The 285,466-nt window shown below is 40.4% G+C and overlaps 1 protein-coding gene across 2 annotated transcripts; it reads left to right on the forward strand.

The window, feature by feature from the left end:
* The first annotated feature begins 13,846 nt into the window (after window positions 1-13,846).
* STAC (SH3 and cysteine rich domain) lies at window positions 13,847-170,715 on the forward strand. Of its 2 annotated transcripts, XM_056129459.1 has the most exons (11): window positions 13,847-14,118; window positions 67,254-67,527; window positions 113,808-113,908; window positions 115,388-115,469; window positions 116,597-116,712; window positions 123,488-123,563; window positions 135,053-135,117; window positions 136,514-136,602; window positions 159,819-159,870; window positions 160,453-160,590; window positions 168,995-170,715. In XM_056129459.1, exons 1-11 carry the CDS (start codon window positions 14,008-14,010, stop codon window positions 169,091-169,093), a joined length of 1,203 nt encoding a protein of 400 aa, XP_055985434.1. In that variant the 5' UTR covers window positions 13,847-14,007; the 3' UTR covers window positions 169,094-170,715. The 2 variants fall into 2 exon arrangements, with proteins under 2 accessions (XP_055985434.1, XP_055985435.1); XM_056129460.1 differs by lacking the exon at window positions 160,453-160,590.
* Window positions 170,716-285,466: the final 114,751 nt, after the last annotated feature.

A 285,466-nucleotide genomic window follows, 5' to 3' on the forward strand; every position in this document is an offset into this window, starting at 1 on the left:
TAATATGAAAAATGTGCTTTCCTTTAAATTCCTTTATCTTCATCCACTCATAATATACTTAAATATTTCCTCTCTATGCATTTGGAACAATATCACACATGTCATAATATGGTGAGTAATTTTCTATTGAAACTTGGGCATTTTTGTGTTACAAAGACTGTCTTTTATTAAGCCTTGTCTTTTAGGTATCTTTCTCAGACCCTTCTCTTACAGAGGTAAGTCAAGGGCAGCACTTTGTTTTCACTAAGTGGAAACTCTGAGTACTGTACTACTAAGTGGCAATGGAAGTTTCACTCTCCCATCATACACACACACACACACACACACACACACACACACACACACACAAACCATTCACTGACATTACAAAAGAAACTCATTTCCATCTGAGGAGAAGATTATAGCTCCCTCCTATGATTTTTGACACTACTTCAGTAGAAATGTTAGGGCACCTTATTCTACCAAAAAAAAAAGTGGCAGTCTAGCCTTCTCCTTAGTCCATGCTGGTAGGGGGGCAGAGACCAATAATCTCTATTTTCCTGTACTTTTTGATTTCAGTTATGCTCACTGTCTAGAAGTCTTATGTTTTGCTGAGCTGACCTTCTCTTGGCCCATGATCTCTTGGCTGGAGAAAGCAGACTTCTGTCGGCGTTTGTGTGTGTGTGTGTGTGTGTGTGTGTGTGTGTGTGTGTGTGTGTGTGTGTGTGTTCCCATAGGCCTCCCTGGTTGTAAGATGACTGGGCTGCTGTTCTGGGATATATGGGGCAAAACAGAAAATGAAATCCCAAGCCAATGTGACTGTTTTCACCTCTCCAAGTGTTCTCACACTGGTTTATACCTAAAAGAGTTTTTAGTTGTTCTTAATTGGAGGACTAGAGGAAAGCATGTCTCCTCCATCTTCCCACCACTGGAAATTCACTCACTTTTATTTTGGTTGCTTACACGCAACTTGGGCTGGAGCAATAGGACAGTGGGTAGAGCATTTGCTTTGCATGAGGCTGACCAGGGTTTGATTCCTCCATCCCTCTCGGAGAGACAAAACAAGCTACCGAGAGTATCCCGCCTGCATGGCAGAGCCTGGCAAGCTCCCCGTTGCATATTTGATATGCCAAAAACACTAACAAGTCTCACAATGGAGACATTACTGGTGACTGCTTGAGCAAATTGATGAACAATAGGACAACAGTGTTACAGTGCAATGTGCAACTTACCAAATGTAAATCTTACAAATTATTAGTATGCAGTTCATTGAGTTATCACCACCAAAGGTGAGGCCAAGGAACTCACTAGACCCCTAGCAAGTCCTGGTGCCTCTTTTAGTCATAAATTATCCTTCTTCCCTAATAATAATCCTTGGAATTTTATCAATTATGTAATGTATCATATACGTTATGTCTCACCTGATTTCCCCTATGGTTATGACATTCGAGTGTCCTTTAAATATGTGACAAGATGTTCAACTTTATTAGTCATCAAAGAAATTTTTTTAAAAAGGCATAGTAATAAAATTAAAAGTAATGATAGTATCAGTATTGGAATCAACAACTGGAACCCTTATTTCATTGGGTTATTTGCTCCAACACTCATGTATAAGAATGTTCAAACACTTTCGTTCATAATAAGCAAAAATTGAAAATATCTTAAAAGTTCACCAATAAATACAACGATTAATCAGGGCCTGAGGGATGACAGAAGGTAGGGCATTCACCAACTTGGGTTCAATCCCATATAGTCCCCTAAGCACTACCAGGAATAATTCCAAATGCAGAAACAGGAGTAACCCAAGACTATTGCCAGGTATGACCCCAAAACAACAACCAAAATTTTTTTTAAAAAAACAGCAGATTAAATATGTTGTCATACTTTCACACACTTAAATTCTGTTAGAATAAAAAAAATAATATAGGGGATATGGTGCCGCCAGCAGGCCAATCTGTACCTGTGAGGCAAGTGCATTAGCAGCCTGATGGCACCGTCAGACTTTCAGGTACCCCAAAATTGCTGCGATGCCTTTGGCCAGACCCCAAAAACTTGGGGCAAAGTTAAGCAAGGAAGTAAATTGCCAAAAGTTAGGTATGTGGAAGACACACTCACAAACCACCTCTGGCTCAGCTATATAATTGGAGGCATGGCCTCTCTGGTTCCTGATCAAACTGCTTAATAGCCATGATTCCAGAGACTTAGAAACGAATCTTGGAACCCAACAGCTTTTGGCAGAAATGTGTCCTGTTCCTGCAGTAGGTTACTGGCACTTAGCCACTCCATGTGGGAATAGGTTTCATGCCCTTGTCTGTTCCCCCTGGCGGCCTGGTGGCCGTCATCCTCCAGAGGCCACTGGACAGTCAAGTTTGGGCCCACAGTGACGAGACACGTGGGGCCTCACGAGATGGGGGTGGAGCTGGCCCTTTCATCCCCGTCCCAATGAGATCCCAAGTCATGGCCCATGAACAGCCTCTCTGACTCCTGATCAAGCTGCTTAATGACCATGGTCCCAGAGACTTAGAAACAAATCTCGAAACCCAGTGGCTTTTGGCAGAAATGCATCCGGACCACACAGTAGGTTACTGTTACCAGGCCACCCCAGGGGGGAAAGGATGCTGTCCCTCCCCCTGCTCTCCCTAGGCGGCTCAGTGACCGCCATCTTCCAGAGGCCACTGAACAGTCAGGTTTGGGCCCGCAGTGATGAGACACGTGGGGCCTCACCAAATGAGGGTGGAGCCGGCCCTTTCCTTCCCACCCCAACAAGACCCCGAGTCATCGCCCACAAACGGTCTCTCTGGTTCCTGATCAAGCTGCTTAATGGCCATGATCCCAGAGACTCAGAAACAAATCTCGAAACACAGCAGCTTTTGACAGAAATACCAAAAGTCCGGACCCTGCAGTAGGTTACTGTCACCGGGCCAAACCGGGGGGGGGGGGGGGGGGGGAAGGGGAAGGGTGCTGTCCCTCTACCTGCTACCCCTTGATGGCTCAGTGGCAGCCATCTACCAGTGGCCATTGGACAGTGAGGTTTGGGCCTGCAATGATGAGACATGCGGGGCCTCACTGGATGGGGGGGATCCGGCCTTTTCCTCCCCATCCCAATGAGACCTTGAATCATCACCCACGAACGGCCTCTCTGGCTCCTGATCAAGGTGCTTAACAGCCTCAATCCTAGAGACTCGGAAACAAATCTTGGAACCCAGTGGCTATTGGCAGAAATGCGTTCAGACCCCACAGTAGGTAACTGTCACCGGGCCACCCCAGGGTGGAAAGGGTGTTGTCCCTCCGCCTGCTCCCCATGAACAATTTTGTGGCCCCCATCCTCCAGAGGCCATTGGGCAGTCAGGTTTGGGCCCTCAGTGACAAGACATGCAGGGCCTCATGAGATGGGGGTGGAACTGGCCCTTTCCTCCCGATCCCAATGAGACCCCGAGTTGTCGCCCACGAATGGCCTCTCTGGCTCCTGATCAAGCTGCTTAATGGCCATGATGCCAGAGACTAAAGAACAAATCTTGGAAACCAGCAGGTTTTGGCAGAAATCCCTCCAAATTTTAGTGTTAAAATTTCGGAATTTCAAAATCGCATGGCCACTACTGCAGCCACGTGACATCATGTTATTCATAACCAGCAATAGAAAACAAATTGTGTACTGTACCCTTTTCAGCAGATCTGAGTATTGGAGTAAAATCCCAAATAATAATGGTGGGTCTGATGTCAAGATAGTAATATGAAAATCATCTTCCCCACTGGTAGAGGGAGAGTGTGGGATGGGGGTATACTGGGGGTTTTGGTGGTGGAGAATGGGCACTGGTGAAGGAACAGGTGTTTCATTCTATGGCTGAGACTTAAACCTGAAAGCTTTGTAACTGCTCTTATGGTGATTCAATAAGTAAAATTATAAAAAAAAAATATAATTAACAACAAAGATCTTTACTGATATTTTTAAAAGAATCTTTGGGGAGTGGTATCACAACTGACCAGTGCTCAGGGCTTACTCCTGGCTTTGTCTTAGGGATCACTCCTGGCAGAGCTCAGGCTGCCATACAAGATGCCAGCAAATTAACCCAGGTCAGCCATATGCAAGGTAAGCACCCTACCCATTGTACTATCTCTTCAGCCCCTATTTACTGATTTTAATTGATCTTTGCATATTTTAATTTTAATCTAGTTTTAAATATCAAAGTTTTTCCTGAAATGAGAGGAATAAATATCCTATTGAGCAGTATGTTTTATGCAATTAAAAAAACTTACACGTAAATTATCTCCACATATTTTTCAAATATGCACACATGTCTAAGATGCATATTTTTAAACATTATAGTGTGTATTTTGAAGGAAAGAAATTTATTTCAAGGCGGAGGTACAAACAGCACCGCTGAGAGGCTATTTCTGGTTCTGTGTTCAGGAGTGACTCCTGGTAGTACTCAAGGCATCAGATGCAGAGTTAGAGACCAAATCAGGGCTAGCCTCATGCGAGGCAAATGTAGAAGGGAAGTTTAAGTGAGAATTGGATTATCTGTGTGAGACAACTAATACAACAAATTTAAATGAGAAAGGATCTCCCAAGGATGAATGATGACTATTTTGTTCCTTTACTACCTTCAAAGCAATATAAATAAATACTCATCAGAACATGCCACAGAAAATATACACAGAGGTAAAGTAAATCTAAAGATGCCAAGAATGACCTTCTTCTCCTCTGGAAAACTGCTATTTATTCTCCCACTCTTTCCTCTGGGAAATCTTTCCTTAGCCCTGCAGCAGAATTATATCTATACTTCCCTGACTTCTTGACCCGCTTTTCATAGTCATGGTCATTGTTCGTCCCCAGTTTTGCCCTTCTCATTAAGATTTTCCTTTGAGTCAGGGAATATAGTTCTTTTTATCTCAAGAACTAATAAAGTTTCTGGCACATAGCAGTTGCAGCAACTGTTAATACACAGCGAGTAGAACAAGGACTTCATTCATGTACACATCATGGCCATTATTTTAAATGACCTAGACTATCTTCCTCTATCCTCCTCAGAGAGCCCAGCAAGCAACCAAGAGTATCCCACCCACACGGCAGAGCTTGGCAAGCTACCTGTGGCATATTCGGTATGCCAAAAAACAGTAACAAAAAGTCTCACAAATGGAGACATTACTGGTGCCTGCTCAAGCAAATCGATGAGCAACAGGACGACAGTACTACAGTGCTACAGACTATCTTATCAGAAGTCTAACACCTTGTCTATCTGACCACAAAAAAAGGCAGAAGCAACAAGACATGGAGATTATGCTGGATGAGGAGTGAAGAAAAAAAAATGGCAAAATAGGGCAAATTTTATTTTAAATTTTCGCAATTATCTCAATTTCTCCAAATCTCTCTAGCTACATTCTGAAAAACTCAGTAACTCCTTACAATACAAAGTAGCTAGCAAGGGTGGGTTTCCTCTAAATATGATCATTTGCTTGGCAGTCTGTGACATTTTGGCAGCTTGCATTTCTGGATGGAAACAAAAGCTAAAATGCAGTCAACAATAAAATCCAAAGGTCTGTTACTCAAGAGTAAGGTCTGTTACTCAAGAGTACTGCCCCCCCCCCCCCCCCCACTGTACTCTGCATTGACTAAATAATTACCGATGGAAAGAATTAAATATCCTGGTTCTCTGGCCAACTATGTAAGAATAAGGCAGGATGAAACACAGGTATGTTTCATAAGTCCAGGCTCTCTGGATAAGTTTACCTCATCTATAGAGGGAAAAAAGTGGTATTTAAGGCTTAAGGCCTGAGTCATCTTTTCCAGGGTAATTGTCAAGTACCTGATGGATGGCTCATGACTGCCAAGGAAGTTATTGGAGGTGCAGTAGAGGGTTACAAAAGACAGAAAGACAAGGCAGTAATATAACCCCTCCCTGGAAAACACTGTAAAAGAAAAATTTGAAATTCATTTGCCATCAGCGTGACTCTACAAGCTTTTGAAATATATTTCAAAGTATATGCAAAGATTCACAGATAAAGAGCAGGAACTATTATCAATTTTTGCTACGGTTCCATTTCTTTGTTTTGAAAGTTAGTCCTAGAACTCACTTCTTAAAATGTCATTTAAGATACATAATGACTAACGAGCAAAGCTGAATATTCATAATCTTATAGAGGTTGTAAATGTGGAAGTTACACATTTGTTTGGATTTCAGGATTCCAAATAAAGAATGAGCTTCTACATTGGAGAAAAGAAGAGTTGAGGATTCTTTGTGTCTCCCAGAAGTCAGAATTCTCACCTGTCCTTATAATGAGACTCATTTAACCTTACAGAAATCTTTATGCTTTTTACCTCTCTTCTGTTACAAATCAGTACTGGTCTTCCCAGGCTGATTGAAATCCAACTTTCCCTAGGGCCAGATGTCAAAGTACTTACAACTATCATCTAAAATATTTTGCAGCTCCAAGTTTTCCCTTTTATTGTATATTGTCTATGTGATCAGTAAATATTTCTCACAAACAACAGTATGATCTTCAAAGAACCAAATCTGAAAAACTCGAGACAAGAACACATCCCTGTTTGACTTGATACTGTGCATTCTGATGGGAATCCTTGCAGAAAAAAAAAATTATAGTCCTCTTTCAAATTCCACTGTGACCCCCTCCCTCATACACACACACACACAAACACACACACACACACACACACACACACACACACACAATATCCTTTCTACTTGGTGGGCCTCATCTTTTTCCTCCCTGCGTATGTTCTCAAATCACGTCCTTGCAGGCCTTTTATGTAGCAATGAGAGCACAGTTTTGCTGTTTTCTTCAGACTGTCAGGAGCTAGAGGTTTAGAGTCTGTAGATGTGGGCTGAATTCCTCCTTTGCACTTTCATACCCTATTGGGATGAATTATGAAGTCACTCAGAACTCCAGTGAGTTCATCGACAAAATGGAGTTAATAATATTTTGTTAGGTTAATGTTTAGGAATAAAAGGAATAAAGGAGTTTTAAATTGCTATCTAACAGTTTACGGCAAAAATCACTAATGATCCCTCATAAATAAATTGTGATGCATATACACAGTATAAAACATGCTCATTATAAAAGGATAATGTGTACTTATATTCAAAGACACAGAATTTATGTCATATTATTGAAGAGAAAGACTAAAGAATACGGAACATCCTAAGGTCATATTTATGTATAAATATGAAAATAAAATTAAAAGATACCCATGTATGCATTGTTTAACAATGAGGCTTCCAAAATGCTAATAACTATTATATATGGATGGTTAAGATTTGTAAAGATTTTTATTTAATATTTTAATATGTCTTTAGTAACACATATTATTTTAGAAGAGCATTTGGAAATATATACATAAGATCATAATAAACTTAGAAACTCTTAAAATAAATTTGTACAATATGTTTTGTCACATATTCCCAAGTTGAAATACACAGTAACAGTGGCTACTGGGAATAGCAAGCAGACACTGGTTCATTGTGCTGCCTGTTCATTGACTTGCACATGTTCTCAGCCTAAGTGAGTTTCATGTGAAGTTGTTAGTTCCTCATCAAAGTACCAAAATCGAAATAAATTGTATATGTTTGCTGCTTCTAGCTATCCAGACATAAACTCTTAACCTTTTTTTATAAATTTTGAAGAAAGCTACTTTTTAAATTACATATGCACATCAAATAACTCAATATATCAATGTTATCTCGATTAAAAAGAAAACTCCCCAAAAAAAGGAAATTGCAGCTCAAACCAGATACTGTCACTGACACTGTCCTCCCATTGTTTATCGATTTGCTCGAGCAGGTCCAGTAACATTGTGAGACTTGTTACTGTGTTTGGTATATCGAATACATCAGGAGTAGCTTGCAAGGCTTTGCCGTGGAGGCAAGATACTCTCGGTAGCTTGCTGGGCTCTCCGAGAAGGGCAGAGGAATCGAACTCGGGTCGGCCTTGTCAGCTGCATGCAGAGCAAATGCCCTACCTGCTGTGCTATCGCTCCAGCCCAACCCAGATACATTTGACCAAAATAATATGGCTAATGACAATGACGATGACAAACCTACTTTGGCCAGGTATTTAATCTGCTAACTTTTATAAAAAGTCTATGAAGTAGGGATCATCTGATTTTAGTTAAGTCAAGGGAAACAAGCTAAGTGATTAAATCCATTGTCTAAGATCAAATTTCTTTCTAGCGGAAGTGCTGGATATTTTCAAGTTAGGTTCATGATCTTTTGCTTTAATGGATAAAAAGATCCCTGTGATCCTCAGACTCACAGAGGTTACAGAGAAGAGAAGTACATCTCAACAGGAAAGTAGTTTAATTAGATAGGAACCCTACTGCAATTTTTGTTGGTTTTTGTTTTAGCATACACCAAGCCATGCTCAGGGATAACTCTTGGTGGTTTCTGGAGGAATATATGTCGTGCCAGGGTTGGAATCAACCAATGTCTACAGCAAGCAAGTCAGCATCTTTACACCTGTGCTCTTACTCTGGCCCTGCTGCCCATATTTAGGACTATCCTATCATTGCAATGCAGTCTAACAGGGTTCTTCAAATTTGATCTACCATTATTGTAGCTATTAATGACTGGAATTTAGGAAAAAAGTTAAAGATGCTTAAGCTGGATCTCATTCACTCTGACAATACTAAATTCCGAATGAAATTATTAGCTTGATTCTAAAGAGACAAAAAACCAATCACGAGATGCTGTAAGAACTACAGTATGGCTTTCACAATTGATTATAATACAGCATGATATTGATCTAAGTTGTACAGACTTTTGGCAAAGCATTTAGTGTCTTTGAACTTGAAAGCAGGTCTACTAGGCAAGGTAGCCAGAGCATGATAACTGATGCTTGATTTTCCAATGCTCCTTGTCAGGGACTGGTCCCCTCCTGCCTGCTTTCTCTTGGATCCTTGGATGTATCCTTCAAAAGCAGAACTGCCATCATTTTTCTTTTAAAATAAAACAATGAATGGGTAACTCTCCATCCCTTTATTAACTCCTTACCTATATTCTTTCAATTTATCTTACTTTTTCCTTTTAAGGGTGTTGTCTCTTTACCAGATCTGGGCTCTGGCATTGTCTAGGGGTCAACAATGTAGAGTGACCAAAACATGGTCTAGAATGAGGATGTAACTGAGTTCAAGTCCTTGTTCACACACTCCTGTGAAAGGTAAAGGTAAAGGCCCTCCCGTTGATCGTCGATTTGCTCGAGCGGGCCCAGTAACGTCTCCGTTGGAGACTTTGTTGTTACTGTGTCTGGCATATCAATTTAGAATATTTTCATGGTCTTGCTAATGTTTTGTATTATAACAAAATCAGTAAAATAACAAATGCAAAAATGTATAAAACTTGGAAACTTAATACATGTTAGCTATTTTAGTCATTAATTTAATTCTCACATCTTTGTTTTTCTCATTGACCATGATAATCTTGATACATTGGGCATTGGGAAAGATCCTTTTATTGATACCTTTTCACCTATAAATTTGTCATATGATCATCCATTTGGACTTACTGAATAGCTTCCCTGTTCTCTTTTCTTGATGATCTTACTTTTATCCTCCATAAGTATGGCAGTTTTACTTAAAGTAGTATTGGTAATATCTTTTTACCAACTGACTTTAAGAAGCCAAAGTTCATAGCATGAAAATCAAGTTTCTTCATCCAAACTTGGAGCAGAGAAGTAAGAGGAAGTTTGAAGCATTACATGTTCTTCTGCTCATTACCATTACTGAAAAATGTGGTTGTAGATGATTAAGAGGAGCACTTGTACTCTTGACAAATTATGAATACGTAAAAAATGCAGAAGCTGGAGTTTGCAGATCAACTTTGTGTAGATATGGTTCTGCACACTTCACAGTTCTGCTTGCTTGATATTTAACTAGCAACATGAGCACAAAAGACCAAGAAGGAAATCTACAAAAATCACAGTGGCCTGTTATGGACTTAATAATAATTTGCAAAAATGAGTTATTTTGTCAACCATATTTAAAATATCCCTATAGCTTCTAATGTAGAATCTTTAATCTTCTGTGGAGTCTCATTCTAATGAGAGTCCAGAGGGTCTATTTCATATGGGACCATGAAAAAGTACCCATCTGCTCAGGGAAGTCATTATTTTGGGGGGTATCCTCTAGGATTGACTTTGCTGGTGTCCTGTCCACTGACCTCCAGTATATGGAGAAAATCTATCATTTCTGTGGTTCTCTGGGCATCACTATCAATCAATAAATCAATGTCCCCTCAGTTCCAAATCAGGGGTAGCTTTCATGATAATGTGGGAGGACTTTTATCACATCAGATCTTAGAATAAGGAATGATAATCTAAATCTCAAAGGAACAAAGCCCACGATTTCCAGTCTCAGGACTTTCTACACAAATCTAGTACCATCCAATCCTGCCAGCACCCTTTCCCCCAAAGATGACATACCACTTTGTGCATCTCCACTCCTGTTCTCAGATGAGGGATTAACCTAGATTTCTTTTGGCAGACTTCTTTCTCCCATGTAAATGGATGAACCCACAATAAACAGTCATGGCTTTTACTTTAAGATCGTCTGGTAAGACAATAAAGATAAAGTCTTTAGTATCCGGGCTGGAGAGATAGTACAGTGGGTACAGTTTTTGTCTTGCATGGGGCTGACCATGGTTGAATCCCCAGCATCCCTTGTAGTTCACCAAGCTTCACCAGCAGTAATCCCTAAGCACAAAGTCAGAAGTAAGCTCTGAGAACTGCTGTTTATGATCTCAAAACCAAAAAAAAAAAAAAAAATCAAAGTCCTTACTATCAAGAAGCTTGTTTGATTCTAATCCCCACTGTCCCACTGTTTTCAAATAGCATTCAGGGTCTTTCTACACTCACTGTGTGTGTGTGTGTGTGTGTGTGTGTGTTGTGTGTGAAAGAGAGAAAGTGAAGTACCAAGACTAAACAGTTCCTCTCTATATGGATCTTTAATATCAGGGGACACCAAGAGCAAGGTGCCTGCATCCTCTTGTTAACCAGGGGTTGAGAAATCAAGATAGACTTGACATAGTTCCTATCCTGGTAGAATTCAGAGCCTAGTAGAAAATCATGCAATGTCATCACAGTTACTTAGGAAAGAATGCCATGAGAACATTCTTTCAAGACATTGGTCTCAGAATCTGAATCAAACTAAAAATAGCCATGAAGGAAATTTCTAGGAGTTTTCAAGATAAAGATATGTTTGGGAAAAGAAAAAGAAAAACAGCTACCTAGGTCATATAAATGAATGAGATCAGCCCTAAGCTTTCTCGGGTGTGGCCCTTGTGGTCCCTGGTACTTCCAGGCCTGGGAATTGCAGGCAGAACCCTGAACTATCAAGCCCACACAGCCAAGCCCAGTGTTGCTGAAAGTGAGCCCCAGTTTCCCTGAGCACTGCTTGGGAGCTCTCTAACAAAAATGAGAAAGAGTAGAATACAAATAGGTTTATGTGAAAGAAACACATGCCTGAAGTCTTGGCTTGTTTTGGAAATTTTAGGAAACCCCACAGGTTTCTAGTAGATGTACGTACTATTTACCCAACTCAGGATTTCTGTGACTAGAGCAGAGTGGGGTAAGTAAGATGTACTAACTTCTTTGAAATGTACCACCACCATCCCGGAGGACAACATTGAAGCATGTCTTGGGTAATGACTTTAATAGTCTCTCTTCAATTCTTAAAAATATATAAATGAGATATCTCCACAGCTCAAGTGGTAGCACTTAGGTGTAGCATGTGTTAGGCCCCAAGTTTTACCCCCAGAACCACATGGCCTCCAGTTCAAACACCTCTGACTGTAACTTGAGTAGCTTTTGAGAATCTGTGTACAGCACATGACTTGGATCAGTCCCCCAAATTGAAATTACCCATAAACCTAGGAGGTTTCACTCCAGGGAAAGTGCCACGTCTTCAGAAAAATTTTACCAGACTCCAAAGGCCTTGAATTTTATGTACTTATTGAAAGTCCTGCATATTTCCTTATCACAGCTTATGGAAAGTGTGTATGTGTATGTTTGTCTCTCTCATCAGGCGCTAAATTGCAGAACAGACTTAATCTATGTTTTCTCTCTGCTGTATCATTAGTGTCTAGCACAATATCTGGTGCAGAATAGATGCTGGATAAACATTACTGCTGAGTCTGTCATTGTGTGTTCTCATTCTTACTGTGGTGACTCAGTGGTATAGAAGTGGGTCTCTATTGAAGAGTCAGGAATTATCTTTTAATCAAGAAAAGAATGGCCATTTGGGTAAACCAGTCTGGGCTGGTCAAATGAGAGGCAGAGGGTACAGGGCAGTTAGAGTCAAAAGGCCTAGGAAGAAGCTGGCAGAAGGGACAGAAGCTTTCAAGTGAGTCCAGAGTAGAAGAGTAATAGGTTCTTCCTCAAGGGCTGCAGCTAGAGCAAATCTGCAAGACCAGAGACATACTTCTCAGGGTTGAACACAAAATGAAAAAGCATCCTTTTTAGTGAAGCACCCCATAATCCAGACAGATTGCACAGCTATGAAACTGGCCTTGCAAACATTTCTAGTTAATCAAGACAATCTGGAGCTGGAGAGATAGCACAGCGGGTAGGGCGTTTGCCTTGCACAAGGTCAACTTGGGTTGGATTCCTCCGCCCCTTTCGGAAAGCCTGGCAAGCTACAGAGAGTACCTCGCCTGCACAGCAGAGCCTGGCAAGCTCCCGTGTCGAATTCGATATGCCAAAAACAGTAACAAATCTCACAATGGAGACATTACTGGTGCCCGCTGGAGCAAAATCAATGAACAACGGGAGGACAGTGCTACAGTGCTACAAGACAATCTGAACCCAAGATAACAACTTCCTGCTAGAAACCAAGGGGGAGGTTTTACACTCATAACCAAAAGAAAGGGAGCAGAGTTTCATACCCAGATGGTCTTCCTTTCTCTGGACACTGAGATTGTACCCTGGGAAAATACTGAATGCTCCAGCCATAGGGAACTCATTGGGCTTCTCCCTGTGTTTCCAAATGACCCAACAGACTGAGTTTTCCCTCCGTGAATAGTCCTGTATACTTTGTTCCACTCCAACACCTCCAAGCTCTTCATCTCTGAAGACTTGGTCCATGTGTGGCTCCATTCTCCAAACCATGGATTCTGAAGCCCTACTGTATTCCAGTGCAAGATTGGAATTCTTTGCACACGATTTATTGTAAACTGTTTCTTACTCGCGAGTTAATGCATTAATGAATTAATGTCTCTCTAAAATCTCAGTTTTCTCATTTCTGAAATGGGAGTGATAGGACCCAACTCAGCGTCAGAGTGGCAGCGAGTGAACTTGAAATAGGTTTTTAAATTTTATGTTTAAGGGGCTTACTTAACATATATGCCCTCAAATGAATAGATGCACACCACACACACACACACACACACACACACACACACACACACACACAGCCTTATGTTTCCACTTCAGTCCAAAGATGAATGGAGGAAAGCTGATGCCCTCCAGCCAAGCGCCCTGGGTTGGTCCCCTCTTTCCTTAACCAGATAGATAACTTGGCTAAGTCACCATCTCCTTTAGAGGGGGCTGTTCTTTGGAGGGGTGTGGGGGTGCCCTCTTTCCTGAGCCAGATAAGTAACTTAGCTAAGTCACCTTCTCCGTCCAAGTGGCCGTTCTTTGGAGGGTGTGGGGAGTCATTGCGGGGAGGAGGATCCTTCTGGACTGACTCCCGCCCGGGCTCCCCGGAGTGAGTGTCCACTGGCTTCAGCGGCCCGGTGGCGGCGCGGCTCCGGGGCCGGGTCCCCCGCCTGCCCTCGCCGCCCGCCGCGCAGCCCCGCCCCGGGGCCGCCTCCAGCCTCCGGGTTCCCGGCAGCCGAGCCCGAGCCCACTCGGCCGCCCGCTGCCGGGGGCAGTCACGACCGAGGCGGGGCGCGCTCTCCCCGGGGAGGTGGGCGGGGCGGAGGCCGGAGCGGCGGCTGCGACCATGGGCATCCCCGGCCGCCGGAGCTGAGCGCGAGCCGCGCGGTTCCTGCCCGGGCGCAACACCGTTCCCGCGCCGCCACGATGATCCCGCCCGGCGGCGCCCGCGAGGACGGCGGGGACGGGCTGCCCGGGGAAGCGGCGAGCGCCGAACTGCCCCCGTCGCCCGCGTCGAGCGGCAGCCAGGAATCCAAGGTACCGCGCGCCGTGGCCGGGAGTAGGGGGGCTGGGGGGGGGGGGGTCCCCTCCGGGCCTGCCACCTTTGTTCCCCGCCCCGACCCGCGCTGGGACAGGCGGCTACGCCGAGCCGGGCCGAGTTGGACCCGGGCGCGTGGGCTGGCACCTCCCTGGGAGACAGGCAAGTCGGGCCGGGATGCTGGGAGTCCGTGGACCCAGCCTCTCCCAGGTCCACGGCAGTCCCGACCCTACGCTGGGCATCTCTTCTCCCTGCTAGCACACGCGGTCCTCACTCACTCTCTCGGGGGCTTCCAGATCGCTGTCCTGGGTGGGGGTGGAGGGGGGCTGCTGGAGGCCGAGGAGGTAACTGGGCTTTGAACCTGCAGGTGCCCGACGCGCGCGTGCAGGTAGGAGGAGGCATCAGAAGCTGGGAGACCGCCCAGTGGTTCTTCCCCAGAGGAACCGAGCTTTTGAGCGCCAGCACAGGGTGGTCTGTACCCCGCCCTCCCCACCGGGACTTCAGAGACCCTGGGGGGCTAGCAGGGTCCGCCCCAACTTCTTAGAGACAGCTCCTGGCAGAAAACTGAGCAAGTGGCAAAGGGAAATAAGCGCTGCGTCCGCCGCAAAGTTGGTGTTCTTGGGAACTTAATGCTCGAGGAACTTGCACTTGCTTTTGTGAGAGCTCCTTGAACAAACGCTAAACCCAGCCGGCCAACAGCGCTCCTGTCACTGTTTAGACGTCCTTTGAAACTCTCCTGGGGGCCAGGCACATGTTTGGAAATCCTGGAATAGGATCAAGTGAAATGCCGCTGCTAGCAGAGAAGGTGCCAAATGGCATCATAGCCCCAAGTGGAAATCGTAAGATGGAGTTTGGAGTTTGGAGTTGTAGGGATTCTTTCTTCCTTAGCTTTTATCTTTTCATTCCTTCTGTCTTTTCTTTCTTTGCATTTTTATCTTCATTCGGTCTTCCTCTTTCTTTCCTTCTTCCTTACTTTTCTTCTTCTTCTTCTTCTTCTTCTTCTTCTTCTTCTTCTTCTTCTTCTTCTTCTTCTTCTTCTTCTTCTTCTTCTTCTTCTTCTCCTCCTCCTCCTCCTCCTCCTCCTTCTTCACCTCCTCCTCTTCCTTGTTCTCCACTTCCTCCTTCTTTCTTTTTCTTTCTTTCTTTCTTTCTTTCTTTCTTTCTCTCTCTCTCTTTCTTTCTTTTCTTTAGTTTGAGTGCAAGACTTTCCTGGTCCATCATGCAAATCTTTTGGGGAGCGCATGCAAGTGCACAAACACACACGCACACGCACACCACCACCACCACTACCACCACAACCAGCAGCAGCACACCTTTGGAATGTGGGCGTCCCATGTTAGGGGTAAAGAGAAGAGAGAATGCCAATGTAGAGGACATGTCAGATGGTAAAGAAAGTCCTGGTGCCTGGCCGTCTTCATACACATCCCAAAATGTCATTGATAAGCCAGTAGACTCAAAATCTTCAGTGAAATGATAGCCAGTTAAATTGATGCTGAGCCATTTTCCCAGCTTGGAAGTGAGCAGTCAAAAAAAAAATGTAGTTTAAAAATAATTTTAATTGATTTCTGACATATGTCTGATCCACATTCCCCATTAGAAATGGGTACCCAAACACCCACCTTTCCCAGTTATTGTGAGTGAATTGGGAACATACTAGTTCTGTGGAACTCAGACTCCATCACTGTATCCTTTTCCTTCCTAATATGAGATCCATCTCACCGAGGATGATTCACATGCAAAAGGCAGCTCACCAACAACACATAAGTGCCACCTTCTCTTGAAACACACATTTCTGATAGCTTATTGTTGTCCTTCATTGACCATCAGTCGCCTAAATGCTATGGGGTGATGCCCATTTTAGAGGTGAGCTTGGACACTGTAAATGGATGCAGCTAAACTCAAGAGTGAAACCGGTATTAAACTTTAGCAGTTGGACCTGTTCCTCTACAGAGGGTGTGTTCCAAAATAAACTTAGCAGTTGGGCATGAGTGTTAGGGTATGAACACACCAAATTTTATTTATAATCTAGTATCAATTCTTTGAGAGTGAAAAAACTTCATACGTGATAATTACCCACCAGTTTATCTCACTTATTAAGGTTTCTGATTTGTACATATCCACTTTTCCTCAAACTATGATGTGTGTTTTAAATTTCTAAATTTAGTGTCATGGTTTAGGTGTCCCTAATCAGTGAAAATGGACTGCAGGAGGAACTATGAGCCCTAAGAGGTTGAATGTGAACTAGTGTGTCTGAATGTGACTTTTTTGTGATAGCATTTGTGATATTCTCAAAGGGACCCATGTCCCAAAAGTGCAGAATAACTGGTGTGGAGGAATGTAAGGAAGGTTCATGGCATGAAACAGGGACAACGGAAGACTCTAGCCTACACCAGGAACTCCACCATTGAGAGTTCCTGGGCATTTACAAAGATAGTACACTCTGGAGAAAGTGGTGGGGGGAAATGTGAATATATATATTAGTTATCATTCCACTTACTCTGATGAAGTAGTTTGTTTGTCAGAATACTAAGTGTAACAAAAATGATCCAGATACCTTTAGACATTAAACTTCCCCAATAAAGACTTCTTAAATTAATATATACATATACATTAAAAAAAACTTTAAGACTGAATAGATGGTATAGAGGGTAAGGCACTTGTCTTGCATGCAGCCAACCAGGGTTTGATCCCCTGCACCCTGTATGATTCCCTGAGCCCCACCAGGAGTGAATGTTCCCTGAGTGAAGAGCCAAGAGTAGACTCTGAGCACCACTGAATGTTGTCTCCTCCCCTCACCAAATAAACAAAAACCCTTTCCTTTAATGTAACACTGTATAAATTGGAAAAGTCCAGATGAAAAATTGGAAAAGAAAAGGATACCACCCATTGGTCACAATTCAGAAGCAGCGACTGATACCTTTTTGATCTAAACATTTTGTCTTTTCGGTTATCTTAATATTTCAATAATTAAAATAATAATAATTGAAAGCCGTAAACATTTGCTGAGTGCTGGCTGTATAACAGGCACAATCTCATCTTCCCTATAACCTTTTGAAGGAAATTGCACTATTTCCAAATTAAGAATAGGGAACTGAAAGCTCAGAAAGGGTGACTTACCCACAAACACAGAGCTAGTAGAGGGATACCCAGTAGCATAGCTCTCCAGAGCAAACTTTCTGTAACTGTGTCCCCTATTTGCCTACCATTGTTCATTCTGATTTCATTTTGCATTCTAAACAAGTATTTTACATTGTCATCAAATGTCATATGCAATTGTATTTTGATCTCATCTTCGGAAATCTTTGAACGTAAATTGATCATGTGAAATGATTATTTGTTTGGTTTCACTTCTCTTTTCTCAAAGGTTTTCTCTGGAAATAATAAAATGGTATTTCAAAGAAATGTTTGAAAAAAGGGATCACAATAAACCCTCCAAAGGATATATTAGAAGGATGTTGGTTATTCAGTAGTCTGAGCATAGAAAATGTTTCTAGAACTTTATTTCCTCTGCAGATCCTTTGGAATGCTAAATCAGAGAATATGTGAAAATTGAAAACATCCGAAATAATTTGGACTTTGTATTCATATTTTTTAGTTATTGATAACTAATGGTGTAAACAAACTTTGTTTTAGAAAATTTCACATATACGAATGTAGAGAGAACAGTATAAAATCATCATATTCTTAAATTTTTTGATTCAGCAGTTATCAATTTATAGACAGTCTTGTTTTACCTGTTATACCTACCATAGCTTCCACCCTTTCCCACACACACAATGATTATCTTCAAGAAAATCATAGGCATCAATTCATTTCACCCCAAAAACATTTCAGGTTTTATCTCTAAAAGATCAGGGGTTTTTGTAAACATGACTGTTTTCCCAGTATCATATATTCCAAATGTTTTAAATAAAAAAATCAGTTATTTTTTGGAGGTCTATGCGTGATCTTTGAAAGTTGCATGAAGAACCAGAAACAGCATTCACAATTCTGTGTGGATGTGCTAATGTGCCATGTCTGAAATGTTCACCTTTCTTGTTTCCTCTTGAGGATATTGAGGCTGAAAAAGAGGGTGTGAGTTGCCTAAGATCACACAGAGAATTACTGGCAATACCCCTAAGCATCCTTGTCTTGGACCCCAGAACGATTTCCTTAGAGACAATTCCCATAAACACAAGTGGTAAAGCACTTTATGTGGTTTTCTTGTTCATAAAATTAGTTGTCTTGAAAGAGTTTGAAAGCCACTGATGAACCTCAATCCTCTATCTTTCCACTAACTATTCCAGAAAGACCACGACCTAATTTATTTTCCAAGTGTTTGACAGAGGCCATTGTGTACTAAGGAAAAATGTCATATTTCAGCATCCCTTATTTCAATGACTATCTTTTTTTCTTACTGACTTATGACAACATAGAAATCATACTGGGGTCTAAGATGAAGGTTTGGTTTGGTTACCATTTACTATCACTGATGTGACCTGAGGCCACATTTTGGTGATGTGGAATAACTATAAGTTTTGAGTTCAGATTTAAAGCAAAGCCTCTTTCTCATCAATTACCACCTCTGAGATTATGGAAAAGCTGCTAATTCTTTGTGTTTCAGCTCTCTCATATCTGGAATGAGGGTGTTTATACGCAATTGACATGGTTGGGTTTTATTTGTTTGTTTTGATATGACTGTAAGGATGTAAGACACATAATATGTTGTGTATGTGAGCTTAAGATATTGTGATTCAGAGAGATTGCTGTAAGGGCTGAGCACTTATAATCAAGAAACTCAAGATCCTCCCCAAACACCACTAAGAGGAGTGATCCCTAGCACAGAGCCAGAAGAATTCCAAAAGCACCACTAAGTGTGGCCCTGAAGCCCCTTCCCCCCCCCCCAAAAAAAAGCCTTATTTAACCTTTTTTTCCCTTCTTTAAATTGGGTAATATCTGGTCACTAAACCCCAAATTTCACCATTGGAATAATTGAAATTATAAATATTGACATTACAGTAGTATAACTTAAGTTTCCCTTCCTTTGAATTTTTTGTTATAACTGCAGGGAAAATTCACGAGACCTATTTGCTTTCCTAGAAAATAAGTCATAGACTCAACAGTGTGCACCTGACTTTTAAAGCTCTCTGGGATAACCCAGGCTCCAGTGGCATCATGGACCAAGGTGCCTCTCATTCCTGGATGGTCGTTTTTGAAGTGAATAGATCTAAAGAGAAACAATCCCCAACCACAGAAATAGATTCCTGCCTTTCTGAGAAAGGTGTCTTGTGTCCATCAATCAGAAACTATTTATCGAGTTCCTTCTTTGTGCCTGGTCAATACATATTCACTTAGGATGCTATTATTGATGAGCATGATAGCTCCTTCTCAGGGGAGAAGACAAATTATCTGTGGGAAGTCTAGACCATAGGCTAAAGTAAATTTGAAATCTCTGAATGAGGGTCCCAGGTATCATTGTTTTTGAAAGCATCCTTGGTGATTTCATTGTACAGCCAAGTTTGTAAAAAGAACACTGATCTTAGACCATAAGGATCTTAGAAAGTCAAAGAAAGATATGTTCTCTCTTTTCTCATCAAAGTACATGAAGGAATAATTTCTGTTGATTCTCTTTCCTGCTTCATTTCCCGTTTACACTTGAATCCAAAGAAATGGCTCTGAGTAAGGTGACCTGCTGTTGTCCTCGACGTTGCCAAAGAATCTCAGATGCAGCTGCATGTGTCTCTGTCTAGTTATTTTTTCTCATGGTTATGAAAATAATAAGTATTCAACATAGAAAACTCGAAAACAGAAAAATATAAAGAAAAAAATTCACTTACCACACAAGGGGTAGTAAGAGATGAGAGTTGTTAAATTTCGCTCTACTTTCGTATGTTTGTTTTTTTAACATACACATGCATTTGAAAGAAAATCAAAGATGTTATAAGCCTAAATGTACATTTTACCTTTTCTTATAAACATTATACAAAAATATTTCCTCATGCTCTTAGATAACCAATAACATGAATATAAAGATAGTACATATTTTATCTTATTTAATCACTCAATGTGCATCTCATCAGTCACTTCTGATTGCATATTTGAGTTTATTCTCAGCTTTTATGTATTGAAAATACAATAATAGAGAAAATAATTATCTGCATGATGAATTTCATGAGAAGTAAAGGTCTTTTATTATCTTTGATATGAGAGCCCAGAAAGTTATTATTATGGTTATCTTAGTAAATATTTATTGACATATGATATATACTCATAGTGCACACATTGTAGATTACACTTTCACAGTTCTTCAAAAGCTAGATTTCTTGATCTATGTGTAATGCCCCCATGATTCAAGAAATAAAATGGAACTAACATGCTAAGATCTCTCTCAAACCCTCTTTGCTGATAGTCTTTCAAAGGTAAATACGATCTTGTCATCTAGTAGCGTAAGTTCTTTCACTTACTTTTTTTAATAGAGGGCACTCTTGACATGCTCTGCCCATTTGCGTAGATCTTAATGTTTAGTGCTTTAGGAGTGCTACAGTGTGGTGCTCAGGAATCCATGCTGTACCAGAGATTGCACTCAAAGCCTTGCATGTTTTAGGCATGTGCTGTACCACTTGAGCTCTTCCTGCAACTCACTTTCACTTGCTTTTGTTCTTTACATAATTGTATACTCTTCTTTTATACCTAGATTCCTTCACCCAGCATTTTTGTGCTATAGGAAGCATGTAGGAATATTTTCCTTTTTATTGCTGAATAACATGCTACTGCTTGAATAGTCCATAATTTCATTCTATTGGTGGTGGACATTGAGATCATTTCTTATTTGGGGGTTCTTTAAGCAGGACTACTATGACTATTTTTTCATATATTCTTTGTGGCACATGTAAAGTAGTTCTATTTATTTTGTTTTTGTTTTTTGGCCACACCCAGCTGTGCCCAGGGCTTACTCCAGGTTCTATGCTCAGGAATCTCTTCTGGTGAAGCTCAGAGACCATACAGAGTTCCGGAGTACCAGGGATTGAATCAGGATCAACCTAGTGAAAGACAAACACCTTATCTACAGTATTATTCCTTCTGCCCTAAAGTATTTCCCTTCTGTATGCATATATGCAGATATATGTATATATATTATATATATACATATATACATATATCTGCATATATATGTATGTGTATGTATACATATATACAAGCACCACATATATATATACATACAAACACATACATGTATATATGAGCAGCATTACGGGGTTAGAAACCATTCACATTGTTAGCTTTCCAAAGTAGCCTTAAGAGTTCAAAGACCCATTAACAATGTATAAGAGCTCTGTCTTCAGGCCAGAGCAATAGTAGAGGGTAAGACACCTTACATGTGGCCAACCCAGTTCCATTCCTGGAACTGCATATGGTCCCTAAGCACTTCCAGGAATCATCTCTGAGCACAGAGCCAAGAATGACTCTAGGCTCTGAGGTGTGTTCCAATCCCATCTTCAAAAATCAAGTTCCATCCACTCCTCACCCTAGAAATATTTGGTATTTTAAGGCATTTCTCACATTAGCCTTTCACCCAGGTGATTAGTAGAACTGTACTGTGACTTCTTGTATTTCCTCAAGTGGAAAATGATTTTAGCAGTTTTTTATGCTTAGTCACTTGAATATCCTATTTATGAAGTCATTTTTCAAGTCTTTGATATATTTTTGTATTAGAATATTTCTTTTTTACTTACAGTAATTATTTGTATATTTTGGATACAAGTACTTTGAGAGACTAATATTTTGCAAATATCTTCTAGTCAGTGACTTACCTTTTCTTAGCATAAGTTCTTAATTTTCTATAGTAAATTTGTGATTTTTATTCTTTATGGATATTATTATTTTGTGTTCTACTATGAAGTCTGCCTTAAAGACTTGAAGTTCTCTTCCCATATTATTTTCTAGAAATGTTATATTATCTTTCACATGTAAGTTTGTCATCTACTTGGAATTAATTTGGGAGTATGGTGTGAGGTAGGATTCACTGCAACATTCCATTGACACCGTGGCCATAAATTGGGTGGCTATAATTCCAGTTTATGGAGGTTTCTATTTCATTTTATGGGTCTATACCTTCCTTCCTTGTGCCAATACAAAGGTCTTTATATCTGGCACTGTAAACCTTCCAGTTTTGTTCTTTTTTGAAAGTGCTTTGACTAGTTTTAACATCTTCATATACATTTAAATTTAGCTAATCCATTTGCACAAAAGCAACAGCTAGACTTTTGATTGGGATGACATTAAATCCATAAATCCCTCTTGTGAGATGGACATGTTTATGCTATTAGGTTGATCAATAATTTATCCTGCTCCAGAGTATTTGCTTTTTCCTTATCCCCCAGGACATCATTAACTGAGAACTAAATTTCATGTTACTTCAGTTTGGCAGTTCCCAGACCAAATCATGTTTATATATATATATATATATATATATATATATATACATACATATATATATATATATATTTGAGCCCCAATCTGTATGAAAGCATAACTGTGATGATTAATTCCAGGGAAATATTTATTTGTGCATCTTATGTCTATACTAAGATTATTTTGAGGTGGGGTGAGGGGTAGAGTGGGACACACTTAGTGATGCTCAGGACATACTCTTGTCAGAGCTCTGGGACTATGTGCCAGGGATATATCCAACTTTGCCACATGCAAAGCAAGTGTCTTAATTCCTGTACCATCTCTCAAACCTATTTAAACTAAAATATCACCAACCTGAGTTGGTGAGAATATTTTCCTTGTTCATTGTTTATTTTTCAGATCCTCATATTTTGTAGACATCAAAATCCAGTTTCTCTTTTTTTTTGTTTTAATTTGTTATTAAATACATAAAAGCTATCATTGCAATTCTTTTGAGAATACAATTCTGCAGTATTGAATGCACTCATATTGTTCTGGCATTATCACCACCTCCAAACTTTTTTCATGCTTCCAAACTGAAAACTCTATGCATTAAACACTCTTGTCCCCCTTGCCAGCCTCCCAGTCCCCCAAGCTTTAGTATTCACTTCTTTACTTTATTTACCTATGGATTTGACTGAACTAGATTACCTAATTTAAGAGAAATCATATATGTATCCCGTTGTAGCCATTATTTTGTTTAATATCCACATTCTTCAAGATCTATCCACATTGTGGTGCATGCTAAAAATCTTCCTCTCTCTCTGTCTCTCTCTGTCTCTTTCTGTCTCTCTCTTCCTTTTATTATTTACAAGTATTCTAAAAGTTCTTTGTCAGGGACCAAGGACAAAAAATATATATATACATATATATATATGTGTGTGTGTGTGTGTGTGTATACACATATATGTTAATTATGTTTTCATCTCGTACTGAGGTGCTGTTATTCACAATATCTTTAATGATAGTATCATGCATACATAATTCCAACAGCACATCTACCACAGTAAACCTGCTTTCCTCTCCCAGTGTTCCAAAGGATTGGCCCCATTCCCTTCCACCCCATAAACTGAGTTCTATGAGCCAACTTTCCAGTTCTGTTGCTTTTAGCCATTTTGTTGCTCTCTTCCTATTTACATCCCACTCATGGAAGAGATCACTCTATATCTGTATATTTCCTTTTTACTGACTTTAATCAGCATGATACCTTCTAGTTTTATCTGTCACTGTCACTGTCCTCCCATTGTTCATCTATGTGGTGGCAAATTACATAATTTCAGCTGCTTTGTATACAAGTTTGTAGATATATCACAAATTCTTGATCCATTCATCTGAAGTTAAATATTTGGGTTGTTTCCAAATCTTGACCCTTGTACTAAGCACTAAAATGAACATAGGTATGTGTATATATTGTTTCAAATTGATGTTTTTGTGTTTTGAGAGTAAATACCAAGAAGTAGTATATCTGGGTTGTATGGGAGTTCTACTCTTACTTTTGCAAGAAATCCCCATCTTGCATTCTATAAAAGTTGAATCAGATTTAAAACAAAACAAACTTCACCTTTCTCACCACATGCCTGCCAATACTGGTTATTTCCAAACTTTTTGCTATATGCTATATGTATGAGATGACATCTTGTTGTGTTGTTTTGATTACATTTCTGTAGTGGTGATAGTGAGCACTTTTTTTAGATGCCTATGAGCAGATATGTTTTCTTTGGGGAAATGTCTGTTCATTTCCTCTTCCATTTGGATTTGGTGTTGTTGAGCTTTGTGAGTTTTGTATAGCTCTAAGAAGTTAGCCTTTTATCCAACTTATTGTATGCAAATATTTTCTCCCCTTTAATAGGGTATCTTTCCATTTTAGCTTGAGTTTCTTTTGCCATGCAAAACCTTTTTTTGTCCCTGTGGTGAGCTCACTAAAGGTAACATTCATTGCATTTCCAGGAGAGTCCTGCCTATATTTCTTCAATATATTTTATGGGAGAATACCTTTTTCTTTTCCCTTTTCTCTTTCCCTTTTCTTTTCTTTCTTTTTCTTTTCTTTTTCTAGTGTTTGAACCACTCCCTCAATGCTCAGCACCTACCTCTGGCCCTGCACTCAGGGATCACTGTTGGTAGGGCTCCAGGCAATCACAGGGAGTACGGAGTATAAACTTGGATTGGCCATATGCAATGCTACCCTCTGTATTACCTCTGTAGCTCTGAGAATATCCTTTTAAAAGGTCAAATAATCTATTACATATATAAATATATATCAAATTTCATTTGTTCATTCATCTATTGATGGATACTTGGAATGTTGAAATGTTCCCACCATTTGACTCATGTCAATAAAATACTCTTTGGGTGTACAAATATCTACTAAGGTCCCTGTTTTCACTATATGTAAGAAGTGAACTTTGTATATTATATGCCAATTCTTTTTTGAAAGATTTTTAGGGACATCAACTGTTTTCCACAGTGACTATTCCATTTTAGATTTAAATATAGATTTCCAGTAGGAATATTCTTGAAAAAACTCTTTTTCTTTCTTTTTTCTATTTTCCTTATGGGGTCTGAAGTGGTATCTTATTGTGGGCTTGATTTGCATTTCCTTAATGATTATTGGTGTTAAGTATGTAATATTCTTTTTGGCTAAATGGATGTCTTCTTTGGAGAAATACTCAAAGTACTGATGAAATTTTAATTAGGTTGTTTGATTTGTGCTTGTATGATCAAGTTATACTATTGTAGCTTTTTTAATCAGCAGGTTTGAAAGACAAACATGCATTGTGTTTACTTATTTTAATTGTATTTATTCTCTGTAGAGTGTTAATTTTATATTTTATTATTTTTCTGCATTATCTTTTCATGTCTTTGTCCATTTTAATAGAATGTTAATTTGCTATTTTAAAATTTCTTTCATAAATATTAAATCCATAAAATATAATCTCTCAGATTGAAAATTCTCTTTATTTAATTTATATTTATTTTGTTATGTGTCTCAAAGGTTTTGCTTCTTCTTTCCTTTTATATTTAAAAAAGTCTTTCTTCTCCTGGAGATTAGATTGATATTACCTTACTTGTCTAGATCCTCAATAAATGTTTACCTATATGTCCATCTGATTTTTATTGCCTTAATTCATCTGGAATTTATGTTTATATATAAAATAGAAGATATTTAAATTTTATCCATATTGTTAATGTATTTATAATGCCATTAGTTGAAATTTTTATTTTTTCCACTTCCTTCAAATGTTACAATTATTGTACAAGAAATAAAGTGGTACAATCAAGGCTCTCTTTTAGAGTAACCTATTAATATCTAATGATTTATTTTAGTATTATATTTATTAGAGATGGAGCGATAGCACAGCGGGTAGGGCGTTTGCCTTGCATACGGCCAATACCTCCAACCTGAGTTCGTATTCAATATGCCAAACACAGTAACAACAAGTCTCACAATTATATTTATTAATATCAACATTAATCTGGAGCGATAGCACAGTGAGTAAGGCGTTTGCTTTGCACACGGCTGTCCCAGGTTAGATTCCTCCATCTCTCTCGGAGAGCCCAGCAACCTACTAAGAGTATCCCGCCCACATGGCAGAGCCTGGCAAGCTCCCCGTGGCATTTGATATGCCAAAAACAGTAACAACAATTGTCACAATGGAGACATTACTGGTGCTCACTCAAGCAAATCGATGAACAACAGGAGGACAGTACTACACTGGACAGTGCTATTATATTTATTAACATTTTGTTTTAGTTATTGTAGCTTCATAATAAACTTATATTAAATAAATATCTAATAGAAGCTTTAATTACACTCATCTTTTTTATTTTTTATTCAAATTATAAGAAAAATATTTTGGGTGAAAGTGAGGTAGAACAAAAAGTAGGGCACTTATATTGCATGTGATTAACCCCTGTTATCCCCGGCACTTCGTATGGACAGCCAAACACCTCCAAGAGTGATCCATAAGCACAAAGCCATGGAAAAGTCTTGAGCATTGCTGATAGTGGCTTTCCCCACCAAGTTTTTTGTTAGGTAATTAAATTTTTGAAAAAATTTGAAACTCTCAAAATCCTTTTAGTGAAATGTTTGCAAATAACAAGGTGACTTATATCGGAACATTGTGTTTGTGTGTGGTGTGTATGTATGTTTAGATCGCTATATGGATATCTTTATTGAAGATATCTTTATTGAAGATATCTTTATTAAAGATATTTTTAAAGATATCTTTATTAAAGATATTTTTAAAGATATCTTTATCTTTATTGAAGCATACTTTATGCCACTCATAAATGTTTGGGAATATTTAAGATACATTTTTTCCTAATTCTCTGTTCTTTCCTGTATGCTTTATGCACCAGGTCATTTTTAGGAACCATCTCTTATGTTTTCATTTGCAGAGTGTGGGGTTTCCAAGAAGTGGTCAGAAGACTCAGGGCAGCTATGGTGCTGTTCAGGCTCTGCAGGGCCGGGGATTTCCCAGGTCACCCTGGCATTGTGCAGCTCTTCATGAGCATTTAGTGATTCTTGGGGGACGATGTGTTGTTGAAGACTTAACCTGAGTCAGCTGCATGCAAGGCAAACACCTCTACTATCTCTTCCCATCCCCCTTCTTATATATTCTAATTGGAGAAATCTGGCATATAGGAAATTTGATTTTAATTATGCAATCCAAGAACTTTTGGAATTGCATGTCTTATTCATTGATCAAAGAACTGTTGCTTACTGGTTCTAAACACAGACTCTGGAGTCAGGCACAGCTGTGTTCAAATCCCACTGTGCCACTTTAGAATGCCCTATAGCAATTTTCCCTGTCTGGCTTCACTTTCCTAAGCTTCATAGTCTTTTCCAAAGTTAGCATAATAATGCTTTTCTGTAGCAATGTTGTTAGCGTTAAATTAATTAGTATATATTAAGTGATTAATACATGCCTGGCACATAGTAACATTTAACATAGTAAATGTTAGCTATTATCATTAGACTATTATACTATCTACTATAATAATGCTTCTCTATAATTGTCTTTTGAGGATAGTGAAGAGTAAAAAAAATAGGGACAGATGCTTGCTGTACTAGAATCCCTCTATATGGTAACTATCAAAGGGGTTATTGGGTTAGTTTCTAATTTACTTTGATTGTCATCAGTTAAGTATCACTGTATCACTGTTAACCCGTTGTTAATCGTTTTGCTCTAACCGTGGCCAGTAACGTCTCCATTCGTCCCAGCCCTGAGATTTCAGCAACCTCTCCTTACTCAACCTTACCAACAGTGCCATATTGGAGACTCTTTCAGGGTCACAGGAATGAGACCTATTATTATTACTGTTTTGGGATATCGAATACTCCACGGAGAGCTTGCCAGGCTCTGCCCTACGGGCAGGATACTCTCTGTACCTTGCTGGGGTCTCCAAGAGGGACAGAGAACATATACAAGCAAGTATGCTAAAACCAAACACACGTGTGCTGCTTTAGGTACATCCGTGGGCTAGACTAGAAGAGGTCTGGGAGCTTCCAGGAGCTTTGTTTTATAGTCTCTGGATCTTGGCCGTGGAGGGGATTACATGGCGCCTGGGGAAGTTTGTGAGTGTGACTGCCAAGCTACTGGAAATGGGGGATCTGGGTATAGGAGGCCCAATCCTGATCTGGGCAGGCTTGGAGATCTCAGCCCCGGTTCTCACATACCTGGGTTCCTCTGCCAGTTCCTTCATGCCTGGAGAGTGGTCTTGAGCATATCTGTGGTTGGGTTCTGGAGGTTATGGGCTGCCAGGGTTCTGCTTGGGGCAGGGAGGGAAACTCAACCCCTCCCCCCCCGGGAACAGGAGATTCTGCATTCATCAGTCAAGTAGATCATGATATTGTACAATCTTGTGATTTGAAGTGCCCCCAGCGTCTTATAACTCTGGAAGTCACAGCAAATATACATTCAATCCTAAGAATATTATGGCAGTACATTGCAAATTTAATTTCAAGAAAACTCCATTTTCAACAAAGTCATTTCTTAAGAATTGCTTCTGCACAAATTCTACACTTTCTACTCATGTTTCCAATTAAATCAAGGTGGTATTACTTGTATTAAAGATGGATTAAGTTCTGAGTTTACTTAGAATTTCCATCATAATAAATATGAAATTATCAAGGTAATCATGGGGGGTTATTTTCTTTGTTTATTGTCCTTCGGCCTCTTTATGTGATGGATTTATTAATATGTAGCCTAATATTGAGTTAATCTTGTTAAAGGTCTTACTTGGACAGGGGAATTTTGTCTTAATAATATAGTGTGTTTTGATTGCTAATACTTTATTACTTTTACATCTATATCTTTAAGAAAGATTGCTCTATAAATGTCTTTTTTTTTTGTCCTTGGTGAGATTTTCTTTTCTAAACTTAGGCAAGTTTAAAAAAGAAATGACTTGGGAATGTCCATGGTTCACCAACAGGTGAACTCAAAGCAAAATGTCCAAGCAAAAAGATAAATTAAAATATATATATATATGTATATATACATGTATGACTGCTATAACCTTGAAACAAAGGTGTCCAAACCCCAGAGGATGCTTCACGTATCTGAAAATGAAACATGTCCCATCCCAATGGCCTCATAACTGAAGTGTCAGTTAGATATTTTCCTCATGTATGGATGCAGCTGTGATCACAGCATTCCTGTGATCATTCCTGTGGTCAGAGATCAGATCTAAGGGAAAGAGTAGAGAAGAGGGATCCAGAATTCCCCCACACACACCCCTGGTCTCCAGGAATATGACTATGTGACTATTCCACGGCCCTCCAAAAAGGATCCGTCATCCAACAAGGAAGTGCTTTGCATTTAGGCTTCCATACATGTAGGCCATCTCCACCAAATCTAAAACTCAGGTAAGGGTCAAAGAGAAAAACACTGAAATGAAATAATTTGTTTTAGCCAGAGAATCTTTCTTGTAATGATATTATCATAAATAATAATAATTCTCTCCATAATAACAAAAAATGCCTATAATAATAATTTTGGTACGTTTGTTTTCTTATTACCCAATCTTATTCTAAATGTACAGTGAAAGGGTTTAATGAGCTTAATGAGAGCTTCAAATTGACATTTTAACTATATTGTTTAAGAAATACTAGAGCTATAGCACAGCAGGTAGGGCGTTTGCCTTGCATGTGGCCAACCTGGGTTTGATTCCCAGCATTCCATATAGTCCCCTGAGTACCTCCAGGAGTAATTCCTGAGTGCATGAGCCAGGAGTAACCCTGTGCATTGCCAGGTGTGACCCAAAAAGCAAGAAAAAAAGAAAAGAAAAGAAATATTAAATAGTGGCGTATATATGACTTATATATGTATACATGCATATGTATATATAAAAAGTTATTATAAATTATATCTCTGTTCTGCCTGGAGCAATAGCACAGTGGGTAAGGTGTTTTGCCTTGCGTGGCTGACCAGAGTTTGATTCTTCTGCCCCTCTCGGAGAGCCCGGCAAGCTACCAAGAGTATCTCACCTGCACGGCAAAGCCTGGCAAGCTACCCGTGACTGTATTCAATATGCCAAAAACAGTAACAAGTCTCACAATTTGTTGTGAGACATTACTGGTGCCTGCTCAAGCAAATCAATGAACAACAGAACAGTGCTACAGTGCATATCTCTGTTCATTGACATTTCCCTACTGAGTTTTGTTAAAAAAAATTTGAGACAAAATTTTATAGATAAATAGCAAAAATCATCTAGTACAAATATAGTAAATCTTTTAAATTTGATTTATTGTGTTTTAAAATAAGGATAATTTTCTAATATCACATTATTTATTATATCCAAAGTTTTTTTTACTGCCTTTGATTCCAAAAACTTGATTTTATTGAAGTTTTGGGGAAAATTAATTCTTTCCACCTCAAAGAAATATGGGGAGGCCTTCAGACAAGAATGATCAAGAAAAATGAGACACTACTCCCGGATAGCAAAGAATGTGACTTTTTTGTGTCCCAAGAAGTTTTCTGGTGAGAACGTTGCAAATCCTTCTATAATCTGGTTCACATTTTCCTATTTTCAGAAGGAAAAATATACTGCATAGAATTTCATCTGCAGAATAGAATTGCAAATGTGTTGTAAGTTTTAAAGCATTTATAGTATATTGGTTTTTGTAATAGCCTCTCCCAAATTACACGAGATGGACATTTTAAACAGCAGTTATTGAACATCTCTGTGCTGGGGTTTTTTTTTTTACGTTGATGGCTCTGTACTGCTGTGTTCTGCCAGTTCTTGAAGGTTTTTTGTTTGTTTCTTTGTTTTTTGTTCTTTCACTTTTAGAAAAATGAAAGTTTAATGTACCAAAGACATAAGTTCTTGAGTTTGATTCTACCACTTTTTTATCTGAGTCCACCCACAATACCATCCTCTCCAGGCATCTTCAAGGTTTTCTATTTGAAGAACATGTTTCTACTAATTTACTTTGGAAAAATAAATCAAACTAGTTGAAATGTCATGTCCCTTCAAACAAAATAGACAACTGAACTTAATGGACTACAGAAAAGAAAAGAAAGGATTTTTTTTTAATGTTTGCTCTTGTTCTTTTTTTTTCTTTTCTTTCTTTTTTTTTTTTTTAACTAATTGGTCTTCTAGTTCATTTGACATTTTATTTCCTGGTTCTTGGATGTGTTTTCTTTGTCAGTTACTGAGGTTCTGATAGTTTTGATATTTCTTAAATTTAGTTTATAAGGCAAATTGATTAAGCTGAAGCTGTTTGCCTTTTTTCCTGCTGGGTGTTCAGCTTTGTTGATCAGATTGCAGAGTGATCATCCTTAATGGACTTGACCTTTCAATGCACTTTTGAAAAAATACTCCTTTCAGAGGTTGGTGTGGGGCCACCCCTAGTCATGCTCACATGCACTCTATGACTCTCTTTGCTTAAGCTTGACTCCTGGAAGTGTGCTCTGGGGGAACAATCTGTGGTGCAGGGGATTAGAACCAGGGTTGACTGCATTGCAAGGCAAGCACTTTACTTCTTTTTTTTTCAGTTTTTTAAAATATTATTTTATCGCTAGCACAGCAAGTAGGGTATTTGCCTTGCATGCAGCTGGCCCGGATTCCGTTCCTCCATCCCTCTCAGAGAGCTCAGCAAGCTATCGAGAGTATCCTGCCTGCGCAGCAAAGCCTGGCAAGCTCCCTATGGCATATTCCATGTGCCAAAAACAGCAACAACAAGTCTCACAAGGGAGATGTTACTGGTGCCTGCTTGAGCAAATTGATGAACAATGGGAGGACAGTGCTACAGTGATTTATTTTTTATATAATGAAGGAGTACTGCTACACCGCTTGCACTAGGGAGGCCTCTGGACTCCTAGCACAGCGGTAGGGCGTTTGCCTTGCACGCAGCCAACATGGCCAACCCGAGTTCGATTCTTCTGCCCCTCTCGGAGAGCCTGGCAAGCTACCGAGCGTATCTCGCCCGCACGGCAGAGCCTGGCAAGCTCCCCGTGATGTATTCGATATGCCAGACACAGTAACAACAAAGTCTCCAATGGAGACGTTACTGGGCCCGCTCAAGCAAATTGATGAACAACGGGAGGACAGTGACAGTGACAGTGACAGGAGTACTGCTATTTGTTCAGCCATTGATTAAGCTAATTGAATTGGGTATGAACTCCACATTACTTTTTTTTAATTGTATCATCATAAGATAGAGTTACAAAGCTTTCATGTTTGAGATTTAGCCATACAATGATGTAAGGCCTATCCCTCCACCAGTGCACATTCTCCATCACTGATGTCCCCAGTATCCCTTCCCCTACACATATCCCAGTCCTCACCCTGCCTCTATGGCAGCCAGTTTCCCTAATACTCTGTCTCTAATTGTGGGCATTATGTTTTGCTTGAAATTTCCCGCCACCATTCAAGCCTACCTGCCAGGGGCAGACACTAGATAATTTCTTTTCCATTGCTCATTTTGAATATCATGAGAGATCACAAAACAGTGATTGTAAATGTGAATTTCTAGATTGTAAGTGGTTGGGTTCCAGGAACATCTCTGTATGACACTAATCCATTTTGGGATTCAATTGGGTGTCTCTGGGCCAGGGCTGCTGGTGCACTAAGATGGCGCCCTGAGGCAAATTTTGGGAATGACAGCTAGTCTACTGGGCAGACAGGGCAGCCCAGGTCCTCTGTCACCATGCAGCCTGGAGATTCAGTCCTGGAACCCACATACCTGGGCCTTGCTTATGGAAGCTCTTGGTCACCAGGATTCTATCTGGAGTAGGTGGGGAATTTGCACCTTACTTCTTGTACTTTTCCTTTAACCCTCACATCCAGCCCTCCCTCCCTCTCACCTACATACACACTCCTCTTTCTTAAATATAAACTTCCATCATTGTCAAGTTCTAAAGAGAAAATATTCTGGATTTTTTTCTAACCACTATATTGAACTTTATCTTTTCTACTCAGCTCTATAGCCTGTAAGCTAAAGTGATGAAAATAAATTTTCCATGAATAAATTGCATGAGAGGGAAAGTAGCAAAAGGAAAAAAAAATCCAGCATAGAAAATTAAAACATGCAATTTATGGTTCTTCCCATGAGCACAAGAGAGAACACAATGTAAAATCAGAAGCCTTCATGTTAGACCACAGTGGTCTTTTTTCCAGAAGGAATAATTTCAGTCTGGTTGTGATAACTCAAGTGCTCTAAAACTGCATGAATTTTATGACTTGTCTGAGAGAGCACTATTCATTTTTTCATATATGATGTTTGTTCTCATACTTAGAGATATTTTGACTAAGTTTCTTTCAAAAACTGGCTGTATGATGACTTTTTTAGATAAAAACTATTTTTAAAAATCCTTCAAAGATTCATAATTGGATTGAAGATGGGAGACTTGAACTTTTATTAGGACCTGAAAGTAATATGCTAAGGTATCTGTTCAGCTTCATGGCAGGATACCTCTGGGTTGGTAGTTAGATTGTCACCCTTAAGTTTGTCTACAGCCTGCTTGGACAGCTGCACAGGAGACAGAATCTAGTGACAGGAGCCCATGCACCTGGTTCACTGGCTCTAGATAGGCAGATACGAAATGGATGGAGGCCATGAAGTGAGTAACAGTTTTTATCTCGTTCCATATGGTCACACTAAAATGATACCTGATGATTTATGAGTCTTGTAATGAAAAAGGAAGGAAAAGAGGAAGGAGGAAGGGAGGGAGGGAGCGGAAGAAGGTAGAAGGAGATGGAGAGTAAAAGAAAGAGAGAGAATGAAAATGAGGAATATAGAAAGAAAAAAATCAAACTCCTCAGATCTTATAAGATTGACTTTGAAGAAGACAACTTTTAACAGGTCGTAGCTGTAACTGCAGAAAGTACTGAGTTGATATCTTTTAATATTCCCTTATCCATAATTTTTAGTCTCTAGCAGAAGCTCCTGAGAACCTGAGACTTAGAATCCTGGAATGTATTGTGTTACTAAGAGGAAAGGAAGTAGGATAGATCAGGTAAAATGGACTGGAAAAATATCATGCTTCAGGTGATGTCTGAGTTTTACCCAGAGCTTGATCTTAAAGGAGAAGCTGCCTACCGGATGGGCAATGTGGAAGGGTCTGGTTTCCTCTGTATTGGTCAGTCTTTGACCTAGAGTGGGGAGGAGCAGAATTGTACTGTTTCCCAGGACAAATATCTCAAGTCCCTGAAAAAAGAACTTTTGCATCCGAGCAGTTAGGGGATAACTGAAAAGGCCACAGGGGTAGACTGGATACATTACCCACCACCACATTCTTTTCTGCACTCAGCTAATATGGCCACAGCGGTTCTTTCCTACTTCATGAACTGTGATTAGAAATTTTGCTAATAGAAAGAATTTAGAAAGAATTTCAAAAAGGTGGGATAGACTCCAAAAGAAAAAGAGTTAAATAGACTTCTAATGAAAGCATGGAGGAACTGTTGGCTATGGGAATTGGCTGCTTAACCCAACACACCACTGTGTCTTAGACGAGAACTATGAACTAGGGACTTAATTAGGGGGGTGTAGTGTTGTCCCCCCCAAGATAACTCAAGACTCTCAGAAAGAATTTAGTTAAATTGATTCACATACATTCACGGTTTTTTAAGGCAAGTTCTCCCAACTGACTTTGAAGTTATTTGATAAACTAAAGCCCAGATTGGAGTCAGACAGGATGGTACTCCCAGGAAACCTGGGCACACTCAACTCATATGCTTTGTGAAATACTGGGGGTACAGGAATAGGAAGAGTAGAGGATTAATGTATTTATAAGAGGGGGGTAGTTAGGACAGTGCTTCTTTCTCTAGAGAAGAAGCTGCCCACTGGATGTACAATGTGGGAGGGCTTGTTTTTCTTTGCATAGGTCAGTCTTTGATCTAAAGGTAGGAGGGACAGAGTTGTAAGGAAGTAAAGTAATAGAGATGACCATTACAGTGTTTCCATGTTCCAAATGCAGCACTAAACAGTTGCTTTTTATTGTATCTTCTCCTGCAGAGCAGGTGTTCTCCCGATCTGACAAATGAATACTTAATAAATGTGAAAGTCAGGTCATCTCATTCCAGAATCAAGGCTATAATGTTCCAGGTGTTCAGGTAGATGATAGAGATCTATAAATAAATACTTAGTAATAGCTACCTAGCTACTGTCAAATGATCACTTGTCCATATGTTATATGATTAACTATTTGAGAGTGCCATGGATCATTTTTAATCTTATGCATAGAAAATAAAAAAGGACAGAATATTAGGAACAGGGCTTATCTGTCTTAAGACCTATGACTGAGGAAGCTGGTACCCAGAGAAAAGGAGTTCTCCCTCTTACAGAATAAGTTCTATAACACAGAGACATAGGATAGGCCTTTTGGGGCATTTGAGTTGGGATGGGAATTCTTGGATAATGACTACAAAAACTCACCATACAGGCGATTGTAAATCTGAGTGTACATCAGAACAACCACAAATCCAGATTACTATACCCTAATTACTCCAGTTTCTGACCTAGTAGACCCAGGTGAGACCTGATATTTGTAGTTCTACCAAGGTTCATCCGATGCTAATAATCGTGGCACCAATACCACACTTTGAGAACATCCCATGTTTGTGGCTCCTAGCCTCTTTTTGGATTGTTGGGGCCGTAGTTACTTGCAGATGTTCTCTTCTCTTGAAGTGGTCTGTGTGTGCATGATGCCTCTGGCACAGTCTGTCACCCCACAGATAATCTGAACAAAATCTGCCTGTGAGTGGGGAAACTCCAATATCCTTCCCCAAACCACATGCCCTGCTTCCTTCCCCAGTTGTGACTTTGAATCAAAAAGGAATTTGCTCAAACCTTCAAACTTTTCTGTTCCCATAGAAACAACCAGGAAGCAGAGCCTCTAGGAAAAGTTCCTTTGCCTTCGTTTTGCACCTCTTTCACCTTGTGAAAACTATCCCTGTCCCTTCTGGAAATGAGGGAATAGATGACCAACAGAAAGAGACAAGCGAAACTTCCCAAGAATGCATTTCCTTGGCAAGAATCTCACACTGGAGAGCCGACTCTAGACTCTAGACTCTAGCCGACTCTAGGCAGCATGAGCCTGCCTTTTCCTGCATTACTTGAGTTTTCTTATGCTCTGCATAAATAAATAAAGTTTGTTCTCTAAAAGTCACTAGTCATAGGTCAGTAAGTCACACCATTTCAAAATGACTGTAAGACCTAGTGTAGAAAAGAGTAAGTGTGTCAATGTGGAGTTATAGTTAGAACTGCTTTCAGAGGTCCTAAGACAACTGCAGCTGCTTTGGGAACCTGACAGGAAGGAGGTTGGCAAGAACTGCCACTGTGTGGGGGGTCTATAACTGCTGCCTCAGGTTGCTGAGGCCCTGCTGGCACCTGGGAAACTGCTTCTTCTCACCTACTGATGTCTAGTTCAACATAAAAAGAGATGCTCCGTGTTGAAGCATCGAAGATTTCATGACAGCCAGAATAAAACATTCAGTGAAATGTGGTGCCCTCCTGAGCACAGGGCCCTGTATATGACACACAAGTGACCAAGTCTTGTGCCCGTGAAGCCAACAGGCTCAATAGCACAGCACCCACCACACAGTGGGGTGGAACAAAGGACAGAGCGGGGGTGGCACTTCTCAAGGTCTTGCTGCACAAGATGCAATGCAGTCTTCATCTCCTTCATTCTCATTTTTTACAGGGGAGGATTTTGAGCTACAGCCTGCCTTGCTTAGGCCTTACTCCTGCTGTGTGCTCAGAAGTCATCTAAATGATGCTTGGAGTACCTTGTGTGATGCTGGAGATCAAACTGGGATCAGCATGCAAACCAAGCGCCCTCCCTGCTGTACTCTCTTTGGCCCTCATCCTCATTCTACAGCTGAGGAAACTCCAGCGGCTCAGGCTCAGAAAGTGAAGCTGCCTCACGGATATGAGGCTGACAAGGGTTTTCCTGCGTTCCCTTCCCTTTCTGGCTCTAAGTCTCTGATTGTTGTTTGGCACATTCACGTTCCCACAGCTTATAGGAAAAGAACGTATGTCCCTTTTCAGATTTCACTCACTGCAAGAACTTATGGCTTCCTGGATATTCTAAAGAGGGCATAGTTAAAAAATCATGTAAATAGGGGACCACAGCACAAGACTAGGGGCACATCTGGGAAGGAACAAAGTCAGGAAAAAGGTTGAGAAGCATTGGTTAACAAGAGTTAACAAGAGTTATCGCTCCCTAAGACATGTTCTTGGACACAAAGACATCACCACACTTCTAAATAAAGACCCCAAACATTTCTAATGTCAAACAGTCAGAGGTGTTTATTTATTCATTTATTTTTCAACCTGCTTATTCCATTAAAGGGTCATAGGTGGCTAGGAACTTTGTATCAAAATTAATTATTTCTTTTTTTTGTAAAGGGCAATCAATACATAGACCTGACTTTTAGGAAAAATAATATTTTTCAAAACAAAAAAATCAATACAAGGTTTGAAAAATAGAATGAACAAATCTGAAGACCAAGACAGTAGAACAGAAGATGAAATAAGCCAGTTTCCCTAGAAAAAGAACAAAGGAAAGGTAATTTATAAAAGAAAAGTCTGCAGATATTAAAAGTAGAAACCAGTCTTCTCCTTTAGGAAAGAACAACTAAAATAGGGGTAGTTGAGAAATTAAAGGAAAAAAGCAGAATAACATTAATGGGGAAAAAAAACTAAAATGTGAAGAAGAAAATTAAAATTAAGTATAATAAAACTTTACTTATATATTTGAACTAATTACCAAGCAATATCAGTGAAACAACTGTTAAATAGTAAAAGTAAAGGAAATAATGATATAAAAATGAGAAATAAAATGGGAATAACTGTACAGACACAATTAGCAGAATCCTAATGACATTCTGCAAGACTGGAGAAATATATCTTTATGTGTTTCCAGAAATTTTAAAAACAGATATTCTCATAAGAGTTAGGGATTATCAGATTGAGAGGGAAACATTCAGGGTACCTGGTTTCAAATTCTGGGGCAAAGGATATTCAATCTTGAATTCAATATTAAGTTGTCAAGATAACTCTGAAAAAGAGTCAACTTTCAACCAAAGTGCAGAGATACAAAGAAAGTCCTGAATAAATCATTCATGAAGCCATAAGCATACTATAAAATTAAACTCTTATATTCAAGAAAAATGAATCCCTAAAAAATTCAAGGGTGCAGCAGAAAACACTTGTAATGTGTGAGACCTACTCCAATAGGTAACAGTAAATTGTTATGGCTCTACTGATGCAGTATCTTTGTAATTCCTGCTTATCAAAAAGATTCCCTCAAAATGAATTTTTACCTTGTTGAAGAGTGTCACCTAAATACTGCAGCAACTGTGCCACATAACAGTAGTTTATGAGAGTCCCCTTTAAGCAAAGGATGAGACTGCTACCAGTTATTTTTATTAGTTATACGTTTATATTTCTAGATGTATTATAAGTAATATAAAAATACATATGTATTACTTGAATTTTTTACAGCATACATTGCTTGCATAGGTTATGAAACAGGAAAGGATAGACAGTGGATTTTGGTTTGGTTTGGTTTGTTGTTTGTTTTTTAGTTTGGGAACCATGCCTGATGATGCTGGGCTCCTCGTAGTAGGTTTCTTAGAGGTTGCTCCTGGCCAAGTTTGGAGGAGCATAAAGTATCTGGCAGTGCATGAGATTGCATCCAAGGCTCCAATGTACAAAACCACACGACAGCCCTTTGAGCCATTATCCCCACCCAAGTCTGACAATGTTTTAAGGGTTTTGTGTACCTCGAGATCCTGATGCCAGAAATCAACTCATATTGGTCCTTCCCTTTCTTATGTGTCTAAACACAGCCCCCAACTACCTTCTTCCTCCCTCTTGAATCTCTAACCCCATGCATTTTACTGTGAAGTAAAAGTAAAGCCACAAACAACAGGTAACCAACTCTGATCAAAGCCCCACTGGGATCTTACTACAACTTTATCTTAAGGCATAGGCCTTCCCCCAGGGTCATCTTTTTTAAAGTGTAGAAATAATATTTACCAATCCCTGCTCTATGATCTTATATGTTATTCTAAAACAGGTGCATACAAAAATGGACTTTTAGATGAATGAAATGAATTTATGCTTGGAAGGATGAACTTGCATTTGGTTTTGGGATCTTCCATTCTACAACTGTGATCTTAGGTTAACTTCTCTAATTCCTAATCAGTAAAATCAAATTTTTGTTCCTTCATTTGTGGATTTTAGTGAACGTTTTAAATTAATGTACACTACTCGGTTAATTCTATGGGGTCACTTAATAGGATCCCTTGGTCTATTTACAGTTATATGACTTTTTAAACAATGAAAATGGTTGGAATCTTACTTTATATTTGGATAGACTAGATATTATTGTGCTTGTTTTATGTGTGAAAAGCAAAAACAAAACCTTAGGACCTGCCAGAAATGCAAGGTCTTTCCTGATGCATAAATGTAACAGACAGTTATGATGGTTCTCAGAGGTGTCATGCTTTATGTATTTGGCCGAGATTCTAATTAATTGGAACAAACCAGATTTTATAAATGAAAAGCACTGTAACTTAGGGGTGACAACTGATATGTCATAGCTATTTAGATTACCATTTCATTAGCAGGTACAGCCATGGAGCAGGAAGGCCCCAGGAGGTCATCTCCACATCAGGTCATCCAGAGTAGACAATCCCTGCACCACGTTTGATGGGACTTTTACTCCTTTCTAGCAGCAATTTTGTTAATGCTATTATGTGTGGGTGAGCTACACTGGACTGCTAGAGTCCAGTGACAGCATAGAGAATAAGCTTGTTTCTCACTCATCCAATAGTCCAAAGTGGAGGTATTAGTTTCTATTTCTGCATAACAAAATATTACAAATGTAGCAGTTTGTATCTGTTATCTCACCATTTCTATGCCTCATGGATCTTGGCACAGGCTGTGGACTTCTTTTCTTAGCCTATTGCTAGAAATGAACTAAAATGCTAGCCAGGGTTCAGTTCTGAGACTTGGATCCCTCTTCAAATCTCTCTGCTGGAAAAGCTCAATTCCTTACAGCTAAGGTCTCCATTTTCTTGTTAGCTGCAGGCCAGAAAAACTCTAAGTAGCTCAAGGCTATTTTAGGGTCACGCTATGTGGACTGTTCTCTCACAATATGGAAACTTACTTGTTCAAGGCCAAAAGGACCATTTAATTTCAATGAGCCATTCTCAGGTATGTGACCTATCCCATCATAGTCACAGGGCCTACCAAAACTTGAAGAGTGATGATTATTTACTCTTGCTCCCCTAAGTCCCTGTCTTCTTCCACTTCCTTCCTCCAAGGCCTCCCCCCGCCCCTTTCTCCTTCTCCTGTCACTAGTCCAGATATTCTGCACCAAGGGTCTCTATCTTTAGGACAGTGACTTTTAACCTTTTATGCTTGCAGATGTGAAAATGGGAGAAATATTTCGCAGACTACAGAAATAAAAACTTATTATTGAGGCCAGAGATACAGCTCAATGGGCTGAGTGCTTGTTTCGCATGCAGCAGGTCTGGGTTTGGTTCCTCTTCACTACATGTTCCCCTAAGTACCAGCAGGAGCAACCGCAAACATAGAACTATGAGGAGTTCCAAGAACTGCTCAATGACCCCAAAAACAATAAATATTGTTTTTTACAAAAGAACATTTATAGAGTAACATTTATGCTAGTACCACCACATAATGCAGATGAACTGTGAATTAATAATAACTTTTTTATGGACTGACAGAAAACTTACTTACACTACACCACAGACTGGGTCTTTGCTGGGAAGATAGAGTAAGAGGTAGAGTATTTACTTTGCATGTGGTCTACCCTGGTTCCATCTCTGGCATTGCATATGGCTCCCCAAGCACTGGCAGGAGTGACCACTGAGTACTACCAGTTATGGGTCCCAAAGCCCTTCCCCCACCATGAAAAAGAAACCATTGCTTTAGGAGATCCTCTTGACGCTTATAACCAAATTAATTAGCAGAGTGGGTAGGGCATTTGCCTTGCATTCGGCCGACCTGGGCTACCCAGGTTCGATTCCTCTGCCACTCTCAGAGAGCCCGGCAAGTTACTGAGGGTATCTAGCCTGCAGGGCAAAGCCTGACAAACTACCTGTGATGTATTTGATATGCCAAACACAGTAACAACAAGTCTCACAATGGAGACATTACTGGGCCCACTCGAGCAAATAGATGAACAACAGGAGGACAGTGCTACAGTGCTACTCCTAATAAAATGCTAATATGCTTTGATACCCATTTTTCTCTCTATCACTAGGTTCTTCAGAAAACCTTGTTCTCAGCCCTTTTAGTAGAGAGACAAAATTTAATTGGTCTAAGCTCCTTTAGTGGTCTCATAATCCTCCCCCATGATTGGTTTAGGAAGGACATGGTGCACATTTCTGGCAGTGTGGGAAAAAAGGGAAGTCTGATGGTGAGATTCCGGAATGGGTTTCCAAACTGATATATAAGGAAAGATGTTCCATTTGCTATTGGATATTTGCTGTACTGTTTTACACCATGAGGGAACTTAACTTTAAGGCTGAGATAAGGAGAGCAAAGTAAAATGCATGAGACTGAATGGCATTTAACTAAGGCATTCTGCCACTGAGTTAGCTTTCCTTAGTGTCTTCTGACTTGTGGCCTCTGGTTATATAAAGCAATATTTTTTATTGTTTAAGCCAGGTTGCCTTTGGGCTTACTGATACTTGCAGTTGTAGGCACCTAAATATTATTAGGTTATATGTACATCTTAAATTGTGGCAGTGATGCCAGAATATGGTGCAAAATACTGTGGTCCCTCTACTTTACATGCTACAGTTGGGAATAGTGATGGGAATAGTGATTATAATGATGATAATGAGAGAAATAATGATCTTGGAAACATGAGCAAAGAAAGAAAAAGAGAGAGGAACTATATCTAGGCAGTGATGTCAAAGTCAACAGCATAAGATTTGCAAAATGTATTGCCCCTGATTTTAGCAACTAACACCTAGAAGAAGATAATACAGATTCGACACATTCCTTCATTCTTTCAGATTTTGAGCTCTCAATTTGAAAATCTAGAGTAAAGTGTGCCAAAACAGATTTTAGAATGCTATTAATAATTTGGTGCTGAGATTTGGATAGATGCTATTTTCCACCTAGATTCATGAAGGAGGGTTATCCCAATCAGAATTGAGTTGACTTATACATATTAATTTAATAAGGAAGCAAATAGGGTTTATTCTCAGGCTTCCTTAGTATTGGGCCAATATTTATTATTATTTCAAATATAAAGTGCATTCTAAGAATTGTGTTTGATTGGTTTTGATCTTGCTTTTCATAAACACCCATCCCACTGGAATAGATGATGTGGACTGAGAGGTTAATGATCCAGAAAACCAAGTGAACTCATAAGGAATCACGTCCATCAAAAGTTTATTTGGCTTATGGTGCTAAGGGCACTATAATTCATCTGCTTCTATACAGTGACTGATTTGAATGGTGTCTTGAATCCACTCGATCCATTCATGCAGCTGGAGAAAAAAATAGAGAAAGCAAGTCATGTATTAAATTATCGAGGTAAAACACTCCTGGTAAATAGCTCCATGAAGCCTAACAGAATGAACATTCAACTGGCAGAATATGGAGAAATCTGTCAGCCTAACATTTATATTTTATATAAATCCAATAAACAGATGAGGTGAAACTAGGGCATTTTGCAAAATTTGAAAGGAGATTTGTTCATTTTTTCACCCAGTCACATTGTTTGGGACAGATTAGCAGTAAGTCCCTTAAAAGAATAGAATCTTTCTTTTCTTTTTGAGGTGTATGGAAATAAGAATTGAAGCTAAAGATCATCTGGGGTGGTCTATTTTTAGAGAAAGTAATTTGCTGAGGCTATTTGTCATTCATTCAGAAGGACAGCCAGCCGTGAGCCATGGCAGACAACTGTAGTAACAGTCAGCTCTTGGGGAAAAAAGAAAGTAATCTTTCTATTCTTGAAAAGCATTGAAAAAGAATGTTATCAAGTCAAAGGCAGACAAGACAGACAGCAAGGAATAAGAAAATGTAAGGAATTTTCTCTATGTATGTGAGCACGAACTATAGAGGCAGATTTGCTAGTGTGTGGGAGAATTGGTACCTGGCCCTCAAAGATGTGTGCTGTGAACTATGTATAGCTATATTGCATGGTTCTAAGTAATAATGGCTAATATTTATTGACTTGATAAAATGTCTCAGACTCTATGATAGGGCTTGATGGGTATTATTTCTTGGAATTATCTCAATAGTCTATTTTCTTCCATTCATGGAATCTTAATGTAGCTATTAGGAATCAAACCCAGGATTCAGACCCAGGCAGCTTGACCCATGTGGTTAATCAGCTCCTTTGTGTTATCACGAATCACTTTATACGGCTACATAATAACCTTATCTGTATATGAGTTTGTATATTATTTGTTTTAGAGAAAGTCTTTAGAGGCCACTGGTCTATTATCTATATTAAAAACAGAGTTGGGACCAGGGTAGCTCAGCCTGAGCCTGTCCAACACTCCCATTTTCTTGGTAACAAAACTGCGGGTTCAGCAGTAAGCTGAGATTGAAAGACTAAATCCTCAGGGTATTTGTAGTTTCTGATTGAATGCTCTTTTTCTCTCTCTTTACACATATCTCACAATCTGTAGAGTTTACTCTGGTGCCTTGACATCTTATAGTTAATAAATACAGTTTGGCCTCCTGGTTGGGACTGTAAACTGAGGAGATATGAACTCTTTTATATCAAATCTTCATATGATATTCAATAATGAACTCGCTATTAAAGTCAGATGACATTGTCACCCACTTTTCTTTCCCTCACCAGTCAGTCATGATTCTCATGTTATCCATCATTTCCAAAAAAATGACTGCTTCTCAAATCTCTAATGACCCTCGGGGGCCGGGGGGCAGAAAAGCTTTGCAGTCATCTTGGCTACTCCTCATTCCTCACACATATTTTACATCTAACCCACTAAAATTCCTGGAAACTCTACTCAAAAATAGACCCATGGGCTGGAGAGATAGGATTGTACAGGGCGTGGGACACTTGCCTGTAAGCAGCTGTGGTCATTCCAGCCATGGTTTGAATCCCTGGCACTGCATGTGGTCCCCTGAGCACACCACTAGGGGGTCACTCCTGAGCACAGGAATAACCCCCACTTCCACCCCCAATCATCACCACTGGGTGTGGCCCAGCTATTTTTATCATTTCTGCTATCATAACCCTGAAGAAGCCAGCATGTGTCTGTAGAAACATGGTCCCTTTCTCTATAGGTAAACCAGTGCAACCATTTATTAAAAGATGGTGACTTTCCATCACACTGAGAATAGATCTCAAGTCCTTACAAAGGTTTCTCAGATCCTATTAAAATTACATTGAATTCTATATATACTGTACTATAGTAGTAGTTTTGAGTGAAAAACTTACTAGAAGCTGGAAATTACAGGGATTAAGGTGCTTCGACAGGCCCAGATTGGGCCTTGGCATTGTCTCTGGCCTGCTCTCATGCACCTATTCCCCATGGTACCAGGCATCCAAAGATGCCATAATTCTACCATAATACTACTAACTCTAACTTGCCCTAAGTTGGCATTGCTACCTAAAATTCTCTGCATAGAGAAACCTGCAGGGACAAAGTTTCTTGGAACCATAGATTAAAGGGACACAATAAAAGCGTTTCTCTACTTATCGTAGTGTTTTGCTGTCTTCTAAATTTAAGCTTTTTTCCCTTAACACCCTGACTGGATTTCCAAAGACCTACTAATTTCTTGTTTTCCTATGAATGAAATATATGTCATATCCAGGAATTGATTAATCTGTTATCAAGGTCTGTATTTAATCTTAGTTTGGTAAGGAATAGTATACTTAATATGCACACACCCACACTCACACACTCAGAGGTAAAATTTTTCATTGTTTCCATTAATTTTATGGTCATTTACAATTCAGTGTAAATAATAGTATTTGTTTCTAGAAGTAACCTTATTTGGAGCGATAAAACAGTGGGTAGGGCATTTGCCTTGCACACGGCCGACCCGGGTTCCATTCCTCCATCCTTCTCAGAGAGCCCAGCAAGCTACCGAAAGTATCCTGCCTGCACAGCAGAGCCTGGCAAGCTCCCTGTGATGTATTCAGTATGCCAAAAACAGTAACAAGTCTCACAATGGAGATGTTACTGGTGTCCGCTAGAGCAAATCGATGAACAACGGGAAGACAGTGCTACAGTCAAGTAGCATTTTATTCAAGTTCTTAGTATTGTACTTAGAGTTTCCCTCTCTGTAGTAAGAAATAAAATTGGTTTGTTGAATGTAGATATTTTTAGTTTGTTGTGCCATCACTTCATTCAATTCTAGCAGTGCTGTTTATTGTAAACTGGGAGGAAAAAGAAAAAAGTCAGGCACTTATATTTTTGTGATGAAATATCTTTTATAACATAAAATTTATACATTCCTTTACATTGAGGTATGGGATAGCTTTCCTATAAAATGCTGAGGTCCATCTAGGCACCTTTTTTTGCCGAAAATTATTTAGAAGTATTTTCCTAAACTTGTAGTTGAGAGAAGCATTTACTCTGGCATTCCTTAAATGCATCTTAGTCACTTATATTTGCTAAGAAAATTATCTTTTGAGACAACCAGTTTTAGGGGCAAATATTTTTATACAAATATAGATATAAGAACATAAGGCTCAACCTTTAACAACATGTTAGTAATCTCTTATACAAGGGCTTAACGGCACCTGGGTGAAATACAACAGTCTTCACACACTTTTCTCTAAGAAACCTTTTTTGGATCATTTTTAGCAGACTATTCATAACAAGCAATACAAAATAAATTATTTCGGTTCTGCTTTGAGAGAAAGGTTTGGGGTTTGGGATGGAAACATCCAAAATATGATGGTGGGAAGGTGTAATGGTGGTGGGACTGGTGTTCGAATATTAAATGTAATCAAATATTGTGAACAACTTTATAAAAATAAAATTTTAAAAAAGGAAAATTATCTTTTGAATCAAACTTTGAAACATACTAATAAATGTCCTAAAATCACTTGTGTTTGTGATTACCCATTCTCATTCTGAATCTTGTATACATAAGACAGGTATTTTCTTTTTCCTGTAATAAAAATAAGTAATTAAAAAAATTAAATATGTTTTTAATGAACTAGTTCTTGAATTTATTTAGTTTGACCTTTTGTTTAAGCTTCTGCTGTACTCCATTGTTTTTAAAAATAGTTTTTTAAGTTACATTCTTGCTTCACTTATTTTCATTCTTTTTATTTTAACAGTGGAATCTTTAGGAGTTTGCAATCACTCTTGATTATACCTCTTAAAAATTTATAATTAATTTTTTCTTTATTATTCTCTAAGTAATCTAAAGCAGAAGACTGAATGTAAGTGTACCTGCAAGACAAAGGGGGGTGTAGGGTGAGGATAGGGGTGTGTGTAATTCCAATTGGTTGTTTTTATGTTGGTGTTTACATTTTGGCTATTAAAATCTTTTTCTGTAGCTCTCTGATTATGGTACATATTTCCTGTTTAATCATTTATTTTGAGGATGCCATAGAAGATTCATTGGTGATTGCACATAAGGTCATTTTGGGCAGTTATTTTCTGGGTCTCCTTGAAAAGGAAATGTATTTACTGACGTGCAAAGAACTTAATACTCTTGAGTAAATCAACATTATAAATTCAGCTGTTCATGTACTTTAGATTTTCTTTTACAATAGATTGAAGGAACTCAGTAAAAATGTTTTATTACTGATTTGTTTCTATTTTATTTTACAGCTTGATGTTTTATCTGTTCTAGATCTGTATTGTTATCTGGTGCATAACAGCTCACAGCTGTTTAAACCTCATTGTGGATAGCATCACCCACCACTGACTAACTTCCCCTTTCATCCTGCTAATTATTTTAACTAAAATTCCAGTCTGTGCAATATTACTATGACAAAGCCCTCTTCTTTGCTAGCATTTGCCAGTCTCTTGGCTTAACTCTCTTATCTAACCTACAGGAGTTGTTCTGATGTTAGTGGAGTTCTTCTAAACAATATTTTGAATTCATCTAGTGATGAGCACTACCCATTAACATGTATCATCATTTATTTCATTTTTTACAGCTGTCCCTGAACTTTGTTTATGAACATTTTCATCCTACTTGCTATAATTTTATAATTCTGTTGTGTGTATGTGTGGCCGGGTTCCAGAGCCGAGATCTCCAAGCCTACTCGGATTTGGGCCGAGCATCTTCCACCCAGATCCTCCAAATTCCAGTAGGCGGGGGCCACACCCACCAACTGGCCCCCTGGTGCCGTGTAATCCCATCAACGGCCAAGACTCAGAGACTATAAAAACCAGCTCCCGGAAGAGAACAGTGCAGTCTCCTGCCCCCGTGCCTGACTGTCCTCGCCGCCAGGGCCCTTTGGAGGGGAGCGGGTTGAGCTTTCCTCCCCGCCCCGACCAGGGCTCCGGCAGCCAAAGACCTCCAGGACCAGCCACCACCATGCTGAGACCACTCTCCACACACATGAAGGTACTGGCAGAGGGACAAAGTCACGCGGGTTCCGGGGCCGAGATCTCCAAGCCTACTCGGATTTGGGCCGAGCATCTTCCACCCAGATCCTCCAAATTCCAGTAGGCGGGGGTCACACCCACCAACTGGCCCCCTGGCGCCGTGTAATCCCATTAACGGCCAAGACTCAGAGACTATATTATGACATCTTATTAGCTCATTCCTACTTTGGACAAACTGGCAGGCTACCGAATGTAGCCTGCCCACACGGCAGAGTCTGGCAAACTCCCCGTGGCATACCCAATATGCCAAAATACCAGTAACAATGATGGGTCTCATTCTCCTAAAGAGCCTTGAATATAATCTCAGTGCTAGGATGAAGGAGACGTTACTGGGGCCTGCTCGAGGCAATCGACGATTAACAGGATGATTTGTGATTTTGTGATTGTGATTGTATGTGTGGCATTGGGGCCTCACATGTGCATGTAAGTGCTCTTGCGCTGAGCCATATCTGGAGTCTTTTCTCTCTTTCTTTTAAAAAATACTTTTTGTTACATTACCTTTATTTATAATTAATTGAATTGTAATTTTTCTATTAACCTTTTTTCTAATTAATTGACTATGAGAGATATTCTGTGATGTTCTCTCTCTCTCTCTCTCTCTCTCTCTCTGTCTCTGACTAACTTCACTCAGCATGATAGTCTCCAGGACCCTCCTCAAAGCATCATTATTTTTATTTTGTCACTGTGAAATTGCAGTTATTCATTGAGTTGAGTTTCTGGTATACAGTGTTTCAACACTAATCCCTTCACCAGTGTCTACTTCCCTCCACAAATGCCCTCATTTACTTCTCACCCTGTGTTTACAAGAGGCACTGTTTTTTATTAATACATTTTTTGCAGCACTGTGACTGCTTGAGTTTCATACTTAATTTCATACTTAATACTTTACCATCTTTCAGCACCACCTCTTACTCTGGGTTGAATACTTCCCTCCACTATAAATGTTGTGCTTCCCTGTCCTATCACCTGACCAAAGCCCATGTTTCTGGGTATTTGTTATTCCCCCATTGTGTTTCTTTATGTTTCTTTATGCACCACATGGGCTGGAGTGATAGCACAGAGGGTAGGGCGTTTTGCCTTGCATGCAGCTGACCCGGGTTCGATTCCTTCATCCCTCTTGGAGAGCCCAGCAAGCTACTGAGAGTATCTTGCCCGCACAGCAAAGTCTGGCAAGCTACCCATGACGTATTCGATATGCCAAAAACAGTAACAGGAAGTCTCACAATGGAGATATTACTGGTGTCCACTCAAGCAAATTGATGAACAACTGGAGTACAGTGCTACAGTGCAGTGCTATGTCCCACATATGAGAGATATCATTCTGCAATAGTCTCTCTTCCTCTGACTAACTTCAATCAGTATGACGGTCTCCAGGTACCTCATCATAGCAGCAAATTTCATGACTTTATCTTTTCTTATGGCATAGTAGTATTCCATTGTGTATATGTACTTTTTTTTTTATTCAGTCATCTGTTCTTCACACTTGGGTTGTTTCCAGATTTGGACTACTATCGCTAGTGCTGAAAATGTCTTTTTTTTTCATTGTGTTTTGGGGCCCGTGGGGTGTATTCCCAGAAGTGGAGTTGCTGGGCCAAATGGAAGCTCAATTCCTAGACATTTTTAGGAATGTCCATATTGTTTTGCAGAAAGGCTGGACCAGTCAACATTCCCACCAACAGCAGATGAGAGTACCTTTCTCACCACACCCATGCCAGCACATTTGGTTGTTCTTGTTCTTTTTGATGTGACAGCCTTTGTGGCATATGATGTTATCTCATTGTTGTTTTGATTTGCATTTTTCTGATGAATAGTATAACAATATAACAATTTATTTTTCTGATGATGCAAGGAAGTTTTCTATGTGCCTTTTGGCCATTTATCTTTCTTCTTTGAAGAAATATTTGTTCATCTCTTCTCCCCATATTTTATGGGGTTGGATTTTTTTTCTTATAAAGTTCTACCAGTGCCTTATATGTCTTTGATATGAACCCCTTGTCAGATGAGAGTTGGGTTGTCTTTGTATCCTGGTCATTGTTTCCTTTGAGATACAGAAGCTTCTTAATTAAATATAGTTCCATTTGTTTATCTTTATTTCCACTTGCTTGGAAAAGTACTTTGAAAGTGTTTCATTCTCGAAGAAACCTTTAGCTTCAATGTCATAGAGAATTTTGTCTGTTTTCCTCTATGTACCTCATGAATTAATTGAATCCATTTTTCTAATATAGCAGTGACTTCTTTTAAAATTGTACAAACATATTTACTAATGGATATACTTGTAATTATTGATATTGAAAATGAATTGACACATCTTTCTTCTGTCACAGTCTGAATGAGTATAATAGGGATTACTTGAGAAGGTGGATTGAAGAATTAAAAGAACTGATACTCAGGGGTGAGGATGCCTAGTGATCAAGCACCTCCATGTTTGAGGCCTTGAGTATGATTCCTAGCACCATTAAAAAAGAGTTTATACAAAGTTCTTCAAGTGTATAAGATCACATAATGACTCAAATGTAGCTGTATTATATTATAAAGTAGCATAATATGAGACTAATACCTAAGGACAATAGAGATAAGAGCTAGGAGGATCACACTATGGTTTGGAAGCCAGCCTCATGTGCTGGGGGAAAGGCAGTTGAAATGGAGAAAGAACCACTAAGAAAATGATTGAAGGGATTTTCCAGGATGGAAGATGTGTGTGCTGAAAGTAAACCAAGGTCCAAACACAATGACCTCTTAGTATCTGCATTGCAAATCACAATGCCCAAAACTAGAGAGAGAGTAAGAAGGATTGAACCTACCACAGAGGCAGGTATTGGGGTGGGGTGGAGGTGGCAGGTGTGACACTGGGAACAATGGTGGCAGAAAATGTGCACTGGTGGAGGGATGTGTGCTTGACCATAGTTTGACTAAAACTCAATCCTGCAAATTTGTAACTGTGATCCAGTAAAACTTTAAAAAAAAAAAACTAAATAAAGGCATTAAAGGAAAAAAAATTAGCTGTAACAGTACATTATATTGTTATACTTTATATATTTATACTTTTATATTTATACATGATAATACACTTTAATTTTATACACTATACATATATACTTACATTCTATTTCTCCATATAAAAGAGAAAATTAAATAAAACCCCACTTCCTCCTCTTCCCCAACACACTACCCCCTCCACCCCCAACCTCTGCTTTGTGTTTTGTTACTACAAGTCACGGTATTTTTATTACTGTTAAAACACTTGTAAATTATGTGCCATCTTTTTTCATTAAGTATTTATAGCAGGTGAGTTCTCTTTGTGAAGTGTGTTTATACCAGTCATTTTAACTTAACCATGTTTAAATTACTTAAAGCACGTATCCTGTTACACCTCATGTTTTTCATATTTTCCAAAGCTTTTGTTTTCTCTCTCATGAATGGTAATTTGTCTGAGTTAAGAATCTTTGGATCATAACTTTGCCTTACATCGTTCCATGCTGTAAGAAAGAAAATTGCAGTTAAGCCTAAGGTTTCTTTCCTCCTGGATGGCCTGCCATCCTATCTGTGTGTTTGGCCATCCTCTGCTTTCGACACTTTAGCTTTCTGATAGCATACTTTTAACATTCTGACAGTAAGAGATGTCTCTTTTCACTAGGTTGACTTGACACATAGTGGTCCCCTCATTCACACATATATGTCTCTTTTCCTCATTTAGCCCCAGAAATCTCTCTTAATCTTTAATGCTTTAGTTCCTTGGATGTGTTAAGGAGCCTATTATTTCTTCATATCTTCTGTAATGATTTTCTACTTCTTGTACCTTCATATTTCATGGTAGTTATTCACATATATCACCAAATATCCTTTCTACACAGCTACACAGTCCCAAATCACCAAATTGCCTTTCTGCACAGCTAGTCCTCTTTATTTTTGTCTTTACTATTGTTTTAACTTTTTCTGTGGCAATAGAGGTTACAATCATTTTTTTCCTTAACTCTTTCAGATATGATCTAAGTTGGTCATCTCTATTTTTATCTTATTTTACAGAGATTATATTTCCTTAAATTTATTCAGAGCACATCATAAAACATTTATCAAATGTACTTTTTGTGATAGTATTCCTTTTCTCTTTCTTTCCTTCTTTCTTCCTTTCTACCTTCCTTCCTTCTTCCTTCTCTCCTTCCTTCCTTCTACATCCAGGAGATGCTATTCCTGACTCTGTGCTCAGGAATAACCAACCCCTGGTGGTGCTGGGGGAGGGGCATATATGGTACCAGTGATTTGAACTTGTGTGGAACGGATGCAAGACAAGCATATTAATCCTTGGACTATCTCTTCAGACAAAGTGTGAAATTTCATAATTGTATTCTTCCTTAAAGATCTTAGTATTACTATTTTTACTGAACCTATGTTTCAGAGTTTCACAGGCATATATTTTGGATTTGTGTTTTATGTCCTTTTATTTGAAATTCAGAGTTTTCAGAATCTGAAATTTGTTCTTACCTGCAGTGAGAAAAGTCATCTTTGGCTACTTTAATATTCATGTGGCTGATGTTAGGAATCAAGTGCATGTCATTGTAATTGTCTGCTGTTAGTTAAGTGGTACAACCACCTTGGGTATTCAACAGAATAAGCAAACAGTAAGTCCTTAGTTAACATTACCATATCTTTGATAAATTTGACTCTATAAAAATTTGAAATCCATATGGGCCAGGGATGAGGCTCAACTAGACAGTGTACTTGCAATTTGTGAGCCCTGTCTTCAGTGCTCGACACTACACCCGTCCTCCTTAGAACTATTCAGTGTGGTCCTGGTAGCTCCAAAATATCATCAAGAATGACTCTTATACCTCTTGTCTAATATACCTACTGCAAATATAAAATCAATATAAATGTGTTTTTAAGGGGACTAGAGGGATACTAGAGAGGGTACGGGGCTTGCTTTGCACATGTGCAATCCGAGTTTGATTTCCTGTCTTCCCATATGGTCCCCAACTTTCATCAGGACTGATTCCTGAAGATAAGAAACTAAACATTATTTGCCACACAATTGGCAAAGTTATTATTATAAAACCTTTACCTGAGCTCTAAGTACTACAACAGCAGCAAAAGTTGTATCTTTCTATCAACAAAAAAGTTTAGACTTCACTAGGAAAAATTGACAACATTTTGAGCAGTTAGTTTCTGCTTATATAATAACCATATAAATTGGATTAAACAATAATTGTCTCAATAGTTAAAAATTATCTTTTCATTCACATGCCATTTCCCTTATGAAATTAGCAAATATTTTTTAAAAAACTAATTATAGTAAGCAATGCCCTATGTGGAGCATGAGACTATTTAAAAAGACAGATTTTCTCAAAGTAAATCCACTTCTTGCTCTTAATTCTTAATCTGCAAAGACACACACACACACACACACATATAAACCGATGTTCACTCCAGTATTTCCTGGAATAGAAAATATGCTAATTAGAGTAAAGAGAGTGAAGATATGCTGTTGTGACAAATAAATCCAACAAATAGTAGTAAAAAAACGTTGAGTTGGAAGGGTGCATGGAAGGAAGAATGAGTTCTTTGGAAAAGGGAGGTGGGTACACTGGTGATGGATATAGTGTTGGAATCATGTACACGTGAAACCATTATCAGTAGTATTGTAAACAAAAACTGAAAACAAAAATTTTTAAATAAAGAGAAAACTATTTGTGTGTAAAATATTGAAATCTGCATTTTTTACATTTCTCCTACATAGGTTTCAAGGTAAAGTTTTCAGGTTAGCAGGGCAGCTTGTTCCTCATGGTTATTCAATGATTATTTCCTTCCCAAGGTATTGCTCTGCCATCCCCTAGAGCATAATCATAATCTCCATGGTGGAAGCAGGATCAACCCCAAATTCATATTGCATCTAGTGTAAAAGCAAAGAGAGGCTTTAGCAAGCATGCAGTGCTATACTACTGCATTTCAGAAGTGATACATATCATTTCATTATATTCCATTAGCAAGCTTGTGGCCCCATTTCTGTATTTATCTGCCAAAAGAGCTTTGGGGAAATGTCATCTATATGCTTACCTAGGAGAAAATGAAAATGGATCTTGGTGAAGAACTAGAGATCCCTGTATCAAGAAAATACTAGAAAACACCAAATGTTCATTAAAAGATAAACTATCTAGTACCTTGTATAGAATGTAGGTCTATAATTAAAGAGTGAATTAAATCTCTTATTCCATTAAACATGTAGCAAAAAATTCCTAATACAGAATGTGAAACATAAAGACAACATGCAGAAAAGCATGCATGATATATTCACAATTATGCCTTTAACAAGAGGCTGTATTGTACTCTTATGGACAGGTGTATACACAGAACATTTCTGGAAGGAGATAACGTTAACTTGGTCTGTTAATGATTGCTTTATCTGGAGTGAAATTGGGGATCTGATGTGAGAAGAACTTAATTTTTAGTAAGTATCAATTTATAAATGTGGAGTTTTACCATTTGTGTATATCATTATAATTATTAATACATAAAATTTATTCATGTGATGGATATTATGGAGCTATCCTTGAATCTCCAAATCACAGAAGTATTTGAGTACAAATAGCTCCTCTTCTCTTGCAGAGTAGTCAATAAATATTTGATGAATTAAAGCAGTCCTTTCAATCTTTTAATTTAAAAATGTGTTGCTAAATACTCATTTAAAAATTAAAGCTTGGGCTGGAGAGATAGCACAGCAGGTAGGGCATTTGCCTTGCACACAGCCAACCCGAGTTCGATTTCCAGCATCCCATATGGTCCCCTGAGCACCACCAGGAGTAACTCCTGAGTGCAGAACCAGGAGTAACACCTGTGCATCACCAGGTGTGACCCAAAAAGCAAAAAAAGAAAAGAAAGCTTTAAGTAACTTCTTGAATTTTTCTCAGTTACTTTCTTTTGACCTTTGTGTTTTATCCCCAAAAATCACCGTCCCCTTTTCTCTTCTATTACTGTAAATGACCAGTTTTAGTGTTTAGTCATGCACAAGTAAGCCAGGGAACAATGAAAAATGTTAATGAATGAAAGAATGAATCAGTATAAACTCAATTTAAATGTTATGTCAAGGTTTTTGTCAATACAGATGTGTGTATATGGATATATGAGTGTTTATTAATTGCTTGCTGGTTCTGTCTATTGAGATTTTAAAGTCAGTGACATCTCAGTAACAATAAAAACACAAGTACCAGAGCTCAGTGTATAAGTACCATTCCCTAAACTAATTTAGGCTTCTGAGAGAAATGACTAGTAGCTAGATAGGAAGAAGAAGAAAACAGAGGCAATCTTAGAGTTCTTGAAGGGAAGGAAGTACTCAAAAATAATTGAAGCAAGTCAAAACCAAAAACAGGAAGGAAGTAAAAAGATGCCAACCTAAAGATGCTCCTAAAGATCAAATCAGTATAATTTGGGCAACAAGTAATGTTAGTAATAGTAAATTGTAGTGCTTAGAGTACAGAAAGTATCCATCAGACTCTGGTGATGGAAATGAATAATCAAGTTAATAAATGAAGAAAAATTCTGACAAGTAATAAGTATGGATGGACTCGTGGAAATAGAATTTTACCATTAGGCAAACACTAGATAATGTTTTTTGCAGGAGGGGATTATCAAAAAATATCAAAATTAGAAGTCAAATGGACAATGAAAAATAGAATATTTGCATAGCTTCCAGGTACTTCCCCTACGTAAAACTCATTCAGTAGAAAGGGAAAGATAATAACTTTATAGCAGAGCAACAGGGCAAATAGCAACGCCCTTACCAAAGTTAATAGCACTAGTAATGAGACACTGATATCAGTTATATCCTAATCTTATGTAGTTGAAAGATAGTGTGTTTATTTTCTATTCTTACCGAAAGTATGTAGCGTCAATCTAATAATGAGAAACCATCAGACAAATCCAAATTAATGAACATTTACTGAATAATGCTTAACAGTCCTCAAAAGGGTGAGAAATAGGGCTGAAGAGAGAAGAAAAGGCCAGGAAAATAATTTGCATTTCAGGAAGCCCCATTTCAATCCCCAGAATTGCTTGTTCCGCTGAGTGACTCTTGAGCTGAGAGGACTAGCCCCTGAGCATCATCAGGTCTGACCTATTTGAAAGCATCAGGATTATGAAAAGTAAAGAAACATCAAGTATCTACCTGATACACATACAAGAGCCTAACAAGACGAAAGAAAAGCAACTAACTGAAATGTGGAATCTAGGATTAAATTCTGGGCTAGAGAGAGAGAGGAAAAGCAGCTTTATGAATCAACTGACAGCATTTTAATATGGTGCAAAGATTAGATAATAGTTTTATTCAGTGTTAAATCAATTCCCTAGTTGCAATCAATAAACCATGGTAATATAAGGTGTTAACCTTAGGGGAAACTGGATGAAAACTTTGATTTTTGCATTTTTCTGAAAAAACTAAATTATTTTAAAACAAAAATATGTAGAAACGAAATAGGCCAAGCAATTTACCATAAGGTTGTGCTTTCATAGATGAGGGAACTTTGAGCCCTTCTACACCTAACAGCTAATGTTTAAAATCACTAGTCTTTTTCCTCATTTGTTGTAATCCACTTTGGTTTTATTTTTCCTTAATTATCAGGAAGAAGCAGAGGCTTTGCTGTCCATTTGGCAAAGGAAACTGACCTTATCTTATCTTTAGCTAGACAGATTGTTAAAACAAGGAAACCACCACATTGAGGCTCTAAATGGAATTGTGATTCTAGTTGCCGCTCTGATTCTCCTAACTGCCTGGAAAGCTGCTATTTAATGGAAACCCATTTACTAGTTTCTACCATACCACACTAGATGTGTTCTACAGTGGTCTGAGAATAAAAAGTTAAGGATTATACATAGTGTATGAAATATACAAGAGCTTCATTCTGAAAATGAACTTAATTCATGAGACACTATTTTTTTTATTTTTTTTATTAGTGAGACATCATGAAGTACAGTTGCAGACTTACAAATTTTTGTGCTTGGGTTTCAATTATACAATGATCAAATACCCATCCCTCCACCAGTACCCATTTCCCACCACCACGGATCATAGTATCCCTCCCACCCCCCACCTCCCCCATCCCACCCTGCCTCTGTGGCAGGGCATTCCCTTTTGTTCTCTCTCTCTTATTGGGTGTTGTGTTTTGCAAAAGAGGCAATGGGTGACAATCATGTTTGGTCTATAGTCTACTTTCAGCATGCTTCTCCCATCCTGGGAGGATCTTCCCAACACCTTTATTTGGTGTTCCCTTCTCTATCTGAGCTCCCTTTTCCCTTAGCATGTGGTTGGCCTCCAAGCCATGGGGTAAAATTCCTGGTACTAATCTCTGCCATTCTTGGGTGTTAGTCTCCTATTTTGTTACTTTATGTTCCCTAGGTGAACACAATCTTTCTAGAGACACTATTTTTAAGACCTAAGAATTTCATGAGTTACTACAATACAGAAATACAGAATAGTAGAACCATGCTATAGGATAGGCCCCCCAGATGTGGTCTGAGAATAATGGATACCAACTCTGATTGTTCCATGAGAAATATATATGAAAATCAGTCCTAAAGAGAGAGAGAAGAGTGGCCATTGCATGAGGACAGTCAAGAATTGGTTCTAGTGCTGGGTCTCCTGGCCAGAGATTCTCTCTCTCACACAGGGTCATAGTGCTGAGGACAGCTCTCTGAAATAGTCCATATAGTCTAGTACAATAAGATCCTGGCTCCTCAAGAACCTCTTCATTCTCCCCAAGAGAGAAGCCTCTTGAACAAAGCTTGAGTGAGCAGTGTAGACACTCCTGAAGATTTGGAAAAGAAAGAGATCCACCATGCACACCACATTCAGTAGTTCTGTTCCCCTGCCTCCTACCACATCTCTGTTGGTCTCATTTATGCTCCTTTTGCACAGCTTTCTCATAGCAGCCCACTTGTGTATATATGGGCGTATTACTTTTATCTGTGTTTATTTCCTAATTCACAAAATACAAATAGTATCTATCCCAGGGACATAGGTGGAATGAGAATGTATGTAAAAGCCATGGGATGGAGTCTGTTTTTATAATACTAAATCGGTAATTATTTGCAAGCATGACGATGTGCCAGAAATTGCACTACATCTTGCAAGTAGCCTCCTGGAGAGAGAGAAACCCAAAACAATAACACATCCTCATACTCTCCTTGGGTGGGGTCACACAGGAGAGAAAATCCAGACTCACTTGGAGGGAAGATCATGGATTAGGCCAGAGTTGGAAGGTGGGGTGAGGTTGAAGCACTTGCAGAAAAAAAAATCTTGCTGACAAAACAAAGTCACAAAGACTCTGAAAATTTCAATGTTTCTCTTAAAATTTCTGCACATTTACAGAAAAGAGAGAGACTTAAAAATAATTCTGAGTAGGTGGGTGATCCCCATCTATCAGGAAGAGTCTTATATGTCACTGTAAATTCAACCTTGATTTAACCTATAGAGGTAGGGGGCCCCTGAAATAAGCAAACACCTGAATTGTGTATCTTAAAGTTGACTTATCCTTCAAGATTTCAAAGAATGTCTTTGACTGTTTCCCCATTGATAGCTCCTTTTTCTGACATATTAGAGTAGGCAGCAATCAAAACACTCTACTTATCACTTGATAATATAAATATAGGGTCTTGTGGCATCCTCAGAGTTTTAAGCACTTCTACTTGTCTCCAGAATTAGCTCTTAGACCTCCTATAATAGACTGTTCAACATCTTTAGTATTCTCTCGCTGTGCTGAATTGCTCAGAGCTAAAAAGGAACTTCGCAGTCTCTGAGCGCATCCTTACAGTTTACTAATGGGGACCAAGCCAAAGAGCTGAGGGACCTTCCCAAGCCACACAACTCCTGTGACAGAGCATGCAATTGATCATATTCAGTGAACTGTTGCTTTACCAATATGTTAGAAACAGGGCTTTGCAGCTGGTTATGACAGAGCCAGGTAGACAGAAGAAAGTTCCTTTGAAGTTGCCAAGTGCATTACAGTCAATTAGGTTCTGGAATTTATTGTTCTTTTTTTGGGGGGGGGTCACACCCAGCGATGCACAGGGATTACTCCTGGCTCACGCACTCAGGAATTACCCCTGGCAGTGCTCGGGGGACGATATGGGATGCTGGGAATCGAACCCAGGTCAGCTGCATGCAAGACAAATGCCCTACCCACTGTGCTATTGCTCCAGCCCCTGTAATTTATTGTTCTTGTCTCAAAAGTAATCAGATTGTGGATGGGTAAAACATGGGGGAGAAAATTCATCCTCTTCTTCGGTATCTCTTCTTAAAACCTCCCAATTTACACTTTGCTTCTAAAGTCTTGAGGAATATATGAAGTTTGAGTGTGGGAGGACCTCTGACAAACCACAGAGTCAGCCAAGCTCAGAATAGATGAAGTGGGTCTGCACAACTGATGGAGTGTAAAGGGAACAAGTTAGGTTTCAGAGACAGTGCACAGCTGATGAGTAGCGTAGTCCCGGATTCTTTGATGTCATCCGTTGGTTTAATAATATCTTTTCTGCAAGAAAAAGGAAAAAAAGGAGTGCTTTAGTGGAAGACATATCCCTCATTTAGAGAAGTTAGAAGGTAAAGAGAAGAACAAATATCCACTTAAAATCAAAGATGTAAACCATATATGAACATACAGAGTGAAACACTTGCTTGATTTTTGTTTGTTTTGTATTTTATTTGGGGGATGGTTATTTTGACCACATCCAGCAGTGCTTAAGAGTTAATCCTGGTTCTACATTCAGGAATCATTCCTGGCAAGCTCAGGGACCATATGGGGATGCTGGGGATCGAATCCAGGTCAGCCACATACAAGGCAAGCAAGCAACCGTGTCCAAGGCATTGTGCTATCATTCTGAAGCCCTTGCTTGTTGATGACCACATTTCCCATCAAAACTCAACACCAGTGCTTTCCTGGATGTTTTTAAATAGAGAAGGAAATGTTCATAGAAGAGACCGTATGGTTCACTCAACAGACAGGACGCTGAGCTACACTGTGGCAGTGCCTCCTGATTTATGCCCGTGGGGGCAGTACCATCCTTTCTAACATAGTGTGGACTTTAAGTCTCCATCTAGCACATGTTGGTTAATTAACTTTATGTGTCACTGCAGAACAGACTGGAAAATCAATACACAAGCCTCTCCAGTCACCTTCAGGCTGTAATTCTCTAATGTTCGATTGTCTTAATGATGCCAATTTCTGCATTCTCCAATTAATTGCTGTAGAAATGTTGCTCAAACATGGCAACCACATGTATTATTACTAAAATTCCAGCTGGCACCTAAAAGATAAAGCAGACTGATTAGAAGAATTTTACTAAGAGGCAGTAAGGGTGGGAAATCTCTTACAAATCTGTTTGGGTAACGGAACTTTAGAATTAAAGACTCTATGTGGGTCCTTTATTCTACAATTCACTGCCCAATTAACTTTGGGTTCCAGTAAGTTCACCTGTAACATCAAGTCATAACCTGAAATCAACCCCTCTGCTGACCTCCCATCCTTCACTGTCCAGTTCTTCTCCCACTCACTCATATACCTATTCCGTGTCTCTCTGTTCCAACTTCCAACATCTCCTCCCTCCACCCACCCTTGAGGTTCACTCAGAAGATAGGTTTTGCATCTAGAATACGGAAGCAATCCAGAGACACTTCGTGTCACCTAATCTGCATCTCTCTTATTATGGATAAACTACCTTGTTCTAATCTAAAGTCATCCCCTGCAATGCTCTGGATCTCACCTCCTCTCACTCAGGGACCTCTCTCTGGAACAGCAAATCAAAAACACATGAAATAAGGCCAGGAGAAACAGTATGTTCACCTTTCATACCACCCATCGGGTTAGGCCCTTTGTACTGCAATATGGTCCCCTGAGTACTTTCAGGGGTCACTCCTGAGCACAGAGCCGGCCAGAGTCCCTCGATACCCCCAGATGTGAACCAAGAGCAAAAAGGAAAATGAAATAAAAGTCAAAATAATCTCCCATATTAAAACAGAAGAAAGCAGAACAAAAATCTCCTTGATGTTAAACCCCCTCCAGCTACTTCTTTTCCTCAATACCCTGTCCACTGGCCACGTTCACCACCCTTCTACTCACTTTATCTCCAGCCATTCTTTCCTGGTTCCATTCACGTTGGTTTGGCTTCACCCACACTTATTCACTAATCTCCTCCTGCTATCCCCACTCACAGAAAATACTGCTTTGCTAAATAAAATGGTAAACCACTAAGTTTCACTTTGCTTAACAGACATCCTTTATCTGTTGTTACTGGTTAGTCCTTCGGCCTTGGAACATTTACTATCCTTACTTCAAAAAACAGGCGCTCTGGGTCATCTCTTTCCTCACCAGCCTCTCCTCAGATTCCCTGCTTGTCCTTCTTAATCTTCTTGACCTCTGAGTATTGGAGTGCTCCTGAGATCTGTCCTCAGATCACGTCCCCGCAGTGTCTGCACTTCCATCCTATGTAGTGATCTCATCTAGTCTCACGACTTTAAATACCATCTATGTGCTTATGACTCCCCAGTGTATTATTCCAGTTTGGACCTCTCCCCCTGAATCCCAGAACTGCATCTCCCACTGCCTACTTGGCAGCTGTACTTGAATTCCAAATAAGCATTTCAGACTTGACTTATCCACAACTGAATTCTCAGTCCCTATCCCACACACCCACTTGCTTCGTCCCTGTGGTCTTTCTTCCCACAATTTGCCCTATCTATTAATCCAATTGCTCAAACTTAAAATTTGTAGTAGCCTAACAATTTTTTTAAATAGATTATTGAAGGGGACTTTTGAAAGGAGAAGGTAGTTGGATCACACCTGGTAGTACTCATGGGTTACTCCCAGCTCTGTGCTTGGGCATCATTTCTGAAAGTCCTCAATGAAGAACTGTGTCATCACGGACAGAACTGAGGTTGGCTGCTTGAGAGGCAAACACAGCTCCTGTATAATCTCTCTGGCCCCTCGAATCAATCATTGAATGAAGAAATGGTCTCTTACTCATCAGGTTACTAGGATGATTACGTGAAGTCTGTAGGACATTTTCTAGCACATAGTAAAGTACTGAAGAACCTCTATTATTTCTATAGCACTGTATAGCACTGTCTTCCTGTTGTTCATTGATTTTGCTCAAGCGGGCACAAGTAACATCTCCATTGTGAGACTTCTTACTCTTTTTGGCATATTGGGCATATTGAATACGTCACAGTTAGCTTGCCAGGCTTTGCCGTGCAGAAGCAATACTCTAGGTAGCTACTCTCAGGCTCTCCGAGAGGGGCAAAGGAGCTGAACCAGGGTTGGCCAGGATCGGCTGTATGCAAGGCAAGCACCTTACCACTGTTATATAATTATTGTTATAAATAAAGGGAGCTGGGCTGTAGCAGTGGCACATAGAAGCCAATCATTCTGTGACATCTGCTATTATCAGAGTTTTCTCTATTTCTGCCCTTCATATGTTTCCATTTGGCCTCTGCTCTTTTAGTGGTGATTGGGGAAATCATATTTCTCTGAAATCATTGTGAAGATGGTTTCACTTGTAAGCATTTCTTTTAGATGTCCACTTAAATAAGAAATGTCATATTGACTTCTAAAGCAAATTCCCTAGCTCTTGAGGTTGGCAACCCTGGAAACTCTGACACAATTTTCAGTCCGTTCCCACAGAGCAAAGAAAATGCTGTGGTTTCTTGGTATCATACTAAACTTCCGGGGAACACAGAACATTGCAGATTATGGAAGAATCTAAAAGGAGGAACAAAGCACATGAGCACAGGCAGGAATCACAGTAGTAAGTATATGTAGGCTTCACCCCACACTATCACAGTCCTGGGAGCAGAACGCCACACAAGGACAATCTAATATGCCCCCTGGATAAACATATGTGTTCCTTTATTACTTTCAATGTTTTGAAATATATAAGATAAAGGAAATTCTCAAAACAGCAGAAAGAGTGTAGAAGTTTATAGACGGCAGATTTCATTTTGGATTCTGGTATAGATGCACTTAAGCGGTATGAACTTGAGTAAGGTGCTTAACCTCTCTGGGCCTCCACTTTCCAGGAGTGAAGCAACAGTGTCTTCAGATGAAAATGAATCAGCCAGTGGGACATTCAGTTCAGCTCTGGATCCAGTTCCCTGCTCCTTATTCTGCACCATCACCTTCCTCTCATCTGTACCAAGTGGAAGTTTCGGCTTTCCCCTATGTTATCCTCTGTGACCATCATAGCTATGCCTTGATACAATTGGGAAGGTATCAGCCTTCTATTTTTGAGACAGAAGTAGTCTATTTCTGAAACCATCTGAACTCCATGGGATTAAGATAGAAGATATCTGTTTTTCTGTGCAATAATACATTGTTTTTCTGTGCTTTGATAAAGCCCTCCCGCCACCTGTGACACAACCTTAGAAGAGTCATATTTCCTGAATACTTCACTTTATTGCACTCTCTCTAAAGTAAAATTTAAGTCCTATTTAAGTCCTTCTTCCTCTGGCCTCAGTTCAGTTTATAGAGCTAAAAGGACTGAAAAGGGAAAAGGCCTCTTCTCTCCTTGGCTGCTTTCATGCTACCCTCTCTGGGTGACTCAGTCTTTAGTGAGTCATTACATCCTAAAAACCACCCCCCTCACTCAGCTTCACCAAAGAAGAGTGGTCCACTTCAAAAAGCTACTGTTCTCCCCCTGGACTAATGACCCAGTGAGGCCGTGTCAGGTTATGATATAAGAACAACTCCAGAAGAATTTGGAACCCCTCCCTCCATTCCGTCTACCTTCAGCAGCTCCAGCTTCTCGAGTGGGTTTGGGCTGTAAGACAGATGAGAGATACAAGAGTCTTTGGTTGACTCTGAGTTTTCAATGCAGGCCATTTCTTCCATTTCTACTGCTGATGCCCATTCTGACGATCACTGGACCTACTCTTGAAGGCCCTGCAAGAGGTTCCTTTTGTATAACTCACCAACTTGTAAATCTGGTTTCACATGGCCAGAGGCAACTTCTAATTAGTAAAGAAGTATATAGTACCACATGCCAGGAAGGTAGGATGGGAAGCATAGCATTGCTCCACATAGATGCCCAATTTATTTTTTGAATAAATTTATTTAGTTAAAAAAATTAGTTTTGAGTTAAATCTGGCAGTGCTTAGGATTTACTCTTGGCTGTGCTCAGTAATAACTCCTTGTGGGACTCAGGGAGCCATATGTGGTCTCAGATATCAAATTAGTATTTGCTACATGCAAAGAGAACACCTTACCTTACCTGCTGTACTGTCTCTATTATTCCAGATAACCAACTGAATGCAGTCTCTGTACTTAAAGAGTTAACAGTTCGAGAATGACTCAAGTGGACACTTCTCACCTAGATTCTTTAGCCCATGCAGGGAATCAGGGTTATTCTGCTTCCAGGATTTCCGAAAGTAATGGGGAATGAGCAAATCATTCTTCAGCCTATGTTGGATTTGTTTATATGGCAGTTCAGTGGATCTCTTTCTAAGAGAGAAAGCAGAAGCATGCAAGGACAGATTGCTAGCAGTTGAAGTGAATGCTTGTGACTAACTTAAAGCTGCTTCTGGACCCTTTTATTGGTCAGTCCCCTGTTGATGATGAGGGAGCTGCAAAGTCACAGTGCAAAGGTGTCTGGGGAAGCTATAAAGAATTCAATAACTACTACAGTTTGCTGCTCTTTTGTGGGAGAAGTTCTGGGACTGATGAGGTAAGACTAGGCAGATCACGAATACGATCACGACTATCCTGTTATTCGTCGATTGCCTCGAGCAGGTCTCAGTAACGTCTCCTTCGTCCTAGCCCTGAAATTTTTTAAAAAGTACCATATTCAGGGCTCTTTTAGAGTTAGGAGAATGAGACCCATCATTGTTACTGGTATTTGGCATATTGGTTACGCCACGGGGAGTTTGCCAGACTCTTCCGTGTGGGCATCTTACATTTGGTAGCCTGCCAGTTTGTCCAAAGTAGGAACGAGATAATAAGATGTCGTGCAGCCACAAATGCAGCCACGCACTTCCGGGAGCTAGGTTTTATAGTCTCTGAGTCTTGGCCATTGATGGGATTACACAGCGCCAGGGGGCCAGTTGGTGGGTGTGTTCCCCGCCTACTGGAATATGGAGGATCTGGGTGGAGGATGTTCAGCCCCAATCCGAGTAGGCTTTGGAGATCTCAGTTCCGGGACCCGCATGCCTTTGTTCCTCTGCCAGTACTTTCATGTGTGTGGAGAGTGGTCTCAGCATGGTGGTGGCTGGCTCTGGAGGTCTTCAGCTGCCAGAGCCCTGGTCGGGGCGGGGAGAGAAACTCAACCCACTCCCCTCCAAGGGGCCCTGGTGAGGATAGCCAAGCGTGGGGGCAGGAGATTCTGCGCTGTTCTCTTCCAGGAGCTGGGTTTTATAGTCTCTGAGTCTTGGCCGTTGATGGGATTACATGGCGCCAGGGGGCCAGTTGGTGGGTGTGACCCCCGCCTACTGGAATATGGAGGATCTGGGTGGAGGATGCTCAGCCCCAATCTGAGTAGGCTTGGAGATCTCAGTTCCGGGACCCGCATGACTTTGTTCCTCTTCCAGTACCTTCATGTGTGCGGATTGTGGTCTCAGCATGGTGGTGGCTGGCTCTGGAGGTACTCGGCTGCCGGAGCCCTGGTCGGGGTAGGGAGGGAAACTCAACCTGCTCCTCTGCAAGGACAGCCAGGTGCAAGGGCAGGAGACTCTGTGCTGTTCTCTTCCAGGAGCTGGGTTTTATAGTCTCTGGGTCTTGGCCATTGATGGGATTACACGGCCAGGGGGCCAGTTGGTGGGTGTGACCCCCGCCTACTGGAATTTGGAGGATCTGGGTGGAGGATGCTCAGCCCCAATCCGAGTAGGCTTGGAGATCTCAGTCCTGGGACCCGCATGCCTTTATTCCTCTGCCAGTACCTTCATGTGTGCGGAGAATAGTCTCAGCATGGTGAGAATCAGATCAGAATAGTTCATGTGACCTATAGCATTTTTACCCCCGACTCCACCTTTCCCTTCCCCTGTTTTTGCTTTAGTCCAATGACCAGGTAGAGAATGGAGTCGCGTATTTTAGTTATGGATGGATACTCTGGCTCATCTCCACACTGGACATCTCACACTTGTTGTTCTGGGAATCCACAACAGCAATGGCACAGGGGTCACACTGGCTGTATGGGCTGGTTGCCAGAGATGAAGCTTGTGTCTTCATGCCTGCAGAGCAGGCACTCTGTCACTGAGCTGCACCCCAGGTCTCCTGTAGGAATGTTTGTCCACACCTTATAAAGTGCTTTATTAGTTCCTTTTTGCTGCAGTTTTGGGTCATTATAGGCAACAGGCAGAGTCCCTGTAGATATCCAATTACAAAATGAAACTAACTTAAAGGTAAAATGACCTGTTTCGGGTCACAAAGTTACTAACTGGCTCATTTCTTTTATCTGAGCAAAGAAAAAAACAGGCTTGAAGGGCTGGTGACAGGGGGGAAAGCATAATAATTAAGAAAGACTGTTAAAAGGCCACTGTGGCTGAGATGGACAGAACAAAGTGGACTCTGGTGCCCGCTATCACTGGCATCCAGAGTCTGCCCTGGAACCCATGACAAGGAGCCTTCCTTTAATTCTAAAAACAAACGAGACTTCTTAAGGGTTTTAAATGATACTCAAATGCTCACATCTGTGTTTCCAAAAGATACCTCTCTCTGTGAAGACTGGATTATAAATGTAGGACTGGACTCAACCCAGACCTTCTGGGAAGTCAGGTTTGTCCCAAACCTACCTATGTGCTTCTTCACAGATCCCACAAGCAAAGGAACAATGTTTCAGTTTGCCATGACCAAATATGAGTGGGAAGGAAGTCCGAAGGAGAAATCCACACTGCTAAGTCCTTGCACAGAGGACACTGATGCATGTTTCAGACCAAGTCCACCCGAGAGTTTCCGTCTGCCTGTGGCTAGTGTAGTCAGACTGATTCTATGTTAGATGGAACCTCTTGCTTGGCTGACTTTAGAGACTAGTGACTGGTGAGCAAACAGAAGAAGGTCTCCAGAGTTTCCAGCATTACAGACCCCATGAGGGGTGAGGGGAGGAATCCTGTAATAGAAGTCAGTGATGCTAGTCTAAGTAGCCTAGGGGCCGCTCCCTGGGATATCGTAGCACTTGGATTCTATGCTGGGGAGCCAGGATGCTCCAGACCGACCCCAGCACTGCTCAAAGTTCTCCCAGTCCACACTGGGCTGCACTCGAGGGAGCATGCATTTCTGAGGAAAGAATCAGCAAAAATATTTGCTTCTGACCCCTGTACTGCCTTCCTGGTTCTAGGCCCCATTTTTTAGCCCAGGAATTTGGAAACTTATGACTTCCAGTGGTGCAAATTCAGAAGGCAAATGGCAGTGAAATTCCATCTCTTTATGACAGCACACTGGTAGGATTTCAAGGAGACAGGGAGGAACAGCAGGCACAGAAACAAAGTCGGAAGCAGACCGCTTTCTATAGCCTGCTGTGTGGGGTGCGCAGGGACCACTGACATCACCTCACCCACATGGGGACAGAGATGAGCCTCCTTGTAGGCTGAGGGTGTCTGTGGGGGCTGTGGTGCTCTGACACAGACCTCACCCCCACAGCATGAGTGCATGTGTGCGATCCAGTAAGAGAATGTTCTGTCATTGCATTACAGCTCCAGAAACTAAAACGATCACTTTCTTTCAAGACCAAGAGTTTACGGAGCAAAAGTGCTGACAACTTCTTCCAGCGAACCCACAGCGACGCGAAACTCCAAGGGGACATGCTGGCTGAGGACAGCCCCAGCTCCAGCCCACATCCAATGCCTGGGAGCCTGACATCCACCCCCACCCGGGCTGGCCTGCACCCCGGCGACAAGGCCCATGCCTTTCAGGAGCACATCTTCAAGAAGCCCACTTTCTGTGACGTCTGCAACCACATGATCGTGGGTAAGGTCTTGCCCTGATCCTGTCTCCAGACTCCCGAGTAAAGCTATGAGAGGGGTGGATGTTGGTCCACATCCCCATGCATAGACTTGAGCCATACACATGGGCATGCAGGAGGATTGCAAAGAGCATCTGGGGGTTGGGGGGGGGGAGAGAGAGAGAGAGAGAGAGAGAGAGAGAGAGAGAGAGAGAGATTGTTGAATGTTGTTGAATATTTGGGGGGAAGGAGATCACAGCTGGGCACAGCGGGGAGTTTTGAGTGTGATGAAGTTGACAGAGCCCTTGACCAAATTCAGGAAAATCCAAAACCCCTCACCTTTATCTGGCCCTGAGCATGGAGATCTGAGTCTTTGTAACCCCTAATCATATCATTACCTGTAGGCGGCCCCTGAACAGGTCAAAGCAGCTCTGTTCAGTCAAGGGCACTTAGCAGAGATGTTCTCTGTGGGAGGAAGTCATGCCACGAGGCCTGGGTGGCAACATGCTTCAGTTCTGTGTGAATCTGAGTGATGCCTAAGTGCATAGAGAGATCTACTCGAGGTGGCCTGGGAAGCAGGTCTGCCTCTTGGTGAGTTATGGATGAATGAGCTGACCCATATGTGTGGGAGGGATGATTTGGGTGCTCGGGGATCTAGGGGAGGTGTTGTACCAAGCAGGCAAAGAGAGGTGATTCGGCCTCTGGAACTGAAATGGCTCATGGCATGAGGTGCTCATGGAACCTCAGAGAATTGGTGGCAGCCTGAGTGCCCTGAGGTGGCTGAGTACTGGACCCTGACAAGCCGACTGGCCCATCCCATAACACTGCTGACAGGCACATGGAGGCCACTTGAAGCCACTGTGCAGAGATTTATGCTTGGTTCCTTCCGTGTCAGAAACCCAGGGACTCAACAAATGGCAGTCCAAAGAGAATTTTGAATGGGAGTTAGGGTGAATAAGAATCAGACATTTCAGGAACAGCAGAGTATCTTGATTAATAAACTAGACAGACACCACACATCACAAAAAGTGGGGAGACCGGCTCACATTTGCTTGGAGTAGGGAAGAAAGTAAGTGCCTTCTGGGGCTGGAGTGATAGCATAGTGGGTAGGGTGTTTGCCTTGCACGCAGCCGACCTGGGTTCAATTCCCAGCATCCCATATGGTCCCCTGAGCACCACCAGGAGTAATTCCTGAGTGCAGAGCCAGGAGTAACCCCTGTGCATCTCCAGGTGTGACCCAAAAAGCAAAACAAAACAAAACAAAACAAAAAACATTAAAATAGATTAAAAAAACATGGAAATGTGGAAGTGCCTTCTGCTAGAAGTAAGGGCAGAAGATTGGACTCAGTAGAGGAAAATAACCCCTGTGTATCTCCAGGTGTGACCCAAAAAGCAAAACAAAACAAAACAAAAAACATTAAAATAGATTTAAAAAAAACATGGAAATGTGGAAGTGCCTTCTGCTAGAAGTAAGGGCAGAAGATTGGACTCAGTAGAGGAAAATGAGGCTAAAAATTGAAAAAACATAGGGTGGGACCAACTACAAACTGTCTCTCTGAGACAATCAAATTCTTGCGGTGCCTGGGGAAGCAGATATGACAGAGACCTTCCACACCCCATGCCAGGCCTCCTCTGTGCCTTTTGCTCACATCCTGGATATTTCAACATTCGCCTCGGCAATTAATTCTTCATGGAAGAATCATTTGAAACTCAAGAGCCTCAGTTTCCCCAACTAAATACCAAGAGCCAGGATTTTTAGTTGGGGAAACTATTTTTTTAAAAAAAAATTATTAGTGAGACATCATGAGGTACAGTTGTAGACTTACAAATTTTTGTGCTTGGGTTTCAATTATACAATGATCAAATACACATCCCTCCACCAGTGCCCATTTCCCACCACCATGGATCCCACCCCCCATCCCCCCATCCCACCCTGCCTCTGTGGCAGGGCATTTCCCTCTGTTCTCTCTCTCCTTTTGTGTGTTGTGGTTTGAAAAAGAGGCATGGAATGGCAATCATGTTTGTTCTATAGTCTACTTTCAGCATGCTTCTCCCATCCTTAACACAGAGAGATTGCATTCTTTCATCTTGTCTTCCTGCTCCTCTCCCTGACCAAGCCTTCCCAGCTCTCCTACTGTCCCTTCAGCACTAGTTTCCTGTAATACAACATCACTCCTGAGTGGGCAATTGTCTTCAGTCAGAGATGCTAGAAACAAAGCCTGAGACAAGGATTGCAGTGTCCAGGAAGGCCGGCTTGCAGGAGAAGGGAGAGGAAGGGGAGCAGGATTGGGCAGCAAAGGAGCTGACTGGGAAGGGGTCTCTGCTGGAGTCTCAAACCAGCTCACTCCTAAAGGGAGAATAAATTGCACTTGGCAGTGCTACTTTCAGGTAAGGGTGGGACCCTTTTGTATCTTGGTTTCAGTGGGCTTCCCTCCTCCTCCCAAATTCGATATTTTTTCACACTTTACAAGCATGAAGGCACAGGTTCGGCCAAAGGCAATTTTCTAGAAAAAAGAAGTAGTTCTGAGTCATTAGCACAAATGCCTCCAATATATAGTGGCCTGTTGCTACTGACACAAAGGACCACCAACTGAGGAGCTTCAAGCAATACAAACTTATTACTTTATTGTTCTGGAGATCAGGAAGTCTAACTGGCTTTCGCTGGGCTAGAATTAGGATGTCAGAAGAGCTGCAGTCCTTGCTGTAGGTCCAGACAGGGAGAATCCATTGACTTGCCTATTCCAGATTCTAAAGACTGACCACTTCTTGACTTATGGCCCCTTTCTATAGCCAAGGGTCAAGCCTTTCTTGACCTTTTATGGTAAAGTCTTTCTCACAGTTCTGTGTCTTTGGTCCTGACACTCCCTCTTCCAAAAATACCTTTATTGTTATTACATTGGACCCACCAGGATAAATCAATTACTCCCGCACCTCAAGGTTATGTGATTAAAAACATTACTTCTATTTTTCAATTTTAATTTCCCTTTTTCATGTAATGTCACATACCTACCTATTGTGGGGATTGGGATGTGGACATCCAGTAAAGCGGATGTCAAGTGTGTCCACTCTAACAACAATAGAAAATCTCAGTTGAAGATCCTGAACTGTCCTCTGATTCCTTTCCATCCTAGTTTATATGCCAGTGATGTAGTGATTGTATTTCAACTTAGTAATATCACACAACCACAACAAGAGGTCATTTTTTTGCTAGAAATGGGTACCTTTAGCTTGGATGCCTACAATGGGGTGAACACTGATCCACGTTTGCTACTGGCCATTCCCGTGGTATAGTTAACCTTCCCAGATAAGTTAAGATGAAAGCGTGAATAGAGTAGAAGACCATAAATATGGAATCAGATGGCCTGGATTTGAAGCCCCTATAGAAACTTCTCTGTATCTCTGTCCTCATTTCACATGGTGATTGATAATCCCTCCCTCAGGGTTTTGTATGATTAATGAACTGGCAAAAGTGAAGGACATGGCATCTAGGTAGCTCTCTCGCTTTAAAGAAAATCAAGTTAACACTATAATCACTCACAATAAAGCAAAAATGATTGTAATTTTCAGAAAAAGAGACATTTGGAGGATAAACCAAATTATCTTATTAGAAAAATAATAATAACAGGAATAATCATTATCATTGAAAACATAATGTTCACTAACAAGAAGTAATATCTTTATCTATTCAGCTATGCTTTGCATGAAGTTTAAGGATTGACTTTATTTCTGCATTTTATATTCAATGAGGGACACTAACGAGCTAGTGGATGTGTAAAAGAGGGGATGAGAATGGTGAATGGTGTGTTAAAATAAAATTGTGAGTAAACTCCGGGAGCTAGGTAGGGGAAAAAAAACTAATGATTTGCAATTGTGTTTAAATACCTTGTTCAGAGAGTTGGAACTTTTATTCTGTGTGCTTTGACAGTAAGGGATATAATTAAAAGAAAAAATATAGTAATAATTTAATCCATGTAATTTATTCACTTGACCTGCAATTGAATTGGTTGCCTGTGGAAAGCAAGTAGTTCAAATTCTGTCAAGAAGAAGTTGTCTATGAAGGTCTTTCCAGACAGTTTACCATAAAAGCCAAAGTTTGTTGTTATTGAACTTAGACAGGGTTTTCAGTAATCCAGAAAGCTGGGGTTCCTTTGCTCTTGCCCAAGACCCAGTTAAGGGTGGATATTCAAAATCCACCCAGTTAAGGGTGGATATTCAAAATAGTAAGGGTTCCAGTAAGGAAACTTCTTTACATGCACCTGACCCTAGTTCTATCCCAAGCATCCCTAGTTGTAGCCCTTGAGGCCCCAAGTTCTGGCTATGGTGGCCCAGGTAATTCCAAGCACCACAGGATCAGAGTAGCAGCACAACCCTAGATCTTCGTATTGAACTGCCATTTGATTGGTCAGGAGAGTTCCTGGACCTCCTGAACACTGCTTAGTACTCTCTCCACCCCCAAAATGATGAGTAACATCATCCCTCCTTGAATCTTCAGGAAACCATTATCACTTCATATTTTCACTTACTTACCACCTATTATTACTCATATTCTTCCTGTAGACAGACCACAGTTTATAAACAGTGTTTGGGTCAATCAAAGAGTTTGTTAATAATGTTATATGTATACAACTTATGATGATGATAATAATAATAATATAATAATGTACATTCACGGTCACGGTCCTCCCATTGTTCATCGATTTGCTCGAGCAAGCCCAGTAACGTCTCCATCATGAGACTTGTTGTTACTGTGTTTGGCATATCGAATACATCACGGGTAGCTTGCCAGGCTCTGCCGTGCGGACGAGATACTCTCGGTAGCTTTCCGGGCTCTCTGAGAGGGGCGGAGGAATCGAACTTGGGTCGGCCATGTTGGCCGCTTATAAAGCAAATGCCCTACCGCTGTGCTATCGCTCCAACCCAATAATGTACATTAGACTCAGTTAATACACATAAGTAACTACTCTGAAACTCTATACAAAAGAATGATTTTCTACTCTCAAGAAACATTGGATCAGCTTATTTTGGCTATTCAGTACTTGGTTCAATTATGACATATTCTCTCTTGCTTTTCTCCTTTCTTTGGAGACCTTGCCATGTCATGCCCTTCCCAGGGTAAAGTCAAGTAAAAGCTTAGAAAAACCCCTCTGTTCTTGGCTTGGAGGTGGCACAATCTCACTTCCACTGACATTACATCAGCTGAGCACATTGTGTGGCCAAACGATCAAGGGCTGCAGTTCACTCTAGCAGAGACTACAAAGTCAGATGGCAAAGTACACAAATCCAAAGAGGCATGAAGAAAGGGCCAGTAAGCCAATCAACCATGGTGCTTTGGACTGGAAGCCTGCTGGGGAAGGAGCCCATCACGCTCCAGGATACTTAGGTATTTTGTCCTTCCATTTAATTTTGGTGTCTGCCTAAGCAGCTTTAAGTATGATGCATCACTTTCAATTTCCACCAAACTTCCACCAGACCTTTTCAAGGCAGTGCTATTCATAACCCTTAAATAGGTAATGATGAGTCTCTATTTTAAAGCTCATTGTGATGAGTGTGAAAAGACAGCCGGAACGTGTGTTTTTAAAATGAAAAACTGAAATGTATTCACCTCTGAGGAATGTCACAATCATTATCCTAAAGACAATTCTATATACGCCTCAAGAACAGTGACAATTTTGTAAGACTCTTTTGAAAATCACCAAAAAGCATGTCCTGTGCTAAGGAGAATTACACTATGTTTTTCCTTTGATGAATTAAATTTATATTGTGACTGCCTTTTTATCCTAAAACGTCAACAAAGCATGCTGTTCTTTTCAAAGATGAAAACAAAGTAAACCAAACAATAGGTATATTCTAGGAAAGAAAGGTGATTAGAGTGGTGATGCACAGGAAAGGAAGAAGAAAAGGTCAGGAAAAAGAGAAATGAGGTGAAGAAAAAAACTGATAATTTATGAAATAATGAATAAAGTCTGTACTTTAAAATTATACGTAGGCACATTATATACTCTATACAAGGTCAGATGAGATGGCAAGATGGGAAACCCCAGGTTAGATCTCTGGCACCACATGACCCTTTGGGGAACACCAGGCCTATGGGTAGACCTGGTGAGCCACCATCACTGCCAGGCCTCAGCACCCCAGGGCCAAGAGATGCTGTGTGGGACCCATGTTCCCACCACTGGGGAAGAATACCAAAATGTATGTGTTCATGTGTTTCAGATATGCACCATAAAAAGTCAATGTGCTTATATACTATATTAACTTCACCACAAAAGTTCATTTCTATTCTTCATTTCTACCATTTTATCTAATATTCCCCTTTCCTTCAAATCTAATTTGGTCTTATAATCTACAAGTATACTACTGACATATTTGTTTACTTTCTTTTTTATGATATATATATGTGATATCATAGTGTTTGTCTTTCTCCATCTGACTTATTTCAGTAAGAATAATTTCCTCTAGGTATACCTATGTTGCTTCAAGTGGCAGTATTTTGTTTTTAAGGATAATTTGTTGGGTATTTAGACTATTTCTTCTTTATCAAACCACCTATTAATGGATATTGATACCATTTCCTACTCCTGGCTATTGTAAATAATGCTTCAATGAATGTGTGAGTGCAGATTTCTCCTTGAATTGGTGCTTTCATATTTTTAAGGCAAATACCCATAGTGGGATAACTGGATCACATGGAACTCATATTTTTTAAATTTTTCACATTAAGGCACTGTTAGTTACAAAGCTGTCCATAATATAGTTTCAGGCATACAATGTTCTAAAACCACTGTCACCACCAAGTGTGAACATTTTTTGAATTACCTACATACTGCTTTCTGTAATAGATAAGTCAAATTACATTCCCATCAACAAGGTCGAAGGTTTTCTGCAAAGAGCTTTAAAGTTTGTGATAATAGAACCCAGTTTCTCTTTCTTTCCTTGATCTGAACTTCCTGTCTCCATGTATTTTGCTTAAAAATTTATTTCCTTCAAGTCATGGGTCATTTCATATTTCAAATTCTAGGAAAAGATCACCTGCTATTATATTCTTCAGAAAATTATCAAAGCAGTTTCCCTTTTCCTTTTGACTGAGAACCAAATGTAGTGTAATGATGGCCAAGAAAAATAAAAAATCATGTGTGTCCTTTCTAGTTCATGAATGTTTGCTTAAAAGGAAACTGGCATTCACATTATCTAGAATTTCCAAGTTGGAAGGGACACAGAGTTGGGTTTACAAAGACTCTCTTTGGTGGCCCACTGGTTGCCTGAACCTTAAAGCTAGAAAGCCTGCAGATTTTCCTTCGTGAAAAGCCAATTAAAGCAGACCAGGACCCCAGACTCATTCCCTGATCATTTCCTTGCCTCTTTCTAAAATACATTCCTTTTAGCCAGTCCCTTGTCCTTAGACATGATATCTAAAACACCTGACATACTTTTTTTTCTTCTAGTAACCTGAAATTGGTTTAAGCAAGCACTGTGGAGTGTTCTTTGTTAATCAGATCTGTCTCCAGAAGTGCCCTTTATGTTTACTTCCTTAGTTTATCTCTTTCCATAAAAGTTGGTTACAGGGGCTAGAGGGATAGCACAGTGGGTAAGGCATTTGCCTTGCATGCGGCCGACCCAGGTTCAATTCCCAGCATCCCATATTGTTCCCTGAGCACTGCAAGTAATAATTCCTGAGTGCATGAGCCAGGAGTAACCTCTGTGCATCACTGAGTGTAACCCCCCCCCCAAAAAAAAAGCTGGTTACATAGGCAGTTCTCACAGGATGAGCCCAAACTTTTAGGGTGATAATCAGAAAAGTAAGCAGTGAAATGTGCCCCAAAGTAGAATGCCCCAGCCCTCCAGTCATCAGAACTCAAGGCCAGTCTTCAATGAGAATTCTGAATTGCTTCTTGTGCTTGGTTAGATAAATAAACTTTCTCTGCCAAGCAGATGCAGTCAGGCTTTACCAATAGGAGAAGATGGGGCCTCACCTTTATATTGTGTCACCTAAATGTACTCCACCTGTGACACTTTTATTTAGGTTGAATTGCCTACAATAATTCATTTCAGGAGACCACTGAATTTACTTGTGTCAATCTGCATCTCTTGGGCTGGAGCAATAGCACAGCGGGTAGGGCATTTGCCTTGCACGTGGCCAGCCCGGGTTCCATTCCTCTGTCCCTCTCGTAGAGCCCAGCAAGCTACCGAGAGTATCCTGCCTGCATGGCAGAGCCTGGCAAGCTCCCCGTGTCATATTCGATATGCCAAAACCAGTAACAACAAATCTCACAACGGAGACGTTACTGGTGCCCGCTTGAGCAAATCGATGAACAAAAGGAGGACAGTCAGTGCTGCAGTGCAATATGAATCTCACTGAAATTCCAAAAACTGGAACAAGTCAATATGTACTACTACCATATCTAACCCAAAGCGTAGGTGTCCTCTTTCAAGAAAGTATGCTTTCCTAAGGGACTCCATTTTTCTGTTTACTGCCAGATGTCTCATTTTCAGGACTTTAGAGGCCTCTTAAATGACATAGCCTATTAAATCAGCTCATATTTGCTAAACAGATGTTTAGTGAAACAGTTGGACTTCGCATCCAAAAATTGACAAGTTTTGTTGTACAGCCCCTGCACAGAGAATCATTCACTTTAATAACTGTCCCAATGTCATCCTCTGGGGAAATAATAATTGCTTTGCTTTAGGTAAGAATTTTAAAAACAGAACTTGAGATACAAATTCTTGTGAAAGTGTTTTATGATGGGAAATACCCTCAAAAGAAGAATCAAAGATGAGGGCTAAGGGTCACAGGTGGTCTCAACTAGTCACTTAAGACTGATCTCACAGAAACTGAACAGATTAAATTACTCAGCATCTTTACCTTGAAACAGAGGGACAGTCTTTGTAGACTCTGTCATTCAGTCATTGGAAATTAATGCCCCAACCAGACATTTGGGCTAGCAGGTGAGGAATATCCCATTTGGAAGAGAACAATTCTGTGGAAAAAGGGGGCACCTATGAGCCATTAATAGCCAACACCCACAACAGCAGTACAAAGACTGCAATCTGGACATAGCATTTGACTGTATCACTAACTGGAAACATGTTTCAGTCTTCCAAGGTGCAATGTGCAAGGATCCTCTGTGCTAAAGTTAAAATGTAAATAGTATTAGTGTACCTATAACATTGCTTTGACATTTAAATGAATAATATGGGATGAGAAAATGTTACATTAAAAAATCCAAGACCTTTATACTCTGCTCTTATGTGGCCATTAATTTGATTGTTTCCTGACCTATTCTGATCTCATCCCTTTGCACAAAAAAGTCATTAATCAATAATCAAATCTCAACTGAGAAAAATACATGTGCACACCTACGCACAGATAACAGTAGGAAGACAAAGCACTGTTCATTCACCAATGAAGTTGTCTCATGGTGGGAAAGGTTAAACAGAAATAAAAGGTAATCTCAAAAAACAAATGTCAAATCTGTGTGCTTTCATAATGAGATCAACATTCTAATTACCATCAATCATTTAATTGAATGATATTATAAATATTATATAGCTTATAAATAAGAAAAGACAGAGGTCGAGAAAATTAATACAGAGGTTAGAGACAAATGCTAAGTACATAATGGACTTCAATTCCTAGTACCTCATGGCCCTGAGCATCACCCAGTACAGTCCTGTGGACCCACTAAGTGTCATTAAGTGAACTTCATGGTCCCTGGCACTACAGGGCCAAGTAGCATCACATCCTCAGATAATCACGTTGAACTATCCAAAGTTGTGCCTCACATTGAACTACCTATGAAACGCTGGTTAGCCAAGGATCTCTGGGAATGGCCTTTTGGCCTCCTGAGAACTGCGTCAAGGCCCTTAAAAGAAATAAAATACAAATAAATGCTCTTTAGAATTTTTTTTTTATTAAGTTGCAAATGGGCTGGAGCAATAGCACAGCAGGTGGGCTGTTTGCCTTCCATGCAGCTGAACTGGGTTCAAATCCTCCACCCTTCATGGAGAGCCCAGCAAGCTACTAAGAGTATCCCGCCAGCGCAGCAGAGCCTGGCAAGCTACCCAAAGCATTCGATATGCAAAAAAAAAAAAAAGAAGGAACAAGAAATCTCACAATGGAGATGGTTTACTGGTGCAGACTGGAGCAAATCATGAACAACAAGTTGCAAATAGATGCTCTCCACTGGGCTTTGGTATGTGACCATCTTTAAAAATATTAGTCTGTCTATAATGTCTGTCTTTAAAAATATTAGTCTGTCTATAATGTCTATAACTCTGGTGTCTATCACTAAACTCATTTCTCCTGAAGGACAAAAATGCTATACAATTTTCAATGCATCAAAGATCCTCCTTGTACACTTTGTTCATCCATTCCCCCCTTGAGAGAATCATGTTGATTTGCGGCACAGAATTTTAAATGAAAGTAGAATTGGAGCAGATCAGAGTAGGGAGATGGTATCCCTACCAGATGAGAAAGGTTTGCAGGGGGTGCAATAACTGAAGAATTCTCGTTTGGGTGACGGCCCCAAGTGCATAATGATAAATAACTCAGTGAGCAGAATTGAAGACATAAAAAGAAATGGCTTCTAAAAGTAATTCCAGAAGTAGGCTACGTAGATCTGATGAAAGAGAATTTTTCCAAGTGAAATAAAGAATTGTTGTAACATGTATTTCATATGATATGTAGAGCTCATATAATTGAGTCACTATGAATTACCAAGTTATAAAGTTATTCATGATAACTTACATACAATGTTCCAGCACCAGTCTTTTCACCAGTGTCCACTTCCTTTCACCAATGTCCTTTTACCCTCTATCCCCCTAGCCAGCCTCTATGGTAGCCATTTTATACTGCCTTTCAACATTCCATCTCCTACAGAGTAACCACTTCCCTCCACCAATGTCATATTGTACCTTTAATTAACCTCCAACTCCTCCGAACTTCCTATTGGAAACAGTTCTCATGCTCTTTGTTTCTGTTGCATTTGGACATTTGTTGTTTCCCTACTGTGTTTCTTTATACCCCTCATAAGTGAGAGATCATTCTGTGTCTGTTCTGCTCCCTCTGAATAACTTCACTCAACTGATACTTTCCAGATCCATTCTGCAGAAGCAAATTGTATGATTTCATATTTTCCTGTGGCCAAATTTTATTCTCTTGTTTCTTCATCCAGTCCTTTGTTCTTGGAAAAAGGTAGTTTCCAGATTTTGACTATGGTAAATAGTGCTATAATGAACAAAGGAGTGTTAGGTGTCTTTTCTGCACTGTTTTTTGGACCATTGGGGGTATATTCCAGGGATTAAAATAGCTGGATCATATGGAAGCTCAATTCCTAGTTTTTTTTTTAAATTTTATCATATTTTTAAATTTATTTATTTATTCTGAATACCTATTCCTCCACCAGTGACCATTTCCCACCACCATGAATCCCAGTATCCCTCCCACCCACCCCCCATCCCATCCTTTCTCTGTGGCAGGGAATTCCCTTTTGTTCTCTCTCTCCTATTGGGTGTTGTGGTTTGTATAAGAGTTAAGCTTGATTTTCAGGGAGAAACGTTGGATGATTTACTTTCCATTGATCACTTTGTATATAGGGAGATGTCGCGTGGCCACATAAGCGTATTGTAATTATCATTTTGGCATAATCTCATATATGTGTTATATACACTTAAATGTACCATAATATATATTTAAGTGACATAGCTTTTTCATTTGGGGAAATATTTTTTCAGTTGAATCACCATGAGATACAAAGTTAGAAAGTTGTGATTGAGTTCCAGTTATACAATATTCCAACACCCTTCCCTTTACCAGTGTACATTTCTCACCACCAATGTCGCCAATTTCCCTCTCACCATCATCACCCCCAGCCTGCCTCTGTAGCAAGCACTTTTCTTCTCTCTCTCTCCTCTCTCTCTCTCTTTCTCTCTCTCTCTCTATCTCTCTCTCTCTTTCTCATCCCTTTTGGGCATTGTGATTTGCAAACTAGGTAAAGAGGTTATCGTGTTTATCCCTGAGTACCTAAATTCAGTACTCAGTTCTTATGTCAGGCACAAAAGGCAATTTAAAATGCACTAAAATATCAGACGTGAATGCATAAGGTACGTATATAGAGGAAAACATAGGCAGAACCTTCCATGACATTGAAGCTAAAGGTAACTTCAAAGATGAAACACCCCTAACCAAGCAAGTGGAAGCAAAGATAAACAAATAGGACTACATTAAACTAAGAAGTTTCTGCAACTCAAGGGAAACAGTGACCAAGACACAAAAACAGCCCACCGAATGGAAAAAATTATTTACCCAATAAACATCTGATAAGGGATTAACATAAAGGCTTTATAAGGCACTGGTAGAACTTTACAATAAAAAACATCCAACAACATCAAAAATATGGAGAAGAAATGAACAGAAACTTCCTCAAAAAAGAAATTCAAATGACCAAAAGGCTCATGAAAAAAATGCTCTACATTGCTAATCATCAGGGAGATGCAAATCAAAACAACAACAAGATATCATGTCGTGTCACAGAGACTGGAACACATCACAAAGAATAAGAACAATTAGGGCTGGCACTAATTCGAGAAGAAAGGGACTGTCATCTATTGCTGATGGGACTGCTGACTGTCCAGCCCTTTGGAAAAACAGTATGGGCATTCCTCAAAAAAAACTAGAGAGGCCAGAGTGATAGTACAACGTGTAGGGCATTTACCTTTAATGCAGCTGACTTGGGTATGATCCCTGGCATCCTATATGATACCCCGAGCAATGCCAGGAGTGTTTCCTGAGTGCAGAGCCAGGAGTAACCCCTGAACATTGCTTGGTGTAACCTCCCCTCCCCCCCCAAAAAAAAACTCTGGAAATTAAGATTTTGTACAAGCTACTAATACCACTTCTGGGAATATACTCAAAAATTCGCTGCAGAAAAGCCATCTGCACTTATATATTCATTAAAGTGCTGTTTACAATATCCAGAATCTGGAAACAACCCAAGTGCCTGAGAACAGATGACTGGATAAAGAAACTATGGTACATCTACACAATGGAATATTATGCAGTCACCAGGAAAGAAATGAAGTCATGAAATTCACTTGTAAATGGATGGACATAGATAGTATCATGCTGAATTAAATGAGTCAAAGGGCAAGGAACAGACAGAATGATTGAACTCACTTGTGGGATATCAAAAAAAGGCATACCATCAGACTTATTCCCAAAGACAGTAGAAACAAGAGCCAGGAGAACTGTCCCACAGTCAGAAGCTTGCTACAGGTAGTGGAGGGGGAAGGGTAGTTAGTATAGAGAAGTCCATTATAACAGTGATAGCTGGAAATTATCACGCTGATCAATTTATGGTTTTTTGAGAAATATTCCTATTGTTTTCCAGAAAGTTTGGACCAATTGAAACTCCCCCCTAGCAGTGAATGAGGGTCCCTTTTTCCTCCATCCATGCAAACACTGGTTTCTGTTGTGCTTTTTGATGTGTGCCAGTCTCTCTGATATGAGGTAATATCTCATTGTTGTTTTGATTTGCATTTAATCAGTGATGGAGATTAGTGGTGGAGAGCATTTTTTATATTGGTATTTTAAAATCTTGCCATTACATCATGGAAAAAATCAGGTATTATCAATGGAATACAGAGACCCTGGCACAAAAAGATTTTAAGGACTTCCTCCTCCTATCTGCTTACTCTTAATTTCACTTAACTGCTATTGAGCACTTTGGCTTGTACCTCCTTGATGTATACTATTCTGAGAGCCTTTCAATTGATGGCAAAAGCAAATTCATCAAAGAGTTATCAACACTTCAGTTCCAGTAGAGCATTCCAGGAGAACATTGGAACTGTACCTTTCAGCTAAAGGGACGAGAAATACTTTTAAGCTATTATCTTACACTTGTTTCCTGAAATTTTATGCCTGCTGCCAAGTGCTATATATTTTAAGAAATCACTGGTTGAATATTACTTAAATGAAAAAGTAAACCACATGCCTTCTAGCAATTATTGAAGTGAATTTGATGTTAATGAATCTAAGGAAAAGGGGTATCTCAGAATTTTATACGAGAGAAAAAATGCCCATCAGTAAAAAACACCCGTCTGACATTGTGTACTTCGACATCATATGGGATCTTCATGTCCTCCCTTTGACTTTATGTGTAAAACATCCTTGATCTACTGCCAAAAGGAATGCAGGACAAGAGCTAAGAGACCAAACTGTGTATATTTCTTGCAACTCTCTCTGTCTCTCTGTGTCTCTGCCTCTCTTTGTCTCTCTCTCTCTCTCTGGGTCTCTCTGTCTCTCTCTGTCTCTCTTTCTTTCTCTCTTTCTCTCTCTCTCGCGCTCTCTCTCTCTCTCTCTCACACACACACACACACACACACACACACACACACACACAGTTCCTTAATACTGCTTCCTGAGCTCTGTTTCACTGTCCTAGCATTTACTACATATTTTTGGCATAGAACACTCCTGGTATGTAGTATTTTCAAACCAGCAGTGAATGAGTGGGAGTGAAATGATAGAAAGGCTGCTTTTAAATATCAACAACAAAAGTAAATCTGAATTTAAAACAAAATAGGAGGAAAAAATATGGAAGAATCCCTACTCTTGAAAGTCACTGCCATCTGTATTAGTCCCAGTTCCACCAAAAGGAAACGACACAGAAGTCTTATTCCCTCACTTCTTTCCCTTTGTTTTTGTGTTGATCTATATTAATATATGATTGTCGATTTGCTCAAGCGGGCCCAGTAACGTCTCCATTGGAGACTTTGTTGTTACTGTGTCTGGCATATCGAATACTCTCGGTAGCTTGCCGGGCTCTCCGAGAGGGGCGGAGGAATCGAACTCGGGTCGGCCATGTTGGCCGCTTGTAAGGCCGACCCGAGTTCGATTCCTCCGCCCCTCTCGGAGAGCCCGGCAAGCTACCAAGAGTATTCCATATGCCAGACACAGTAACAACAAAGTCTCCAATGGAGACGTTACTGAGCCCGCTCGAGCAAATCGACGATCGACGGGAGGGCCTTTACCTTTACCTTATATTAATATAAAGTTAGTTCTCAGACTCCCACAGGGATCTCTTCATTGTGAATTATATCCATGACCAAATGAAAGTATATCCTGTTCTATTTATAAAATAGGAACATATTTTGTAACAAACCCTATGATTTCCAGCTTAATTTTTTAAATATTTGACTGATGTGCCTTTAACTTACTTTTAAATTTAAACCTTTCTTGTGAAGTTATCAAAATCCTTCATTTGAACATGAGCATAAATTGGGCCTTAGGTTAGGTTTTTGAGAGTACAACCTGATTTTTTATCCTTAAACAAAAATACTGCATGGATTTGCATTTATGTTATGAGTGAAAGATTTGGCCTTCCGGACTTCACTCCCAGAAGTATTTGGTATCATAGAATAAGTCTTTTGATTGGTACCAGCGATTGAACTCTCATGGCCTCAAGTATGCAGGCAATTGCTCTCTAACCTCCCCAAGCTCTTCTTTTTTCTTTATGATTTATGTTATCCTTTTCTCTGTATGATTTCTCTTTCCTGTTTTCTTCCACTTTTTGGTTTTTTGTTTGTGTGTGTATGTGTGTGTGTATATCTGTGTGTGTTTTCCATTTGCTATGTATGGTTTAGGTGATATTTCCTTTTAAACCTTCATGTTTTGAAAGATATATATATATAATGTATATATATATATTAATGACATCTGAGGTTTCCCAAAAATATTTTTATTCTCTATTTTTCAATTTATTAGAAACATAAAAAATAGTCTCTTGATTCTTCTTTTATCCCAAATAGTTTCACCAAACTTTTAATCTCAATTCTCATCCTGCTAGCACTATCTTCACTTTTATTTTTGAAAATTAATTATGACAGTCTTGTCAGCCTCGTCTTATTACTTTCGTTTTTCAATTCACACTATTCATGAGAATAAATTTTAAGATATACATGCATTTTGTAAATATGATGTAAAAATCTATTTAGCTAGTTTTAGTTTCAACTGATTTCAGTATTCACCCCAGTTCTATTATTGCATATCTTTGCCATTCTTATGCTCTCATTGTTTATGATGTTTCTCAGATATTCAGTGTATATTTTCAGTAGCATTTTTCAAGAAGACAATGTGAGTACTTAAGGCAGACCCACTTGTTTGGTTACTGTCTTTCAAGGGCTAGAGAGAAGTACAATGGTTAGGGTGTTTAGAGAAATGTATCCTTGAAAATCAGCGGAGAGCTTTCCTTGCATGTAGATAGCCCAGGTTTGATCCCTAGCACCCCATATGGTCCCCAAGTTCACCAGGAATGATCTTTGAGGATAAAGCCAGGAGTAAGCCCTGAGCACAGCCAGGTATAACCCCCAAATCAAAAAAAAAAAGACTAATGTCTTTTGATGGGAGCAGATTTGTGAGAAAAGTCCTACTTGAAGCATCTTTCAGGTTGTCCTCTATGTCTTTTGTCCCTCTCCTGTAATTATGACTGCCCACTCTGTTCTCACTCAAGAAATCAGCACAGTCTCCCTTTGTATTAGTCCATTAAATCTAAAGAAGTGGGGACTGCTGTTTATTGATAGTAATTAAACCATCTGGAGAATCACTTCATTCCTTCTAAAAAGAATTTCTACTATGAAATTTTATTTTGTTGGGGGCTTTTTTTTAGTATATTTTAACATCTTATTTATTTATTTATTTTGCTTTTTGGGTCACACTCAGCAATGCTCAGGGGTTGTTTCTTCTGGAAGTGCTTGAGGGACCATATGGGATGCCGGGGATTGAACCCGGATTGGCCACATGCAAGGCAGACACCCTACCTGCTATACTATCGCTCTAGCCCCTATGAAATTTTATTTTGAACTTTCCTATATTCCCAACCCTCATTTCTTTGGTGGAATTTTTTTACTTTATTTTTGGTCTTTGGATCACATTTGGTGATTCTTGAAGGCTAATACCAACTTGTTTTTCAGAGGTTTCTCCTTGTGGTGCTGAAGGCACCTTGCGGTGCTAGGAATTGAACGTAGACATTCCGCATGAAAAGCATGAGCTCCTGTCCTCTCTACCATCTCTTTTGCCCCATTCTCCAGAGTTTTTTTTTTTACTTATCGTTGTCTTTTGTTTAATAGTGTATTAAACAAATATATTTGTTTTATTAAAATATAATTCCCTTGAGGGCAGTGCTAGAAGGAGTAAAGGAGATCAGGTATTTAATAACGTCACATAGACTAGAGAAATGGCAAATGTGACGGCACAAACTCCAGACAGTTGAGGCTGTACTTCCTGTTCACTGTTGTATCCTTTGTACTAAGTCCACACATCATATAATGACCATTCAAAATGAATTGGTTAAATGAGTGCTTAAACATAAATTAAGTATCACCATAATTGGATTCATGCATGTGTCTACCACACACAAAACAAAATATTTATAATTCAGGTAGAAATGCAAGGCAATCTCAGTAACCATTTATTAATCAAATATTGAATGCCCGGCGCTGTGTCTCCGGCCCTGAGCCTCTACCTGGAGCCACAGAGTCTAACATCTCCATAAATTGGAGTGATAAGACTAAGGTAGCAACAAATGAAAAGGAAAGAGAAGTTGTCTAGAATGAGGAAGATGTGTGAGGGATCTCCTAGAGATCATTTACCTAGAAATTTATTGGGTCTTTCATCATGACAGACTCCGTGGTGTTGCAAACTGAATTTGATGAATTTTATAATAGTTTCCCTGGTCTTCCAGGACCATTCCATCTTCTACCCTCATTCATATGATCATGCTGGAATGTTCTAAAGCCAATCACTCATGGAATGATAGCTGAACATTATTGAAACCAGTTAGGGAAAGTCACGAAACTAAATTACCTGCTACAATTTTTGTTATCCTCCATGGATCTTTTTTTCTAATTTTATTTTTTATTTCAATGTAGACAAAAGCCACAACTACTGATACAATTCTAGAGTTGAAATTGATTAGATTTTTTAAAAACTTCAATATTAAAATTGATAAGTACAAAAAATCAATTTTTATGTGAAAATTGTTATCTTTCATCAAGGGGTTGTTTAGTCTTTGTCTAAGAATTTACTAAGCTGTTTGTTGCTAGTTGAGCCTTCTGTGTTATTATTTTTGTTTGTTGAGTTTAGTTGATTCTTTTGTCAGTTTCCCATCTAATTTGGTGTGCACCTACTGGAATTTCAGTATTGAAGAATTAGGAGGTGTCACAGTTGCACAGTCCAGAGACTTCAAGATCTATCTATTGATGCTAATGAATTGAGGTGGCAGTGACTGTGGATGATGAGTGTGGCTGGAAGTACAGGGGATTAGAGAGCTGCCCACACCCACTCCAAGAAGACCCCAGGTTTCTCAGCCTGGGTACCTGGGTGCCTGAAATGATTCACAGTTTGGTATCTCTGTAGAGAATAAGAGTGACGATGTGGAGCTAAACCATTGGCGTGGCTACAGTGGTGTCATGTGGGAGTGACTGCTGGGGATAGGGTAGGGCAAATACTCAGTAAGAGCATCTCAGAGTTCTCAGTCATGGGACCTGTATGTCCATAAATTTTAGCTGCTTGACTTCCATCTTTTCAGAGATTTAGTTATGACCTAGTAGAGCAGGGCAAGAGAATGATTCAACCTGGTGGTGGCTGTGGAGAGGGGCGGGGGAGCAGGGGGGAACCTCCCTGACTTTTTAAAATAAAAATGAGTCTACCTATGTTCTTAAATCATTTTTATGCACACATATGTTGGTATAGGAAGACAAGGACAGTGCCTCCCCTTTACATCATCTTGTGACTATGAAAAATAAGACAGTTAACTAAGTGGTGAAGAGAAATGCTTTATATGCATGCTGTTCTCCAGAAAATTAAAGTTTTCCAAGTTGCCACTTTCATTCTCTTAACCACATATGAGAAAAAAATGCAGGACTTCCTTCGTGTTAACTGTTTAACAGTTATTGACCAAAGTCTTCAATGATCAAAGGAGGGGTTGAGGGAGGCATCATGAAGGGATTAAAAAAAGAAAATTAGCCAAAGGAAAGAGACTGTTCTTCTTAAACTATAGAGCATGATGCTTGTGAGTTCCTTGGTTGTTTCTTAAATGACAGCATAGACATAATTTTTCCAAAAATAATGTTTTTCCTGCCCCACAGAAGAGGCTTGCATTTTAGGAGTCTTTGAGCTCCTACATTCGCAGAAAGAAATAGCAATAAATAGGCGAGTTTTTGCACTGAATAAATGAAAGACCAGGAGAGGAGACAGCCTGATAATTTAAATAGCATTTTATTAAGTTTTATTTATTCTTCATAGTAAGTCACCAATTAGCACCAATTAGATGCTAGTTAAAAATATTATAGCAAATATATTCTGAATATATGCATATGTTTTCCATGTTCTTGAGTTATTCTCCATTTTCCATGTTCTTGAGTGCTCCATCTATTTTCTCCTTGTCCTTCCCAGGAAGAAATTTTTTAAGTGGCCTTTGTAGAAAAAAGGCTGGGAAATCATTCAAAGTGAAATTTAGGTAGACTCAAAGTAATCACTGTTTGTGAATCCTGATACACATCAAGTGCTTTCTAAACCTGAAGCTGCAGACCTTGCATCTGACTGGTGATCATTCTTTTTTGTGTGTGATTCAGACCAAGCCCTAGCAAACCAATGTAGAGACAGCCTGGAGCCATAGCTAATACCATTTGAGGCAAGGGATCTATAGGGATAAACCACCTCTACTTACAAACAATGGGAGATGAGATCTGATTGGAAATGTGTATCCTACATTTCCATTCAGCTGCTGTCACAAGGAATGTTCCACTGACCTACTTTACAATGGTCCTTTTGGTTGTGCAGTCACAGTGGATGTAATATCATAAAATGACAGAACTGGGCCAGTAGTAAAAATTAGAACAGTCCTTTGTGGGTCTGAGGCTTGGACCATCTGGCAGGTATTCTGTGTGTGTGTGTGTATGTGTGTGTGTGTGTGTGTGTGTGTGTGTGTCCATCGGTGATACCTATACATTCTGAGCCAGCTTTAGGACAAAGAAAGGAGACACAAAAGGAAAAATGTATTAATAAATGCTACTAAAACATTTTCTTTGTAGCTTATCAAATATTGTGGTTGCTGAACCAGAAAAAAAATCAGATAATTCTATCACCTGATGAGCATAGAAAGAAAATCCACAAGCCAGGACCTATGCTGCACTCCCTATCCCAGCATCTTCACAGCACACAGGCACTCAAGAACACACTTCATGTGTACATGTATGCACACCACATATGTGCATGTACACACACACACACATACACTCATCTCCAATGAAATGTTTCCAATGACAGCATGTTTAAAGAAGTCATAACCACATCAGCCTGGATTTGATCCCTTGCAATCTATAATCCAAAGACCATTTTTACCTTATTGGAAGAATCTTTAGTAAAATTGTAGAAAGATGATAAACTATCTGGACTATCAGGAAAGACTCTATCACTTTGCCTCATAGCAGTCTGATGTTCTTGTTTTATAAAGGAGATTTCAGAGAACATTTTATGAGCACGTTTTCTCATTCAAAGACAGAAATGAAAAATACTTGTCTGACATATTTCCTATAAAGATTAAATGAGACCGTACCCAAAACAATAGTGCTCAATGGAATCATTTTCCAGGTTCTTTACTTCCTCCCTATTTTCCTGTCCTGGACAGCTACTACTCTCCTGGAGTCTAATCTTTCACTTCAACTTGCCAGAACTTCACTGCACAGACACTTTGTAGATGCCAAAAGGCTTTCATATGTACACAGAGGAACAAAGCATCTCCTTCCACATTAAAATCTGCGAGTTGTATGATGTCCTCTCTCCAGCTTGGGCAGATGGTACTTGCATGCTTGTAGCTACTTGGCCAGACTCATGATGTCACCTGACTCTGATCCCCCAAATCCCATTCCTGAGCAACCTATCCAGTCTACTTCTGAGATTTCTCTGTGTTCAGACACCTCCTTCCACCTCGCTGCCCCTCTCCATCTAGGCTCAGCACAGCTTACATGAGCTGTTTCCAAACCTTCCTAAAATATGTTCTTTATTTCCATCTGTCTTCTCATCCACTTTACATATCACTGCCAACCCTTTGAAAGCAAACTGACAATGAATTTACTGCTCTCCTTAGGAATGTTTACACTAACTCATTGCCTGAAGAATGATCAAGCTCCCTGGCTTGACTTGTGTATTCCCCAAACTACAATTCATAACAAAGGTGAAGACGGGACTTTTCTATAAATCCCATAAGATTTATAGAAAAATAAAAATGAACCGTTACTCAGTGCCATGAAAATTATCAGCTATAGCACTAGCAGACATACATAAGTGGATCTCTTCAAATGGTTTCAAAATATAGACCCAGAGGAGAAGCGAGGATAGAGGTAGAATGGTGCTTGAGGGGGTCAGGTGGGGAGTGTCTGCATTCAGTGTTCACTTAAATGTAGTCACCTTAGTCAACTGATTTACCTTCCACCAATCCCAATATCTTTAAAAGTAGGCTAATAAAACAAACAGTACCAACTGATTGGAATTCACTGGCACCTAAATAAAGTGATACATAGGAATATTCTTTTTGGACTATAAAGCCCACAAAAGCCCCTTTTATTAAGACTATCCTTGATAGTATTCATAAGTCAAATTCCTACGGAGGTTAGGAGTGGAGGAAAGGAGTTTAATACAGACTGGTCAATTCATTCTTTGGAGACCCAAGGGTAAGTACAAATTCTCCAGCCTTAAGCTAGAATCATTTTCGAAGAAATAAAATGGAACAGGGAAAACTGCAGTCCTCACTGAAGAGGACAGGACAGAATAACAGATTATTAAACACAGGTCAGAGGTGTCAAGTGCAGATATTTCCCAGATGGTCATGAGAAAGTGATCATTCAAAAATATGTCTCCTCTGAACACTTCAAACTAAAGACACAAGTAACAGAATGAAAGCTTGTTGACCTTGGTAGTACCATGCGAACTGATGACCCAGAGGGCAAAGGCTGTGGACTCCAAACACAGGGCTCTGTGCCAGCCCGACTCAGTTTCTATTTTTAAAGCCAGCGCAAGCAGGGTGGGGGAAGTAGGAAGAGTTTTTCCACTAGTAGTCAGGAACCGAAATAGGAAAGATCAACAGAGGCATTTATAAACAATGAATGCCATTAATTTTTTTAAGCTAAGAGAGGGTTGGAAAAGATGTAATGTAGCGACAAGAGGGGATATAGACAGGAAAAAGGATTTCACATCTTTACCTGGATCTTTTTTGCTTGATGGCATTTCAAGTCACTGATACTGCTATTCTACTGAATTTCCCAGAAGATTTGGAAGCCATCTTGTTTAGTTGAATTTAGGATAGGAGAGAGATGGGATAAATTATTTTTAACAAGGTTCCAAGGCTAGAGTTCAACTGTAATGGAAAATATGTTCCCTTTTTATCCACTGTCACCAATTTTCTATCTATTGGGTATTATCTAAAGTTTGAGGGCAGTTTAAACTCCATTGCTCTAATTCCAGAATTTAAACTCTTTGTAGCTTGCTGCCCTACGAAGACAGACAAAAGAGACCTAGAACCACTTTGGAGACTGTGAACAAAAATCATTGTAAGGCTTCGATTAAGCTGTTTCTACTGAACTTCCCAGCAAAGTGTAATAGGAGACCATTAGAGCAAGAGACTGAATATGAACATTGTTATACCAACTCTGCCCTGAAGGAACATAGTGATGTTTGTCAGATCACTTTGCTTCTTCTCTGCAAGAAACTCAGAGTTGCATGAAAGACCTGGGGTATATGGGAAAGAGAAAATGAAGTACAGATTTTGTAGGGGAAAAAGGTATTTTAAATTGCAGTAGATCCTAAATTTGTGTCTTATAGATATCTATATCTATTATTCCATAAGTACTTAATAATTATGGGTGCTCTGATAGATAATTGGGGGTATGGTATAAATGTTCACACCAAGATACATGCAAAGTGTCAGGGAAACCCAAGTGAGGGTACAGTTAATGAAAGTTCCATGTAGAATGTGACATCTGGAGAAAGCATTGAAGAACCCATCATTTGGATTATTCTCTGACAATATAATTACAGTTCTTAGAAGCACATTCTTGGTTACTACAAAAAAACAAAACATGTCATATTTTCTTTTTATTTTTTATTGAATCACCATGAGCTACAGTTACAAAGCTTTTATGTTTGAGTTTAAGTCATACAATGACCAAACACCCATCCCTCCCCTAGTGCACATTTTCCACCACCAATGTCCCCAGTATCACCACCCCATCACACCCCTCCCCCCAGCTCTATGGCAGACAATTTCCTCCATACTCTCTTTCTACTTTTGGGCATTATGGTTTGCAAAACAGATACTGAGAGGCTATCACATTTGGTCCTTTATCAACTTTCAACACACATCTCCCATCCAGAACTATCCCTCCAACCATCATTGACTTAGTGATTCCTTCTATATTCCAGCTGCCTTCTCCTCTAGTTCATCAGGCAGGCTGTCAACCAAAAAACACGTCATATTTTCTTTGAAAGCAAAGCATTATAGACTTAATTTCTATAATTAATTTCTTAATTTCTCAGAAGCGGTTGATAAAGACCACACATTTATCAGGGTAATCACTGCCTCTCTTTTCCTTTGATAGATACCTTACATTTGAGGCAATTGGATTCCAGGAGTAAATAACTACTTAGAACTGTTTTTCACTTATTTATTTTAAATTTTAAATTATGGTGCCAGAGATTGAAACCAGGGCCTCATGCATTTTATTCATGTATTCTAATACCAACCCTAGAAATGAGCATTACAAACCCACTCATCTCTTCATCTCTGATTTCAAAATATGGTAGATCAAAGGTGTTGCACTTTGATGCAACAAAAGGACAGAACTTACAGGATGCAGTTAAAATGGATAAATCAACAATAAACAAATAATTCTAGTCAGAGATGTGTCAAATAAAGTCCAACTTGCATAAGTATTAGTCTCAAACACTTATTCCCCTTTTCAATAAAAATAAACCCTTGGGAAAATTACTCAGTGTTCTGGAAACTTGATTTTCCATCTAGGAAGAATAGAATAATAATGAAGTTATAGGAACTTCTGTATTAAAGAGAATATGTAGAAAGTCCCACAGACACCATGTCAGGTGAGGCTGATCCCAGTAATACCAGTTTTCAACTTTTCCAGAGTTTTAAAAAAAAATGGGGAGTGCTGCTGTGAATGAGACAGAAGAGATCATTGTGATCATAACACCTGAATTCAAACCTCATCTCTGGGCTTTTTTCTACCAGGTGACCTTGAGCCAAGGTCATTCGTCCCCAAGGCCCAGTTTTCTTAGCTACAAAAAGGACTGAAAATATTGGTTGCTCTATCTCTACAGTTCTCAGCTAATGGGGATTTTCCCCTCTCAGATAGGGCTGAAGCAATAGCACAGTGGGTAGGGCATTTGCCTTGCATGCAGCCGACCTAGTTTTGATTCCTCCGCCCCTCTCAGAGAGCTCAGCAAGCTACCGAGAATATCGCGCCCGCAGAGCAAAGCCTGGCAAGCTACCCATGATGTATTCGATATGCCAAAAGCAGTAACAACAAGTCTCACAATGGAGATGTTACTGGTGCCTGCTCGAGCAAATCGATGAACAATGTGAGGACAGTGCTACAGATAGAGTTTCAAGATTTAGCAAATCAGATTCCATAACAGCCAGTTAAATTGCAGTTGAATTGGAGTTGAAAGGTGTTTGGAAATAGTGCAGGAGTTAGAGCACATACTTAGCATGAGTTCGACCTGGGTTTGATTCTCAGCACCGCATGGACCCTGAGCATCATCAGGTGCAGCCCTGGAGGCCCCTGAGCACTGTCTGCCAGGTGTGGCCCTGGAGCCCTCTGGCACTGCTGGGGTGACCTGGGCAATCCTCACTAATTCAAAGCCTGAGCAGCATCGCATTTTGAGACCCTGCATTGAACTGCTGGCCAGATTGACTGAGAATTTCTGGTGGAGCCCCCAGACCTCCTTACCACTTGTTGGATGACACCCCCAATTTTTTTAGTTTTTTTAAGTAATCCATTAGGGTAAGGATGTAATGGAATGACTTATTCATTTCATCTCAACATTACTTTATTTTAATAATTCTTCAAAAATATTGACATTTTCTTTTAAAACGTTGGACTGTCATTTCTTACTGCAAAAAAAGAAACTATACTTTTCATAGAAAATGAGAAAATACAAATAACTGAGAAAGGACAAAAAAGCATATTTAATCCTTCTATTCAAACTAGATTTCACATTCATGTAATGCTCATTTTCAATGACATTTTTCTAAACATCTTGTGTTTTCCCCGATATTTATGCCTTAACATTATGCATCGTGATATGTTGATGCCTTATTAAATTAAAAATTATCTCAGTCATAAAAAGTACTTTGTTTATGGATAGAACAATATTTAATATGCTTTTTATTATATTTTCTTATTATTTATTTTCCAATATTATTTAAAAACTGAAGTATCTTTGTAGTTAAATCTTTCCAAATATATTTTCTTAAGATCCTAAGCTATTTCTGAATGTGAAATAGTTTCACCAAAGAACAATGCACAGGTGAAAAGCTTTTGATGCCTGTCTCCAGAGGCTTCAGGGCCGTTTCCTCTCCCAGAGTATTGCCTGTTACCCCGATTTTATCATTAATGGTTAATTTTAAAAATTTTTTTGTTGGAATAAGTCAGAAAGAGAGGGACAGACATAGAAGGACTTCACTCATTTGGGAAATATAAAATAACATAATATGAGACTGACACCCAAGGACAGTTGACACAAGGGCCAGGAATATTGCCCCATAGTTGGAAGTCTGTCTCATGAGCTGTGGGAGAAGGCAGCTGAAATAGAGAAGGGATCCCTAAGTCAATGATGGTTGGAGGAATCGTTCTGGATGGGAGATGTGTGTTGAAAGTAGATAAAGAACCAAACCGGATAACCTCTCAGTATCTGTATTGAAAACCATAATGCCCAAAAGTAGAGAGATCCCATGGAGGCAGGGGGAGGGTTTGAAAGGGGGGGGGTATACTGGGGATATTGGTGGTGGAGAATGTGTACTGGTGGAGGGATGGGTGTTTGATCATTGTGTGATTGAAACTCAAACATGAAAGCTTGTAACTGTATCTCACAGTGATTCAATAAAATAATAATAATTTAAAAATAATAATAAAATAAATTTTTCCACATTTGATAGAGAAAAATTGAGTATCTTGAAATTTTTAGTTCTAATTCTTTGAACACTGTTTGTGACTTAGCATTCAAGTCCATTTCTTTTATAAGCTGTCAGTTAATGTCTTGCATATGTCCTTTTTTAAAAAAAGTTTTATTAAGACACTGTGTTTTTCAGTTATTCATAGTTGAGTTGTAGACATACTATGTTCTATCACCAGTCTCACCACCAGTGTCATCTTTCAGCCACCAGGGTCCCGAGGTTTCCCTCCCACCTGCTTGCCCCACAGCTTGTCTCCTTGACAGGCATATTTTTTTATTTGATTGCCGTAGTTTGGATCTCCTGTGTTTTGTGTTGTTGACTCTGGTTTGAAGACAAAACCATAGTCAGTATCACTCTCAATGGTGAAAAAACTGAAAGCATTTCCTCTGATATTGGGTAGGTACAAGGCAAGGATGTCCACTTTCTCCACTTTTTCTCAATATACTATTAGTGGTCCTAGCTACAGAAATAAAGAAAGATAAACAAATCAAAGGGATTCAAATTAGAAAATAGGTCAAATTATTACTGTTTGAGGATGATATAAGATATAGAGAGGGTGCTAAGGAGTTCCCCCCAAAACTTCTAGAAATAATAAATCATTGCAGTAAAGTGGCCAACTACAAAGTCAATACACAAAAATTGGCCACATTCTTATATACAAATAATAAATCAAAAGAAAAAGTGATCAAGAGGCTATCCCATGCAAAATAGTGTCCAAAAATACCGTATGCCATCTATCTTTTATCTTACATATTAATTTTTTAAATGCACTAAAATCTCATATAGTAAAATATAATATCTTTAACTATGCAACAAATATTTTGACCTGCCTTTCTGTTTGTACTTGTGGATAATATGTATGCTTTGCCCCAATTCTTTGTTGCTGCTCCCAAGTCACACACGCTTGGTGCTTTCTACAGGCCATACATTTCAGTTGGCATAATTTATGCAGATGCTCTTCATACACAAACATGAGACACAAATGTCTCATTCATCAGCATGGACATACTATTTAGGAGGATTTTGAATACACTCTTAACAATTTGTGCTTTCACATCCTATAGTGTTTATAGGGTTACAAATATTAGTTTCAGTGCCTGCACACGCCTAGATGTGGTCCAGAGGTTCAGAGACCTCACTGTGCTGCAGTGTCAGATTTTCAGATCTTGCTCAGAGAATGTGAAGGCACTGAGTATCAAACCTCACACCTCCAGGCAGACACTTTGCCACTGAGCATTCTGGTGCCTAGGAAAATCTATTTTTTATAAAATCAAATTCATCAACTTCGTTGTATATTGTTTATCTCTCTCATAAAACATGCTTAGAAAGAACATATCTACCCAATACGCTAGTGTTTATATCATTTTCAATTAAAAACTTTTTCAAATATGCAATGAATCAAATATATGGTGTTCTCCTAAGGTAATTCACTTAAAAATATTTATATCATATATATTTGGTACCAGGTTTTTTCTAATATTAATATTTTAGGAAATGAAAGATGGATGGATGGATGGATGGATGGATGGATGGATGGATGGATGGATGGATGGACAGACAATGGATGTATGGATGGGATTAGTAAGATCAAAGCCAGGTCGGCCATGTGCAAGGCAAACACCCTACCCACTGTACTGTCACTTAGACCCCTCCCCCCACTCTAGTGTTTAAAGACTAGATAGAAAAGGAGCAGCAAAGAAACTGGTAATAACTGACCAATATGGAAGTCAAAAGAGAAAGAAAATTAAATAAAAACATTTCTCTTGTCAAATGGTACTGGCAAATTAACTATAGTAATTAATTAATTATGGGACTTTTGGATTTATCCTGGTGATAATATTTGGCAACTTTGATGAGAGCCGTTTTGGTAAACTGATTAGAGATGTTGTCTACCATTTCTTAATTGAGTTTCACAGACATTCATTTCATAAGTGTGCTCTTTGTGATATTATGGAAGTAAATAGCCCACATTTACTAATAACCTAAATAAGAATGAGAAATCTGGGCCCAGGAATATGGCTCAGTGATAGAGTGCATACCTCACTGAGAACCTGGATCCCATCCCAATCACAACAACAAAAAAGTTTTAATATGGATATATACACAGAAAAGTTTTAATATATGTATAAATGCAGAATGAGAAATTTCCATGACTAATTTATATTACTACTATTGTATTTTATCCTGTCACTGTCACTGTCCTACCATTGTTCATCGATTTGCTCGAGCAGACCCAGTGACATTTTGAGACTTGTTACTGTGTTTGACATATCGAATACATCACAGGTAGCTTGCCAGGCTTTGCGGTGCAGGCGAAATACTCTCGGTAGCTTGCCGGGCTCTCCGAGAGGGGTGGAGGAATGGAACTCGGGTTGGCTGTGTCAGCCGCGTGCAAGGCAAATGCCCTACCCACTGTGCTATCATTCCAGCCCTGTATTTTATTATATATTATTATATCTACTACATATGACTAATTAAATTAACTTAATATTTCTATATAATGATAAATTTCTAAATATAGTTATTACATGTCAATAAACTATGATATATTATAATAGAATATTATTGAGCCATAAAAAGGAATAAAACATTGATACTTGCTACTATGTGTATAAACCTCAAATACATCCTAAAGGAAAGATGCTAGGCATGTAATTTTACATATTGAATTATTGCAATTATATTAAATATTCAGAATAGGTAAATCCATAGTGACAGAAGTGATATTACTGGTTTCCAGGAGCTGGGGGCATGGGACCAAAGAATGCAAAGTAATGAGAAGGTTCCATATTGGGGGTAATGTGGTCTGACTGTCAGTTTTCATATATTCATTAGCTAAGACTAGTTTTTACATTTTTCAATTGTCAAAAGAAAATCTAGAGCATTTCACAACCCTTTTGAATTACTGAAAATTATAGTCATTCAAATTTCGGTGTCTGTAAGTAATGCCATGCCCAATTTCTTATTATTTATGTCTGTTTTTTATGTAACAAGGGAAGTGTTGAATGGATGTAATAAAATAGTGTGACCTGTGAAGTCTAAAATATTTGTAGTCTTGTCCTATTTAGAGAAACTTTGCTGGCCCTTGGTCTAATTCCTCAGAAAGAATGAAGAAAGAAAAGAAACCTCCCAAATTGAATGACCAACCTTGGCATTATTGAAGGATTTTCTTTTAGAGAGCTCCTTGACTCTGCTGCCAAAATTTCCAGACATTTGAACTACAAGAGGTTTTCAAAAACAGAATTGGGAGCTATCTGTCTTCTACTGATAACTATGTCTTCACTTGCTTAGCCTCCAATCTACATTTTAAATTGTTCTACCAGATGACAAGGAATCGTTTCAAATACTGTGGTGAACATCATAAAAAGATTGCTGGTGGGGGAGATTAGTACTGGAGGGTAAGCACATCAGATAGTAAAATTCAACTCCCTCTCTTTCCTGAGGGATAACTTCCAAAAGGTTAAGCTTCCTCTTTCTCTTCAACTTTTTTAGCTTCTTTTTCCTCCATGTTCCTAAAACCAAAATGTTGAATGAGGGCAAAAGAGGGACTCATCAGTGTCAGTAAAACTGACATTCTCTCCAAAATTATCGAGAACTATTTTTTTACCATCCCAAATCTTAATTTAATCTGAAATGTGAAGGCTGATGTGTCCATTGCCTATTTTTAAAAAAATCTTTTGGGGGACTTCATCAGAGATTCTCAGGGGTTACTGCTGGCTCTGCACTCAGGAATTATTCATGGTGGTGCTCAGGATGCTAGGTACCAAAACCAGATTGGCTTTGTATAAGGCAAATACCCTACCTGCTGTATTATCTCTCCAGCCCTTCCATTGCTCTTTCCTGGTATATAAAAGTAATTCATACTATACTATCTGCTTTAGCAGGTCATGCCTGCTCAACTCCTGAGTTTGTAATGACCAAAAATATACTACCTTGTTTTTAAAGAGTGAAGAGGTATATGTAGACTATGTTTGATGAGGTCATGCCTGCTCAAATCCTGCGTTTGTGATGATCAGTTTAGCCTGAAGGAATCTAGAAACCAAGCTCTTGGGAAAAATCACTATTCAGAGTTTCAGATTATATAACTTTTATCCATATACTCACCTATCTTGCATCATTATCATGATGCAAGAAAAAGTTTCCTGATTTTCCTATTTTGTGCTTAAGCTACCTACTCACACTCCTGTTTTGTGCTTCATTGCCCTCAGACTGAGTCTCAAAGATCAAAAGATTATTCAAGATCTCTGCTAAAGATTAATATCTAAGCTTTAATGCCTTCAGTATGGCTTTTCCCACCCTGCCTGGTAGAAGCTTTATATGTGATACATGTGTGTGAATACGAAAATATACAAATATAATCATACAAATACAATGCAATGTATAAGTGTCTAAATAAGTTGTAAACAGCTGCCCTGCCTTTGTACTTTTCCATGCCTTTGTTTGTACTTCTTGCTGTTGGCTCCACTCTTTTTTTTTTTGGCTCCACTCTTCTAAAAGAATCTACCAATAGAAAACACTTTATATTAAAGGTATTTATGGCATCAGTGCCATTTTCAAAACAAAAAATAAAAACCTGAATAAGTACATGTTAAAACCAGAACATCAATGCATACTTATTGACTAATGCAACTGCAGCCTTGATCCTAATGCATTATTGATCTTGCTTATAATGATCAGATTAGACAACTTGGCAATAAATCTGCAATGAGAATAATGCCCTATTTCCCACACTTTCCTCCTCAGTGTTTTCAAATACCTGCTGTAGATTCTAGAGCAGAAGAGCCTGCAACTCTTATATGTGTCTGTTTCATTGATTTATGTCTCTATAAAGTTCAGCTCAGTTGAGAAAATCTTATTCACATTGGTCAACTACTAAATCCCACAAATGTGATCTAGAATGCCTCCTTCAAAGAGTGTGTGAGAAGAGGGATGGCTGTGAACTCAGAATCTTCCTGGAAAACTTTTGATGCCTAGAAACTCCTTGCACCCTCTCCAACCCTTGAGCCCTATCTTCATTGATCTTGGTTATGAACCTTGCATTTTTATTGCAGCATTGTCACCAACAATCAAACCTGCATGGGTCATGAATGCTCCTATAACAGTGCCTTTTCAATTTCAGTGGAATAAATCTAGACCAGATCAGGTAGAAAGGTCTTCCAGTATGGCAGATGGCTACCAGAAGGCAATGGAGAAAAGGAAAGAGATCTAGGTGTCCAGGTTGTCAAGGTCTATAACCTCTTCCGACCTCCGAATTTACTAGCAGTATATCCTTGGACTCTGTTCCCTGTTTGTAAAATGGGTGGTACCATAAACCATACTTGATAGGACTCAAAGAATAACAATAGGACAAAAAAAACACATACTCTAATAAATGAGCTCCATTAAGTTATACATTCACCCCAAATCAGCACTTATTCATTCTTTTGCTCTGAAGCTATCAATTACCTCTATTCCCCCAGTTAAAATCACGATCACAATCATCCTGTTGTTTGTCAATTGCCTCGAGCAGGCCCCAGTAACGTCTCTAGCCCTGAGATTTTAAAAAGTGCCATATTCAAGGCTCTTTCAGTGTTAGGAGAATGAGACCCATCATTGTAACTGGTATTTGGCATATTGGGTACGCCACAGGGAGTTTGCCAGACTCTGCTATGTGGGCAGGTTACATACGGTAGCACGCCAGGTTGTCCAAAGTAGGAATAAGATAATAAGATGAGAACAGCAGAGGAACAAAGGCAGCCGAAGACCTCCAGAACCAGCCACAACCATGAGCCAAGACCCAGAGACTATAAAACCCAGCTCCTGGAAGAGAACAGCACAGTCTCCTGCTCCCACACCTGGCTGTCCTCGGGGCCCCTCGGAGGGGGGAGGGTTGAGTTTCCCTCCCCGCCCCGAACAGAGCTCCAGCAGCCGAAGACCTCCAGAGCCAGCCACAACCATGCTGAGACCACTCTCCACACTCATGAAGGTACCAGCAGAGGAACAAAGGCATGCGGTTCCCGGGGCTGAGATCTCCAACCCAGTTAAAATATTTTGCATAAAATAAGCAACTTTTGCTTATAAAGCAAAAAAAAATTCAAGAAACTGCCTCATAAGAAAAATACCAGACTACCTCATGCATCTGTTGTCTGTAGTGAAACAAAAATAAGAGAATGTATATCATTGACAATCTGAGATAAAATGAGACTAGATAGTATTGAAAATTTACAAACCCTTATTCTTTGATTTAAAAAAAAAAATGACCTTGACACTAGAGAGATAGTGCTGCAGGTAGGATGATTGGCTTGCTTGTAGCCAACCAGGGCTTAATTTCCACACCCAGCTATGCTCAGATTTACTCCTGGGTCCATGCTCAGTACCCCATACAGTCCCCTGAGCACCACCAGGAAAGATACCTGAGCACAGAGTCAGTAATAAGCCCTGAGCACAGTTCAGTGTGGCCCAAAGCACAAAAATAAATTAAGTAAATAAATAAATAACGGGCGGAGCGATAGCACAGTGGCAAGGCGCTTGCCTTATACACAGCCAACCCAGGGCAACCCAGTTCGACTTCTCCACCCCTCTTGGAGACCCTGGAAAGCTCCCGAGAGTATCGCGCCCGAATGGCAAAACCTGGCAAGCTAACCGTGAAGTATTCCATATGCCAAAAACAGTAACAAGACTCACAATAGAGATGTTACTTGTGCCCGCTTGAGCAAATCGATGAACAATGGGAGGACAGTGCTATAAATAACTAACATTACCAAGCAGAAGGGTGGTGAGAGAGGAAGAAGTGGGCTAGACCTTACACAAGCACAGAGATAGAAGGTCTTGAGTACTTTGAAGGTAGTGAAGGTTCAGTAACTTGTGCATCAATACCATGAACATTAATACGATTGTAACCATACCAAAACTATGAAAAAAATTTAATTTGAAGGACTATTCCCAAACACGTCTCCAAAATCAAATCACTGTAATATTCAAACGAGGATAATACAAAAATAAAACAATAGACTAATAGATCAAACTGCATATATATAAAAAATTCTCAACAAAATCTTGTCAAACTGGATCCCATAAAATATCAAGAGTGGGAAATGGGCACTGGTGGAGGGATGGATATTTGATCATTGTATAATTGAAACCCAAGCACAAAAATTTGTAAGTCTACAACTGTACCTCATGATGTCTCACTAATAAAAATATTAAAAAAAAAATCAAGAATCCCATTTACCATGACCAAGTGGGATTCATGCCAGGAAATGCACAAATCAATTAATATACAAAAAATATAAGAATCATGTGATCATGTAATAAGTGCTGTAAAAGCATTCAACAAGATTCAATATCCATTTGTGATTTTAAAAAATGCTAAATTAATTTTGATTAGAAGGAGCTACCCCAGTATAATAAAGGTAATATTTTACATTAAAAACTAATTGTCTATCAGTGTGTAAAAGCTCAATAATGTTTGATTCCTTTTTTTTTTATTTACTTATTGAATCACCATGAGAACAGTCACAAAGTTTTTATGTTTGAGTTTCAGTCATACAATGATCAAACACCCATCCCTTCACCAGTGCATATTGTCCACCACCAAAAACCCCAGTATACTCCCCATCCCACCCCTACCCCTGTCTGTGTGGCAGGTAATTTCCACATTATTCACTCTCCTCTTTGATTACATTCAATATTTTGACACCAGTCCCACCATTATTATTTGGAATTTTCCCCCAAAACTCAGACCTGCCGATAAGGTAACGTTAGACAATTTGTTTTGTATTGCTGGTTATGACTCTCGCAGGTGCACAGTCTTGGAATTCTAAAATTTTAATAATTAGAGTCTGGAGAGATTTCTACCACTAGGTTTCAAGATTCGTTTGTGTGTCTCTAGGATCGTGGCTGTTAAGGAGCTTAATAAGTAGCCAGGGGTGCATTCGTGGTGTCATCTCAGGGTCCCATTGGGGAGGGAGAGGAGAAGGGCCAGCTGCTCCCCTATCCCGTGACGCCTGTTGTGTGCTGTCACTGCTGGCCCATACCTGGGTTTTCCAACGGGTTCTAAAAGATGGTGACCACCTGAATTCTTTGGGAACAGGTGAAGGGATGGCACCTGCTCCCGTCTGGAATGGCCTGGAGAAGGTGGTTTAATGCAAAATCCAGAGGCATTTCTGCCAAGAGCCACTCAGTTCTGAGATTCGTTTGTGTGTCTCTGGGATCATGGCCGTTTAGAAGCTTAATCCTTCCTGTTTTCTTTCTACAAATTTAGAACGTTGATTTCCATCTCTGGCTTCTGGTACTAGGTTGTATATGGTATGTGTGGGTGTGTGAGTATTCGCTGATAACTCATTCAATCTTAGTTCCACTCCTTTTCTCTCATTTTATGTATTTTTCTTTCAAATCATTTGTCCACATAAAAAGTAACAGAATCATGTTTATAACTTAATTTGACTTAGCTGACTTCTTGTGAATCCAGAATCTTAGAAACTCCCTCCACATCATTATGTGGCAGCAAAGAGAAGCAACCCATGAAATACATGTAAATGAATTCCATATTCCATTTGTGTCACTTTTAATTTCATTCTAGGACTCTCTTGACTTCCCCAAATTTTTCTGCAATTGCTTAGATTTTGAAACCACATGTTTTTACATTGACACTAACACTCTAGAATTGATGCATTCCTTTCCCAGAAATCGAATTTTACATGTAATCATTCAAGTCATCCTTATATATATGAAGTCAGTTGGAATTTGTTGCTGTTGCATCAGTACATGAGACCATGGCTAAATTGTTATGCTTAGGCTCTAGTATAATGAGGTATACAGCAGTTTAGGTATACAGTGGCAGCCACTTCTGGGATATGTATATATGAGATAAGTGCAATATGGAACTCTATCTCTCTGTTACAAAGTAACTAAGAAGTAGAAGAAGCTATAGTAGCTTATGTGGGAAGTCATTATGGGAACTCTCATCGAAGGAAGCAGAGGCCCAGTGAAAGCTATTAGCTTTGAGGAGTCCACAGTCAAAATCAAGGGATGCAGGACTTGAATCTGCTCTAGATAATTATAAACATTTGCTCTTGATGGGGAAGGGTATGAAAAGCCAGTAGCAAGAGGCTTAAGATATTACTCCAAAAACTGAGCTTATGGCAAACTTTCTAGTTCCTACAAGCATCTCATGGGACAGTATCTGGCCTGGACTAAACCACCCTGGATCTTGGGGAGTTCTGGATCCCAATACAGTTGCACTATAACATTAGTATAAAAAGCAAAACAAGACACATGGGGGCCCAGACACTAAAGATCTACAGGCAGGTTAGGACCTAAAAGACACTCACTCTCCAGGAGTCAGGGGCAAAAGGAAAAAATCTAGCCCCTTCCATAATGTCAGTGGGGTAAGAACCTCAGACTCAATTTGAGCACTTCTCTGGCACAGAGCTGCATGAGCTAATCATTTTCTAGACTACTCTAGAGTATTTTCCCAACTGCAGAGATTCTAGCTTGCAAAAGCTACCATTCCAAACAAGAGCTTGTTGTGAATGATACTCTGGGAACAGAGAGGGAAGTGGGAGAGTTTCAAGTTGTGTAGTTGTGGGAGGAAGAGGACATGTGTTTAGGAAGTTTTGAAAAATACTTAAAGGGGTCCAAGAAAATGAGAAACTTGTCGGGTTAACTGAACAAGAAAGATAAGGGAGGCCATGTGAAAAAACTTCCAGAGACTAATCCAGTCACCCTTGCTAAGAACCACAATGATCTGGTAAAACAAAAACTGAGGTGGAGCATTTAGAAAATGAAGAAAGGAAAGTTGGCAGGGTCTCCATCATGGTGGACGTCGTAACTGAGTCCTACATATTTCTGTTTCATTCCTAGTATTTATTGAAGGGCAAAGGGCTCATGAATAATTCTCACTACCTTATAAACATTTGCCTTTACTATCCAACAGAAATTTTGTCATAGTCTTTAGTTTTAAATTACTAAAAGGTCATCTTTACCACTGTTTCAATAGTAGTAGTTGTGGGAGGAAGAGGTGTTACCTAGCTCTTAAGTGACTCTGGTCTGTTCAGGCACTGAAAACACATAGTCTGCTTTTGCTGTCTTCCTTCTTCCTTTGAGACCCTGCTGTGACATGGGCCCTGGCCTCTGTTGGCTCGGCAAGTTTTGATTCAGGCATTCTAGTCAGAGTTTTTTCTGTGGAGGTTAAGAGGAGACTCATGGGCCCTGGCCTCTGTTGGCTCAGCAAGTTTTGATTCAGGCATTCTAGTCAGAGTTTTTTCTGTGGAGGTTAAGAGGAGACTATTAGTTAAATGATTAAGAATGTGGTCTACAAAGTCTTTGGACTACATTACTTGTATATACCTTGGAATCATTCTAGATATCTGGACCTCCCAAGTAATGCTCACTGCCAGCAGTGCTCCATCAATGTCTGATGCAGTGCTGCTCAGACCCAAGAGAGGTGGGGACAACCAGGGCCGCACTTGGGAACTCTGGGGCCATGTGGGATGAGGATAAAAATTGGGCCATTATTTTAAAGTTTTTTCCCAGTTTATAGTGAAGAATCATTAATCTTCCTTACATTTTTAATCATATGACTTGTAAGAGTAATTCTTTAGTTATACAAATCTGGAATCAAACAAATTATAACCATTATTCATTGCTGACTTATGTACTATATTATATTTATCAGTTCATTTCCTCATGCAAGTTTATTTTTACTCATTCTTCACATTATTTCTGCAGGTAAATGATATCAACATTAACTATTATAATATCCTGTTTGTCTTATCTTTAGCTCTGATAATACATGAAATGCAATTAAGTAATGTTTCAAAATCAAAATCTTTTCAAAGTGAATCTGGTCAATTGTTTTACAAATATATAGTGTAAAACAAGGATAAATCAATGGAAAAAATTACATTTTAAGCAAAATATATAAGTATATTTTTGAAAGGAGCTGGTTCCCAGTGTAAACTCATGGTGCAGCCCCACTGCATTGAGAAAATCCTGTCCATATTTTCTCTCAATATCTATGCATTGATTTCTTTTTTCACTAGAGATTTAGAGATTTTTTTCAGGAATATTTATTGAGACATCATTGCTGGAGCGATAGCACAGCAGTAGAGCGTTTGCCTTGCACGCAGCCAATATGGCCGACCCAAGTTCGATTCCTCCGCCCCTCTCGGAGAGCCCGGCAAGCTACCAAGAGTATCTTGCCCCCACGGCAGAGCCTGGCAAGCTACCCGTGACGTATTCGATATGCCAAACACAGTAACAACAAAGTCTCCAATGGAGACGTTACTGGGCCCGCTCGAGCAAATGATTTATAAAGTTGTTCAAAATAGAGTTGTTTCAGGCATACAACATTCCATCACCAAACCGACTACCAATGTCCCCTTCCATCCACCTGTATCCCCAGGTTCCTTTTCACCCCCCAGTATACCCCTTTGGCAGGCATAAAAAAATTTTATTCCATATTACTTGGCCCAATAAAACTTAAAGGAATGGCAAATAGAATTATTAGAAGATAAATCAATAAGTCAATTTGTGATGGTGAATAGTTATATGTTTATAACACTTCTTAATCTAGTAGAGGACAACCATAGGCACTATTAGTGAATGCCATAGTTAATGTCACAGGATGAGAAGTTTCTCCCATCCTTAAAGGAGCCCTTTTAATGCTTCTTGCAAAACTGGTTTGAAGGCTACCAATTCCCAAAGCTGTTGCCTCTCCATGAAGCTCTATATAGTTCCTTCAAATATGAATGATAATCTAGCTGGATAGAGTATTCCTGGTGAGATGTTTATTTCGTTGAGTTTTTATACAATATCCTTAAAATTCTTCTGACTTGTAGAGTCTCATTTGATAGATCTTCTGTACATCTTACGGACTTTCTTTTGTATATAAATTCCTTTTTGATCTTACTGCCTTCAATATTATGTCTCAATCTTTTTATTTTGTCATTTTGAGTATAATATGTCTTGGAATTTTCCTAAGTGTGTCTATTTTCACTGAGACCCTTTAGACACCTTGGAGCTCCATCCATATAATCCTCAACTCTGGAAAGTTCTTATCAATGATTTCTTTAATTATCATTTCTTCATAACATGCCTTCCTGTTTTTCAGGGACACTGATTCTCATATTGTTACTCCTGAATTCACCCCTATTAGTTCTCTGGTATGCTGTTCATTTATTTTCAGACTATTTTCCACCTTCTGCTGTTTCCTAGGTATTTTCTTCTTCTCGTCTTAGAACTCCTTGATCAGCTTCTTTTATTCTGCTCTTCAGACACTTAATGAACTTTTTATTACCACCTACCCTGTTGTTCATTTCAGTCATTTCTAACTGTAGTAGTTTCTTTTTTTTTATTTTTATTTTTATACTTTCTTGTGTTTTGCTGACTACCTGTGCTATTGTGTTTTTTAATTCATTGAACATCCTCATCTTAGTGTCAATAAAGACACTGTTTGAGGATTTTCTGGTGTTGTTTACATCTTTTTTTGGTATTATTTCTGCTTATTGCACTGTGTGGGCTTCTACATATTTTCCCCATTGATTTTCTAATGTTATTCTGCTGGGGAGTGAGTCTTTGTAGTTACCTCTCCCTGGAAGATACCGAAGGATTAAGCTGGAGATTGCTTTCTTTCTTCTCTGCCTGTCCTAAGATGGTGGAGCAGCAAGCAGAAGGTCTATTCACTACAGCTTTAACACGTCTTTTTTAATGGACATCTCACATATCCATAATGATAAAAAAAGCTCATATTTATGGTAACAGAATATGATGATGATAACAGTTAATCAGTGTTGTATTGTCTTTATATAGATAGGTCCATTCTAAACTTATCTGACTGTCATAACTAACATTCTAAATAATTTTAAACCATAACTCATAAAATTTTCTTAGATTTATTTCCAAACTTCAAATCTCAGGGAAGAACTAACTGATGGTTTGTGTGATCCCATGCTTTCTCCTGCAGCTCCATATATGAAATATCATATCATTATAACAGAAAACATGATCTAGTTTCCAGAATCCTTATTTTTATTAGATTTTAAAGGGGTGCAAAAGAAATCATTTTATAACCTTTAGGGTTCAGAGTCTGAACAAATAAGTAATTATCAAAGTGATTAATAGGAGAAGAAAGAATTTACTAATTATATATACATGCATAAATAGGAGATACATATATATGGTTACCCAGAAAGTATGAGTAACTCACCTACATAACTATCAAAGCTAACTTTAAGCAGATTTAGCTGGAATAGAGTAGGCATGAGAAAGAAAAAAGGGAGGGTCAATTAGGGAAATCATTAGGAAAGTTCTGCAAAGATATATAAATTTAACTTCTCCATTTAAAAAGATATGGAGATTGCATTATATCTTTTCTCCATTGTAAAAATGAATGCCTGAGGGAGCTGGAGCTATAGCACAGCTGGTAGGGTGTTTTCCTTGCACAAGGCCGACCCAGGTTCGATTCCTCCGTCCCTCTCAGAAAGCCTGGCAAGCTACCAAGAGTATCCCACCCACACAGCAGAGCCTAGCAAGCTTCCCGTGGTGTATTCGATATGCCAAAAACAGTAACAACAAGTCTCACAATGGAAACGTTACCGGTGCCCGCTCAGGCAAATAGATGACCAATGGGAGGACAGTGCTAGGTCCCGAGAGACTCTTTAAAAGGAGATACAAATATCTTCTTCAAAGGCATCTTTCACCCTGCCATCTAGATCTCTCGGATAAAATTAACCTTTTAGCAACGATGTATTTGGGGGTGGAATATTTTTTTCTCCTCTATACTTTCAACTCAGTCGTATTTGAAAACAATTTGATGATGAAACTTCCTCAATGGAAATTGTGTTATGCTATAACCCAGACTCAACTCAGAAAGCAACCCAGTTATTTTCATCCTCTTTATTTGTTTCTTTTGGCATTCACTTTAATGTTTTAAAGACATTAGTTCTACTACCGTAATTATGAATGGTTTGGTCCTTTGGCTGTGGAGGACCTGTGATGGGAATGAGAAAAAGTTTTATTAGCAGAAAGCCAGCAGGATGAAAGATGGCAGATTCATTTAAAGCAGCCATCTTGTCTAAACATCACAAGAAAGAATTCTCATAGAGAAAGAGATCAGGGAAGCACAAATTTAGGAAGTATAGGTTCAAAATCATTAGGTACAAAAATGCACAGGCTGGTCCCCTGAAACATACTCCATCTTATCTACAAACATAACAAAGTAATGGTTAGGCTTATGAGGTTAGGGGAAACTGAGGACAAACTATCTTTATCTTTATACATTGAGACAAAAACAACTTGTCTAACATTGATCTTTGGCCCTATTTCATTACTGTTGGTTGATTGATTAATAAAACATTTACTGAATTCCCGCTATAGAAAATGATAATTTAGCTCTTGTCTCTCTATCTCTCCCTCCTTGCTTCTTGTTTTCCCCCTCACCTTCACCACAGAATTATTTCAACCATCTTTGTTCCCTAGCATTCATCTTCCCATATAGTTTCATCAAAATGGTCAACTTGAACATTACTATATTGTAGCTAACTTCTGATATATTATACTCTAACAATATTTATTTTCATGTATTTTATAATTCCTCAAATTATAAATTACTTTTTTTCACGCACCTATGATTTTTAAATTCTCTGGTATTTATCTGTCAAATGACATAAATATTTATAAGTATTCAAACTTCAAAAACATCAAAATTTTAAATTTCATCTTCCCAAAGTCAACCTTATTTCTTGTTATATCTTCTGTCTATTTCTAGGTCATCATATAGGCTATTTCATTTCCTCTACTCAGCATCAATTACACTCTCATCTCTGGGTCTGATAATAATCTCTCCTTTGGTTTACTTCATCCTCTAACATATATAGTTAAGTAATTTCTAAAAAAAGTTACATATAATGTAAATACTTTTAATCCCAGAAGACTAAACATGTGTTTATTCTGTCTTCATATTTGTTGGTAATTTGGCTGTATATAAAGTTCAGGTTGGAAATTACTTTCTCTCAGAACTTGAAATGTCACAGTTTTACGACTCCATGGTTTCTATTTTCCAAGTTGCTATTAGGAAGTGAAATATTTCTTTCTTCTGCTTTGTTTCTTACCTACCTTTCATTGTTTTCTAGTTTCCAAATATGTTTTATGATTTTTTGCTATGGTCATTCCACACAATTGTTGGATATTAACCCTAAGTGTTCTAGGTTTCATCTGTGAATTGCCCCTTTTCCTACTCCCAGTGAAGCTTATCATGTCCTTGCTAGCATTCCTAATTAAAGTTTATCTTTAACCTTCCCTTTGCATTTTACCTCTCATTGTCTCAGTTCCTCAAGTCAGTCTTGATGACTTTTTTGTTTGTTTGTTTGTTTGTGGTCACACCCATTGATGCTCAGGGGTTACTCATGGCTCTGCAATCAGGAATTACTCCTGGGCAGTGCTTGGGGGAACATATGGGATGCTGAGGGATCAAACACCCTACCTGCTATACTCTCGCTCCTGACCCAGTCCTGACTACTTATAAGCCAAAAGTTTCTGGTAATTCTGAACTTTGTATTTGTACTGCTTTTTATTTGAAGTGCTGTGTATTTGTACCTGCTTTTCTAGCTCCCCAATAGTCTTTTTATATTTTACTATAGAGTAACATTCTTTGATTAAACACAGAAAGACCATTTAATGCTATGCTCCTAATATTTGGGAGCTGATTGAATCTGAAATATAACTTCTCCTGGGCATAATTACTTGACTCAGGCTTCAGTTGCTGTAGTTCCTAACACCCCAAAAGAGAAGTCCTGCTGTAGGACTTGGATGGACCCGGGGAGAGTGGCAAAGCTACCCCAGCATTGAAATGGGACATTCTAGAAAGCATCACTGCATGCTCTTGATGCAAGCTGTTATAACTTAAAAGACAGGACCGCATGGGGAAGGACAAGCTGAACTGTCCTGAAGACTTAGTATGGGATTTACAGTAAAAGCCTTCCTTGTGCTCAGCTCAGAGAACTATGTGTTGGGATCTTTGTCTTTTACTGTGTTTACCCAAACAACTACAAGTATTGATAACTTATACAATTAGAGGGAAAGATAAAAACAATGTAGATGTCCCCAGGAGACAGAGTGTCTCCTTGAGTTAATCTCCCCAAGAGAATTTCCTCCACCAAATGTTTATCTGTGTAAATGATCGATCACACCTATGTCCTTACCTCAATTCCCCTTCAAATGTTCTATAAGTATGCTAGCTCTGCATTAAACGGGTCATTTTCACCATCGGGCTGTGGTCCCCCTTCTCCCTGTCTCTCTGTCTCTTTGTTGGGGAGGCCAGGGGAGGTGGGAAGGTGGCTCTGGGCCGCAGAAGGACACACACATTGCAGGAACAGCCCCTACATTTTACATTGTAAACTCATGCACAATAACTGTTACTTGGAGTTTATACTCCTATATGTTTCCATTCTAAGACTGGAATTTTAGTGGTATTTTGGCAATTATGTGTAGAATCCTATGTGTCTGTCTACTGTGTTTACTCAAAGTCCAGTGAAATATTTATATTGCCAAGTACTTACATGCAATCTCCTTTACAGTAGATAGCATTATTCCCATTGCATGATGAGATAGCTATTGGTCTAGGAATAATGATAATCTAGTTTTCTTACAGAGCCAAGATAAGACATTTGAATTTTTAAAAAATCATAGTTTTCCCATATAAATGGGACATAAAGTCATTTGGTGATTTTTTTTTGTGATGAAGGTCACCAGTAATAGGACAAGTCAGACCATAGCAACTCCATGCCTAGGTACAATAGACTAACGTCATTGCTGTGATGTGAATGTTTCTTTGAACTAGGCTCTGCACCTTAGAATATATGGTTTCCTCTTCAGTCAGTTTTTCTTATTCCACAGTAGAAATTGGAACACTATCACCAAATAATTGCTTGTGGTCTGACTCATAGAAAACAGTGGAGTATATTAGAACAGACAAGGGAAACAGAAATTATGGTGTTCAGGCACAAGGGAAATACATCTTAATATATAATGATGCTATTTCAGAGTCTAGCACACAATGAAATAACTTTCCTCTTTGAAGTTTTGCTTACATTCCCACATAGGGCACAAATACGTACTCTAATTTGAAAAGGAAAAATAAGTGATTGCTTTCAAATTCAGTCTTTTGAAGGCATTGCAATCTTTCAGCTAAGTGGTAATTCTCAAAAAAAAAGAAAAGAAACTTTCTAACTAGTATTTGTGAGCTAACACACATACCCAATAATTTATGTTTTATTTATATGTCACATTGACTTTCTGTGGTTATAACAACAAACACTCTGTATTGAGTGATGTTTTCCTGAAGGAGATTTTCAGGTAATACCTCTCAAAAGGCTTATAAGTCTTTATTTGCCCAATCAAGAATTTTACCATTGCCTTTCCAAACTAAATGCCACATTGTTTTCCTTTCTTATATCATTTCATTTAATTATACCCATTCTGTGCTTTAGGCTTAAAATATAAAAAATTAAATAATACATATTGATTATCAAGTCTTCTTTAAGTGCTGTTTCTTTACCATCTATAAATCAATGTCAATGAATTATCTAAAATAAGCCAATGCTGTTTCAGTGCATTTATAGTGTATTTCATACATAATCTTAGAAGGGACTATGAAGGAATTTGCTCATTATTTTATTTAAAACATACTTATTGAGGATTGTGCTCAGAAATGGAATTAAGTGGCAAATTAACTGACACTGTCTTCAGTTGCATTGAGTTCACAGTCTAGAAGGAAAGGTAAACACGAGCTACCAAATTAAAAATAATTGTGTTGACTGTTATAAAGATAACAACCAGAATGTTATCAGAAAGAATAATAAAAAATAATAATAATTTAGACAAGGCAAAGGGAATGTTCCAAGAAAGACATGACAAGACATCCAAAATATGATGAGTTGTTAGCCAAGAGAAGAGTAAAGTAAAGTAAAGGCCCTCCCGTTGATCATCGATTTGCTCGAGCGGGACCAGTAATGTCTCCATCATGAGACTTGTTGTTACTGTGTTTGGCATACCGAATACGTCACGGGGAGCTTGCCAGGCTCTGCCGTGCAGGAGAGATACTCTCAGTAGCTTGCCGGGCTCTCCGAGAGGGGCGGAGGAAACGAACTCGGGTCGGCCATGTTGGCTGCGTGCAAGGCAAATGCCCTACCGCTGTGCATAGAACAATATTACAGGCATCTAGGACAGCAAGCATAAATAATTAAAAAAAAAAGAGTTTGTGTTCGAAGAATTGAAAGAAGGCTATGTGGTTAGAGCACAGTAAGTAAGGGGTTGATCAGAGATAAAGGTAGAAATGGTTCTTACTAATTTTTTTTTAATTTCACCATGGTGAGCATGATAGAGAACATAAGACCGGGAAAAGTCTACTGAAATATTTTCAAGCAAGAGAGGAAAGAAATTAAAATTATTTTAAAAGATTTACTTTGTTACAACCTACTTGTTGAAGGAAGACAAAACAGATCAACAGAGTTCAACTAGAAATTAGTCCAAACAAGGGATAATGGCAAGATTAAATGTAAAAATAATGGAGGAGAAAAAAGTGTATTTCATATATACAATCTTAGAATACCCTCATTTTTGATCCATAGTCAATTGTGATGTAAAGTGGGACCCCCGAAATCTTGTGTTTTGTAGCATTATGGCATATAAATTTTCGTTTCCTTGAAGTATAAGGAGTCCCATTACCTTTCCAATGGTATATATGGGGCATTCAATATGATCCTCATTTCCTACCCAGGATGTACACACACATCCTTTTATTGACATGGTTGTCTCTCCTGAATAAGCTAACAGAACCACTAATGACCCACATCTTTCACCTCTACATGCTCCCGAGCATGAGTGTGGCCACAGTTCTATGTACAAAAGTCTCCAGGGAGCATAGGCCAAGATATTAAAATGATATTTTTGAAGCCATTCTGAATAAGACTGAGAAGAGAAGAAAAAAGTCCCCATCCTCTTATTATATATATTAGAGAAGTAGAGATGAAGCTATCAATGAACCAACAGTACAAAAAAAACCCCTCTAATTTCTCCTATTTTTCTCCCTATTTTTAAATATGCTTGATCATCTTGTGCTATAAAATCCATATTGATATCTCATCTTTTAGACCTGCTTGGAAGTCTAGCACCATTCTTTTGTATGTCAGAGTTTGGATATACCTGGGATAAAAGTAGGAGAAACTCTCCCCATTTTAATATACTTCCTTATTCCCATACACCTTTTACGTAAAATGGTGAATCTTCTAAAATTTTCAAACGCTGCCCTCTTATGTGCCTTCCCAGTGCTGCTACTTGTTGAGTGATGCAATTGCCAAGATGCTTCTCTGCCTCTCCTCTTCCCTCTTTGTGCTCACCCCCTTATGATGATTCCCCAACTTGAAACTAAATGACTCCCTAAATAGTAGTTTCCTTGCTGCCTATATCCCCTTTCTCTTTCCCCAGGGTACCCGATATTTGATCCAGTCCCCTTCACCCAGACTCCCATTAGAGAGTCCATCTGCCACGTTTGCACACAGACAGTGGTGTTCCTCCCCATATCATTCTCCTGAGAATTTGTGCAACTGCTCAGACTCTGTGACTCTAGAGTTCAGATAAAACTGGGAGATTTTTAGGACTTGTACTCCTCAACAAAACTTGTGGAAAATCCGAAACAATTCACTTGTTCGAAGAGAGAAAAAAAAAAGTAGGACTCACTAACTTGAACTAAGAAAACAATAAAAGTGGAATAATGGAAGAAGTCAAGATCTAGAGTAATGAATATTTTTAAAAAAGTGTGTGTATGATAGACACATAAATTTGGGATGGGGGGGCGGTAAAGAGACCACACGGAGGAGATGGAAACCATGGCTGATGCCTTAAATAGGCAATGTGGAATAAGATGAGTGTACCATAATATTTTGCTCATTGTGAAAGCATCATGTGGATATACAAGAAAGAAAGGAATAACCTAAATTTTGGAACTAACCATTATTTTGATGATTTTATGTCAGTTAACAGGAAAAGGTAGGTTGTATGCTAACCGAAGCTCACCATATGTCTGACAGGAACAAATGCTAAGCATGGATTGCGCTGCAAAGCTTGTAAGATGAGCATCCACCACAAATGCATGGATGGCCTGGCACCCCAGCGGTGCATGGGCAAGCTGGTAAGGATTGGTGCCATCTGTATTCTCCAAACTCCCTGCACCCTGGGAACTGAACTCTTAGAAGTAGCTCCAGAATCCCCAACCTGCAATTTGAATTCTGAGTTATCATAATAATCGAGCCGAGGAGGGATTTTGTCAGCCTTACATGATAAAAACTTCAACAGTGAAAAGGATTCAGTATCCTTTTCAACAAAGGTGACCAACTTGTTCTCAGGTGGACTTTCTCAATAATTGTACTGGAAATCTCAATTGCTAGGACTAACCACGCATTAAAAGTTAAGGTTAAAATCCCCTGAACCTCTGCTACCACAAGCAGACTAGGGTTCTTGGTCATTCTTATGCTTAATTGATTGACAGTTTATTGGGTGTCAAGAATTCAAGAATAAAATAAAGATTAGCAATCTCCCAAAGTGGGCAGAGTAATGAAACTCTACACTACCACAGCACATTGTTAGCCAAGCCAAGTAGATGGCTTTAGCCCTTTTTGGTTAATGATACCATCTCAAGAGCGTGAGTTTTATAACAGATGCTCTGCATTAATAAAAATGCAACCAAGAATACTTTAGAGGATGTCTGAAACTACCATGACCAAAGAATTGTAGAAGGTGCTCAAAATGTCTACCCTATATTACTTATGTTACTTAGAATATGATTGCTGTCTTAAAAGAACTGCAAGACCTGTCAGAGAGAAAATGATTTTTTTTAATTTCTTTTGAAAAGAAAGGATCCACAGGTACCAACTCTGAAAATTCAGAGACCCACAAAGACCCACTTCCATAGTTAGTGAGAACTCCTCTTTCCCATCCACTCATTCTACAAACAATGTCCAAAGATGGATTATATGCCAGGAACATTGGAGAGAATTCTGCCTAGCAGGGACTGAGTCACAACAATTCCATCTAACCCTGGAAAATTAAGTAGAAATTAAGTGGAGAACTTAGAAAGATCAGATTCTTATCATGATAAACATTGTCTTCTTCTCTAAAACCCATGAATCACCTCTTTTTCTCCTCTGGTGGTAAAACCCAAAACCAAGGCAAAGACCATGAGCGAGAGGTCAGCAATCAGTGCAGAACTAGAACATAAAACACATGGCCCTAGGCAGAGTTCATCTGATATACAAGGAACTAGGTCTGATTCTGAGGCCTTTCACATCCCAGTCCTTCATGATTTTTTTTTTCATTTGTGGCTTTAATAGGCCACAATAATAAAATTTGGTAAAATGATGCAAACCAGTTCCTTGTATCTTGTGATTTAATGAGGAACCCGGACATAAAGGGAATGTTGTGGTATGGTCTACAGGAGGAAAACAAGCAGGACAGTGAAAGACAGGACTCCAGGGATCAACTACAGGGCAAATCCATGCCTTGTAGGGTAACATGAAGAAGCCTCTTAAGAAAACCAGTTGACTTCATTTTCAGTGTCCCTGGGTTGTTTCCTCCAGCTCATCAGTTCTTTTCCTTCTCATTTCCTTTCCAGCCAAAAGGGTTTCGACGTTACTACAGCTCCCCCTTGCTCATTAATGAACAGTTTGGATGCATTAAAGAAGTGATGCCCATTGGTGAGTTGGGAGATTGATACTTGAGCTGGATTTTTAACACACTGTTGCCATGAAAAGTAACTGTTCTCCCAGGACTACAAGACCAGTGGAGTGTGTTTGATGCTTCTTCTGGTGGTTGATGCAGTTATGATAGTTGGTTTGTTTTGCTGGAGGGAAACATGAGGTAAAGCAAATTCTCCAGGAATTTTTATCCTCGCCTCGATAAAACTTGAAAAACACCCAAGACCCAGAAGCTGCTGATATTTCTACCACCCATCAAGCAGCTTTGTGAAGTGAAAAGAGCATGGCGTGTGGCATCCCACACATCTGGATCCAAGCCCAGCATTCCCATTGACCAACTGCGTCTCTGAACAAGTTTCTTGACCAGTAGGATCCTATAAAATAAGAACAGATGAGCAGCTTTTCCTATTTTGTTGTAAAAAAAAAATCAATATGAATTATAAATCACTGCTTGGAAGGAACCCAGGGAATATCAGTTATTCCATAATGAGAACAAAAAAAAACCTTATGTTTAAAGATATTTCTGGCTTACTTTTGTTCAACTATAGCTTTCAATAGGCCTCTCTCTCTCTCTATCTCTCTCTCTCTCTCTCACGCGCATGCTCTCTCATTCTCTCTTGCTCAAAGTCTATGTCTATTTTTGTCTGGAGGAGGGAGGGAAAGGTTTAAAATGAGCCATTTATCAACTAGAAAGCTTTTAATTAGAAATCCATGAAGCCTGGAAATATCATGCTTTCAAAAATACTTCCCTCTGACTGCGAGCTTGGGTCTCAAAGTCTGGAACTCTGGTGATCAGAGTGTCGCACTTTAAGAGCTAAAGGGACTCTCTCAGAAGAAGGTTGACCTCAAAGTCTAGGGTGAAACATATAACAAAGGAAGAAAGGCCATTGGTCAGGAATCACTGGGAGCTAAGAGATCCGAGTACCATACCCTGACTCATAGGGACTTATTACAGGAGCCACATCTGGGAATGCAACTTAACCGCAAAGAGAGCTCCATTTTCACTGGGAGCTTAGGGCCAGCAGCTTCTCAGTTGCTGTTCACCAGGACATAGGGTGGAGATTATTGGCTGTGTGTCTGAAAGTGCTTGAGAAATCTTCACTCTCAGCCTTTCTCTTCTGTTGCAGCCTGTGGCAACAAAGTGGACCCTGTGTATGAGACCCTTCGCTTCGGAACCTCCCTGGCCCAAAGGACAAAGAAGGGAAGCTCTGGAAGTGGCTCCGACTCACCTCACAGAACCTCTGTAATTGTCCTCATCATCTCACTTCACCTTGGTGGGGTGGGTGGTAAAGAGACGCAGGACAGGCCCAGGAACTGCAGTGTGAAATGTTTCACCCTAATATCTCTTGAGGGCCATTTTAATAGGGGGTAGGCAATCTCCAACAAGAAACCCAGTGTGCCTTGGATAACTAGGGAGGTTAATTTTCTCTTGCCAGAACATAGGTATTAATTTATTTTCCTCCATCCAAGACCAGGTGCTTCCTCTTCCCCAGTGTCCCATCCCTGTGAATATTAGAAAATAGATCTGAAACACATGGTAAGTGCTTTGGTCACAGGAGGAATATTGTCAGAGGAAGATCATGACAGCTGGGTCCAGCTCTCTTTCCTGCTCCACCCCAGTTTAAGGAGAGCTCATTGTCCTATTTGCACCGTATTTTCTAAGACAAGGTTCACCTTTAGATAAGATTTGCCCTCCTCAGTGGCTCTTGACTTGGAATCCATAGGAGATTCTGTGGACACTCAACTTCTGGAATGCCTTTTCAACATTTTACATGGTTTAAAGTAACTGTACTGGCATCTGTGTGACCTATTGTTATCTTATCTCTCCCTGTACCAACCACAATTTCTATGAATGTCTCCATACTCTGTAGCTCATGCAGAATGCCACTATTTCTCTTCCAAAAAGACCTTCCTGTTTATGTTCTCAGTGTGGCCAGCTAGTAGTCTGTAACCCATTCTATTGCCACAACCTTTGCTAGGCTTGAAAGTTATGGGCCACACAGAGATGAGGCTCCCAATAGTATGCCATACTAAGTCCTCTTGACATCAGCTTTAATATGGCAGGTACAGGGAAGAGGAGTGCAACACAGCCCCTGAATGAATGGGCTCAAAGGAGCTGGGTTGAAGCAGCACTCCCTGTATGCAGGTTGATTCCAAGAGTAGCTGAGATTGTAGTGTGTGGCAGAGTTAACAGGTCATGTGGCTAAGTAAGCGATCCTCCAACAGAGGTCATGTGGTTATTCTAGAGCTACATTTTGTTGTTTGTTTGGGCTTGTAGGAGCACACCCAAGAGTGCTCCAAGGGTTCCTCCAGCAGTGCTCAAGAGACCATGCATCGCCAGGGATTGGACCAAGAATTCCAGCCTGCAGAACATATCCTCAACCCTTCAAGTTATCTCCCCCCAACCAACTGTTTTCTTTAAACATATTAAAATTCCTTTTTTCTGTGTGTCTTACTAATTTCTAGAGGCAAGAGCCAAAAATAGCATTTACTCTTTTTCCTTGCAGTACTGAGAACTAATGTTCATTAGTTGTTGTTGTTGTTGTTGTTGTTTTATTTAATAACCAAAGAGAAATTTAGTGCCATAACTTTACTAGTTCTCTAGAAGACACAAAAGAAAAATTCTGAAAGATAGTATAACAGTTAGGATACATACCTAGCAGGGGTTCAACTCCCAGTACCACTTGGTCTCCAAGCTTTGTCAGGTATATGCCTCGATGCCCCCATTACCCTTGAGGTGGCCCAGGTAATCCTGGCACTATAGAGATGGGGCAACATCACATCCTTTGGGCTCTTGCATAAAACAAGTAGCATGATTGGTTGAGAATCATAGATAGGCCTCCTGGGACTTCTGAAGACCACTACACACACACACACACACACACACGAAAGAAGTTGGAGATACTTTCTTTTCCTTATTATTCACAACTTACTCCTGAAGACCAAGCCAAGAGCAAAATAAGTGGATAAAGGTGCCATAGTTTGCCTTTTTAAAAAATACACTTTGTATGTCTTTTACTTTTATTAAGAATAAGAACATATCATAAGTGTGTTAAAGCTTCTATAATAACTGTGTCATCTGAGTGCTGAAGGATTTCACAGAAAGATTGAAAACTATAGTAAGCATTGCCTCAAAGCACTGAGGGGATAATTTGTCACATTTGATATCTTATCCTGATAATCTCCCCCGAAAGGCACTAAATCAAATTGACAGTTCCATTGATGATGATAATTCACTTCTGAAAGAAAACTAGAAATGGTATTAAGTGTGATGAAAACACAAGTGCTCGTGGATAAGGTTTATAGTATATACAGATAAGTTGTCAAAAAAACTTGGTGTTTGGATTAGATGATAACTGCTTGGGCTAGATAATAATAGTACCATCAGAAAATGAAAGTTCCTGCTCTTTCAATTTTAGTAAACGTCTAGACCTTCATTAGACTTCAGTTCTTGCAAAGTTAAGACAAAGATGTTACCCACTAGAAGGTCAAATTTCCAAAAGCCTGTATTCTTGTTTCATAGGAAACCCACAACTCATTCAAGGCCTCCATTATGCTAAGCTCATTCTGTCTCCCCAGACCTGACTTCCAAGTCACTTGTGGTTTTTTTTTCTTTTTTGGGGAGAGGAGTGGGAGGAGAGGAGGCATGTCACACCTGGCAGTGCTCAGGAGTTACTTCTGGCTCTATACTCAAAGATCACTCCTAGTGAGCCTCAAGGAACTATATCAAAATGCTGGGCATCAAACCCAGGTGAGATGCATTTAGGCAAGCACCTTGCATGCTATATTATCTCTCTGGTCCCCAAGTCTCTTCCTAAATAGGTTTTATTTTTTTTGATTCTCATCTTTCTCTCTTCTCTATCTACCGTCTCTACCCTAACAGATTCATTAGATCTTTCAACTTTATAAACTGTGTGCCCAAGTTCCAGAGCATTCCTTGGAATCTCAAAATTTTCAGATCCCAACTGAGCTGATGCTTTGTTAGTTATTAAATTTTATAATTCAGAACTCAAAATGTGTCAGGAAATTACCCTTGCTCTCTATTACTAATGCCGGAGATTTCAACATCATCATCTCTGACCCGGAATATTATGAAAGAATAACTGTGCTTCCCCTTTGCTTTTAAGTCTGTTCACTAATACTGTATGGATCTTTTAAAGAGAGGCTGTGTCCAATACTCCCAATTAAAAGATTCTGTTAATAGACCCAAACCTTTGGCACAGTGCTACTCAAAGGACTCACCTTTTAGCACTCATCAAGTTCTTTAACAACTTTCCTATTGTATAACATACTACTCAGTTTAAATGTTTTAAAGACACAGATTAAGTGTTTTTTTTAACAAACTATGTCAAGTTCTTGGATCCTCCCAAACATGATGAAAAGCTCTCTTACACACCTTCAAAAGTTCTTTTATGACAGTTTATATAAATGGTTGCATTGAAATTATCAGCTTTGACATCTTTTTCCTGAGCTAAATACTGAAAAACAGAATCTCAGGGCCATGTCTCTCATACTCACTGCAGAAGGACCTGCCACAAAATGCTTGAATAATAATAAAGAATTTTTAGCAATAGTTTCTTGAAGACTTACCTCAAAACCCTCAGGGATCTCCACAATGATTTATTGTTCACACCTCAGTTCCAGGCAATCTGCTGCTTTCTAAATTGCATGCTCTCTCTATCACTGGTCTACCCTCTCTTATCTTGGCCTCTTTCTGGTCTGATCTTGGATGTCCCTTCATTGGGGAAGCCAGTTCATTAAATGGATTCTTATATTGCTTAGTAATTTTCACTTTTCGTTTTATTTTTTTTCTTTTTTTAGTTCATTCCCTGACAAGATTAAGCTGCTATGTGCATAGCCTCTTTGCTCCCTGGTTTGTATGCCCCTTACTTTACACCAAGAATAAGTACATATTGGTGGCTGTCAGTGTCCTCTGCAATTTTATGAAAGTATAAAGCAACTTCAACAGCCTGGACCTATGAGTTCTCTGTGTGATTCTGATACCCACCAAAAATCTGAGAACCACTGATCTGCATAAATAAATAGTCCTTTTGCATCATATATTTCCATTAAGTATGCATATATATGAATGAATAAGTAGACATTACAGTCAAATTCCATAATTTCTAACAACCTAAAGCCTACCATAAGTTAAATCATTAGTTCCTCGTGTGTGGATTCTAAATCAATAGCTATAGCCTAACTTGGAAGCCCATTGGAAAGTCAGATTGGGGTTATGAAGTCAAATCTGCAGAATCAGAAACTCTGGGGATGAAACCCAACAATGTTTTCGTAAGCCCTCCAGATGATACCAATGCAAATTAGAATGTGAGACTCACTGTGCTAAATAAAGGATTTGGGGTTTTTTTTTCCCCTGAGAACCCAATCTTTCTAAGCAAACCTCTCCTTTCTTTTTCATACATTCTTATTTGCTCATAATTATCTTGTTCCCTCTCTGAATGAATAGCTCCTGAATCATACATTCACAATGATCCCTCAAGTGGATCTAAATCTGGGGATAAAGATTTAAGAAAGCTTACCATATCCCTGCCCTACAAAACAAGTCACATCTCCTTCCTCGGGACAGGGGCGGGGGGGGGGGTCATTGCTACATTCAAGTTGCTTCCCACAAGGTCACAAAAAGCTGCATCTCAGCCTACAGCCACACTGCCCTTTATAAGTCAGGACATTTATAAAACATGCAGCAATCTAGAAGAGACATGCAAGTAGAACACAGAGCTCCCCACTTTTGTTGACCTCCATGCTGAATGGTCAACATCTCTGGTGAGAGTAACATAGACTCATCTCAGCCATAGCCAAGTCTGTATCTTCACTGCTTGTGGGAGGCTTATACGGGAGGGAAAGCAAATAGAAGTCAGTCCAGAGAGTCAAGGGCAGAGAGGAGGCTTTACAGAGGTGGCCCTGCCCTGCCTGACTCAGCAGCATATGGCTGTCCCTGCAATCTGGGCTCCACTGAATTCATGACAAGGAGGCATGCTCAATGACACAGCACAGCAGGCAATGCACATTTCCCCCTTCACAGTGTTTGACTGATGTAAAGGAGCAGTAAAAGCACCAGAGAGACCATTGAAGGATATTCTGTTTTCTTTCATGTCTGAAATAACTTTGTCTCCGGCTAAGGCTGGACCCTCCAGGCTGACTTCTTGGGGCAAAAAGCATTCATTTTCTGAATATCAGTAAGGTATGCATTCTTCGCAGCCCATTAATACTTCCTCTACTGGTTCCATAAACACCTCTTGGAATTTTCCCCTCTGAAGACATTTTCTGAGACTACAGCAAGACAAAGACAAGTCAAATTGAACTTAAAGAGCTGTCACTTCACTCATTCCCCAGAGTCCAACTTGCTGCTGTGGAAGAAAATAGAAACAATTGATTGGTATTTTTTAAATGATTTTTCTTCCTCCCTGCAGGTCAAATAATAATGAACTTCAGCCTCTTGCCATTCTTACTTCCTAAAGTGAGCGCATCCCCACGTGGCAAAGCTTGGTCCCACAGGTTTATTTTCTTCCAGGGCTGTCAGATGCTTTTGCTTTGTATTGTCAAGAAGTCACTATCTGGCTGTTTCTAAATCATTATACTTCCTTTAATGTACTTTCAAATGTCTTAGAATGAAAAAAAAAAGACTGGATGGCTTTGGGGAATGTCAGCCAAAACCAAATTCGAAACACTTTCTGTGTGTTGGTTGGCTAGTTTATGAATAATCTTCAAGTTCATGAACTTAAATTAACATACTAAAAGAAACTATTGTTCAAAAAGTGAGCTTTAAAGAATCAGGGTATAAGTGACTTTGAGACCCTATGGCATTTCCCCCCTTTTTTCTGATGTAGCATGAAAGTAAAGAAAACTGAAAATAATCTCAAAGCTGAATTGCTATATAACAAAAATCAGACTCTGGAGGGTGATGCTAAAGTACTCTGGAGCTGACTAGAGAGTCAGGAAGGTAAATGTGTTTCTTTATGATTAGATTTAAATATATTGTCCCCCAAAATATGACTTTCCCCCACAGGGCCCCTAAATTCCTCTTTGAAGAGGCTGCAGCTATTTCCCTGCCCTTTGAAATCAGTGATGTGAGGATAAATGTTTCACTCCCAGGTGATGTGGGACGCTGCTTGGTAGCATAGCCTTTTCCCAAAGTGTAAATATTTCCACTGTCCCAATTTCAAACTGCCAGTGTGAGGACCCCGAGACAATAACTTCTACAAACCTTCTAATGATCCACTGGATCAAGTACCATGCTTAAGAGCGTGAGCTCTGGAGAGAGAATGTGCGGGGTTTGATTCTCAGCTCTACAACAAACTATCGAAACAAGCTATCAAACCATGAGTATAATTGATGACTCTCTCTCTGAGCTTTAGAATCTTACCCCCAAAATTCACCTATTGTGGAATTATTGTGAAAGAATGAGTGAGATGATAGCTCAAACATATTTAGCTAGAACAATCAGTAACACTGGCTTTTTAGAATAATTGTTATTATTGCTACTGTTATTTGTGTAATCTAACTGGAAGAATAATTTATTTGAAAAGGTAACTATAAATGGCACAAAACAATCCATTTTTGCAGCAGTAGTAACAGTATTAAAATCCTGTGTAGGTATTGCATTTTTAAATAGTGCATCCTGTTCTGTGTAATATTTAGAACTCACTTATAAAAGAGCTGTACTTCTACTGAAAGTGATAGCACATGAGCAGGTATTCTGATTGTTATCTTCCTGAGAAAAAACCTGACTGTGCCCTCAGCCTCTTGTATTTATTCGACATTCACTGAACAACTCTCATATTCCAACTCCCAAACTGGCCAGACACCTGAAGAAAGGTGTATGAAGTGACCATGAAGTCACAGATTGTGAGATTTGCCAAACAGAACAGACAGAAATGATTAGATTCCTAAGACAGAGCCATGAAAATGACACCTTTATTCTTTACTTGCATGAGAATTTCCTAATGGGCCTGTTGAAATCACATTGCTCATACCACCCATTTTCTCTTTTCTCCAAGACTTCAGATCTCGTGGAGGTTCCTGAAGAAGTTGATGGGCCAGATGGGTATGACCTACGGAAACGCAGTAACAGTGGTGAGTAAGGGAGTGGGAACTGGACATTGCCCAGCACAAAAATATTATATTGGTCATTAGTCAGGTCAGTGGGTACAGAAATGAATTTCTGGCCCCTTGTCTCTATTGGTGCTGAAATTCAATCTGAGTAAGTGTTCAACCTTGTGGAGGAAAATGAGGCATGATGACTGTTAGATGAGTAATTTGATTGCTGTATTACCAGAATTCTGCCAATTTCTCACCTTATGAATTTATTTATATTGTGATTTGTTAGGAGTCACTTCCAGACCCTTCTCCAACTGTGTTGTTCCCCCACTGACCTACATTAGTCTAGCTAAACATACTGCAGAAAAGCCTCTATGACGCCTGAGTATACCAGAGGCCAGCGGGTGATGATGACAATGACAGGAATATGGGCCTTGTCCTTAGCTCCTTCTACAGCAGAGAGAACTAAGTCTCCAAAACTAGTGTAATACAACCTAACCAAACACTCTGATATTGTTTGTTCCTTATTAAAGTGATTTTTAAAAGGATCATCAAATGTTAACTTCTTATTATTGCTTGGTAACTTTAAGGAGGAAAAAAACACTCTCAAGACCCAGGAGATAGTACAGGATTAGGACTCATGACTTGAAATGCACGTGACCCTGGTGTGATCTCCCAGGTACGACCAGGTATAGCCCCAAGGCTACTACCAAGTATACCTCTGGAGGCCCTCGGCAGCACTGGACCAGAACTGCATCACATTCTTGGACCCTCACATTGAACTTGCCCCAGCTGGACAAGAATCACAAGGAGTGGTCCAGGACTTCCTGAGCAGTGCTTGGGAACCCCCACTCATCCCCAAGAAACTTCTTAAACTATACCTTAAAGAAACATGACTAGCCCTGATAAATGCATCTTGCCAAGCCTCTTTGACAGCAGTCAATATTTAATCAATACTATGTTCTCAAAAAAATTTTTTTCCTTTTTGGTCACACTCAGAGGTGCTCAGAGATTACTCCTGGCTCTGCACTCAGGAATTACTCATGGTGGTGCTCAGTGGACCATATGGGATGCCCTGGATTGAACCCAGGTCGGCCATGTGCAAGCCAAAGGCCAACCGGCTGTACTGTACTATCATTCCAGCCCTAAGAAAGTCTTTGTGAAGCATTTACTCACCCACAAATGTATGTAAGTCACATCCTCAGGTTCATAATCTAGCAAGATTTCTTGTGCTCAGGTGATCATGTATTCCCAGGGCGGAAGTTTTCCCTGCAGATGCTGTGCCAAAGCACACAGAGGCTCAGCCTTCGACTGATTTTCTACCTGACTTCTGAAACCTGCTTTCTCCAGATGAGGAGCCTGGATGCTGCCCTCAGTCAGTAGCTTCCACAGCCTCATCAGCAGCTAACTCACTTGCTCCCTAAGCTCTAGCAACTCATGTCTGGCTCATCTCTAGTTAGGACTGTGCCTCTGTGATTCCCACAAGGCAGCACGTGCTTAGCTTCCCCAGTGAGTCTCCTAAATAAGCCTCTGAGTTCCCAGTACTCAAACTCCCTGGCCAAGCCTGTGGACATCTGCTTTAGTGTGTTGCCAGAAAAAGGAGTCTGGCATCATAGGGGGTGAGCTGCACTTTTAGATCAATGCGAACAGCCGCTTCATACTAGCATTGCCCTAAGAGAGAAAGTAGAGAATCAGATGATGGGGAAAGCTCACAGTGGAGTAGTAGGAGACAGGAGCAGCCAAGATCCAGTTTGCCCACCATGGCAGGTCCAGCAACTAAAGTGGTGCCAACCCCAGAGTTCTTCCGCCTCTGAAGAACATATTTTCCAGAGACTAGTCTACAAACCAGACCTGCTTTTAACTGGTCAGCAGCTCCATCCTCTCAGGCTGACTTTGCCTGCCACTGGTGACTTTATCACTCACTGAGCCAGTCTTCTTTGCTCCATGACCCCCTTCTGCTCTGAGGGCAGACAGCTATATTTCATTCAGCTGGAACTGGTGATCTCTCCATTCAGTTGCTGAGATAAAGACAGTCAGAACACCAGATCCAGGGACTAGCCAGTTGGTACCAAAAAGGTAAGGTGCCCACCTTGCACATGACCAACCTGGATTCAACCCCTGACACCTCATATGGTCCCCCAAGCGCCACCAGGCTCTGAACACAGAGCCAATGGGTAAGATCTGAGCACAGCTTCTGTTTGTAGCCCAGAAACAAAAACCAAACAAACAAACAAGAAAGCCACCCAATTCACAGAGTGCGGGGATTTTTCAATGGGATAATAAATGGATTGTCCCCACAGTGGTGACTCCGAATCATCATTTCCAGTATTAGACATCTATGCCGAACTAACACCTAAAAGCCAGTGGTTTGCAGTCACTGTTCTATTCATGAGTGGTTTTCAGAAGCTCTCTGTGGGTTTGCGAAAAGTTATTTCTGCTAACTACATGGTACGCCTGGATCTCATAGCCAGTACTGTTATAAATATTGATATAGAAATGTTCTTATTATAAATTCTGGGTTTTATATCTACATTAGCAGTCCATGAACTATTTCTCCTGTTTTTACCAGTCTGTGGGTGTAAAAGCATTGAAAACCACTGTTCTAACCTACTGGTCACAGCCATCTGAATGTAGCAGAGCCACCTTAAAGTTAATACAGTCTTTGCCCTTCATTCCCCCACTGCCCAAAGCAGCTCATCATGCCAACCATCCCCACACAGGAAATAGAAATACCATCCTCCTCAGGGACCAGGTCAAGACATTAGGCATTGGCTTGCCTCTTTTCTTACATCTCTTATCAAATGTATCATTATAGCACTGTCCTACCATTGTTCATCAATTTGCTTGAGCGGGCACCAGTAATGTCCGCATTGTGAGACTTGTTGTTACTGTTTTTGGCATATCGAATACACCACGGGTAGCTTACCAGGCTTTGCAAGATAAAGACACATTTGGCGGGCGAGATACTCTCAGTAGCTTGCTGGGCTCTTCGAGAGGGGTGGAGGAATCAACCCTGGGTCAGCTGCATGCAAGGCAAACACTCTACCCGCTATGCTATCGCTCCAACCCTTATCAAATATATCTAATGTATCTAAGGATTTTCTCTACTGCTCTTCTATATCAGCAGCTAAGACTGGACTCTCTGCTCCAACTGCTCTGGCATCTTTATTGTTCCTGCTGCTGAATGTAGCCCAGTTAGTAGCTAAGGACCCTATTTGAGATTTATTTAACAAAAAGTGTTCCTTCGTAGAATTCTATAATGTGAAGAACTTATGCTTAAAAATCTGATAAATTGGACTAGAGAGAGTACAATAAGTAGGGCACTTTCCTTGTATGAAGCTAACCCAGGTTTAATCCACAACACCCCATATGGTGTGCCCGGCCAGGAGTGATCCCTGAGCATAGAGCCAGAAGTTAGCCCTGAGGACAGCCAGATGTGACCCAAAAACCAAAAAAATAAAAACAAAAAAGGAAATAAATCTAATATATTAATGCCATATTACACAGCTCTATGAAGTGTGGCTGCTGTTAGTAAAGTCATTACAAGTTTACAAAGTTTCTGAGGTACAGTGGAAAGCTTCCTAGTCCAGGTGTGTCCATGGACCAACACTCCAGCCTCAGTCCACTAGAAATGCAGAATCCAGAGTCTGTCCCATATCTACAGACACAGAACTTGTTTATGAATCTATGCTTTAAAGTTTCAGCAATAGGAGTAAAGTTTATTTAGTATGAAGCTATTTCTTGCAGCTCACACATATACACACAAACACATTATGTAGATAAGGAAAGCAAGGCATGCATAATACACTCAGAGACACAAAGTTGATTATTTGCCCTCTCTTTTATCTTAAGGGCCATTTCACAGACTTATTGAAAAAATGCTGTTGAAAGAACTTAGCAAGCAATATACCTCCAAAAAGCTTTGGAGATCTATTAACTATTCCTTTGATCAGCAATGGCTTTCTTTACAACACACCCTTAGAAGCTCGGGGGATTAATTATGCAGCAGTTTGCTTCACAAAATTTTCCTTTGATTGGACTTAATCCCCTGTGTATGCGGTTTGAGATACCACACAAAGAAAGGCCACTTCAGAGCTCCATGTCCAACCCACTTAGGCAAGACCAAGATGGGGCTGGCTTTTCAGCAGGACTGCAGCAGCTTCCACTCACTGCCAGTTCTGTGTTACATATTTTATTTATGTTCTGGAAAAATATCACAGTGTATGTAGGCATTATTTCTGCCAACCAGGGGTGATGTCAAATTCTTGGAGGAATATTTCCAAAGCCACTGTAGAAGAGGGTACAAGTCATACTATTTTCTCAACTGCTAAGAGGGCAGTCTCTGCTTTTTCTCTTATGAAAGGTCTTGGGCAGGTCTAAGTGGTTCTGGTTATTGTTTGCAACACAATTCCTGGGCGAATCGGGAATCTGAAGGGGAGAGAAATTGTTCTTCACCTTTGACTTAACTGCTTGAAACTCCACTCGATGAAATGTAATGAGCAAAGAGAAAAGTCGAACCTGCCTGTTGCAGCTCAAAATGCCAAGCAATGACATGACTGACTGTTTTCAAAAGCTGCATGCCAATATGACTGTATATGATCATAATCTTTCTGGTACATTAAGGAAAGGGGACAGGACATAACAAGATAAACCCCAGAAAAATTATTCAAAAAGAACAAATCATACCTGCTTGACAAGGACATTACAAAGCCCAATATTACCTTATTAGGCAGTAAAGAAAAAACAAACAGCTGGCCAGAAAGAATAAAGACAGCTCATAATTAGAAAATTTACCCTTGCCTTTAGGATGCACTGGTTCTAAATCGCAAATTTTAAGTTGTCAAACACAAAAAATCTAAAATTTTAATGACTTTTTGGCAAATGCCCCTGGTTCTGGTCCCCCTCCAGTGGACAATATCCAAGTTACAGATATAAATATTTATGATATGTTTCCCCAGTACACAATATCTCAACCAAGTAAAGTTCTCTTTAAAAATAGAGAAGATTCTCTTTCCAGTTATGTGGAGAGTTAGATATTTAAATAATGTTTCCAAGCATAATGCCCCTAAAATTTCAAAGGGAAAGAATTAAAAGGAATTTCTAGTTAATGCATGGCTTAAATGACAACAAAATTCTTCGAGTCTGGAAGGGACAAGAAAGCATCAACTCAAAGACATAAGTAGGTGAAGGCTAATGTTTCTCTGAATATTGCTGAGGCCTCTTGCGTAAATGGTCACGTTCCTCCCATTGTTTATCGATCTGCTCAAGCGGGCCCAGTAACATCTCCATCATGAGACTTGTTGTTACTGTGTTTGGCATATCAAATACGTCATGGGTAGCTTGTCAGGCTCTGCCATGCAGGCGAGATACTCTCGGTAGCTTGCTGAGCTCTCCGAGAGGGGCAGAGGAATCGAACTCGGGTCGGCCATGTTGGCCACTTGTAAGGCAAACACCCTACTGCTGTGCTATCGCTCTAGCTTGCGTAAACAATAAAGGGAAAACTGTGGGAAATGGATAAAGCAATAAATTAGAGAGATTCTTTAGGAAAATGCTGGCATCCCAGAAGGCCCTATTCAATGCAAAGAATTTGGTAAAGGTAAGTGTTATCTTTACCTTAATTTCAGTGGAGAAGAAAAGAAACATAGTAGGAAACAAAGGGAGGGAGGGAAGGAGAGAGGACAGAGGAGAAAGGGGTAGGGAGGGAGGAAGGGTTTAAACAAAGGAAGTATTTCTGGAGATAAAAAGTATCATTCTATGTTCAAGTATACTTCATCAGAAGATATATATCCTAAACTAAAAATTTTATAATAAAATTTGGGATATACTCAAATCAGTCATGAAAACACTATGCCAAAAACTGTTGGCTGGGGACTAGAGTGATAATACAACAGGTTGAGCATTTGCCTTGCATGTGACTGACCTGTGTTCAACCCAGCCATCCCATGTGATCCCCCAAGCACCTCCAAGAGTGATTCCTGACTACAGAGCCAGAAGTAACTCCTAAGCATTGCCGGATGTGACCCAAAAACAAACCAAAAAAAAATGTAGACTGTAGCTAAAGTTGTAGGGAGAATATTTGGTTGTACAATTATTCTATTCAAAAGTAAGAAAAGACTTTATATTCATGCGAAAAAATTCAAACTGAATTTATTTATCACACCATACCTGAAAGTTAATCCAGGGTGGATTAAAGACCTCAAGATTAGTCCAGAATCATTAAATATCATAAATAAAGCACAGGCAGAACTCTCCAGGGTACAGACTTCACTGGTGTGTTCAGTAATTTGATTCCATTGGCAAAGATAACAAAAATACACAAAAAGGCATAATGTCACTGTCACTGTCCTCCCATTGTTCATCGATTTGCTTGAGCGGGCCCAGTAACATCTCCATTTTGAGACTTGTTGTTACTGTGTTTGGCATATTGAATACATCACGGGTAGCTTGCTAGGTTTTGCCATGCTGGCGAGATACTCTCGGTAGCTTGTCAGGCTCTCCAAGAGGGGCAGAGGAATCAAACCCGGCTCAGCTGGGCTGGCTGCAGGCAAGGCAAATGTCCTACCACTGTGCTATAGCTCCAGCCCACAAATAGGCATACATAAAATTAAAATGGTTTAGGGCCATAGAGATAGTATAGTGGGTAAGGTACTTGTCCTGTATGCAGTTGACTCTGATTTAATCCCTGACACTGTATATGCTTCCCCAAGAACCACCAGGAGTCACCTTTGAGCACAGAGCCAGGAGTCAGCCCTGAGCACCACCTATTGTGGCTTAAACCTCACCCAAATTAAGTAAAATGGAAAACAAAATAAATTAAAAGGTTTTGTTTGGCAATGAAAACCTGAGATAAAATTTAAAAACTTAATTGAGTAGGAGAAAATATTCCCACATCATACATTAGATTAAGAATTAATATCAAAGCTACAGAAAGCACCCACAAAGATCAACAACAACAGAACAATAATTCCATCAAAATATTGTGAGAGAAGATAGAGAGGAGATGTAGATGGCCAGTAAGTATATTGAAAAGTGTTCATTATCACATATTATCATGAAAATACAAATCAAAATTTGATTGACAATTGACAATGAGAAATTATCTCACACCAATGAGAATAGCATATATCAAAAAGACTGGAAACAACCAGTGTTGTAAATGTGGTAAAAATGGAAAAATGGAACTTTCATCCAATGTTGGTTAGAATGTTGATTGGTTCAGTCTCAATAAAAAATCATCTGGAGTTGTCTCCAAAATAATAAGAATAGAGTTTCCATATGAGCCAGTGTTTCCACTTCTTGATATTTACCCCCCAAATACAAAATCATTTACTGAAAAAGAATGTGTATACCTATATTCATTAAAGCACTTAGTAAAATTGCCAGGATATGGAAACAACCCAAATGCCTGACAATAAGTGAGTAGATAAAGAAACTGTAGTATGTATGCAAAATGGAAAATTCTTCAGTTGGAAGAAAAGATGATGAACTCTTGTAGTTTCCTGGAAATGGGATGTTACTGGATAGAATTATTTTAAGTGAAATAAGTCAGAGAGAAAAGGACAAATGCTAGATGACCTCACTCTTCTGTGGTATATAGAGAAACCAAAGGAAAAATTGACAGTATTTTTTAATTAATTTATTTATTGAATCACCATAAGAAAAGTTACAAATCTTTCAGGTTTAAGTCTTGGTCATACAATGATCAAACACCCATCCCTTCACCAGTACATATTTTTCACCACCAAGAACCCCAATATACCCCCCATCCCACCTCTCCTGAGGCAGATGATTTCCACTTAACTCTCTTTCTACTTTGATTACATTCATTATTTCGACAAAAGATGCACCATTTTTATTTGAAATCTTCCCCGAACAATCAGACCTGCTGAAAGGCATTGTGAAATAATTTGTTTTCTATTGCTGGTTATGAAGACCATATGATGTCCTTTGTGGCTGCATGATTTTGGATTTCTGATATTTTACTAATTAAGTCTGGGGGGATTTCTACCAAAATCCGTATAGTTACGAGATTGGTTTGTGTGCCTCTGGGGCCATGTCCAGGCCGGAGAGCCACTCGTGGGGGCAATTCTTGGGCAGAAAGGACGTGCTGGTTCCACGCCCCATCCTATGAGGCCGCAGTTGCCCCATCACTGCCAGCTCATACCTGACTGTCCAATAAGCTCTGAGGCAGCAGCCACCATGCTGTCTGATGGGGGAGGGGGGATTGGGGAAGGCAGAAGAGACAGACACCCTTTTCCTCCCAGGGGAGCATGGCACCATAGTTCAATGCATAGTCCATTCACATTTCTGCCAAAAGCTGCTGGGCTCCAAAGTAGGTCTGTGTGCCTCTGGGGCCATAGCAGTGCCAGAGAGCCGCTCGTGGGGGGCAACTCTCAGCCTCAGTAGGGCGGGAAGGACATAAAAATTGACAGTATTAAATCATAGATATATGGATAGGAAATCCCAAACATAGCTATCTGGTCCGTATCCATTCCTGGCAGTGTGGATCTGATGGATTATTGTTTGGCTCAGTGGTGTTTAAGTACCATCAAGCTCACCCCAGCATCTTTTATGGGTTACTGAGATCCATATATGATAGTGCACAGGGGGGCCCAGATGGTGCTGGGAATTGAACTCAGGATCTTGCACACTCTAGACTCTCTTCCACTTGAGTTCTCTTCCCAGCCCCTCAACCAAATTAAGTTTAGTAAAACAAGCAAAAGCACCAAACACAAAAGGTATATATTTTTGCTAAAACAGGTGCATATTTTCACTGGAACGAGTCTCACCAATGAGAATGCAGGACTTGTGACTGAAAACTCCAGGCTCAACGGAACTGGGAATAGGTGACCTTCCCTCATACCCCCCCTATTTCTGGCAGATTGGCAGTCACCCCCACAAACTGTCCCCTGACACCATATAATCTCATTAATGGTCATGATCCAAAGACTCAATATAAATCTCTCAGAAGAGAGCACAGAACAATACGCCATAGCCATGCCACCAATCCCCAGGCCAGGCTGTTTCATTCGGGGCACCCCAGAGGGGGCTAGTGAGAGCCCTCACCACCCCAAGAGACACATTCCCAGCAGCCAAAAACCTCCAGAACTCAATCCCGCCTTGCTCACAGCCGCTCTCCACACGCTCGGGCCAAGCCTTGCCCACAAGTAAACCTATTCCTGGACCTCTCATATTTTACACCACCAATATATGAAGAGTAGTGCACCACATTTGATTGGGTTTAAAGTAGAAGGCAACAAATCTTAGGGGGAAATGTGTTTATACAGATATTGATATAAGCACACAAGGCTCAACTTTTAATAATATGTTACTAATCTCTTACAGAAGGGCTTAATGGCTCCTGGGTGAAATACAACAATCGTCACACACTTTCCTCCTAGAAACCTTTTTTGTCTCATTTTAGTGGATTATTCATAACGAACAATAAACAATAAATTATTTCAGTTCTGCTTTGGGGGCAGGGTTTGGGATTCGGGATGAAAATATGGTAGTGAGAGACGTAATGGTGGTGGGATTGGTGTTCATATGTTAAATGTAATCAAATATTGTGGACAACATTATACACATAAAATAATATAATATGTAGAATATTAAAAAGAAGAGAAAAATAATAGTAAAATAAAGCAAAAAATAAAAAATAGGTGCATATTTTTATTCCTTTCCCCTCAAACCACAATGTTAGAAAGTGCCAGAAGAAGTGGCTTTAAATATTTTTTGCACTATTTCAGTTCTTATTGCAGTCATACAAATTAAAACCCATTTGGGGTCACTTCAAATAATTATCAGCATCACTCATAAAAATGGTACATATTTTGAACCAGATGGCTAATGTATATTTAATAAAAAGCTAAAATCATTTGAAATTACATTGTAATTATAAAACAAGTCCAAATTGAACATTGCACATACACCAGATATAGCCCTACTTTATCTCCAGTCAAGAATTTTCTACAATGCTCAGCATGTTTCCATTCAATCATTCAGTATTCTTTTTAAAGTACCCAGTTTTATACTTATAGAGTCAAAGCTTCATACCAGAATTTCACATAATTACATAATGTCAGAGGAAAACATTACTTCTTAAATTGATAAGTTGAGTGGCTAAATATTGAGGTATACAATGTCTAGGGCTTTCATTTTCTACTTAGCCACAAACCAGAGCTCCACCAAAGACAGCATATTGTATTCCTCAAGATAATAGAGTTGTGCCCATAGACTTTTGAAGTACAAACTGTGGATAATGGTTGCTCACTAAGCACTGGTGCATTTACAGGGACTCTTGTTTTATGACGTTCAGTTGAAAGACAGTGGAAATTGTCAAATCAACAACTACAATAGATTATAGTCTTTTTTAATTAATTTATTTTTTTATTAGTGAAACACCATGAGGTACAGTTGTAGACTTACAGACTTTTGTGCTTGGGTTTCAGTCATACAATGATCGAGTACCCATCCCTCGACCAGTGCCCCTTCTCCACCACCAATGATCCCAGTAGATTATAGTCTTTTATAGTATGTTTATCTTCATCTACTGATATTTCCTTGATTTTCAGAAGGAAATTCAAGGGAAGAAGAAAGAGGCACTATGTAATTGTTAAATATCAAGGAATCAATAGTAGGTTACTTGAAACACCACAATATAAAAAGATTTGTGACATTTTTGCTTAAGGAAAAGAAGCATGGCAAAATAAGAGGATAAACATGGTGACCATGATGTTGGTCAGCAGAGGAGATATGAGTAAATTAACTACAGCAGCATGTTTAAGCTCATCAGGGAATGCCCTTAGCTATGGAAAGCTCCTGCCTATTTTGGGGAGTCTTACTCTTACTGCTCTTGCTCATGAAGTGGCTGCTCAAATCTGAAAGGAAGAAATTATACATTCCAAGAGCAAGCTAAAAAAGAATCTACCTTATTTTTTTTCATTCTAAATAAAAGTCCCATTGTTTGACAATAAGAATGAAGCTAATATTTTGACATTTAAAATCAAACCTTAATTTGATAGCCTGGCAAGCTCCCTGTGACATATTCGATATGCCAAACAAAGTAACAACAAAGTCTCACAATCCAGACGTTACTCGGCCCACTTGAGCAAATCGATGAACAATGGGAGGACAGTGACAGTGACAGTGATCATTAAGAAACTAACATCCCGGTATTGAACACAGGTAAAAGAATCTGGTATCTAGAAAAAGTAAGAAAAATACACTTAAACTGGGCCTTGTCCCACCTACCATCCTATAAACAAACAATTCAATACATTCCACAAAGATGAATAACAAGGATTCTGCTAATGTAGAGAGCGCTATTGAGTGAGACCAGGTTGTAAAAACACAATTGCAGAACAACTCAAGAAAATGCATGCTTATACTTAGAGGTACAAAGGTATAGCCATGCAGAGAGGGTACTAACTATAAGGTTTTCAGATCAGCCAATGTTTTCAAATATGTTTTCAAAACATGACTCCTGAATTCACAAAGTTCCTGCTTTTCCTTGTCCCTTTTAGTGTTTACATATCCAGAAAACGGAGCTGATGATTTTGGAGACCAAGCAAAGAACATAAACCACCAGGTATTTATGGAACTCACAGAAGGGATCGATCCCTGCAAAGCAGGTCACCACTAAGACAGTCATGAAACCAATTTAGTGGATACCAGGCTAGAATTTTCAGAGAATAAAATAAATAATACAATATACTGTATCATAGCATAGATTGCGTGGAGTAAATAAAAAGTTACAGTGCATCAAAGACAAAGAGGGTAAATATTATTCTGTATACATCGCTTCTTTACATGTTACATATGGTTTTATATGTATCCTATAGTGTATAAACAATATCATTGTTATGACTATTTTTAGTATAAAATGCACATCACATTTGCAAATTTAATATAATTAGAATAGATTAGAATTGAAAAGAATAGAATGATACAGCTTAAGTTACTTCAGTTTGGATAGCAAAATAAATCACAAATAAGAAATGATATAGTTGTTTGCAACTTTTGTTTGTTTTATATATAGGACCTAACTATTCAATACATTAATTATATTACAATGTAATACTACATATTACCAATCATGTTATGTGTTTTTAAATGTACTCCTTATGTTAAAAATTATAAACCTTTATATAGCATTAACATTACTTAATATACTTGTATATATCAGTTGGGGATGATAAAAAATCTAACAAACAGAACTGGTGTGAAGTTTGAGTATAATGTGTAAGCCATAAAAACTGGTAGTTATGAAGGAAAAGCACTTTGGGCCATTCTTGGTGGTGCTTGGGACTAATACCTGGCTCTGTGTTCAAAGTCACTCCTGGTGGCCACTTCACAGTGCTCAGGGAACTACATGTGATATCAAGAATCAAACCAAGGCCAGCAGCATGCAAGGCAAGATCTTTAACCCTTGACCTTCTCTCTGATCCCCGAACTGGTGACTTTTATTATCAATGTCTGACTGCCAATAGATGTAAGCTAAAATAATCTGATGCCAAAGTTTGTGCTTCAGATTTTTCCACAAGTAAATGAACTAATAGGTGAATATTCCTGGTTCCATCTGATATCTTATACACAAAATTTTAGGCTAATTGATAAAAAGTCCATTAAAAGCAGTGGAATTTTTTTACTATCCACATTCCCTTCTTTTGAGAGTCTATTCCCATTCTTGGGGTCAGACCTCTGTACCTTTCATGAACAATATCAATGAAAAAAATTATTGAAAAAAATTGCAGTATTTCTGTCATTCTACATAATGGTTTTTAAGTGGTTTATAATAAAGTCACACTCAGCTAACAAATTAAAAATACATCAATGGTTGAAGTAAGTGTTTAATAAGAGTTAGCTGTTTTAACTTAAGATTTATATACCAGAATTACAATAGCTTCTCTAGTTCCTGTTTTCGTTCTTCTATCCAATTTGTCCTCCTTCTTTCTCTCATTTTTTCTTTCATTTTCTTTTTTTAGGGATCTCTTTCCAAAGACCCATTACCAATGAACACCTATGTTGCCTTGTACAAATTTGTACCACAAGAAAATGAAGATTTGGAAATGAGGTAAAAACAATTGTATAAAAATACAAAAAGAAAGAAAAGTAGAAGAAATTTTATTTTATTATTATTATTATTATTATTTTATTTTGGGTCACACCCGGCTATGCACAGGGGTTACTCCTGGCTCCGCACTCAGGAATTACTCTTGGCGGTGCTGGGGGACCATATGAGATGCTGGGAATCAAACCCGGGTCGGCCACATACAAGGCAAACGCCCTACCCACTGTGCTATCACTCCAGCCCCCAAAACGTCAATTCTTTTCCTTGTGTAAAATTTCTACTTGTGTTACCTAATTTCAGAACAGTGATTCTCACACTTTTGTATGCATCTAATGAGCCTGAAAACTGTGTAATTCAGAATGCTGAACCCTGTCAGAGGTCTGAGTAAGATTTAAGAATTTGCATTTCTCACTGGTGGGTGGGGGTACCAGTGCTACTCCCCTGGAGTCCCACTTTTAAGTGCATGATTTTAGCACATCCTTTTTTATAATTTTTAGGAAGGTTGAGATCAGATGCAGTTGGCTTGTGGTGGGATCTAACTAAAAATCAAAAATGCACTTAATCCCCAAAATAGCATCATGGGTCTAACTAGAAATCAAAAATGCACTTAATCCCCAAAATGGCATGATTTTAAAAAAATCAATCTCAGATTTTTTTCCTGCCAGATACTGGCATCGGCCCATCTCCCACCTGAGTTATGTTTTTGTTTGAAATATCATCACAGTTAAGATGGTAAATGCAACACTGGTAGGGCAATGGGCCACACCCAACAGTGCTCAGGTCTTACTCCTGTCTCTATGCTCAGGGATCTTTCTTTCTTTCTCTTTTAATTGAATCACCATGAGATACAGAGTTGTTCATGATTGGGTTTCAGTCATACAGTGGTTGGTGGTACTTGAGCGAAGTCAATCCCATCTTCACAGCCTACTTATTATCTGACCTCGAGCAACTTATAAGTGTCTCCTTACTCTGATTCCCCTATAGTAAAAGCCTCCTCCTTTTAAGGGAAAATGTTTTCAACTATCTAGCTTTTTACAGACAATTAAGCTCTTATTCTTCAGAGTGAGGGTGAAATGGTCCATGTTCATGAAACGTACAGAACAATGCTTAGTTGTAAACACTTAGTAACTGGGAGTTATTGTGATTTTTATAATGGAGTATTCACTGGACCATCATATGAAGGAGGCTCCTCCTCTTTCCTCTATTCAGTACTCCAAAATATTAGTAACCCAGGAGAAGGCTTTGGTGTTTTCCACCATAGAACAAGATAAAGGGGACCACTTTTCTAAAACATAAAGGGGCCCTTGGAGTCAAATTCTTTCTTCTATTGAAAAGAATAGATAAATGAGCCATGAAAATCATTGAAATGCCAGTGCCTTAGGGAGGTTGACTCCTTTCTGGCAAGTCTTCATTTGCCTGAATGTCATGCAGAACAAGTTATCAGCCACCAGTATTTCCCTGAATTCCTCTTTATTCCCTATATAACTACTTGAGCTTCTTCCTAAGTTTCAGCTACTGTCTTTTCTACCATGATACCTACAGTACTTCCCAAATATGGTTTCTCATAAGTGAAATCAAACACAGTCTCTTCCACTTTATCCAAAGTCTCTAAAACAGAAAGGATTGGGCCAAAGTGATAGTACAGGGGTTAAGGCATTTTCTTCGTATAGCTCCAACCCCAGTTCAATCCTCAACACTGCATATGGTTCTCCAGTCACTGCTAGGAGTGATCCCTGAACACAGAGCCATGAGTAAGCCCTGAGCACCAGGTGTGCCCCAAAAGTAAATAATTAAGGAGAAGGCTGCAAAAAAACTCCAATTAAAGACCCTATTCCCAGGTGTTTTGATGCCATTGCTTCAACCTCAGCAACTCAACTCCCTCTCAGGGTGTAACCTCCAGAAAGTCTCCATAGCAGATGTGTGTATCCCACCACAATCTGACAATGCCTTCTGATTTGCTCCCAAGGATATCTTTGTCCCAGAAGTCCTTTTCTAAGTTTTAGGCTATTCCAGTGCAAAGTTTAGGGCTTGGCCTATAGCTCCTAAGATGTGTGCAGATAACTAAGTTCTCATACACTTAAGTGTTCTCCATCATTGAATAAGTCTCACCATGCTAAATTTAATGGCTGGGGCTGTAAGCACCAACTTAAAAGACGCACATTGGTGTTGAAGAAAGAGATGATCTTTATCAAGTAGATCCCTGTCTTACTAGAGATTAAACAAGCCCTGCAGATCAGAGGTTCTTCTAAGGATTCAACAGTGGGATGGTGCCTTAACTCCAGCAGATGACCCATTATTACCACCTGTTGATGAAAATAATGTTTAATGTTGGCATAGTTTACTTTGCATAAGTATAGTATATTAGATTCTTTTGAGATTATCATTTGGGCATCTAGACTTCAGTATTACACAAAGTTTATTATTCAGTTCTCACAATTTTACAATAGAAGTTTATTCTGAAATCATCAGATGAAAAATAAAAATCAACAATTCTAGAGAAATATATGATATTATTAAGCTACTGAAGAATGGCATCTAGCTACTTGGTAGTGATATAACTTTTTTGTGCTTATTTTAGTTGGTCGCAGGCCATTAAAAGTCAAATTGTCTGGTCACGAATCAAATGTTTACAGTCTGCTTCAAGGCAAACAGGACTATTCATCCCTAGGAGTGAAATGTCTGCCTTACATAGACTGCAAGATTGGAGTAATAAATCATACATCCTTTTTTCCTTTTGGCAAGCAATTGTAGATTCCATTTTAAAAGCCAGGCATTTGATTTAGAATGTATAAGGCAATGCTTTGGGGATTTGGTGTAATTCCTTGAATGAACTGAGGCTTTGTGAATTAACTTTTACTCCTTGGATCATAAGTTAGAAAATTTTTCTTAAAAAAACAAAAAAAAATAGCCTACTTACCTGCCTGCATTCTGGTTGAGGGGCTTATACTGAGCATTGTCCTCAGGAAAGAGAACAATGAAAGTGAAGTTAGGGGATATTAGGCGTGAACTTGAGGGCACATCAAGCCAACTTGCAAAATCAGGATTCATAGTTCAAAGCAGACTAATCATTGCTTCCACAAACACTCATTATATATCCAATCAATAATAAAATCTTTCTGCCCACATTAACTTGAGTCCACACCTCCAGATTTCTAGTTCTACCTTCCTGTCCTAGAAGCAAATGGTGCTCCCCACCCAGTTCTCCCCATGTTCCCACAGATCTGCTCTTAGAATGAATAGAATCACTCTTTCCAGGCTCAGAGCCAGTCACCACAGGCTTCCTATTACCTTAAGCCCAATATACACTTAATGTTCAATCCTTTACGCAAAAGCTACGACATCCCTCCCTCCCTGTGTCTGCCACCTGGGCTGTTGCACTAGGCACTAACTGACCTCTGTGTCTCTAGTCTGCCCCCGTTCTTCTCTTCCCATCCATTTCATGTAGAGAAGACACCAAGGTGACATATCCTAGAGAGTGTCTAATGCAGTTGCAAACCAGACTCTCTCATTTCTGCCCTCGGGTATATTCCCTAACTTGTGCTCTTCAAGCTGGTCCATCTAGGATGGCTGTGACTCACAAAGCTGACAATATGGGGTTGGCAGGAAAGGAGCTTCGTTGTGTTGCTCCAATCACTTCTGTTCATGCTCAGGAGTAGCTGCTTTATTTTCAGACTTAAGAAAATGAAAGAGACAAAGAGCACATGGATTCACTGAATCCATGAATAAAACTATTGAGAACAGAAATGGTAGGCATCCTTGATCCTGGGCTTAAGTTCTAGCCAGGCAAAATATCAGCTGAAGCCCAGAAAAGTGACACAAGCCATTTAAGCCTCTGGATTCTTCCCTTGTAAAAGGAAAACGTTAGTTATGCCTGCATTAAGTCTGCTGTGATACTTATACTGTATCTTTGGTTAAAACTCTTGGATGCCCTCCTATTACCTTTGGGGAAAAACCAGGGTATTACCGGACCTCCAGGACCCTCACAGTATCATCCTTGGTGGCCGTCTGCTTTGTATTGCATACCTTTTTTCACATATAGCACATCTGCGCATGCGCACGCACGCACACACACACACACACACACACACACACACACAATTGCACAATAGACTATTATGCACCCACTGGATTTCAGCTCATTTTTTTCCCTTCCCTTACCTGATACTCTCAGGTGAGAGTCCTCTGTCACAGATTTTTATGATGTCATGTCTGTCCTTCAAAGTTCACATCTTAGTGGTATTTATATATTTTCAGAATTATTTAATTAGCTTCTGTCCTCTTATAAATTCATTGTGAACAAATCTCTAACACCTAACCCTTTTCTCCCTGGAGCACAGTGAATGAAGTTCTTGAAACACAGATGCTTAATAAATATTTGATGAATGAATGAATGAATGAGTATTGTGAGGATTCAATGAATTATTGCTGCTATGCTTAGCACATGCAATTAGTGGAAAATCAAGTTCAAGTTAATACAATGGAAACCTTAAAATAAAACAAAATAAACCTAGAGAGGTAGCTAGAACCTGTTTTCTGGAAGTGATGGGCTTGAATCATCATGAATAGTTTTTGTCAAGAAGAAATTACAGGAAAGGAAACCAGAAGTAACTCATGGTTACATTCCTAAAGAACAGGGATCTTAGTCAACTTGGAATAATTCACAGTTATTAAGAGGGGGAAGTAGGTCTCAAGATAAGGGACAAAGTATTCCTCCTTTCTCTTTTTTTTTTTTATTAGTGAAACACCATGAGGTACAGTTGTAGATATACAATATTTTGTGCTTGGGTTTGATTATACAATGATCAGATACCCATCCCTCCACCAGTGCCCATTTTCCACCACCATGGATAATATGCCCCCCACCCCCATCCCCTCATCCCCCCCTGCCTCTGTGGCAGGGCAATCCCCTGTGTTCTCTCTCTCCTTTTGGGTGTTATGGTCTGCAAAAGAGGCATTGAGTGGCAAACATGTTCAGTCCATAGTCCACTTTCAACATGCATCTCCCCTCCTGGGAGGATCCTCTAAATACCCTTTATTTGGTGTTCCCTTCTCTATCTGAGCTGCCCTTTCCTCTAGAATGCCCGACTGGCCACTAAGCTATGGAGTAATCCTCCTGGTGCTGATCTCAGCTATTCTTGGGTATTAATCTCATATTTTGTTACTTTATATCCCCCAGATGAATGCTATCTTTCTATGTTATCCCTCTCTTTCTGACTCATTTCGCTTAGCATGATACTTTCCATGTTGTACCACTTGTATGTAAATTTCATGACTTCATCTTTTCTAACAGCTACATAGTACTCCATTGTGTAGATGTACCAAAGTTTCTTTAACCAGTCATCTGTTCTTGGGCATTCAGGTTTCTTCCAGTTTCTGGCTATTGTAAAGAGTGCTGCAATGAACAAACAAGTGCAGATGTCACTTCGACTATACATTTTTGCCTCTCTGGGATATATTCCCAGGAGTGGTATTGCTGGGTCAAATGGGAGCTCAATTTCTAATTTTTTGAGAATCGTCCATACTGTTTTCCAGAAGGGCTGAACCAGTCAACATTCCCACCAACAGTGAAGGAGTGTCCCTTTCTCGTCACATCCACGCCAGCATCGGTTGCTTTTGCTCTTTTGAATGTGGGCCAGTCTCTGAGGTGTGAGATGGTATCTCATTGTGGTTTTGATCTGCATCTCCCTGATGATTAATGATATAGAGCATTTTCTCATGTGCTTTTTTGCCATTCGGATTTCTTCTTTGAGAAAGTTTCTGTTCATTTCATTGCCCCATTTTTGGATGGGGTTGGATGTTTTCTTCTTGTGGAGTTTAACCAGTACTTTGTATATCCTGGATATCAACCCCTTGTCAGATGGTTATTCGGTGAATATCCTTTCCCATTCTGTAGACTGTCTTTGTATTTTGGTCACTGGTTCTTTGGAGGTGCAGAAGCTTCTTAGTTTAAGATAGTCCCATTTATCTATCTCTGTTTTCACTTGCTCGGCCAGTGGCGTGGCATCTTTGAAAATACCATTAGCTTCAATGTCATGGAGGGTTTTGCCAACTTTATCTTCAATGTACCTTATGGTTTCTGGTCTGATGTTGAGGTCTTTAATCCATTTTGATCTTACTTTTGTACATGGTGTTAGGCAGAGTTCTGAGCCTATTTTTTTGCATGTAGCCGTCCAGTGATGCCAGCACAATTTGTTAAAGAGGCTTTCCTTACTCCACTTCACATTTCTTGCACCTTTATCAAAGATTAGATGATCATATGATTGAGGGGAGATGTCAGTGTATTCAACCCTGTTCCATTGGTCTGCAGTTCTGCCTTTGTTCCAGTACCATGCTGTTTTAATTATTACTGCTTTGTAGTAGAGTTTGAAGTTAGGGAGGTTGATACCTCCCATTTTCTTTTTCCCAAGAATTGCTTTAGCTATTCGTGAGGGCTTATTGTTCCATATAAATTTCAGGAGTGTTTGCTCCATTTCTTTGAAGAATGTCATGGGTATCCTTATAGGCATTGCATTGAATTTATACAATGCTTTTGGTAGTATTGCCATTTTGACAATGTTAAGTCTCCCGACCCATGAGCAGGGGATATCTTTCCATTTCCTCATGACCTCTTTTATTTCCTGAAGTAGCGTTTTGTAGTTTTCTTTGTACAGGTCCTTTACTTCCTTAGTTAAGCTGATTCCTAGGTACTTGATTTTCTGGGGCACAATTGTGAACGGGATTGTTTTTTTCATGTTGCTTTCTTCTCTCTCACTGTTTGCGTATAGGAAAGCCATGAACTTTTGGGTATTGATTTTATAACCTGCAACTTTACTATACGAGTGTATTGTTTCTAGGAGTTTTTTGGTGGAGGTTATTGGGTTCTCTAAGTAGAGTATCATATCATCTGCGAATAGTGAGAGCTTGATTTCTTCCTTTCCTACCTGAATGCCCTTAATATCTTTTTCTTGCCTAATCGCTATTGCAAGTACTTCCAGTACTATATTGAACACCAGTGGAGAGAGTGGGCATCCCTGTCTCATCCCTGATCTTAGAGGGAAGGCTCTCAGTTTTTCCCCATTGAGGATGATGCTTGCTGTAGGCTTGTGGTAGATGGCTTTAATTATGTTGAGGAAGGTCCCCTCTATACCCATTTTGGCTAGGGTTTTCATCATAAAGGGGTGCTGGATCTTGTCAAATGCTTTCTCTGCATCTATTGATATAATCATATGTTTTTTATCTTTTCTTTTGTTGATATGATGGATTATGTTGATTGATTTTCGAATGTTAAACCATCCTTGCATCCCTGGGATGAATCCTACTTGGTCATGGTATATGATCTTTTTGATGAGTAGTTGGATTCTATTTGCTAGTAGTTTGTTGAGGATCTTTGCATCTGTGTTCATCAGGGATATCGGCCTGTAATTCTCTTTCTTTGTGGTATCTCTGTCTGCTTTTGGTATCAGTGTGATATTTGCTTCGTAGAAACTGTTTGGAAGTGTTTTTGATATTTCAATTTCGTGGAAAAGCTTAAAGAGCATTGGGAGTAAGTCCTCTTTAAAGATTTGGAAGAATTCACTAGTGAATCCATCCGGGCCAGGACTTTTGTGCTTGGGGAGACTTTTTATTACCATTTCAATATCCTTGATGGTGATAGGTCTGTTCAGGTATTCCAGGTCTTCTTGGTTCAGCCTTGGGAGTCTGTAGGAGTCTAGGAATTTATCCATTTCCTCGAGGTTTTGATGTTCCGTGGCATAAAGCTTCTCAAAGTACTCCCTGAGGATCCTCTGAATTTCTGTGGTTTCTGTTGTGATGACCCCCTTTTCATTTCTGATTCGGTTTATTAGGGTTTTCTCTCTCCCTTTCTTTGTGAGTTTTGCTAGAGGCTTATCGATCTTGTTAATTTTCTCGAAGAACCAGCTTTTGGTTTCATTGATCTTTCGGATTGTTTTTTGGGTTTCCATCTCGTTAATCTCTGCTCTGAGTTTTATTATTTCCTTTCTCCTGTTCGGGTTGTGCTCCTTTTTTTGGTCCTTCTCCAAGCTCTTAAGCTGTGAGGTTAGGTTACTTATGTGTGCTCGCTCCTCCTTCCTGAGGAATGCTTGTAGAGCTATAAACTTTCCTCTTAACACAGCCTTTGCTGTGTCCCATAAGTTTTGGTAACTCGTGTTCTCATTTTCATTCATTTCTAGGAATCTTTTGATTTCCTCTTTGATTTCCTGTCTAATCCACTCGTTGTTCAATAGTGCACTGTTTAATTTCCAGGTGTTTGATTTAGTTTTCTGTTTTTGTGTGTGATTTACTTCTAATTTCAGCGCATTATGGTCTGAGAAGATTGTTGATACAATCTCTATCTTCTTAATTTTATGGAGGCATGTCTTGTGGCTCAGTATGTGGTCTATCTTGGAGAATGTTCCATGTACGCTTGAGAAGAATGTGTATTCAGCTTTTTGTGGATGAAGTGTCCTGTATATATCTACTAAGTCCCTTTCTTCCATTGTTTCCCTCAAATGAAGTATGTCCTTGCTAAGCTTGAGTCTGGTTGATCTATCAAGAGGTGACAAAGCAGTGTTAAAGTCTCCCACTAGTATTGTGTTGCTATTGATGTCTTTTTCCAAATCTATGAGTAGTTGTTTTAAGTACTTTGCTGGTCTCTCATTAGGTGCATATACATTTATTATTGTAAGTTCTTCCTGTTGTACAGATCCTTTGATCAATAAGAAATGGCCTTCACTGTCTCTTACGACCTTCCGCACTCTGAAATCGATGTGGACTGATATAAGGATGGCTACCCCAGCTTTTTTATGGGAGCTGTTTGCCTGTAGGATTGTTTTCCAGCCTTTGACTCTGAGTCTGTGTTTGCTTTGACTATTGAGATGCATTTCTTGCAGGCAGCAGAATGTTGGGTTCAATTTTCTAATCCATCCTGCCACTCTATGTCTTTTAATTGGTGCGTTTAGCCCATTGACATTGAGAGAGATTATTGTTATGGGATTTTGTCCCATTGTTCTGTTAAAATTTGGTGTATTTGAGGGGCCTTTCTTGCCTTAAAGTAGTCCATTTAGTTGTTCTTGTAACCATGGTTTTGAGTCTATGAAGTTCCTGAGCTGTTGTTTGTGAAACTGTGTGTTGTTCCTTCTATTATGAATGAGAGTCTTGCTGGGAAAAGTATTTTTGGGGAGGCATTTATTTCATTGAGTTTTTTCACTATGTCCCACCACTGTTTTCGGGCCATGAGGGTTTCATCAGAAAAATCAGCTGTGAATTTTAAGGATGCTCCTTTGTAAGAGATTTCTTTCTTCGATCTTGCTGCTTTCAGAATTTTGTCTCTGTCTAAGGTTTTGGTCATTTTGATCAGAATGTGTCTTGGGGTATTTTTATTCGGATTTCTTCTAGCTGGTACCCTTCGGGCCTCCTGAATGTGGTCACAAGTTTTCTTCAGCTCTGGAAACGTTGTAGCAATGATGTCTTTGACAGTTTCTTCTTCATCAGGGTTTTCTTCCTGTCCCTCTGGGACTCCAATAATTCTTATGTTACCCCTCTTGGCTTCATCACGATCTTCTCTTGCCATCTGTTCCCGAATTGTGAGTCTCTTTTCCATTTTCTGCTCTTTTCTGGAGAGTCTCTGAACTTCATCTTCGAGCTCACTGATTCTGTTCTCAGCAGCTCTTACTCTGCTGCTGAGGCCTTCCACTGAGCTTTTCAATTCGCCTACGAGATTTTTGAGGTCTGACATTTCTGATTGCATTTTCCTCATTTCTGCCTTCAGATCCTCTTGTCTTCTATTGGCATTGCTTTCCATTGTTTCTTTTAATTCCGTAAGCATCCTAAGTAGCTCCCTTCTGAATTCCTTGTCAGAGAGGTTGTCTAACACTGCAGTACTGTTGGTGTCATCTGGGCTAGACTCTTCAATATGAAAGTTTGGTGGGCTTTTGCGTTGCTTTACCATTGTGAGAGGTGTGGTTTAGTCCTTCATGTTCACTGTTACTATTCTGCTTGATATGCAGTGTGAGTTAAGATAGACTTATGAGTTATTGGCTACTGTGTTTCTAGTGGCTGAGCTAAAATAGAGAAGTTTCCATCTAAGAAGGTAGCTTATGGTTCCTATGACATACGTAGTGGGAAAATATTTTGTTGCCGCATTAGCGGCCGCGACTCTGGAAAGAGTCCCTGGCACTGGGCGAGGAGTTCGGAACGTCTCCTGTTTGGAATTGGAGCCGTTCAGCTTTGTTGCCCAGAGCTGGGCCTCCGTGCCCGTCCCGCGCAGATCAGGGGTTGAAAACCGGCTTTCTAGGAGCTGGATCTAGCTGTGCATGCCCAGAGAGGGTCCCAGGCCCTTGGGGGCGGGCTGTACCTGTTTGGAATTGGAGTCGTTCAGCTTTGTTGCCCAGAGCTGGGCCTCCGTGCCCGTCCCGCGCAGATCAGGGGTTGAAAACCGGCTTTCTAGGAGCTGGATCTAGCTGTGCATGCCCAGAGAGGGTCCCAGGCCCTTGGGGGCGGGCTGTACCTGTTTGGAATTGGAGTCGTTCAGCTTTGTTGCCCAGAGCTGGGCCTCCGTGCCCGTCCCGCGCAGATCAGGGGTTGAAAACCAGCTTTCTAGGAGCTGGATCTAGCTGCGCATGCCCAGAGAGGGTCCCAGGCCCTTGGGGGCGGGCTGTACCTGTTTGGAATTGGAGCCGTTCAGCTTTGTTGCCCAGAGCTGGGTCTCCGTGCCCGTCCCGCGCAGATCAGGGGTTGAAAACCGGCTTTCTAGGAGCTGGATCTCCCCCTTTCTCTTAAGCAGTGAGTATTCCTCTTAGAATACCAGTGGTCTCCAAGTGCAGCCTAATGCAGAGGCTAACACAATCTGCTCTACTACAGCTTCAGTGTAAAATAAACTCCATGATTTTATCACCACTTCTCCAAGTCTCTGCCATGATGTACTATGATAATTCTCTGTCTTTCCATCATTGTGGGAAGACAGTAGGAGAGAACAAGAGGGCAGAGAACAAAAGAGCACCCCTGGAGTCCTGGAGTCATCTAGACCTTAGTTTGCCTCCTAGTTCTGACTTTCAATGGGCACATCAATTTCAGTGAATTGTTTAATCTCTTGGAACCTCAGTTTTTCCTCTCTAGGGGAGCTAAGCATTTAAACAGGTAATATAAATAAAGTGTAGAACTTTTTGCCCAGCACAGAGGTGGTACACAATCTATATTGGATTCCTTGTCTTCACAATATTATCTTTTCACAATGTTTTATTTTTAGACATCTGAACAATCACAATAAATATTACCCTAAGGATCTATAGAAAAGACTATAAAGGCTCTCTCTAACCTTTGAGCAAGCACATCCAGTAACACTTTCACTGGTTCAGTGATGAAGATGCTATCCTTCATCTTCTAAATAGGCTTTGCAATTGCTGACATGATGTGCTGTAAGTGTGGAATTGTTCCACTCCTGTGCCAGAGGTGATGCCAGCATAGGAGGGCTCTCCAGACCATCACTGATGATTTGAAGTCTGATAGATAACTTGAAGGGGCCATTACGATCCCTCAGAGCGTAATGAGCCTGTAGAGTAGATAACCTTGTGTAATTAGAGGTCTTAGACAATTTCCACCAGTAACCCTTATGATCAAGTTTTCTTAAGAGCCCTGAAAATTATACTTTATGGAATGCCAGCTTAATTCATGAGCAAAGCTTTTTAAAATGCCACATGAAATTCAGACTGGAGAAATCCATTATAATCGGCATTGGCATCATTATCACAGACTGCCACACAAATTCACATAGGCCATGTGTCAAATTATCTCTCCTCCAAGTGGTTGTGTGCATGAGAGACACTCACATAAACACATTCACTCCCACAGACAGACACAAATGCAGATTTTCAAACGCATAGTCAATATACACATTCATTCAAATACACAATTGTATGCTTTCTCAAATACATAGTTCACACAAATCACTAGTAAAAACTTTATAATACATGTACTTCAGCTTTTAGATGAAAATAAATCCTGCCCTCTACATTTGCATTGTAACTAAATTCTTTTATTAAATTTTCTTCTTATTGAATCACAGTGAGATACACAGTTACAAAGTTGTTCATGATTGGTTTTCAGTCATATAATTGTAACTAATTTCTTTACTCTCACTATTTTGTGTTCAGAAGTCTCAAAAAGTAGTTTTAGAGCCATCACTTACTATTCACACAGACGTACTTTTTTAAAAAGCATTAAGAGTAATCCTTGTGGTTGTGCTGAGTTGCTCTATTATGTTAATCATCAGCAGATATAAATAACTCTAAGTAAATGCAAACCCTTAAAACATCTTAGGGAAACTAAAATAATGGATTGAGAGCAAATAAGATATAGAGTTTCAAATACATATTTTAGTGACCATATAATGCCAATTCCAAAAACTTAATTTGGGCTTGCTATACCTAAATCATTTTATTTTTATTAGGTCTCCCCAGAAATATTTATATGATAATGGAATATTTTATAGCGAGAAGAGGGGGGGAGATACTTATGAGCCAAGAAGAAAAAAGAAGAAACTACCTCATCAATAGTATTAAATTCCAAGAGAGATGCAAATTGAATTATCAGCTCAAAGTGTGGACACCTGAACTGAACAGGGAGGAAAGAGGACCAAATAAAATCACATCTTATTTCTTAACCTCAAGTAAGAATTTGGATTCTTGAATGGCCGGAATCCTTGGAAGCTGCATGTCTAGATATTTCCATGGGCGAATCTAAATGAAACCAGCTACTCTTTGTCTCAGTTAATATTAACAAGAATCTGTAGAGATAGTCATCTCTGATTTTTCAATTTGAAATTGAAATTTCAACTTGAAATTGAGTTAAAATTATTTTAACCCATGACTATTTCCAGTATTTTTTTCACCTATTTGATATTCAGCACAGGTGAATCTTTAGGTGACCAGTTCACCAGTTCTCAAGAGAACTAGTGATTTCAGAGCTGGAGGACTGCACAGGAGTCCACCAGGAAATACAATGCTATGAGAGGAGAGGTTATTGGTGCCTGCACTGCTTGTTTAATGAGTAATCATCTCTTCTTCCACTAAGGAAAAGCTAGAGGATAAATAGGTTAAAGGGAAAAACTAGAGACCTTGTTTAAGAGTTGCCAAAATGGAGAGAGAATGCAGTGGCATCCCCTTTTCATTATTAAAAATAAAAGGTTGTGGGAAATCACCACAGAAGAAGGAATAGCAAGAAAACTACATCATTCCAGTCTTCATTCTGGAAATGTTATTTTAAAATACAGTCAATTTTAGTGAATACACAGCTAGATGTTTTGCTCATATTCCAGTCAAACTATTTTTTGTTCTTTCCCTTTTGAGAGGAGAGGAAGAACCTAGCCCAAGAATCCACAGGTAGAATGTGGAGTGGGGGGCTGCAACCCAAGAGATGAATGCCAAGCCAAATGCCATTGGTTCTTTCTCTAACTCCCATTCAGTGTTGATCGTGATAGTTTTTCTCTCTGGTAATGTTGGCAATTATATTTTAATCAGCAGGTTATGGGAACATTTTCACTTATCCCATACTGTTTGTTCAAATTGCTCCTTACAACTTTATTAGGATCGTTTTCTGGCCCATAAAATCAGAAAACTTGTAATATGTCAAATGTGTTCTTTAAATGTCAATCCTATTCACTACTATTGACAAAGGTGGGAGGTTGGAGGCACCCCTGGTGGAGCTCAGGGCTTGCTTCTGGCTCTTTGTTCAGGAAATTACTCCTGGCAGGGCTCCGGGGACCACATGAGGTGCTCTCAGTGGAACAAGGTCACTTGCATGCATGCCTTAAACCCTGTACTATTTCTCTTGCCCCTATCCCTTATATTTTTTTTAATTAGGGTATAACCATGACTCTATACAAACATAAAATGAGCACATATGTAAAAAGTGTTATTAGATGAATAAGTGAATGAAAGAACCAGTAACATGTCACATTTAGTTCAAAGAAGAATGTACGTGTCACATCACACATAGCCCATCAGGTGTGCATATCTGCATTTACAAACAGAGCAAATCTGGCCAGTATTTATGGAGTACTAACTGATTACATTCCACCAGACACAGCAAACTTCTGGTGACAAGAACCATTTTCATTAGTATCCAGCTTCAAACAACTTTCATAGATGTAAAATAGCTGAAAGACATTGAAAGAGAAGACCCAGAAGAATATGCTAGAAAAAATACCCTAATCAGTGATTTCTTTTTCCCATTTCAAAATATTTCACAATTTTTCCTGACATATATTTGAATTCTTTTAGCAAATATGTGAGCTTATCTAACCAAGTAGTATTTAACAGAGAAGAAAACTGTGATTAGAATGGTTAAAGCACGTATAATAAGCCATAACAATCTCTCGGAGAATCTTAAAATACAGATTCTGGGGCTCCATTTAAATCTAGGAAGTCAAATCCCACTTGGCAATATGCAGGAGTTGATGTTCCCACAGATCGTAATTTTGCCTGAATCTAAGAACAACTGTACTTATACAAAGATACACAGAAGTCTAGCGGCTATTGGAATGCAGTTTTTCTGATTCTTAGTCAGTAATCGACGATTGATAACCCTAATCTACAATGGATTTTTGGCATGTGACTCAGTGGCAGTGCCCTTCACTTTGCCAAGCTTTATAACCCCTACATAATATAAGAAAAGGAGAGCTCTTGAGGCAGAATAAAACAGAATAAGACTCCCTCGGTGTCTTGTTTCCATTCTCTAAGTACGTTACTGCTTGGCAAATGCATCAACTTAATTAAAACTAAATGTAATTCTAATGCACCAATTTGATTTAAAAATAATCTTCACAGTCACCAGGACATCAAAATGCAATTAAGGCTATTTGCGGAAAGTCTCTGATGCATATTATGTTCTGATGCTGCACTATGTCAAGAACCCAGATCTTCCCGAATGTCAGTAATGTGTTTAGCTGCCTCCCTTTCACTCAAATGCCTCTTTCAATTAGGTTCTGGAGAGCATGATCCATGACAGTTCAGGGACATTTACCAAATTCCATCCAAATGGCCCTTTAGCTGAATGTTTTTTCTCAAAGCTGGTCTATGGACTTGGAAAAGCGCGGGCAGTGTTAAGAATTACAGTCTTAAAACAAAATCATACTGCAAATTCAGGAGTTTGTTGTTACCTGTCCATGTGCTCAGACTATAAAAGGCTCTGGACCAGTATTATGGAAATTGAGGAATGGGTCTAGCGAAAAATTAAGCCATAGATCTAAAACTAATGGAGTCATTTGCTGGCTCCATTTTCTGTTCCGTTTAGCTTGCTTTTTCCAGGACCATCTGTTTCAGCTGAGTGGGTATGATTGCTATAAACTTGATTCGGGGTTCTTTTTGCCTAGTAGATAAAAAAGCATAAGAAAATAAAATTATCCCCAAAATATGTGCAGAATAAAAGGGGCAGTTCTGATGAGTTTTCATGAGGTTTGGGTAGTACAAGAAGCAGCCTAATCTCATGCTGTTAGAAATGAATTCAAACCTTGCTTATCAGTGGTGAACTCCCTGAAACTTCTTATTTGTGTGCAAATGCAAGAGATTTAGTCATCTCCCCCCAGGTCATTCGCCTTGACTCCTCAACTCCTCCAACTTTATTACAACCCAGCCTCTGGGCCCTGCTATAAACTTTGTGGATACAAGCCAAGCTGGAATGGAGGGAAAAGACGGAGATAGGAATGTAAAGAGTTAGAAAAGCTTTTCTAAAGTTCTGGATTGCACAAAAGGTCAATGTCTGAAGTCACTTAAGAAAAGAGGTCAAAGATGTTTTTATTAACCATCTTTGCCAAAAGTCCCAAAGAGTGGGTCACTCTGAAAGTACTGATCTTTAGATTTTTGGATTCCAAAGTGGAAAAAAAAATCTATATTACTGTCATCCCATTGTTCTTCAATTTACTTGAGCGGGTTCCAGTACCATCTTCGTTCGTCCCAGCCCTGAAATTTTAGTAGCCTCTCCTTACTCATTTTTCCCAACGCTGCTGTATTGGAGGCTCTTTCAGGGTCAGGGGAATGAGACCTGTTATTGTTACTGTTTTTGACATATTGAATACACCATGGGTAGTTTGCCAGGCTCTGCTGTACATATGTACATATATATATGCATATATGTGTACATATATATGTATTTTAGGGAGAAATTAAAATGTTAAGCTCTTACTATATACCACAGCTCCAAAGACGTCCATATCTGCATTCTCAGATAGTCTACATAGTAATTTTACAAGATAAATATAATTTATAAATTTGTTATACATGGTATGTAGTGAAAATATAATTAAGGTAGCTGAGTTTTTACTTTTGGTTGTTTGAGAGTGTTTTGGGGGGTGGGGAGACTACACTGAGTTGTGATCAGGGCTTATTCTTAGCTCTGTGAATTTTGATCACTTCTGGCAAGGCTTGGGAGTACTAGGGATTGAACCCAGTTTGAACCCATATGGATGCCTGAGAGCAAACTCAGGTCAGCCTGCTTAAGCAAGTGCCTTACCCACTTTACTTTATCTCTGGCCTCCAAGGTAGTTGAGTGTTAAAGAGACATATAAATGTGCATCTTTTGTTTGGAGTAAATTCCACATTTGCTTTAGCCCCCTAACCTATGAGTTCTCATTGAGCACTAACACATACTGTAAATAACAACTTTTATGTACTTTTGCTTTAAAATCACCATTTCAAGGGTAGTCACTATGGAAATAGCCACCACTGCAGAGTTTTTAACATGTATTTTAAAGCATTACTTTCCTCAATCACAAACATACTGAGGCAGGTCTATTATTATCTTTACCTTACAGAGAAGAAAACTGAGAAAATTGAAAAATCTTTTTACCCTCATACTATGGTGCATACCCAAGATCTTGTATACTATGAACACTAAGGGGGGAAAATGTGCTATAATTTCTTTTCATTCAATACTTGAAGATGGAGGAATTTAAATAAAAGATAAATTTGAAAACTTCCTGGATATCCAGAATGTTATAAAGGAAAAATGGGGCCTGCAAGATAGCACAGCAGTTAGGATTGTACCTTGACTTAGTGCTTACATGCATGCACCAGGATTGGTGTTTGAACTCCTGCACCACATGACCACCAGATACCACCAGGTATAGCCCTGGAGGTCCCCCTTCCCACAAACACAGTACCAGAGTGGCCAGTGCTCCCTGACACTTCAGGACCATCATTTTGAACTGTCTGGCCCAGTTGGCTTATCAGAACTGGCCCTGAGGTCCTCTCTGAACTACTTGGGATGTCCTCCCATCCACCAAAAAATAAATAAGAACCCAGAACATTTTGACTTTTCTAAATGCATCCCAAAAGAAAGAAGGTGTTTCTCCAACACAGTGACCTCATTAGGAGGATGTCAGAGTCTCCTGGGACTCAGGCTTCACTTGGAGAATGGATAAAGACTGACTGTATTACTGTACAGGCTTGTCCAGCAACTCACAGTCACCCCACCAGAAGCCAGAACCCCTCATTAATAGAGAACTAAACTATCTTCCCAACACTATGAATAAGAGTTCCCTGTGCTGGCCAGATTGTTTGCTTCATCCCTAGGCTTGGTGCATACTTCACAGAAGTTTACCTGATAAGGGAAGACTGAATATCCCCTGTCCAAGTGGGAAAAAATAACAATGAGGAAGGCAGTGATTGTGGAGAATCAGCTCAAAGAGCAGCCATCCACCTCCCATGTACATCCTCCTGAATATACACTCTCAAACATTTTTCCTCAACACCGAGTGAGTTAATAATTGGCTTTTGTCTTTTATTCCTACTCTTGTTGATTGCCCAACATTCCTTGAGCTTTTTAAGACTTGCAGCATTTCAATGCTTCAATAAACCATGATGCAATCTACCTGAAAATTGACCTCTAAGCCTAAGACAAATTTTACAAAGATAAGACCAACAATGGGTGTTCTGGTCTATCTGCTCCAAAAAGGAAACAGGTGATTTCGATGTTTATGAATTGCATTATACCACCATGGCATATTGTTCTGGGTTATAACACAAGCAGAATCTTCACCTGAACTCATGCTGTCCTGTTGAGATTAATCAATATTTATTATTTTAATTTCTTGGAAGCCTGAAAATTGATGTGTCCCTCAGACGAGGGAAATGAAGGTAAGGTTCAATTATGAACTCAGCACATAATGGAACAAGAACCTGAGATCACTTGAAAGAAAGAGGATTGATGTTATGCCAGAGAACAGGTTTTTTAGAACATGCTTTGAGCGTAAGAACCTGAACACAGTAAGAATTGGCCCATGTAAAGAGGTCAGATGAGCCTCAGAAACACGAAACACCTGGAGACAGGAAAATCCTCACTGGCATTGTCTGTCCCGGTGCCCAGCAGGGGATGGAGAATTTCTGGTCTTCATTCCCACTGTGATCTGCTGCCCTAGAGCAGATGGGGCACATGCTATCTCTTTAGTGGCGGAACATAGTATACAAACCCCTTGAGTGGGAGAAGAAAACTTGAGGATAAGTTGAGAAGAGAACTCAAGAGTTGAGAGTGAGGGTCTATCACGCAGAGCCACAAGGGGTTGCCCCTAAAAGTCAAGGACACTGTGAGCTGGAGTCATGGAGTCAGCTTATCTCTACCCTGTAGTTGGAGTTCCTGAGGTTTCCTGGGTTCCCTGTGGATTAGCTAATTTGCATGATTTTCTGGGCTCCAGGGCTGTCCTGGTTGTCTAGCACCTGGCTTCAGGGCAAGTAGAGCTGAGGTTTCTGCTCTGTACATACTGGCCTAGGAAAATAATACTCCAATAAAGGAAGTGGTTGGGGTGGTTTGGGGGAGTTGATTAACAGTCTGTTGTTTAAGAAGGAAAATTAATCAACCTGCGGCCAAGTTTAAAACTGTGTTTAGACATAATTTTTTAAATAAACATTATATATATGTATATATATATAAATATATATATATATAGAGAGAGAGAGAGTGATTTTTATCTTGCATTCTTCCTTTGATTCCCACCTAGAGTTTATTACTGGCAAAGATTCTCAGTGAGTGTGGACTCCGGGAAATAATGCTGAGATTGTTGTGTTATATCCAGCAAGGTATGATGATGGTACAAATCCCACAAGCCATAGATTTGCTGCTGATCCAGATGTTAGAGAATTGTCTGGCATTCAGGTGCTGCCCTTAGCAAGAATCTGCCTATAACAACAAAAAAGAGGCATTAGAACTGACTGGTCCAGTTAGCTGAGTCCCATTGGGAGGAAGATGATTAGAGTGTTTAACTAATATCAGCAGAAATTGACCCATTTTTTCCCTCCTGACCCTTCTTTTTGATGACTGTGCTGTTTTCCTATCTCTAAAGACAATTTGCAGTTATATATATTTATTATATAACTATATATATTAAATGGTTATTATTGTACATATCTTGATTACGTGTTTTATTATATATTTTATATTTTTTATTATTCATCTTATTCACTAGGCAATTAACTTTAATGAAGACTTTACTTACACAGATAGAACTTGTGTCCAGAAGAGTGGGTCTTTCAGTTGGCATTCTGGACTGTTTGTTGCATGAGTGGCAAATAGAAAAAAAGGTGGGGGGAATGAGGGATGATGTAACATCCTTACTCACCAAGCAACTTTCTGACAGAGCATTTTTATAGGGGAAAGCAGAGTCCCCAACAGTGTCAGATGCACATCTGGTATTGCTCATAAAATTATAGTTGTGTTCCTGTGAGCACCTTCTTCTAATTGTGGCTTAGTCACATGGGTCCTACACTCAGGAACTGTACAGTTTCTGCACCCAGGATGAAGTGAGTCTCTAAACTCTAAAAATAGAAGTTGGATTCTAGTGGCAGCATCTCTTTTTCATCCTTAGGAAAAGGTGCTTCCCCCAATCCTCAGCTTTATTCCCTACTTAGGATTTCTTCCAAACCATCAGCAAAGTCATTGTAGTTGAGAATAACACATGGCTTCTTGGGTTATTAGGTTAAATAAAATCTGCTGGAGCTAAAAGGATTTTTCTACATCGACTTTCATTCTTGCTGCTTAATTAAATCCCTCACCTGGGAAAAGAGTAATTTTTTTTCAGCCATTTCACTTTCTGTGGCATCAGCATGAAGCTGTGACTCCTGAAATACCAAAATGCCAGTTGTGTTTATTGCTTCAGGTGCAATATGTCTGTTATATTTGGAATCCCCTACGAAGATAGATATTAACTGAGAATTGAAAATGACGGCAGAGGAGATTGAATCAGAATAGCAAGATGAACACAAAAATCTACTTCTCCTCATGCTCAATCCCTAATAGTGTCAGGGAAAAAATGTATTTTTTAAAGAATGCCTCATAAAACTACTGAAAAATAAGAAATAATGCTATCAGAGAACAAAAATCTTGGTAATTTCCTGGCAGGCTACAACAAATGATTGGATTGAGAAGAATGAATAAGACCAGTGATCAAAGAACGTCAAGAAAAGAAAAACAAAACAAACTTCATAAGTTGGTAGACATTCAAAGAGACACTAGGCACACAGCAAGTTCATTGAAGAATTTAAGAATATCTCTGGTGACTTGATTACATTTGTAGCCCAAATTAGTCATCCTTCCCTTGGTCATGAGGTTAAACAATTCCTCTCACCCAATTCCCTATATATGGACAAGTTTTGTGACTTGTTTTGTCCAATAAAATAAGTGGGGTGATAATTGGTTCCTTTTGATACTATGCAAAATGAAGAGACCATGTATGTTTTACATTTCCATTTGCTTCTTTTGAAACTTCTGCCATTTCTATAAATGTCTAACTACCACCCTAAAATAGGAGAAACATGGAATAGTGCAGAAGTCATCCCAAACATCCCAGTCAGCAGTCAGGCATCTGAGTGATATCTTTAAGGTTTTGATTTTGACACATTACTGTGGCAATTCTAAATGATACAGACTCTCAAATATGTTTGTAATAATACCACCTTATTGCTTTTGAGCACTAAGCAGCAATGGTGTTTGAGCCTAAATTAAACTAATACCTATACTCTAAAGAAAAGGAACCTGTACTTCAAGAGGGATCCACAGTAGTCTGAGAAAGAAAACAATTGTGCTCAGATAACTGTTCATACCTGCTAGAGGGCAGAAGCAAAAGGAAAAGGCAGCTTTACTTAGGAGATAAATTAGCTTAATTTCTCCCTCACCAAGGTTTAGAATGTCCTCTTCTCCCGGTTGTTGGTGGTTGTGCTACAGTACCCACTCTTGCTAGACCATATAATTACAAGCATCCCAAAATCATATGTATCAATTCATATACTGTGCCTTTTAAAGAGTGCCTGAAATGCCCTGCCACAGAGGCAGGGTGGGATGGGGGGGATGGGGGTGGGAGGGATACTGGGATCCGTGGTGGTGGGAAATGGGCACTGGTGGAGGGATGGGTATTTGATCATTGTATAATTGAAACCCAAGCACAAAAATTTGTAAGTCTACAACTGTACCTCATGATGTCTCACTAATAAAAATTTTTAAAAAATAAAAAGTGCCTGAAATTAGTCACATTCAGAGAAGAGACCCATTGAGGAAATAGATGAACGTAGTAACAGAAAAACCTACCCAGGTACTAAGGCAATTCTATTTCTGTTTTCAATCATTAATATAATAGCACTGTTTTCCCCTTGTTCGTCGATTTGCTCGAGTGGGCATCAGTAACATCTCCATTGTGAGACTTGTTGTTACTGTTTTTGGCATATCGAATACATCACAAGGAGCTTGCCAGACTGCCATGCGGGTGGGATACTCTCGGTAGCTTGCCGAGCTCTCTGAGAGGGACAGAGGAATTGAACCCAGGTCAGCCACGTGCAATGCCAACACCCTACACGCTGTGCTATCACTCCAACCCATTAATATAATATTTTTTAAAAATAAAAAATATAAAAATTGCAGGGGCTGGAACAATAGTACAGTGGGTAGGGTGTTTGCCTTGCACATGATCAACTCAGGTTCGATTCCCAGCATCCCATATGGTCCCCTGAGAACCGCCAGCAGTACTTCCTGAGTGCAAAGCCAGGAGTAAGCCCTGAGCATCACCCAGTTTGACCCAAAAATTAAAAAAAACTGCAGAAAGAGGGAGGGGAGAATAATAATGATATGAAATAAATAAAATGACTAATTTTGGTCAATGGTAATCAAAAAAATCAAATACATATATACATCAACATATAAATGTAAAGGCATGGACAAGAATCTAAGAAGAAACTTAAGAAACCACAGTGGTCACCTCTTGAGGACTGTGGGGCAGAACATAAAGGGGTCTTGCACCTTGAAGCTTAACCACTTCCAAAGTTTGGAAGTTTTCACAATTAAGGAAGCATGATCATCTCTGAGTACAAAAGTAAAGCTAAAGATTATTTTCTTTAAAACAACACAGACATTACATTTGCTTTCAATATCTAACAAGTACCATAAATGGATAAGACTGGTAAAAATCTTATCTATTTTATTTCTCTTTATTTCATGATTACCCTTGTAAAATTAAGAACTATTACTTCAGAAATGACATCTGCACCTGTATGTTCATTGCAGCATTGTTCACAATAGCCAGAATCTGGGAACAACCCAAGTGCCCAAGAATAGACGACTGATTAAAGAAATTTTGGTACCTCTACACAATGGGATACTATGCGGCTGTTAGGAAAGATGAAGTCATGAAATATGCTTATAAGTGGATGGACATGGAGAGTATTATGCTAAGTGAAATGAGGCAGAAAGAGAGGGACACACATAGAAGGACTGCACTCATTTGTGGAATATAGAATAACATAATGAAACTGACACCCAAGGACAGTAGACACAAGGGCCAGGATTATTGCTCCATAGTTGGAAGTCTCATGAGCTGGGGGAGAAGGCAGCTGGAATAGAGAAGGCATCGCTAAGACAATGATGGTTGGAGGAATCGTTCGAAACGGGAAATGTGTGCTGAAAGTAGATAAAGGACCAAATGTGATAAACTCTCAGTATCTGTACTGCAAACCATAATGCCCAAAAGAGAGAGAATGGGGAAAATTGTCTACCTACATAGCATGGGAAGGGTTGAGAAGGGGTGGGGTATGCTGGGGACACTTATGGTGGAGAATGTGCACTGGTGGAGAGATGGGTGTTTGATCATTATATGACTGAAACACAAACATAAAAGCTTTGTAAAAAAAAACTATTACTTCAAGCTTTAAAATTACATTTTTTTTTAGTTTTTTCTTATCTATTTTTTTACCCAATTTATTCATTCTTCATTTTAGGCCAGGAGACATGATTACTCTTCTAGAAGATTCCAATGAAGACTGGTGGAAAGTAAGTGTTTCTCTTCCTTTTGTTTTCTTTTCTTTTCTTTTTCCTTTTTTCTTTTCAGGGAACCATCCAGGGTGCTGGGTGTTGAACCTAGGTTGACTGCTTACAAGGCAATCTTCCTACCCACTGCACTATCTCCTCAGCCCCTGTCTCTCTTTTTAAAACAAATCATTTGGTACTGGTGGTAAGTGTGGTACTAGAATTATATGCATGGGAAACCACCAATAACTATTGTAAATCACAGATCCTGAATTTTTTAAAAATTAATTCAAAATTTTAAAAATGTTTTAAAAGGCAGGGCTGGAGCGATAGCACAGCGGGTAGGGCGTTCGCCTTACAAGCGGCCAACATGGCCGACCCGAGTTCGATTCCTCCGCCCCTCTCGGAGAGCCCGGCAAGCTACCGAGAGTATTCGATATGCCAGACACAGTAACAACAAAGTCTCCAATGGAGACGTTACTGGGCCCGCTCAAGCAAATCGACGATCAACGGGAGGGCCTTTACCTTTAAAAGGCAAAAACAAATTGGTGACTAAAATAACAATAAATACTACAATTATGAATGTGTACTTCTTTTTCCTTTCAGGGGAAAATCCAAGATAGGATTGGGTTTTTTCCAGCCAACTTTGTCCAGAGAGTACAAGACAATGAGAAGATTTTTAGATGTATTAGAACCTTCATAGGGTGTAAAGAACAGGGACAGATAACACTGAAAGAGAATCAGGTGAGTAAAGCTCACAAACACAAATCAAGAATAATTCAAACACAGTTAAGAGTCTGTTGGATACTTAAACTGCTCCAATATGGGGTCCAGAAAGATGGGCTGAGACTCAATTCAAAAGGCTGAGAGCATGCTTTACATGCAGGAGGCCTGTGTTCAATCTTTGGTACCAAATGCATCCCCGAGCACCACCAGGAGCAACCCAGATTACTGATCCAGAAGTAGCTCCTGAGCACTGCTGGGTGTGCCCCCCATCTCCAACATAAGCAGATGGAAAAAAAAATAATAACAGCACCACCAGTGTGTCAAATGTGCAGACCACCATGACATCGGGGTAGTATCTGGTTCTCATATATTTCCTTGAAGACCACTGGTCTCTGGTACAGGTCACTATTCCAGTTTAGACTCTGTGCTGTTCTCTACCAATGGAGACTAATTTTTCATGGTTTCTAGGGAACGTTTTATCTGCCACAACATTCCACTGTTTATTGCATTTTTCTCTAACACAAAGACCCCTCTGAGTTATCTTTTTTTTTTAATTTTTTATTAGTTAAACCCCATGAGGTACAAAAAATTGTAGACTTACAAATTTTTGTGCTTGGATTTCAGTTATACAATGATCAAGTACCCATCCCTCCACCAGTGCCCTTTTTCCACCACCACGGGACCCAGTATCCCTCCCACCCCCCATCCCCCCACCCCACCCTGCCTCTGTGGCAGGGCATTCCCTTTTGTTCTCTCTCTCCTTTTGGGTGTTGTGGTCTGCAAAAGAGGCATTGAGAGGCAATCATGTTTGGTCTATATCCTTGAAGCAGCTCTTTCACTGAAATCCATGACTTTCACATCATATAAAACATTCAAAACACAGACAACAGGGCACTCAGGCACAACCTGGGTGATTTCCTTTATCTAATCCAGTGTCCTTCTTGCTTCATGTAGAATTTACTGTGGTGCTGTCAGCTTCCTGAAAAGGGATGTGAAAATGTCATGCATCCGTATGTCCTCAAACATCTTCCTTCATACTCTCACATGTCACTCCTGGGATTTGACTGTGACAAAGAGACAAGACATGCACAGCCCCAGGTCTTTGTCCTGCTCTGCCTCTCTGTCTCCTTCACCTGAAAACAGGTTTCCCTCTGCCCCATGTTCTCTGACTACAACTTCTATCCTGTCATGCCCTAGAATACATATCCTGTCTAATAGTAAAGTGTGTTCAGACTTCCACATTTACTCGGGTATGATTTTAAAAATTAGACATTAGAAATCATCCTCTCCTAATATCATCTCAAATGAACATCAATTCCAAGTCTGGGAAGTCAAAAACTTTTTTCTCTCTGCATTCTTGCTATAATAATTTTCTGAAAAATAATCAATGCATCTGGATGATAATGACATTTACTGCATTAAAAAAACACACAAAATGGAACATATATTCATCTTAATACTGATCTTGCTCAATAGAAATACCCAAAACACATATTAAACACATATTTTTGGAATTGTTTTCAAAGATAGCTTCTAAGTCCCGTAAGAATAGCAGTTATTGATTTATAATTATATGTGGAATGTCATTTTTTAAAATTGTTTTCCCAAACTTCATTAGCCATTTTATGTGTCACATGTGGCTCCAAATGACTTAACCATTTTCAAGCTAATAAGTACAGCTTCAAATAATAATGTTTTGCCCTTTTTATGACAATTCAGAAAAATATCTAGATTAAAAATCTAAAGAAAATTATAGTAAAGAGGAATAGATTTCTAAAACATACTAAATCCTCCTTCTGTAATATTCAAGAAAATAAAAGTTTGTGAAAATTATCAAGCAATAATTCTGCCATTTTCCATATATATTTTAGCAAACGTCAGTGATGAGGTCAGTGAAATTTGCATCTACATAAATGCTAGAGTATATTAGCCTACTCATTTTGGATAGTGATTTGATTTGGTATCCTGTGTTTTAGATCCATAACCTTGTTAAAATTCATAAATGTATTCCAGTTTTCATAATATACTCAAGGGAAAAATATAATTTTTTCAAATTGTAGAAAGTTACTGAAAAGTAAAAATTATAATCATCTCTCTAGTATTCATAATGATTAAAATAAGGACAAGTTTCATGACAATGAAGTGAAGTCAGTAATACCTTCTGGAAGTTTTTATGGTACGGTCACGGTCCTCCCGTTGTTCATCGATTTGCTCGAGCGGGCCCAGTAACATCTCCATCATGAGACTTGTTGTTACTGTGTTTAGCATATTGAGTACGTCACGGGTAGCTTGCCAGGCTCTGCTGTGCAGGCGAGATACTCTCAGTAGCTTGCTGGGCTCTCTGAGAGGGGCGGAGGAATATTATCAATGGATACTGGAATTCAGACCCATATCCTACTCACTTCTCCCAAACTCAGGCACAAAGGGAAAAATAAAAATGACTTGGTGCTTCATATTTGTTACTAGAAATATAATGAGCCAGGCATGGTCTATGGGGCCTGAAAGACCTCCTCCATACCCCACTATCACCACCACCACAGAGTTGATCTCAGAGTCCTGCTGGCAACCATAGAGGCCTGCAGGAGGGCTGTGGACTAGAAAAGAATATGAAAATCAGGCCTTGTAGTAAGATGGCCTAATCCCCATCCCAGAGAAATACAGAATAAAAAACCATAGCAGTGACAATTACTCCCTGGCTCATGTGGCCAAGTCAGATCTTTTCTCTGTGGAGAAGTCAAAATAAACCTAGGAGAGAGAAGAAATATAAATTAAATATTAATTGTATTCTGGTAATGAAAAAGTCACATAAGCATCAAGGAAAAAAGAAAAGATTAGATTTGCTTAAGGGCTTTTTTCTTTTCCATTTAAGTCACCTTCAGAGTGTAAAATGTTTGAAGCTAAGTTTAAAAAGAAAATTGAAAATATTTAGTCTTTTCTGTCTAATGATATAAAAGTGCACACTGTTGCTATAATTTTTCTGGGGTTCAATGCTGCACATGTTTATGTGTTGGTATGTGTACACACACACACACACAAACACTTCAGTACCACATCCCTTCTATGTTTAATTACAGTAGCTTCTGCTTATATAAAAGCAAGTGCCCCCAGAAGTATATGCCTTCTAATAATTTTGGATTATTAAAATCCCTAATATCCTTAGGAATTTGGGTCACAAGGTTCTATTGTTTTTCAGTTTTACTTGAAACTGTCATTCTTCCCACTTACAAAAATTGCTTACAAGGTGTACCACACTAAGACAGACTTTACTGGGGCTGGAGTGATAGCACAACAGGTAAAGCATTTGCCTTGCACATGACCAACTGAGGTTCAATCCCCGGCATCTTATATGGTTCCCTGAGCACCAGAAGGAGTAGTAATTTCTGAGTGTAGAACCAGGAGTAACCCCTGAACACCGTCAGGTGTGACCCAAAAAGAAAAAAAAAGACAGGTGGTACTTTGAAAACCACACAACCTAAATAACTTGATTTCACTGTTTAAGATCTTGGAAAATGAAAAGCACACAACTTCTATTTTACTTGGTCCCTTGACTACAAGATACATGTTTAAAGAGATCAAGAACCATTACCTGTGCAGACATAATGTACCTAAGATCTCCTGCTCCTTCATTTCCTACACAAGTTGCTTGTTCTCCTTGGAGCCAGTATTTGCCTACACATTGCTTTCCTGTACGCTCTCCAGAGACTGCAAAAGTCATCATCATCTGATTATACAAAGTGCTGGCATCTGAAAAAAAATGTCCTTAACAACTGTACCTTGGGGAAATCAGTACTCCTGGCACATAGTACACACCACTCTACCTCCACAATATCGAGCAAAACTCTGAAGAGTAAAGCAAAGCTCGGACCTGTGCAAAATAATTGACCTAGTTAGGATCCAGGGCTGGAGAGATAGTACAGTGGGTAGAGCGTTTGCCTTGCACGCAGCCAACATGGATGACTCGAGTTCGATTCCCCCACCCCTCTCGGAGAGCCTGGCAAGCTGCCAAGAGTATCTCACCCGCATGGCAAAGCCTGGCAAGCTACCTGTGACGTATTCAATATGCCAAACACAATAACAAGTCTCACAATGTTAATGGGCCTGCTCGAGCAAATCCATGAACAACGGGAGGACAGTGGCAGTGACAGTTAGGATCCAAGAGAAGACAGGTTTCAGGAAGGAAAGAATCATTTAATAATAGGGACCTTTGAAAACAAACATTTCTCATTCAGCCATCCTACCAATTCATGCCAGGCAATAGAGTCATCCTGCTCACGCACTCTGTTTCTAGTGCCATACACATATCACAGTGAAAGGCTTTACCAGTTGAATTCCATACCAATATTTCAAACTTCTCTAGATTTACCCCACTTCACCCTTCCTGTCCCAAATATTTAGAATGTTAAAAAAATGTTTTTGAATGAACCAAATTTGGGGAAAATGTTCACCATTTGGGACACTGTCTTAAGTAGTTCTGCGAGCACATTTGGTGTTTTTTTTTCTCAGAATAATTGTGTGTTTCCCCATTTGAGATGAAACACTATTTTTGATGTTATTCACATACAAATCAGTAGAACCAGAAGGAAAATTAAGATGTGCTCAAGTTGATCAATTTCCTGAAGCAGAACATCTGCTCAGTGATTTCTAGCAATTGGGATAATTCCTAGGCTTAATCCCAAAATAATGACTTTCCTCGGGATGGGATTCACACTGGCATTCTTCACTCTCATGTTTGAAGTGACAGTGTGTGGGGGTCGGTGTGCACATGAGGCAAGCCATGGAGTGTCTTTAATACAACACGTTTGGATAAAACATAGCATTTCAGCCTGCCCTGGAACCAAAAGTATCTGCTACAGTTTTTTTTTAAGAGTGTGTGATAACTCTTGAATTTGTCTGGCCTGTTGGATTTTTTTGTTCGCTTGTTTGTTTGTTTGTTTGTTTGGAAGGAGATGAGGGTTGGGGCCACACCTCATGGTGCTCAGGAGGCTGCTCCATGAAGTGCTCAGGGTACGAACCTTGTGTATCCAGAGATTGAAGCCAGGTCCCCGTATGCAAAGCATGCACTCCAGCTCTTCGAGCCATCTCTCCAATCCCAACCTGGCATACTCAGGGTGTGGTTTATAGATCACCTGAATGAGAACCACTTTGGATTTTGTTCAAAATGCTTCACCCCAGAACAGCTGAAGCAGAACCTTTCAGAATTAAGACAAGGAATTAGTCACCTGCCAAACTCTCCAGGTGTTACAATCACAGCTGACAACAGATGACTTTCATTACATTCACCCACTTTTAAGTCCTAGAGTTGTTCTGTAACAACTTATGACATTTTTAGTTCCATTACATATGAGTCAAGAGAAAAAGTCACAGAGGTCTCTTTACCCCTACACATTCTCTGCTTTCAAATCTTGTCATCAACATGGCAATCACATTTTGAAAAATGTCAACCCCTTGGGAAAAATTTGCGTTTTAATTTTTTAATTTCCATTTTAAAATCTATTATTGAGACTTTTTTCCCAATTTAGTGTCCTAAATTATCTTATGTGTAAATTTCCAAATCATGCTTGTTTTAAGGGAAATTTAACTTAGTAACTAGAGCACAGGTCTAATTATCTACAGTTGTGGGAGAGTGATCTGTGTGGTTTGGCTTAGTCCTGTTTGAAGGTCAACATATTCATCTATGAAAGCAGCAGAGTAGTTTCTCCTGAATGGGGAAACGAAGATGAAGTGTGGAGCCTGTGCAAAACCTCTAGACCCATACCTGACCATTGTGGATGTATGGCAAGATTATTCTCCTTCTTCTTCATTCCCATTCTGCTTCATCAATCAAAGCAAAGCCTAAGTGTGAAATTCATCTGCAGTGACCAATACCACCTAGAATTACCTAGCAGACATCAGCAGGGTATTTATGACTCTAACAATCCAAAGAGACTAATGGTCATTAGCAGGGAAATAGAAGAAATTTGATTTTGAAAATAAATGCAATGCATCTTTTTGATTAAATAACATTTCTGCCTCTGGGATTGTTTGGTCTCACAATTATCCTATTAGTTTTTCCACAGAGCTTTTGTTTCCAAATAGAATTAGATTTTCCTTTTGTTATGAAGACAACATCAACACAAGACTATGTTTTCTTCATTTTTGAAATTTAAAAAAAAATTATGCTAAATCAACTTTAAGCACCAGAAAAAGTGGGTTTTATTTGGTTTGGGGTTTGGGCTTAGTGGAGGGTTGATTTTTTGGTGTTTGAACAACACCCTGCAGTGCTTAGGGGTTACTCCTGGCTCTGTGCTCAGATATCATTCCTGGTGATGCTTGGGGGACCGTCTGAGATGCTTGGGATCCAGTCCCTGTCAGTCACATGCAAGGCAAATGCCCTTCCTATCACTCTGGCCCCAAGAAAAAGTGTTATTAATTTATTCATGGGCCTCTCATCCCTATAGAACTATTTTCATTGACACCCTATTGCTGGATGACCAGAATATCTACCCTTTATTATTTGATAACTTTAGTGAACATCTTCAAGTTTAACTGTTTCTCCATAATTCTGATTATTTTGGGAGGAGTTTTGGTCCACCTCCTGTGGTTCTTAGTAGCTATTCCTGGCTCTGTGCTCAAGAGTGACCCCTAATGGTGCTCAGGGGATTATATGTGGTGCCAGGAATTGAACTGGAGTTAGATACACATTCTTCCTCATGCAAGGCAAGCTCCTTACCCCAAATACTACCTATCCAGTTCAACTCTGATTAATTTTACAATAGACCTTAGGAAAGAAAATAATATATTTTCCCAGGATTTTTCACACTAACTGCTCTAAAAAGATATAGTCAGTTGATCTATGTTCTAGTCCAGCCCAAACTGAACACTATCTTCTAATGTTTGTTATCTAATAGATGAATAAGATTTCATATTAATCTGCATTTCCTACAAGGTTCAAGATACTGTAATTTGTATTTATTTCATGAATGATATGTACACATATTCCACCCTCAGGTAAACTGGTCAAGATTTAGCAGTACTGAAGGTAAAAATTGCTCAGCCATCAAAAGTGACCTAACTAGAAAGGAAAGGGAGGAAGGGACGGGATAAAAGAATAGAAATAGAGAAAGAAAAAAGCAGAGATTGGAGGTAGAAAGTCACAAGAGAAGAAGGGAGGGACTAGAAGATAGTAGAGAAAGAGGAGGAGAAATGGAGAGAAGGGGAGGAGTCATGCAGGAGAGGAGAGAGGAAAGGGAAAGAGAAGAGAAAGGGAAGGGAAGGAAAGGAGAGTAAGAGGAGAAGGCAGGGGAGAGGAAGGGAAAGATGAAAAGAAGGGAAGTAAGAAGAGAAGAGAGAGGAGGGGAGAGGAGAGTTGTAAGAAGTGGAGGGAAGAAGAGAAGAGAGGAAGAGGGAAGAAAAGAGAAGGAAAAAAGAGAGAGAAAGGAAAAAAGGGAGAGAAAGGATGGAGCGAACAGGAGAGAGAAGAGAGAATGAGGAGAAATTCTTTAAATACATCTTTTTTCCTTCCTTCTTAAAATTTCTTAACACCAGGCTTTGACTGATACTACCAATCATTTTGCCCTTTTTCATGGTGCAGAGGCCTGATTTGGGGGTTTTATTCACCTCTATCAAACCATAATTTAGGTAATTCCAACTGAATTGATCAAGTTGACCCTATTCTGATTTAATAACATTATATAACAGGTATTATTGTTGCTATTATTATCAGTACTAGTATTATTATCTAGTGATTATTTTGGTGATGAACGGTGGCCTCATTTTGTCTGTGAGCTTAGTCAGCTGAGAGACATAGCAGGGTGCAGCTGGACTTGCATTTCTTACAAATTTTCTGCTTCCATCTTGTTTTCTTGCCTCTTCCTCCCACAATACCCTTCTCTTCTCCTTATTGTCACTATTCAAGGAGGACTTTCTTACCCATAGACTGGGTCACCACATACCAGCAACTCTCTGAAAGTGCCTCTTATCATTTCACTCTAGCCAGACCCACCCCTTCCACCATTCAGCATGGAACCCACTCTGGAATAGGGGAGGCATGGGCATCTGCTTGCTTGAGAGTTCCATTTGGCTTTCTGGTAGGATCTGTTTACACTTGCAAGCATCTTTAATATGTTGTCTTAAGGACTCATCTCATGCTACAGACTACTCTCTGTTATAAGCATTATCCCCATCTGTCGACATAGTGACTCTTTGGGAAGAGAAGATATGATGAATGCCATTTACCCTTTTTAAGACCAAATCTCAGAAAGTGTTTATTTCTGGGCCTCCTGTCAATCCCAAACTCTGCCTAATGTTTCAGCAAAACTTTTTCCTCCCTGCAGATTCCCAACTTCCCACCCTGAGAGGGCTCCCATTCACCCTGCCTGTTGGTCCTCTGACTCAAGCTCTGCTCTCGGTACACTTGTCTCATGGTTTCTTTCTTGCCGTGCAGATCTGCGTGACTTCGGAGGAAGAGCAAGATGGCTTCATCAGAGTCCTCAGCGGGAAGAAGAGAGGCCTGGTTCCCCTGGAGGTCTTAGAAAATGTATGACTGCTGGTCCTGCCCTTAGCAGTGGGCACACTCTGTCTGCTGAGGTGCCTCCTCTCATGGTGTCCACCAGGCGCTGCCACACCAACCCAGCCACCCAGGGAATGGCCTGACAAGACTCAGGATCTAAGATTGTCCAGGAAGAGCCATGGAACAGAAAGCTCATGACTCAGCAGGCTGCCCCAGGTGGGGATAAGGCTGAGTCCCCACAGAGCCAAGTGCTGTATCTGGCGGAGGCAACAGGACCACCCCCCCAAATCCCTCCAAGACTCCACTCCTTTCTTACCCACATGTTGTATGCTAACCCGCTGGACAGTGCTGCTGTTTGCAGTGTGGCCCCCATGGGAGGTTCAGATCCATGCCACCAAGTAGGATTCTGGTTCCAGACCTTTGTTCCCACTCCATCAGCATCATCGCATTGGAAACCCTGCCCAGTCTCTCTGCACAGCTCAGAAGGCCATCTGCTCAGCTCCCAAAGGCCAGTTCTCCTATCAAGCCCTCAACCTCTAAAGGAGGTCCCTTCAATCCTCCTACTCAGACCCATATGGTTTGTATTAGAGAGAAGGACTTTGTGGGTGTAACTCTGGAAACAAAGACTTGTCCTGCCCAAAGATTGTTGACAGACAAAGGCCCTTCTGCACCTCTAGTGCCAACTGAGGACTAAGGCATAGATACAAAGGGAAAATTGGAGTTAGATAGGGCAGAGTGAAGATAATTCAGAGCTTTCTGTCATGTAGTCCCTTCCCTAAGGAGGGACCAGGGAAGAGAAAGGGGCAGAAAGTCCCCAAAGGGGACCATGTTCATTTCATATCCTTTGTACTAGGGGCAGCATTTTCTCTTGCACCCCCCTGGAATACAAGGTTAAGCCCACCTGGCAAGGAACCAGGAACATGGACGAGATCAATAACAGCATCTTAAGAGAAATGTAATATGAATCTGTTCTTTAGGGCAGTCTATTACACCCAAGCAGCTGTCAATTGGAAGAATAATCCTTATTGCTTCATCCCTCTGAAAGCAGAGGAACTTGGGGCCAACTTAGCATCCTCTAGGGGAATCTCTGTTACTCTGTACTTGTACTAATGTTTACAAGAATGCAATATACTGTGATGCCTTCCTCCTCAAGACTTCTCCTAGCACTTAAACTTGCATCCTAGTCACCATTAATAGGTTGAACTTCAATCCACAATAACCTTAGAATCAATGTCAGTTCGGTTTGTTTTGTTACAAAGCAATAAAATCATTAGAACAATTGGTTTTTAAAAGACTTAAGTGGATGCATCCTGTGCATGTAAGCATTATTCCCATAACTAAAGCATCATTCATCTCCATTTCTTTCATTTGTGACCACTTAGCATGAAGCTGGGAGCTGAGAGAGGATGGCTAAGGAGGGGAGGGGGGGTATTCACAGTAGCTGGGATGCCTTACTGTCATCTTAAAGCCAGCATCCAGAAGTTCCTCCTTCTCTGATAAAACATGCCCAACTAATGTACAGAGTCAAGATGGATTATTTGAGAGTCAGAACAATATGACTGCCAGTCTGTACAATGAATCAATGGAATGCCAGAGTACAATGTACATTGTCTCTAACTCAATATTCCATTCAATAAAGACAACCCAGTGTCTGAATAAAAGCACAACAGTGAGTGTGTGTGTCTTCCTGTGAAGTATCCACGGAAGATTTTTGGCACAAGAGTGTCACATTATATGCAAATTAACCTGCATTAAAATTTGAAATCAAATCTAAAGTCTAAGACCAACCACCCCAATGTCCTCCAGTGACCCTGCCTCATTATATTCTGGCCCTACCATTTTTCATTCACCTCTCTCTTCCTCCATCTCTCTAGGATCCTGAAAGATAATTTACCCTGGACTAGAAGGTTATAGAATAAGTAGAATCTGTGTCCCCAAGGGTGAAGATCTCAGGAGGCGTTTTATCAAACTCTGAAGGTTTTAGCAAATGCTGGCCAGCAGGGCGTAGGCTGGTATAAATCTGGTAACACAAGAAACTTCAACATTGCCCAAAATAGCATCCCCAGGAAACTGAGTGAGCAGGTGTGCTCTGCAGATTTATTGCAAAATAAAACTCTTACCAAAAACTCGGACAGAAAATTATACCTAATTTACTGCCATCCTATAACAATCTCTTAGGTTTTACTCAGACACCTCACTGTTACGTGTTTTGCACAACACCTGCTGTTTTTGACCCTCAGAACAATTTTTTCTCCTAACCTCCAAATAAAAATTTTATATAGTCTTTGATCTTTCTGTGAGTAATAAAAACTTATAAGCCTACCTTGAAATTTTGGATAACGGCCATTTATTTTGTAGTTCCTCTTTAAAAATGAAAAAGTATAATTTTTAAAATTTATTTTGGCATCAAGCTTAATTATCTACTGAGCATCATCTATCTCTTCACAGAAACTAGGATGTACTGAAGTTCCAAAAAGACACATTGCTATTTCCAAGCAAAATGGTGGGTCAGTGTTGGATTTGCTCCACTTACGATCTCAGGTTATTTGACAGATCTTTCTCTTTCTATGCAAAAATAATTTTCCTGATTCAAACTCCTTTAGACCATTTTCTTGAACCTGTGTGCTTTGTTTGTTTACTTCATTCATGACTGAGGTAAAAAAAAAATCTAAAGTTAAGACTTTTCCTCTGAGTTAAGCTTTGACTGTATTAAAGTTTTCCTGTTTTCATTTCTTTCCAATTACTCTAAAATTACAGTTTTTATACTTTCCTTTTATTTTTTTAAAATTTTTTTGCTACTGTATGTATGATTGAAACTACTTCTTTGTGCTCAGAAAATGTGTTCCATACAGTTTCTTCTTTGACAAATTAGTTGACATTTTATTTATACTCTAGGTTGTGAATAATATTTATAAATGCTCAATGGACATTGGTGGGATAAAATTAAAAGTTATTAGATCTCTGATACCTCGTGCCAGGACTGATCCCTGAGCACAAAGCCAGGAACAAGTCCTGAGCAACCCCTAGCATGACCCAAAAAACAATAAAACACACACACACACACACATACACACACACACACACACACACACACACAAACTTGTATGCTTACCTGACTTCCAGGCTGTGGGGAAGGATGAGGCTTGTGACCTTAAGGACATTAGTTCAGAATAGAGGCTGCAAGCTAGACACCATCCTAGAAGAAAGTCTTTGAACCATCATATAATAAAGTTCACTGAACACCTCTACTGCCACAACTCTAAGATAATATATTTGTATTATTGAAGTCGCCAAATTTGTTATCATTTTTTACAATACCAGTAAAGAAATCCATAGAGTCAGACTTTGGAAGAGGAGAGACGGCATCAGAAATCTAACTGAACTTCCCTAGGTATGTCTCAACAATATTTTCAAGGATAATAAAAGCTTACAGACAGATCAGAAACAAAGAAAACCCAAAAAAATCAAGTAAAAATTAGCCAAAAGGAAAAGGAAAATTCTCAAAACATGTTAGTAGTCTGCCACCAGTGTTGGAAGCTGTTATTTCCTCTCCTGAGGGAGTATAAGAGCTTCTGAGGATTAAAAAGTGAGAAACAATTCCTTGATTGGCATCCAAGGGCCTATTGACCCCGAGGATGGTGATGCTACTGTGTCCTCATTAGGATGCAAACAAAAACAGCTGAATTTATATTGGGGCCTAATAAATATTTAAGCAATGAAATATACGGTGGTTCCATTCATTGCTTTATAGCAATTCCTTACTTGCTTTTCACTCAGAAAGAAAATTCTCATTGCCTACGCTCTGCTAGACATCTCCCATGGGACTTTTCTTCTCACACCTCTCTTTAACTCTTTCTTCTTTCATGGATTCCATCATCACCAGCCCCTGGGACTACAACTCTATCGCTACAGAAATAATGCAGCCTCCTTAGGGAAATGACACTTCTCTTGTGTCTGGCAAATTTCATATTCTCGGGAGATCAATGGCAAAGATAATTTTCCTCCTCCCTATTTCTCCTTCTCCCAGAAAGGAACTGTGGGTTTTGTCTCCATGACCTTTGCATGATAGGAGTTAGCAAGAATGAGGCCAAGAGGAGCCAAGAGCCATGGAGAGACGCTTCTGATCAGTTTCACCCCTGCTCCAATTGCTTTCATATACACTTCATGGTTATATTTCAAGACAGTGGCTGATGACTGCAAAAGTCTGCGGAAAAGCCATGTGTGATCAAGAAAGGTTTGTGGGAAGGAAGGAGATTAGCACATGCCTAGGGTGATTTGGGTAGGTGAAAAAAAAAAAACAAGAAGAACTTTAGGAACATCATGAAATGTGGATGAAAACAGTATTCCGTGTGGGGGTGGCGGTGGAAACAGAACAGGGGTGGGGAGTGCTGGAGCAGAAGGGAAGGCTGTGTGAGAAAACAGAGAGTAAGTGGATCAGAAATGAGGGTGGCAGAGTGGCTCAGACTGAAGCCATATAGGGCAACGGCAGGACCCAGGGCAACACAGCCAACCAGCCTGCTTGGCAGCAGCCTCCTAGCACTCCGTGTTCACAGCTTCTCCTCCATGGCAAAGCCTTTTTTGGTGGTGGCTCTTCAGAGCCATCATCTAACTGGAACCCCCTTCGTAGAACACCACTTCAATCCTGTTACCTTCCTACTCCAAATTTCCCAGCAGCCTCTGCGCGCCCACACCCGTCATGCAGAATGCTGGCTTGAGCTGTGAGGTTCCCAGGGTTAGGGTCACTTAGGCAAGTCACTGTCACTGTCACTGTCCTCCCGTTGTTCATCGATTTGCTCCAGCGGGCCCAGTAACATTGTGAGACTTGTTACTGTGTTTGGCATATCAAACACGCCAGGGGGAGCTTGCCAGGCTTTGCTGTGCGGGCCAGATACTCTCAGTAGCTTGCCAGGCACTCCGAGAGGGTTAGAGGAATCGAACTCAGGTCGGCCATGTTGGCTGCATGCAAGGCAAATGCCCTACCCGCTGTGCTATCACTCCAGCCCACTTAGGCAAGTAGGGGAAAGAATTCCAAGTAGGAAAACAATGGGAATTGTTTGAGTTTCATGATCTTTAATTCTCATATTATGCGTGATTTGAAAATAGATTAAATCTGTCATAAAGTGACAGTAAATTGTGTTCAATTGAGTTAGCATGCAGGTGGAGGAAGTGTAGGCCTTCCACCCAGATTTCTCTGTCAAGGTGTGATGACCAAAGGCAGATGTGAGCCCTCCGCTAAACCATCTTACTGCTGCCTAACAGGTTCAATGCTCAGCAGCCGTGTGGTGTGAACTTACAGTCATTCCATTAATAGCAAATTAGGCTCATCTCAAAGAACTGCTTAAAGAATTAAATAGATCTTAGTGTAGGTTATTATAGATAGTCCTTAGTAAAGCATAACTATAAATGCCATGGAGCTTGTTGGTGGGAATCACCTTCCTGACTTTTACCAATTATAATTGATTGCTTATAATTGATTTTGCGAGCACTTGCTACTTCATTCTGCTTTGTAAGCTAGTGCTTGCTTGTCCGTCTCATTACAAGCAATATAACGAGTGGAACTACTCTTTCTCATCATTTCATTGATATATATATATATATATATATATATATACATATATAGATGTATGTGTGTGTATATATATATGGAAAATTTTGCTGAATCTTTATTTTCATTACACTCAGCATCCAGAATTATTCAGAGAATATTCAGTTACTGTTTTGGGAGAGTCTCCTGCCCCTGCACCTGGCTGTCCTCACCGGGGCCCCTTGGAGGGGAGCGGGTTGAGTTTCCCTCCCCACCCCGACTAGGGCTCCAGCAGCCGAAGACCTCCAGAACCAGCCACCACCATGTTGAGACCATTCTCCACACGCATGAAGGTACTAGCAGAGGAACAAAGGCATGTGGGTCCCGGGGCTGAGATCTCCAAGCCTGCTCAGATGGGGGCTGAGCATCCTCCACCCAGATCCTCCATATTCCACTAGGCAGGGGTCACACCCACCAACTGGCCCCCTGGCGCCATGTAATCCCATCAACGGCCAAGACCCAGAGACTGTCTCATTCTTACTTTGGACAAACTGGCAGGAAACCGAATGTAACCTGCTCATATGGCAGAGTCTGGCAAACTCCCCATGGCATACCCAATATGCCAAATACCAGTAACAATGATGGGTCTCATTCTCCTAACCCTGAAAGAGCCATAAATATGGCACTTTTTAACAAATCTCAGGGCTAGGATGAAGGAGATGTTACTGGGGCCTGCTCGAGGCAATCGACAAACAACAGGATGGTCGTGATCGTGATCGTCACCTTCATACACAAAGAGAAGTCTCCTTTGGAAATAATACATAAGCTCCAAAGAATATTCCCTATCAGATCCTAGTCCTGGTTCCTGCCTGTCCCAGAGGACACATATCCATCCTCCAGGTCACCAATGGACATTGTTTCCTATGTTTTCAATTTGTGTACCATGACCCAAACAACAGGGATTTTACTTTCAGTATCTTCAGTTCATCTTTGTAATATACACTGTTGAAATTTCTGTTTCAGTTCTTCACTGACTACTGGCATGAGTTAAACAGACTGTCCTGTGTCTTCCTTTCACATTGAGTACAAACTCACAGTAATTGTGCTTCTGATTTTACTTTATAAAAATTCGATTTTATAAAAATCACAGAAAGCAAACTACTTCTGAAAAGTCACTTTTTCAATAGATCACAGTCAAGAAACAGTAAGGGACTCTTGTGGTTGGTTCATGCTTGGAGAAATTAAAAAAAAAAAAAAACCACCCCTGACCAAACAGCAGAAATGGAACAAAGCACCATATCTTACTTTTCAGGAAAGTCAGTGTTTAGTTGTATTTTGTTTTGAAACAACGCTCTGGTTTCTTTCAACACCTGTGTTCTTCACTTTGCTGGGGCTTCCTTCCCAACCAAGGTGCATCTGACTTCCCGTTCATAAGAGTTCAACTGCTGTTTATTTCCCGTCAACACACCGGTTCTTTCAAAAACGTGTAATGCTTCACAAATCCACAAGAAAAGTGACATTAGTTGCTCCTCTATAAGTCTATGTCTATTAAAAATATATCTACTCTAAAATATAGTAGCTATTGTCCTTAAAAAATTATTTTTCCCTTACTGATGTTCTCACTTCATCACAAATAGCAACTGCCAAATAATAGTTTATTATTAAGCAGTTATAACTAATCACTGCTTATAAATTATTAAATTAACCTAGAAAGCAACTACTAGTGTTTGATAATGTAGAGAACAAATACATTTTTATATAACAATTCAGATTAGAACACTGATTTTCTTCTTTACTAGTTGTAGCTGAAAGGATTTTTTTACAATATTTTCAAAATAATTCTGTTCAGAATGTGAATAGTTAATAAAACAGCAGAGTATATACTGGTAACTAGTGATTCTTTCCTTAAAATTTTCTGGATCCAATTCTAAACACCACAACAAGTGGTGTTGATCACACCAAGGATTGGGCTGAATCTTTGTTAACTGACAACCACCTCCTTCAAGAGCTATGGACAAAATTCTTTATGCTTATATGGTCCCTATGTCAGAGACACTCAAAACATTTTTCCAGAGATTAAATCAGGGCTTTTCTATGACCCCAGTTAATAAATGTCAAGTCTTCTATGTGAAACCTTAGAATCTCCTTTTGAGGAAGGTGGCTGACAACTTTATCTTCCATACAAATAAACTGAGGCATGGAGCGAATAAATTAGAGGGTGTGCTATGAATTCTTCATTCCCAGCGTACACTTTCAGTTTATATGAAAACCAGTAGTTCCCACAAATGCCAAGAGTGTAAGCAGAGATCCCCGAGAGCATGGCTGTGGATTGGAGGAATGAACTCACATTCTTCTAACAAGCCTAAGAGGTTTTTAGGATATGGGAAGGGTTCATTATTGGGCGGAGGCAGGAGTTCTCCTGTTTGGGTAAGAGACTGAGTCCATGATATTCCCTTAAGCAGATAAGCCAGAAATTCAAAAGCTGATGGCGAAAAACCCAATATCCCTGTTTGAGCCATATTTCTGGAGCCACAGTAAGCCTTTTCTTACTTAGAAGAGGTTAAAAAGAGGACTGCTGTACATAGAGGAAAGTGGAAATGGTCTCATCAACAGGCACAGGAGGATGAAGGCCAATCTAATCAGTCAGCTTGAGAAAGTGCTCCCCAGCAAGGTCACCTCCCACGGTGACCTCCTCCACCTGAAACATGTATCTTCACTGTATTCTTATGAACCAATCTTTCTTCCTTTTCTCAGTTTTCTCAGACCAGAAGACAAATGACTCTTGTCATAAATCAACCATAACCATAGTTTTATAGGACCATTTGTGCTATGACTAGTTTTTACTATGATACAGAAGCTGTGAGGGTTTTACACTATAGTGATGTAGCTAAGTTTGCAGATACTTTTCCCAGAATTCCCTTCTTTTAATTGTTCCAGGTAATAAGAGGTCATTAGAGAAGTTTTGTATGACCTGAGAAGCAGTAGTGGGTAGTGAAAGAACTATTTTTTTCAAAAATTGGGATTCCAACAAAATAATGGCTAGGGGATCATGCATCGTTAAGTATGAGTTTCAAAAGAAGCATGGGCATGCAGAACAAGTGCATTAGGTGGCCAGTAGTCAAGAACCATTCCTCTAGTCAGCCCATGGCAACGGACAGAAAAAGGACAAGGGAAATGAAAAAACAGGGGAACTGGACCCCAGGCTGGTTGGTAGTCAGTGTATTTCTCTCTCTTTCCCATCATAGTTCAGTCTCTCCCCTTACAGTCTAGTAATTTTTCCTATCTCCCCTTACAGCATAGACATTACTGGCACCCACTCCTGTAAATTGATGAACAACGGGATGACAGTAACTCAATAAACTAAAGCATAGTTTTATAGAAATCATGAAGGGTGGGGTACACATAGGTGTGGTTGAACATTGTGATAACAACAACCAGATATAAAGCCACTCCTTAAGGGAAAGTTCTAGGAGATTAACTCAAGGACAAAATCTTATCTGAGGTTTCAGCACTCCAGATTTCTAGGAGATCTGCTCAAGGGTGGGATTCCATCCAGGGTGTATCGCTTTATCCTTTCCTCAGTTAGTAATCCATTTAAACAATCATGGTAAATTTACTTCTTATAATATTTCTAGTCATTTTCTATGAACACAGTAAGAGATGTATTAAGCTTAAGGTTGGCTCTACCTGGGGACATCTCATTATTTTTCAGACCACAGTCCTCAGGCCAGTTTAGTCTTCCTAACCTCAGCAGGGTCCTTGTTCACTTACTTTTTAGGGGGTCATGGCAGAGTTTGTTTCATGACAGTGCTCTTAACTTATTATACTTTTTATGGCATTTAGTTTGTTCTTTTCCAATGCCAGAGTAGCTTATCATTTGCCCTGGGTCCATCCTTATCCCTTGCTGGGACCCTCCTTTTGGGAGTGTTAGGAAGTAAGGGCAACTGAGGTTTAAGTCAAGTAACTATGATGGGTGCCTATATCAACTGTCTTCCTGTGTCTATACAAAAAAGACATTGTTAACCATGCAAATGACATAAAAAAAAAAGAGAGAGAGAGAAAAGCAATAAAGGATTATTAATGCTTGATGCCCTGAGTTCTGGAGCATGGCTGATGAGGAGATTATCTGGGTTCCAAGGGAGAGATACTGAATCAAATCCATAAATGGCTTGGCATGTTCAATCTGGCTTGAGAAACTATAAAGATCTTTGGGAGGCCCAGAATCGGTCCCATCTTAGTGGGGAATAGCTGCTAGGATTCTAATTTCAAGCACCCTAAAAATCCTATTCTCCCACTCACTTTCTAGAGTGGGGGTACACCGAACACTATTCTTACCTTTAGTTTGTATTCGTGCCCACCCAAGTACACCAGCTATAAAAGCTATAAAAAATATTGATACAGCCGAAGAGAAGGGCCACATGGAGGGCGGGATCCACAGCTCCCATAGGAAAAAAAAAAACAGGTTCCAAAAAGAGCCGAGATCCTCAGGAAGTCCCAGATGGGGTAGGTACTGCATCCCGCCTCCCCCAGATGGAACCCCGGTGACCAGAAGCCTCTACAAGCACAGCTCGAGTATGCGGAAACTAGGACTTTTTCTCAAATCTGCCGGGACTACAGCTCCCAGGTAACCTCTGATTCCAGAAGTCACGCCCACAGCCCGCCCCCCAGCGCCATCTTTACAGCATATAGCCGAAGAGAAGGGCCACATGGAGGGCAGGACCCACAGCTCCCGGAGAAAAAGAAAAAAACAGGTTCCAAAAAGAGCCAAGATCATCGGGAAGTCCCAGATGGGGTAGGTACTGCATCCCGCCTCCCCCAGATGGAACCCCGGTGACCAGAAGCATCTACAAGCACATCTCGAGTATGCGGAACTAGGACTTTTCCTCAAAACCGCGCAGCCGCTTATGCGGCCGCGCGACATCTCTCTATATACAAAGTGATCAATGGAAAGTAAACCACCCAACATTTCTCCCTGAAAATCAGAGTTAAGTTTGGAGCACGGCCACAGCCCCAGAAGCACAAGGACTTAATGCAGAACCCAGCAGCTTGGAGCAGAAAAGTGAATGGACTATGCGTTAATCCAGGCCATCATGTCTGCCCAGAGGGGAAAGGGTGTTGCCCCATTCGACCTCTCTTCTCTGGAAAGAAGGATGGCGGCCGCATGGGAGCCTTGTGGACAGCAGGTATGAGCCTGGGGTGTGGGGGCGACTAAAACCTCATGGGAAGGGGGGCGTTCCGGTCCATCCTTCATACCCTACCGAGGTCACCATTTGCCCCCTGCGAGCGGCTCTCCAGCACAGCCACGGCCCCAGAAGCACAAGGACTTAATGCAGAACCCGGCAGCTTGGAGCAGAAAAGTGAATGGACTATGCGTTAATTCAGGCCATCATGTCTGTCCGGAGGGGAAAGGGTGTTGCCCCATTCGCCCTCTCCTCTCTGGAAAGAAATATGGCGGCCGAATGGGAGCCTTGTGGACAGCAAGTATGAGCTGGGGGTGTGGGGGCGACTAAAACCTCATGGGAAGGCGGGTGTTCTGGTCCGTCCTTCATGCCCTACCAAGGTCACCAGTTGCCCCCCACGAGCGGCTCTCCAGCACGGCCACAGCCCCAGAAGCACAAGGACTTAATACAGAACCCAGCAGCTTGGAGCAGAAAAGTGAATGGACTATGAGTTAATCCAGGCCATCATGTCTGCCCAGAGGGGAAAGGGTGTTGCTCCCTTCCGCCCTCCTCCCTCTGGAAAGAAAGATGGCGGCCACATGGGAGCCTTGTGGACAGAAGGTATGAGCCTGGGGTGTGGGGGCGACTAAAACCTCATGGGAAGGGGGGTGTTCCGGTCAGTCCTTCACGCCCTACCGACGTCACCATTTGCTCCCTGCGAACGGCTCTCCAGCACAGCCACGGCCCCAGAAGCACAAGGACTTAATGCAGAACCCGGCAGCTTGGAGCAGAAAAGTGAAAGGACTATGCGTTAATCCAGGCCATCATGTCTGCCCGGAGGGGAAAGGGTGTTGCCCCATTCTCCCTTTCCTCTCTGGAAAGAAAGATGGCGGCCACATGGGAGCCTTGTGGACAGCAGGTATGAGTCGGGGGTGTGGGGTGACTAAAACCTCATGGGAAGGGGGGCTTTTTGGTCCGCCCTTCACGCCCTACCGAGGCCACCAGTTGCCCCCCACGAGCGGCTCTCCAGCACGGCCACGACTCCAGAGCACAGAAACCAATTTCTTAACTATCTGACTTTCAGTAGAAATACTTCCAGGGTCAATAAGTAAAATAGCAGAAATCCAAAACCAACATTTAATTCTTGAACCCAGCTGTAGAAACTAAATCACTTCACAATGCTTTTTCAGCATGTCTGATTTGGGGGGGGGGGGGTAAACTCTAAATAATAGTGGTGAATCTTTTAATGAAACAATGAATCTAATCAAAGCAGATAGAGTGTTAACTAGAATTCATCTGCCTCACAGGGACTGGGAGTGGTGGGGGGTGGGGTTTTATTGGGGTTCTTCATGGTAAAAAATGAGTATTGGTAAAGGGAAATGTGTTTGATATTTGCATGACTGAGACCTAAACCTGAAAGCTTTGTAACCTTTCTCACAGTGATTCAATAAATAAATAAATAAATTTTAAAAAAAAATTATACACGCCAAGAAGGATGATGTGAAGATGTGTGTGTTCATGGGTTCTCTGGGCATCTCTCTCTCTCTCTTGCCACCCACATTTCATGCTCTCTAGCCGCTGTGTATAGACTGGATCAGGATGGTTGTTGGCAATGGGCAGGCGGAGGAAAGAACGAGGGCCAGGCTGGTCGGTATCAATTACAGTTTATTCCAATCTCCTCTCCATTCTCCTCTGATTCCCCTTCTGCTTCTCTCTTTCTGGAGTGCCCTTGCCTACTTCCTGCTCCGAAGACTCCCTGTCTCTCTTTTGCTGCCTCCAACCCTGATCCCTGTTTCTCACTCTCCCCATTCTCACTCTCTGGCTGCTTTTCTCAAAAGGGAAGATAAAATGAGGCTCCCATAGTCATGCCACCTGACTCCATGCCAGGCTGCTTTCACTCGGGGCGCCCCAGAGGAAGGCAAGTGAGAGCCCTCCCTGCCCCAAAGGACCCAGCCCCGGCAGCCGACCTCCACTACCCAACCGCTGCCATGCTCCAGGCCACTTTCCCGACCCATAAAGTACATGACACATCATAAGACATTCCTACCCATTTTCCATAATTACCACACCATGTTTGATGGGGTTCAGACTATAGGCGACAAATCATAGAGAGAAAAAAAAAAAATATATATATATATATCAGAGAGTCTGGCAAGCTACCAAGAGTATCCTGCCCACATGGGCAGAGCCTAGCAAGCTCTCCGTGGCATATTCAATATGCCAAAAACAGTAACTATAACAGGTCTCATTTCCCTGACCCTGAAAGAGCCTCCAATCATTGAGAAAGATGAGTAAGGAGAGGCTGCTAAAATCTCAGGGCTGAGACAAATAGAGATGTTACTGGCACCCACTCCTGTAAATTGATGAACAACGGGATGACAGTGACAGTGTCAGTGCTTGATGGAATTGGGTGTGCCTCAAGAGCACTGTTGTGGGAGTAACTCAATAAACCTAAGCTCTCTGTGGGAGAAGCAAGGGCAACCCAACGTCATCAAACAGTTAAGGACCCATGTGGTACAGAGCAGGCTGGAGCGATAGCACAGTGGTAGGCATTTGCCTTGCATGCATCCGGCCCGGCCTAGCTGGGTTCGGTTCCTCCTCCCCTCTCAGAGAGCTGGGGAAGCTACCGAGAGTATCTCGCCCACACAGCAAAACCTGACAAGCTACCCGTGACATATTCAATATGCCAAACACAGTAACAACAAGTCTCACAAAAGAGACGTTACTGGGCACGCTCGAGCAACTCAATGAACAATGGGAGGACAGTGGTACAGGGATCAAACCCAGAGCTTTGCATGTACTATGCATGTGCTCTACCACTTGAGTCACATCCCTGGCCCTCATACTTTTTTATGCTCTGAAGATTTGTATAAATACTAGGTTCTATGGAAGCTGACTCATAGGGTCATCAATTCTTCCAGTTACTGCTGTGTCTCTTTTTGTAGTTTCACCACATGTGTACCATGCTGGAGATTAGACTCAGAGCCTCACATATACAAGATATGTGCTCTACCACTTAAACCAGGGTAGGCTTTCTTTCTTTCCTTCTGTCCTGCCTGCCTGCATGCCTTCCTTGTCTTTCTTTATTTCATTATCCGAAGTTTTCTGTTACTTTTATTAGTTCTCTGATTTTTTTTTATCTACCACATGTGTGTGCACAAGCGCACACACACACACACACATTTGATCTTGCCACTTTGGTTCTCGATTGCAAGCTCAACTCTTTAGGTCACTGATAGATCAGTCCCATTTGCTAACCCACACCACCACCTTCTCCCACTGGGGCCTTCCAGAGCCCCTACCCCTGCTATCCTCGAATAGTAACACAGATGCCGTCATGTAGAACACACAAAAGAACAGAGACGAGGTGCAAAAAAGGCAAGACTGGGAAGGGAAGAGTAGATGCTGAGAAATCCAGCCAAAGAAAAAGTGCTAGAGGAGCAGGATTGAATCATGAAGGTGAAATCTTTAAGAACAAAAATAACAGGGGGGAAAAACTGGGTTGCATTATGGCTTTTATTTTAAAAAGAAGGAGGAGGAGGAGGAGGAAGTGGAGAAGGAGGAGGAAGAAGAAGAGGAGGAAGAGAAAGAAGGAGAAGGTGGAGGAGAAGAAGAAGGAAGAAAAATAAACTAAGCCACAAGCCATGAAGATGGCGGGATGGGAGTGGGGTCACACAATGGAGCAGGTTGGGGAGCCAGGCTTATAGCTTTCCCAGGGTAAAGAAATCAGAAAGGTCACAGCAAGATTTCTAGATTTCTGATGCAGTCAACCAACAGTAAGTAGGCTTTCAAAGTGAAGCCAATTGAAAGATAAAGGACAAAAAAAAAAAAAAAGAATTTTTACTCATCTTGAAACCAGGATTCAGATCCAGGCAGTGCCAGAAATCCGAGGAATAGTTTAGTGTCTGGATCTGCAAAATCAAGAGAAGGGGTCCGCCACAATGGACTTACAAGTTCTTGGAAACGTTGCTAAGCCAACACACATGAACAGCCCATAAGAGTGAACTCAACAACTCCTGAGAAAAGTCAGAACTGTTGTTGGTAGCCTGAGTCTTAGTCCTGTGGGTAAAGTGCTTACTATGCACATGGCCTACCCGGTTCAATCCCCCACTTCCCATATGGTCCCCCAAATCCCATCAGGCGCAATCCCTGAGCACAGAGCCAGGAGTAAGTCCTAAGCATCACTGGTAGTGGCCCAGAAACAAAACAAAAAAGAATTGACCAATTCTGGGGTCTGCCTCCTCTCCAACTGACTCTGGGAATAAGAAGCTACCATTTTCCAGAATACCATCCAGTCTTGTGTCTAGTTTTTCCACATGCATACCAATAGGAAAGTTGTAAACACCAAGAAGTAAACAATGAAATCCGAACCAGATTTGGAAATAATGCTTGACTTTGGGGCCTTAGTAATTTTGGTAAACCTTTGAGAAGAAAACTTAGCTAACAAAAAACTTCTGAAGTCTTCCACCAAAAAAGGCAACAGTGAAAAAATTGAAACTTGCAGATCTTAAACCCAGTGATCTTAGACCTAGGAATTCTATTTCTGAATATGATAAATGGAAAAATACTAAACAGAGAAACACTTTTTGCCCAGTTATTTAACAAAGTGCTACTTATAATAGTATCAAATTGGAAAAAGTCTAGGGGAAAAGGGGAATGGTTCTGTAATAATATAAATAGAACAGTATATATTTATTACAAAACATAACATAGGTGTTTTTAAAAGGAAAGTTGCATGTTAACTTAAGAAGTGGGAGAAGAAACAAAAACAGAACAATAGAAAGAGTTATTGCTGAGTGAAAGGATAAAGTTACATGATGCTCTTTCACTCATTTTGGTGAGTCTGTCTGTGGTGATCTATTTATGTATGATGACATATGACCGGGAAAAATCTAAAAATATCTATTACAGAACATTAACAGTGATGACTTATGGGGCCAGGGAGAACAGAGCAATAAAGTCAGAACTTTCATTTTCTTCTTTTTCACACTTTCAAATTGCTTAACATTTTCATGGATTTCAAACAAAAACCTGTCCACTAAAACTGTTCTCTACATTGACTCTCACTACTGCTTTCCAAAATCATTTTGGAAATTCTAACAGAGAAATCAGGCAAGAAAAATATTTTAAAATTAATCCAACTTGAAAAAGAAGTAAAATTATGACTATTTTAGATGACATAATAATAGAGAGAGAATCCTAAACACACCACTAAAGAATGTGATAAATGATTAGTTTAGCAAAGTGGTAGGATATAAGATCAATATACATAAATATGTTGCATTCCTACAAGTATATTGTATTCCTTATGTGTATTATATACTTAAATTATGTATATTTAGGGAAAAGGGAAGCTAAGAGAACAATCCCACTTACAACTGTATTGAAAAAAAGATAAAATGCCCTAAGTATACCTAACAAAGGAAGAGAAAAACCTATATACTGAAAATTATGAGACATTGTTCAAAAAAAGTAGAAAACATGAAAAAAATTGAAAGCCATCCCACACTTATGGATATGAATAAATATCATTGTGACAATATTAGTTAAAGCAATCTATAGGTTCAATGAAATCCCTATCAAAATATCAGCGAATATTTTTTAAGGAAATAGAAAAATCAATTCTAAAATTTGTATAAAGGAACTCAGGATATGACTCACCTTGCATATGGAAGGCTCTGGGTTTGATTCCTGTCTGTAGCACTGTCCTCCCTTTGTTCATCGATTTGTTCTAGAGGGCACCAGTAATGTCTCTACTGTGAGACTTGTTATTACTGTTTTTGGCATAATGAATATGCTACGTGGAGCTTGCCAGGCTCTGCCATGAGGGTGGGATATTCTCAGTAGCTTGTCGGGCTCTCCGAGAGGGGTGGAGGAATTGAACCCGGTCGGCCACATGCAAAGCAAACACCCTACCCACTGTGCTGCATCGACAAAAAAAAAAAATTATTAATCTGGGACATTTTTGTTTGCTTGCTTGCTTTTTTTTATTTTATTTATTTATTTTTTTTTTGCACACAGCCAGCCCGGCCAAGCCAGGTTCAATTCTTCTGCCCCTCTCGGAGAGCCTGGCAAGCTACCGAGAGTATTCAATATGCCAAACACAAGTAACAAGTAACAAGAAGTCTCACAATGGAGACAGGTGCTTGCTTTTGGGACACACTAGGCAGTGTTCAGGGCTTACTCCTGGCTCTACACTCAGGGATCACACTATATGGGGTGTTGGGGATCAAACCCCAGTCAGCCAAATGCAAGACAAACACCCTACTCACTGTACTATTGTTCCAGCCCACCCCAACAAAAAATTTTTTGTGTGGAGTCACAAAATACCCCTAATAGCTAAATCAGTTCTGAGACAAAAAGGGGGAGGGGGAATGAGACATCACATGCCCTGATTTCAGACAATATTGTAATGCTTAAACAGTATGCTGTTGGAACAAAAACAGAAATACAAACCAACAAAATAGATTCATTAGCCCAGCATAACAGGACCTGAGTAGATACACATTCTTAGGGCCTTGCATTAGACTGTCCAGCCCAGTTAGCTGAATATCACCCAGACTCCCTGAAAACTACTTTAGAAGCCCCAGAAAATGATTATGCCATCGGTCAAAAAGAGAGTTCAAGGACATAGGTGTTACTTTGCATGCAGTCAACCTGGCACTTCATATGATCTCTTGAGAGCTGCCAGAAGTGATTCCTGAGTACAGCTCAAGGAATAATCCCTGTGTACTTCTGGGTCCCCCCTGCTCTCACCACCAAACAAGAACAACAACAACAACAAAACAAAAAAACGATTGTATGTCAGGATATCACACCTAAAACCATAATGTGCACAGAAGAAAATATAGGAGAAATACTCTAGAACATTGACATCAGAGATCTATTTGGAGACGCACCTCTATTTGCAAGGGAAACAGGAAACAAGAGTAAATAAATGACAATCTATCAATTTGAAAGACTTTACATAGTGAAACAAATTGTAACAGAAGCAGGGCAGCCAAGAAATTGGGAGAATGTATTTTGCACATCACGCCTATATCCAACATACACAAAGAACTCATATAACTTCACAACAGAAAAACAAGCAATCTATTCAGCAAAAATGTGCAAAGACCTGAGCTGACACTTATTCAAAAATACAAGCAAATGACTCACAAACATTAAAAACTATTCAACATCACTATCATTAGAAAAATACATATCAAAATCACAATTAAATATAGTCTCTTCCAGTGAAAATAGCCTTTATCAAAACTTTAAAACAATTGTCATCAAAGATCTGGAGGAAAAGGAAGCCAGGTACACTGTCAGTGGGTGTATAAATTGGTGTAGCCTCTATGGAAAGTGTAGAGATTCCTTAATTTTTAAAATTTTTTATCTTTCTGGATTGACGTACTGTTATTTACAGTACTGTTAATGATGGTTTTAACACCACATATATTCCCAAGTGCCTGCCTTCCTCGTCCAATACCCACAAGAAAACTTGTCATATTGGGATAATTGTCAATTCACATGCAGTTGTAAGATCCAAGACAGAGAAACCCCATGTACCTTAATCCTGTTTGCCCTCGTAGCAACATTTTTTTTTCCAATAGTATCTAACTTTTGGTTTAAGTAAAGTAAAAGTAAAGGCCCTCCCGTTGATCTTCGATTTGCTCCAGCGGGCCCAGTAACGTCTCCATTGGAGACTTTGTTGTTACCGTGTTTGGCATATCGAATACGTCATGGGTGGCTTGCCAGGCTCTGCCGTGCGGGCGAGATACTCTCGGCAGCTTGCCGGGCTCTCCGAGAGGGGCGGAGGAATCGAACTCGGGTCAGTCATGTTGGCTGCGTACAAGGTACAGCGGTAGGGCGTTTGCCTTGCACGCAGCCAACATGGCCGACCCGAGTTCGATTCCTCCACCCCTCTCGGAGAGCCCGGCAAGCTACCGAGAGTATCTCGCCCGCACCGCACGGCAGAGCCTGGCAAGCCACCCGTGACGTATTCGATATGCCAAACACGGTAACAACAAAGTCTCCAATGGAGACGTTACTGGGCCCGCTCGAGCAAATCGATGAACAACGGGAGGGCCTTTACCTAACTTTTGGTTTAAATTTTTTTTTCTCCTTAAATTTTTATTAGTGAAACACCATGAGGTACAGCTGTAGACTTACAAATTTTTGTGCTTGGGTTTCAGTTATACAATGATCAAATACCCATCCCTCCACCAGTGCGCATTCTCCACCATCATCAGTCCCAGTATCCCTCCCACTCCCCTTCCCCCCATCCCACCCTACCACTGTGGCAAGGCATTCCCTTTTGTTATCTCTCTCCTTTTGAGTGCTGTGGTTTGCAAAAGAGATATTGAGTGGCAATCTTGTTCGGACTATAGTCTACTCTCATCACGCATTTTCCATCCTGGGAGGAACTTCCCAACACCCTTTATTTGGTGCTCCCTTCTCTCTCTGAGCTGCCTTTTCCTCTAGCGTGTGCGGCTGTCCTCAAAACCATGGAGTAATCCTCCTGGTATGTATCTCGGCTATTCTTGGGTGCTAGTCTCCTATTTTGTTACTTTATCTTCCCCAGATGAATGCAATCTTTCTATGTCTATCCTTCTCTTTCTGACTCATTTCACTTAGCATGATACTTTCCATGTAGTACCACTTGTATGTAAATTTCATGACTTCATCCTTTCTGACAGCTACATAGTATTCCATTGTGTAGATATACCAAAGCTTCTTTAACCAGTCATCTGTTCTTGGGCACTCAGGTCTTTTCCAGATTCTAGCTATTGTAAACAGTGCTGCAATGTACAGACAACTGCAGATGTCTCACAACCAGAATGTGATATTGATAAAGCCAACTTAGAAAACACATCACAACAAGGACCCTCAAGTTGCCCAGCAACTGCTATTATGTATTTCTGCAATTTTTTATCTAGATAAAATGATGTAAGTGAAATCATAGAATATGATAAATTTGGGGGTTCTTTTTCGACTCAACCTCAGGTGATTCATCCAGGTTGTTGACTACATGAATTGTTTTGGTTCTTTCTAGGGTGAATAGTTTTCTATGGTATGGAATGTATTTATCCAGTTTTTAAAAAATCTGAGTTATGTGCTTTTTCTGACTATTGTGAGTAATATTTTTATAAACAATTATGTCCAGGGTTTTGTGTGATGTAACTTTTTATTATATTCCGAAATTTTCTGAGTTAATCATATGGCAGTCGCTTTTTTTTTTTTTTGCCCTGCCAAATAGTTTGCCAGAGTGCCTATACCATTTTACACTCCTGGTCACAATGTATATGTAGTAGAATTTCTCTGCATCCTTGTCAGCATTTGATTTGGAATACACTTTTGTTTTTAGTCATTCTGCTGGGGATGCAGTAATATTTTAGTGTGATTTGTATTACTGCATCTTTAATAGCTAATGGTGTTGAGCTATTAAACTCTTGTACTTGTTTGCCATCTGTATATGCTCTCTGATGAAATCCCTCTTTGGCCTGTGTTCTAACCGAATTGTTTGCTCTTTTCTACTATTGAACTTCAAAAGCTTCTTACATTATTTAAATAATAGTCATTTACTGGGTATGTGATTTGTAAATATTTTTCTCTCAATCTGTAGTAGTCTGTCTCTGCATCCTCTTAAACCAGCCTTTCCTAAACAAATCTTTTGATTCTGAGGACATCCACTTTAGCAAATGTTCCTTTTCTGGATGACATTTTTGATATCAAGTCTAAGAACTCTCAACTTAGATCCTGAAGATTTTCTTTTCTAATTTTCTATAAATTTTGTAATTTTATATTTTCTGGCTTCATTCTTTGTTCATGTTTATATTAGATATGAGACTTTAGCTCAGATTTTGCCCTTAGATGTAGAAAAGTGAAGGATTTTTTTCCTCCATTGCACAGTTTTTATACCTTTGTCAAGAAATGAAGGTATATTATTCTAGTTCTGAGTTTTCTATTCTGTTCCACTGATCTCTGTGTATAATTTGCCTATTCATACTCTCTTGATAACTTGCCATTTAATATCTTGGAATCAGGTGGGCTGATTCCTCTTTTTATTCTACTATTTCAAAATTGTTTCATCATTCTAGTTCTTATCCAAATAAATATTGGAATAACCAAAAAATGTTACTGGGATATTGACAAGAATTTCAATATTATGATTCTTTACTTTAATTTTAAGAAAACATCATTACCATACTGGTAATCTAATTTGTGAATCTGGAAAGTTATCTTGCTTAATTAGATCATCTTTGATTTCTTGCAACAGCGTTGTATACTTTTCACTCAAATTTTTGTTCTGGGAATGGTTTTTATTCAAATCTCTTTTCAATTTATTGATCTAAAATCAATATGTCAGGGGGTAGAGCGATAGCACAGCAGGTAGGGCATTTGTCTTGCATGTGGCCAACCCAAGTTCACTCTCTGGCACGTCATATGGTCCAGCAAACCCACCAGAAGCAATCCATGAGCATAGAGTCCTGAGCACCAATGAGTATAGCCCAAAAACCATAAAAAATTTCTAGAGGATGAAAAATGTTTGGGATTTTGTGTTTAACTTTTGCACATGCAACTGTATCGTGTGGGAGTGGGGGTTTATATAAAATTGAGCTCAAGAATTCGGTGCTCAGAATACCATGTTGCTAGTAATTGAACTCAGGACTCTGGCATGCTAAGCATGAGTGCCAACCTGTACAGTTACCACCCAAGTCTTTTTGGAGTGTGTGTGTGTGTGTGTGTGTGTGTGTGTGTGTAGTGATGGAGATTAAACCTAGAGCCTCACTCATGAAAGGCAGTTGCTCTACCACTGAGCTGCATCCCTAACTTAACTTTTCCCCCACAATCAAGTGATAGTCATTTGTTTCTGATGATAACATTTTTTTATTAGTGAAACACCATGAGGTACAGTTGCAGACTTACAAATTTTTGTGCTTGGGTTTCAGTTATACAATGATTGAGTACCCATCCCTCCACCAGTGCCCATTCCCTACCTCCAATGCTCCCTGCATCCCTCCCACCCCCCAACTCCCATCCTACCCCACCTCATCCCTGTGGCAGGGCATTCCCTTTGGTTGACTTTCTCCTTTTGGGTGCTGTGGTTTGCAAAAGAGGCATTGAGTGGCAATCATGTTCGGTCTATAGTCTATTTTCAGCATGCATCTCTCATCCTTGGAGGATCCTCCCAACACCCTTTACTTGGTGCTCCCCTCTCTATCTGAGCTGCCTTCTCCCCTGGCATGTGAGGCTGGCCTCCAAGCCATGGAGTGAACCTCCTGGTACTAATCTCGGCTATTCTTGGGTGTTAGTCTCCCAATTTGTTACTTTATACTCCCCAGATGAATGCAATCTTTCTATGTCTGTCCCTCTCTTTCTGAATCATTTCGCTTAGCATGATACTTTCCATGTAGTACCACTTGTACGTAAATTTCATGACTTCATCTTTTCTAACAGCTGCATAATATTCCATTGTGTAGATGTACCGAAGTTTCTTTAACCAGTCATCTGTTCTCGAGCACTCGGGTTTTTTCCAGATTTTGGCTATTGTGAGTAGTGCTGCAATGAACATAGAAGTGCAGATGTCATTTCAACTGTACTTTTTTGCCTCGCCGAGATATATTCCCAGGAGTGGTATTGTTGGGTAAAATGGGAGCTCAATTTCTAATTTTTGAAGAATCGTCCATACTGTTTTCCAAAAGGGCTGAATCAGTTGGCATTCCCACCAGCAATGAAGGGGAGTCCCTTTCTCGCTACATCCACGCCACCACCAGTTGCTTTTGTTTTTTTGGATGTGGGCCAGTCTCTGTCGTGTGAGATGATATCTCATTGTTCTTTTGATCTGCATCTTCCTGATGATTAGTGATGTAAAGCATTTTCTCATGTGCCTTTTAGTCATTCGAATTTCTTCTTTGGGAAAGTTTCTGTTCATTTCATCACCCCATTTTTTGATGGGGTTAGATGTTTTCTTCTTTTAGAGTTCAACCAGTGCTTTGTATGTCCTTGATATCAACCCTTTATCAGGTGGGTATTGGGTCAATATCCTTTCCCATTCTGTAGATTGTCTTTGTATTCTGGTTATTGTATCTTTTGAGGTGCAGAAGCTTCTTAATTTAAGAAAGTCCCATTTGTTTATCTCTGTTTCCACTTGATTGGTCAGTGGAGTGTCGTCTTTGAAGATACCACTAGCCTCAGTATCCTGGAAGGTTTTGCCGACCTTGTCTTCAATGTATCTTATGGATTTTTGCCTGATGTTGAGATCTTTAATCCATTTTGCATCGTGTTAGGTCGAGGTCTAAGCCCATATTTTTGCATGTGGTTGTCCAGTTATGCCAGCACCATTTGTTGAAGAGGCTTAGCTTGTTCAACTTCAAATTTCTTGCTCCCTTATCAAAGATTAGATGTTCATACATTTGGGGTTGTGTGTACGGATATTCCACCCTGTTCCATTGGTCTGCGGCTCTGGCTTTGTTCCAGTACCATGATGTTTTAATTATTACTGCTTTGTAGTAGAGTTTGAGATTGGGGAGGGCGATTCCTCCCCATGTTTTTTTCCCAATAATTTCTTTAGCTATTCGTGGGCATTTGTTGTTCCATATGAATTTGAGGAGTTCTTGATCTATTTCTTTGAAGATTTTCTCTGATGATAACATTTTAAGTTCAAAATATTTTCTTCTACTCAGAATTTTATTTATTTTAATTTTGACAATATTTTAAACTTACAAGAAAATAACTTTTGTAAGAATACAAAAATACATATTCATGATAGTATTTGCTACACTTACTTATTTTATTCCATTTCTAGCCTTGTCAGTAAATCACTGACAAGATATCCCAGACAAGGTATCCCTTCATTCCTAAATATTTCTTTGAGTATTTTGTAAAAGCAAGAACCTTTACTTACGTAATCACTGTATATTTACCAAAGTTTAAATATAAAAATGGCATTATCCATTAGTTATCATATCTTATTTAAATTTTGCCTCATATCAATAATAACTTTTATGGGAACTTTCATCTAGAGCATTTAGTGTTCTTAATGCAAAGTCTAATACCAGTCCTTTTTTTTTTCAAAATCTATTTTGTGTACTTTCTCCCCCCCTCTGAAAGGCTTTAGGTTTCTCTTTCCTCTGATAGGTATAAAATGTCACCAGATTCTTGCTAAATTCTATTTGTCTTCTTTGGCACCAAGTGCGAAATTGCAGGCTGAATTTGTGTGCCATTATTCAGCCAGATAAATACTGTGCTTTTATTCCTTGTATTTTTATTTTCTCCTCTGCTTTTTACATTCTTCTGAAACTTCTGAGCACTCAATCTTTCAGTCACCAATTCTGGGGTTGCCCTCTGTGAGACGAACATGGTTCAGCAGAAAACAGCTGAGCTTCCTTCCCACTAGCAACTGGCAAGAGGCGTTCACTGCAAGGACAGATGCTGGGAAACCACCAGGCAGGCACTGTCTTGTCTGACCTGGGGGAGTGGGTGCAGAGAAGAGCCAGTGAGCCCAGGAGCACAGAAGTCTTTTGCATTTTTTTGTTCTTATGGGAGCTACATTAGGCTTTGCTCAGAAATCACTCCTGGTGGTATTTGAGGGATCATTTCGGGTGCCTGGGACCAAAACCAATTCGCAGTCACCTTATCCACTGTCTTATCTCACTGGTCCAAATTGAGACATTTTGAAACCTGCAGGATGACAAGGCAGAACCTTTGTCCAGTTATCTGTCCACTCAAAATAAAATCCACAGAGCCCAGATATCAAGCACTTCTCTCAAGGACTGACTCTGGCATTATTTTTTTTAAATATCTATTATTGTTTTTGGTAAGCAGTGTCAAATATCTAAAGAGTAAAGAAGATTTTGGGGATTGATAACTGATAGCATTTTTCCCTACCAAAATCCCCCAAACTCACTAGCTATTAGCAACAAAAGAACAACACTCTCCATCATGACTTTGTCCTTGCCTGCCAGATCATCCCTCTGGACCTGAAAACCAGAACATAGTGCAGGGAGAGGTGGGGGGATGATGGGGGGAGCAGGGGTGCATTGGGGGTTCTGCTGTGAAAATGGAAGCTGGAGCAGGTGAAGAGGTTGGCACTGTCCCAGGGCAGACCACACAGTCTCCTTTTTCAGATGCCAAACCTCAGCTTTCTCTTGGTCTGCAGAGTTGATTAGTCTCTGCAGGGCTTAACTAAACTGTTCAGCCTCACTAGCATCCAAGGAAGAAACTAGGACAATTACTTTACATGGAATAATGTTACTGCCAAGACGTGAAGGGTTCCAACTCTGAAGACAAACAGACCTGATTTCAACTCTCTGCTCCAGCCCGTATGGAAGCGTGATCCTGTGCAGTGAGTTAACGGTGCTGAGCCTTGATGCTCTCATCTATGAAATGCAGGTAGAAAAACGATCTGCCTCATCAGCTTGATGTGAGATAAATTAAGATCATATCTATTAAATGTTTGACATAATGCTGGCACAAGCATAGGCATTCTATAAACAGTGACTGCTTAAAAAGGAAAACTATATTAACAGGTAAACACTTTCCTACATAGCAAAAAGACTCCATAACAATATAAGTTATAATAACTTTGAATAATGCTCAGAGAAGCATGGAAAATAGGATTTGGTGGCAAATAGCAGTGTCTGATGTTCCATCCCCCCAGAGAAGCCTGGGCCGTGCAGACTAGAATAGGGATTTAAGACAATGTTTCCAGCTGGAACCCCTATTTCAGAACTGACAGATATTCCTCTTTCCAATGCTGTCTCTCTCTCTCTTTTTTAATAGTAGCAAATAGGTGAATGCTTCAGCCAGCTCTTGTTGAGAATTTATTGCATGCATGTCCTGTTGACTTGATCCTTATCCCTCCTGAAGACATGTCAATTGTGAAGATCCTTCACTGACCCACACTCCTTACCCCAATCACTTGATATTACAACTGATGATTTTTTGTCTTCTTCTATTATCTATCCAGCCAATCCATTATTTCGCTAGTAATATATTATTGATTATATAAATTTACAATGAAAAATAGGTGTCTTATAGCTCTTTCTTGGACTAATAGAACCCACTTCTGTATATATGATAACAATCCTGGCAGATCATCAAGATTTTTTTAAAGGATGTATCCCAGATGTAAAAATCACTCTTATGTTCCCATTTTTATTTATTCATCTTCAATCAAACATCCTAAAATAGAAGACATTTCTTTTCTTATATTTCGATAAACAGAAATACAGCATCATATTTAAATGTGCTTCCAATTTGGGCTCAGGTGATAGACTCAACAAGCAAAGAGAACATTCTGGACTAGGTGGCAAGAACAAGGTCATAAGGGGGAAAGAAAGAAAGACTGATTTCTCTTACCAGCTCTACCATCAACAAACTGAAAACTTGATTCTTTTCTTAATGACTAGATAAATTTTTACTGGATTGTTCTCAACTCACTCTAATATTGAGTGACTCTCAATTATATTTTAAAACAAATTTGTCCAAAGCTGGAATTTTGCCACAGCATTCTTTAGAAAATGAAAGAGGAAGGGAGGGAGGGAAGCAGGAAGGCAGGAAGGAAGGAAGGAAGGAAGGAAGGAAGGAAGGAAGGAAGGAAGGAAGGAAGGAAGGAAGGAAGGAAGGAGGGCAGGGAGGCAGAGAGGCAGAGAGGCAAGGAAGAAGGGAGGAACGAAGGAATGGAGGGAGAAGAAGGTGGGGAGGAAGTGAGGGAGGATGGGAGGGAGGCGGTAGACGGAAGACTACTCCTGACTTTCAGGAAACTAGTCTCAAAACTTGACTTGGCTTCAGCCCTCTAATCTTCCAAAAAGCCTGAAAAGTGATCCAAAGTCCTCTGAGCCCCACCAGAAAAAGTACAGAATCAAAAGTCATTCCTGAACACCACCAAGTGTTTCCCCACGCCCCCAAAAACAGACAAAATAAGAGAGACCCAAGCAATTTCTAGAACAAAGAAGTTGGATTATTAGACCTGATGTTCATGTTCCTATTAACATTCTGTGTGTGTTTGGGGGGAGGTCACATTTATAAGGGTCACATTCAGGGGTCACATCAATTGTGCTTAGAACTTGCTTCTCTGAGATCTCTCCTAGTAAGACACAGGGAACACTATACAGTGCCAGGGATTGAACCCAGGTTGGCCATATGTCAGGCAAAAGTCTTAACCACTGTACAGCTTCTAACATTTTCAAATAAGTAAAAGCAATTGCTTTTCTACATTAATATTCATATTTCAGATATTTATATCAAGTACCAAACAAGGAAGAGCTTTTAATACTTGAGGAAATTATGGCCTGCATTTTTTCTTTTTCTTTGTTAGTTATTTTTTAGTTATTAATGACTATTTTCTTCCAAATAAATTTTTATTTATTGCTGTGATTTGCAACACTGTTAATAATAACATTTCTGGCATCCAATGTTCCAATCCAGCCCACCATTACAGTGCAATGTTTCTCACTAGGTCCCACTGATCCTCTTCAGTACCCACACGTCCCATGGCAAATTCAGTACTGTAGGCTTATGCGCACAGGGTTGACCATTGACTATTTTAAATTTCATTTCTGTATTTCTTAATATTCTACACTTGAGAGATATCATTTGACTAAAGTTTATTTCAACTCCTTGCACTAATTGAAACCTAGCAAAACCCAAAGACGTTGCTTCTCCTCTTAGGACTTAACCTGTGTTTTTCTCTTTGTGTATCAGGAGATTAAGAGGTTTCCTTTTGCTCCTCATTTCTATCACCTGTACTTCTATTTCTCCTTCACTTCCACAAACCTCAGTTCCTTCACAATACATGCCAAGAGTTAGTGTCACCCACTGCCCCTGTTCCCTGCAGTTACCTTCTGATTTCTCATTCTTCCCTACTCATTCTCTCAATTCTTGTTGGCTACTTCCACGTGTATGTCAATGAACCAGTCAGTGTCGTATTGGCACTCTTCCTTTGTCGTATTGGTTCTCTTCCCTTTTTCTCGGGCCTACCTTAGTTTTATCCCCCAAATATTTCTGTCCACTTTTCCCGTGATGAATGAGCAGATAAACTTGCTGGGCTAAGTTTTCATACAAAAATGCCTTCAGAAGAAGGCATAAGTAAACAAATATGAAAATGTTAAGGGGTATCAGATGGCTTGAGAGTACAAAGAAAAAGTATTGTAAGAGAGAAAAAAGATGGCAGATACTTTCAAAACTGTTCTGATTCCCTATGCCCTCCTGGGCAACAAATTTCATATGAGTGGGTTTTGATTAAGAGTTGATGAGGAAGGAATAGACTGAATAAAAAAGAAGATAAAAACAGCAGGTTACCCAAGATTATTAATGGGTTCTCCTCTCTTTCAAATACCTGGGTAAAGGAACATGGAGTAAAAGATGCCGATATTGAATCTCAGAGGAAAAGAATATGACCAGGGAAGACTGAAAATATTCCCTTGAACATTGACCCTTTGGTGAAATGTCATATACACCATCTGGGAAAGAGAAGGAGCCTCAGTGACAGGAGGAGCTTGTGAGCAGGTGACACGGTTAAGATGGAGAAGGTGAAGTAACATCTCCATTGTGAGACTTGTTACTGTTTTTGGCATATCAAATACACCATAGGAAGCTTGCCAGGCTCTGCTGTGCCAGTGAGATACTCTCACTAGCTTGCCAGGCTCTCTGAGAGGGATGGAGGAATTGAACCCGCTGTGCTATCACTCCAGTTGGGCTAGAGAATATAATAAACGTAGAAAAAAAATTAAAAATTTAAAAAAAAAGATGGAGAAGGTGAGCAAGAGTAGAAAATGCAAACTCCTTTGCTCAGCATCCAGATGCCTTTGACACTAATATTTGAATATATTTTCTGCAATTTCTGCCAATTTCATTTTAAGTCCTGAGGACAAGAGAACACTTTTTCAGTAATTACAATTAACCATTTTAAACTGTTCATCTTGTGGCCCTGAGAGTTCAGCTTAGTCGCATAATGTCAGGCAAGCGACCTCCTCTAACAAATTCCCAAACATTCCCATCATTTTCAAAGAATATTTCACACCCAAGAGGCTCCTCTGTAGCTCCACACCCAGCTCTGAGAAAACAAGCATGCTCTATTTTCTGTCTTTATGGATATTTCATCTTAGTGGGATTGCACAGAGTATGATCTTTTATGACTGACTCCTTTCACTTAGAAATATTTTCAGAGTTCACACATATTGTGGAACAAATTTCACCTTTATATGGCTGAATTACTTTCTATTTTATGCACATAAGGAGTGCGTTTTGAGTGCCAAGCCATAGTTACCCAGGGAGATGCATGAAGAGTGAATGAATGAGAAATTCACTGACTGAATGAGAAATCCCCATATCAAAGGTTCTATAACCCAGGGCCAGGGATTCCAAGTTATGATACTGTTCACCATCATTGCTATTGTCCTTATTGGGGCGGCAGCTTTTATTATCTATTTACTCTAAATCTTATTCTCCAAGTGTGCAAATCTTAACTAACTTAAGGGGTGGTTTTATCTTTTTGATCATATGTGATGGTCAATTTGTGTGTCAATTTAGCTGGGCTAATTTGTCAAACAGCAGTGTGTATGTTGCTAGGAAAGGTATCTTTTAGATAAAATGAGTAAAGACTAGCATTTAAATCAATAGATTTAAAGGAAGCAGCTGACCCTAAATAATGTGGGTGGGCTTCTTCCTGCCCATTGAAATCCTTAAGAACAAAGACTAAGATATTCATTGTCACTGTCACTGTCCTCCCGTTGTTCATCCATTTCCTCGAGCTGGCCCAGTAACGTCTCCATTGTGATGCTTGTTACTGTGTCTTGGCATATCAAATATGTCAGAGGTAGCTTGCCATGGTTTGCTGTGCGGGTGCAATACTCTTGGTAGCTTGCCGGGTTCTCCAAGAGGGGTGGAGGAATCTAACATGGGTCTGCCGGGTCAGCCACACACAAGACAAATGCCCTACCCGCTATGCTATCACTCCAGCCCAAGATATTCAGAACAGATAATTTTGTCTCGCAACTGCAATTTGAGAACTTCCAGAGACCTTCCACCTGCTGACCTACGTGTCTTACAGGTTTAAGACACACTTATAGACACATGAACCACTTCTTTAATGCACATACATGTATATGTAGACACACATTTGTGTACATTTATGTGTGTGCTTGACAGCGTATGGGTGATATACACACATACAAATACACATATTTGTATACATAAGTATATATACAGAGAGAAAAAAAGATTTGTTGATTTTGTCTCTCTAGAGTACCTTGACTTACTTTATAAAGACATTCATTTTATATCTTATAGACCATTCTCTCCCATCCAAAACTTATTCAAGAAGCTTCTTTTTCTCTCTCAGCTGTCTATAGATATAGATCTACTTCCTCTAATCTAGTTCATGCAACATTTTGTAAAATCAGCATAAATAGAGTATATATGATGCAACCAGTTTTGGAAAAGGACAGTAAACTCCCCAGTCTTCTATAATTAATCAGCTACAGTGCCATCTATGAATTCATCATCACAGAAGATTGATACCCATTCTTTGTCTAATATTTTTCATCTTTATAAGGCATGTAGTTCCTGTCACAATGATGGACAAGTGGTAGACACTTAATATGTGTGCCTTTTGAATTACAGGATTAGAGAATTGTAGTAGTTTTTCACTGGAGGGTAATACTCTAAGGAAAACTTATCTTTATGATTTCTTTTTATCTTGGGGTGCGAAGAACTTCCTGCACAGTGTTCAGGGCCCTGAGGCCTATGTTCAGAGATACTCATGCCAGTGGTTAAAGCCTGAAAGTTCAGCACTTGGCCCAACTATAAGAGAGAGGGAGAGAGAAAGAAAAAGAGAGAGAAAAGAAGAAGAAGAAGAAGAAGAAGAAGAAGAAGAAGAAGAAGAAGAAGAAGAAGAAGAAGAAGAAGAAGAAAGAGGATGAGGAGAAGGAGGAAGAGGAGGAGGAGAAGGAGAAGCAGAAGGAGGAGGAGGAGGAAGAGAAGGAGAAGGAGAAGGAGAAGGAAGGAGGAGAAGGAGGAGAAGGAGAAGAAGGAGAAGAAGGAGAAGAAGAAGAAGAAGAAAAGAAGAAGAAGAAAAGAAGAAGAAGAAGAAAAGAAGAAGAAGAAGAAGAAGAAGAAGAAGAAGAAGAAGAAGAAGAGGAAGAGGAGGAGGAGGAGGAGGAAGAGGAAGAGGAAGAGGAAGAAGAGGAAGAAGAAGAAGAAGAAGAAGAAGAAGAAGAAGAAGAAGAAGAAGAAGAAGAAGAAGAAGAAGAAGAAGAAGAAGAAGAAGAAGAAGAAGAAGAAAAGTGCTGGCCATAGAGGTAGACAGCGGGGGGTGTAGATGATGGGAGGAAAACTAGAGACACTGGTGCTGGGAAATGTACACTGGTGGAAGGATGGATGTTGTAACACTGTATGATTTAAATCTAATCGTGAACAGCTTTGTAAGGATCTATCTCACAGTGATTCAATAATTAAATCTTATGAAGTAAAAATAATTTTTAAAAAATAAAAATAAATTTGAGAGAGGTGGTGGAGGGGGAATCTCAATCCTGGTAGTTATGAGAGACACCACAGCCACACAACAATGTTAGGAGCCATGACGGTTACTCCCAGTGGTGGGGGGGGAGATGAAGTGCCAGGGATTGAACTCAGGCACAGTATGCCCTCCAGCCCTTTCAACCATCTCTTTGGCATCTTCATTATTTCTTGAACTTCTCAAGATGTCAAATAAGTTGAAAATTGTCTCATGATAATTTCTATATCCTGTACTAAGTTAACAGATGCTTATGGATATCACACAGATCTCTGATGCTTTGTCAAGTCTAAGTTTTAACGTCCAGGCTTTGATAATAACAATCTACTCAGCTTACTCATCCCCAGTGAAATAGTTATTGATGGGTTACATAATACACTTCAGAAATAGAAAAGTTAAACAAATTGAGGGATTGCCCATTCAGGTATTGATAGTAGACCATTATTTAATGAGTTTATATTTTTATCATATTTTATATTTTTTGAAGCAATGATGCACACCCTAGTAGGATTTACATCTTATTTATTTTCATTAGAATTTATATTTTAAAATAGGGAACTATGAGCACTCATTTGGTGTATTTTATATGCTTGTAGGTATACATTTAATAAAGTTATAATTCAAAATTGCTTTTCCGCAAAAGAAAATGCAAAGTTTGCATTTTAAGTCCACTGCAATTAGTGGTTTTCCTTTACAAATATTTGTTTGAAATGGAAAAAAACTTTTTTGTCTAACCCCCACTGGCAGACAAATATGTATTTACTGTTTCTGGGTCAAATGCAGACTTGCCTTCTTTCAACTTAGCTGTGAAACTGTTTCATGCCTGATTCTTTAAATTTAGACTCTCTGCCTGGTTTTGGCTAAAACTCTTAAGAGATTCTCTAAGAGTAGTTCTATCTATTATCTGGAGAGCAGTGAAATCTTAGACATACAGATTTTTTTACTGAATCACCGTGAGATACAGTTACAGAGCTTTCATGTTTGAGTTTCAGTCATTCAATGATCAAATACCCATCCCTACACCAGTGCACATTTTCCACCACCAATGTCCTCAGTATTCCCCCATCTCAACCCTTCCCCTGTCTCTATGGCAGACAATTTCCCCCATATTCTCCCTATATTTTGGGGCATTATGGTTTCCAATATCGATACTAAGAGGCTATAGCGTTTGGCCCTTTTTCTAGTTTTAACACACATCTCCCATCCAGAATGATCCCTTCAACCATCATTGACTTAGTGATCCCTTCTCTATTCCAGCTGCCTTCTCCCCAGGCTCATGAGTCAGGCTTTCACCTACGGAGCAATATTCCTGACCCTTGTGTCTACTGTCCTTGGGTGTCAGTCTCATATTGTGTTATTTTATATTTCACAAATGAGTGCAAACCTTCTATGTCTGTCCCTCCCTTTCTGTCTCATTTCACTTAGCATAATACTCTCCATGACCATCCACTTATAAGCAAATTTCATGACTTCATCTTTCCTAACAGCTGCATAGTATTCCATTGTGTAGATGTACCAAAGTTTCTTTACCCAGTCTATTCTTGGGCACTTGGGTTGTTTCCAGATTTTGGCTATTGTGAACAGTGCTGCAATGAACATACAGGTGCAGATGTCATTTTTACTGTGATTTTTTGCACCCTTGGTATATATTACTAGAAGTGTTATTTCAGAGTCATATGAAGCTCAATTTCTAGTTTTTGAAGGAATGTCCATATTGGTTTCCAAAAAGGCTGGATCATTCGGCATTCCCACAAACAATGAAAGAGAGTCCCTTTCTCCCCACATCTATGCCAGCATTGGTTGTTCTTGTTCTTTTGGATGTGTGCTAGTCTCTGTGTTGTGAGATGATATCTCATTGTTTTGATTTGCCTCTCCCTGATGATTAGGGATGTAGAGCATTGTTTCATGAGTCTTTTGGCTATTTGTATTTCTTTTTTGAGAAAACTTCTGTTCATTTCTTCTCTCCATTTTTTTGATGGGGTTGGAGGTTTTTTCTTGTGCAATTCTACTGGTGTCTTGTATGTGCTGGATGTTAACCCCTTATCAGTTGGGTATTGGGTAAATATTCTTTCCCATTCCATGGTCACTATTTCTTTTGAGGTGCAAAACTTCTTAGTTTTATGTAGTCCCATTTGTTTATATTTGTTTCCACTTGCTTCGTCAGTGGTATTTCATCCTTAAATATGCTTTTAGCTTCAATATCATGGAGAGTTCTGCCTACATTTTCCTCCATATACCTTTTGGATTCAGGTCTAATATTGAGGTCCTTAATCCATTTTGATCTGACTTTTGTGCCTGGCGTTAGACAGAGGTCAGAGTTCATTTTTTTGCAGGTAGCTGTCCAGTTTTCTCAGAACCACTTGCTGAAGAGATTTTCCTTGTTCCACTTCACATTTCTTGCTCCTTTCAGATATTATTTTTATAATATAGATAATAGTTCATTATGATAAATACTTTCCAGATACTAAAACCTAATTTCTATGGTTACAGAAAAGTATTTAGACCACTTTCTCAGTGAGTGTTCAATCTAGCTGAATAGAAAAGTAATGCTTCTGAAAAACTCAGACATGCAGGTTTTGTGACTGATATTTCCAGACTTTTCTCGAAGTAGAGGTGAATGAACTACCTTCCCACAGTACTTACAGAAGCCACAGCAGTCCCAACCACACGCCAAAGTCACCATCCAGTTATAAATTTAACTCCAATTGTACAACCCCCTTAAAAATTCTGTACTTGCTGGAGAGTCTCAATCTCAATAACACAAATAAATCAACAGTAGCACTCCAGATTGGATGGGATGCAATATAGAAAGCAACCAATCACTATTAACAAAACATAAACACAGAAGACTTAACCTGTCTTACCATCTTAATAATCTCTCATACTAGGACTTAATGCCTCCAAGGTGAGATACAATTTACACTAATTTTCTCCTAAGAAAACATTTTTATTACTATGTTAGAAAAATTATTGATAGCAAGCACTGCAGCACTGTCCTTTCATTGTTCATCGAGTTGCTTGAGCAGGCACTAGTAACATCTCCAATGCGAGACTTGTTCTTACTGTGTCTGGCATATTGAATATGCCATGGGTAGCTTGTCAGTCTTTGCCATGCGGGTGAGATACTCTCGGTAGCTTGCCGGGCTTTCTGAGAGGGGCTGAGGAATTGAACTTAGGTCGGCTGGGTTGGCCACGTGCAAGGCAGGTGCCCTATCGCTGTGCTATCACTCCGTCCTGATAACAAGCAATATAAACTATATTATTGAGGGCCTGCTATGGTGCAGGCTTAAATAGAAATTTGGAAAACTGGAAACAATAGTGATGGAATTGGTTTTGGAATATTGAATGCCTGTAACAAATCATCATGAACAACTTTGCAAACCACAGTGTTTATCTAAAGTACAGAGGGGAAATTTACATATGTAGGCTTTATTATTCCATATAAATTTCAAGATACATAAATATAGAATTGTTTTAAAAGTTTTATTAATGACAGGTGAGATGTAATTATTACCATAATGAGATCCAAGTATAAAATAAAATTTAATATAATATATTTTAGATTGGGCTGGAGCGATAGCACAGTGGGTAGGGCGTTTGCCTTTCACGCAGCCAACATGGCTGACCTGAGTTCGATTCCTCCACCTCTCTCAGAGAGCCCAGCAAGCTACCGAGAGTATCTCGCCGGCACGGCAAAACCTGGCAAGCTACCCATGATGTATTCAATATGCCAAACACAGTAACAACAAAGTCTCAAAAAATGGAGACGTTACTGGGCCCGCTCGAGAAAATTGATGAACAATGGGAGGACAGTGACAGTGACAATATTTTAGATTCCAGAGTTGAAAACTTATATATGTAGATGAGAATAGACATTTTATTATATTGTATTAAATCGTTTTATAATTTTCTTATTTATTTATAAATTCCAGTAGGTGGGGGTCACACCCACCACCTGGCCCCCTGGCGCCGTGTAATCCTATCAGCGGCCAAGACTCAGAGACTACAAAATGCAGCTCCCGGACGAGACCAGTGCAGTCAGTCTCCTGCCCCTGCACCTGGCTGTTCCTCGCCAGGGTCCCTTGGAGGGGAGCGGGTTGAGCTTTCCTCCCCACCCCGACCAGGGCTCCGGCAGCCGAAGACCTCCAGGGCCAGCCACCACCATGCTGAGACCACTCTCTGCACACATGAAGGTACTGGCAGAGGGACAAAGCCACGCGGGTTCCGGGGCCGAGATCTCCAAGCCTACTCGAATTGGAGTCGAGCATCCTCCACCCAGATCCTCCAAATTCCAGTAGGCGGGGGTCACACCCACCACCTGGCCCCCTGGCGCCGTGTAATCCCATCAGCGGCCAAGACTCAGAGACTACAAAATGCAGCTCCCGGAACCGCGCGGCCGCATTCGCGGCCGTGCGACATCTTATCTGAACATCTTTTTATAATATCTCATTATCTCATTCCTACTCTGGACAAACTTGTAGGCTATCGAATATAGCCTGCCCACAGGGCAGAGTCTGGCAAACTCCCCGTGGCGCACCAAATATGCCAAATACCAGTAACAATGATGAGTCTCATTCTCCTAAAAAGCCTTGAATATAATCTCAGGGCTAGGATGAAAGAGACGTTACTGGGGCCTGCTCGAGGCAATCGACGATTAACAGGATGATGAATGAATGAATGAATTTACTTAGGTCAAAATAATATAGTAATCACAAATTGTCTCTTAGTGATTTATTTTCTGATCATTCTATTTACCATTTCTTAAAGTTTTTTTTGGAATAAGCAGTACAAAGTAAATTTATTATGTGCCTAAGGGAGAAGGTTGGGAATGGGAAGGAAATTGGGAATATTGGTGGAAAGAAGGTCACACTGGTTGTGTCGGAACACTAAACAGTTGAAACAACTGCATAATGAACAACTCTGTAAATCATGGTGTTTTTAATAAAAATTAATTTAGAAATTAAAAATAAAATTAAAGATAATTTAAAATAAGGTGAGTCCTATATGAATGATACAGAAGAAGCTGACAAACATAGGCAATTCACATCATTGATATCCATGACTACTAATCAATCATGCCTTTCTACCCAATGAGACTGGATAAAGCCTCATTTTAATATCCTCTCAATGTAGTATGCTTGGGAATGACTACCAGTCACAATAAACAGACATGATAATTTGTATTTTCACTTCATAGACAGAACCTTCTCAGTGTTTGAAAGAGGGTGAAGTTATTTAAGAGCTAACAGGAAAATTTTTTGAAGCTAGTTAGGAGGAGAGTTTGAAATATGAAAAAGGAGATAGAGAGGTAGTACAGCAGGTCCGTCGCCTAGCACACAATCAACAAAGGTTCAGTCCCTACATTTGCATCCCCCAGCACCACCAGAAGTGATCTCTGATATTCACAGCTGGGTGTAGTCCAAAAATAATAACAAAAAAATATGAAAGAGATGTAGCTTAGTGGTAAGGAGAGCTTAAAGTACTCAAGCAGGGTTGTTGGCATGAAGAAAGGCAGGCTGGTAAACACTGCTTTGAGCAGTAGGGTTGGAGATAGTCCTTGAGGAGTTCTTCCTAATGACATGAAAAACTTTACCAGCCCACTATCTCATTCAATGATCACTTTCTTTTATCAAGAAAGTAGACACAGGGGGCTGGAGCAATAATATAGCAAGTAGGGCATTTGTCTTGCATGCGGTTGACCCGGGTTAAAAATTCCCACCATCCCATATGGTTCCCTGAGCACCTCCAGAAGTAATTCCTGAGTGCAAAGCCAGGGGTAATCCCTGACCATTGCCAAGTGTGACCCAAAAAACAAAGAAAGAAAGAAAGAAAGAAAGAAAGAAAGAAAGAAAGAAAGAAAGAAAGAAAGAAGACACAATGTAGAGTGGTTCCCTATCTTCCTTTCTCCCCCTCCTTCAAAGATTTAAAGGTCTGCTCTGTGTGAATCATATAAACATATCCAGAAGGAAAGTTTACTAATGCATGAAAGGCAGTAACCTCAGAAACCTGCACATTTGAAAAATACAACCTTGAACTAACTCGTTTGCTTGAAGTGAACAACTAACATAAAATAGCACAACAGTAATACCTCTAATCTGCAAAAAATAGATCTAATCTGCAATAAGAATGGAGGTCAGGGGACATGAAAATGGCTCAAGTGGTAGGGTACTATCCATCAGTGCATATCTGATGATTTTGGTGGTTGGGTTCAGTTAGGCCATACTGAAGGCTAAAAGGCTACACTCCGGTGGCATGCAGTGCCAGTTATCAAACTCAGGGCGTGTGTAAACAAGGGATGCTCTCCAACCCTTTGAGTCATCTTTGGCCCTAAAAAATCATATTTCTTTTAAATAAATAAAATTGTCATTATGTCCTGATTCAAGCCCCCAGGATTCATGTTCAGCTCAGGTTACAGAGGACAGGGTGAGATACAGTGAAAAAAACATAATGAAATAAAAGCTTCACCAAGAATACTTTACCCAGCCAAACTCTAATTCAGATTTAAATGAGTAATATACAATTTCACAGATACACAACAACACAGGAACTTCATAAACTAAAAACCATTATTACAAGAAGAACTAAATGGGCTGCTTTAAGATAAGACAAGCCCCACAAGTACACCAAACTCCTACATAAAGATGGCACAAATCTCTATCACAATTATCTCTCTTAATACCAATGGACTAAATACACCAATCAAGAGACACAGAATGGAAGGATGGATTAGAAAATTGAACTCAACACTCTACTGCTTGCAAGAAACATATTAATAATAAAAGCAAACTCAGATTCAAAGTCAAAGTCTGGAAAACAATTCTTCAAGCTAACAACACCCTCAAAAAAAGCAGGGGTAGCCATACTAGTAACATAGGAAATAGAGTTCAGGCTAAAGTAGATTATAGGAGACAGTGAAGGTCATTTCTTTTTTTGTTTGTTTGTTTGTTTGTGTTCATGCAAGTGACCTGGAATTATCCTTTATTTTTTTTCCCCCTTTATTTTATTTTATTTTTTTTTAAAGTTGTAGATTTACAATTTTTTGTGCTTTGGTTTCAATTATACAATGATCAATCGTCCATACTGTTTTCCAGAAGGGCTGAACCAGTGGACATTCCCACGAACAGTGAAGGAGTGTCCCTTTCTCGCCACATCCACGCCAGCATCAGTTGCTTTTGTTCTTTTGGATGTGGGCCAGTCTCTGAGGTGTGAGATGGTATCTCATTGTGGTTTTGATCTGCATCTCCCTGATGATTAATGATGTAGAGCATCCCTCCACCAGTGCCCATTTTCCACCACCATGGATAATATCCCTCCACCCCCATCCCCCCATCCCCCCTGTCTCTGTGGCAGGGCAATCCCCTGTGTTCTCTCTCTCCTTTTGGGTGTTGTGGTCTGCAAAAGAGGCATTGAGTGGCAAACATGTTCAGTCCATAGTCTACTTTCGACATGCATCTCCCCTCCTGGGAGGATCCTCCAAACATCCTTTATTTGGTGCTCCCTTCTCTATCTGAACTGCCCTTTCCTCTAGGATACCCGGCTGGCCTCTAAGTTATGGAGTAATCCTCCTGGTGCTGATCTCAGCTATTCTTGGGTATTAATCTCATACTTTGTTACTTTATATCCCCCAGATGAATGCAATCTTTCTATGTCTATCCCTCTCTTTCTGACTCATTTTGCTTAGCATGATACTTTCCATATTGTACCACTTGTATGTAAATTTCATGACTTCATCTTTTCTAACAGCTACATAGTACTCCATTGTGTAGATGTACCAAAGTTTATTTAACCAGTCATCTGTTCTTGGGCATTCAGGTTTCTTCCAGTTTCTGGCTATTGTAAAGAGTGCTGCAATGAACAAACAAGTGCAGATGTCACTTCGACTATACATTTTTGCCTCTCTGGGATATATTCCCAGGAGTGGTATTGCTGGGTCAAATGGGAGCTCAATTTCTAATTTTTTGAGAATCGTCCATACTGTTTTCCAGAAGGGCTGAACCAGTGGACATTCCCACCAACAGTGAAGGAGTGTCCCTTTCTCGCCACATCCACGCCAGCATCAGTTGCTTTTGTTCTTTTGGATGTGGGCCAGTCTCTGAGGTGTGAGATGGTATCTCATTGTGGTTTTGATCTGCATCTCCCTGATGATTAATGATGTAGAGCATTTTCTCATGTGCTTTTTTGCCATTCGGAATTCTTCTTTGAGAAAGTTTCTGTTCATTTCATTGCCCCATTTTTGGATGGGGTTGGATGTTTTCTTCTTGTGGAGTTTAACCAGTATTTTGTATATCCTGGATATCAACCCCTTGTCAGATGTGTATTCGGCGAATATCCTTTCCCATTCTGTAGACTGTCTTTGTATTTTGGTCACTGTTTCTTTGGAGGTGCAGAAGCTTCTTAGTTTAAGATAGTCCCATTTATCTATCTCTGTTTTCACTTGCTCGGCCAGTGGCATGGCATCTTTGAAGATACCATTAGCTTCAATGTCATGGAGGGTTTTTCCAACTTTATCTTCAATGTACCTTATGGTTTCTGGTCTGATGTTGAGGTCTTTAATCCATTTTGATCTTACTTTTGTACATGGTGTTAGGCAGAGTTCTGAGCCTATTTTTTTTGCATGTAGCCGTCCAGTGATGCCAACACAATTTATTAAATAGGCTTTCCTTACTCCACTTCACAATACTTGCACCTTTATCAAAGATTAGATGAGCATATGATTGAGGGGAGATGTCAGTGTATTCAACCCTGTTCCATTGGTCTGCAGTTCTGCCTAGGTTCCAGTACCATGCTGTTTTAATTATTACTGCTTTGTAGTACAGTTTGAAGTTAGGGAGGTTGATTCCTCCCATTTTCTTTTTCCCAAGAATTGCTTTAGCTATTCGTGAGGGCTTATTGTTCCATATGAATTTCAGGAGTGTTTGCTCCATTTCTTTGAAGAATGTCATGGGTATCCTTATAGGGATTGCATTGAATTTATACAATGCTTTCGGTAGTATTGTCATTTTGACAATGTTAAGTCTCCCAACCCATGAGCAGGGGATATCTTTCCATTTCCTCATGTCCTCTTTTATTTCCTGATGTAGCGTTTTGTAGTTTTCTTTGTACAGGTCCTTTACTTCCTTAGTTAAGCTGATTCCTAGGCACTTGATTTTCTGGGGCACAATTGTGAACGGGATTGTTTTTTTCATGTTGCTTTCTTCTCTCTCACTGTTTGCGTATAGGAAAGCCATGGACTTTTGGGTATTGATTTTATAACCTGCAACTTTACTATACGAGTCTATTGTTTCTAGGAGTTTTTTGGTGGAAGTTATTGGGTTCTCTAAGTAGAGTATCATATCATCTGCGAATAGTGAGAGCTTGATTTCTTCCTTTCCTACCTGAATGCCCTTAATATATTTTTCCTGCCTAATCGCTATTGCAAGTACTTCCAGTACTATATTGAACAGCAGTGGAGAGAGTGGGCATCCCTGTCTCGTCCCTGATCTTAGAGGGAAGGCTCTCAGTTTTTCCCCATTGAGGATGATGCTTGTTGTAGGCTTGTGGTAGATGGCTTTAATTATGTTGAGGAAGGTCCCCTCTATACCCATTTTGGCTAGGGTTTTCATCATAAAGGGGTGCTGGATCTTATCAAATGCTTTCACTGCATCTATTGATATGATCATATGCTTGTTATCTTTTCTTTTGTTGATATGGTGGATTATGTTGATTGATTTCCGAATGTTAAACCATCCTTGCATCCCTGGGATGAATCCTACTTGGTCATGGTGTATGATCTTTTTGATGAATAGTTGGATTCTATTTGCTAGGAGTTTGTTGAGGATCTTTGCATCTGTGTTCATCAGGGATATCGGCCTGTAATTCTCTTTCTTTGTGGTATCTCTGTCTGCTTTTGGTATCAGTGTAATATTTGCTTCGTAGAAACTGTTCGGAAGTGTATTTGATATTTCAATTTCGTGGAAAAGCTTAAAGAGCATCGGAAGTAAGTCCTCTTTAAAGATTTGGAAGAATTCACTAGTGAATCCATCCGGGCCAGGACTTTTGTGCTTGGGGAGACTTTTTATTACCATTTCAATTTCCTTGATGGTGATAGGTCTGTTCAGGTATTCCAGGTCTTCTTGGTTCAGCCTTGGGAGTCTGTAGGAGTCTAGGAATTTATCCATTTCCTCGAGGTTTTGATGTTCCGTGGCATAAAGCTTCTCAAAGTACTCCCTGAGGATCCTCTGAATTTCTGTGGTTTCTGTTGTAATGACCCCCTTTTCATTTCTGATTCGGTTTATTAGGGTTTTCTCTCTCCCTTTCTTTGTGAGTTTTGCTAGAGGCTTATCGATCTTGTTAATTTTCTCAAAGAACCAGCTTTTGGTTTCATTGATCTTTCGGATTGTTTTTTGGGTTTTTCATCTCGTTAATCTCTGCTCTGAGTTTTATTATTTCCTTTGTCCTGTTCGGGTTGTGCTCCTTTTTTTGGTCCTTCTCCAAGCTCTTAAGCTGTGAGGTTAGGTTACTTATGTGTGCTCGCTCCTCCTTCCTGAGGAATGCTTGTAGAGCTATAAACTTTCCTCTTAACACAGCCTTTGCTGTTTCCCATAAGTTTTGGTAACTCGTGTTCTCATTTTCATTCGTTTCTAGGAATCTTTTGATATCCTCTTTGATTTCCTGTCTAATCCACTCATTGTTCAATAGTGCACTGTTTAATTTCCAGGTGTTTGATTTAGTTTTCTGTCTTTGTGTGTGATTTACTTCTAATTTCAGCGCATTATGGTCTGAGAAGATTGTTGATACAATCTCTACCTTCTTAATTTTATGGAGGCATGTTTTGTGGCTCAGCATGTGGTCTATCTTGGAGAATGTTCCATGTACGCTTGAGAAGAATGTGTATTCAGCTTTTTGTGGATGAAGTGTCCTGTATATATCTACTAAGTCCCTTTCTTCCATTGTTTCGTTAAATGAAGTATGTCCTTGCTAAGCTTGAGTCTGGTTGATCTATCAAGAGGTGACAAAGCAGTGTTGAAGTCTCCCACTAGTATTGTATTGCTATTGATGTCTTTTTCCAAATCTATGAGTAGTTGTTTTAAGTACTTTGCTGGTCTCTCATTAGGTGCATATATATTTATTATTGTAAGTTCTTCCTGTTGTACAGATCCTTTGATCAATAAGAAATGGCCTTCACTGTCTCTTATGACCTTCCTCACTCTGAAATCGATGTGGTCTGATATAAGGATGGCTACCCCAGCTTTTTTATGGGAGCTGTTTGCCTGTAGGATTGTTTTCCAGCCTTTGACTCTGAGTCTGTGTTTGCTTTGACTATTGAGATGCATTTCTTGCAGGCAGCAGAATGTTGGGTTCAATTTTCTAATCCATCCTGCCACTCTATGTCTTTTAATTGGTGCGTTTAGCCCATTGACATTGAGAGAGATTATTGTTATGGGATTTTGTCCCATTGTTCTGTTAAAATTTGGTGTATTTGAGGGGCCTTTCTTGCCTTAAAGTAGCCCATTTAGTTGTTCTTGTAACCATGGTTTTGAGTCTATGAAGTTCCTGAGCTGTTGTTTGTCTGTGAAACTGTGTGTTGTTCCTTCTATTATGAATGAGAGTCTTGCTGGGAAAAGTATTTTGGGGGAGGCATTTATTTCATTGAGTTTTTTTACTATGTCCCACCACTGTTTTCGGGCCATGAGGGTTTCATCAGAAAAATCAGCTGTGAATTTTAAGGATGCTCCTTTGTAAGAGATTTCTTTCTTCGATCTTGCTGCTTTCAGAATTTTGTCTCTGTCTAAGGTTTTGGTCATTTTGATCAGAATGTGTCTTGGGGTATTTTTATTCGGATTTCTTCTAGCTGGTACCCTTCGGGCCTCCTGAATGTGGTCACAAGTTTTCTTCAGCTCTGGAAATGTTGTAGCAATGATGTCTTTGACAGTTTCTTCTTCATCGAGGTTTTCTTCCTGTCCCTCTGGAACTCCAATGATTCTTATGTTACCCCTCTTGGCTTCATCACGATCTTCTCTTGCCATCTGTTCCCGAATTGTGAGTCTCTTTTCCATTTTCTGCTCTTTTCTGGAGAGTCTCTGAACTTCATCTTCGAGCTCACTGATTCTGTTCTCAGCCGCTCTTACTCTGCTGCTGAGGCCTTCCACTGAGCTTTTCAATTCGCCTACGAGATTTTTCAGGTCTGACATTTCTGATTGCATTTTCCTCATTTCTGCCTTCAGATCCTCTTGTCTTCTATTGACATTGGTTTCCATTGTTTCTTTTAATTCCCTAAGCATCCTAAGTAGCTCCCTTCTGAATTCCTTGTCAGAGAGGTTGTCTAACACTACAGTACTGTTGGTGTCATCTGGGCTCGACTCTTCAATATGAAAGTTTGGTGGGCTTTTGCGTTGCTTTACCATTGTGAGAGGTGTGGTTTAGTCCTTCACGTTCACTGTTACTATTCTGCTTGCTTTGCAGTGTGAGTTAAGATAGGCTTATGAGTTATTGGCTACTGTGTTTCTAGTGGCTGAGCTAAAATAGAGAACTTTCTATCTAAGAAGGTAGCTTATGGTTTCTATGGCATACGTAGTGGGAAAATATTTCGCGGCAGCGGCAGCGGCCGCGGCTCTGGAAAGAGTCCCTGGCACTGGCGAGGAGTTGGGAACGTCTCCTGTTTGGAATTGGAGCCGTTCAGCTTTGTTGCCCAGAGTTGGGCCTCTGTGCCAGTCCCACGCAGATCAGGGGTTGAAAACCGGCTTTCTAGGGGCTGGTTCTAGCTGCGCGTGCCCAGAGAGGGACCCAGGCCCTTGGGGGCGGGCTGTACCTGTTGGAATTGGAGCCGTTCAGCTTTGTTGCCCAGAGCTGGGCCTCTGTGCCCATCCCACGCAGATCAGGGGTTGAAAACCGGCTTTCTAGGGGCTGTTTCTAGCTGCACGTGCCCAGAGAGGGACCCAGGCCCTTGGGGGCGGGCTGTACCTGTTGGAATTCGAAGGTCATTTCTTAATGGTCAAGAGATCTGTACATTAGGAAGAACTCATTCCTAAATGTATCAGTTCAGACTCCAATAATGGCCACTTCAGGACAAAGACCACATAATACAACACCAGTGCAGGCTTCTGCAAGGTTGCAAAGACCGTCAGAGAAGAGAAAGAAATTCATAACAATATAGATTCAGTGCTAAGCATTCGAACCAATTATTTAGCACAGTGATAGGGCATTTGCCTTGCACATATGGCCAACCTGGCTGACCAGTGTTCGATTCCTCCACCCTTCTCGGAGAGCTCGGCAAGCTACTGAGATTATCTCGCCCCCACGGCAAAGCCTGACAAACTACCAGTGACATATTTGATGTGCCAAACACAGTGACAACAAGTCTCAGAATGGAGACATTACTGGGCCCACTCGAGCAAATCGATGAATGGGAGGACAGTGCTATAGTGCTACAGTGCTATTTAAAATCAACTTCAAACAAATAAATAAGAATAAACTGAAACTCAGCAATTTAACATGAGAACTAGGTTTCTCTTGCATCCTTACAAAAGACAAAAAAAGGTGTGGGTTGGGAGTAACTATTTACTCTCCACAGAATATGGACAGGAGGGAAAATGAAGTCCAAACCACATAACAAGAAAGCTTGTCGTAGACTCAACCTTTAACAACATGTTAATAATTTCTTATGCAAGGGCTTAATGGCTCCAGGGTGAAATACAACAATCTTCATACATTTTCCTTTAAGGAAACTTTTTGGATCATTTTTAGTGGGTTATTCATAAATAAATTATTTAGGTCCTGCTTTGGGGGCAGGGTTTGGGGGTCGGGGTGGAAACATTTGAAATATGGTGGTGGGAAGGTGTAATGGTGGTAGTATTGGTGTTGGAATATTAAATGTAATAAATTATTCTGAAAAACTTTATAAAAATTAAATTAAATTTTTAAAAAAGAGAGCATTACCTGAGAATAGTCTGTCTGACCAAGGAATATAACCAAAATCTAAGTAAAAAGGGAATTAGAAATTTGTATGAGTCCCATTACAAAACATCCGTAGTGTTTTATGTATTTGAGTGTAATTAACTTTTTGAAAAGACCAGTTGTTACTCTGTAAGCAAGTTCAATTATTCTTTAATTGTCTTCTTAATATCTCCTAGAAATCATTAAATAATTCCTTTGGGGGGAGGGGACAGGGAAATAGGACAGTATATAAGACCTTGCATGCGGCTAACCTGTTTATAGCACCCTGAGCACTGCCAGAAGTGATCCCTGAGCACAGAGCCAGAAATAAGCCCTGAACACAAATGGGGCAGGCCTTAGGGAGAGGAGTAGGGAATCTGTTCATAGAAGATCAAATAGGCCAATGTTCCCAGAAGCAGAGTCTGAGACAGGACCTGGGTACACAAGGCTTCCTGGGAAATCCCTAATGGCAAGACACAACCACAGACTGCAGGAGAGGAGTCTGACCACAGATGATATCTCTGTTATGTTAGGACATCTGCAGCACCTCAGGAGGCATTACAGAGGGGTTGCGGATGTTGTTTCTTTAAGAAATGTTCCTTCTTAAAGTAAGAGAGCTCCCATAACTCTGCAGGTCAGGTAGCTACCCTCTCAGCCCAGGAATATTTTCCAGCTATTTAACACTAGCTGCTGACATTCGCAGAAGGTGGCTGCACCCACGCAATAAAGGGGAATCTGGAATGGATACCGCATCCCTTTGCAGATAGCTTTGTGTCTAGCAGAATTCAATGAGCAGAACTACAAGGCAAACCTTATTACAGCACCTCCAGACTCTTGTTAGGTCCCGTAGGAATAGCTCCTTTTCACACTGACCTCCAAAATCCCATTTCTGAAATGCATTCCAAGCAGAAAAATAATAGCAATGCAGTATTTTCTATACTAGTGAATAACATTAGGATTTGTCTCTTAACCCTGGGGACAGGATAAAGGAATCTAAAGGGAAATAGAACAAGGGAACCCAAGGGGAAATCTGGTAATTTCAAATGAGTCAGGCTACTATCAAAGATCACATATTCTGGAATCAGACACATTCAGTTACATTAAAGGGTTTGGAAATTACTGATAACTTCAGTCCAATGGTCTCCTCAATGGTTAAAATGAGAGTAAGAATATTGTCTTGCTAGATGTTGGGAAAAAATATTCAAGAAATCTCCTAATGCAATGCTTGGCTCATGGCATGCACAGTTCAGTAAATGGCATTTTATTGCAACGGTATGTATTTCTAAGAATTAGTCTATAATTACCCCCATCCATTAAAATTCTTTATCCAATTCCATCAGCTGGATTAGATCTATTCATAATAGGACCCAAATAAAAGCCACAAACTTTTAAATACCATCCTAAAAAGTCATGGGCATAGGAGAAATCATTAAAGTTGTGTTCCACAGAGCAACTTGTGCTGAGAGATAATATTAAAAGACATAAGCACTTAGGAAAGAGGGAAAAGACCCTCTAAATGGAGCAAGAGGATTATAAGGCAAGATTTCAATCCATACCCCAAGCTTGAAGATGCTTAAAATTGTAACAACAACATGAAGGAGTTTGCGTAAAGCAAGTTACCATTAAGTTGCCCTTCTCATTATGCATTTTAAGAACCATAAATTGTTAGCAGTCAATCCATTACTCCATGTCGTGCAGTGATAGAAATCCTGAAGAATTTCTCTCACCTTCTCCCAGACAATCTCATGTGGACAAATGGACACCTCCCATCTGATGACCAGGGTCCCTACTAAGTCTTTTTCACCCCTCCCCAGGTATAGATTGTGAGAATGGATATCAAGGACCTGGAGATAGGGATAAAAAAAATACCAAATAAACTTCCTTTCTGTATTCCACTGTCTTGCCTATCAGTGCCTTTTGAAATTTATGTTTACCCACAAAACTCCAAGAACCACCAGATGCTGTTGAGGACTTCAAAATTCACCACTTAGTGGGCTCTTGGACAAGGTGCCAATTCTATTAGGCCTGCAAAGTTGTTTAGGAAAAGGGTAATGAGAGTAGCAATTTATACTTAGATTTTCCTTCGTTTGTTCAGAATTTGGTGCCCCCTTTCATTTCTCCTCCCCCTTCTTTCACCCCAACTCCAATTAAAAAATTCCACTGTATAACATTCCACTCCACAGGAAACTATATCAAATTTAAGAAGCCAGTGGTACACAAAAAAACCTTCATTTCAAGAGGATAGGACAAAGTGTGCTATGCAATCAAAGTCAATTAAAGACATTCATTGCAATTGTGAATATACATCCTTTGCATGCACAATTATGAAGAATGGTTTAGAAAGCTTACACACTGTGATGCTGGATGGGTTCCAAAAGGCACTTAAGGCTTAAGAAGCCCTTATTTGAAACTTGCAAACATGAGTTTTATTTGTGTTCTTAAGCATGTTTGGCAAATACAATGCAGGCTCTGCTTTCAGAACACTTGGCCCTAAATAAAAAGAAGCATGTCAGCAAATCCACCAAGAAGTACACTAAACCCAAAACTTCTTCGGTTATATCCAGGGGAAGACTGAGGTAGACTTTGTTTTCCTGCTAAAGGCAACATCTGGATGCAATTGCCAATTCTGGCTGCTTTGGCTGCATCTAGCAGAAAAGCAAAAGGCCTTACCAAAAGTTGGCATAGTTGTTGCAAAGCACCCAATACTTAGAACACACCTGGAGTCACTTAGAAGAGCAAAATGTGAGCATGATGATCTCATCTGTGCCTCTCACAGAGTGATATACTCTCCAGAGTAGGCAAAGTACCACCTACAAGCATATTGAATTTCCTGGGGGTGAAGTAAATAAGTAAATAAGAAACAAGTGAAAACTTTGCAGGCTATCAAGCTGAAAAATCAGCTTTGACACTCACAGATGCTGTAACTAAGCAAGTTATGTAACATTGTCATCACTGTCCAGGTTGGTGGAACAAATATAATAGTAGTCCCTCCAACATGAAATGTTAGAGATTGATAAGGTGACAAGCAGAGTCGAAGACAAGTGGACAACGATTACTATGAATAAGTGATTTCATAGTAATTGCTCAAAAAGTATTGTGTTAAAGTTTTTAATTATTTGTTCATATGCTATGTCTTCTCTTTCACTTTACTATTTTCTTTGTTAAAAGTAAAATCTGATAACACCTTTTATCCTCACAACTTATCAAACTTCTATTTATTTAACACTATGTTCCTTGAAAGAGGAGTCTGTGGGTTGTGTACCATCACATCCACTCAATGACATTTCTTTATCTTTCCCCACAAGGAGTGAGGAGCACCAACTCATAAACAGTTTAGACCACATGACTTTAAGTGGGTCCAACTGACTCACTGACAAGGACAAAAGGGAGCTACTGGGATATGGAAAATGCGCTACTTTAAATGTGCCCACTCCCAGGTCACAGAGATTATATAGGGTTAAACATTTGGGTTGTGAGCAGCTGACATTCAATTCTCGGTTCTGTATATGGTTTCCTAAGCATAGAAGGAGTAATCCGTGAGTAAAGAGTGAGGGGTAAGATCTAAGTACCAACAGGTATAGCCCCAAAAACTTAATAAATTAATATGTTCATCCCTTCAGGTTGACTTCTTGCCTTCATCCATGAGAAGAGTATGGTAAATAGAAGCTTATCATTTAGCTTGAGACTCAAATGAGAAACTGCCTGGAGACCAGGAAAGAACTCCAGATTGTAGATAAGATGACAGCCTTGATCTGATTCAGAAGTAAATATTTGGTTTTATTGTGTTGAGAATTGGGTTGTTTGTTACTGCCATAAAAGTTTAATAATACCTAGACTCTATTCTCTAGCATACCTAATGGTTCCAGTGATTAGCTCCCAGATGTGTGTCTATCCAAGTCCATAGTGGGAACAAAAAGTATGAAATAGTTATGCACATGGAATAGAGATGAGAGGGGACTTCTAAGGGGATTTCAACCACTTTCAATTGTGCTGTGTTTTTATTGGTAAATATCATTTACAAGGAAGAGTTCTTGGCTCAGCACAGATAGATTAGGATGGAAAAGATAGAGCTAGAGACAGGATAGCACAAGGTCCTCTTTTTACACAGTAAGAACTCACTGGGAATCATATTGTGACTTGAAGACTCAAGCCCAAGCAGAACAGGTAAGTGTTGATGTGGGTCGGAATAGAGTCTTTTCGTTTAGAAACAGTCATGAACAAAGACTTAGGGAAATATCCAAATTGTGCATTGTTAAACTAAATCTGAAAAAAAAAGGAATATAAGCTTCTGAGAAAGAGAAGAATCTCAGCATTTGGGAGAAGAACCAGGGATATTAGAAGAAACTTGAGAGAAATAAGTTTCTGACAAGTCATTGCAGGTGTATGAGTGAGAAATTTGCACTCTAAACAACTTCTTAGAGCCAAACAGGACACCCTGACTTCAACTTGTTTCCTGCCCAAAAAGACAAGTAAAGTAAAAGTAAAGGCCCTCCCGTTGATCGTCGATTTGCTCGAGCGGGCCCAGTAACGTCTCCATTGGAGACTTTGTTGTTACTGTGTCTGGCATATCGAATACTCTCGGTAGCTTGCCGGGCTCTCCGAGAGGGGCGGAGGAATCGAACTCGGGTCGGCCATGTTGGCCGCATGCAAGCCAGACGCCCTACCCGCTGTGCTATCACTCCAGCCCGCCCAAAAAGACAAATCAGCCAGAATTGTCATGAGCGCTCAGATACTATTTACATGTTTCATGGGAAGAGATTCCAGAGCAAGCACAAAAGTCTTTCTGGGATCTAAGAGTAAAATAGTCCTTTACTCCACATCCAACTCTTCTCAACTGTGGTAAGTAACAGCTGTTGGCACTAAAGAAGAAAATTCTCAGCAAACACACTTTCTCCTTTTATAAAGGTTAAGGAGTCAGAGGAGACAGAGCATCCACCGGTGCCTACCTGTCCGAGGATATCATGATGAAAAACCAGAGGTTGTTAGGTTTGTGTCTGATATAATCAAGATGGCAATTGATTGGGAAAAGCCTACAGTGCACCCCATGTTACAACCCTTACACTCTCCCCTAAGACTCATGAACTTGAACTTATACATGGAAAATGATCTGCTGTGAGAGAGTAAACTTCACCAGCATTGAAGAGACAGGAAATACAGGCACTAACAATCATAACTGGGCAGAATTACAAATGACAGTATGGCAATAAAACAACCCATGCTTCTTGGTGATGATAGATAGATAAAAATCAAATTGTGCCTTCTGAAATTTTATTTTAATCCTAATATCATTCCATGAGATAGGTGCTATTTAAAGTTCCATTTTGCAGATGAGAAAACCAACATTTGAGAAAGTTTGATTAACTTGTAGAGATTCATTAAAGAATATTTCTTAAATATTTGTTCATAATGCTTTAGACATGTTTAAATGTTTATTATATCACTAGTAAAGGAAAGATTTTCATAGTGATATTGCAAATAAACTTAAATGCCCAATAATAAAAAATAGCTTAAATAAATTATAGCATATTTAATGTAACATTCAAAATAAATACTATAAGCATGTGGTATTATCCAGTGAAAAATTCAAGCATAAAGTAAGTTAAGTTTGCTATTTATACTTATATGCATTTGTCTCTCACAGCGGAGCCTGGCAAGCTACCCGTGGTGTATTCGATATGCCAAAAACAGTAACAATAACAGGTCTCATTCCTCAGACCCTGAAAGAGCCTACAATACGGCAACTTTGGGAAGGATAAGTAAGGAGAGGCTACTAAAATTCCAGGACTGTGACATTACTGGCGCCCGCTCGAGCAAATCGATGAACAATGGGATGACAGTGATACAGTGATACAGTGATGCATTTGTCCAAGTTCTGAAAGACCATCAGATATTAGTAATAATGTGGCAATGGTAAAGTTGGGAATACATTGGTTCAGTTTTCATTCATGTAACTAACTTAGTAAAATTACTTAAGATAAAAGTTATGTTACTCAAAGAATAATATAGTAAAAGATTATCTGCACATCTATAGATAACTCAGTTCCTTATACATTAAAGATATCTGATCCAGATGGAATTAGTGTAATCTGGCATTTCCCCCAAAGTGTGTGGCTGGTTAAATGACGTTTTATGATCAAATACATTGAAAAATTCTGTACTCTTATCAAATATTCAAAATGCAAAAATTCATCAAAAAGTAAAATAAAAACTTTTTTATTTAGTTTAATCCAGTTTTTTTTATTTAATTGCAGAGAACCTTTTGCACACAACTATTACATATAAATAAAAAACAACACAGTTGGTGTTTATAACTCATCCTTGTGGAATGAGACATTTACATGACATATTTTATATATTAGATATCGCATACTTTGGAAATAACACTGAATTTGGGCCATCACACTTCATCTCTGCATTCTGCCCAATGCTTAAATTACAGAGAATTTTTCCAAGAGAATAAAATAAAATTGATTAATTAAATATCCTCTTTCATTTAAACTTCCACCTCAGTGTTTGTTTCAGTAAAAAGAAGAAAAGACAAGTATGATAAGTTACTAAAAACTAGCACAGTAGCACTGTCCTCTCCTTGTTCATTGATTTGCTCAAGCGGGCACCAGTAACGTCTCTATTGTGAGACTTATTGTTACTGTTTTTGGCATATTAAATACATCACGGGGAGTTTGCCAGGCTTTGCCGTGTGGGCGCAATACTCTTGGTAGCTTTCCTGGCTCTCCAAGAGGGGCGGAGGAATCGAACTGGGGTCAACCCGGGTTGGTTGCGTGCAAGGCAAACACCCTACCTGCTGTGCTATCGCTCCAGAAAGTAGGATATTAAACCAAAACCATTTTCTTTCCAGGAAATCTGAGCTCTACAAAATGTATGTTTGGGAACACAGTGATAAAGAGAGTACTCCAGCCACTTCGCACCTTGAGTCTGGCTCATTTTCTCAAAAGACCAGAACCCCTTGTTAGTGTGAGGACAAAACTGATGCAATGACAAGCTGCAGCTAACATTAAGTCTCAATTAGGTCTCAGTTTCTGTTTCCCCAAGGCAGGACTTGCAGTTTGTGGTAAACTCCCAATTGAGTAATTCACCTAGATAAGAAACTGGGCAGTTGTAGCTGTCCAGTCATGAGGGGTCACCGCACCCTTCTTGAAAAGAACCCCAAACTGTTACTGGTACCTGCTGTCTAACTGCTGACCAATGATATAATAAGGCCAATGCTAAAAATAGACCACTATATAAACCACTCTTAACTCTGAACCCTATATAAACTGCTTATAACTTGGAGTCATGGTCCTTGTCAAGACTCCACTGCTTGGATGAGACTTGGACCCTAGCTCAGGCTAGCCAATAAAGACCCTTTTCTTATTGCATTGCAACTTGTCTTCGTGTGATTCCTCTGGGAAGATCTTGGCCTAGTTTAACATTAGCCACAAAAGCAAGGCTCTGAGGTTTGAACAAGGATCAAGGGATGCTGGTGATCTGTGGAAACAGCCATCAGTTATGACTGCTAAGTTCGATCCAGAGCCTTCTGCCTCCGAAACCTCTGAACTCAAATTTCTCAGGGAAACTACAAAAAACTAAGACTCAATAATTATTCTCATCTCCTTTAAAAATCAAACATTTGGAATAAATCTTTTTCTCCCATATATGGGAAAGATGACTTGTTTTTTTAAAATACAAGAAGGAAAAATGATTTAAAATAAGAGAACTGAACCAAGACTTATTTTCTCAACTCTCCACCCACCCTCACCCACCAAAACATTAGGTGATCTTCTAGTAGTTATTCTATTTTTCTTTTTTTATTATTACAATTTTTTATTTTATAAGGTGGTTCACAATATTTGATTACAGTTAATAGTCAAACACCAATCGCACCACCATTACACCTTTCCACCACCAAATTTGGGATGTTTCCATCCCAAGCCCCAATCCCTGTCCCAAAGCACAACCAAAATAACATATTTTGTATTATGTGTTATGGAAAACCATGTTATGATGTGTCGCATGGCTGCAAACACAGCTGCACAGTCCAGGAAAACATTTACTCATATGCGAGGCTCAGTTCAATCATGAGGGGAATGGCCTTGCATGTGGCGGCAGTTGGGTTCTAGAGGTTTTCAGCTGCCAGGGCTCGGTCCCTTAGGGTGGGGAGGGCTCTTACCCAGCCCCCCTCTGGAGTGCCCTAGTAACTTTATTTTTCATACTTACCCTAACAACAAAGTCTCCAATGGAGACGTTACTGGGCCCGCTCGAGCAAATCGATGAACAACGGGAGGACAGTGACAGTGACAGTGACCATACTTCTTACGTTAATGCATGGATTTCTAGCATCTTTTGAACATTTGCCCCATACTTCAGTCATTTTCCATGTTGTGAGATCTACCTGTGCAAGTTAGACATCTGGGAAATTGTCTTGCAACTAGTTCACCAGGGAGTGAAACAGACACAGCCCAGATTTCACTGAAGAAAGCAAGACAAAGAAAGAGGCAGCCCGGAGTACTTTATTGGAAACAGAGAAAGAGAAGAGATGTAATTACACTTTCAGAATCTGAAGTATCTCCAGGACTGCACTGGATGAGAACTATATCATGGGACAGTTTCTTCTGGCAGTTTACAGGCCTGATTCTCTGAGGATTTTCCTGAGTGCCCGTCCCTATTTACATTAGCCAGAATGAGTAAGCAGAGCATTGTTCTAAAATGTGTTGGGGCATATTTTGTCCTTGTAAAAGCATAAACCTTTTAGTCTAACACCATTATGCTAACTACTCTCACAGATGATAGGGAATACAGGTTAATTTTTCATTGATATTCCAAAATATATTTATTATTCTCCACTTCATCACATTCAACTCATGTTCAAGTTTGTATTTATCTGGGTGCATTTTACTGATTCCAGAAAGTAAAGATTGTCTAGTTGGTTCATTTTCTGCTACACCTACTGTTTAGGTGTACACCTGCACCTTAATGGTAGTCTTTGGAGCTTTCCTCTTTTGAATTCTTTAGCCACTTTTCCTTCTCAGTATCTTTGTGCTCTCACTTCTTCCATCCTAAATCTAATTGTTGATATTTTTTAGAATAGCATCTTTTCTTCTCTCTTTAAAACTTCAGTTAATAAATTCAAGACTCTTGCAGGTCTTAAAAGGACTCATATCTAGTGACAGTTCCCTTTACATCCCCAACTTCAAACTCCTGTGAATTTTTAACTTAATGTATCACCAGATGTTTATCTAAAAGATATCAGAAACTTAACATGGTGAAAACAGCACACCCAGATGGCACTGCCATCCACCTGGCTATTCACACCCTGCACCTACAAGACAGCTTTCATTCACCTTTTCTCCTTGTCACCTATATGATTCAGAGAAAACACAAGCACTTAAAAGGAGCTCCTATAAAAATATCCAGCCCACAACTGTAATGAATCTAATTTGTGCTCTACTTAAAAAACAAGAACGTATCAGTTCTATTTTTAAAATGTAAAATAAACTAAGATGACTGGTTAAAGAAACTTTGGTACATTTACACAATGGAGTACTATGTAGCTGTTAGAAAAGACGAAGTTATGAAATTTACATACAAGTGGTACTACATGGAAAGTATCATGTTAAGCGAAATGAGTCAGAAAGAGCGGGATAGACACAGAAAGATTGCATTCATCTGGGGAACATAAAGCAACAAAAAGGGAGACTAACACCCAGGAATGGCTGAGATTAGTACCAGGAATTTTGCTCCATGACTGGAAGGCCCACCACACGTGCTAGGTGAAAAGGAAGCTCAGATAGAGAAGAGAGCACCAAATAAAGGGTGTTTTGAGGACCCTCCCAGGGTGGGAGAAGCATGCTAAAAGTAGTCTATAGACCAAACATGATTGCCACTCAATGCCTCTCTTGCAAAACACAGTACCCAAAAGAAGAGAGAGAGAACAAGGGGTAATACCCTGCCACAGAGGCAGGATGGGACGGGGGGAATGGGGGTTGGGGGCGATGCTGGGACCCGTGGTGATGGATGACGGGCACTGGTGGAGGGATGGGCACTTGATTATTGTATAACTGAAACCCAAGCACAAAATTTGTAAGTCTATAACTGTACCTCATGGTGTTTCACTAATAAAAAATAAATAAATAAAAAATAAATAAAATAAAAATAAATAAATAAATAAATAAGTGTGAAAAAATGTAAAATAAACTAAAAAATTAGCAGGCTAAAATATGGACTGAGATAAAAAAAGAAGCTCACTGGAAGGTGGGGAGGAAGAAATCTTTGAGAAAATGGAGCTAAGAACTGAAACTGGAAGTAAACTCTGTTTTGACACTCATAAAGTATGGGACTAGAACTACAGATGAGGGCAAGGGGGTGCTCTTTTATATGCAGGCCATACTCAGCTGGCTCTGTTTCAGGGATCACTCCTGGTGATGATCATAGGAACGTATTATGTAGTATCATGGATCAAACATGAGTTGATTTCATGCAAGGCAAACTCCTTAACAGTTGCACTATCTCTCCTAAGATTCATTTTTAAAGGAAAGTTATTTAATAATAATAGTCCAAATTTGTGATTCTCCATTAAAATATTTAAAATCAAGAAATAAGATGGTGAGGGTATAAAAAAAGAAGCAAGCAATCACAAGAATATCATCAAGAGAGTGAGCCTTCAATCATGGAATTGACCTTAAATTTGAAACTGTGATAACAGGGGTCAGAGCAAGGGGTCAGAGCAACAGTATAGCGGATTGAGGACTGAAGAGATAGTACAACAGGTAGGGCTCTTATCTTGCATGATGCCAACCCAGGTTTGATCCCCCACACCATATAGATCCCCGAGCACTTCCAAGAGTGATCCCTGAATGCAGAACAAGGATTAAGCCCTGACCACCATTGGGTGTGGCCCCCCAAAAAAATTAAATTAAATTGGAATAACAGAGTCTAAAAAAAACTAAAAGCATGGCATATACTTCTCAAGTGACTGGAAAGAAAATTTTTTAAATGTCTGTAGACATTTAAAAGCAAGTAGATTGTTAACTTTTCACAAGATGAAATATTTTCATTAGTGCAAAAATGACACGAGTCAGATTATTCTATCAAAAGAGAAACTTTCCCATATTTGGGTGTAAAAGTAAACTGAACTATACCTGTCATATATAATAAAATGTCCAAAGAGACTAAAAGTTAAACTATGAACAAAAAATATTTTTAGTAAAGAAAAAATATGGCAACATAAATATCAAATAGAATTAAAACATGAAGGGGGTCATTTTATAAAATACAATTTAAATTTACAATTAAATGAAATTTTGGACTTTGGTAAGAGCTTTCTCTTCTTAAGAAGATTCTACTGTTCTCTTGCTGGTATGGTACTTGGTGATGCTGTCTCAGCACCATCAGTATTCCACCTTCCTGATGACCTTGAACACTGGACATAGACCGTTCTAATTTTCCCCTGGAGTATGAGGAGCTATTTGGAATGGGAAATAGGATTCAGAATGGGAAGTTGGAGGGGCAATAGATAAAATCATAAGAGAGGAGGCCAGAGAGATAGTACAGAGGGGATGCACTTGGCTTGCATGGTCTCACCTGGGCTTGGTCCCTGGCACTCCATATGGTCTCCTGAGAACCACCAAGAGTGGTCCCTGAGCAAGCCAGAAATAAGCTCTGAACATAGCTAGGTATGTCTCCAAAACAAGACAAAACAAAAAAATCTTAAAAGAGAGGCTCTGCAGAGGATAAGATAACTATAAGTTAAAGAGTGGGCATGAACATTCAATTATCCATACAGGAAAATAAAAAGCACCTCCCCGAAAGCAGGGTATTTTCTCTTGACCCTCAAATACTCAGAATATACATCATCCTAATTTTACAAAGCAGATATATGTTTGTTTGTTTGTTTGTTTTTAAAAGGCATCTTATGGCTCATTCTTTTAGTATGTACGGATTGAACTCCATCTTTCCTTAACTCTATATCCTGAATCTCAAGTACAGCATATTTCCCTTCTCTGATGCCTATGCTGGGTGTGGTTTTCTACTATTCTTTCTTTGGATGTGCAGTGTCATAGTTGTGCTACAGTAAATCCTTCCCACAACAATTTGATTTGGGATGAAAGAAGTGAGCAAAATAAAGGAACTAATAATGTAGGAAGAAAAATAGGCTACATATTTCTAAAAATGAAAGTATTAAAGATTACTGTTATTGGTTTAGGTGTAGCAGGAAATGAGCCACCTAGACAATCATATTTGCTGAAATAAGTAAAGATCTTTCTGAATTAAATTGCCCCATTCTAGAAGCTTACTGCTTATTCATGTCTTTGAGAAATGAAAAGAGACTTCTCAGTTGAAACGTTTGGGGGAGAGCATTGAGGTAACCATGAGGGTCCATGGTCCTTAACAAAAGAATATGTTGTTAATGCAACTGACTCTAGTAAAATTTTCATTTTCCACCTCAAACTGATATATGGAAGCAACTGTGGATATCCAAAACACAAGGACCTTGTTAAAAAATCTTTACTTTGTCTTCAATTCCCTAGTGTTCTTCCAAAAAAAAAAAAGAAATTTGAAAAGTCTTTGGGAAAGCCATAGTGAACCAGCCCCATTCCACCCTCATAAATCATACTGCTGTTTAGTGATGCACTGTGAAGATGGACCACATTTATCTCCCCAAAGCAAGCCCCCAAAGAAAATGTTCAGAAAATATTGGTCATGTTATCTTTCTAAAAGGTTAAGAGAAGGATTTGCTTATCTATAATGATTTATGGCACTGACAAGCTGGTGCACAAATATGCCCAGGCAATGCATAAGGATAGACAGAATGGCTTAGAACAAAATCATGGTGTCAGGGCAAGAAGCTGATAGCTCCATTCTATAATGGGACAAAAGAACTGGGATACGCAAACCACATTTGTCAAGAATAAATAAAAAGAGGTCGAGATGAGGCCAGTACCCTTGTTGTTTCTCTCTCTATCATAATTTGTTGGGCTTGCCTCTGCTGCCTCTATATGAGATAAGAGGTCTGTATTGCTTTCTTGCTATCTCTAGATTATGTCTAAGCACCAATAAATAAGATACTTACTTCCGTTCATGTGTCCTGTTCCTATCTGACTTGCATAGTGACTGACTGTCACTTGATTTACTGTGACTTGGTGATTTAAGCATTGTACCTGAGTAAAACCCCATGTCTATCTCAAATAATCCTTTAGTGGCTACAAAATGGCTGTATAAATTCCCATTCTACTTCTATCTATAGGCTAACAGGGTCCTTTGAGCAAGTTTTCTGTATTCACTTCTTTCATTTATGACACTATAAAATGCATATCTATTCTTTTGAAAAGCTGAGATAATAATCTAAAAGAAACTATATGAAGTCATGCTAGTGACATGTCTATAGTATTTTGTTGCCAAATTATAAAGTAGGGTGAAGAGACAGGCAGGAAAGGAGAGGTAGGCCCAGGTAAATATTTATAATATTGACTTGATGAACTTGCTTCCTATCTCTAAATGAATAAATGGAATCTATGTATACAGGATGTCAGTCTTTTTAATTCTTAAGTTACATCATTGAACTTGCAAAGAATAGCTAACCATCTGCTGATTTAATTGACATTTTAGCACAACTGAACTGATCTAAAATAAAAATACTTTATAACTTCCTGGTTTATACAAAACATTTCCTCCTTGTGTTTTATTGTGGCTCTGACAATAATTCAAAGATAAACAAACTTGAATACAACCTTCCCCAGACCTGTGCCCAAGAGTCCCTTCAACTATTTTAAGCTCAATCTTCTCCATGGGTAGCAGTTGGAATAAGCCAGGTGTTCTATTCAGTGGATAGTGTGTTTATTCATCTTGCTTTTATCCATTTAAAAGCCTGCTTTTGGAACAAACATCCCTCTCAAGTTGTTTTCAGGATTCAGATATGGACAGTAAATACTATAAATTGCCTACTCAATTTCCCAAGCTCCTCTCCACTAATTAGGGTACAGCACTGGGCACCCCAATCCTCACTCTCCTGTTCACCTCAGTCCTCACGCCAATTTCATCCTTTTCTGACAATTGTTCTACTTTGAAACGCATGAAACTATTTTTACACCAGATCTTCAAGAATCATAAACTACAACAACAACAAAAAACATAAAACACAGAAATGACTACTACAGTGCTTCCCATATAGTAAATGCCAATGTTATTACCAGGTCTTGCCCAGATAAGTAGAGTCAAAATACCCTGGGTTGATATGGTTAAACAATAGAGTGCTTGCTTTGCATGTTTGAGACCCTTGGTTTATTTTCCAGCACCTGTTCCAAAAATTTTGATTCAGGGAATCTTTGTCAATACCCACAAAGTACATTGGATATGTGTTTTCCATACACCTCACTTTGACAAATATTCCTACAAAATTGCTATTCTACATATACTTATAAAGAAGACCTATTTTTCTTTATTTCCAAGTTTAATACAATAATAATTAAATTTAATACCATAATAATTACTTCGTAAAATTAAATAAATACTAAATATTTATAAGTGTATTTTATTACTGTTGTAAGTTATAAAATAAGGTATCAGTGAACATATTAATTTATCAACAAACGTCACACTGAAAAAGAACAAAATCTGTGTTTTTTTCACTGAAAGTGTGCATAAAGAAGTGGACATAGAGAATCATTATTGGAGCTAAATCTGAAAAGTGTGAAACTAAATCTCAAGACTCCTCTTTGTGCATAAAACATGGTGGTTCTGATGAATTGTGCTAGGCTGCGGGGAACCTGCACACGAGGGGACGACCGGAACGTCCCAGGAGATCTGCATTTCCCTTACATGACCGCTGGTTGCTAGGTATTCATGGGGACCTCCTGAAAGCTTTGGCTTGTAGGTCTAGCCAAGGATGAGTCCCTTCAGAGATCAATACTAACCTGGTGGCTGAGACTTGGGACCTGCTATCTGAGAAATGCCTTTGAGGGTGCTGCGAATCCTAGGGCACAGTTCATGAGATCACCAGCTGCCTCTGGCAAGTGAAGAGGATTTTTTTCTGGCAAGTCAAGTGTAGTCGTTCCTGACTACAATGGATTTTGCTGACATAAAGGAAATTTTTTGGGTGATCTTGTGCCTAGAAGTCATTGAATATTAGACACAACACCTACCACTTGTTTAAAAACAAGTACTTATATCCAAAAGATATAAAATCCAATAAAATACTTTAAAAAAAATCTCAGCACTCATAATTAAACTGAAAGTTAAAAGTTAGAAAGTATGATGTTAAGTAAGCACCTATGAGCTAACACCATGTGTATCCATTTAATATAACAAGCTCATTGGCTGTTTCAAGTGGATTAACAATACTATTCACAAGGAATAAGGTGTATCTCTATATTTGTGTTTTACCTTAGTAACACTCATAAACTCATAGAGGATAAATCAGTACCAGAGGTATGTTGACAAATAAAAGTAAACTTTAATTTTATTTGTTGAAATTTAATTTCAACAAGTTTAAGTATTTATTTCCTGTGCTTAATGTGGCCCTAATAAGACATGATTCATTTGTGTCTCACAATACACACCACTGGAACTGGTCTGAACTTCACTCAAAGACAGAACCACTAATCACTGCTTGAATGTGGCAGCAATGACAAATTGCTAGCAAAATTCTAAAGGAACTCTCTCCATTTCTATGCTTATCTCTTTATGGGATAGTCAAAAACAGTTCAATGCAATGTCTCAAGAGATATTTTTAATAGCACTGGCCTATAGGAGCTGAAAATTTGAGCTTCATTCTGCAAAATCTCAGTTATGTTTGGCTGAAATAATGAACACAGTATATTCTCTTTCTGGGGTCACCACATTAAAACCTGGGTTGTGTAATTTCTTTCTTTATAGGGCACCCTCTTCCCTCTTTCTCTCTCTCTCACATGTTCTCTCTCTTTCTCTCTCTATTTCTCTCTTTATATTTCCTTAATAAAACTATTTTACTTCCAAAAATAGATACAGTGTGTATCAAAATTCACTCAAAAATATATGAAAATTTACCATTTGGGGGAGCAGTGCATTGAACTGTTCAAAAAAAAAGCTTGCTTCCCAAAAGGGATAAACAACATTGTCTTCTATTTTAAATTTTAGTCATTTCTATACAACAATAACTTTACATTAATTTATATGGAATATGTTTTTGTTTAACACTTTTATAAATAATAATTGACATTTGCACTCACAATTTCAGTTAGGCATATCCAATTAATTTGAACACATTGGGTTTCCACCAGCAAACAATAAAGGCGGGAACCATAGGAATAAGCTCTGGAGCCCCAGAGTTTATTTATGCCCCAGCGGATAAATAGAAGTGAATTCTAAAGACTCATTAGGTTAAACCTTAGTGACTGAAGCCAGCCCCACCATCTAGGAAGGTCTGGCATTGTTGTAACTCAACTGATATTGAGCTAATCATCGACTCTACGGGAGTAAATCCCCACCCATGAGATGTAGACCTCTACTCTTGAAGACAATTGAGAAGCAAGAAGCCAGGGCCTTAACTTGAAAATTCTTCTCAATTCAAATCCTATGAAAAGGTTTTCAGGGAACTATTGTGCTCATTCACTAGCACTGAATGAGCAGGTCATCAGTTTTTGCCCAGTTTAACTCTGGGTGTCTGTATTCTGTTCCACCATTGTCATGCCCATCAATGCTCTTAATCCTTGCACCAGAGTAAAGAGTTGCCCTCCAAGCATGCTCTAACTTCGAATCACCATGTAAGACCCAGTATTTCTCAACATCAAGTACATTCTAGTTTATGATCTGACTCTGAAAGCTAATCAGGACAATGCAGAGACAAATACAACTTATTGAGAAGAAGTGATTAGATACTCAACAAAAATTCAAATGAATGATGCAGAAATACAACAATCAGTACATTACAATTCCTTTCTTTCTAGTCACTGTCCCTGGGCTAGTCCCGTTCACTATTCTAGTCTTTTCCCAGTGTTCATCCTTGGTGTTCATCCTGCACATCACTGTTTTGACTAATTTTAATGCTTCCTTCCTTACTCGGCTGCTTTCCCATAATATAAAAATTACTCCTACTTTTTGCACACAAGAAGTTGTCAGTCTTGATTTGGCAAATAAATGAATGAGCTATTTTAATGCAGCTCTTTGAATATTGACTAAAGCACTTATTTTAAGCTGCCATGTAAGAAACTTGCAAAAGAATTGTTTTATTTAAATGCTAACATTTGAGCCTTTCTATCATCACAAATCAGGCAGTTGGCAAACTATGCCATGCGAGTCACATTCGGCCCACAGTCTGTTTTTTATAGAATCAGCAAACTAGAAATAGATTTTATATTTTTAAGGATATTTTTTAATTTAAAAAGAAAATAGGAAAAGGGGGCTATCATATAAATAAGCAAAAGTCATTTAAATCACATATATTTAGATTTATGTTAAATATAAATTAATTTCTAATTAAAGCATAAAATTATGACTCTGATATTCGGAATGACTTAAGAAAAAAATTTCACCAAATAATATAGAGACATACTTGTTAACATTATCAATACTGTCATGTCATCCAATTAAAACATCTATTATATAGTCAAGATGTCAATCTTTATCAAATTAATATAAAAGGTCAGCATACTCAAAATTAAAATAGCCCCAAAATATTTTAGAAAAATTAAGGTAATTTTAAGTCAATCTGCTTAATATAGAAGAACTTGATTTTAAGTAGAATAATGAAGTATCTTAAAATATCTATAAAACAACAGTAAAGAAATATAATCACAACTCAAGTGTGAACAATGTTTGACAGTTTTTCCAAATGCATTAACATTTGCTGCCTCATTTGATCTATGTCATAAACCTTGCAGTCCAAACAGAAGTTTTGTAGAGCAAGAAACTAAACCTCAAAAAGATTAACTTGTGCTAAGTTACCCAACAAATGATTGAGCTAAGTCTCAATTTCAGTTTAGACTCTCAACTGGTATAGTGCATTGGTGAGCCATCTCATTTATAATGATGGTTGTCAACATCAAACTGCTATGATTTTGGAACTGGATCACAATTTTAAGTAAAGAAAAGCAGATAAAATTAAAATAGGAGTATAAGAAATATGCTTCATTTATTAAAAGTTTGTTTTCCTTTGAACATAAAAATAGCAAGATATTGACATAACAACAATACAAGCAAGAGTTCCAGGTAGCATTCTTTTATGCATCTAAAGTCTCTAATGTTAATCAACTACTGAACATAAACTTTAGTATGTATCTTCCCCAGAGAGAACTTTATTAAATTACCATCTTTCCTATAGATCATAGACAGTGTCCAAGGGATATCTTATTTCATTTGTTATAATGATTTTGGGCTCAGATTCCCGCCTGAAGCCCAGTGGGGAAAGTGCCCGTCCAGCTCCGGGGGACCGACCACCATTCCGTCCGCCCCTCCCCTCCAGGAGGGTCGGGGGCATCCAGCGGGAAGTGCTCCTGCCCCCCCAGCCGCGCCTCAGATTCCTGCCTGAAGCCCAGTGGGGAGACTGTAGACCACCCTTCCTCCATTCCAGGATCCTGGGCGGGAGTCGCCTGGGACAGGCTAGGGGCGTGGCCACCAGGAAAGGGGCGTGGTCTCTTAAAGTGGGCGTGGCCTTCTTCTTGGTGGGCGGCCGCTAATGCGGCCGCAGTTATATCACTCACATCAAGCACTCAGGACTCCCATCCCACAACTTGCTGCCTAATACCAACCAAAAATTTCCCACCTCTTCTACTACAATCCAACAACAAACCACTCGCCTACTCAAGTTCCAACAAAGACCTGTTAGAAAACAGCTGTATAAGTTCAGTTCCAAATAGCACCTCCTCCAAAAGTTTCACTAAATGTCGGTTATAAAACAAAGAATAATGCCTGACTGAGAAGAACGTCAAACTCAGAACCGTAGAAGGGTGCCTACCATCGACAAAACTTTATCCATAATCCTTTCCCACTATAATAGGGAATAGTATAATCTGTGCCGGACGGGAACCGAGGCCCATTGTTCGGCAACAAAACTGAACGGCTCCTGGCAGTCTCTCCTCATTCAACCAGGTACAGCCTGCCCCACGGCTTGAGACTCCCCCAGGGAATGCGCAGCTAGCTCGATCCCCTAGAATTGCCGGTTTTCTCCCTTGACCTGCACGGGACGGGAACTGAGGCAACATCAGATCCCACGACAACAAAGCTGAACGGATCCGGGAACTCTCTCCTCACTCAACCAGAATAGTAACAGTGAACGTGAAGGACTAAAGCACACTGGGCACAATGGTAAAGCAACGCAAAAGCCCACCAAACATTCTTATTGAAGAGGCTAGCCCAGAAGACACCAACAGTATTGTAGTATTAGACAACCTCTCTGACAAGGAATTCAGAAGGGAGCTACTTAGGATGCTTAGGGAACTAAAAGAAACAATGGAAAGCAATGCCAATAAAAGACAAGAGGATTTGAAGGCAGAAATGAGAAAAATGCAATCGGAAATGTCGGACCTGAAAACCCTGGTACATGAATTGAAAACCTCAGTGGAAAGCCTCAGAAGCAGAGTAACAGCTGCTGAGAACAGAATCAGTGAGCTTGAAGATGAAGTTCAGAGACTCACCAGAAAAGAGCAGAAAATGGAAAAGAGACTCACAGTTCGGGAACAGATGGCAAGAGAAGATCGTGATGAAGCCAAGAGGGGTAACATAAGAATTATTGGACTCCCAGAGGGACAGGAAGAAAACCCTGATGAAGAAGAAACTGTCAAAGACATCATTGCTACAACATTTCCAGAGCTGAAGAAAACTTGTGACCACATTCAGGAGGCCCGAAGGGTACCAGCTAGAAGAAATCCAAAAAAAAAACACCCCAAGACACATCCTGATCAAAATGACCAAAACTTTAGACAGAGACAAAATTCTGAAAGCAGCAAGATCAAAGAAAGAAATCTCTTACAAAGGAGCATCCTTAAAATTCACAGCTGATTTTTCTGATGAAACCCTCAGGGCCCGAAAACAATGGTGGGACATAGTGAAAAAACTCAATGAAATAAATGCCTCTCCAAAAATACTTTACCCAGCGAGACTCTCATTCATAATAGAAGGAACAACACACAGTTTCACAGACAAACAACAGCTCAGGAACTTCATAGACTCAAGACCACGGTTACAAGTACAACTAAATGGGCTACATTAAGACAGGACAGGCCCCTCAAATACAGCTAATTTCAACAGAACAATGGGACAAAATCCCATAACAATAATCTCTCTCAATATCAATGGGCTAAACGCACCAATTAAAAGACACAGAGTGGCAGAATGGATTAGAAAATTGAACCCAACAGTCTGCTGCCTGCAAGAAACACACCTTAATAGTCAAAGCAAACACAGACTCAGAGTCAAAGGCTGGAAAACAATCTTACAGGCAAACAGCTCCCATAATAAAGCTGGGGTAGCCACCTTAATATCAGACCACATCGATTTCAGAGTGAAGAAGGTCATAAGAGACAATGAAGGCCATTTCTTAGTGATCAAAGGATCTGTACAACAGGAAGAACTTACAATAATAAATGTATATGCACCTAATGAGAGACCAGCAAAGTACTTAAAACAACTACTCATAGATTTGGAAAAAGACATCAATAGCAACACAATACTAGTGGGAGACTTCAACACCGCTTTGTCACCTCTGGATAGATCAACCAGACTCAAACTTAGCAAGGACATACCTAAGCTGGGGGAAACAATGGAAGAAAGGGACTTAGTAGATATATACAGGACACTTCATCCTCAAAAGGCTGAATACACATTCTTCTCAAGCGTACATGGAACATTCTCCAAGATAGACCACATGCTGAGCCACAAAACATGCCTCCATAAAATTAAGAAGATAGAGATTGTATCAACAATCTTCTCAGACCACAATGCGCTAAAATTAGAAGTAAATCACACACAAAAACAGAAAACTAAATCAAACACCTGGAAATTAAACAGTGCACTATTGAACAACGAGTGGCTTAGAATGGAAATCAAAGAGGAAATCAAAAGATTCCTAGAAACGAATGAAAATGAGGACACAAGTTACCAAAACTTATGGGACACAGCAAAAGCTGACTTAAGAGGAAAGTTTATAGCTCTACAAGCATTCCTCAGAAAGGAGGAGCGAGCCCACATAAATAAACTAACCTCACAGCTTAAGAGCTTGGAGAAGGACCAACAAAAGGAGCACAACCCGAACAGGAGGAAGGAAATAATAAAACTCAGAGCAGAGATTAACAAGATGGAAACCCAAAAAACAATCCAAAAGATCAATGAAACCAAGAGCTGGGTCTTTGAGAAAATTAACAAGATCGATAAGCCTCTAGCAAAACTCACAAAGAAGGGGAGAGAGAAAACCCTAATAAACCGAATCAGAAATGAAAAGGGGGTCATCACAACAGAAACTACAGAAATTCAAAGGATCCTCAGGGAGTACTTTGAGAAGCTTAATGCCACGGAACATCAAAACCTCGAGGAAATGGATAAATTCCTAGACTCCTACAGACTCCCAAGGCTGAACCAAGAAGACCTGGAATACCTGAACAGACCTATCACCACCAAGGAAATTGAAATGGTAATAAAAAGTCTCCCCAAGCACAAAAGCCCTGGTCTGGATGGATTCACTAGTGAATTCTTCCAAATCTTTAAAGAAGACTTACTCCCAATCCTCTTTAATCTTTTCCACGAAATTGAAATATCAAAAACACTTCCGAACAGTTTCTACGAAGCAAATATCACACTGATACCAAAAGCAGACAGAGATACCACAAAGAAAGAGAATTACAGGCCGATATCCCTGATGAACACAGATGCAAAGATCCTCAACAAACTACTAGCAAATAGAATCCAACTACTCATCAAAAAGATCATACACCATGACCAAGTAGGATTCATCCCAGGGATGCAAGGATGGTTTAACATTCGGAAATCAATCAACATAATCCACCATATCAACAAAAGAAAAGATAAAAAGCATATGATCATATCAATAGATGCAGAGAAAGCATTTGACAAGGTCCAGCACCCTTTTATGATGAAAACCCTAGCCAAAATGGGTATAGACGGGACTTTCCTCAACATAGTTAAAGCCATCTACCACAAGCCTACAGCAAGCATCATCCTCAATGGGGAAAAACTGAGAGCCTTCCCTCTAAGATCAGGGACGAGACAAGGATGCCCACTCTCTCCACTGCTGTTCAATATAGTACTGGAAGTACTTGCAATGGCGACTAGGCAAGAAAAAGATATTAAGGGCATTCAGGTAGGAAAGGAAGAAATCAAGCTGTCACTATTCGCAGATGATATGTTACTATACTTAGAGAATCCAATAACCTCCACCAAAAAACTCCTAGAAACAATACACTCGTATAGTAAAGTTGCAGGCTATAAAATCAATACCCAAAAGTCCATGGCTTTCCTATACGCAAACAGTGAGAGAGAAGAAAGCAACATGAAAAAAACAATCCCGTTCACAATTGTGCCCCAGAAAATCAAGTACCTAGGAATCAGCTTAACTAAGGAAGTAAAGGACCTGTACAAAGAAAACTACAAAACGCTACTTCAGGAAATAAAAGAGGACATGAGGAAATGGAAAGATATCCCCTGCTCATGGGTCGGGAGACTTAACATTGTCAAAATGGCAATACTACCGAAAGCATTGTATAAATTCAATGCAATGCCTATAAGGATACCCATGACATTCTTCAAAGAAATGGAGCAAACACTCCTGAAATTCATATGGAACAATAAGCCCTCAAGAATAGCTAAAGCAATTCTTGGGAAAAAGAAAATGGGAGTTATCAACCTCCCTAACTTCAAACTCTACTACAAAGCAGTAATAATTAAAACAGCGTGGTACTGGAACAAAAGCAGAACTTCAGACCAATGGACCAGGGTTGAATACACTGACATCTCCCCTCAATCATATGATCATCTAATCTTTGATAAAGGTGCAAGAAATGTGAAGTGGAGTAAGGAAAGCCTCTTTAACAAATTGTGCTGGCATCACTGGACGGATACATGCAAAAAAATGGGCTCAGAACTCTGCCTAACACCATGTACAAAAGTAAGATCAAAATGGATTAAAGACCTCAACATCAGACCAGACACTATAAGGTACATTGAAGACAAAGTTGGCAAAATCCTCCATGACATTGAGGCTAATGGTACTTTCAAAGATGCCACGCCACTGGCCGAGCAAGTGAAAACAGAGATAGATAAATGGGACTATCTTAAACTAAGAAGCTTCTTCACCTCAAAAGAAACAGTGACCAAAATACAAAGACAGTATACAGAATGGGAAAGGATATTCACCGAATACACATCTGACAAGGGGTTGATATCCAGGATATACAAAGTACTGGTTGAACTCCACAGGAAGAAAACATCCAACCCCATCAAAAAATGGGACAATGAAATGAACAGAAACTTTCTCAAAGAAGAAATCCCAATGGCAAAAAAGCACATAAGAAAATGCTCTACATCATTAATCATCAGGGAGATGCAGATCAAAACCACAATGAGATACCATCTCACACCTCAGAGACTGGCCCACATTCAAAAGAACAAAAGCAACCGATGCTGGCGTGGATGTGGCGAGAAAGGGACACTCCTTCACTGTTCGTGGGAATGCCGACTAGTTCAGCCCTTTTGGAAAACAGTATGGACGTTTCTCAAAAAATTAGAAATTGAGCTCCCATTTGACCCAGCAATACCACTCCTGGGAATATACCCCAGAGAGGCAAAAATGTGTAGACGAAGTGACATCTGCACTTGTTTGTTCATTGCAGCACTCTTTACAATAGCCAGAAACTGGAAGAAACCTGAGTGCCCAAGAACAGATGACTGGTTAAAGAAACTTTGGTACATCTACACAATGGAGTATTATGTAGCTCTTAGAAAAGATGAAGTCATGAAATTTACATACAAGTGGTACAATATGGAAAGTATCATGCTAAGCGAAATGAGTCAGAAAGAGAGGGATAGACATAGAAAGATTGCATTCATCTGGGGGATATAAAGCAACAAAATATGAGATCAATACCTAAGAATAGCTGAGATCAACACCAGGAGGATTACTCCATAGCTTAGAGGCCAGCCGGGTATTCTAGGGGAAAGGGCAGTTCAGATAGAGAAGGGAGCATCAAATAAAGGGTGTTTGGAGGATCCTCCCAGGAGGGGAAATACATGTTGAAAGTAGACTATGGACTGAACATGATTGCCACTCAATGCCTCTTTTGCAGACCACAACACCCAAAAGGAGGGAGAGAACAAAGGGGAATGCCCTGCCACAGAGGCAGGGTGGGAGGGGGGTTGGGGGGGATATTATCCATGGTGGTGGAAAATGGGCACTGGTGGAGGGATGGGTATTTGATCATTGTATGACCGAAACCCAAGCACAAAGATTTGTAAATCTACAACTGTACCTCATGGTGCTTCACTAATAAAAAAAAAATAAATAAGTCAGAAAAAAATGATTTTGGTTTGTTTGCATATAAAATCACCTTATGTTTAGAAAGTATTTGAGCTGGTCTTTATAGATTTTGTCTGACAACTTCATCTACCCTACAATGATGATAAATATTTAACACTATTCTGAGACTTTCCAGTATCTAACACAATGCTACAATACATAAATATATGAATGAACAAATTTCCCATGTGTTTAAAATTGTGACATTGATTGCGTTGGTGACAATGATGGTGGTAATGATGATGTTTTCCTCTACAGTGTGATAGTTTAAATAATTGTACTGGTTCCCTGCAGAAAGCAAGCATAAGAAATCCTACAATACAGATTTCTTTCATGAGCTAGAGTCCCAATTTTCCAAATGGAAGCCAGCCCTAGAATATGTGAGAAGAAAAGTATCTATAGATCTAGCCAACATCTCTTACAGAGGACCGTCAACTATTTCTTCTTCAAATATCCCAGAAAGGTTGTAGCATTCATTCTGAAATTAGTTGCCAGATTTCCACTGAATGAAAAATTCAAACGAAGACAGTTATTTATTTAGACATATTATTACATAGACATTGAGCATGGGGAAACTATATAGACATTTCTTCATGCTAGTTTCAAAAAGTACCCAATTTTTAATTAAAGTTAAAGACAGTGAGCATCAGGAAACTATATATACATTTTTCACGCTAGTTTCAAAAAGTATACAATTTTTAACTAAAGAATCTTTAAGAGATTTTAAATAGAGAGCACAGTCTTCTTCCTATAGTATAAAGAACCTTTAAATATTTGTTTTACAGTCAAAAAGAGTTACTTCCTATAGTCAGTTTTATCATGGAAAACTGACAGATGCAGTGAGGCAACCTCAAAGGAATTCCATAGATCACAAATTCTTCAGCCTCTGCCTACCTTCCTCATGCATTCCATTTTTTTATTCTCTACTGGTGTTTTTATGTTTCACATAACAGTGGGAAAAGGGTGAAAAGGCCTTCTATCCCCCCTCCAAAAAATAAAAAAAAAACACCATATTTCTCTTCTCATGAAAAAAGAACTGTCTCCCTGAGAGACCAAACCATTTTAATGAACTCTGAAACTTTCTGATCCCCTTTTCATCCTCAAGCTGTGTTACTCATTCCTAGTAAATTATGTTTGAACCTTTTTTGTCTAAACTAAATGTTGCTTCTTTATCCCCAAGCTGAAACTATGCTATAAGCATTGCCAGTCTCAGCACATACCACCAGAAATATAGTAACTGCTGAGTAATCCTTTTATTACTCCTTGGCTAGTGATTCCTCTCTAAGTACTTTGCCTGGAGGATTTTTTCCACTTCCTGCCAGTTGTCGTCAGTCCTTACACAGAGCATCAACGCTAATGCCGTCCTTAATACCTCCTCCTAGAGCCGCACAAAACCAAACCAAAGAAACCATCTTTCCCAACTCTTCACATTCAAGCAGGAAGCCTCTGCTTGAGGAAAAAGTTGAATTGGAATCCCCTTTCCTGCCAAAGTCAGCCCACCCAATTTGCCCACTCTGCAAGGTGCCCTTGAGTATCTGAGTTTTCCTACCCCGTCTGGTGCCTTAATCTGGAGGGAAACCCTGCACTGGCCTCACGTGATGAGAGAATAAGCTCAGCTATCTCACTTTCTTCAATTTAGCCCTATCGCTGGACCAAGAGCTATTTCTCTTCATTCTAGCTGTGACAACAGTTAGAGGGCTCCTGGGTCCTCACATTTCATCTGCCTCATTCCCCAAAATCAGGCTCTTCTCCAAGGTCCCTCCAGGCTAGGGTGAGACATTCTTGCTGAGGCAAAGCTGAGTAGATGGACCCTCCCGTGGACCCAGTTACTTTCCGTGTGCTCAGTTGTCTCTGGTCTCTTCCTGAGAGCACCTTCATCATCTGTCTTCCTCATCTTCTCTCGGAAGCCTATCGTTCATTGCTGGATGACTGAGCTACCATTGCCTTCAGAACTACCAGAGCAACTATTTCTCAGAGTGTCAAAACACATGTCCCAGAAAGGAAAATTGCACCCAACTTCAGTTTTTAAAATAGGGTGACTGAACCTTGGTGGGAGTCCCTGGGTTCCCCACCCCCAGCACAGGATAAACTTTATTCTGGCTTTGGGGGACATCAATGGTACTTCAGAGCAGTAACTTCAGACTTCTTTATGATGACTGATGCGTAGCAAAATACAGAAGGTTTATTACTTCTTAGAGACTTCTAGGAAATTTTGAAATACAGATGGAAAATGTCCACACGATTCCAGGCCCTCACCTTCAAGCCACCTATCATTCCCTGCTGTGCACATTCACTTTTCTCAACTGCTTCCAAGAACATTGAGGAGAGATAATTCTACAGCTGTTTCCCATTAATTAATGTTCTTCCCATTACCAGAAGTAAATTCTAAATTTTACAGACATGACTCTCTCCCATCAGAAACTGCCACAAACCATTCAGTTGAGGTAATTCTGGTGAGTATGCTTTAAAAAACTTTGTAGTGCATCTGAAGTTTCAGAAAACTTTAAGGTATTGCAAATGGTATTTATTAATTACTTTTTCTGGGGTATAAAAAGAAGTATATTGGGGTCCAAGAGATAGTACAGCCAGTAAGATGCTTGCCTTGTACGCAAATGACCCAAGTTCAGTCTCCAGCACCCCATATGGTATCCTGAGTCCTTTCAGGACGGATTCTTGAGCACATAGCCAAGACTTAGCCCTGGACATCACCAGGTGTGACCCAAAGATAGAAGAAAGAAGAGGAAGAAGAAGGAGGGGAGGAAGAGGAAGAAAAAAGTAATAATAATTGTAGGTCATTATAACTTGCTTCATTCATTATTATAAACAGAGTTGCAATAAACATTTTACATCTCTATGCAGCATTAATTATTTCTTTAAAAATAATGGGAGAGTTGACTCTTTAACATTGACTTCATATTTCTATTTTTATAACTCACAAAAACAAGTTGGACATATGAGTCAATACTGTTAGGTCAGAAAAAGTTGTTACTGTGAATGCCACAGTCATGCAGAGATGTGTGAGCTACTATCTTTGGGGCTTTCAGTCACATTGACCACATCCCAAATATACTGAGAAACAAAAGTGGGAAGGAGACACAGTAAAAATCAAGAACTGAATTCCAGCACCAATTCCACTGTTCCTAAGAATGCCAGGTGCTCACCAAAAAAAAAAAATTCTTTTGTTAGTGTATTTGTCTTTTCTTTAATAGTAAAAACCAACACCATTGTATAGATTAAAGGCTACTGCAGACTGCAAGGCACTTGAAGTTCATAAGAATAGCTGTACTTCTTTACCTCAAAAGAAACAGTGACCAAAATACAAAGACAGTCTACAGAATGGGAAAGGATATCCACCCCATACACATCCGACAAGGGGTTGATATCAAGGATATACAAAGTTCTGGTTGAATTCCACAATAAGAAAACATACACTTAATCACTTACCTTAACTTAACTTCCCGTTAATCGTTGATTTGCTCGAGTGGGCGCCAGTAACATCTCCATTTGTCCCTGTCGCGTGCTAGTGTAGCCCAATGGCGTCTGTTCGCTCTAGGAACATGAAGAGCCTCAAACCGATCGTTCATGATCTTGATGAAGAAGTCTGACCATCTGGTAGGTGGGCAGCCACTCAGTCTTTTGACATCCCGTGGAATCCAGTTGGTAACAGCTCTAGTCCAGCGGTCGTCTTTAAATCTCATTACATGATCAGCCCATCTGATTTTTGACACCTTGGCAAACGAGACAGCATCCCTGATTCTTGATTGTCGATGGATGTCAGAACTCCGGATTCTTTCTCTCATTTGAGTGAAACGTGATATTCCAAGCATAGCTCTTTCAATTCCTCTTTGGGAGACCCGAATAGCATTCTCATCCTGTTTGCGTAGGGCCCAGGTCTCTGAGGCATATGTTAATGCAGGAAGAACAGTGGAGTCAAAGAGATGTGCCCGGAGCCGGAGGTTCTTCGACCTCTTAGCTATTTCTTCGACGCTAATGAAGACGTTCCAAGCTGCTCTCTTCCTCCTGCGCAGCTCAGGTGCCAGGTCATTTGTCATGTTGACTTCTCGACCTAGGTACACATATCTGTTGCATTCGGAGATGGTGGTTCCGTTGAGAGCGAATGGGGCGTCAGAAACGAGGCTGTTTCTCATAAACATTGTCTTTGTAAGATTCAGCTGTAGACCTACCTTTCCACACTCACGGTCAAAGTCGGCCAGCATTTGTGCCACTTGGCTGATGTTTGGTGTTATTAAAACAATGTCATCAGCAAAGCGGAGGTGGTGTAGTTGCCAACCATCTATCTTCACTCCCATTCCTTCCCATTCCAGTCGTCGCATGATGTTCTCGAGGGTGGCACTGAAGAGTTTTGGTGAAATGGTATCACCCTGCCGAACCCCTCTCTTGACATCAATGATTACAATGATAAAGAAGAAAACATACAATCCCATCAAAAAATGGGGTGACAAAATGAACAGAAACTTTCTCAAAGAAGAAATCTGAATGGCCAAAAAAGCACATGAGAAAATGCTCTACGTCATTAATCATCAGGGAGATGCAGATCAAAACAACAATGAGATATCATCTCACACCACGGAGACTGGCCCACATCCAAAAGAACAAAAGCAACCGGTGTTGGTGCGGATGTGGCGAGAAAGGGACCCTCCTCCACTTCTAGTGGGAATGTGACTGGTTCAGCCCTTTTGGAAAACAGTATGGACAATTATCAGAAATTTAGAAATTGAGCTCCTATTTGATCCAGCAATACCACTCCTGGGAATATATCCCAGAGAGGCAAAAAAAAGTATAGTCAAAGTGACATCTGCACTTGTTTGTTCATTGCAACACTCTTTACAATACCAGAATCTGGAAAAAACCTGAGTGCCTGAGAACAGATGACTGGTTAAAGAAACTTTGGTACATCTACACAATGGAGTACTATGTAGCTGTAAGAAAAGATGAAGTCATGAAATTTACATACAAGTGGTACTACATGGAAAGTATCATGCTAAGCGAAACGAGTCAGAAAGAGAGGGACAGACATAGAAAGATTGCATTCATCTGGGGAAGATAAAGTAGCAAAATAGGAGACTAACACCCAAGAGTGTCTGAGATAAGTACCAGGAGGTTCATTTCATGGCTTGGAGGCCAGCCGCACATGCTAGGGGAAAAGGCAGCTCAGATAGGGAAGGAAGCACCAAATAAAGGGTGTTGGGAGGATCCTCCCAGGACGGGAGATGCATGCTGAAAGTATACTCTAAACCGAACATGATTGCCACTCAATGCCTCTTTTGCAAACCACAGCACCCAAAAGGAGAGAGAGAACAAAAGGGAATGCCCTGCCACAGAGGCAGGGTGGGATGGGGGGATGGGGGGTAGGAGGGATACTGGTATCTGTGGTGGTGGAAAATGGGTACTGATGGAGGGATGGGTACTCAAATATTGTATAATCAAAACTCAAGCACAAAAATTTGTAAGTCTGCAGCTATACCTCATGGTGTTTCACTAATAAAAATTTCTTTAAAAAAGAATAGCTGTAAATTAACAGAGAAATGTAGACTTTAACGAATATGGCAAGTAAGAGAAAAAATGTGTTTATAAGCCATTCAGCCAAGATATATTGCCTGTTCTGTCTGGCTCTTTTGATGACCATGGGTATCATCCCACATCTGTAAAAGCTTGGAAATCATGTGGTTAGCCCCCGGCACCTTTCAGTGGTCTGGGGAAACCTGTTGAAGGGAGGAGGTGATGGAGAAAAGAAAGCACCTCACAGACCTCTATTGGGCACCAGTGCATCCTTCTGGCTAATCATTTCATCCTCAAGACCACCATAAAAATTAATGTCATTATTTCACCTTCCAAATAAAAGCTCAGAAGATGATGGTCTGCATGGATTTGTTGTAAAGGTATTAAATATGACCAGCAGCCCCAAGTACTACACAGACATGTGATTGTGAAGGCTGACATATGAACCCTTCTAAGGCGGCCATAAAAGGACAAATAGCTATGAACACAGTTAATGGCCCATTGAAATAGAGATCGGCGTGGCCAGAGTTCAGAGAGGGGTTGCTTTCCACCATGAGAAATGATGAGAAACCCAGAGTTTGTAGAAATATCACAGTAACTCTATCTGCAGTCTTGTTTAGGGCCAAATTATGGCTCTCGGTTTATCTGATGAAAGCTAACACTAGTAATTCTTCAAGGTCAATACAAGCATTGCACTCACAGTCACAGCTACATTGCCCCTGAATCGTAAGAGAAAATAACTGCACCACGTCTTTGGGAGGAAAAATATATTTAATTGGAAAAAGCAAAGGGACTGTTACCCCTTCTGCTTCCCAAACCCCTTAGAAAATTCTAAGGACCAGAGAAATGCATTTCATGGAACAGCAAAATAAGTTAAATCATGTGGCTTTTTTATATTCATATTGATTAAAGATGTCACATTGCTTCAAAAAGTTTCAAGAAACTGTCCAGATGGACCTTTTTTCTCATGTCTCATAAATTACACAGTTTGCTAGATCTATAATTCACAGAAATAGATCATGATATCAGCCTTGTAAATGCCAATACCAAGCCACCACCACTTTTCATTATGCCCTGTGATTGTAGATTAAATGATTTAATAAATATATTGGTTGTTTCACATATTGGCATAAGATTGTCTTAGAGCCCCTACAATCTGTCATTGCTATTAATGAGATATCGACCTTCTTTTAACCCAGGCCTAAAATGTTTCCCTGTGAAAGTCATCCAAGAAGAAAATTCCCAAGGTATTATGCAGGTTCTGAGATCACTTCTCAAACTCCTCCTCTAGAATGACCTCCGAAAAGGAGTCAGCATTATGACCAGACGAAATGGGTGACATCTATATAATTAAAATGCTGTCATTAATGACACCTGAGTTTTTTTTTTCTTGTCCCATCTTCAACAGGTGACAAGCGCACCTTCAACAGGTAAAGTCCTGGAAGCAGATCTCTCAAACATTTCACTGAAAACTCCTTAATAGCAGAAAATAGGAACTCAATGGTGACATGATCAGTGGATTCTACCATAATTTGGCATTTTCCTACAAGTCCTGCATGATAGATTCATATTCTTTAAAATACTCTGGCATCTATTTCATATTATATCCGGGTTTAATTCCATTTTTAACTGACATTGATATTCTGAGAAGTGGAACCATATTTATCCTGGACATTCAATGTGCAACAGCCTTGACCCCCATATAAGCCCCAAGGTCCACACCCACTACTTGAAAATCCTTCATTTAGGGTTTTTTTTAATGGAGCTTTTCTCATTTAATATCAATAATGGAAAAATTGACGAGATTAACATAGTAGCAGTTATAGAATATTCTAAATACCTTCTTACTTAAAGAAATTAAACTTTTCCATGACATTTTTGTTAGGTCTTTCATAAAACAGGTGGTCTTTGTGCTACTATTTATAGATCAAATATACAGCAAATAGGTGTACTTCAGTGAGTCTGACCAATGTCTCTTTCTACACAATAAAACTCAAGTTTGGGTGAAACATTGTGGAATAAGCCCAGAAGGCAGATCAATTACATTGACCTGCCTCATGTAGAAGGGGTAAATTAAAACACACTCTTAAAGTCTTGCTACTAAGGATCTTTAAGAGACAGTATAGGAGGTAAGGTACTTGCTTTGCACACAACATACCAGGGTTCAATCCCTGGCATCATATATGGTCCCCCAAGCACTGTGAATAAGCCCTGAACATCACTGAATGTGGTACAAAAGTATTTTTGAAAAAAGAAAAAAGAAAAAAATTCTTCATCAGATGTACCAATGGAGGTGGTCTTAAAAATTCTTAAAATCCTCAGGGAAATTTAAAAACAATATAGGTAATGACACATTTTTCCTTATTAATTAAAATAATTACAAAAACATGATACCACAGAAATGTTTATATTCTGGATGTCTAGGTTCAAATCTCTATTCCCACGTGGTCCCCAAAGCACTGAAGGAGTGATCACAACGCCCCCCACCAAACCCCTCATCACACACACACACACACACACATACACTAACAGAGCCAAAGATAATCCCTGAACACACCAGACGTGTGGACTTAAAACAAATTTTTAATTAATTTATTTTGTTTGGAATCTATTGAGTTCATCCGACAGCTCTTGCCATCAACATGGCTGTCACATAGCAAATAGCCCTAGAATCTCTGTGACCACAATAACCATGCTCTTCTTTTTCTTGTTCTTGGAGTGTCAGGATCAAAGGGGCAGCCATTGCCATGTAACGGTCAACCACACAGGGCTCCACTGGTGGTGAGTTCTGGTCTTTTCCCCATCTCTGCTTTCTTGGTCAAGGGTCACACAATGGTAGTAGTCACTTGGTCAAGGGTCACACACAGTACAGCAAGTAGGGAATTTGCTTTGCACACAGTCAATCTGGGTTCCATCCCCAGCATCTCAAAAGGTTCCCCAAGCACTACCAGGAGTGATTACTGAGTGTAGAGCCACGAGTAACTCCTGAGTATTGTCAGGTATGAGTGCCCCCCCAAAAAAAATAATGGAGTGCCTGATTTGGGCTCTCAAAAAACATAAATAAATAGAAATAAGAAATATACCTCGTAATTATATGGTCACTGTCACTGTCACTGTCCTCCCATTGTAGATCGATTTGCTCGAGTGGCCCCAGTAACATTGTGAGACTTATTACTGTGTTAGGCATATCGAATACATCACGGGTAACTTGCCATTAGAACCTATATTTTATAGCCAATTATACAATACACTAAGGCAAAACGAAATTCACATTAATTTCTTAATTTTGATATTTAGAAATAAAAACATTTTCTACATAAAATAAGAAGGAATAAAAAAAATGTAGAGCAATAGTGCTCAACTCTGAATTTTTTTTCTTTTTTGCATTCCAGAAATCACATAGCTATCCACCATTGAAAATTAATCTTAATTATCGGCCAGGGAAACAGCTCATGAAACAGGCCACATGCATGTCTAGCATGTGCTAGGCCTGGGAGTCAATCCCTGGAACCTCATAGCCTCTCAAGCTCTGCTGGGCATAGCCCTGGTGGACTCTAAGGTCCAATAACATGAGTATCATTTCACCAGGCTGTGCAGAAAATCTTTAGGTCTGTATAACCAACACAAGCATTGCTAAGAGTCGTTCTGAGCTAACCTACCTAGTACCCCTGGGGCAACCTTCATAAAAGAACTGACTTAATAACCTACATCCTAGCAATCTGATTTAATGTTTCTTTAATTTTTCTGAGAGCAAAGAATAGAAAATTGTGTTCTACAAAAGATTTTATTAGACAATTTGTTATTTATTAATTTTTTTCAATTTCTGGCATGTGTAGGTAGTAGCCTTTACCATAACCTACAAAATCCTACCATTATTTCTTTTATGGCTATATCTTACAATGTCATTTATGGGTACCTGGCTTAATATAACATACTCAAAAGTGGTTGGGAAAATATATCACTAATTTTGGGGTTAGATCAGTAGTACAGCAGGGAAGCTTCTTGTCTTGCATGTGACCAACCCTGACACCTAATATGGTCCCCCAAACTCACCAGGAGTGATCCCTGAGCAGTAAGGCCTAAGCACAACCAGTTGTGATCCCAAAACAAAACAGAGAGAAAGAGAGAAAGAGAGAGAGAGAGAGAGAGAGAGAGAGATTAGTGAGATATGTGTGTATCACTAATTTTGACTCAACTATTCTTGGGCAATATCTGAAGATGTTTTTATTTTATCATTCAACTTGGGAAAGCACATGAATTACAGTAAAATACTTTCAGACAACCTGATTACAATGCCAGTTCTAACGTTAAACCAATCATCAAATTTGAGATTCTGTCAAAAAAAATTTAACTATAATTTTCAGCTCAAATAAACTTCAATATAGGATCCTTTGTGTCTAATCTAAATGTGAAATATAATAGTCTAGAATAAGTAGATATTCCTCAATCACTTGATCACTTGACATACCATTACTCATTGATTTGCTTGAGCGGGCACCAGTAATGTCTCCATTCATCCCTGTAGCATGCTAGTGTAGCCCAATGGTGTCTGCTTGCTCCAAGAACAGGAAGAGCTTCAAACCGATCATTTAGGGTCTTGACAAAGAAGTCTGATCATCTTGTAGGTGGGTGGCCATGCAAGATCTTTTGGCATCCCCTGGAATCCAGTTGGTAATGTCTCTAGTCCAGCAGTCATCTCCAAATTGCATTACCTGTCTAGCCCATCTGATTTTTGATGCCTTGGCAAATGAGACAGTGTCCCTGATTCTTGATTGTCAACGGGGGTCGGAACTCCGGATTCTTTCTCTCACTTGAGTGAAGCGTGATACTCCAAGCATAGCTCTTTCAATTCCTCTTTGGGAGACCCGAATAGAGTTCTCGTTCTGTTTTCATAGGGCCCAGGTCTCTGAGGCATATGTTAATGCAGGAACAACAGTGGAATCGAAGAGATGTGCTCGGAGCTGGAGGTTCTTCGTCCTCTTAGCTATTCAATGCTCTTGAAAGTGTTTCAAGCCACTCTCTTCCTCCTGCGCAACTCAATTGCCAGGTCATCATCATGTTGACTTCTCAACCTAGGTACACATAACTCTTGCATTCGAAGATGTTCATTTCATTGAGAGCGAATGGAACACCAGGATCAAGACCGTTTCTCATAAACATTGTCTCTGTGAGATTCAGATTAGTCCGACGTTTCCACACTCACTCCCGAAGTCAGCCAGCATTTGTGCCACTTGGCTAATGTTTGGTGTCATCAGAATGATGTCATCAGCGAAGTGGAGGTGATGTAGTTGCCGAACATCTATCTTCACTCCCATTCCTACCACTCCAGTCACCGCATAACGTTCTTGAGGGTGGTACTGAAGATTTTTGGTGAAATGGTATCACCCTGCCGAACCCCTCTTTTGACATGGATGATCACTTCTTTGTAGAATGGTGAGATCCTGGTAGTGAATCTGTAATACAGCTCATGGAAGATCCTGATTTATTGAATTTGAACAGCCTATTTGGCTAGGGCTTCAATGACTGCTTCAGTCTCAACAGAATCAAAGGCCTTCTTTAAATCAATGAATGTTAGACAGTGCAGTATCTTGAACTCCTGAGAAACCTCAATGAGCTTGGTTATCATGTGGATATGGTTGATCGTGCTGAATCCTTTTCGGAACCCAGCTTCATCTAGTATTCTGCCAATCCTATTCAGGATAACTTGATTGAACAGCTAGGAAACAAAAGACAAAAGGCAGATCGGGGAATGCTTGCCAGTGTCATTGATGTCTCCCTTCTGTACAGTAGTACAGTCCTGCTGGTTTTCCATTGGGTTGGAACCTTGCATTCAGACAGGTAGCATGTGAAGAGCTGGGCCAGTTTATTGATGAGTACTGATGGAAGGTTCTTCAGGTATTTGCATCTGACCTTGTCTGGGCCAGGTGCTGTTCGCTATTAACTGATGAAATAGCATCTCGGATTTCGGAAGGGAGACCGTTGGGAATGACATATCCATCCTGCAGAATTTGGTATGTGGGAAGGTGGACGTGGCTATTGAAGAGATACGAGTAGAAATCATCGATAATCTTCTCCATTGCCCTTCTGGAAGATGTGATAGATCCATCAGGACATCGGAGGGCAGTCATCTTAGTCTTGTAGTTGGCGAAGGACAGGCAGGTGTTGCATAATGCTTTTCCCAGTTTCTGCCACATCTGCCAACACTGTTGCTCTTCTCTCTTTGAGGTCTTCCTTTATCGCTTCTCTGCACTGCTTTGTGAGCTCAGACGTTCGCTTGCAGTGGCCTGAGTCTTGCGCCAAACCATGTTGGTGAATGAACTCGAGAGTTTTCTAAGACAGATGTCTTTTTGTGGCTATCTCTCTCTCGGCGTTCCTCGCACAATCATGGAGGTGCTGAACCAGTCGATCATATTCTTCATCAGTGTTGTCAATGACGGCATCTTCCCATGTTGCCGCAATAGTGCCAAAGAGCTCCCAGTTGGTGGTCATTCTGGGAGTTCTCTTCTTAAACTTTGCAGCCCTTTCTCCCCGCTCTGTGAAGTAGAATTTTGCACGAAGGAGACGGTGGGGACAACAGCGACATTGGTCAGGCAAAATCATCATTGAATAGAATGTGGTCAATTTCATTGTGGAGCCGTCCACCAGGAGACTCCCATATCCAACGTTTAGATTCCGCCTTCTGGAACTGTGAGTTACCATGGATGGTCTTGGTTGACATGATGAACTCAGATAGTCTCTCACCCTGTTCGTTCCATTCTAGGCCATGGGTCCCAATTTGGAGTTCTTTGGCTGATCTTCTCGGTCCTATCTTGGCATTAAAATCACCAACAATGACCTTGTAGAAGGTGTGGTCTTCTTTATAAAACTTCTCCAGCTCCATGTAGAACTTTTCAATTTCTTTTTCATTATAATTGGATGTTGGTGCGTAAACAACGAAGATAGAAACTGCTTGCAGTGAGCCACATCTATTCAAGTGTAATCGTCCAAATCAGGTTGTTAGGCATTCAAATGAATCAATGCTCATGGTCAAGTTCATGTTGACAAGGACACTGACATCACCAAAACCTCTTTTGTTGCGTTTTCCTCGGAAAACTTGCACCATCCGGTCCTCTATGGATGTATCCATATTCAATGCGCACGTGCATTGAAAGTACAGGCAGTCATTTTTGTCCTTCTTTGTTTTGGCAGCCTAGTTCGGCCTTGAGATTTTATCAGCCTCTCCTTCCTCATCCTTCTTAATGCTGTCGTATTGGTGACTCTTTCAGGGTCAGGGGAATGAGACCCATTGTATTTACTGGTCTTGGCATATCAAATATGCCACGGATAGCTTGCCAGGCTCTGCCATGCAGGCAGGATACTCTTGGTAGCTTGCCAAGGCTCTCCGAGAGGGATAGAGGTTTGTAGGGCAGCCTCTAATCCACATCCAATGCCAGTAGGTGTTCCCATGGTTCAAACCATATTTGAACCCCATCAAATGTGGTGCAGTAATCTTGGAAGATGGGTATGAAATGTCTTATGATGTTCTGGAAAGCAGCCTGGAGCATGGCAGGGGCTGGGTAGTGGAGGTAGTGGAGGTTACCTAGTGATGTACCTTTCTCACAATACCCTATTTCATTGTGCTTGTCTTGATCAAAGAATTCCTCAATTAAAGACAGAAATGTTTAATTTTAAAATTATGTGAGGTGGGGGGGGGTCAGAGAGCTAGTACAGCAGATAAGGCACTTGCCTTGCATACAGCTGACCCAGATTTGGTCTTTGGTATCCCATATGATTCCCCAAGCTACCAGGACTGATCCCTAAGCCCAGAGCCAGGAGTAAGCCCTGAGCACAGTCAGCTGTGGCCACAAAACAAACAAAAAAATATAAAATTATGTGAACATGCATGCCTGGATATATTAATATTTGCTGTTTTAACGACATCACCCTATGGTATATGCAAATTTTGACTTAATGTTCTGAAACACAAACTTGTTTGTGAACTAAATGAAATGGTGTTTTCAAATTGAAAGAGAATTTAAGCCAAAGATATGAAGAATAAAACTAAAACAGCTCATGGACTAAGAAGCTTACATACTCTTCCCAACTTAAACCCAAACCCACTCAATGATAAGACTGAGCGCATGCCAATCCAGATTAACAGATGGGGAAAACTCAAATCATACTGAGAAGAGAAACAGTGACTCTGTAAACATAAAGATGGTAGACAGAAATCTTGCTAAGCTGCAACTGGCTATGTAAAATTCTGATTATCTTACCAGAAAAAAAAAATGTTTTCATCCTTTCCTCTACCTTCATGCATTTGACTTCCAGAATAAAATCCAAGAAAAAAAATTAACAAAAGAAAATGCTTTAGAACTGGCAAGAGAATGAAGAAATAAAGATTTTTCTTTTTTATTGAATGAAAAGACTATAAGACCGAGTGGTTCAAGTGGTAGAGCAAAAGTTGTGCCCCAGCTCTGTAAGACCAGCACCTCTGAGTGTGACTCCAAAGCAAGAAAATAATTTTTTGTTTATTTTGGGGCCACACAGTGGTGCTAAGGACTTACTCCTGACTCTGCACTCAGAGATCATTCGTAGTTGGCTCAGGGTACCATACAGGGTACCAAGAAACAAACCCAGGTCAGCTGCATGCAAGGAAAGTATGTTGCTAACTATGCAGTCTTTCTGTCTCTGTCTCTGTCTCTGGTCTCTTTGTCTGTCTCTCTGTCTGTCTCTGTTTCTGTCTCTGTCTTTGTCTCTCTCTGTCTCTCTCTCTCCCTCCCCTCGCCCCCACAGCAACAAAATAAATAAACATTTTTAAAAAAAAAAAAAACTGAAGGCCCTAAAAGAAGAAAGGAAAGAGTGGGAAGAGAGACATCTAGAGGCTGAGAGAAAGCTACTTCTCGAAGATGAACAAAGGAAAGAAAGCTGAAATCCAGCAACTCTCCCACTCTTTCTTCCCAGGTTTTCTGTGTGCAAGAGGATAGATCTGAAATATTTGTCCTGAACAGGTCTCTGGAGTCCCTGGAAGACTAAGAAAATTTCTATTGGCTTTTTCCTCTATAAACATTCTGAACACTCAGATGTCCATGACTCTGTAAATAGACTTTTTTTTAGCATATGCTGACAACATGCATGTGATTTGGAAAGATAAGAAACATTTCAATAATGAGAAGCTAGGTGTGTTCTTCCAGGTAGAGGAGGGAGAATGACCTTCCACCTTGAAAACTGCCTGAGATCTAAAACGGGTGTCAGAATCAAAGCTTCCTGTGTGTGGGTCTGCAAAAAGTATTAAAAAGCACAACATGCATATTCTAAAGCATGTTACTTCCACTTTTCACATCTCATTCATATTCAAGGCCCTATATCAGAGAGTAAGAAGGGCCCTCAAATTTGCTTGTCTTCAAGGAAATTATACTATGATTATCTTAATGGGCCCAATGAAGTCTGTAGACTCCACATGGTGAGAACATGTGAGAAGAGACTAGAATTCAACTTCTCTATTTTTCAGCTCAGATATAAGTACAAAGTAGATGAGAATCAATTTTGTTAAGTTCCAAGAGTGTTAAATGAATAAAGAAGAATATATTTTAAGTTTATCATAACTTTAGACATTTCTTTTTACTTTCTTTCATTTCCCTTTTCTTTTATTCAATCTTTTCTCCCCATGGAGAGAATATGAGAGTGACAGCTTTTCTGTTTTCTAAAAATTAAAATTATTTTGTAAAAATCAGGCTATTTTCATCAGCATTTAGTGAATGTAAGATGCATGACTCAAGAGAGTTTTCCAACGTACAAAAAATTAAAAACTGATCAGTGTATTTAATCATTATCATAAATGTAGATGATTGAATTTTAAGATGATCACTTGTATCACTTGTCACCTCATTGATTTTTTATTTGCTCGAGCGGGCGCCACTAATGTCTCCATTTGTTCCTGTCATGTGCTAGTGTAGCCCAACGGCATCTGCTCGCTCCAGGAACACGAAGAGCCTCAAACTGTTTGTTCAGGGTTTTGACAAAGAAGTCTGACCATCTCAGAGGTAGGTGGCCACACTTTCTTTTGATATCCCATGGAATCCAGTCCGTAACAGCTCTAATCAAGTGGCCATCTTTAAATCGCATTACAAGTCCGGCCCATCTGATTTTCGATGCCTTTGGCAAATGAGGCAGCGTCCCTGATTCTTGATTGTCAATGGAGGCCAGAGGCCAGAACTTCCTTCTCTCATTTGAGTAAAATGTGATATTCCAAGCATAGCTCTTTTGATTCCGCTTTGGGAGACCCAAATAGCATTCTCGTCCTGTTTTCATAGGGCCCAGGTCTCTGAGACGTATGACAGTGCAGGAAGAATGATGGAGTCTGAAAGATGTGCCCGAAGGCAGAGGTTCTTTGTTCTCTTAACAACTTCTTCGAAGCTCTTTTCCTCCTGATAATTTTGGCGGCAAGTCATTTCTCGTGTTGAGTTCTCGACCCAGGTACACAAAGCTGCTGAATTAAAAGATGTTCGCTCTGTTGAGAGCAAATGGAATGTCAGGGACTAGTTCGTTTTGCGTGAACATTGTCTTGTTGAGATTCAGCTGCAGTCTGACATTTCCACACTCACGGTCTAAGTCAGCCAGCATTTGTGCCACTTGGCTAATGTTTGGTGTTATTAGAATGATGTCAACAGCAAAGTGGAGGTGGTGTAGTTGCCGAACATCTATCTTCACTCCCATTCCTTCCTATTCCAGTTGTCACATGATGTTCTCGAGGGTGGCACTGAAGAGTTTTGGTGAAATGGTATCACCCTTCCAAACCCCTCTCTTGATATGGACTATCACTTCCTTGTAGAATGGTGGTATCCTGGTAGTGAATCCGTAATACAGCTCAGGGAGGATCCTAAATGTATTGAGTTTGAACACCATATTTGGCTAGGTCTTCAATGACCACTTCAGTCTCAACAGAATCAAAGGCCTTCTTTAAATCAAGGAACATTAGACAGAGCGGCATCTTGAACTCCTGAGAAACCTCAATGAGCTTGGTTGTTGTGTGGATATGGTCTATAGTGCTGAATCCTTTTTAGAACCCGGCTTGCTTGCATGGTTGTCTTTCATCTAGTGTTCTGCCTATTCTATTCAGGATGACTTCAATGAACAACTTGTAGATGATGGACAGCAGGCAGATTGAGTGATAGTTGCTGATGTCATGGATGTCTCCCTTCTTGTACAACAAAACGGTCCTGCTGGTTTCCATTGGGACAGAACCTTGCATTCAGACAGGTAGCATGTGAAGAGCCGAGCCAGTGCATTGACAAGTACTGGCAGCAGATTCTTCAGGTCTTTGGATCTGACCTTGTATGGTCCAAGTGCTGTTTGCTTTTTTACCTACGAAATGGCGTGTTGGATTTCGGAAGGGAGAACGCTGGGAACGACATATCTATCCTGTGGAATTTGGTATGTGGGCAGTCACAACTTGTGACTGTGACAAAAATTACTTTCTTAGATATGTTATTGTTTAAAACACAGTTGACGTTTAAAAAAATTGATGCTACAGATGGACCTAACTTTAAAACAGGAGTCCTTTATAAGTCAAATTGCCTCTATTTCAGAGAAGGTAATTTGGGCTTTCTCCAAATCACCTAGACCTGAAATTCTCTTCATATATAAAAGTTAATCTGGGGATTGTCACAGGGGGAAAGCTTCTTGTTCTAGCATATTTTTATTATGACCTTTAGGTTCTCCTGTAGCCTCTCCTTTTCTGAGTGTCTGCCCTTCTTTGGGTGAAGCCTCAACTTTACCCTCTCCAAAGAGCTCCAGATTTGTATCTGAAAGAGATGTATTCCTCCTGCTGCTAGGCTCCTTCAGGGCTAGGCAATTTCCTCTTAGTATTATAATTAAGAAAGAAAGAAAGAAAAAAAATACTCCGAGGCTTTCCTACCCATCAGCTTACAACAAAGGCAAATAACTACCTCCCTTTGGCTGAGCCCCTTATCAAAACTTTAAAACCAGAGTTTGACTACCTACTTTAGACTTTGAAAATAATTAAGTCTTAACCTAGGGGATTAAAAAAAGGAAACCAATATGCCTATTTTGGATTTAAAATAAGATTCTCACACATGAGAACAAGATCAAGGGGGCAAATTTCCTAATAACTAGTTTCTTCTGGTTATTAAGTAGCTGGACATAGACTGAGCACCTTATTTATACTGCAATTAGCATGGTGCAAGGTTTTCTCCCGAAAAATCTGCTTTTAGACAGTCCTTGTGGTTAAGGATCACTCTCTAATTCTTACAATTACAAATGTTGAACTTTTGAGAGGAGGAAAAAAAGCATCAGGAAGGAGCAGTAACAGCTTCTGGAGTCAAAGCAGACAGGCAAGAGCAAATCTTTCATTTTTTTTTCTTCTGTATATCATCTTTGCATTGAAAAACAGGGATCATCAATATCATCCCTCTTGTCATCATACCTCCAAAATTTAAACACCCATGGGCTTTGAAAAGCACTTGTTACTGGAAGAAAAAGCTAACTATGAAAAAAAAAAACAGAAAATGAGATGCCAGTCATAAATCTGCACTTTTAGCTGTTGGACAATAAATGACAAGACAAAGGGCAAGCACCTCTTGGAAAATGTTCTTTCACTGTTACTACTGGAACAAGAAATTGAACTAAATGTAAAATTATGCTTTTTACAGAAATGGCTTTGTGAAATTATTCTCTAAGAAGTGTGATGCACACATACACACACATATATGGTACAAATATATATGTATACATATGCATATATGGACAAAAATATACACAGGCATATTTGAAACTGCTCATATGCCACCAGTTTACAGATAATAAGAGATGAAAGTTCTGTGTCAACAATAACACATATGCTTCTCTGGCCAAAATACTTCCACAACCCTTCTTTCAGAGAAGGGGTCTCCAGAAACATTCAAACAATTAGGAGGTTCTTGGCTCATGGGGGGAGGCTTCTAACCACCACTAAGAGGAAGGCAAGAGTCGATTCATCAGTGAAATTGAAAAATTTCCCTAAATTACAGTCTAATCTTCCTTGGTCTAAACTTCCTCCTAGTAAAGCTTCCCAGTTATGAACTATGTCTTTGTACCACATTATTTTATTTGAATTGGTTAAAGAGCAAAAATTTATCATGGCATATTGAACAAATATGAAATATGCATCATAGCATGTTCAATGAACCTGAGTTAAACTTTTCTAAACATGTCATGATACCTGTCCCCTTACTAGTAAGATTGCTTCTCTTTTTTTTCTACAAGGAGACATAGGGTAGGGGGTGGGAGGTAGAGGAGTGAGTAGTGTCCCATTAGTGCCATTTGTGCCCAGGCTCAGGGATCACTCTGGCAGTGCTCAGGAAGCATGTGAGGTGCCAGGGATTGAACTGGGGTTGGTGATGTGTAAGAATGAAAAGGTATTAAGGTTTAAAGGCAACATCAGAGACTTAATGGTATAATTTTAAGAGGAACATCATCCCAATTGTGAGTCCCCACAGTAAAGGAATGGGGGAGAATTATTGGGCAAAAAAATTTCAGCAAGGGGGCAGAGCAATAGTATAGCGGTTAGGGTGTTTGCCTGGCATGAGGCTGACCTGGGTTCAATCCCTGGCATCCCATATGGCACTGCCAGGAATAATTCCTGAGTGCAAAGCCAGGTGTAACCCCTGAGCACCGCTGGGTGTGACCCAAAAAGAAAAAAATATTCAGCAAGGCACTTTCATAGTATGAGGATTCACTTATACACCAGATTCAAGAAATTCAGAGTTCCAAACAAATAAATCCAAGTAGAAGAACTCTGAGACACACTGTAAGTAAAACAGCAAAAGCCAAATATACAGATTCTCAGCACAATAAGATTGAAGAGGAAAGTTACATATAAAGGAACCCTCATAAGACCCATAGCAAATCTATAAAATTAAACTCTACAGACCAAAAGAGAGTGGTTTGACATAATACAGATTCAATAAAATTCTCATGAAAATTCTCAGGGCATTCTTTTTTTTTTGGCTTTTTGGGTCACACCTGGCATTGCACAGGGGTTATTCCTGGTTCTGCACTCAGGAATTACTCCTGGCGGTGCTCAGGGAACCATATGGGATGCTGGGAATCAAACACAGGTGTGCAAGGCAAACACCCGACCTGATGTGCTATTGCTCCAGTCCCGTCTCAGGGCATTCTTTAAGGGGCACAGAACAGCTACCACTAAAATTTAAATGGAATAATACAACTCCCCCAAATAATTAAAGCAATCCTGAGGCAAAAAAATAGGAGATGGGGACCAGAGAGATAGTACAGTGGGTAGGCAGCATACCTTGCACACACTGACCCTGGTTCCACACACAGCACCCCATATGATCCTTCAAGCCCTACCAGAATTGATCCATGATCAGAGCCAGGAGTAAGCCCTGGGAGTATCACCAGCGATGGTCCAAAAACAAAAACAAAACCAGAAAAAGGAAGAAGAAGATGGAAAGCTTTCATTCTCTGGATTTAATTTATACTTTAAACATATAGAAAACTAATGGTCCCTTGGTTTCTTCATACACCCTCCTATAAGGAAAGTTTTTTGAAGCATTTTCAGCAGTTTTTCATAACAAACAATACAAAATAAATTATTTCAGTTTGCTTTTTGGAGCAGGGGTTGGGGTTCAGCATGGAAACGTCCAAAATATGGTGGTGGGAAGGTGTAATGATGGTGGGATTAGTGTTCAAATATTAAATGTATTCAAATATTGTGAACTACTTTATAAAAATAAAATTAAATTAAAATTTAAAAAAATAAATAAAGCATCTATTCCAGCATTTGACAAAAAATAAATAAATAAACCTATAGTAATCAAAACTGAATGATACTGGAATAAAGATAGACCTTTGGGGGAAAGGACAAATACAGAAAGCTCTAACCCATATGTGGACTATAAAGAAACACAGAAGGGAATAAATGATGACCTATGATAATAGACCCTCAGACCCTACAGGCATAGTAGCACTGTATTCCTGAAACATTAATATTAACACTATTGAAAACCCCGGGGCCTACATTTTTAAATGCAGTATATATCTTTGTTAAAGAATAAAAAGATCTGGGGTCAGAGCGATGGTACAGAGTGCTGCTCATTTGCCTTTCACGTGATGGACCAGGGTTTGATTTCCATCATACTATATGGTACCTCAAGCAGCACAAGGAGTAATCCCTAAGTGCAGAGCTAGGAGTAACCCCTGAGCATTGCCGGGTATGGCCTAAAACAAATAGATGATAGATAGATAGATAGATAGATAGATAGATAGATAGATAGATATAGATATAGATATATAAAAGAATCGTCGATTTGCTCGAGCGGGCCCAGTAACGTCTCCATTGGAGACTTTGTTGTTACTGTGTCTGGCATATCGAATACTCTCGGTAGCTTGCCGGGCTCTCCGAGAGGGGCGGAGGAATCGAACTCGGGTCGGCCATGTTGGCCACTTGTAAGGCGAACGCCCTACCCGCTGTGCTATCGCTCCAGCCCTTCACAAAACAGGATCATATATGTAAGAAGAGAGGATTAGTGAAGTGCAGGCAAAAATTACGGTATGGAACTGTTCTCTATGAGACACAGTTAGTGGATGCATGGCAAGACTCATTAGGCTGGGGGTATGGTGCCACCAGCAGGTCAATCTGTACCTGTGAGGTGAGTGCATCAGCAGCCCGATGGCACTATCAGACTTTCAGATACCCCAAAATTGCTGCTGTGCCTTTGGCCAGATCCCAAAAACTTGAGGCAAAGTTTACCAAGAAAGTAAACGACCAAAAGTTAGGTATGCGGGAGACACACCCATAAACCACCTCTGGCTCAGCTATATAATTGGAGGCATGGCCTCTCTGGTTCCTGATCAAACTGCTTGACTGCCATGGTCCCAGAGACTCAGAAACGAATCTCGGAACCCAAAGGCTTTTGGCAGAAATGCATCCTGTTCCTGCAGTAGGTTACTGGTGCTGGGCACTCCAGGTGGGAATGGGTTTCATGTCTTGGCCTGTTCCCCTTGGTGGCCCGGTGACCACCATCCTTCAGAGGACACTGGACAGTCAGGTTTGGGCCTGCAGTGACGAGACATATGGGGCCTCACCAGCTGGCTCCAGAGGCAAAAGGACTTAATCCAGAGCCCAGCAGCTTGTGGCAGAAAAGTGAATGGACCATGCGTTAAACTACAGCGCCATGACTCCCCGGGAGGGAAAGGGTGTTGCTCCCTTCCGCCTTTCCCCCCCCCCACCACCACCCCGCGCCCCAACCCCGGGAAGCAAGGTGGCCATTGCCTCAGAACTTATTGGAAAGCCACGTATGAGCTGGCAGTGACGAGGCAACTGCAGTCTCATGGGAAGGGGGACAGTACTGGCTCGTCCTTCACGCCCTACCGAGGTCACAAGTTGCCCCCCACGAGTGGCTCTCTGTCATGGCCATAACACCAGATGCACAGAAACCAATCTCATAATTATCTGGCTCTTTGCAGAAATCCAAAATCACGAGGCCGCTATTGCGGTCACACAAGATTATATGATTCTCATAGCCAGCTATAGAAACAAAGTATTTCATAATGCCTTTTCAGCAATTCTGATTGTTGGGGGGGGGGGGAATTCTAAACAATAATGGTGCATCTTTTGTCGAAATAATGAATGTAATCAATGTAGACAAGAGTTAAGTGGAAATCATCTGCCTCACAAGCATTGGGAGGGATGGGGGGGTATATTGGGGTTTTTGGTGATGAAAAGTGAGTACTGGTGAAGGGAAAGGTGTTTGATCATTGTATGACCGAGACTTAAACCTGAAAGCTTAGTAACTTTTCCCACAGTGATTCAATAAATTACACAGTGATTCAATAAATAAATATAAGAAGAAAAATAAATAAATAAATAAATAAAATTATTAAGAAAAAGACTCAGGCTTTATAGCCCAAAGAGTAAACACTAATAGATGCAAATTGGAGGGGGAGAAATATTATTTGGGAGATCAGACAAATCCTACACTAGAAAGCAGAATATTGTAAAAATAACTGAACTGTATTTATAAAGTTAAGAAAAACTTCATCAGATAACAATTTTCACATAAATAATTCATTTTCTATACATATTGATTTTAATATTGAAGCTTCGCTATCTAATCTATCTCAACTCTAGAACTGTATCAATAGTTGTGACTTTTGTCTACATTAAAATAAATTTATTTCAACTCTAGAACTGTATCAACAGTTGTGACTTTTGTCTACATTAAAATAAATTTAAAATAAAATTTTTAAAGAGGAAAGAAAGAAAAACTTATTAGGGAGTGTTTTATATATTCTTTTCTTAGTTGTTATTGTTGTTGTTGTTGTTTTTGGGCCACAGTCAGCAGTACTCAGAGATTATTCCTGATAGTGCTCGGGGGACCATAGGGATGCAGGTGATCAAATCTGGCTTTGTGCGAGTCAGTGCCCTGCCCACTGTACTATCCCTCCGGCCATGGTGTGTTATATTTTGACTTAATTATCTTTGGAATTGTGTAGAATTTGTAAAATCAAAGGTTGAAAAAAAAATGGTACCTAAGCATTAAACTCTGGTTGCTTCCCTCAGCAATCACAAATTAACAGTTCTGATCCAACTGGACAATGGATTGGAGATGGAGATGGTAATAGCTGGTGTTATCAGCGTTGGAATGAGAAGCTACAATTAGCAAAGAAAGATGGTTAGTTAGTATGAGAGTTAGTATGAGAGTCTTGTAGCATGGATGGAACTTAAAGGTATTATGCCAAATGAAACAATTCAATCATAAATGACAAGTACTGCATGTTTCCACCTGTATAAAGTATCTATTCTCATTCATAGAGAGACATTGAATCATAGATGCCAGGAGCAAGGGAAGGAAGAAATGTGGAGTCCTTCCTTGTTCACTGGGTATCACTGTCTGTAGCACTGTCCTCCCGTTGTTCATCAATTTGCTTGAGCGGGCATGAGTAATGTCTCCATTGTGATACTTGTTACTGTTTTTTTGGCATATGGAAGCTTGCCAGGCTCTGCCATGTGGGTGGGATACTCTCCGTAGCTTGCCAGGCTCTCAGAGAGGGATGGAGGAATCGAACCCAGGTCGGCCACATGCAAGGCAAATGCTCTACCAGCTGTGCTATCACTCCAGCCCTGTTCAATGAGTATAAGTTTCCATCATGCAAAATGAAATTTCTAGAGATATGTCAAACAACATGGGCATATACACTTAAACAGTAAGAGGGTATAGTTACATTTTGTATGTTCTACCAAATTTTTTTAAAAGAACATTTCTTTAGTAGCAGTAGGAGTAGAGGTGGCAAAGAGGCATAGAACTCTGGGAATTTTAGATTCATGAGTTTCTGGCAATACTTTATTAAGAGTTTAAATTTATAATTATATTCTGTAGTTGCAAAATAAAACCTCATCGAGCACATGTGGGATATTTTTTTTTTAATCTCTCGTGCCCGTGGCAGAAGACAAATGCCACGTTCTCTCTTTCAGCAGCAGCACGTTTATTAGCCCTTTCTCCACACACATTCTTATCACTTCTATCCAACTGGCCCATAATCCACGCGTGCTGGGTCCTCTCCAGCTTGTACCCTACAAGGCTGACCTTTGTGGAATGCTTCTTCTGCCCTCTAGCTTCTAATCAGATCTGGCAACGGGAGGGACTGTCAAGCAACTGAAGGTCACAGGAGAGGAATGCCATGTTTATGTCCTGACTTCCTCCCTGCGAGACAACACTTTAACAGTATGAAATGTTTCAAACGTTTTTCATAAATGTTTTTTATCTCTCGTGCAGTTCACAACTCCCTCGGGCAGCCCCTCTCTGCCTGCCACAGCTTTTGCCAATAACCCTCTTCCATCCCCCCATTGCCCATCAAGAAAGGCAGTTTCCCCCTCACTAGGGCCCTAGGCTACCTCGCCCTTTTCTGTTGGTGCTCTTCCCTCTGTCTCCACCTTGGCCAAGACCTCCTCATTAAGCACTCCTAAACTCTATTTAGCATATGCCATCTGTTTCCTGCAGGTCCCCAATGGGTCCATCCCTGTTAGGATAAATCACAGAGGTACTCAGTGAAGTGTCCAAGTTGGATGCAGTCCCTTTCTTCCTGAGTTGCTGGGACAAATCCCACTTGTCTGCCAGTATCAGACTCTATATTGCAAACCCAGCTTCCCAACAACCCTTGCACCTCTTTTCCAGTCTGTTAGGGCACAACTCTGGATCTCCGACCTCAACAGGGACCACGCAGGAATGCAATTAGCAAGCAGGTAGTTTATTGAGCTGGCTAGCCAGGGTCAAGCCATCAGGCAAGACCCCGAACTTCTTCAAAGGGGATCTTATATAGGCCTTTACTGGCCATTACAGCAAAGCCCGCGCATTTCATAGCCAATAGATTTGTAACAACATATACTTTCTTAACCAATCCATTTAAAAGTACATCACTCCTTAGCCTATAGATTCAAAGATCAGCATTTACGTATGTACATAGGCATTGTGGCTAGTGGGCATCTGGTAACTTGGACATTTGGTTATCTTTTGTTCCCTTTGATTCTCAGCTTATAGCTCCTGCATTCCTGCATTCCAGTGGAGTGGAGGCGGATAAGGGAAAAGTTCCTAACAGAGGTAACAGGTAAGGGAGGCCCAACAAATGATTTCAGAATTTACATCCCAGCAAGGAAGAGTCAACAAATGGTTTTAGAATTTACATCCCAATAAGGATTGGCTTCACAGCTAAGGCTCTACTAGGGAGGGGGCAGGAAAGGGAGAGTTACTAATTAGCAGAGTTTAGCTCTGGAATTTTTCTCAGGGTCCCTAGGGACCTTACACAGTCTACATTGTGAAAGCTTGTGCTGGTACTAGGAGATCTTACCAGAGAACTGAGCCTCTGCACCAGGGAAAGAAACGTTCAATGCAGAACAAAACAAGAGTGGCAGATTTTGGGGATGTGGAAGGGTCTTGCTGGAGGGAACCAGCAGGTGGTGCCAGGGTGGGTCAGAACCCATCAAGAAGGGTTAATTTGGGTTGCAAGGAATGACCAGTCCGGAGAAGATAAGTGCATGACAGGTGACGCCCATAAGCAATCGGGGCAGCAGAGAATTTTCACTGTGATTAATGAAAAGCTTGGCCTCTGACTTCCTTAAACTCACAAAGAAAATTAAATTTCCCACCAGATCGCTTTCCTGCCTGGGGCCAGAGAAGGCTGTTGTCATCCCCCTGAGATGCCGGCAGGGAAAACAACGCTACCACAAGAAAATAGTTTCATTTTCCAGGCTGCAGCGCCCTTTCCCCCTTCCTCACCCCCACTGCCCTGCCTCAGTTCAGCCTTCCTGGAGTGACTGGAAAGGGGGATGGTGCAGCATATTTGTGGAGACTCCTGCCGTGTGCGCGCGGGCGCACGATCCCCTTCGCCTGATTTAGAACGACTTGTCAGACTCGCTGTGGAGACAGGCTGTCCTCTGGTCTTCCTGAAGAAATAGAAGTCAAGAGGCAAAGCTGCTCTCTTTAATATTCAGCAGGGAGGGCATACGCTCCAGCTTTCCAAGCGCATTTGTCAGGAAGGCACAGCGTGCTATGCGGGGCAGAGAGGCAGGAGGCTGTGATGCATAGATGCTCAGGTGGTGAGACTATTCTGCAGGGAACTCTAATGGTGGGGATTTGTCTTCATGCATTTGGCAGAACCCACGGCAGCATACGACACACAGTGAACCTTCATGCAAAGGGTAGAGTTGATAGTAATATGTCAACCTAGGCTCATTAATTCTAACAAATACACCACATTAATGCAAGATGTTCACAAAAACGATTGGTATGTGTGTATCTCTGTACTGCCTCTTTATTCTGAAGATCTACAACTAGACTCACAATCATCTATTGATTGTTAGTAATAATCACAATCCCACTTACTCAGCCCCTGCCCTTCCTATTGCCTTGCGGTGCATCTAATCTGTAAAGTGACATTGAGACCGGATCAGGACCAGGACTTTGTTCTTTTCTGTAAAATGTTTTAGACAACTGTAAAAATAAATAAATAAAACAACCATCAAAGAAAAAATTATCACCCAGCTCAAATTCACCACCCTAGGATAAAGCTTTCCTTAACTCTCTTAGAGTTTTCCATGCTGTGCATTCTCTCTGCTGCAGTACAAGAATCAGTGTTGCTTTGTCTGACTGCAAGGAAGGTCCTGTGGTCATTGACTGGTGGACACGGATACCAGAGAAAGGGGTGTGGAATTCATCTCCACTGAGAACCTTGGGAATCACTGTCACCCCGGACACGGTGAAATTGCATGGAGCATGTCCTACAAGGATGACATACTAGAAAATCCATGGCACATGCCCTCTCCTGCTTCCTATCTAGAGTATCTTCCCTGCATCCTGGATTGCAAAAACGCAGCGGGTATAAGGTGGTAGCTCGATCTTGCATAGCATCAGAGGGACTTTGGACAGCAAACCATGAGACAGCTCGTGCTGTGCTCTCAGATGTCCTCCATGAAGGACTCTGAAACGCATAAAACAGTCCACCACCAACAGATCAGGTTCTGGGCACAAGGTTCTGGGTGCATAGTGCAACCCACTGCCCTGATAAAGTGTTCCTCTCTGGATGCGAGAACAAAGACTCTAAGAGGCTGGAAATGTGGAACTGGGGTCACATAATGGTGTATTCAAGGTTAAAAACTTTTGCTATAGCTTTCATCGAGGACATGTCCCTGCTTCTCTTTTCCATGTGTTTATGGTACAGTAACCAAGAGCAGTCAAGTCCCACTTTTCATTTTCTTAATTAGCAGAATTGGGTTGAAGGATCTTCTCCTACTGTAGACTATGTTAAGAAATGTGCAGAGGGACTGGAGCGATAGCACAGCAGGTAAGGCATTTGCCTTGCACGTGGCTGACTGGGGTTTGATTCCCAGAATCCCATATGGTCCCCCCTCAAGCACTGCTAGGAGTAATTCCTGAGTGCATGAGCCAGGAGTAACTCCTGGTGTGAGCCAAAAAGCAAAAAAGAAAAAAGAATGTGTAGAATCCCATGGAGCAGGGGTTCGCAAATTCTTTCTAGTTGTAGATCACTTTTCTTTTTTTCTTCAGAGGCAATTTTTTCAGGGACAGAAAGCAGAGGACTTAGGATACTGTGACCTACTTCTTGACTATAGCCCTCTAACAATACTGAGACTCTATAGAGCACAGAAAGAAATCAAGAGTGAAAAGCTTGGGGCCAGAGCAATAGTACAGTGGGTAGGGCACTTGCTTTGCACACAGCAAACCTGGGTTCAATGCTTGTATTCCAGTGGGTCCCATAGGGCCCCCTGAGCTCTGCCAGGAGTGATCCCTAAGCATAGAGACAAAAGTAAACCCTGAGCACAATTGGGTATTGCCAAAAAACAGCAACAACAAAAAGTCAAAGGCAGAATGCTGGAAGTTTGGGTGTCAGTACATGCCTGGCATCTCTCAGCTTGTCACTCTGTCACTTGTGTCACCCTACCTATCAGCCAGGTCTCCTTTGGCTCTGAGATTCGCAGGCACTGCAGAGTTACCTCATTGATAAACCAATTACTGGGAGCTAAGTGAGCTGATAAAGCCCAGGCCTGTGGATTTAATTTACAACTAATCTTGTTCAATCTCCAAGTACAAATTCAACTATTTGGTCCTCACCAGGCATTCTGGTACCTGCTGTGGCAAGGTACCTCATTACTTATTTGTTCAAACACAATGTCTTGTGCCCTCATGATTATGGTCACCAGAGGTACAAAGCTGAACACAGGGACAAAGCAAAACATAAGGTTTTATCTCTAGTTTGCAATTTCCCTTAGAAAACAGCATGGCAAAGCTACGTGATTGGATGTTAAATACACTAAGCAAAAAACAAGAGGATTTTAGGAGCCCAGAGGCCCAATGAAGATGGAGGAGATAAAACACAGAGGAACACAGCAACAAGATGCATTTAAAGGTAAAGTAAGGTGATTTTAGAGATTTACTTTAAAATCCTCCAACAAAGGCTAGCACAAAGGGCTGGAGCACATGCTTTCCATGCAAGTGTTCCAAATTACATCCCTGCTGCATCATTCCCCAAAAAATCCCCAAGCACTAAGCAGTCAGGTGCCCCTATAAAATCCCAAGTGCCTTCGTAACCTAGAATTCAAGAAAAAATATCTACAACAAAACAAAAAGTGGGAAGAGAAAGGCCATAGCAATAGCACAGTGGGTAAAGTTTTGCCTTGCACATGGCTGACCCTGGTTCAATCCCTGGCATCTGATATGGTCCCCCGAGCAACACCAAGAGTAATTCTTGAGGGAGGAGCCAGGAGTTATCCCTACGAATTGACAGATGTGGCCAAAAACAAAACAAACAAAAAAAAAAGTGGGAGGAGAGATGAAACAAGATTGACAAGTGTTAAGAATTGTTAAAACTGGGGTCCAGAAATGTAGTATGGAGGTTACTCACTTCCCTTGCTTGCAGCTGACTGGTCTGATCCGTAGAATCATGTATGATTCCATAAGTACCATCAGGAGTGATTCCTGAGTACAGAGCCAGGAGTAAGGCCTGAGTACCTCTGGATATGGCCCAAGCCCATCTACCCACCTCTCCTCCCAAAAAATAGAATTGTTAAAGTTGGGCCTTGATACATGACAATATATTCCTTTCTTGGAAATATTCTATGCCTGAAACTTCCATGATATACTCCAGAACCTTAGGTAGGCCTTGTTAATACCCAGCAGAAACATCGTGCACATTATTCCATGTAATCTCTTAAAAAGGTGGTTTATTTTCCAGATGTAGAATCTGAGTCAAAGCAGTTAAGAGTGAGAGAGCCAGAATTTCCTGTGAGCTCTCTGTTACTAAGAAAGGGCTCATGTGGGTATCCTAGAGGAAAGGGCAGTTCAGATAGAGAAGGGAGCACCAAATAAAGGATGTTTGGAGGATCCTCCCAGGAGGGGAGATGCATGTCGAAAGTAGACTATGGACTGAGCATGTTTGCCACTCAATGCCTCTTTTGCAGACCACAACACCCAAAAGGAGAGAGAGAACACAGGGGATTGCCCTGCCACAGAGGCAGGGGGGGATGGGGGGATGGGGGTTGGGGGATATTATCCATGGTGGTGGAAAATGGGCACTGGTGGAGGGATGGGTATCTGATCATTGTATAATCGAAACCCAAGCACAAAAAATTGTAAATCTACAACTGTAAAAAAAAAAGAAAGAAAGAAACAAAAAATAATAATAAAAAAAAAAAAGAAAGGGCTCATGAAAAGGTCGTTAGAATTGGACAGTGACATCTAGGAATGTAAAGGCATCCCAGGGCCAGAGATGCTTTGCCTATATATGGCCGACCCAGGTTCAGTCCTGGACACAACACAGTCCTTGGAGCATTGTATCACTGGGTGTGGCCCTGGAAACTCCCAAGCACCTCCAAGGTGTCCCAGGTACTCCCCAACACTGCAGGGGATGCCCCGGGGCAGCCTGGATGTACAGCACCACATCCTCAGGCCTTCACATCAAACCATCCAAGGAAAGGCAGACATAGACAAACTCCTTAGGACAGACACTCCTGGATGCAGGCTACACAACTCATTTAAACAAGTTCACCAGTTTAGTACCAGCTGCTCACTGTGAACCAAGCAGGGGAGAAAGACCCAGGAGGCCGAGAAGGTGGTGCTGAAAGAAAAGAATGATAAGACGAGGGATCGGGCTGATGGGGGATGTGAGAGGAGCAAGGGACTGACAGCATCAAGTGTGTCTTAAACCAGTGCAAGGATAAAGAGGAGAGTACCCTTGACAGCTGGATGAGGCAGCAGCTCTAACCCTTCCCACCCCTTGAAAGACTTGTTTCCTTTTCCCTTCTGTTCCCTTCTGTTTCTGTTTCTGGCCCCACTAAAAATCTAAGCAACCCTGCTGGCTGAATGTGGGAGACTCAGAGGTTTAATCTAGTAATTCTCTAAGCCCAGATAGCAATCAAGGTGGGTGATAAGGTAAATTCTGGAGGGAAGACAGGGTGGGAAACTTAGTAAGTGCCTCCCAACACATAACAAGAGTTAGGCTTAAGCATACAAAAATGAGAGCACTGGCTAAGGAAAGTGGGTGTTTTTAAGGTGTGTTTGTCTGGGGAAGGGGTAAGAAAAGACTACGTTAAAGAGGTCAAAGAAGCCCTTTGGACTTGAGTATCAGGCTACCAGTAACACCAAGTTCTTGGTGTCTGCAGAGCAGTAAATTACATTTGGGAAGCTAACTCTTGACACCTCTCTATCTGTATACCCTTTCTCAGGAGTATCTGCTGTTTCCCCTGTGTAAGCCTGAGCATATTTCCCATACCTTGACTATGGGATAAGCTAAAACACTTGGTTAGGACATTGGAATCTTAATAGGTAGGTGGGACTCAAAGTTAGCTTCTGCAGAGGGAACTTTTCTCTCGGACTGCCATTCATTCCTCAAAGAGGGGAGTTCAGGGCCACCTGCTATGCAGGAAGGTGAGATTCAGTGCCCAGAGACCCAAAGACTTGCAGTGAGAAGTGGAACTTTCGCCCTGTCAAAACAGACCTTCTCAGCCATGCCCTGCTCAGAGCAGTCATGCCCCACCAACTTGTGATATACAAACAAGTTCAGAAGGGATTAGCAGCAGCATATGGCTGGTCTGCAGAAGTATGAGCGAAGCCATTGCTAATGCCATTGAGATGTTGGCAGTTGCTGGTTGCACAGTGATAGCTGACAGATCTAGTCACTATTGTCCTCTTCCCCCCCCCCGCCCTCAAAATTCAGGGAATTCATTGAAGGAGGCTATTCAATTAATTTATGGATAATCATAGATGCCTGTGAAGCAAGATTAGGGAGTATTTGTCTCTTCTCTTGAAAGTAAAACTAGTGCTGTAATTGGCATGATTCTGAATAAAGTAATATGCATTTGACCTTCTATGCACTTGGACTAACTATTTTCCCCTAGAAGTTAATAGAATTCTAGAGGGTTCTTGGAAATTTTGTCAATCAAGGAAGTTAGCATGCAAAATGCTCTAGAAAATTAAACATTGTTGAATCCAAAAACTGTTGACCCCTTTGAAACACACACACACACACACACACACACACACACACACACACCGTCCAAACCTATGTATTTCTACAGTTATGCAGTGTTCCAGGAATAAAAACACCTTTGATTATACAAACATAAGGTCTTATATAACAAATCAGTATTTTCAAAACCTAAAAACTCACATTTTGGGGTGTGTGTGTTTGTGGGGGGTTGTGGATATACCTGGTGTAGCTCAGAGCTACACAATATTTGGGGGTTACTCCCGGTGGTGCTCAGGGATCCATGTGGTGCTAGGAACAAATCTAGAAATCTGGCGTGCAACATATGAGCTCCAGCTTTCAGAGTCATCTCCCCAGCCCTAAATTCACGTTTCTAGAGTCATCTCTAATATTTTCTCTTGGGCATAGTTAACACAGTTTAGTTTTTTTGTAACTGAAAGTGTTGGCTGACCCTTAGTTCTAAAAGTTTAAGAACGCAGAGACCTTGCGACTGTCAGCAACTCTGTTATTAGCGGGCAAAGAGCACAATTTAAACGACTCTGTTGTCTGAGACCTTATCTCTTCTTCATGACAGCTAGTTCCAGGCAAGCCTGCCCAGAGCATTATTGCACCCTAAGCCAGGAATGAGAGTCGCTGGCTGCCGAGAGAGAGAGAGAGAGAGAGAGAGAGAGAGAGAGAGAGAGAGAGAGAGAGAGAGAAGAGAGAGAGAGAGAAGAGAGAGAGAGAGTCAGCCGTCCCAGAACTGGGGCAAGATCTGGGCAGACATGAACTCAGAGCCCTGAGTGCCCTCAAATGCAGCTTCCTCCCCTGACCCTCTGCCCACTGTCTACCAAGCTCCCTTCCCAGAGACACATCTCAGCTTGGGTCTTAGTTTTCCTGCGAGACACTCCCCAGGGCTGGAGCTCTCCTCTAGGGTGAATCAAAATGTTTCACTGCTGCCCTTTGACAAGGCACCTCTAGACTCTAGGACACAGTTAGTCCATACTTTAGACCATCTCCAGCGATGTGGGCTTTCTCAAAATGGAAAATGCTCCCTTTTCCCTCAAACAAGTATGTGTGTCTACACAATTCAAACTGCTTGACATGTGAACCTTTCCCCGGGCACAATCTTGCCTCACCCTCGGCTCCATCCCTCCTCCACTGACTCCTTCCTCTGGGTTGGGGTGAAGCTAAGTGAGAGAGACTAGACCAGGATCACGGGCAAGGCTGTCACTTTACAGCTTATCCATGAAGCTTTTCATTGCCATGAGCAAAAAAAAAAAATCTTGTTACAATGACACAGCCTTATCTTGTCGGACAGAACTGTCCTGTTTTTGAGAGACGAAAGTTAGCAGGGCAGAAAATGAGAAAGATACCAAAACTAGATTGTCCAGGAAAACGTTTATCAGAAGCCAATATAAGTAAATCCCTCTAGGACAGGGTCAGGAAGCAAGAACCAAGCCCCGGGCACTCTGGCCTTGTAAAACTTGCTCACTCCCAGATGGAGCCCGGGTGATGGGTCCAGTTCCCCCCAATCTCTGGGAGAGGTTGGACGTGAAGCTGCCCACAGCGCCACCTGGTGGCTTCCTGTTGCTGTGCCACCTAAAGGTGCCGCCGAATTTTCTAAACACGTTCAGAAACCCACACTTGGCCTTTAATTCCTTCTCCCACCTGCCCACTCTTGTCTAACAGTCCAGATCTTTCTGATCCTAGTAAATGAAGTTTCTGATTATGATGAAGAAATACTAAAGACTCGGCTAAGCCCCAGCTCAATCTGCAATAAAGTAATTTACTCCTTTTCTTTCAGGGGGACGGGGATTGCATTAGACATAAAATTAATCAGAACATGGAGGTCTTGGAGGAAGCAGCTCCTCATGAAACTGTTCCCCACATGCCCAGCCCCACCTCAGGGACCATCAGGAAGTGAAAGCTCGACCCACCCAGCCTTACCTGGTTGCCAGCGATTTTAGGATCACCTTTCCCTTTAAATGTACCCTGAGGGTTGCCTCAACCCACAGTCTATGACTCCAGAATAATCTGGGAGCTGGGACACAATCCTGAGGCCTCACTGTATATATATCTTTTCTAATTCTCCTTCAAATACATGAGTGCACCCTTCCTCTTGTGCCTAATTTATTGCATTTATTAATTGATATTCATTTAATATTTAATAACTAATATTTATAGGTAATTCTGAGTTGTAGTATAATCATTAATGATAACTAGTGATTATTAATTGATTCAAGATTAATTTATCTCATTTATTTCGGTACTCAAACACTACCAGGAGACATATTTCCAGCTCTCCCTCAGAATTTCACCACAAACACCAAAATAGCAAAACCAGGACCCCCTGAAGACACGGGCCTCAGCTGTGATGAATGGCACTGTGAGCAGGTGATCAGGGTGCTGTCAGCTTTCAGCTCCGTGGGAGGCGGGCACGACTATTTCCTCTGCTGCCTCCGTGGGTCACCCAGGTCCTCAGAACAACCCCAGAGGAGATGGGGTCTGAGACTGAATTTCCTGAGCAGGGCAGAGCAAAACCACAGGGCTTCAGCTCTAGAAGACAAAGAACAGCGATCGTCCCCGTAGACCTTCCATCAGAGACTCAGAGTCAAACCCCATGACTGGCAGGCAGGAGATGACTTGACAGAAACACACCCTAGAACTGAGAGGCCTGGCAGGAGATGTCAAATGCAGAGGGAAGAAAAATGGCAGAACTAAGGAAGCAAAGGCTGCACAGGGGGAAGGTACCCGGCCTGGCATGTGGCCGGTCCAGGTTCAATCCCCAGCAGCACCTACCAGGCCCTCACCTTGAACCACCAGCACAGTTGGCTGTTGGCTGAGAATCACCTGGAGGGACCCCCAAGCTTAGAGAAGCAATTAGGAGACACTGACCCCTCCCCCACCTCTTACCCCCTTACATCCCACCCGAGATAAAGGAGCAGAGCCCGGAGCCAAGGAGTTCCCACAGTTGGCATCATCAGGTCTGATGGACCACCAGCATGAAGGTGTGGGGCAGCCAGAACCCAAGACACCTCCCCAACACACACACACACACACCACACACCACACACACACACACACACACACACACACACATACACACAGGTGCTGTAGCTCTGGTTTGGTTCTTTGGCCTTTGAGACCAAATAGGAGTGACCTGGAGAGAACCTGCATGAGTGGTAGAGAGCACTGACGGGCATGTGTGAGGCCCGGCTCCATCCCAGCACCCCATGACTAGGAAAGGCCCTGGCAGCAGTAAAAAAAATAATAAAATAAAAATCAGAACTGGCTTGGGCTTCCTTCTGCACAAGCTCTCAAAGGCCGGTGAACTAGATCAGGAGAAATAACAGCTCTTCTCTCTCTCTCTCTCTCTCTCTCTCTCTCTCTCTGTCTCTGTCTCTCTCTCTCTCTCTCTCTCCCCCTCACACACTCTTCTCCCCCTCCCCTCAGCCTTTCTGCACAAACCCTTTAGGAGTAGTTTTGCTTTGAAATAGCATGTTGCACTGTCCCCATTAAGTCCAACATCTCGTTTTCTTTTAGAAAAAGCAATGACTTGATTGTCAAAACTCATCAAACAAAAAAACCCTTAAGATCAGTGGCTTTTATTGTATAGCAAACAGGCCTTAGCTTTATTTTTAAAATCACAAGCTATTGTGGGTGTCAAAACACACAGGCACATCATGGAAGGCATCTTCCCCCCTTAGAAACTGTGAGCTTCAATCAGCCATATTTTCCTTGGGCCATCTAGGTGTGAACTAGGCTCAGGAAGGCTAACTCTATGTTCCATTCTCACCTCTGAGCACAACTTTGCTCCATCTCAAGTCAAACCAGCAGGGCGGGACAGGCCCCGGGGGAGGGGGAGAGGGGAAGAGCCCCAGCTCAGATTGGCCAAGGTGTGTGTATGCACTAAGGTGTTTAAACCCTTTGGAGAGAGAAGCTGAGTCACTCCACATTCCATTCTACTACTGACCCACTTGTGTGGTTTCCCCGGGTTGAAGCTATCAGAGGCTACACTGGCCTCTCCACCATCACCTGATAGTTGAGCCTGCATTTCCAAGCTCCTACGGCACTCAGCTGACTTTTGGTATAAACCTTTTAAATAAGGCACGAAAGCCTGGAAAGCACCCCCATGCCTAGCTTGCCTAGTTTTCTGAATGGAAAGTCATAGCTCTGGAGTGTTGGAGGCCACGGAGCAAAGTGAAAACGGTGTGTCTTCTCACCCTCACACCCTGCATAGAAGCTCCGGTTGCATGCCCAAGTTGCTGGGGGTGGAATCATCATTCTGGTCCCTTCAGAGGCCATCCTGGGGCCTCAGAACAGCACAGAAGGGACTCCCGCTGATCATGGAGTGGCACTGCCAGCCTGCAGGTAGGTGCAGGGCTCCAAAGCCGTGACCTCAGGGTAGCTGAAGGTCTGTGCGTGCTGGGTTGGGGGATGGCGGGCTCCAGGCAATCCAGGGGCAGCCGGACTGGGGTCAGCGCTGCTATGAATGAATGGCCTGAGCTAAAAACAGAGCAAGTTCCATCATCAATCTGCAGCCCAGGCACCGGCCTAGGTCGCACTGGCCTGAACCCATCCGACTGGCTCAGATCGGGTAATTGCAGAGGAGTGTTTTTCCTAAGATTAAAAACAACTAACCCACCGCAGTGCCACACCAGCTGGAAGCGCAGCGACCTGAGGGCGATTCCAAATGTCAAGAGCGCCACCTGCTGCCCAGACTATAAAAGTCTCTTCAGCAACATGAGCGGGGCTCGAAGTGGAGAAGGAAGCAGGCAGAGGAAGTCCTCTTGAGGGACGGTCTAGCAGTAATCCTGTTGGTCTAGAAAGGCGATTACGAACATGCTGGCCTAATTAGGGAATAAGGGAAATTGCCCAAGCAGATTCCAGGTCTTTATCTTTCCGATGAGAAGTTAGGAAGGGTCTCACCTCTTTGCATTGCTGTATGTGGGTAAAACTGAACTGAGTTGAACTAACGTGTGTGCACGTGCGCGCACGAATATGTGTGTGTGTGTTTGTGTGTGTGTGTGTGTGTGTGTGTGTGTGTGTGTGTGTGTGTACGCGCGCGCGCGCGCATATGTGTGGGGGGTGGCGGTAGGAGGGTATGGGGAAGGTCCAGTAATCAAACTATTAAACTCAGAGATTCATGCAAAACTGCTCTCTACAACTGAATTGTGTCCCTAGTCCATACTCCATGCATGTGGGCTGGCCTGAAGGGGTCAAACTTGCAGCCTCAGGGACTGGAGCAATAGCACAGTGGGTAGGGCGTTTGCCTTGCACGTGGTCAACCCTGGCTCGATTCCCAGCATCCCATATGATCCCCCGAGCATTGCCAGGAGTAATTCCTGAGTGCATGAGCCAGGAGTAACCCCTGTGCATCACTGGGTGTCAGAGAGAGAGAGAGAGAGAGAGAGAGAGAGAGAGAGAGAGAGAAAGAAAGTTGTACCCCAGAAAACAGAGTAAATCTGTATTTGATTACATGACTTGGGAGACAGGCTTTAGGCTAGTTTTTAATAGACATGTGGGGAGCTTCTTCACACTAACCAGCAATGCAGGGACACCAACAGGATGCTGCAAGATTCAAATCACTTCCTTTTCTATGGGGGGTGGGGCACACCCAGCAGTGCTCAGGGGTAAATATTGGCTCCATGCTCAGGAATCACACCTAGCAGTGCTTAGGGGATCGTATGGGATGCCAAGGATTGAACCAAGGCCCCCTCATGCAAAGCAAATGCTGTACTATGGCTCTAGCCCTCAAATCACTTCTGACACAATCTACCCTCCTACCCACACTACCTGAGTGTGCATCAGGTCCCATGGGTCACGAAAGGGCTCAGTTCCCCAGGAGCCACAGTGGCGGGCTTCTCACCCACATGCTATAAGTGCACACTCACATACTCTCTCCAAAGACTCTCGGTGTCTGCTGTAAGCCCGGGTTATATCTACGCTTCTGGCCATCTTTCAAGATGGGGTTCCCAGTATACCCACCTCAAGTTCAGTTAATTTATTGGAGGGACACAGAGAACTCAGAGCGAGGGCTGGAATATAGCACAGCAGTAAGGCGTTTGCCTTGCGCACAGCCAGCCCGGCAGAGCCGGGTTCGATTCCTTCGCCCCTCTCGGAGAGCCTGGCAAGCTACCGAGAGTATTCAATATGCCAAATACAGTAACAAAGAGTCTCACCATGGAGACTTCTCTCTCACAATGGAGACGTTACTGGGCCCGCTCGAGCAAATCAGTGAGCAATGGGAGGACAGTGACAGTGGACAGAGCAACACTGAAAAGCTATAAAGAAGGCTTGGGAGTGGGGAAAGCATGATGCTCCTTTCCCTCTGCAGGTCACCATGCTGGACACTGCAGGCAAATGTCCATCAGCCAAGAGGCTCTCCAGACCCCTTCCCCATGGGTTGCTATTAGACATGATTAACTCATTGGTCGTTGGCGATTGAAACTCAATCTCAAGCCTTTCTTTTTTCCCTGGTATTGAGAGGGGGGAACAAAATTACTACTGGTATCATTTGATCTGTTAATATTGGTTTCCCTGACCAATATTAACTTTTCGCTTCCCCTCAGCCCAAGAGTTTTCCAAAAGTTTCTCAGTTAACACACCCAGAATTTACAAAATCCTGAAGTTTGAGGGGAAGCTGTGAATGAGGAAAGAAGGATGAAGTCATCCGAATAATCAAAATCTGTATTTCTTGTAAATCACAGTCTCACAGATGGAAAAACGTATCCATTTAAATGTGTCCATTTAAAATGACATCTAGTTAAATCATTAGTTTCAGGAAGAACGCTTATTACGACCATATTTTCTGTTTCCAGAGTTACCTCCATGATGCGTCTGCATAAATCTTCTCTCTGTCAAATGCCTGGGAGCCTTTGGTGATGGCTGATATGAAATGGAAGTCCTTGGAGAGCCATCTGTCTTCCCTCCCCCCGTTTCCCACCAAACTTCCTTTGGAAGTTGGCGCTGAGAATTTATGCAGCATCCCTCTGTCTGAGCAGGAGAGTACCCAAATTCTCCCCAGTGAAATTTACTTTCAGATCATGATGAAGTTATTGGATTTCTGTTGACATAAATTACACAGATACCACAGTAGACGAAGCATCATTTTCTCTGTGTCTCACGGTTTTTGTAACAGCAGCTGGATTTCTCGATGAAATTTTTCTTAAGGTCAATTTTTTTCCCTCCAAGTATATTCAGTGATATGAAACTTGTCAGAACAAATCTAGATATATCTTTATGTTCTTGTATTATTCAATTCCCCGGTCCTATCAAGAAGGCAGACAAGGAGAAAACAATACACCATTAACAACAAAATAAATATCCATGGCCACTGTGTATGATAGCTGTGTGGACAGAAGGAATCCACGCCAAGAAAAGAGGAAAATGTCCACCCTTTATTCCAAAGATTGGTACTATTACAGAATTTTTGGGGGGGAAACAATTACAGAGTTTTCACTGCAGTTTACTTTTTGATTTCAGGATAAAAATCACTGTAGGTATAGCCGATGTTTCATGAGAATTTTCCAGGGATGGGGAAGAAAGGATATTAAAGTGGTCATCAGTTATAAAATGTATTTCAACTGAAAACTCTGATGTAACTAAGATGTGTGTTGGGGGATGGTGTTGGGAAGGGTCATTCGGTAGAGGGAGGCAGGCTTTCTGGTGATGTGTGTGGTGTTGGAGTGGTATGGGGATCACTACTGTGATTAACAGAATTATAAATCCTGGTGCCTCAATAAAAATGATTTAAAAACATGTTTCAACTTGGGTCTGACTCATATTGGCCCATGGCTGGAAGCTTGCTTCAAGTGTTGGGGGAGGAGGCAGCTGGGAATAGAGAAGGGACCACCATGACAAAGAGTGGGAAATGTTAAGAAGCACAGGCTGAAAGTAGGGAAAGGAACAAATATGATAACCTCGCAGTATCTGTATTGCAAACCATAATGCCCAAAGGGAAGTGAAAGAGAGGGGGGAGAGGGAGAGAGGGAAGGAGAGAGGAGGGAGAGAGAGAAATTGAGAGGGAAGAAAAGTGCCTGCCATAGAGACAGGCTGGCGGGAGGGGGGAACTGGGGACATTGGTAGGGGGAAATGTACACTGGTGGAGGGACGGGTGTTGGAACCTTGTATGATCGAAACCCATTGTGAACAGCTTTGAAACTGTGTCTCTTACGGTGATTCTATTAAAAAGTAAACCTATTTCAATAGAAAAAATATGACAAGCTGAAATAGTACAATCTAGAATGAAGGGAAAAATGGCTCGGTAGATCCTATCTGATAGCAATTCAGTCATTTGCTTTTGGTTTTTGTTTGTTATGTTGTATTAGGGGGCTACATCAGGCTGTGTTTAGGGCTTACTCCTGGCTCTGTGCTCAGGGATACTTGGGACAGGGCCCAGGGGACCATATAGAATGCCGGGGATTGAACCCAGGTGGGCAGCGGGCAAGGCCAACATCCTGCCCACAAATCTCCCCAGCCCTAGCCACTTGCTTTTGCCCTGGAGGGATGGTTGTGGTGATCCCACTAAGACCAAAGGGAAGGTCCTAAACCTTGGGGTCACGTAGAGAAAAGGGAGAGGTGTGCTTTCCTAGGTCCCTGAAGCCAGGACCTCTGAGCATGAATGTAGACGTTATCACTTCCCTTTGCTCTCGGTGACACTGAGTTCTTGACTTCCTCAAGAAAACTGATATCTGTCCTTTCTATCCTCCCCACTTTATCACCGTGCTAGGGATCAAAGCCAGGACCTCACCCAGGTGAGGCTCCTCCCGGCCAGGGAGTTCCCTCCTCTGAGGTTCCTTGAGGAACACATGGTCTGGCCTCCTGTCACTTCAGTCCTAGGGGCTGGAGGAGCAGAGGGAGGGCTCAGAGGAGGAAACAATCCAAAGGCCCTTTACAAAATGAAATACAAAAGTGGCAAAGTGGCAAAGGCTGAATACAAAAGTGGCAGAGACTGAAAGCAGGGCCAGCGCCCCAGGGAGGCAGCTTCACTGAAGCATTTAAACTAAGCCACAAATAACAAGGGAAGAAGCAGCCCTGTCTGCAAAGCGGGCTGCCCACAGCTCAGCAGCTCAGCAAGTTGCCCTGTTTGCATGAGACCCTGGGTATGATTCCCGGTACCACCAACAGAGAAAAGGGATTCACTCCTCAGAGAAATGAAACAACCTGCAACCACCCGCCTTCCAGTGACGTGGGCTGTGTTTGAGAGAAATAGTTTGTGTGGCGATTGCATTTTATACATATCAATATTACAGGAAAGGTTGGGTGTATGCTAGAGTGTATGCAGTTAGCCAGCCTTCAGCAGCGGGAGATGCAGTATGCTAGGGTGTATGCAGTTAGCCAGACATCAGCAGCGGGAGAGGGAGTGAATGCCATCAGAGGAGATCACCCACGCTCCCCTGCAGGAAGCTGGCAGAGGTAGGCAAACTTTCCAGAACCAAAATACCCTAGGCGGCAGCATTGCAAGCCCAAGAATACCCCCCTGCTTCCCCCCCAAAACACTATAGGATTCCTTTGCGGGGAGGGGCTGATGGGCCATACCAGGTGGTGCTTAGGGATTATTCCTAGTTCTGTGCTCAGGGGCCATTCCCAGTGGTTGTTGAGATATAGAATACCAAGAGCCAATCCAGATGTAGATGCCTGCAAGGCAAGTACCCTCCCCCACCCCACCCTCAACTATCTCTCCAGCTGCCCCTCCCCCATAACATCATTCTACCAGCAGAGGGCGCTGCTTATAATGCAGCCGTTGACCACCTGGAGTCCGGATTCCCTGCCCAGAAGGCGGCCAGCAAAGGAAAATTTTAGAAAAGACAAATCCAGGAGACAAAGAGAAATAGCTGGATGAAAAGTCTTACAGCACGGTTAGTGAAGCTACCCACTTTCGGAGCCAAACATTTCCTGGAACAGCCGATTTTGGGCTCCTTTCTGTTTGTTTCTTAATAAAACCTGTCACTAGCCCTCCTGGGGTCTCCTGAGTGAGTCTTCTGCCTCTGGAGACAAGGACAGAGACCGGATGACAGCTGTATCTCCCAGGAATGCATGGAAACCGCATGACAGCAGACCTGGTGGGGATCATTGAGATGGAGACACAGCCACTGAGACAAAAAAGTATGTGACACAAGGGCCAGGAAGATTGCCCCATAGCTGGGAACCTGTCTCATTGAGCCAGGGAAGAAGGCAGCTGGGATAGAGAAGGGATCACTAAGACAATGATGCTTGGAGAGCTCGCTCAGGCTGGGAGATGTGTGATGAAAGTAGATAAAGGACCAAACATGATGACCTCTCAGTATCTGTATTGCAAACCATAATGCCTAAAAGTAGAGACAGGGTATGGGGAAATTGTCTGCCATAGAGGCAGGGGGAGGGTTGGGAAGGAGGGTATACTGGGGACATTGGTGGTGGAGAATATGCACTAGTGGAGGGATGGGTGTTTGATCATTGTATGATTGAAACTCAAACATAAAAGCTTGTAGCTGTATCTCACGGTGTTTCAATAGGAAAAAAAAAGAAGGGTGTGGGGGAGCGGGGAGGGGGGGTCCCAGGATTGCTCTGCTCCTGCCACTTCAGCAAGAGAATTTATTGGAAAGGTGGTTGGTGAAGCCACAGCAGGTTCTGAGTCTGGCACAGAATTGGGGGAAAAAGAAGGTATTGATCAAAAGTAGAAAAGTGAAAAGAAAGTTTATTAACTTGGTTTTTTCATTGAATCTCCATGAGATACAAAGTTTTTCATGATTGGGTTTCAGTCATACAATGTTCTAACAGATGTCCCTTCACTACTGTACATTTCCCACCACCAATGTCCCCAGTTTCCCTCTATCCCTCCCACTCTCCACCACCTGTATGTGGAAGGCAATTCTCTCTCTCTCTCTCTCTCTCTCTCTCTCTCTCTCTCTCTCTCTCTCTCTCTCATTTCGGACATAATGGTTTGCAATACAGGTGGTGAAAGCTTATCACGGACATCCCTTTACCTCCTAGCAGCACTTAGTTCTTGGATAAAAAGTTCATTAACTTAATAAGCTGCTTAATAATCAAGTAGCTTTAGCATGAGAATTGTAGTACGCAGAGCTTTACCAGAAGAGTAAAGACCTCAATTTCACCTTTGTTTAGGGTTATGTACTTTTACCAGGAGATGGGATCCTTTCTTTTACCACCTTCTTCTGATTCCTGGGGCAGTCCCTGGAGGTCCCTGCAGGCACAAAGTCTCCTGGGGATGGGAAGTCTGATGCCGCCATGGTCTTTCCTCTGGACAATGAACATAAAAACTTTACTCTTTTTGCCCATACTGATTTAGCACCCCAGGAAAAAGTTCATGCAGTTAAGAGGGAGAATCTGTTGTTGGTTTAGTTGATTTTTGTTTTGTTTTGTTTGGGGGCCAAATCCAGCGGTACTCAGAAATTACTCTTGTTCTGCACTTAGGAATCACTCTGGCAATGCTTGGTGGACCATATGGGATGCCGGGGATCGAACCTGGGTCAGTGGCATGCAAGGCAAGCACCCTACCCACTGCACCATCACTCCAGCCCCAGTTAGGGTGATTCTAATGAGCAGACAGCCCAAGTTTGGTTGTTCTTCCATTTTGCAGGGGGGAGCTTGTCAATTGCCCAGTGGGTTCCAATCACAGCTGGTGTGACGGGAGGCTGCTCCTAACTCTGTGTTCACTCCAGGCGGTGCTCAGGGACTACTACTAACTCTGTGCTACTGTAAAGCATGACTGCCAGGGCCCCCAGCATGTCCTAGATACAGAAACTTGCTTTGCAGGGGGTTGAAAATCCTCCAGCAAAAAAGGAGAGGTGGGAGAACCTCAAAGCTGGAACCCTAGGACAGCAGCTATGACACTAGCCATGACACAGTTAATACCGCTTACAACCCCCCCCCCCCCGCCCCCAGGGTGTGGTCAGGATGAAAAAAAAATCTCAGCCCAGGAGTGAAAGGACTGTAAAGTGTAGCCTACCTCCAAGGGGTAGGTTGGAACCCAATTGGTGGGGATGAGCCCTGGCTACCGGGAGCACCTGGTCATGAATACCCATCTGGGCTTACCTCCTTCTTCAGCTCCCCATTTTCTTAGCTCTTTTTCTGCAACTTCCTCCTGAAGAAACCATCAAAGTCTTGAAATACTTGTCATCATATGCCTTGTAGGCACTGTGTACCCGGAAGGGTCCCAACCAGACTTAGCCTTCTCCCAGTCCCAGACTCACCACCCACTTCCAATCCTACCAACTACCAGGCCCCCTGTGGTGCTGGCTTCTCATTCCAGTACCACCTTCTCGCCTTCAGGGGCCATGGCAGGGAGGGTCCACGAAGTCATGGGGTGCCCGTGCAGAAAGGAGAGTCCCTATAGCCACTCATCCACAGGCTTTGGGAAGTCCAATTTGCAGAATCCAAGATGCCATCTGCCCCAGGGTCTATTCCTGGCACTGGTTGTTTCTGGTGATCAAGTGACAGTGGACAAGTCAACTCCCCTCTCTGAACCTCAGTTTACCTCTTGATGACTCTGCTTGAAGTTGGAGTAAGACACAGGAATTCTAAGATGACAACACGCTGCATGGGTGCCAATGTTTAGAAAGCAGCTTCTGTCCTGTTATTTCCCCATTATGTTCAAATAGTAGCCTTTGAGGAATTAAAAAAGATTTCTTTAAGGATGGATGTAGCTCAGATTGGAGAGTTCTTGCATGTGTGAGGCTCTGAGTTTGTTCCCCAGTGTTGCAGAATTAGTGTGGGAAACTCTGTGAGAAAATAAATTAATCCAAACCAAGTTGGCACACGCTAGCCAAACTGAAGCTTGCTGATGTCTAAGAAAAGAAACTCTCCTGTATGGATACAAGTCAATGCACAGGGTGGCAAAGGCAGCGGGCCTGCAATAATTAAAAAGTAGCAAGGAGCCAGAGAGTACAGCAGATGAGCTTGCTTGCCTTGCCTGCAGCCCACCCCAGTTTTGATCCCCAGCACCAGATATGATCCCCCAGGTGCGAGCAGAGTGATCTCTGAGCGCAGAGCCAGGAGTAAGCCCTGAGCACCGCCAGATGTGGCCCCAAACCCTCAACTTCCCCTCCACTCCCCAAGAGAAAGAAGAGTTAGGAACAATTTTCAGACCATCAGGAGGGATACTAAAATTGTGACAGAGAATCCATGGCAAACAGATGTTGAGGCTACCAAGGGAGACGAGAGGAAAAGGAGATGAGCTGGGACTGGCAGGTGAAGAAATGCAGCAGCACTGTCCACCGTTTTATTGAGGTACAATGGGCATACAATGAACTGCATGTTTTGAAAGTGCACAATCGGTAAGTTTTGACAGATCCACCCCGAGATCCACTAATACAGTGAAGAAAATGTATACGTCCGTCATCTCCAAAGATACCGACTATTCCATTTTCATCTTCCTGTCTCTCCTCTAAACAATTCCTTCTCCCCCACTCTGGATTAGCTTTTTGTTTTCTGGAAGGGTACATTAGTGGAGTCAAACAAAACAGGAACTCAACTGGTTTCTTCAACTCACATTGTTTTTAGTCTCATCCATTCCATTATGTGTGTCATTCCTGCTTAGTGCTAGGTGGTGTTTATTATATGGATACACTGCCATTGTTTTTAATATTTCTCAATTTACAGGCATTTCTATTGTTTCTGTTTTGAGGCTCCTACAATAAAACACTTTGTAGATTTGGGTAGACATATGCTTTAATTTTTTCTTGCAAATATTTAGGGACAGAGGGGGTGGAGCATATTCAATGGTAAGTATTATTTGAACTCACCTTCCCTTTTGGGGCAGTATCAGGAATTAAACCCCAGGGTCTCATACATTCAAAACAAGTGCATTACCATTGAGTTACATCCATGGACTCTATGTGTATACTGAACTTTTAAATAAGTCGCCAAATTGTTCTCCAAAGGGGGAGAACACTTTTACACCCTCCCCAATAACATACAAAAGTCCCCATTGCTCTGAATCCTTATCAATACATGTTATGGTCGGTTTTTGGGTTTGGGGTTTGGGGCAGAGGTGGTGGTGGTTTGTAACCATTTAATTTTGGCCATTCTAAAAAGTTACATGATGCTCTTTAATTGTGGTTCTAATTTGTATTTCCTTAAGTGACAGCGAAGCTCCAAGTACTAGCAACTAGAAAATTGAAGCTCTACAGGAAATTCAAGGTGTAGACTGAGATGCAGAAAGAAACCAGAAAAATGTGGCATCACACAAGTAAAGCCGAGAAACGACTCACAGGGACAACAGCTGATCTTCGAGTGATGTTAGGAGAAGGGGCAGAGATTCTGTAAAGGGTTCAGTGGCTCTGGCGACTTTCTCCACAGATGGTCCAGCAGCAGTGGGTTCCAGCTTCCAGCCTCTTCGCATGCATTCAGAGGAAGTTCCATCTACCCGCTACGGTCTCTAAACCTTCTCAGAGCTCCTGAGATGAAAATACCAGTCGGTACCTCTTGGCAGCAATTTCGCAATTTGTGGAAGGTGGGGTACCACCGGCTTCTTCCCTGGGAAGCCAACTCTAAGACCAACATCAGCACACACCAGGGTTGCTGCGGGGGAGTGATAGGATGATCAGCATCTAGGGGAGAAGTTAGGCTCTGATCCAGGGCTCAGACTGCTCCCATACAGAACTCTGGAGCGGAGCAAGCCCACCAGCCTTGGACTCTTTCCCTCCCCTGTCTGTGTCCTGCAGCCTGCCCAAGGAGCTGGGGTGACCATGGGTGAGTCAACTTTTTCCAGGTCAGGACAACTCCCATAACTGACGACTTCAACCAGTAATGCCCCAGATGTGCATTCTCTTTAGTGTTGGAAAGGATCTGGACAGCAAGCCCCACTGTCCACTGCAAAGAGGGTCTCCTCCAAGCTGCTTGGTTCTAATCACCCCAGCCTCCACCCTCTGCATGGGAAGCCACTTCCTGTAGCTTTCAGTGCTAAACTACTTCAGAGCTTCCTTTAAAGTTTCTCTCACTGTCCTATACCCACTGTGATGTTTCCTTCCACAGAACTCCAGGGTTTTCTTCCCGTATGCTCCAGTGATGTGTTCTTCCACCCAGAGTACTGCAGAACAGGTAGGGCAGGTGGGAAGCTTTGAATGATGCTGAATGATGCTCAGCTCACCTATAACCCAAAGAGGCTGATCTGGGAGGCAGGATTGTTCTGCTTTCACCTCACACATATGCACTGCCAGTCATCTGCAGTGCAGCCTGGGGTAGCAAATGGCCCGAGCACACGCACACTGCCTCCTCGGCTGTCTTCCTGCAGGTACGAAGCTCCTTCCAGCCTGAGTGTGATCTGCTTCCTGCATGTCCACTGACACAGGAGTAAACTAAATGTCTCTCTGGTCACTGCCTG

This window comes from Sorex fumeus, unplaced genomic scaffold, assembly GCF_029834395.1.
Source record: "Sorex fumeus unplaced genomic scaffold, SorFum_2.1 ptg000072l, whole genome shotgun sequence".
In the NCBI taxonomy this organism is placed as follows: Eukaryota; Metazoa; Chordata; class Mammalia; order Eulipotyphla; family Soricidae; genus Sorex; species Sorex fumeus.

Coding starts and splice junctions, on each gene's coding strand:
- STAC (XM_056129459.1), top strand. CDS start 14,008: ATGATCCCGCCCGGCGGCGCCCGCGAGGACGGCGGGGACGGGCTGCCC. Junction 67,528..113,807: donor CTGCAACCACATGATCGTGG/GTAAGGTCTTGC, acceptor TATGTCTGACAG/GAACAAATGCTAAGCATGGA. Junction 115,470..116,596: donor TAAAGAAGTGATGCCCATTG/GTGAGTTGGGAG, acceptor CTTCTGTTGCAG/CCTGTGGCAACAAAGTGGAC.